The 281,074-nt window shown below is 42.3% G+C and overlaps 4 protein-coding genes and 1 pseudogene across 7 annotated transcripts; 2 read left to right on the top strand and 3 right to left on the bottom strand.

The window, feature by feature from the left end:
- The first annotated feature begins 98,132 nt into the window (after nucleotides 1-98,132).
- On the top strand, nucleotides 98,133-172,903 carry IGFBP7 (insulin like growth factor binding protein 7). Its single transcript, XM_043448269.1, has 5 exons — nucleotides 98,133-98,717; nucleotides 160,976-161,085; nucleotides 170,413-170,529; nucleotides 171,172-171,298; nucleotides 172,639-172,903. The coding sequence occupies exons 1-5, from the start codon at nucleotides 98,243-98,245 to the stop codon at nucleotides 172,656-172,658; spliced, it is 849 nt and encodes a 282-aa protein (XP_043304204.1). The 5' UTR covers nucleotides 98,133-98,242; the 3' UTR covers nucleotides 172,659-172,903.
- On the bottom strand, nucleotides 172,819-216,775 carry POLR2B (RNA polymerase II subunit B). The gene is made up of 26 exons (XM_043448265.1): nucleotides 216,661-216,775; nucleotides 215,475-215,664; nucleotides 211,632-211,704; nucleotides 207,924-208,074; nucleotides 204,230-204,342; nucleotides 203,884-204,103; nucleotides 203,370-203,528; nucleotides 199,867-200,031; nucleotides 197,943-198,139; nucleotides 197,673-197,792; nucleotides 196,719-196,905; nucleotides 193,861-194,004; nucleotides 193,476-193,615; nucleotides 193,266-193,377; nucleotides 189,807-189,961; nucleotides 188,498-188,696; nucleotides 188,030-188,198; nucleotides 181,492-181,588; nucleotides 180,270-180,364; nucleotides 179,024-179,274; nucleotides 178,854-178,943; nucleotides 178,278-178,385; nucleotides 177,271-177,384; nucleotides 176,703-176,863; nucleotides 173,597-173,792; nucleotides 172,819-173,070 (listed from the first exon to the last, which is right to left on the bottom strand). Exons 2-26 carry the CDS (start codon nucleotides 215,491-215,493, stop codon nucleotides 172,981-172,983), a joined length of 3,525 nt encoding a protein of 1,174 aa, XP_043304200.1. The 5' UTR covers nucleotides 215,494-215,664; nucleotides 216,661-216,775; the 3' UTR covers nucleotides 172,819-172,980.
- Nucleotides 213,031-215,453, bottom strand: LOC122428324 (annotated as a pseudogene).
- LOC122428322 (nitric oxide-associated protein 1) lies at nucleotides 216,133-226,196 on the top strand. The gene is made up of 7 exons (XM_043448266.1): nucleotides 216,133-217,606; nucleotides 218,657-218,821; nucleotides 219,443-219,648; nucleotides 222,021-222,152; nucleotides 223,196-223,312; nucleotides 225,488-225,608; nucleotides 225,882-226,196. Exons 1-7 carry the CDS (start codon nucleotides 216,352-216,354, stop codon nucleotides 226,076-226,078), a joined length of 2,193 nt encoding a protein of 730 aa, XP_043304201.1. The 5' UTR covers nucleotides 216,133-216,351; the 3' UTR covers nucleotides 226,079-226,196.
- Nucleotides 226,197-238,039: 11,843 nt separating this feature from the next.
- On the bottom strand, nucleotides 238,040-261,525 carry LOC122428174 (RE1-silencing transcription factor-like). 4 transcript variants are annotated; one of them, XM_043447984.1, is made up of 5 exons: nucleotides 261,185-261,525; nucleotides 251,742-252,645; nucleotides 247,542-247,625; nucleotides 242,792-243,807; nucleotides 238,040-242,728 (listed from the first exon to the last, which is right to left on the bottom strand). In XM_043447984.1, the coding sequence occupies exons 2-5, from the start codon at nucleotides 252,634-252,636 to the stop codon at nucleotides 241,661-241,663; spliced, it is 3,063 nt and encodes a 1,020-aa protein (XP_043303919.1). In that variant the 5' UTR covers nucleotides 252,637-252,645; nucleotides 261,185-261,525; the 3' UTR covers nucleotides 238,040-241,660. The 4 variants fall into 4 exon arrangements, with proteins under 4 accessions (XP_043303919.1, XP_043303920.1, XP_043303916.1 ...); XM_043447985.1 differs by having other exon boundaries at nucleotides 242,840-243,807; XM_043447981.1 differs by having other exon boundaries at nucleotides 238,040-243,807.
- Nucleotides 261,526-281,074: the final 19,549 nt, after the last annotated feature.

The following is a 281,074-nucleotide window of genomic DNA, read 5'->3' as shown; positions in this document are numbered from 1 at the left end:
AATGAACTTATTTACAAAACAGAAACAGATTCACAGATGTCAAAAACTTCTGGTTACAAAAGGAAAAATGGAGGGAGGAGGAAAACATTAGGACTTTGAGGTTAACAGATATATACTACTCTAATAAAACAGATAATCAACAGGACTACTATATAGCACAGAGAACTCTACCCAATATTCTGTAATAACCTATATGGAAAAAGAGTCTGAAAAAGAATAGATATATGTATGACTAAATCACTTTGCTGAAACTAACACAACATTGTAAACCAACTATATTCCAGTATAAAATAAAAATTTTTTAATAAAAATTCAAAAAATAAAGTTAGTATATTAATCACCCACATACACACAAAAAATCCACAATGCAGTATCACCTCACGTGTGTGTGTGTGTGTTAGTTGCTCAGTCATGTCCTACTCTTTGCGACCCCACAGACTGTAGCCTGCCAGGCTCCTCTGTCCATGGGATTCTCCAGGTAAGAATACTGGAGTGAATTTCCATTCCTTTCTCCAGAGGATCTTCCCGACCCAGGGATCAAACTCTGATCTTCTGCATTGCAGGCAGATTCCTTACCATTTGATCTACAACCTGTTAGAATGGTTATTACCAAAAAGCAAACAGTGGCTCAGACGGCAATACCCACTCTGGTATTTTTCGCCTGGAGAATCCCCACGGGCAGAGGAGCCTGGTGGGCTATAGCATGGGGTCACGAAGAGTCAGTCATGACTGAGTGACTAAGCACAGACAAGTAATAACAAACACTGGTGAGGACGCGGTGAGAAGGGAACCCTTGTGGACCACTCGTGAAAATGTAAATTGATGCAACCAATGTCAAAAGAAGTGTGGAGGTTCCTCAAAATATTTTAAATTTAACTATCCTTTGACCAGCAACTCCACTTCTGTATTTATTCAAAGAAAATGAAAACACCAATTTGAAAAGATATATGCACTTCCATGTTCACTGTAGCATTATTTATAATAGCCAAGACATAGAAAACTACATGTCCAATGATGATGAATGGATAAAGAAAATGTGGTATATTAGTATATATGTGTGTATACATATATATGGGTACACATGTATAGATGTGGCACGTGTGTGTGTGTGTGTGTGTGAGATGGAATATTATCCAGTCATTAAAAAAACTGAAATTGTGCCATTTATGACAACAAGAAAAAACCTGCAGGGCACTATGCTGAGTGAAATAAGTCAGATAGAAAAAGATAAATACCATACAATCTCAATTACATAAGGAATCAAAACCAACAACAACAACAAAATCTCATTGATATGGAGAACAGATTGGTGGTTGCCTGAAGTGAGACAGTGGGTTGGGGGAGGGGGGGATTGTCAATGAAATGGATGAAACGGATCGAAAAGTACACATTTTCAGTTATAAAATGTATAAGTCATGAGGCTGTAGTACACAGCATGGTGACTGTAGTTAATAATACTATTAATACATTGAATATTTGAAAGTTACCTAGCTAGAGGATCCTGAAAGTTTTCACCACATGGGGAAATTTTTTGTACAGATGTATGGCAATAGATGTTAACTGGACTTATTGGGATAATCATTTTGCAATATATATATGAAAAATGAAATATAAATATGGAAACATTACACTGAATCCCTAAAAATAATATGTCAATTATAACTTGATTTTTAGAAATTTTAATAGTTACCTACTACTTACTATGCTATCATGCATTATGCTTTTTATGTATTATCTCATATAATCTTTATAGCAAGCCTTTGATATACGTGTTATTATTTTCATGCTTCCAATGGTCAAATAAGCTACAGACTTTCCTCTGATGTGATGGAAACAGGACCAAACTCAAGACTAACAACAGAATGTATTCTGATAACACGACTGCCTTCTCACTTCCCATTTCCGCACAGCAGAATGATTATTTCAGGCCTGGATGTGAAACTAGTCAGACTGGAATAGGGAGCCAATAGAAAGGGTCTGTCTCAGGCCTCAGCAAACGACATTAAATTACAAGAAATGCAGCATATTATAATGTTATAAGGCTACATTACAGATTACATTTCAGCTTCATAGACAGCATTCTGTAGATGCTGCCACATATCCTTCTCTTTCCTGGTTTCCCAACAGATTTTCTGAATAACTCCAATTCAAAATCTCTTCTCAATTAACCAGAGTACTTTTTTCCCTGGATGGTTGAGTCACTTCTTCCATTCTATCCTGAGATTACACAGAAATAAGGGTTTGACTCATTTTTAAGCAGTGTGCTTAGAATGCCATATTTAAAAAACAAGCTAGAAATTAGAGATAACAAGGGTCTGTGTCCCTAAAGCTGATCCCCAAAAGCTCAAAATAGTTCACAGACATTATCTAATTCACTGTCACAACAAAGCTGCCATTATCTTCTCCGTCTTGTTCATGGAGAAACTGAAATAAGAAAATTATAGCCTGACTTTGACACTGTTAAGAGGTGCCTATATTAACCCTCTTGCAGGAGGTAGCTAGGGCAAGCCTGGAAGGGAGCCTGACTGGCAGAGCTGTAGACTGGTTTTCAAGCTGACTTCATCAAACATGACTCAAAACTGGGAAGGTAAAAGGAAGGCCAGGTGAGCCAGATCCTCTTCAAGCAGAGGAGCTCAGCTTTACATAAGTTTTTATCAGCTTTATAGATCAGCATATTGAGAAGGATTTTCTTAAGGGATCAACTTTTTAAAATCTGATAAATATTGCCACTGATCTGGCAATATTTAGGTTGTGCCACCTTAAAAAAAAGTTTAGTAATATTCAATGGTTATTCAAAAGCCCAATTGATTATATATGCGAGCTCAGTCCTGTCCGACTCTTTGCAACCCCATGGACTGTAGTCCACCAGGCTCTTCTGTCCACATGATTTCCTAAGAATACTAGAGTGGGTTGCCATTTTCTTCTTCAGGGGCGCTTCCCAACCCAGGCATCAAACCCGCATATCCTGCTTGACAGGCAGATTCTTTACCACTGAGCTTCCAGGGAGGCCCTCAAATCCCAAAAGTAATCATTAATGGCAAACCTGAGCTTTTCCTATGTGCCCACCCCTACGCTAAGCACAGGACAAGCATTAACTTCTTGCATCATGGTAAATTACCATTTTACAGATAAGGAAATTGAGGCTTAGAAAAGATAAGCAACTTGCCCAAGATCATCAAGCTGGTGAGTGGTGGAACCAAGATAAACCAAACAGCCTACACTCCCTTTTTTTCTTAGAGGCTATAGGGAGGCTCCTGGGGTGCCAACCCCACATCTGCCATGGTCCAAAGCCGCAGCAAGTCAAAACACGCCGTTTCTTTGTTGCAGGGGTCAGCTGTCCCAGCAGGGCCTGGCAGCAGCCAGGGCCACAAGGCATCCCAGGAGCCCATCACTACCAACACCTGGCCCCTGCCCATGCTGAAGAGCCACAGAGCATCACGCTTTCTTTCTGATCCAGCCCAAGTGCCAGCACACTATGATGGGGCAGGCTTCTTCGCCAAGCCCCTCAATGAGGAATGCTTTCTTCTGGGGGCCTGGTCTAAGTAGGTGAAATGTGGGGTTTCCCACAAAGAGAAGCAGAGCATGGTGGAGCCTCCAGGGTACACTTTGTGGCTACAGGAGATGATATGGAAAGCATGGCTGAGTCCAGACACGGAAGCAGGAAGAAGATGGCAGTAGATAAAGTAAAGGTGGGGGAACCAGGGCCACCTGCTCTTGCCAGACACAGCCTGATCTCGCAGGATCTCGTGGGAGTTGAGCAAGGGTGAGCCGGCGAGAGCCAGAACGAGAAATCCTCAGTTATCAGAGGTCCCTTGTCCTGGACTTGTCAGTAAGGATTATGGCTCGTGCGTGCTACCTCAAGGCACACCCTAAGCCTTGCGGGCAATTTCCCACTCTGCCAGCCACGCGCAATCCCGTCAGTTCACAGTGCTTGCGGCTCACCCCAAGGGCTGAGTTGGGTATGGGACACCGAGCATCCTCCTCTTGCCCTGCGGAGGTGCAGGGGCAAGACCGCCTCTGCTCTGGTCTGGGTAGTGACCTATGCAAATGCAGCCACAAGTTTATAGGCCTGTGGGCGGCCCGGGGCAGGGGCTCTGGGTGGGGACTACGAAGGAGCCAATGCAAGGCCAGAAGGCAGCAACGGGGCCAAGGTCCAAAGGGGCAGCGACCCAAAACAGTCCTTGCTGTTAACCATTCTGCTGCCCGGTCTGTAACCCAGCTAGAGACCTCAGTCCAGTCCTGAAGTCCCTGTTAAAGATGGATAGCACTAGCTACTTGTACTCCTTACAAAGACCGCAGAACCAACAAAAGCAAAAGCAAGGTGTTATGTGACGAAGAGGGCTTCCCAGGTGGCGCTAGTGGTAAAGAATCCACCTGCCAATGCAGGAGAAGAAAGAGACCGGAGCTTGATCCCTGGGTCGGGAAGATACCCTGGAATAAGAAATAGCAACCCACTCCAGGATTCTTGCCTGGAGAATCCCATGGATAGAGGAGCCTGGTGGGCTACAGTCCATAAGGTTGCAAAAGAGTCAGACATGACTGAAGCGACTTAGCACGCCATATAATAAAGAATTTGGGTAGCTTTTGTCCTCAGTTCCTGGAGGGATGCCTCTGAATACTTGGAATTTCCAGAGTAATAGGAATGTTATTGTTATTCTTAGTGGATCCTGATAGCTTATGCTAACAAGATCACTGAAGGGAACCCTATATAGTTTGAGCTAATGACAGGACTCAGGAGACGGGCGGGCTACACCTAAAATACCAACCATTTGATTAGAAGATTGGGGCTTTGAACCATAGTGCCATCTGGCTCTCTGGGAAAGAGAGCCAGAGACTGAATTCTTCATTTTGACCAGTAATCCGGTGAATCATGTCTACATGAGGAAGCCCCAATAAAAACTCCAGACACAGAAGCTCCAGTGAGTTTCCCTGGTTAGCAGGAGCCTGTGTGTGTTGTTACACAATGATGAGTCTGGGAGAAAGATGCAGCCTGACTTCAGGAGAAGCGGAAACCTCATGCTATGCATCTTTCCTGGCTGGTTCTGATTTTTATCCTTTTTGTTATAATAAATTGGTAGTTTTAAATATAGCATTTCCCTGAGTTCTATGAGTCATTACAGCAAATTATCCAAATTAGTGGGCACTGCAAATTTGTAACGAATTGGTCATAAGTAAGCATGGCCTGGGAACCCCTCAGCCTGTGACTGGTGTCTGAAGTAGGGAAGTCTTGTGAAGAACTGTGCCCTTAACCTGTGAAGTTTGGCCTAACTCTGAGCAATTAGTATCAGAAGTCATTGCTCAAGGCTATGTGGAAACTCCTATATTCATCTCTCCAATTGGCTAAAAAAATATTTTCAGGATTCAGAATCAACTATCACATACATGGCTTTCATGAGCATCAGTATCCTCGGGGCTGTTGCTTCTATGCCCATGTTTCATTATTCTACTTGTCCATGCAATCTTACTGTAACCCAACAGACTCAGAGTTCATTCAGGATAATGTTGAACCACAGCAGCACTTTAAGACCCTCACCAGATGGGAATCCCTGCTCATTCTCTGTGAATTTTCTTACATTTTTATGCTTTTTCCTTGCCACTGTGAAACAATTTAAGATTTTCTAAGTTTTTATTCCTCATTGGACTAAAAAGGGAATCTAACATTCTTTTGTACTGTTCTCAGTTCTGTTCAGTTCAGTTCAGTCGCTCAGTCGTGTCCAACTCTTTGTAACCCCATGAATCGCAGCAAGCCAGGCCTCCCTGTCCATCACCAACTCCCGGAGTTTACTCAAACTCATGTCCATCGAGTCAGTGATGCCATCCAACCATCTCATCCTCTGTCGTCCCCTTCTCCCCCTGCCCCCAATCCCTCCCAGCATCAGGGTCTTTTCCAATGAGTCAACTCTTCACATCAAGTGGCCAAAGTATTGGAGTTTCAGCTTCAGCATCAGTCCTTCCAATGAACACCCAGGACTATCTCCTTTAGGATGGACTGGTTGGATCTCCTTGCAGTCCAAGGGACTCTCAAGAGTCTTCAACATCACAGTTCAAAAGCATCAATTTTTCGGTGCTCAGCTTTCTTCACAGTCCAACTCTCACATCCATACATGACCACTGGAAAAACCATAGCCTTGACCAGATGGACCTTTGTTGACAACGTACTGTCTCTGGTTTTTAATATGCTATCTAGGTTGGTCATAACTTTCCTTCCAAGGAGTAAGCGTCTTTTAATTTCATGGCTGCAATCACCATCTGCAGTGATTTTGGAGCCCAGAAAAATAAAGTCTGACACTGTTTTCACTGTTTCTCCATCTATTTCCCATGAAGTGAAAGGACCAGATGCCATGATCTTAGTTTTCTGAATATTAAGCTTTAAGCCAACTTTTCCACTCTCCTCTTTCACGTTCATCAAGAGGCTTTTTAGTTCCTCCTCACTTTCTGCCATAAGGGTGGTGTCATCTGCATATCTGAGGTGATTGATACTTCTCCCGGCAATCTTGATTCCAGCTTCTGCTTTTTCCAGCCCAGCGTTTCCCATGATGTACTCTGCATAAAAGTTAAATAAGCAGGGTGACAATATACAGCCTTGAAGTACTCCTTTTCCTATTTGGAATCAGTCTGTTGGTCCATGTCCAGTTCTAACTGTAGCTTCCTGACCTGCATACAGGTTTCTCAAGAGGCAGGTCAGGTGGTCTGGTATGCCCATCTCTTTCAGAATTTTCCACAGTTTATTGTGATCTATGCAGTCAAAGGCTTTGGCATAGTCAATAAAGCAGAAATAGATGTTTTTCTGGAACTCTCTTGCTTTTTCGATGATCCAGTGGATATTGGCAATTTGATCTCTGGTTCCTCTGCCTTTTCTAAAACCAGCTTGAACATCTGCAAGTTCACGGTTCACGTATTGCTGAAGCCTGGCTTGGAGAATTTTGAGCATTAATTTACTAGCATGTGAGATAAATGCAATCATGCGGTAGTTTGAGCATTCTTTGGGATTGCCTTTCTTTGGGATTGGAATGAAAACTGGACTTTTCCAGTCCTGTGGCCACTGCTGAGTTTTCCAAATTTGCTGGCATATTGAGTGCAGCACTTTCACAGCATCATCTTTCAGGATTTGAAATAGCTCAGCTGGAATTCCATCACCTCCACTAGCTTTGTTCGCAGTGATGCTTCCTAAGGCACACTTGACTTCACATTCCAGGATGTCTGGCTCTAGGTGAGTGATCACACCATCGTGATTATCTGGGTCATGAAGATCTTTTTTGTACAGTTCTTCTGTGTATTCTTGCCACCTCTTCTTAATATCTTCTGCTTCTGTTAGGTCCATACCATTTCTGTCCTTCATCGAACCCATCTTTGCATGAACTGTTCCCTTGGTATCTCTAGTTTTCTTGAAGAGATCTCTAGTCTTTCCCATTCTATTGTTTTCCTCTATTTCTTTGCATTGATCATTGAGGAAGGCTTTCTTATCTCTCCTGGCTATTCTTTGGAACTCTGCATTCAAATGGGAATATCTTTCCTCTTCTCCTTTGCTTTTCACTTCTCTTCTTTTCACAGCTATTTGGAAGGCCTCCTCAGACAACCATTTTGCCTTTTTGCATTTCTTTTCCATGGGGATGGTCTTGATCCCTGTCTCCTGTACAATGTCATGAACCTCTGTCCATAGTTCATCAGACACTCTATCAGATCTAGTCCCTTAAATCTATTTCTCACTTCCACTGTATAGTCATAAGGGATTTGATTTAGGTCATACCTGAATGGTCTAGTGGTTTTCCCTACTTTCTTCAGTTTAAGTCGGAATTTGGCAAGAAGGAGTTCATGATCTGAGCCAGTCAGCTCCCGGTCTTGTTTTTGCTGAGTGTATAGGGCTTCTCCATCTTTGGCTGCAAAGAATATAGTCAATCTGATTTCGGTGTTGACCATCTGGTGATGTCCATGTGTAGAGTCTTCTCTTGTGTTTTTGGAAGAGGGTGTTTGCTATGACCAGTGCGTTCTCTTGGCAAAACTCTATTAGCCTTTGCCCTGCTTCATCCCGTACTCCAAGGCCAGGTGTTTCTTGACTTCCTACTTTTGCATTCCAGTCCCCTATAATGAAAAGGACATATTTTTTGGGTGTTAGTTCTAAAAGGTCTTGTAGGTCTTCATAGAACCATTCAACTTCAGCTTCTTCAGAATTACTGGTTGAGGCATAGGCTTGGATTATTGTGATATTGAATGATTTCCCTTGGAAACAAACAGAGATCATTCTGTCATTTTTGAGATTGCATCCAAGTACTGCATTTCTGACTCTTTTGAGGACCGTGATGGCTAATATTTCTTCTAAGGGATTCCTGCCCACAGTAGTAGATATAATGGTCATCTGAGTTAAATTCACCCATCCCAGTCCATTTTAGTTCACTGATTTCTAGAATGTCGACATTCACTCTTGCCATCTCCTGTTTGACCACTTCCAATTTGCCTTGATTCATGGACCTAACATTCCAGGTTCCTATGCAATGTTGCTCTTTACAGCATTGAACCTTGCTTCTATCACCAGTCACATCCACAAATGGGTATTGTTTTTGCTTTGGCTCCATCCCTTCATTCTTTCTGGAGTTATTTCTCCACTGATCTCCAGTAGCATATTGGGCACCTACCATCCTGGGGAGTTCCTCTTTCAGTATCCTGTCATTTTGCCTTTTCATACTGTTCATGGGGTTCTCAAGGCAAGAATACTGAAGTGGTTTGCCATTCCCTTCTCCAGTGGACCACATTCTGTCAGACCTCTCCACCATGGCCCGTCTGTCTTGGGTGGCCCCACACGGCATGGCTTCATTTCATTGAGTTAGAGAAGGCTGTGGTCCTGTGATCAGATTGGCTAGTTTCTGTGATTATGGTTTTAGTGTGTCTGCCCTCTGATGCCCTCTCGCAGCACCTACCGTCTTACTGGGGTTTCTCTTACCTCGGCTGTGGGGTATCTCTTTACGGCTGCTCCAGCAAAGCAGCCACTGCTCCTTACCTTGGACGAGGGGTATCTCCTCATGGCTGCCTCTCCTGACCTTGAACATGGAGTAGCTCCTCACAGCCCTCCTGCACCCGCACTTCTAACTGGCTACAAGTCTGGACTCAGGCTTTGAAACTACTAAGTGAGTAACTTCACAGGTGTCTCAGTGGTTAAAAAAAAAAAAAAGATCCACCAGCCAATGCACAAGACACAGGAGATAGAGATTCAACCCCTGGGTCAGGAAGATACCCTGGAGGAGGCATGGGATGGCAACCCACTACAGTATTCTTGCCTGGAAAATCCCATGGACAGAGGAGCCTGGTGGGCTGCAGGTCATGAGGTCACAAACAGTTGGACATGACTGAGCAACTGAGCGTGCACACACAAGTATATTTATTAGATGAGAAGATAAAGCATAGAATAGTTCAATGAGTGATTTACTGTGAGATTTGAACTATTCAAAGGAAAGGGGATAGAATCTCAAAATTATAGGGTTAATGACACTCATAAAGAACGAAGTAACAAATTTGGGAGCTATAAAAGTCCTCAGAGATTATCTAGTTCAAGACCTTCCTTTTGGATGTTAGCTAGACTCATTGTGGTGATCATGTCACAATATATACAAACATTGAATCATTAAGATGTGCACCTAAAGCTAGTATAATACCATATGTAAATTATATCTCAATGTTTAAAAAATAATATTTTATGGGTAAAGAAAGTAAGACCCAAAAAGGTTACCATGAAAAGTCTTCCCCTAAAATACAAACTAAGGATTCTGAAGACAGTATTTTCTTCAAATGTATCTTATTTTTAGAAGTCAAACTTGCTGAAATTCTTTTCTCCAAACCAGAAAATTCAAACCATCAACATGCTATCTTATTCACAACACAATTTAAAAAGTTACTGTTAATAGTAGAATGATCTCATAATTATGTCATGATTTAATGCAGGAATCTTCTGGGGTTTTGGAAAGAAGAGTCTCAGTTTTTACTTCTGGGAGAGCTATTGTCTTTTTAGGAGAGTAAGGGAGTGAAAATCAGGTATATTAGATCTTCTTTCTAAAGATACAGAGAGTTTCTATACCTTTTTTCTGAATTATTCCTAGTTCTTCAGTTATAAAATTAGATGATATAAAACATGGCTTCTTTTCATAGTAGATGTATTTCTGAGAGTGTTTCAGTCAGGTTCTTAATCTAGCAAGGGACTTTGCAGTTTAAAGAAATCCTAATGTGAATTCTTTTATAAAACCCAAAAGAAAAATTTCCCTAGTGTAAATAACCTCCCCACACTTTGTCTATTTTGTGATTTCTGTATGTAGAAGGTTTTATTAATGAGGTTCCCCTGAATCTTCCTCTTATCCTTCACTTATTCTGGGATGACATGTGAAGAAGGCAGAGGAATGAGGCAAAGTGCTTGGATATTCTCACAAAAAGTCACCTGACTCCGGCAGAGCAGGCAAAAACACAAAGGTTTCATCTCCTTTATCCTGAACTAGCAAAGCTGTTTTTCAAGATCCAGTCAGAACAAACAGAAACAAATAGCTTGCAAATGTTTAATACATGATCAAGTGCACCCCACAATTTCACCCAAACACCTAATGAATGATTCCAGTAGGCTATGAGAGACAAGCGTCAGTCAACATTCAGGCTACCTCATCCTTTCCCAAGGTGAAAGAACTAAAACAACTGAATTATCTCTATGACTATCACTCCAGTTTTATCTGCAGCTGCGTTCCACTCTGACCATCACAGAAGCAATGACATAGTTTTACTGCTACTCTTATTAAATATTATTACTGTGGTGCAAGCTTGACGGTCGAGAGAGGAGAAAAAGGAGGCAGCTTCATTGCCCAAAGGAGATCTAGTAATCAGATGGTCTGCAGACTGAAGAGGACATCAATCTTGTGAATCCAATTCTAACAACACACTTTAGCAGCTTACTGTATGGTCTCAGTATAAAATGCTGACAGTATTAAGGCAATTGCTAACCTAAAAACTATGTGTTTGAGAAAGAGAACAAAAGGGAGGACTATAGAAATTGAGGACAGAGTTAAGAATACTAATTGAGATTTTTAAAAAACAGCACTGAGAAAATATATTGGACTCACTATCAGATTTTTTTTTCTCCTATTATAGTCCTTTGTCTTTTTTTTTTTTCTGATGGCAGTATAGCATCCAACCTGCCCCCTTCCTGTCCTGATTTTGAGGAATACCTACCTCTTACCTCCTTGAGCATTCTCTTAAAGGGTTCCCAGAAGCTCCTACCGAGGCAGCTATGGAGGCTCCATCCTGCCTCTTCCCACCCACTTGGTAGGCAGTGCCAGCTAATAGTCAAGGCTCAGCATGTCAGATGTTGTCACCCATCTGCACTCTGAGTAAGTGAAGCAAAACCAAAGGGTTGGTTGAAGGTACTCATGGCAGCAACATGTCACAACAAAGATACGGCCAGATCCCCATGCTTCTCAACTCTCTAGTTCATGTTCATTTTCCAAATATGATCTCCCAACCTTCACTATGCTTTCCATATGTCCCTCTTTGCTTAAGAGTCAGAGCTGATCTCTGTTAAACGCAACCCAAACATCATAACCGATATCTATCATTGTGGGATTTCCATGAATGTGAAAATGAGGCCCAGAATGGTAAGACAGCCTAAGGGAAAAAGCTATGCCTTCCAAAAAGTTCATTATTATTCTCTGCTCCTGTTTTATGCCTTGTAATAATATGAGAAAGACATACAGAAAATAAATAATGCCCTTTCTCTCACATATTTATCATTGCCACTCTACATGAGGCATTTTTCTGTTGTTCCCTGTCCCTCTGACGGGGTGAATTCCCAGTAGTAACTGGGAAAGTGAAATGATTGGTAACATGGTACATACAGACCTTTCAGTAATCCCATCCCTGCAAATGAGCCCAATAGATATTCCTTAGGACTGAAGTAGAAAGAATTCAAGGCATGCGAAGTTTTGAGACTGGAAGAAGAGTAGGCTTTTTACTCTAACAGGAAGCTGAACTGGAGTGACGACCATCCTAAGAAGGGTCCTTCAACTATAGAGGCTCCAGAACCTTAAGGGAAAGCAAGCCCAGACATTGCCCTGACCCCAACGAGTAAAGAAGCTTAAGTGTCACTGAAAGCCGCAAATGAAGGGTATAAGAACAAGGGAAGGGGACAGAGCACTAGATAGCCTATATTCCAGGAAGAGACTGCAGAACCACAGAGAAAAGAGCCTCCTGCATTCAGGAAAGACTTGCCTGAGTGACTATACAGATGGAGGAGAGCCTAACCACCAAGGGAATAGTGATAGGGCTCACGTGCAGAATTAAAAGCTCAGAAGTAAGTCTCAGCAATGCCGACAAGAAACTAGATAATCTTTAGATAATCTGTACTCTGAAAACACATCTCCATGTTGCATATATTTTAGGGTGAATGTATGTAGTTATTTGGGGGTTGGTGTTGACTGTTTTCCATTTATGTCCTGCTAAAATATCCCACTTGCCTTTGCTGAATTAAGAGGGAAGGATCTCTGGGAGAACTACCATACTCAACTTGACCTTGGAATAAAGGAATACTAAGAACTCTGATTGGGCTTCCCTGGTGGCTCAGCCATAAAGAAAGTGCCTGCCAGTTTAAGAGACCCGGGTTCAATCCCTGGGTCGGGAAGATCCGCCAGGGAAGGAAATGGCAACCCACTCCAGTATTCTTGCCTGGGAAATCTCTTGAAAAAGGAGCCTGGCAACTACAGTCCAAGGGGTCGCAAGAGTCGAACATGAACACTTAGAGACTAATCAGCAACAGCAAGAATTCTAATCATCAGTATTTGCTGACTCTCAAGCCAAAGAAAACACACACACATACACATACATACACACACACACACACACATACACACACACACACACACACACACGGACACATGCAAACCAGAAGGGCTGGGGCCAGATCAATTCTCACTGAAGCCAAACTGGCAAATGAAATTGAGTTCACAGAAAGCTTGAGTCGTTACCACCAGTGCTTAGGAAACATGCAGAATCTTATGGCTCCGTATGAACACAACGTCAGTGTGGTCCATCGACAAGGACATCTGAAGGGACTCCACCCCGCAAAACAACAAGGTCCCCAGCTGGGGGCATAGAGCGCTCTAATTAAGAACATAGGCCATGGAGTCAACCGGACCTGAGCATGCCACCCGCGTGGGGGACCTCAACATGTTACTTAATAAGTAAACTAAGGGTAATAACATCCTGGTAGACTAAGGGTAATAACATCCACTTGGAAGGGCTACTTTGAGATTAAACAAGATACATGTGTTACAGACTGCACATTCGTGTCTCAAAAACATTCATGTCATAACCCTAATTCTCAATGTGACGGTATTAGGAGGTGGGACCTTTGGGAGGTAATTAGGTTTAAAGAAGGTCATGAAAGTAGAGCTCCCATGACGAGATGAATGTCCTTATAAGAAAAGACAGAGGCTAAGGCTCACTCTCTCCACCACATGAGAATATAATGAGAAGGCAGCTATTAGAAAACCAGGAGGAGAGTCTTCCCCAGACACTGAATCTGCTGGGACCCTGATCTTGAACCTCCCACCTTTCAGAACTGGGAGAAATGCATTTCCACTGTTTAAGCCATCCCATCTATGGTATGTGATTACAGCAGGCTGAACTAAGAATATAAAGCTTTCTGTACAGTTTCTGGTATATAGTGAATGTTCATAAAAATAAGAAAAGTATACAAATAAGAACACAGATAATAAAAATAAATGAAGCCACTGACTAGGCAACTCTGGATTTCAGTGAGGTTCAGAAAAGATTGCACTTACACCACTAATCTAATTCCAGGAAAACAGCTGGAAAGATGAACGAGGATGAACACACTGTTTGAATACACTTATCTGCAGTCTTTATCTTGAAGAAGCGGAAGCAGCAGCTGCTAGCATCGCCACAACAAGCCAGTGGTTGACGAGCACTATGGAGGCCCTGTTAGGGGAACAGCATCTCTCCAGCCAGCTTCATGTGGGAAATCAGGAGGACAGATTTTCTTAGGCGGTTTTCTCATTCATTCTGATCTCTGCTTGGCTAGAAAGACTACATAAGCTGTTTGTCTCAAATGAACGCTCCAGTAGATAAAACACCAAAAGGGGTTTGGGCAAACATAGCAAAATAAGCACTGCCACAGAGGCTTAGACAAGGTGTCTGACAATAGCACCTTTTTGTAGGAAAGAGTGGTAACTTCCTCCATAATCACAGCCTCACAAGCTTAGAAGCAACTCCTAAATGCCCTGAAATTCCTCTTAAGGCTCCATCATCCACAACTTTACTTAAACCCTCCTTGACTTTTACACCGTCATTTCCAGCTAACATGTGCATGGGGCAATGAGTTTTATTTAGCTGACTTTTATTTCTATGTTTTGTTCTTCTTGATTGCAACCTTGATTCACTCTATAACATGAAGCAAGTCCCCAAGCTGATTCTGTCTTAATATCTCCATCTATAAAATGGAAAAATAAGGGTGGCTCCTTGCAAGGTCACAAATAAAAGGAGGAGAGATTCCTGGAGCTGCATTTTTCTTTGCTATGAGCTCCACAAAGGAAGAAAGGGGCTTCAGACCAAACGCTTAAGTTTCATTTTCTGTGCTAATTCATATTAATCCACAAGACTCAAATAATGGAATAATGGATGAGAGAAGTAAAAGAAATAAGAGAACTGGAGAATAGCTTGGGTTCAGATTGAAGTATAAGCCATTGAACCAACAAAATTGTGTACCTACAACTGAAAGCTATTAGGACTAGATTACTCACCTGGAGTATAATACTACAGAATATACTGCTAGTGAATGGTCATTTATAAATAAAAATCTGTGGTGAAAATAAGAATAAAAACGGCAATTTTTTTCCCTCTTGAGCTAGAGAAAATCCAAAGACAAGTAATGTTGAATTATCGAAGTAGGGAGAATCAATAATAGGCTACATGTATACACCTAAATCACCCAGATCACATTGAAATTTGACAAGAAATTTGTATCATCATATATCAAATTGGTTCTAGACATGAGTTACTTTAATCACCCTTATATGTCAGGTAGGAGTAATTATTAGGAGATTTAATATGTTCTATTCAGGAGGAAGAACTATGAGAAAGCACAGTTATAGAGAAGTTAACACGCTAGGCAGGACAGAGTGAGCGATTAAATGACACAGTGGTCTCTCCCATGCTTCCTTATTAAAGACCAAAGAAATCTTTAATAAAGCAATGTGGTCGCTTCCAGAAAGCCAAAATGCATCCAGCGTGAAACATTAAATGTAACTAAGTCATCTTAGTTTCTTTGGAATTGAATTCTAGAATTTATTGAGAAAATAATAATTAAAACTAAATATCTTCTAAATAATTTATTATAGTCTTATGATGCTCATATTTGTTAACTAGGTAAAGAGGCAAAATTTCGCTGCTAGAAGAACATACATTATAGCTAAGGTAGTTATTCTATTTGTTATAATGCTGAAAAATGTTTTTAATTAAGTGATATCAATATAAGTGCAAATAGAATTCTTTGGGGCCGTTTCCCCTTATAAAGAGGTTCTAAATATTAAATGAAGGAAAATGCAAACTACCTTAGTTTGTCCATCTTAAAGATGAAAGTTGTATGACCTTGTGTCAAGGGAATGGAGTATAGATTAATTAGCTAATTAGGTCTTTGTTGTATCCAGTGCTATGGAAGGCAAAGTGTGCCTGAGGCCCTGGCTCAAGCCAACCATTTTATCTGAAACACCAAGACATTTAAGTCAGCACAAGGGACTGTCACCAGATCAGGGCAAACAAACGAATAAACCATAATTAAAGATGTGGTTCTGTGCCTAGAGAAGCAGGGGAACTTGCTCCTTGCTGGCGCTGTGGCCTCATCAAGTCACTTGATGCCTATGGGACTCAGTTTCCTAATGAGGAAAATGAGAGGGGTTGACCTTCAAGGAGTTTTTCAACACTAAAATTTTATGGCACACAATTTCTAATACCTAAGTATGCGTGCTAAGTCACTTCCATCGTGTCTGACTCTGTGCGATCCTACGGACTGTAGCCTGCCAGGCTCCTCTGTCTGTGGGATTCTCCAAACAAGAATACCGGAGTAGGTTGCTATTTCCTTCTCCAGGGGATCTTTCTGACCCAGGGGTTGAACCCACATCTCACAGCTCCTGCATTGGCAGGCAGGTTCTTTACCACTAGCACCACCTGGGAAGCCCCTTAATACCTAAGAGAAGCAAACAAATCACTCTCCACATGAAAGAAAGGTGCCAATTTGCAGAGAATGGTAACATATTGTGTGCCACACTATGTGAGGTGAAGGTCAAGTGTCCCGAAGTCCTCCCACCACTGAGCTGCTGTCCACTTGCAGACAGCAACAGACCTGGGAAGCCCAGGAAAATCCATAGAGGCTGAGACCCTAGTGGCAAATTGCCCAGATCTCCAGCAAGACAGATCTCAAAGTTGTACCTCCTCATCAATTTCTTCTTGACCTCTGTGACTCTCTTTCCAATCCTTTTTCTGCAGATAACTGAGTTGCCCCTTTGGTTTATAACACTCACAATGTTTCCTGTTCTTCACTCACACAAATAACGTGTTATGATACTTTCATGCTTCCTCTATGATACTTTCACGCTTCCTCTTATTCATTCATTCATTCACTGGTCTAGGACTTTGTGAGCGCCCATGATGGGCACCTGTCTTCACCAGGTCTTGATCTCCTTTGACTAGAATGCTGTGTATGTAAAAGCAGCGTGTGGGTCTGCTGGGGCCGGCAGCGTCTCTTCTGGAGTTAGACTGAGTTCAAAACCCAGCTCTCCCACTTACTGTGTTACCTTGACCAAGTGTTTCAGCTTCCTTGTGCTTCGATGCCCTCATTTATTCTTACTTGTGATTAATAGTAGGAACCACCTCACCAAACTCTGTGGAGGGTCAAAGAAGTCCATCAGTGTATAGTGCCTCAAAAAGCACTTGATGAGATCCGATAAGCACTCAAGACAGGTTAGTTTTTATTATCTCCACACCATCTGCATCCGTCTGAGACCCGCAGCTCTCTGGCTGAGGTGCTGATGACATTTGAAACAGTGCCTTCTATTTAAAACATGATATTTCATGGCTGTGGAGGTGTTTGTCCACTTCAAAGGGCCATTGGGGATGGATTTGAGGAGCATTTGTCACTGACAAGGATTAGTGAAGCAAGCAGAATTGCTACCTCAGAGAGCTCAGGGCAGTGATAGCCACTTTGTCCATGCCTGAGCAGTAGCAAAAAGATGGCAACAGCCCCAAAAATGAACCAGACAAGAAAGTATTGCCAGGCAAGAAGCCAGGAGCACCTGAGAATCTGCTCTAGTCACCTTTTTTTTTGAAGGTACAGAAGTTGGTGTTGCATATTTATCATGATGGAAGCATTTGCCATGCCTGGACATTAACAATAGTGGTAGTGATAGTAATAATTATTGTAGTAGCAATAGTAGAATCTGAAATAATAGTGATAATAGCAAGGGTATTCAATGGTAATAGAAATAAAAGTAACGGTGACAGTGGAAGCAACATTAGCAGTGGTATAGCCATCGTAGTGGTGGCAGCAGCAATGGGGTATTGTTATCATAACAGTGGTGACAACCATGGTGGGATTAATAGCAGCTAGAGAAACAGCTGTAGAGAAACTGCTACACTTTGACAGCACTATTCAAAGCACTTCACATTTATTAATTCAATTCACAACTAGCCTATGAAGTAGGGACTATTCAGTTCAGTTCAGTTCAGTCGTTCAGTCGTGTCCGACTCTTTGCGACCCCATGAATCACAGCACACCAGGCCTCCCTGTCCATCACCAACTCCCAGAGTTTACTCAAACTCATGTCCATCGAGTCGGTGATGCCATCCAGCCATCTCATTCTCTGTCGTCCCCTTCTCCTCCTGCCCCCCATCCCTCCCAGCATCAGGGTCTTTTCTAATGAGTCAACTCTTCGCACGAGGTGGCCAAAGTATTGGAGTTTCAGCTTCAGCATACAAGTGTCCATTTTACAATGGTCCCTACAACATTTTGAATTATATCAGTCTAACTGATACCAGACTTGATTATGCTAGTTCCAACAATATCTCAGTAAGACTATGACCCTTTTATCTCAATGCCTCCAGATCTCACTCACTGAAACCCCCTCCCCACTTAAGTAAACTGAAGCCCCAGGACCTCTGCACACTTGTAGCTGCTTCTGGTTGAAAAGATATTCATTATGCAATGTGAAATTACTTGCTTGCTTTCAATAGAGGTATCTCTTGCCAAAAAAAAAAAAAATAGTGAGGGGAAGGCGGTGCCCTCTGATGGTGGGTACTTTATAAAGCAGTTGGTTAGAGTGCCAAAAGGACAAGAAGGAGAGGAGACATTGTCCCTCACCTCCCTCCTGGGGAAGCAGAGTCATCACACCTCCTCAGTGTCAGAGAGCCCTGTCCTTGACTTTCTGTCACACATGCCTTCACATCTGACTTGTTCTTTCCCTTCAATGAATTAAGAAGTCTCTAGAAAAGTTATTGCAAGTAGTGCTTAAGAGTCTGATATGGAGTGAGTGAGTGAAGTCGCTCAGTTGTGTCCAAGTCTTCACGACCCCATGGACTGTAGCCTACCAGGCTTCTCTGTCCATGGGATTTTCCAGGCAAGAGTACTGGAGTGGATTGCCATTTCCTAATACCAGCTCCCTCACCACCTGAATGGCTCTCCCAGACTCAGTTTCCTCCTCTGTAAAATGAGAGTAATTATTATCCCATAGAGCTGTTGTAAGAAATGAGGCAGCAGGCACGTCAGGAGGCTGACCCAGCACTCAGCCCATATTAAGCCTCAGTAACCATCACCCGTTACTGTTACTGTGGTTACTGCCATCATCCTTTTCCTTCAAACCACTAAATGCACTATTGTTATGAATAAACATCCAAGTGATTCTCCCCTTCTGCCAGTCTTATTTGACTGTGCCACCCAAATAATTCAGAAAATAAAATTTTAGGTTTGCGGTATCAGGGAATCATCCAGATCTCCACTTCTCAACTCCTCAAGAGAGCTTCCATGGTGGCTCAAACAGTAAAGAATCTGCCTACAATGCAGGAGACCTGGGTTCAATCCCTGGGTCCAAAGATCCCCTGGAGAAGGAAATGGCAACCCACTCCAGTATTCTTGCCTGGGAATCGCATGGACAGAGGAGGCTAGTGGGCCGCAGTCCATGGGGTCACAAAGAGTCGGACACAACTGAGCGACTAACAGTTCCAGTTTCCACTCCTCAAACTTGCTGTATTAGTCCCCTATTGCTGCTATAACAAATGACCAAAAATATAATGACTTAGGACAATTGAAAGTTATTACCTTATAGTTCTGGAAATCAGAAGATTAAAATGGGTGGTCAGGAGGCTCTAACAGAAAATATGTTTCTTAATCTAGAAAAATGGTATAGATGACCTAATTTGCATATCAGAAGTAGAGACACAGACATAGAAAACAAATGTATAGGTAACAAGGGGGGAAAGGTGAGGTGGGAGAAATTGGGAGACTGGGATCGGCACATAAATACTATTGATCTCATATACAAAATAGATAACTATGGAGAACATGCTGCATGGCCCAGGGAGCTGTGCTAAATGCACTGTGGTGACTCGGATGGGAAGGAAATCTAAAAGGGGGACAATGTATGTACATACGTGGCTGATTCATTTTGTCGGATGGGAAGGAAATCCAAAAGGGGGAGAATGTATGTACATACGTGGCTGGTTCATTCTGCTGTACAGTAGAAAGTTACACAATGTTGTAAAGCAACCATACTCCAATAAAAATTAATTTAAAAAGAAAATATGTTTCTTGCCCTCTTCAGCATCTAGAGGCTGCCTACCATCCTTGGCTCACAGACCCTCATCACTCCAATCTCTGCTACGTAGTCACACGCAACTTCTTTGAAACCCCTACCTTCTTCTTTCCCTTACAAAGACCTGTGTGATCCCACTGGTCCCACCCAGATAAATCAAGAGAATTTCCCCAACTTAAGAGCCTTGCCTTAATCACCTCTGCAAGACCCACTCTGCCTTATATGTTAACATTTTCACAGGTTCCAGGACTGAGGATGGGGCTACCTTTGAGGGACCATTATCCTACCTACCACAGAGGACTAACCATGGGAGACACTGAGTTTTCTCTGCAGAGTTCCCCACTCCTTAGTCAATGTTTACACATTTGGTTCTGATCCTCAATATGTTACCTAACTTCTCTGAGGGTCAGTTTCCATGTACGTCAAAGAGGAATGCCCACTCTGCATGTTACCAGGTTATCTGCGGAATAACAAATGTAGTTGGGTTGTAAAATGTTTAGCAAGTTTTAGATAAAAAATGCTGCATAAAATGAACAAATCATAATTTAACTGCCTCACAAGTCAATCAATAGACTCAAACTGCTTTGAGATCCTCGGATAAAAGGCATTCTTCTGACGCCAAGTGTATGTTGGTGCTCTGCCTTTGTCCTCACTTGGAGCCATATGTCAAAAGCACACTTTAGTTCATTTCTTCTCTTTGAGATGAACGATCTAATTTTCTACCCCTGTGGTTTTCCTGAATGCCTCCCTCCCCCAAAGCTTTCCAGTGGGAGCAGTGTAGCTCATTTTCTTTGCCGGGTGTTCTGTGGGTGGATGGATGTGGCCTCTTTGACTAGTCTCTTTCTCTCCCTTTATTCTTTCGCCTCCTCTGACTTGGTTTTCTGCTGGGTAGTGACTTTGCCACCTCTCTTTTGAGCCTCATCAAGGGCTGCTCTCTCCTGATACATAAGTTTCTTTCTAGTTCCACAGTCTCCTGGGGAAAATGGAGTCCATGTGGTTGTTCACCTGCTGAGGAGTCCATGTGGTTGTTCACCTGCTGAGTTAAAGTTTGCCCTCATACACATGCCATATTTTTTTATTCCAGTTACAGGGATCCTGCAGTGATTGTACTTCCATGAACTCCCATGTGAAAACTGAGAAGAAGCCCCTGTGTGTCCTTCAGCATCCCTTATGCATTGCCTTTGCTGTCTGCAGGTGGGCAGAGATAGATACCTCATATATCCAGGAAAGAAGGTACAGATGACTTCACCTTTGAAGTTGACCTGCCCCAGAAACCAAGACCTGCAGAGAAGCAAATCTCCATTCACTTAAAAAAAAAAAAAAAAAGTTGCATCACATTTTTTAACATGTCTAAAAAGACACAACTGCATTTAGAATAATGTGATGTTCCCCCTTTATCTCCTTCCCAGGAAAAATAGTTATGTGGATGTATCAGTCACCATTTAGATAATTCAGACAGAGGAAATTTAATACAAAAAATTGACAACAGTAATAAAAACGCTGGCTAAGGGGAAAGTGGCATTACCTAGAGATTGGCAATTGCAGAAAGTAGCCGTTACTCCCATAGTTGGAGGAGTGAGGAGTGAATGTGATGTCACCCGGAGTCCACCAGCACACATTCCCTGCTCAGGTTGCACCCAATGGCTGTGCCATTACATTATTTATCTATTGCTATTGCGTAAAAACTTACCTCAAAATGTAATGGCTTGAAACAATACACATTTACTATCTCACAGTTTCTGTGGGGCAGGAATCTAACATGGTTCAGATGAGTCTTTTCTCTACTTTGGACTTCCCTAGGGGCTCAGAGGTTAAAGCATCTGTGTGCAACGCGGGAGACCTGGGTTCCATCCCTGGGTTGGGAAGATCCCCTGGAGAAGGAAATGGCAACCCACTCCAGTATTCTTGACTAGAAAATCCCATGGACAGAGGAGCTTGGTGGGCTACAGTCCAGAGGGTAGCAAAGAGTCGGACACGACTGAGCGACTTCACTTTCCTTCACTTTTCACTTTCTCTACTCCAAGATTTCTTTAGAGTGTGCAACGCGGGAGACCTGGGTTCCATCCCTGGGTTGGGAAGATCCCCTGGAGAAGGAAATGGCAACCCACTCCAGTATTCTTGACTAGAAAATCCCATGGACAGAGGAGCTTGGTGGGCTACAGTCCAGAGGGTAGCAAAGAGTCGGACACGACTGAGCGACTTCACTTTCCTTCACTTTTCACTTTCTCTACTCCAAGATTTCTTTAGAAAACCATCAAGGTGTCAGGTTACACTCATTTGAGGTCTCAAATGAGGAAGGATACACCTTCAGGCGAGCTTCCCAGGTGGCTCAGTGGTAAAGAATCCACCTGCCAAGCAGGAGACACGCGTTCGACCCCTGGGTCAGGGAGATTCCCCTGGAGAAGGAAATGGCAACCCACTCCAATATTCTTGCCTGGAAAATCCCATGGACAGAGGAGCCTGGCGGGCTACAGTCCACAGGGCCCCAAAAGAGTCAGACACTACTTTGTGACCAAACAACAATAACAACACTTTCAGCCTCATGAGGATATCAGCAGGATTCAGTTCCTTATAGGCTGATGGACCTCAGTTCCTTGCTGGCCACTGGTCAGACTTCACCTCAGTTCCTCGCCATGTGGGTCTCATAAACAGGGTGGCTTGCTTCATCAAAGCATGAAAGCTGAGGGACTTCCCTGGTGGTCCAGTGGTTAAGAATCAGTGCTTCTACTGTGAAGGGCATGGACTCTATCCCTGGTCATCAGGAAACTAAAATCCCATATGCCATGCAGTGTGGCCAAAAAAATTTAAATCATTCAAGCTGAGAAGACAACAGAGCAACAGAGAGAGTCTTCTAGGAAGACAGTAGTCAAAATCTTCTGCAACAAATCACAGAAATGGTATCCCTCAACACTTCCATACTGGTCAGCAGCAAGTGACTTTAGCGGAGAAGATTACACAAGGCCATGAATACTGAAGCAAGAGGCCACTTTGGAGGGTCTTGATCCTGGCTGCTTAGCCAGGAACCCAGGAGCCCAAGCTCCTACTGATGATTCTAGAATCATCCCAATGCTATGGGAGCTCCGGTCACCCACGGCACCACCCACTGCTACCACCATCATAGCCAAATGGTCTTCCATTCCTACGAACTTCCAATCTCCCACAAATGCTTCCATTGACAAACCCTACCTAGAGTTCAGCTACCAAGGGAGTCTAGAAGAGTTCTCAGCAGCTTGCAATTCAGAGGAGAGGAAATAAGGACAGGAATAGGACAATAGCCAGCGTAATAGGAACAGGTTGTTTCCAGTCATGTCCTGCCTCTCTACCTTCTCCTGGTCGTCAAAGCTTAACTTTCCTATGTTCCCTGTCCTTCTCTGCTCAGAACTCTCATTTTTGCCAAGTAGCATTGGATAATAGCAGTAAGTTTTTAAGGTGATTCAGTTCAACAAAGTCTATTACCGAGATGCTATGTTTCAAGCATGCTAGGGGCTAAGAGATGCAAAGACAAAAAAGAAACAGTTCCTGCCCTTGAAGAGTATGCAGTTATGCCAGGGACACAGATGTCTATAAAACAAAGTGATAAGTGCTACACTACCGGCACATTCTGACAGATTGATTGACAAACCATTCAGATCTGTCCGATTGGCTGCAGGTTATCTGCACTCCTGGTTCTTGCCGGAGGGAAAAATGCAACCTTGAACTCTCAGTCATAAAATCCTTATCAAGTACACTTACGATAAATAATTTATGGAAGTTTACCTAAAAGACAAACAGCCTATCTATTACTTTAGATAGCCTAAAATTTACTATTTATGTACATAGAAGCATAATTCAGTTTGAAGAAAAATCTATGAAGAACTAAAACATGAGCCACAGTCTTGTCTTTATACCTCAATGAAGCAGCTTTTACTTGATTGTGCTTTGATGTCTCATCGTCTGCCAAGATTGAGCAACATTTTTAAATTGCTGACTGGAGTTAAATTCACAACCAGCGTAGGCATGTTGAAATTGTCTTCCCCTACCTGACACTGCACTCATTTTCTTAGGACCTCATGGAGAAGTTCTCAGACCCCAGATTCAGGATGTGCTTTCTCAGAACAGCTCATTTGTTTTTGTCTTACAAACACAGAAAAATTCTATAATTCATTGTGTTTCCATTTTTGCTTTAGCTGCCAGGAGCTTAGGTCCAAATCTGCAGTCCTCTTGAACAACTGTGCCAGAGTGGGTGGCAGGCATTTATTTTGCTGTTCTTGTTTCCCCTTGATCCCAAGTTCTCCTTTATCCTTTTGTAGGTATGTTGCCAATCTATCTCAAATGAATTGCACAGGTATATGTAAGGTGCTGTTTCTACTTAGGAAGAATGATCAAGAAAATCATAGGAAGAAGTGATACTTGATCTAAGCCTTGGGAAATTATTCCAGGCCAAGAGAATAATATGAGCAAAGACCTTAGAGGCATAAAGATGCACATGGGTTTATAAGACCAGATATAGAAGAAGGGAGGGAATAACATATGTTTCTTTTTCCTAGGAATGTATTATCCCTCCCAGTGAGAGGCACACAGCCTACTGAAATGCATCTTTAAACTCATGAGTCCTTAGGGCGTGATTCTACTGAGAGTGGTTTCTATCAAGAGGAAAAAAAAATGTATTTTTTTATCAAGTAAGCATTTTTTACTTATTTATTCAAATTACAAGGACTTCCCAAACTGTCCAGAGATTGGCTAACCTAGACGCTGCTACTGCCTCTTCCTGAGTGGGCATAGTCATGGTAAAACCAGAAAGCCCATCCTCCAAAGTCCAGGTCACAGCTTTCAGCTCCTGTAAAGTCATCTCCCACCCCCCCTTAGCCTGTAGTAAGGGCAAAAAGAGCTCCAGAGGATCTCTTTGGAGGGCAGAAGATTTTAGACATGCAGGGTAAGGGGCTGCTATGTTGTTTGGTATCCAGAAAACTTTAAACTTATTTTCCACTTGGTAGTCCTCATTTCCTCCTTTCAATTCAGATGTCTGAGACCCTATGTTTTTAGCTGATCTCATTATTCTATAATAACACTGCCTATCTTGACAATCTGTGATATTCATTGATTTTCCCAATCTATAAACCATCTACATACATCACCATAGACTCCCAGTAGCTAGAGATGACTTTAAAAATGAGTCATTCACCAGGCTTCAGGCAGGAAATTAAGGCTTGTAATGTTGAGATATGAATAATTTTAGTACCTTTCATTACTCTGATTTCTTTTTTTCTGGTAAACACTACAATTATTTAGGCAGCTAAAAATGTCATGTTAAAATGTCAGTAAATACAGTAACAAATCTAACTGTTAAGTGAGTCCCCCACTAAGGCATCAGGCAAACAGCAATTTGCAGGAATCACACGTGAAAAACAGGGGGCTATTTGAGGATTTGGGGTGATTTCCAGTCTGAAAAGTAGCCTATTTGAGAAGAAAGAACCATCTCCAGGAAGGCATTAATAGGGCAATGGTTTTTTGTGAATTAAGTAAATTTCAAGGTTTTAAGTATTGCTTTTTAGAAGTACCAAAGAAGGAAAATGGGGTTAAGTCTAATTGTGGTTTTACCATTAGCTTTAAGGGAGAGCTTTACACCAGCCTGGGAGCCAAAATGAGGGAAAGTGTCATGTGGGGACCACATAGGGTACCCAAAAGGAAATATGTCTATTATCCCCAAGAGAGTCTGGTGCTGGCTAAATGAGCATCCCTCTGAATGCAAGCAAAGCCCTGGCCTGGAAAAGCATCGGCAGCAAAAAAAGGAAACTACTGCCCTCCATGTACAAGCAAGAAATAATACAAGAGCCTCTGCCGTGAGACTTCTAGCTCTGAGGTGCTCGCATACACATCATTCTTATCACTCCCACCTCACCTAGCCCAGACTGCCCTCCCACCACGCCTTTATCCCACCACCTCCACCCATCATCTGCGCCCACGACACTGAACTCAGTACTCAGTAACTATCTCCAGATGGTCTTAAGCCTTTGTCTTCCCTTATAGATTTATGTGTTCAGATTAGGTCTTTCTAGGTTATATCCTCTGAGATTCGTGCAATTTTCGCTGGGCAACTAGCTATGTATAACCATTGTCTAGACTTTCCCCAGGTAACTTAGGCTGAGAACGTAAATACTTAGAACATTTATTTTTTTCAAACCTACCTAATAGGCTAAATTTCTTAACATATGAAAACCTTTCATAGTTCATAAAAAAAATTTCCAACAGTTTTTGGAAAAGCAAATATATGAAGAGACATTCAACTGAAAAAGAAATCCAAGAATCTTTAAAACATGAGAGGGTGTTCAACTCTCTCATAATGAAAGAAAAACAAATAAAACAATGAAACACTGTTTTTTGCCTGCTTTTTAACCTGGTAGAAAAAGATAAGAAATTTTATTATATATATATACGTATACATACGTATATATATATAGTAAGGCAGAGAGGAAACCAGAAGTTTCATGAACTATTGATAGAAATATACTTGTTATAATCCCATTGTAGGGCAGTTAGGTATAATAACTATTGAATTTCAAATCCATATATACTTTGATCCTTTACTTTCACATTTAAGAATTTATCCTTCAAAAATGCTATATTACATGAAAGTAAAAATAGGTTGCTAGGATACTTAGTGCAATATTATCATAATAACAAAAACAGAACCTGCCAGGCTCCTCTGTCCATGGAATTCTTCAGGCAAGAATACTGGAGTGGGTAGCCATCCCCTCCTCCAGGTGATCTTCCCAATCTAGGAATCGAACCTGTATTGCAGGCAGATTCTTTACTGTCTGAGCCACCAGGGAAGCCCCAACAAAAACAGCATACACCACAAATGACCATCAATATTTGGAGACCTCCAAATGTCCAAGATTCTACCCAGTTATTAAAAGGAATGAGCTAGATCTCTTCCAAAAGACATCCAATGTAGGTTGTTATGTGAAAAAAAGGTTTGACAATGTCACAAACAACACCCTGTTATTTGTCCCCAGTACAAAGTTAGACCACCTCTAACTTTGTCATGTATGGATGTGAGAGATGGACTATAAAGAAAGCTGAGTGCCGAAGAATTGATGCTTTTGAACTGTGGTGTTGGAGAAGACTCTTGAGAGTCTCTTAGACTGCAAGGAGATCCAACCAGTCCATACTAAAGATCAGGCCTGGGTGTTCATTGGTAGGACTGATGTTGAAGCTGAAACTCCAATACTTTGGCCACCTGATGCGAAGAGCTGACTCATTTGAAAAGACTCTGATGCTGGGAAAGATTGAGGGCAGGAGGAGAAGGGGACAACAGAGGATGAGATGGTTGGATGGCATCACTGACTCAATGAATGTGAGTTTGGGGTGACTCCAGGAGTTGGTGATGGACAGGGAGGCCTGGCGTGCTGCAGTTCATGGGGTTGCAAAGAGTTGGACATGACTGAGCGAATGAAGTGAACTGAAATTTGGGCTCAGAACTCTTTGATGCAATCGAAGAATCCCACCTCCAGGCAGCATGTCAAGGCAATACAGGTAATATCTGGATATTTGAGATTAAAGAGCAAGTAAAACTCCTCAGGAAAGTATCTATCTTTTGGTGTCCTCAAATTTCCATCATACTGTGCTGAAAATATACCAAAGTCTAATTTTGCCCAGAGAGAAGAGACTGCCTAAATTTGGCAGGCCCTACAACAGTGTCTTATTTCCATAATAAAAAATTAAGGTAAGCTTCAATGAAATTAAATTAAATATAGAAATCTTTCTAACTAATGTGTTAGTATAGATAAACAACAAAACACTAATTATGAATAGTCTTCCAACATATTTAAGTAAAGATAGTTTAAAGCAACTTTCACAAAACTTCAACTCTTTCCTCTCATTGCATAGTAAAAATTTTTCCCCCGCTTTAAGAAAAAGCTTGAACTTTCCTTCACTAAATTTCAGATAGCTCGTCCATAGTCCCCTGGGTACTAGCTTAGGGCAGCAGCTCTCTGGAGTTCATTGATTTGTTGCTAGCAAATTGGAAGGTTAGAGGTGTGACTTCCCTGTGTTGGTAGTCGGTGATCAGGTCTCACTGGGGTCTCTTCAAATGGGAGAATTGCCTCCTGCTAATCTCAGGCAGCTGTACTGCATCCACATTCATTTCCTCACTGATCTTAAACAGAAAGAATACAGAGAAAGATTATGTTTCATTCTTGCACTGCGTCTACATAAAACCCAACTGCGGTCCCTTTCTGATCAGCAAGATGTTACCTTGGCAACTACCTTGTACAGCTCTTACTCCTCCCGCCTTTGAAGCTCATCATTTGTGTAAAAGTTGTTTTGCCTCCTAATGACTAAGACAAGACATTAGCCAACCTGACTGGTTCCCTGGTTCTTCCAGATAAATGTTATAAAATTGGCAACCCAGGGGCTAAATTCAATACTTGGGCATATTTGACCAAACAAAAATTTTGGTTTTGTTTGTAATTTTTCTTTTAATGTAAGCCAAGATGTATAAACCAGAAAATTTGACATGAAAATCCAAATTTCCAGTTCTCTTTAAAATATTTAGACTTGAAACCCTGGGCCCACATTCTCAGCTGTAGCTGAGTAGTTTGCTTCACTCTCCTCAGCTCACTTCCCTTGATTAGCCCACGTAGTAGGCATTTGGGTTGTGATCCCTGTTCTAGGATATTTGCCCTTTAAACAATGAAAATATATAGAACTGAACAAGAGTTATTTCAAAGCAAAGATGTTTCTCCTCAAATTTCAATGGAATTTCAAACTCACCTAATGTCTTCCCAACTGCACCAGTTTTTCTAAGTTTATTGTTAACTTTCAGTCACCATTCCTAACTAAAGCCAGCAATTAAAAACTGAGGTAATAACTCATATCTAATGATCAGCTAGGGTGGCAGTGAAATCAGTAAAGAAGGCAGTTGTCCTCAAGCTGCAGCATGTATTAGAATCTCCTGGAAAGTTTGTTAAAGCACAGATTTCTAGACCTGAGTTTCTGACTCAGTAGATCTAGAATGGTGTGTGAGAATATGCATTTCTAACAAGTCCAAGTGATGCAGATATTCCTGATCTGGTGACCATACTTTGAGCATCACTGAGTTCTCATGGATCAAATATATCTGTAAATGTATAGTTCAGTTCAGTTCAGCTCAGTCACTCAGTCATGTCCGACTTTTTGTGACCCCATGAACCGCAGCACACCAGGCCTCCCTGTCCAAATATATAGTGGCCAAACACAATAGAAGTTTATTTCTCTTTCACAAAACAATCCAAAGCAAATTTCCTTTCATTCAGTGTTCAGGGACCCAAGTTACTTTGAGCTTTTACATCTCTACTGACCACTAGGACCATCTATACAGATAGAAAGGGGGAAAATATCCAGAAACCAGAACAGTTTCTAAAAGCTTTGGCATAGAAGTGTTACATATCCCATCCACTCACATCTCATTGGTGAAAACTAATCACATGGTCATATCTAGATGCATAAGATGCTGAGAAATATGGTCCCTGGCAGGACAGCCACTTCCTAATTCCACAAACTAGAAAGGAAGCCACATTTTGTTGTGGGCATCTCCACTGCAGCAGCCATAAATATGGCTTGCTCTTCCTCTGGCTAACTTCCTTCCCCATTACCAGAAGGCTCTTCTCCCTTCTTGTTGTCCAGCCAAACCTCAACATCTTTCTGGTTACATTTCACTTTCACCAGAATTCTTAATTAAAAAAAATTCCAGTCTTTTATCTTGATAAGTAAAGTAACTTTCTTCCAAAGAGCTTATTGTTTCCTTGAGGATATTTATTATCATCATTATAACTTTAAAGAACAATGTTCATTCTTCTCCAGTTAATCAAAGGAAAATATAAGCTGTTTGCATTTTGAATGTTTTTGATTAAAGACTTGAGTCAAGTATCACATCAAAGTATCTTTCCAAATAAATAGGCAAAGGAAAAATGCCATGAAAAGTGCCTAAAATAATTAATAATGCAACATTATAACCTACCTACACTCCTTGTGGTGAATTAATTTTTCTGAAGTCATCACTAACTTCTAGGAGCTAGAGTGAGTTATAGAGGTGATCAGTGAGCTTCTAAACTCAATTAAAACCAAATAAAAATAAAACTGTGAAAATAAAATGAGGAGAAGCTCCTTTACTGTTGCAAGTAGCGCAAAACCGAGCACAGACTGACTGAAGCAAAAACAGAATTTATTGTTTCATTTAAGATGAAAAGTCCAGAGGCGCACTGAGCGTCAGTCATGGCTAAATGCTGAGCTCAAGCTACATCATCAGGACTGTTTCCCTCCATCTCTCAGCTTCATGATGAAGTGGAATGGCAGCAATGGTTGTAACTCTTTACCCTCTTAGGTGTCCAGCAGAGAAGATCAAGAGTTCCTCAATGAGGAAAACATCTCTGTGGCTCATTGGATCTGATTGGGCCATATGTTCACCTTGAAACTCATTATAGCCAGGGGGAACTAATTGTGGGTCTCATGTATGGGATCAGTCTCATGTAATCCAAACTATGAGTTGGAGAAGGTGGTTCTAAATAGGGGAATTGGGGTATAGATGCTGTTGGGATTTGGAGAAGACTCAATGCCCCACACTTGGAACTAACTGAAGGTTCCAGGAGCCAGGTAGAGAGGTACAAAAATGTCACCTTTATATCTTCATATCTTTTAACCAAGTTGGCTTCCTAACTCCTGAATTAGATGGACCTGCTGCATCATAGACATTCATTCTCCCACTGCTTACTGCTCTTGTCAGATTTATGGCATGGAGCAGCAGAGAACGCTCTCTGCAAATTGTAGGTGATGAAGAAAAATACAGAAAAGAGGGCTGAGTTTATGGAGAAGGAAATAGCAACCCACTCCAGTACCCTCGCCTGGAAAATCCCATGGACAGAGAAGCCTGGTAGGTTGCAGTCCATGGGGTCGAAAAAAAAAAAAAGAGGGCTGAGTTTAACGTGCCTGGTCACTGCACCAAAACTCATCCATCGGGTAAGTCACTCTCCCTTCCTTGGAGCAAAGGGAGAAGGTGGGCACAGAGGGTAAAGAAACCTGAAGAACTCTGAAGAAGTTCCTACACACAACAACGGAGGACTGAGGAGTAAATGTCTCCTCCCAATATTTAACAAGAGTGAATGAATGGTGATAGCAAAAAGAGATGTCCACTACCAAAACAAAAAAGACTTATTCTTAGAAACACAGAGTGAAATATAAACAACCAGATGGTTAGATTCCTAAACCTTTTTAGTTATAAGAGGATATGAATCCAACCTGCTATGGAAGCACCATAATACCCTTTAGGTGCCGTTCTTCACAATTGTTGTTATCTCTTATCTGATTTGGTGTTTTTCTATAGATGAAAGATAGTCAAGTATAAAAAGTGGACTTTACGTTGATGCCCTGGGACAAAGCAGGAATAAGAAACCAGAAAAATATGGTTGAAAACTTGAGAAAGTGATTCAAACAAGATCAAGATATGAGATTCATATTAATCTGGATGTGATTCTAGAATATAAGATCCATGAAAACAGGCTCCTGTCTGACCTGCTCACCACTGTATGTTTTCCCAGTATCTAGAATGGGGTTTCTGGCATACAGCAGGTGCTCAATACACACTTGTGGAATGGGTGAACTGGCAAAGAGGATGATCTCAGGGGTGACTGTGTTTTGAATAGGAGGAAAACAGAATCTTGTTTGGGGTTAACGTGGCCATGAAAAAGCAGTATCAGTTTGGATCTAAGACTGTATATAACTAAATCCTACTACAACGCAAGCTAAGAATTACTGAGTTGAACTAGAACAGTGCAAGAATTATAGGAACCAAAAAATATCTGAAATAAAATGACAGAGGTCTTAGAAATAATCCTAATATATTACTTCTGACAATGGCCGCACATCTGAATCACCTGGGAATTCTAAAAATTCCAATACCCAGACCTCAGTTGCAAAGATTCTGATCTAAGCATCCATAATTTTCAATATTTCTCAGATGAATCTGACATGGGGTCAGGGCTGAAGATTACTGGCCTATTACTACCCCATCATCTTACAGAAAGAGGGTGAGCTTGAAAGGTAAAAGATTCAGAATGTACCTTGGTAGCTAATGTTTAGATATACTTTAAAATCATAAATAGGAAATAAACAGTTCTTAATGTCAATCCTTGTCAATTTCTGAAATGAATAGGTATGAATCTCTCCAAATATTACCAGAACCAACTATTTTTGTACATAGAAAAGGACCATCATTCCAGCCCAGTTCTTGTCCTAGAAGCCATGGGAAGGCATCGACAAGTTTTTCAAGAGTGCATGTCATGATGAAAAGGTGGTTTCCAAAGACAGACCTGGCTAGGGTGGAAGGATGGATTAGAAGGACCAGATATAAAGACCAGGAAGTCATGTAGTTACCCAGGAATGAGCGAGCCCTTGGTCATCTAACATGAGACGGAGGTTGTGAACATGAGCAATGCTATGAAAAGCTATCAACAGGGCTACAGGACTGATGGCCTAGGAAAATACAGGGTGAAAGTGAAGTGAAAGAGTTAGTTGCTCAGCAGTGTCTGACTCTTTGCAACAACCCCGTGGACTATATAGCCCACCAGGCTCCTCTGTCCATGGAATTCTCCAGGGAAGAATACTGTAGTGGGTAACCATTCCCTCCTCCAGGAGATCGTCCCCACCCAGGGATCACATCCATGTCTCCTGCATTGCAGGCAGATCCTTCACCATCTGAGCCAGCAGGAAGCCCAAATACAGGGTGAGCCGGAGCCCAAAGCAACTACAGGTCCAAGACGTTGACTTAGTCCAGCTTTGCATCCTAAATGGCTGCCTCACCAGTAACCACCAAGAGCCCCTTTGAAGGAGGGGAAAGAAGGGAATAAGCCCTGGTGGGGCCCAAACCTACTTCATTTTGTCTGCCCAGGGTGCCATGTAGTTGTGTGAACAGAAACAAGCAGAGAGAAGGGACAATGTCGGTTATCTCAAGAGAAGCCACTTCCTGGTCACTTGGTCCAGAACACTGGGGCCCTCAGGGAGAGGGGTTTGGTGGACCTTGACCTGATTTATCACCATGTTTAAAAAATTAAGCACGCTAGCTGAGTTAACCGATCCACCTCAGACAAGACTCCCTCAAAAAGTATTTTGCAAACCATCACCCAACCAGTGAAAATTCTGTTTTCAAAATTTCTCTTCTGGGATCTGACTGTCCCTCCCACCCCTGAGGGGCTGTGGAGTGTGCTTCCTGTATTTACAGACCTGCCTACCTAGCACCTTCCTTTTACAGAGGCAGAAATCGCTCCAAGCGGAAATGATGCCTTTGTGGAGGAACTTGTGTTAAGTGTTCGTTCCCACAGCACAGGAAGGGTGGGGGTCCAAGCAGTTAGCCCCAAGCCGGCGCCGGTAGGGCTGGGTCCTGAGAGGAAGCGATGCAATTCCCAGCAGCCCTCCCCGGGCCCAGAGGTTACCAGGGCCCCCTTAGAGCCTCCGGTAATGGGGCTTTCGGAACTTCCCCTGAGGAGAGCCTGCCCACGGCTAATAGACACCACTGTCGGGAAGGCTTTTATGCTGCGCCGCTCACTTTTTCCTTTCCGCTCGTTGCCCCTAATTACCTCCCCTCGGACCGCCCGGCTGGCGTAGGGGATCAGAGCCTGGCCTGCCTCAGCACCTCTCCGCCCGAAAGGTTCTTCCTTCAGAATGGCCCACTTAAAATGCAGCCCCTCGCAACCGCGCTCCAACCCAGTGACAGGCCTCAGGAGGTGGCCGGCTTTCCCGTGACCCTCTGCCTTGCCTGGGGCGTCCGAGTGGTTAAACCCGGGAGCCCCCGCAGGCGAGAATACACCATCGTCTCCTCTCTTCTCTCTCCTTCTCTGGGCTTCCTCACCTTGTCGGTTCCTACAGCAGCTGAGGCCCGGCTGACGGGGGCAGAGCTCTCCTACCTCCACCCAGGAGCCCCAGCATGAAGTATTCTCTCTTCTACAAGAAAGGTGTGCGGGCTGTGCCCTGCAATGAACGCGGACTTGATGTATACAGTCAGCATTACAAGCCCAGGCTGCAAACCAGGGGGGTTCCCATTCAATCCCCTCACTCCTCCCGTGCCTTTTAACTAAGTCTGAAATTCCTCACCCCGCTGCAGGTGCCTCCACGCTGTTTCCAAGGAGTAGAGCTCGACATAGATTTATTTGGTAACCATTGCAGGAATTTCAAAAAATGAGAACCAGAGGAAGAAGCCAGACCTGAGGTAATTAAGATGATTTGTTTCACATGATTCAGGTGAGCACAAAGGGGTTCCTGAATACAGAGAATAGAAGATCAAAGAGATGACAATCTGAAGGTGGGAGCCCAGCCCCCACTGCCAAATGAAAACCCCTCTCCCGTGTTTTTAGCTTCTGCCAGAGATCAGACAGGAAGATCATTTTTTTTTAAAACGCTTGCTTTCAATAGTTGGCTTCCAGAAGAAAAAATTCAAATGCACATGCCATATTTACAAGGTCACAGATCTCCCCACCTGAGATCATTTATCTGTGGAAAGCAGCCCACTATTCAAGCCCCAGGAATCCCGCCGCAAGAATGAATGTTCCTTAGAAAGCACCAGGCCTTCGCAGGCTTGTTGACGGCTCTGGAAAATCTTCTCCAGTGCTGGGATCTCCTCCTTCCCACCCCACCCAGCCAGCCATGGGAAGTGAAGAGGGTGGTCAAGCAGGAGAGGAGCAGAGCCACAGGGGTGCATGTGAGCTCTTAAAAAAAAAATTGAGGCATGTGGAATATTCGATCTTCTTTGAGGCATGAGGGATCTAGTTCCCCAACCAAGGATCGAACCTGGGCCCCTCTGCACTGGGAGTACAGAGTCTTAGCCACTGGACCAGGGAAGTCCCTGAGGGAGCACCTTTTAAACCCACAGCATAGTATTTGGCCATGTCTTTCTCCTTTGCCATGATATTGATCATCCAGAATAAAATATTATGTTCTTTTCCAACACTTGGATACCTCAGACCTTCTGATCTTTTGCCATAACAAATAGATTCCTCTATCTTCCCACTTAACTAGCCTGATGGCCTCCAGCTGACCTGAAGCAGCCCACCCCTCCTCCTAGCTCATATTTTGTCCAGAGTCCCTCACAGGCCCTGGGAAGTTACACTTGTGTAACAGACCTAGAATTGGAACCCCCGGCTCTGGCAGAATGAAAACAGAAGCCTTTTTCATCTCTTTTCCATCAGGTGACTTCAAGATTCCTTCCACTCCTGAAATAAAATTCTTACCTCCTGTAGAGATGACTTTAAATGCGTGATGCAGAGTGTTATACGGGGTGAATACTAAGCTTAGTATTTAGTACCCCTATGAATACCATTCTGATAATTGATTTTACAATGGAGAAACTAAAGACAGGGAGGTTAAACACTTGCACCCAGTCACAGAATTAGCAAGTGGAGGATAAAGGTTTTCTACTGCCTCTGTGAATAAGTACCTGAATTCCTTCAATACCTTAAGACTGCACTTATCAGAAGCTTCAGAACTGTGATGGAGACTCCACTGACTGAGCAGTGGGACACCCAGGTGAGCTTTTGACAGAATTGATTGAAATTGAATGAGTGTTTCTTTGCCTGGGAGGCTTCCTGGTGCTTTGAATAGGGCTTTTTCACAGGAGGCTTGCGTCCGCTTGCTCCAGGCCCCCAGGGGGCCTGCACACCATTGGTCAAACACTGTTGGAGGTATTGACCAGGCTTGTGGAAATAAACAAAGTCACTTGTTCAGCAGTACCTCACCTGTAATGCACAGTCTTATCCCCTTGTTCTATGCGGAAGGCCCTTAACATTCCTTCGTTCAACCATCTCAAAATGTAAGAGTCCCCAGTCATTCTGCCATAATTCAGAAAAGCCCGCCAGAGCCCTAACTGATGTCTCAGCTCCAAGGGGCAGGGATGTCTTGGAACTTTCTTCCCTGAGCTAGACTTAAACGGAGTTGTTCCCTGTGATAGAAGGAGATGGCACCAACAATATGGCCATTTCTGTGTTATACCAATGCTTCGCAGGCTTCTACAAACACACAAATCACCGGGGAGCTTGTTAAAATGCGGATCCTCTTGCAGCAGGTCTGGGGCCCTGTTGTTGAGTAGCTAAGTGGTGCCTGACTCTTTGCAACCTCATTGACTGTAGCCCTGCAGGCTCCTCTGTCCATGGGATTCTCCCGGCAATAATACTGGAGTGGGTTGCCATTTCCTTCTCCAGGGATCTTTCCAACCCAGGGATGGAACCTGGGTCTCCTGAATTCGCAGGCAGATTCTTTACCACTGAGCCACCAGGGAAGCCCTGAGGGCCTGAGGTGCTGCATTTCTGACAAGCCTGCAGGGGCTGCCCTGCTGCTGGTCCCGAACCTATGGGTGACCAGAATTATTTATGCTTAGCTCTCCTCCAGTGTGAAGCCCTCAATGCTGCATTTTGACAAAGAAGTTCGGTAGAGACAAGAAGCCACAGCTTCACCTTACCTCTCTGAGTAGGAAGAGGGATGTCCTCGGAAGCGAAGACTGTTGTCCACGTCAGTCTCCTTGAATGAGCCCTTCAGACCATCTGAAGAGGAAATTCCTCACCCTCTGCTGGACTGGGGCAGAGTTCCAAAGAATAGCAAGGAGAGATAAGAAAGCCTTCCTCAGTGATTAATGCAAAGAAATAGAGGAAAACAATAGAATGGGAAAGACTAGAGATCTCTTCAAGAAAATTAGAGATACCAAGGGAACATTTTATGCAAAGATGGGCTCAATAAAGGACAGAAATGGTAGGGACCTGACAGAAGCAGAAGATATGAAGAAGAGGTGGCAAGAATACACAGAAGAACTGTACAAAACAGATCTTCACGACCCAGATAATCACGATGGTGTGATCGCTCACCTAGAGCCAGACATCCTGGAATGTGAAGTCAAGTGGGCCTTAGGAAGCATCACTATGAACAAAGCTAGTGGAGGTGATGGAATTCCAGTTGAGCTATTTCAAATCCTGAAAGATGATGCTGTGAAAGTGCTACACTCAATATGCCAGCAAATTTGGAAAACTCAGCAGTGGCCACAGGACTGGAAAAGGCCAGTTTTCATTCCAATCCCAAAGAATGCTCAAACCGCACAACTGCACTCATCTCACCACGCTAGTAAATTAATGCTCAAAATTCTCCAAGCCAGGCTTCAGCAATACATGAACTGTGAACTTGCAGATGTTCAAGCTGGTTTTAGAAAAGGCAGAGGAACCAGAGATCAAATTGCCAACAGTGGCTGGATCATTGAAAAAGCAAAAGAGTTCCAGAAAACATCTATTTCTGCTTTATTGACTATGCCAAAGCCTTTGACTGTGTGGATCACAATAAACTGTGGAAATTTGCCTCAAGACAGTGAAATTCCTCACTGTCTGCAAACCGAGGCCTGAGTAATGATCAGGGTCTGGCCCACTCCCCACAGCAGGCTCACATATGAGGCCACACCTGGAAGAAAAATCAACTCTGCCTTGTAACCCCACCTGCGTGCAGTCCCTTTGGTGGCCAGGCTGATTCGACTGTGTATCCTAGGGATTAAAAGGAGAGTCAGATGTCTCCTTTAGAACCGGAACAGTAATAATGGGGCTTTCCAGGTGGCGCTAGTGGTAAAGAACTCACCTGCCAACGCAGGAGATGTAAGAGACTTGGGCTCCATCCCTGGGTTGGGAATATCCCCTGGAGGAGGGCATGGCAACCTATTCCAGTACTCTTGCCTGGAGAATCCCATGGACAGAGGAGTCTGGCAGGTTCTAGTCCATGTGGTTGCAAAGAGTCAGATACGACTGAAGCGACTTAGCACACATGCAGTAATAATGAATCAACACCCTGAAACCAGCCTGATGGGACCTCAGAAACTAGCTACACAAGGACTTCCTGGTGGTTCAGTGGCTGAGACTGCATGCTCCCAATGCATGGGGCCCGGGTTTGATCCCTGGTCCAGGAACTAGATCCCACATGCTACAACAAAGAGTTCACATTGTCACAACTATAAACCTCACATGCTGCAACTACATGGGACCCAACACAGCCAAATAAATAAATATTATTTTAGAAAGAAAAGGAATTAGCTTAGAGACATCCAAGAGAAAGATAAAGCTTAAGGAATAAGAGCTGCATCTTTAAGTCTCAGCTGCAATTCTTACATGCAGATTTCCCTCTCCATTGTCAAATACAGAAAATCTAAGTTTGATCATTAAGAAAGAGTGAATATTAAAAACAGAGACATTACTTTTCCGACAAAGGTCCACCTAGTCAAATTATGGTTTTTCCAGTAGTCATGTATGGATGTGAGAGTTGGACTATAAAGAAAGTTGAGTGCCAAAGAATTTATGCTTTTGAACTGTGGTGTTAGAGGAGACTCTTGAGAGTCTTCTCTCAAGAAGGAGATCAAACTGCAAGGAGATCAAACCAGTCCATCCTAAAGGAAATCAGTCCTGAATATTCACTGGAAGGACTGATGCTGAAGCTGAAACTCCAATACTTTGGCCACCTGATGAGAAGAACTGACTCCTTGGAAAAGACCCTGATGCTGGGAAAGATTGAAGGCAGGAGGAGAAGGGGACGACAGGGGATGCGATGGTTGGACAGCATCACCGACTCAATGGACGTGAGTTTGAGCAAGCTCTGGGAGTTGGTGAAGGACAGGGAAGCCTGGAGTGCTGCAGTCCATGAGATCACAAAGAGTCGGATAAAACTTAGCCACTGAAATGAAATGAAGAGAGCATAAGGAATATGAAACTTTAAAAAATAAAAGAAGTCTCAAAAACTGTTCTTCAGTGCTGCTGGTAGACATAAGATATGCTGGTATTGTGCCTAAAGACAGTTCAGTTCAGTTCAGTTCAGTTCAGTCACTCAGTCGTGTCCGCCTCTGCGACCCCATGAATCGCAGCACGCCAGGCCTCCCTGTCCATCACCAACTCCCGGAGTTTACTCAAACTCATGCCCATCGAGTCGGTGATGCCATCCAGCCATCTCATCCTCTGTCGTCCCCTTCTCCTCCTGCCCTCAATCCCTCCCAGCATCAGGGTCTTTTCCAATGAATCAACTCTTCACATCAGGTGGCCAAGGTACCAAAGTACAAGGATGACACAATTCAAGAAAGGGTGACTGGGAGTCAACTCAAGAAGCCTGGTGTAGCAACCCTAGTGCAGAAAAAGACTAGCATTCATGGTCCCTGCTTCTGATTAGCTAAGGGACTTGACCATTGGGATTCCTTGCAAGGTCATTTCTCTAAACAGGAATCAGCCCAAGCTCTGATCTTCCCTAATAGCATAGCTACTTGATGCACATTTTGCCACTAAATAATGCTACTGTTTATTAAATAATGCTGGTTCCAAAGGGAAAGAGGCCATGGCCAGACCAGCCTTGAGCAAGCATCCAAGGGCCCTGGCAGACTTTGAAGGAACAAGCATATTGAGACATTACTTCAAGCTCAGAAACAATAGGTGCCTGCGCCCTCTAAGTGGCTCATGTGTTACCGATCTGACAAGTCTCATTGATTTAAATGGCTGGAGCACTGCTTGGATTTTAATCTCCTTCACCCTTATACGAAGGAGGTCGCTGTTTAAATGCTTTTACATAATAATGTAAACACCTGTCACACGCCAGGGCAAAGCTATTAAGGAAAAGGATTATTTAAAGCAAAGCTCCTGAATACCACACTGCTATTATTGTCTTATCCCCCATTGCCGGGGTCTAAGCAGGGCTTCTTTTTTAAGCTAGGAGGCAATAGCCGAGTCACCCAGTGCTCTGTCCCCCAGAGAGGTCTGCAGAGGTTCCTCTACAATGCACATGGACGAGGCATCTGCTCACATATTGTCATGGAAAGGACCCCCAATATCCGACCTGGCAAGACTCAGCAAAGTAGTGTCTACCGAACTCTCTTATTAAAATGGAAAACTCTTTCCATAAGGAGTACTCGGCCACTATCCTGGGGCCATCAATCCAAGGCACACAAACTAAACTCTTCACAGGTATCATCTCTTTCATACCTGCGACATCCCTAAGATTTAGTGCTATCATTATCTCCCCAATCTGATGTACAGAATGGTTAAGTAACTTTCTCAAGGAAACACAGAATTTAGCAGGAGTAAGATCAAAATCTAAGGCTGACTTCACCGTGTACTCTATTAGTTTACTACATAAACTGGTAAGATGAAAGCCTAGAGGAGTGGTACAGAAGAAAGTCGATGAGAAAGAGCTAGAACCTGGAGGACCACTGGGGAGGAAGGCCTGAGGATGTACTCTAAGGGCTGGACTGCGGACTTCTGAACAGAACACTGTGTTGGCATCAGGAGGCCCAGAGTTAAGAGCAGAGGACCCTTAAGACATTCAGGAAGATGCCAGAAGATGCGAGCGCACCGCCTGGAGCCTCGTTTAGAGGGCAGGTCCCCCTGCTCCAACTGCCGCTGTTGGTTTACTCACACTGCCTCGTCCAGGTAGCCCACCTGAGGCCTAAGCGTAAGCCCCTCCTCTCCACACCTGCCTACATCTTCTGCAAGCTCATCATAGCTGCTGGTCTTAGCAAAAGCCAGGTCAGCCTGCTCTGTGGTCAGTCCACTCAAGGCAGCTGTTTCTCTTGCTCTCTCTTCAGGCTCTGTTTGAGCAGTGCCTGCTTCACCTACACCCTACTCACATGCCTGACCTTCCTATGTACTTGCGCCAGGTCCCAGCTAACAATTGCTCTTATCAAAGGGGTCGTGAGGGGTGTTCCCTTCTGCTGGTTTTCCTGGTAACCAGTGAGCCAACCAGATGTCAGTTCCTCCTGTAACTGGCAATCTCCCAGTCCCCCTGGGTGTGAAGACTGCTGCCTTCTCCTGCCCACCGTCTGCCTCACACGGTGGGGTCTCACTCCAGGACCTTGCCTCAAACACACAAGCTTCCCCATACGTTAGATCATTGATGTTTCCATCACTGACTCTGGGCTCCTTCTTCAGTCTCGAAGCTGAGTGAGTGCAGGACTTGTAGGCTTGCAGGGTGCAGCCCACCACGGCCAACAGTCCCCAAAGCCCTGATACCATCTAACTAACTGTAGACCAGACACAGTGGCCCTGGGGCAGAGGGCAGGCTCATGGGACAGCACAGGCCCCAACAATCACAGGACTTCATCCAAGCTACTGATAGATATTGGTCTCCTTCGCAAACTCATTTTGGCAACAATAGCCAATCTGGCTTAGTCTCAGCAGTTGAATTCAGCAGTGCTTTGGAGGAAAAAAAAAAACTTTAATCAATACAGAACAAAAAGAGAGAAAATGATTCATTCGTTCATTCAATAAATATTTATGGAGCATCTTTCTGGTAGACCCTGCCTGGTAAAGAATCCACCTGCAATGCAGGAGACCCTGGTTCAATTACTGGGTCTGGAAGATCCCTGGAGAAGGGAACAGTTACCCACTCCCATATTGTGGCCTGGAGAAGCCCATGGACTGTATAGTCCATGGGGTCGCAAAGAGTCAGACACGACTAGTGACTTTCACCATAAAGCAGGCACTGCCCTTGGTACTGTGGACAAAAGAAAGAATGGAGGTATCATTGTCCCTCCCCACCTAGAATTTCAGTCATATAGGGGACAGAAAGGAAATCTGTAAAGAGGGAAAATATAATGTTATGTTTGGAGAGAAAGTAATCTTGTTTCTCCAAGAGTGGTGCTCAAACCAGCAGCAGCAGCATCACCCAAGAATTTGTGAAAACACAGATCCTCACACCCCTCCCGAGACCTGCTGAATCAAACACTTTGGCATGAGCCCCAGCAAGCTGTGTTTTAACAAGCTTGCCAGGGGACTCGGGTTTGTGCTTAAAGGTTTGAGAACCACCTGGTTGGAAAGTAAGGTGGGGAGCAGAGCGTCTTTAGAGAAGATGATCAGGAGAGGCCTTTCTGACTTTTAAACAGAGACTGGAGAGATGAAGAAAAACATGCCATGTGAAAGCCAAGAGACAAGAAAATTCCAGGCACAGGGAACAGCAGATGCAAAGTCCCTGAAGCAGGGGAGAATTTGATATAGTCAAATAACAGAAAGGAGAAAAGTATGACCAGAGCATAATTATTGAAGGGAAGCTAGAAAGAACAGAGGCTTGACTGATCAAGGAATCAGAGACCTCAGTATGGAGCAGGAATTATAAACTGACATAAATGTTCTAAGGAAAGAAATATGCTCCTATGAGAGCATGTAATACATGAATCTGACTTCAATTAAGGTCAAGGAGGGATTCCTAGAGGTAATGATGTTTGAGACAAGATATCAACAGTAAGACCCTGATGCTGGGAAAGATTGAAGGCAAAAGGAGAAGAGGGTGGCAGAGAATGAAATGGTTAGATAGCATCACTGACTCAATGGACATGAATTTAGCAAACTCCAGGAGATAGTGCAGGACAGGGAAACCTGGCGTGCTGCAGTCCATGGGGTTGCAAAGAGTCATACACGACCTGGCAACTGAACAACAACCTCAACAATAAGTACAATAACATTGGAGGCAGGGGAACCATCATTTGCAAAGGCTCTGAGACAGGAGCAAGCATGACACTGTCAGGAAAAAGGATGACGAAAGACTTGACGATAGGCAAAAAAATGATTACTGGATATTCTCTCTAGCATACCCTTCCTGCTTATCCGTGCCTTTTATTATTGTTGGCCTGTTTTACAACCTCTGCAAATTGTATAAAACTGATAGTAATGTCCATAGAAATGCAAACTAATTTTGTCCAATGGAATGCAATTAATTGTTGCTCTATGAATATGGCTAGTTTTACATCTATTAAAAATTCCATTTCAGTGTTTTGTGATGTGTGTGTGTGTGTTTGTACTGAGATCTTTTTTGAGCCAGTAATGACATCTTACTAGTTCTCTCAATCGATGAGTGAAAAAGCCTTTGACATATGTTTATTATATGTTTGTATGAGTTACGATTTTACCTTTTTAAGAAATTACTTTTAACAATTATATTGTTGTTGTTTTCAGCTGCTAAGTTGTGTCCAACTCTTTGCAACTCCATGAATTGCAGCACACCAGGCTTCCCTGCCCTTCACTATCTCTCAGAGCTTGCTCCAACTCATATCCATTGAGTCGGTGATGCCATCCAACCATCTCATTCTCTGTCATCCCCTTCTCCTCCTGCCCTCAATCTTCTCCAGCTTCAGGGTCTTTTCCAGTGAGTCAGCTCTTCGCATCAGGTGGCCAAAGTAGTGGAGCTTCAACTTCATCATCAGTCCTTCCAATGAATAAATATCTGGAGTTGATTTCTTTTAGGATTGACAGGTTTGATCTCCTTGCTGTCCAAGGGACTCTTAAGAGTCTTCTCCAGCACTAGTTCAAAAGTACCATTTCTTCGGTGCTCAGACTTCCTTATGGTCCAACTCTCACATCCATAGGTGACTACTGGAGAAACCATAGCTTTGACTATACAGACCTTTGTCAGCAAGGAAATGCAAAAAGCTAGGTGGTAGTGGGTTACCAGCTAACAAGATATGCAGTTAAGTTTGAATTCAGATAAACAAGAATGTTTTTGTTTAAATATGTCCCAAATATCACATGGGACATATTCCCAGTTTTTAAAAAAAAAATCAATGTTTATTAAAAATTCAAACTTAACTGGCCATCCCTATTTTCATTTGCTAAATCCTACAGTCCATGGGTGGGAAGCTGGGAAGCCGACCGTGCTGCCCGCTCTGCCCCTATCTGCTCCCAGGGTCAGGAATAGAAAGAAGCACTTTTCACTGTCTTTGACTTCTGCTCAGCTACACCTCCTCACCAAATTTCAGAGCAAAATTTTACTTAGTGCTTTACAAAAATAGCTTAAATCGTCCCCCTCATATAGGAGCAGGTGCAGAGGGCTTTCCCCAATGATACTGCCTCCAGGGGACTTGTTGAGTTCCAGTACTCTCAGAAAAGTTGCTGTCTTACTTCCCACCAACCTATAAAAAGCCTTCCTTTCTGCCCTACGAGAGTGTGTAAGATGCCATATACTCTGAGGTTTGGGGACAAAAGAGAAAAGAAGGGCTAGTTCCATGGAAATACACACTGTAGAATTTGATAATGTCTCAGATCTTACACACCCTCGCCCCCATCCAAAATTGTCCACCTCTTCCCCAGTGAGGCCTCCCAGCTTCAGGCTGAAGCTCTTCCATATTCAAGCCATCTATTAAAATGCAAATATCCCCGCTTGAAAACATCCTAACATTCGCTAACATTTTAGCAGAAATGGACTGACAGGACATGTTACACAAGCCAAGCACTTGATGGAAGGCAGAACAGCAACTTGGAAAGGGGTGCTGGGGGCCAGGAAGGAGGGAGACCCCAAGGGAGGAGAAAGCTATTCCAAATATGCAGGAAACCCAGAGGCACATTTTAGACCTCAGGCCAATCTTGCAGGCAAAGCCGGTAATATAAAATCCAGGAAAAGTCATTTTCAATTTGAGGCCAAATGCTCTTGTTATTTTATCTGCCTTTCCCTACAATGTGATATAGGATACCCCCAAAAGGAATATTTTCATGGTAATATATTTTTGACTCAGTGGGCATCCCCACAGGCTTGCAATAGAAAGACACCTGCAAAATGTATAAACCCCCGCCACAGGCAGTTCCCATCACCAGCGGGACTCTGATCACATCCTCCCCAGCCCCGTTAGGTCTCAGAGGAATTATTATCACTTTCCAAACACAGAGGACAATGAACCGGCCTGGCTCTTCCTGGAATGTAGGAGTGGGAGCCTGGCAGCAGATTCTCTCCAGATTGAATAAATGCTGGGGGGCCCGGGGCGGGGGGGGCGGGGAGGCTCACAGTCCCCGGGAAGCATCCGTCCCTTTTTAAGCAATGGCTGTGCACACTGACTTTGGCTCCCAACCCCTGTGATATTTCTCCCTTATAAATTGGACAGCCCAGCATGCGGTCAAGGAGCCATTACAAGCCTTCTCAAACTAGATTTTTTTTCCCCAGGGACTTAATTTCTTAAAATGTTGGAGCCATCGTTCTCTTGGAAAGTAGGACAGTCTCTCTTTGAGCCTGCCAGACAAAAACAAAACTAAACAAAACAGAAAAAGCAAAGTCTCCGAAAGGATCACTGGCAGGCAGGCTTCCTTCGGAGCACCTGGAGGCCCCTCCCTCCCAAGCCGAGGCTGCGCGCTCTCTCTAATGAGAACAGATGGCTCTCATCGGGAGATGGGCTCAACGTTCTGAGTCTCCCGTGTCCTCTTTCTGAAACGAGATTTTGGCAGATCTTTTTTTTTTTTTTCCCCACAGAGAGGGAGCCCGTTGTTTAAGTGGTAGCCTAGATGAGTGCCAGGGAAGTGGGATGTTCATACACACTAATATGTTTGCAGCTAACTTGGGAAAGTTCAAAACACTTCCTAATGGAGAAGGTGAAGTCTTCAAAAGGCCTCGCTTCTGGAAAGAAGGCAAAGGGCTCTATGAGCACCCAGAAGGAGGTGACTACTGTAGGTACTGGCGGAGAGGAAACGACACCCTCGTCGGCCCCTTTCTCTGACTTCAGCTACCTATCGCCACCCCAGGGCTGGGGCGTGGGGCAGTTCCAGGGCAGAGATCCCACACAGGGGTCAGGAAGGCCACTCCAGGCCGAAGAGGCCAGGCTGATCCTGGTGACTTTGGTTGGCTCCACTCCCACCCCACCCTTCCAGGAGGTGGGAATCACCTGCCTGAGTGTGGTTGCTGTTTCTCATCCTCCAGGGCTGGGCAACTGAGTCTGGGGTGAACTCAGAGACACCCCCTTCCCAGAGGTATCCACAGAAGGAAGGCAAAGAGAGAGTGAGGTTGCAACAGCAGGAAACTCCTGAATTTTAAACTCTGCTTTTCACAAAACTTGTTTCATTGCCGTCACACTCGCCAAATTTAAATTACCTCTATTTTCAGGTCTCAGGAACCCATTAAGAGAGAAAGGAGAGATTTTCAAGGTGAGAAACGAGAAGTGATGAGGGGAAGAGGGTAGCCTGTGGAGCAGACTGAAAGAAGAAAATTGTTTCTGGAGTTAGCTGCCGTGGAGGTGTGTGAACAGGAAAGGGTAACAGCGCCAGGCGAGTGGACGGAGAAGGGGAAAGGCGGTGAATTTGAGCCGAGAGCTTCGATCAGGCCACAGGTCCAAATCAAGTTCTAGGAAGACATTTTTCAGTAATGGTCTTTATTTTCTTTAACGATTTTTCAAAAGACACGTATCTGTCTGTGCCAGGTCTTAGCTGCGGCACAGGGGATCTTTTTCTTTCTGGCGTGTGAACTCTTAGCAGAGTCACAAGGAATCTAATTCCCTCAGGATGGAACCCAGGCACCCTGCATTAGGAGTGCAGAGTCTTCCCTCAATGGTGTCTTTAAATACTGAAATGAATGTAGACACTGGAATGATGTTGTTTAGTGTGACTGTGAGCCACGTTTGCAAAAGATGGGGGTTCAACCCTCAGAATTCTAGGTTTTTTAATCTTTAAAAAAATGATAATAAAAGCAAAAAACAAGTCATCTGAGAAATGATAGTCAATCAGTGAGGCCTTGCCACCTCCCCAGAGTACATCATCAGCAAAGGCTGAAATCCCTGTGCCCTTTACTGTTCTGGTATCAGCCAAGAGTGTGTAAACGTGTGCATTTGCAATAATTTTTAAAGGCTGTGTTTGTGCGTGTGGACATATACTTACATATAACCATGGTCAAACATAAATAAACTTACTGTTAACAATGGCTGCCTCTGGATGAAAGTTTTAGGTGAACTTTAATTTCCTTTACATTTTTCTAAGTGACTATACAACTGTATCTTTTCTAACGAAAGGAAAAGAAGATAGAATGTAATTTTTATTTTATAATATTTGTACAGGAAGTCCTCTCCATTAATCATTTCTTTGCAAAGGGACCCCAAAATGACCATTCATACCTACCCCCAAGACTCAGATCTGTGTTATTGATAGAACTCAGGCCCCACCTACATTATTATTATCATCACTCCTATTGTCCAAAATTTTTCTTTCCAAGGACTCTTAAATATCTATGGTATATTCATAGGGTGGAATCATGTCTTAGTTATTTCCATACAGCCACTGAATCACAAGCATAGCGCCCAACATAAAGTAACTGCTCAATCAGTGTTCATAAATTAGATAAATCACCAACCTTTTATTCCCCAAGTCAGATTATTACATTTATTCCTTAGTCCATGTTACATTAATTGTTCTTATTGTTTAGTCACCAAGTCATGTCCGACTCTGTGCAACCCCATGGATTGTAGCCCTCCAGACTCCTGTGTCCAGGGGATTTTCCAGGCAAGAATACTGGAATGGGTTGCCATCTCCTTCTCCAGGGGATCTTCCTGACCCAGGGATTGACCCCGTGTCTCCTGCTTGGCTGGCAAATCCTTTCCCACTGAGCTGCCTGGGGAGCCCATTGTATTAATTATACCAAGAGAAATGCACGGCAGCCACGCACAGCACTGCCTCGTTCCTCTCCTGATGTTTCCAGGAGCGCACTTGGCACCCACATCCTGTGAGTCATCACATCCACACTGCCATATTCATTCCCCCCACGTCACTCAGCAAAGACATGAAGGCCGAAAAAAAGTCCCAGGTCATCAAGCCCTTGGTGAAGCTGGACAGATTCAAGAGTAAAACCGCATGTCTGTTCTCTTGACCACCTGGGCCATCTCAGCCTCAGCTTAACAATGGGCGCGGGGGGTCTGCTCAAGGCTCTTGTGGCCAGGGTCACCTGTCCACTGTGCACCCACTTAACATAAAGTGGCAATTCAGAATCCCCATCAGGGTCGCCAGGAAGCCATCCAGTCCACTGTATTCACAAAGGGCCAGGATCTGGGAAGATAAAGAGGACTGTTGGCTGCCATGTAGCTCTTCCCGCCACCAGCCATGTGAAGGACAAGATGATGGCATGATGCCAAATAGCTGCTACTGGGTGAGCTGACATGAAAGAACCAAGAAAAGCATGATCAGGCAAAGCCCACCAGCTTATATCACTGTTGGAAATGCCCGTACCTTTTGACTCATTAACACTATTCCAAGAAATTTATTCTACAGAAATACTTCATGTGTATGAATATATTTGTAAAAACATATTGATCACAACAACGTTTGCTTTAGCAAAAAAAAAAAGAGAGAGAAATCACAATTCTAATGTCAAGTAATAGGAAACTGTACATAATATGAAATATTATCAAGGAAGAAAGAGACCAGCTAACCCTCATGTAGCACTCATACAACATATATGCCAGGATCTAAGTATGTTACATTGTCAGCTCATTTAGTCCTCCAAGTATTCTATGAGGAAGGTTACTGTTACTAACCTCACTTTGCACACAAAGAAACTGTAGCAGTTAAGTCTCCCTGGATCCACAGTTAAGTTCCCATCATCACTCAGCTAAAATGTGACGGATCCAGGATTGATTCAGGAGGGAAATGGTATGGATCTAAAGCCCACACTATGAACAACACATCATACAATCCCAAAATGTGCACAGGATCCAAAGTTGGCTGCATAGTCAGTCTAATAGACAACCACCAGCAAGAATGAGTCCAACTGTAACGTCCCAGGAGAGAAAGATAAATGCAACATAGCTTTCATTTAAGTGAAGAAAGAAAATTGCAGAACAATCTACACGTTCCCACTGTCACTTATTAGGAATCCAGGCAAAAATAAATGGAGAGACAAAACACCTGAAGATTCTCACCAGATTTCCAACTGTGGTTACCTCTGGGGACAAGGACTAGAAGGTAAGGTGAGGAGGCCAGGGAAACTGTCACAATCTATCTTAGACCCTCACATGGTATTTGAATTTTGTGAGCATGTATTCCTTTGGTAATTTTGAAAGGAGAAGAAAACTAATAAAGAAAAAAGAGTTGCCCAGGGAGAGCCTGTCCAGTAAACCGCCTGTGTGAGGAAGGTGAGTTTAGGGGATCTGCCCTCTGGTATAGGGGCTTCTTCCACAAAATGGCAGAGTCACAAGGGCACAACCTAAGTCTGTGGGTCCCAAGCAGAAGTGCTGTTGGCCGGGCGTGCCATGGGTCACGGATCTGACTTCAGATCCGGCTTGCCCAGCAGCTGTTTGGTGTATAGGATGGCATGCTTTAGCAGGAGGAGCGCTGGGCTTAGGGTCACAGGGCCTGGGCTGGAATCCAGCTCAGCTCTCTGGGCCTTGGTGCATCTTGTGTAAACCGTATATAATAATATCCAGTTCATAGTGTCACTCTGAGGTTACACAGGAAGCCGCGCTGGTGTCAGCCTTAGTTAGGGTCCATGATTTCCTAGGCAGGCCATTGATGTCGTGAAAGATGACTAAATGGGTCACAGACCTGGAACCCTTCCTCCTGACCCCTAACTCAATGCCCTTTCCATTAAGCCCCATTGTCCTATTTGCCCAGGTCCTTGCTTGGATTAGAGGAGGCACAACGTGACCCGGTCAGCCCAAACTCAGAGCCACATTCAAGATGCCCTTGAAGTTGTGCTCTTTGAGCCTCTAACTTGTGTTTACATTGAAGATCTTCTTGAAAGGAGTTACATCACGGAAACACAGTCCCCAGGCTGAGGACTACATTTTAGAAACCAGGGCACCTCATGACCGAGCGCTTTTGGTTGTCCTACTATGCCATGAGGCATATACTGACCAATCTGTCTCAGTTTCCTCATCTACAAACAGGAGGATAAATAGTCTCTGCCTCCTTTCTAACATGGAGAAGGAAACGGCAACCCACTCCAGTGTTCTTGCCTGGAGGATTCCATGGACAGGGGAGCCTGGTGGACTGTGGTCCATGGGGTTGCAGAGAGTTGGACACGAGCAGCTGAGCACCTCTCTAACAAGGTTGCTGAGAGGCTCGGATGACATGATGGAGATTAACATCTATGCAGAGACTGCCAGCTGCCCACCACTATCCATTCCCATCTCTTTCCTCGGCAATAACACCCCAAATTCCAGCTAAACACACACTGCTGTGTGTGTCCCACTCAGAGACTACAGTTGCCAGACTTCACTGCAGCTAGGTGTGGCCAAGCAACCAACTGCTGGCCGAGGCAACTTAAAGAGAATAGATATTCTCAGACCACGCCTTTAAAAAGGAGTCATTTGCCCTACTTTCTCCTCTCCTTTCTGCACATTGGAAGCTGGATGTGATGGTGGTATGGTCATCTTTTACCCTAGAGGATAATGGATGAACAAAACAGAAAAGGTACAATCTCATGAAGCAGAACTGCCTACCACCCCTGGCCCACCTACCAGCTCAGATTTCCATGGGAGAAAGAAATAATCCTCTTATACTGTTAAACCCACTGTTATTTTATTCTCTGATATAGCAACTGAGCCAGTGTCTTAATTATTGCAACATCCTTTGAATACATAAGCCGTTATGCCAAGACTTGATATTGTTCTTATTGTTAATTACATCTGCTATCTTGATTTGACAACCGGAGTTGTCACAAAGCAGTCACCTTCTTACTCACAGGACTGCAGTTTCTGCCTCTGCAGGTCTCGAAGGCGGCACAAGACATTCAGATGTCTTGCGTTCACATGTGAGAGTTGCTCCTGGCATCCCTCTGGCACATTTCCTTCTGTTTCTATGCCAAGTCCCCAGTAACTTTCTTTCTTAAAAAATGAACTTTCAGCTGAACACTTGCAAGGCTGGCAAATACCAGGTCACAGCTCCCGTGATAACTAGCCTCACATGTGTTGTTTTCCCCAACCTGACTTGGAGCAAGCAGAGATCATCACTTTACTTCTAAATAGCCATCAACCAAGCAGTTGGAAAGGTTATTCATGGGTTGGGTTTGGGTTTTTGTTGTTTTTTTATTTTTTGGTTTTGTTTTGTTTAATGCACAGAGAGATATACCCTGCCATGTCTGCCTCAGGGAAAGAATGCAGGGTGAAATAACTAAAAGGCAATTTAATCCAGAATGTTTACTTCTCCCATCTCATTTCTTATCATACCATCTTGCATTCTATGACTAGCCATCTGGAAATACATGTAATTTCCAAACTGACGTGCTATTCTGCACCTTGAGACTTGTAGTTCAATTCAGTTCAGTCTCTCAGTCACATCTGACTCTGCAATCCCATGGACTGCAGCACGCCAGGCCTCCCTGTCCATCACCGACCCCTGGACCTTACTCAAACTCAAGTCCATCGAGTCGGTGATGCAATCCAACCATCTCATCCTCTGTCTTCCCCTTCTCCTCCCACCTTCAATCTTTCCCAGCATCAGGGTCTTTTCAAATGAGTCAGTTCTTCGCATCAGGTAGCCAAAGTATTGGAGTTTCAGCTTCCACATCAGCCCTTCCAATGAACACTCAGGGCTGATTTCCTTTAGGACAGAATGGTTGGATCTCCTTGCAGTCCAAGGGACTCTCAAGAGTCTTCTCCAACACCACAGTTCAAAAGCATCAATTCTTTGGCACTCAGCTTTCTTTAGAGTCCAGCTCTCATATCCATACATGACTACTGGAAAAACCATAGCTTTGACTAGACGGACCTTTGTTGGCAAAGTAATGTCTCAGCTTTTTAATATGCTGTCTAGGTTGGTCATAACTTTTCTTCCAAGGAACAAGTGTCTTTTAATTTCATGGCTACAGTCACCATCTGCAGTGATTTTGGAGCCCAGAAAAATAAAGTCAGCCACTGTTTCCCCATCTATTTGCCATGAAGTGTTGGGACCAGATGTCATGATCTTAGTTTTCTGAAGTTTTTCACTCTCCTCTTTCACTATCATCAAGAGGCTCTTTAGTTTTTCTTCGCTTTCTGCCATAAGTGTGGTGTCATCTGCATATCGGAGACTACTGATATTTCTCCTGGCAATCTTGATTCCATCTTGTTCTTCATCCAGTCCAGCATTTCTCATGATGTACTCTGCATATAATTTAAATAAGCAGGGTGACAATATATAGCCTTGACATACTCCTTTTCCTATTTGGAACCAGTCTGTTGTTCCATGTCCAGTTCTAACTGTTGCTTCTTGACCTGCACACAGATTTCTCAGGAGGCAGTTCAGATGGTCTGGTATTCCCTTCCCCTCAAACTGACCTGCTACATCCTATACATCCTCTGGTCTCAGTTTGAACTTCCAACAAGCCTTTTCCAAACCTCCAAGACTAGGTCAAAGCAGCCAGCTTCACAGATTGCTCTGTGTTAGAATTGCCTCCTTACTTGGTATCTCCACCTGGACTATAAGCATCTGTAAGGCAGGGATCGTGTCCTATCCACCTCTGTGTCCAGTGTCGGCTTTAGCACAAAGTAGCCACTCAACAGACACTGGCAGAATGAATGAAGGCATCGTGCTCCCCACAAAGTTCCTAGTAGTTCTTGCCCCACACACAGAGACAGCTGGCCCTGGTAAATAATAATGTGGCCCATGAATAGGACTATACTGTGTCTCCAACAATGCCCACACAGGTTGAATTGCAGGTACCCAGGGAAGTCTGGCTCAAGGCCTGGAAGCTTTGGAAACAAACCTTGCCCTACTGGGTACAGTGTTCAGGATCAGGAAAACTTTCCCACCTAGACTGAAAGATTCTGGGTCCACATCTGCCTGTTAGCATAGTTTAAAAGGAATTTCTCCCTTCACACAAAGGGTATGCCACCTATACTCCGAGAGCAGTGGAATACCAAGGCAGTGGCCCTGTTAGAGATTCACTCTGGCATGTGTAAGCATCACGCCGTAGTTCTTGCTGACTGTGCTGCAACTAGTTGCCGGATGGTTAGGCATTGTTAACAACGAGATGTTTCCGTGGGTGGTGGGTTTTGCAAATGTGCTACATTAATGGCTATTCATATTAGCTCTGTGTTAAAAGGTCCCAGGTTATGTCTCCATCTAGTCTGGTGTTTATTTAGCACTCAGCGTTAGAATGAGTAATAAACCTCTTAGCTTTGTGACAGATTGTTCTTTAAACACCAGACTCATTGGCAACTCTGCCCTTGAGTTCCCGCTAAGCAGAGAAGATTCCCAGGGAGTAACTCCTCAGCCCCACGGGAGTTTGTGAAATGTGAAATTGGAGGTCGATGGCAGCGTAAACAAATCTGAAAATAGCTCTTGTGAAAAATCTTTTGCTCTGCAGTGTAGAACCCATTTCTGCTAAAACTGGTTGAGACCCTCCATGGCGCCCGGACCCTAAGACTAGCAGGAGGTGGAAGAGATGTGGAGTTAGCACCTGCAGCTGACTTAGAAACACCAAATTTGGATACAAGTAATTTGTCATGGGATTTTTTTTTTTAATCTTGGGGGTTGTTTTCCTACACTTCTGAGATGACAGAAATAGATAAGATGCTGTGACCTTTATTAATGGAGAAAACAAAGCACAGAGAAATAGACAACCTGGTCCACGTGGGAGGTGCTGCCTCCCACCTGTAAGTCAGTAACAACTCTTAGGGCTGAGCCTAGGTTGGAGCCTAGAACATGAATGACCACTTGCTCATGGGCCTGACACAGTGCCCAGCACATGACCTTTGCAGGTAAAGGTGAAAGTTTTATTCACTCAGCCAACTCTTAGCGGCCCCATGGAGTATAGCTCACCAGGCTCCTCTTTCCATGGAATTCTCCAGGCAAGAATACTGGAGTAGATAACCATTCCCTTCTCCAAGGAACCTTCCCAACCCAGGGGTCGAACTCGGGTCTCTTGCATTGCAGGCAGATTCTTTGCCATCTGAGCCACCAGGGAAGAGCCAAGTGATGTGTAGACATATAATAAATGTTTATGGAGTCAATGAATGAATGAAATCAACTAAACCAACATCTCTCAAATTTGAGCAATATGAGGGACTTCTTTTGCAGAAATAATAGTCTCTTGACCCCAGAGATTGTCTAAAAAACCCTAATTTAAATAACATAGCTCATTCTTATTTGAACATGTCTCTCAGTAGCAAATTATCTCTGTAAAAAAAAATATAATTTCAATCCTTATAACTGATAAAAATATTTTTATTATTGAAAGAGAAACAATGTTTTAAAGTTCTCATAGAATTCATGTACCTTAGATAATGCCAGCAAATCTTATTTGGAGAAAGACTGGACTAGACTGTGAGCCCTTGACAGACGGCAAGTCTAAGTTCCGTCCAGCAAGAATCCCCAGTGCCTTGATCAGGCAGCCTTTCCCCCACTATTTAAGAGGGATGATGATGCTATGACTGTGGCCACCCTCCCACCCTAAGCAGGAAGGGCAGCTCGAGAGGTCAGCCAGGGAGTGATGAGCACCAACAGAGAGGCCTGGGGAACCTCTGGTTGGATCCACTGCAGCTCAGCGGAGCTCCAGTCCAGCCCGGGTTCAGAGAAGGTGTCCCAGGGGAGGTGGAATGCGAACTGGGCCTGGGGACGTGAAGACAAACTCGGTGTCATGCAGAGGAAGGAGGAGGGCTCTAGACATGAAGCAAGAGGTGTCTTTTCCTTTCCTGCTGACTTGCTGCTTCCTCTTACATTGGAGTTGCCACCAAAGACAGGCCCTGAGGACAGGGATCAGAGGTCTGTCCAAATCTCAAAGAACTGGCTGGGTTTTAGTGATGCTCAGCCAGGCAGGACACACTAGAAAGATCATTAAAAATTTAAAGAAATTCTCTTCCTCAATGAAAATAGCATCCCAGAGAGCTGGAAGAAAATTGTTCTTTTCTACCACTCTTTGTCTCCTTTCTCCCCACTTCTTAGTATGAAAACTAGTTTAGGCCACCCAGATCTTGTTCTCAAAATACGAAGTGTGTCTTCTAAGAGGCTCTGAAATTTGCCTATCTTTTCATACATGTCTTAACCCACTGTCCCACCACACGCATGCACGGGGGCTCCTTGAGGTCAACTACTGTGTCTATTTCATTTTTATTTCCATATTCTATGACTGAATCATAACATGTTGGCTTAAAGAATATCATTTGCCCAAATAAATGCCCAGAGTTCTCCTATTGCCCTAGCATTTATCCAGCATCAAATTTTACTCCTAGCAAAGGTGCTGATCAGTCCAGCCACATTCAGTTCTAACAAACACCACTTAGTATGTTGTCCTGCCCAGTGGCATTTGAAATCCCATGTAGGGAGAATTTTTTTGTACGTTCACAAACAGATCTAGGAGAGAGTTCAAGGCTAAAGAGGTGATTTTTTTTTTTTTTCCTAAGCAAAGAGGTATATCTTTTTTAAGGCTGGCTTTGAAGCCAGCTCTTATCAAAAAGATAAAGTGAGATTCTGGCATACCTAGAGGAGGATAGTAAAGTTGGTCCTGTGATAACAGATATGAACTAAAAGAGCTGCCTCAAAAAAAAGAAACTACAGTCTACATCCTAGCTACACTTATTAAGATGAGATTTAACCAAAGACTATAAAAATCTTAAATGGTAGATAATAAGGTCAAGTCAAGTTACTATTTTCAGCTCAGAACAGATGACAAGACAGGAGGACATAAATGGAAATTAAAAGAAAAGGGATTCAGAACGGATCAGAAGGTTACCAAAAATAATCAATGGCTGAAATGACTTTCTAGATTCATTCACTTGTGCTGAAAATATTGGGTCATTGCAAAAGTAATGAGATGATATTCTTGGGAAATGGAATAGTTAAAATGAATGAGTCCAGATGGGCCCAATGACTTTAATCATTCTGAAGAGAAACACTTGCTGGGACACTCTCTCGCAAACCAAGCTGAAATTTCATTCTAGAGAGACAACTGTGTAAAAGAGAACAGGACTTCACTTTCCACATTCTGTGGGTGTCTACAGCTTCTTCAAAGTTACAACAGTATTTAGTATCAAGGGGTCTTTATGAGTAGTGCCTCCTACCAAATCTTAACAAGAGAAACAGACAAGATAGACACTAAGATATGGAGCCTTGGAGTTTGATCTCAGCCAGGCTCCCATCCTAAGTTGAAATCTCCAAGTTCATACCTGTTACATATCTTCCAATGCATGATTCTAGGACCAGGACAAATCAGGGGGAGTCTAATGTGCTACTGTATCATTCTTTTTTTTTTTTTTTAGCTTTTCTGCTATGGACAGCTGGAATTGTTTCTGACGAGTCTGGCCTCCCTAGTTTCCCCTTAGGATCTAGTATGTTGTTTGCAGCTACCCCACATGTGTCTACATGGTTACCCAGCAAACATTTAAAGGCAGAGCAAACTAAGCTTTCTCTTTTCCAAGCTAAATATCCCCATTTCCTCCATATGACATGTTTTCTAGACTCTCTGACTCCCTGGCCATCATCCTTGGAGAAACTCCAAATGTTCAATCATGTACATACACACACACACACACATGCACACGCATATCCTAGAGCAGAGTGTCTCAGATCGAACATGTGTCCCCAGATGAAGCTGAGAGTGTGTCAACTACCTCCTTTGATCTAGAAAGACCTATTATATTAATACAGCCAAATAACATTAGTAGTAACTACTTTTCACTGTAGCCCATCACATGTCATATACTGGGCCAGCCTTTATGTATAATTTTTTTCTAATCAGAATTACAGCCAGTTTTAATATTCCCATTTTAAGGATGGAAAAAAAAAATTGAAACTCAGACAGCAAGTAACTTACTCAGGTTCACAGAACTAGGAAATAATTAAGCAATGACTCAAACCGGCTCTGTTTGACGCCAATGCTGTCCGTCTCTCTGTCACTGCCTAATATTTTCTTAATGAGTACCTCCCTGTTTTTTCATTAGAACTTCTGGTCAACTACAACCTCCAGATGTCTTTGACCTTCACCTAATTTAAGGATTTGCACCCAGCAGGGAGTAAGTTCCTTTGTAAGCTACTGGCATTCACTGCAAGACATGCTAGCAGAAGGAAGCTGGCCCAGCCTGGGAGGGCTGCTGGGCTGTGTGGCTTCAGCACAGGCCATCAACCATCCACACTCTAGCCATACATAACCCACACAGCCCATTTCCACGGGTCTCAGAAAGACCTGTGGGGAGACCAGAGCAGAGACACAGCTCCAGAGGTATAAAATATTAACTATGAGAATGTCGAGCCAACTCAAGGTCCCACACAGAAATCTACCTCCTGCAGAGCCTTAGTGAACGTCACTCAGTCGTGTCCGACTCTTTGTGACCCCATGGGTTTTACTGTAGCCCGCCAGGCAGAGGATACTCCATGGGCTCCCCTGACAGTCTCCTCCGTCCCTGGGATCCTCCAGGCAAGGATACTGGAGTGGGTTGCCATGTCCTCCTCCAGGGGATCTTCCCAACCCATGGATCGAACCTAGGTCTCCCACATTGCAGGTGGATTCTTTACCATCTCAGCCACCAGGGGTGCCCAAGAATACTGGAGTGGGTAACCAATCATGTCTCCAGGGGACCTTCCCAACCCAGGGATGGAACTGGGGTCTCCTGCATTGCAGGCAGATTCTTTACCAACTGAGCTACCAGGAAGCCGACAGAGACTTAGAGAACAGTGTGAAAGCCACAAGGAGGATAAAGCAGGGCTTTGCCCATCTGGCTCAGGCCCCCTGATCTAAAAAGGGGTGAAAAACAAGAAAACTCTAAGATCTAAACAGAAAGAGTTTAGGCCCAAGCTTGTAAAGCCTGACCTCTTGGGCGGTAAAGGGTTAACCCAGAAGGCTTGGGAGCCCAAACTCTGCACTTTGCAAAGGAAGGCAGGGCCTTGAACAGCTCTGGGCAATAACCTGTAATCTATTGGAACATCCTGCCTGAGAAGACTATCTTGTATACCAAAGGCAGGGGGCCAAGACAGATAGTTTATGCTACTGTGATATCTGGGAAGTGCTTATTTTGGTTCACCTGGGCCAGACTCGATCATTTTGACCTCTGGGAAGGCCAGAGACTGAGTAGCCAAGTCCAATCACCACATGCCTGCACGACAGACCCCTCATGCAAGCCCTCCACGCTGTATGCTCTCCTTAGCTGCTCGGTCGTGTCCAACTCTTTGCAACCCATGGACTGTAGCCCACAAGGCTCCTCTGTCCATGGGGATTCTCCAGGCAAGAATACTGGAATGGGTTGCCATGCCCTCCTCCAGGGGATCTTCCCAACCCAGGGATCGAACCACATTGCAGGTGGATTCTTTACTGTCTGAGAGACCAGGGAAGCCCAAAACCCCACGTACCGAGATTCCATCCGGCAGCCCTGCATGTGTGCCAGCAGGCATCATTGCTGGGGGAATTAGGTAACTCCACTTCCAGGGTGGGGCCAGCTGGAACCTCATGCCTGGTTTCTCCTGGACTCCACTCGATATCTCCTTTGCCAGTTTTAATCTGCATCCTTTCACTATAATGAACCACAACTGTGAAAGCAGAAAGCAGCTTTTCTGAGGTCTGTGAGTGCTTCTAGCAAATTACCAAGCCAGAGGGTAACGTTATGGACCTCACACAGACGTCCCAATGGCAGACTTTGTGAGGGGGTGGCTGTGATCAGCAGCCTCGTTGGAAGGCTTAAAACTCAGACATAGACCCCAACACAAAGACTAATTCTAAACCTCCCTCTTGGTGACCATATGGAACCCTTATGTAACAGTCCCAGTAGCCTCTCACTGGTAGCTGGGGAGAGGCATATCTGCCTACAGAAAATAGGGTTGTCACTTGCCATAAAGGGGGTGGATCCAGGACAGGGGCAAAAACTCACACAGATATCCCCATCTGGTCTTCCTCTATGTGACTGGTTTTTTAAATAAGTTTGTTAGCAGGATCTATGGTTCTAATTGTGCAAGCGATACATATTCATTGTTGAAAATCTGGAAAACATAACAAAATATACTAAAAAAAAAAAATAGCCTACTGGAATCCCGCATCCCAGAGGTAAGCATGGCTAATACTGTGGTACAGTTTTTTCCAGTCAATTTCTTTTTCATGAATATGCAGCAGTGTCCCTGATGAGACAGAATCTTTAAAAAATTTTTCGTTAGCAAGAAAATCTGCAAGTTAAAAGTTGCCAGCCACTTCCATGTCTAACAAGTCATCTGGGGACACATTTTTGTTCTGGAAACCATCACACGGGCAGCTTCTTTCAGTTTTGCGGATGTAAGGCAGAGACCTACCAACCAGAAGCAAGAACGCCAGTCACAGGCAATGCTTTCCTTAACAAAGGCTGTCCATCACGTGCCCCATTCCTAAGGCCAGATGTTACTGGCGAATCAGTGAGCCAATCTGAGAGAGCCCAGAAGCTTCCCAGGAAAGGAATCAAGACCCCCAACAACTTCTCCTGAGGTTCACTTGTTTTCAAATGTCTCTGATGAGTTCAACAGGTCTCATGCAAGAGCCTGGACTAGTGAATTCTTGGTGCGAAGGGGAGGTGATTTCACACAGCACAAGGCCAACACAGAAGGCCTCTACTGCAGAGGTCCCCGGGGTGCCAAGGGCAAGTTTGAGGAAAACGTGTACAAGGGTAAACTAGGAAACTGAAACACTGGGAGCCCAGGCCACGGTGCACACAGAACAGTGAGAAGTCTCACCCTCCCCCCAGAACCAGGAGAACCACGTCCTGACCGGTGGTGACAGCAGGGTCCGAGGAGGTGGTGGCCAACTGCTTCCGCCAGACCCAGCGCTGGGAGCAGCAAGCGCAGGCCGGGGCCAGTCTTATTCTCCCAAGTTGTCTGCACGAGGCAAGTGGGAACATCCCTGATTCTTAACAAACGGGGCAGAGGAGCCTTCAATGTGTCACAGGATGGGGCTCACTGGGAAAGGGAAGGAATTTTCATGTGCAGTGAGAAGGGGCCCTCCATAGCTCCCTGGAGACGTGTGACCACATCTTATATCCCAAGCTGACCAAGCAGAAGATCTAAACTACAGACAAACACAAATGCACATAATGTGTAACAAAATCAGATTAAACTGCATAATGTAGACTTTTTTCCCCACTTACCATTATATACTGAGCATTTGCAGATGACATTAAGCATATTTAAAAATGTAATATTAATAGGCAATAATATAATGTAGTGCTTATGTAGCGTTTACCATGTGAGGCAGTATTAGGAAGCCTATATTTCACCATGAGGTAGTATTAGGAACCCTATATTCTAAACGGAAGGCTTCCCTGGTGGCTCAGATGGTAAAGAATTTGCCTGCAATGCAGGAGACCTGGATTCGATTCCTGGGTTGGGAAGATCCCCGTAGAAGGGAATGGCAACCGGCTATAGTATTCTTGCCTGGAGAATTTTATGGACAGAGGAGCCTGGCAAGCTAAAATCCATGGGGTCGCAAAGAGTCAGACATGACTGAGCAACTCACACACACACTCACACACATACACATTCTAGACAGAGGCACACAGAGACAATGTAACTTGTTAATAATGACTAGTAAATGGAGAAGTGGGGATTCGCACCCAGTTTTGAATACACAGGATATTTGATCATTTTCCCATAGTTGGATATTTCATTTTCCCTATTTTTTCACTTAATATTTTTACAAATATTGAGACATAAATATCCTTGACCATAAACATCCCTGAACATAAATTTTTGAAATCAACTGAAAATGTTACCCTAAATGTACAACTTCACATTTATTGAATTCTATCACTTTTTCAGAAGGGCCACGCCATGTGGCATGCAGGATCTTAGTTCCCCATGCCCTGCTTATACTCCTGTAGCATTTCATACATAATTCTAAATTAGACTGTTCACCCTGTGTTATATTTAGGTGTATTTGTGATCTCTGAAGGAATCTGAGGTCCTTGAGGTTAAGGACCATGTCTTAACCACCTCTGTTTCCCCAGAAACTACCTCAGTTCCTGACATAAAACAAGTATTTAACAAACGCTTCATATCACTTCGTCTTTGGGTATTACTCCATTCTGCAAGTCTGGTGACACTTTGGAACACATTACTTTTGGAGCCATAGCTTACCAAGCTAAGATCCGGTGACATGTGAGACGCAGAGAGTCTCCGTCACAGAGGCGGTAACTTCCGGTGGGGGGCGGGGCTTGAGTCTCTGCTTCCTCCTCGTTCGCCACCAGCAGCCACTGACCTCTCGGCTTCCGTCAGTCCCCGGGACGCCCGCTCAGCGCTGCTGGTCCTCTGTGCAGCCTATCTTTTCTTTCTTGGCTTTTACCACCCTCCACTTCATGAAACAGCTGTCATTCTGAACTGGCTCAAAGTGAAGAGGCCACTGAAAGGATACAGGAAAACCTTCAGGCGCTAAGGGCAGAGAGCACTGCTGGGTTTCTTGAGAAACTGGAAATGAAGACATTCTGGGACATTCACCTCTTTCTTCCTCCCTTGATTCAGCTAGCTGCCTCTGTTTTCTCATCTTTCACATACCCCTCCCCCAATTTAGGTGACTTTTCAGCTCAGCTCTCCATCTTCTGACTAGACCAACCTTTTCAGTATTCCAGTCCCAAAATCACAAGAGAAGACTCGGATCATCCCACTGCCACCCCAGTTCTGCAGCTTCGGGTCAGGCATCTTGCCCAGCTCCAGTCATCCAGGGCTGGGATGGAGACTAGGATCACGTGGCCGGATGTGCTTCCCACATCACAGGGGCGAAGCATGGGGCAGAGCAAGAAGGAGTGATTAGATTCAGTCACTGCATCTCCAGTTAAGCACTGGGTAAGGACATTTTCCAATCTTGGACAAGCCTTGAAAGAGAAACCCCAGCTGTTTGGGTGAAGCGTTGTCAGCTCAAAACATTGCTAAACAAGATACAAAGGCTGCCCACCACCCTCAGTGTAACAGCCCAAAGACTACTTGCTATTTTCCAAGCAGCCCCTGTTGACCTGGCAAAATGAAGAAATGGGTCCATAGCTCAGAAGGGGAATGTGAACGAGAGACAAAAACGTGACTGTCATCAGGATTAGTGATCAACAAATGCTTGTGGTTGTTGAGAAGGTGGTGGTGGGGTTTGGCTCCAGGCACATAATCAGGTTCTCAGGGAAAGTGGGGAGTGTGAAAGTGAAAGTCGCTCAGTCTTGTCTGACTCTTTGCGACCCCATGGACTATACGGTCCATGGAATTCTCCAGGCCAGAATACTGGAGTGGGTAGCCTTTCCCTTCTCCAGGGGATCTTCCAGACCCAGGGATCAAACCCAGGTCTCCCACATTGCAGGCAGATTCTTTACCAGCTGAGCCACCAGGGAAGTTAAGAAGGTGCCAAAGATAGAATTGCGGGACCAAAGACATTTAAGGGTTGGCAAAGGAAAGCAAATTTCTGAGAATAGAGAAAGGAACAGCTAAAGCGGTGGAAGTGAGGTAGATCTTGGAGGCAGGGAGCAGGTGCCAATTCTAGAGAGATGCAAAAATTAAGGATGAGCTTCTGAGAAGTGGAGGGGAGTGGGTGGAAGAGTGGTGAGGGGGACTGAGGAAGTTGGCCAACTCAAAGCTTACTGATGGGGGGGAAGGTGTCATGAGAGACAGAGGTAGACAGTAGAGAGGAGCTTAGCGTCACAAAGATTCCCTCCCTCTCTTCCGCCTGAGGTTTACTTGAAGATGTTTCAAAGGTGATAGGATTCAGCACGATTGAGAAGCAAATTGGGCGGGGCGGGGGAGGATGCTTGGAAGGAGATTTCTGATGAGGAACCCAGAGCACCCCTAAAGGAGCCCACAGAGCCGGGAAGAGGAAATGGCAGCGGCCACTGGCGGCTGCAGGTCCCAAGGTCAAGCCGAGGACGCGGGCGGCGCGGGACAGCCGGCCTCTGTCCCTGCCAGGCTCCAGCGCAGCACGTGACGTCGGTGCCCTCTAGCGGCGGTAGTCGGAATCGTAGGGCACGCGGAGTCCCTGCCGCCGAGAGAAACGGGACCCGAGCGGCTGGGGACAGCGGGGTCGCGAGGATAAAGTTCACGGCACAGAAGGAGTGGGGGCGGAAAACATTTCGATAGGGCACGTTGATCCGCCTTTCCTGCGCTTCTTTGTGTTAGGGCGCGGAGGGAGGGGTAACGATCTGGGCCAATAAGCCAGCCAAAGCAACAGTTGTGCCTGAAGCCACAAAAACAGCCGCGCCTGAGTGAAAGCCATGCTGTGGATTCAGATCCGTTGTGGCCCGCCAGGAACCGACCATCTGTAGACGGTGTGGCACGGCGGGCATCCGGGAGTCTGGAGGAGCTGTTACCTGCGCCTCGCGGCCAAGCACTCGGAAGACGGGAACGGGGAAAGCGGGGCCGGTGCAGGCAGACGGGCCATCGGCTGCATCATGCTGCCATCTGCCGGGCAAGTCTGGGAACGCTCGGCCAGCCCGGCGCCGGAGGGCAGGAAGGGCCGGGGCGAGGGGCGGGGACGAGGTGTCCGCAGTTCAGTGCCAAGGGAGCCGCTGCCAGCTCTGCAGTCGCACCGGGATCTGTTCTTAGGGAGAGGTTTTCAGGCTCAGCAACACTAAAACTCACCCGCTCGCAAAGCAACTCGGGAAAATATGCAGGTGTTTTGTGTTTGAGGGTCATAGGTTTTGGATTTCACATCTTTAAATATCAACAAAGAGGCTTCTAGGAACAGAAGCGCTCCCATTGGCCAAATGAGATAAAATCTCCAAAAAGTGTATGAAACAAAAGACAGATGGGTCTCTGGGTCTGGAAAGGCGTTAGGTGATAGTCTTAAGGGCCAAGATCATTCTCACTCAGCCTTACAAATCTGTGAAGTGCACGGAAGGAGGGCTGGGGGATTAAGTCTGTTAGTGCTCTGGGCTCAATTGCTTCATCTGTAACATGGCAGTAACGTTGGCCTCGCAGGAATGCCTGGAGGATCAGATATGCTGATCCTTGGGAAGAGCGTGGAAAGTATAAAACAGGTCCTCGCTAGGTGCAAAAAACAAAAATTCTTATTCCAAATCAAAGATAACTGAGCAACGTGTCCCACATTCAGCAGTTGCTAGGAAGGAGGAGAGAGATTGAGTATCCCTATTCCACTTTCCCAGATATTGTTTTCAATAAAACCCGACTTTCCTAAATGGTTCTCAGATACCATCCCTAGGGATTTCGAAAGGAAAAATTAAATCGCTTAAATAGAAAGCTTGTCTTTGTTCCTGGAGAGATCGCGATGAGGTCATTTGGTTTTTGGAGTTGTGCTTGTTAAGTCCAAATGTGTGCCAGTCTTATTTTTCATAGCTAAACAGAACAAACGCCTGGCGTTTTTTGCGGTGAGAATGGTTTTCTCCATACTGCATAAGAGAAAACTGAGCTTCATAAAGGTTAATTTGCCCAAGGTCATGAAGCAAGTAAGCGATGGGTGTAAAACTCACAGTGGGGGAAGAAAGAATCAATAAACTTTGAACAAAGTTGGCCGTGGGTATAGGCAGGATAAGGGCCCATCCATAACATCTTTTTGAATGCAATATGATGACTTCCCTGACTTAAAAAAGCACTTTCTATGCCTGCTTACAGAGAAAATGTTACCATTAGATGGTAATTCCTCAGGTTTAAGACATTTTTGTTCCCTTTTTTAAAAAGCAAATTCTCCTGAGAATGGTAATGACTTTAAGCTTCTTTAAGTCATTTTACCTAAGTAAGACAAAGTTTATTATATTCATCCCCAGGGAGCAGCTTTTGACAAAGACTTGGATGGAAACCATGTAGAGTCTAAATGCTTGCAGGGAATAAAAACGAAAAGGGGTATAGAAAGGGAGGCAGGTTGCCCAAAATTGTCTATTTCACTGTTTTACCTAGAGTTTTGGCTTTGTTGATAGGATATGTTTTTGATGCCAAAACATCACATACTGAAAAAGATCAGAGTTGAAGGGCTCACATTTCCTGACTTCAAAACTCATTTGCAAGCTACGGTAATCATGGCATAAGTTTATTATGGACAAAAGGATTGACATATAGATTAATGGAATAAAACTGGAGTCTGAAATAAACCTTAACATTATTGTCAACTGATTTTTGACCAGGATAAAAATAGATAAATTGGACTTAAATTTTGAAACTGGTACTTTAAAGGACACTGTCAAGAAAGTGAAAAGATGCCTTATAAAATGGGATAAAGTATTTGTAAATCAAATATCTGATAAGGAAATTGTATCTAGAATATATAAAGAACTCATATACATCAATAATTTAGAAGATCACCCAGTGTTAAAATGGGCAAAGAATTTGACTAGACATTTCTCCAAAGAAAATATAAAAATGGCCAAAAATCATATGAAAAGGTCATCAGTATCGTTAGCCATCAGAGAACCCACCTCACCCCCAGCCAGATGTGTGTAAAGAAGCCTATGGATGATTCCAGTCCCAGCCATCTTGGATCCCAGCCATCCAGGTCTTCCCACTCAAACATGGTGGAGCAGAGAAGATACTCCTGAATGTGTTGTCCAAATCCCGACCCACAGGGTCCACGCGCACAACAGCACAGCGTTCTTTAGGGCAGTACAAAGAACAGTTCTAACCTCAGTGCTCAGGCTCTGACCCTCTGTCAACCTGATTCACTGGGACAAAGGAACAAGGAGCATAGGAACCTCCCCATGAAAAGTGTTCACCATGGCAACAGAAACCACTAACTGGACACGGGTTGTATGCTAGGCTGGTGCTAGTACCTTATCAGGAATCCTCCTGGGAACCCACCTCACACACAGTATGAGCCCCATCGTACAGACCAGAAAGCTGGGGTCTGGCAGCTCTGCGTGACTTGCCCCAGGTCACACAGACAGTGGACAGCCAGGACTGACACCCACGCCAATCTGACCACACCGCATCCAAACCCCACACGCTTACATCCACAGTGTGGTACCCGCCCCCGACCCACTCCCAGGCTCTCCACCAGGAATGGGAGACATTTCTAAAACTGCAAACATGATATTGAGTTATATAAAGAAGGATGACGTTTTTTGTTTCACCGTCAAAACTTCATAAAACATACATGATGCCAAGTGGCAGAAGTGTTCAAGGTGTTCATTTTCGCTCATTCATCTTATCACAAGAAATTTAAATAATAAAAAGGAAATGAGGGGAACAGAAAAACAGAGCAGACCTCCCCTGCATGGGGCAGAGAGTGGTAAAGACACAGGAAGTGCCTATCCACTCGCCCAGACAAGGTAGAGACGTGGCTGGTCATGTCCTGTGCTGTGGACACAAGGAGGAGGCCAGACTGGGGGAGATGACGCAGAGGACCAGGATGCTCTGGGGAAAGGCCAGAGCCTAGGGTAACCCTGAAGATGGTGGAATAGACTCTGACCCTAGATATTTCCATATCAGCTCCATCACATGCCACATCCCTAAGCAGTTACATAATTATCCAGTATGTACATTGTTTAGTATCTGGATTCATCAGGATTCTCCAGAGAGAGATAAAGAGATTTATTACAGAGAGTTGGCACAGATGACTATGGAAGCTGAAAAAAGTCTCCAGATTTGCAGCCAGCAAGCTGAAGACCCAAGAGAGCAGAAGCTGTAAATTCCAGTACAAGTCCAAAGGCGGGAACAGACTGCTGTCCATCTCAAGGGGTCGCTGCTGAAATTCCTTCTCACGCAGCCCTTTTGTTCTATTCAGACCTTCCGATGATCGGATGAGGCCCACCCACAACACTCTGCTTTACTCAGTCTACAGATTCGAATGTTAGTCACATCCCAAAACACCCAGAATAATGTTAGACTAAATATCTGGGCAGCCCACGGACCAGGTCTTTTGACACATAACATTGACCATCATAATGTCCATTGCCCCACCACTATAAGCTCCCTGAGCCCAGAGACTATTTTTTCTTGTTCTCAACATAGTTCCAGAACCTGGCATAATAGTTCATCAATAAGAAGATGTTACATACATAACAGTTGAGTGAATAATCCCAGGAGACTTCTTCATTGACATTAAACTGCCAAGACCCCTATGAACACCTGGTTATAACCGTGTGTGAGTGTGTGTGTGTGTATGCATGTTCAGTTGTGTCCAACTTTTTGCGATCCCATGGACTGTAGCCTGCCAGGCTCTTCTGTCCATGGGATTCTCCAGGCAAGAATACTGGAGTGGGTTGCCATGCCCTTCTCCAGGGGATCCTCCCAACCCAGGGATCAAACCCGTGTCTCCTGTGTCTCCTGCATTGGCAGCTGGATTCTTGACTACTGAGCCACCTGGGAAGCCCCAACCAAGTGTGAAGTGAAGTGAAGTGAAGTCACTCAGTCATGTCTGACTCTTTGCGACCCCATGGACTGTAGCCTACCAGGCTCCTCAGTCCATGGGATTCTCCAGACATGAATACCGGAGTGGGTTGCCGTTTCCTTCTCCACCAACCGTGTGTACCTGAGTATAAAGTAACATCACGCTGTGGGCTGCCTCTTAAATTTCAAGGTCCAAAGCAGATGATGAACTCAGTAACCAGCAGTAGCAGTGATATCAAATGAAGAAGTAGAAGCTAAAGATAGAGTAAAGGCATGCAGGGCTGTGGGTGAGTCTTGAGGAATCCAGTAAAAATGTAATGTGGATGTATGGTTAGGTCCCTTCACCATTCACCTGAAACTGTCACAACATTGTTTGTTAGTTGGCTATACCCCAGTACAAAAGGAAAAGTTTTACAAATTTAAAAAAGAAATGTAATGTGAACCACTTGGGTATTCTAAATTTTCAAGTAGCCACAATTTTAAAAAGAAGAATCAAGTGAAATTCATTATAATATTTCATATTGTTATAAATACAAAGTATAGTTTTTAAATATAATTAGTGCACTCAGTTTATCTAAAATATCATTTTGGCATATACTCCATCCAGAAATCATGAACGAGGTAGTTTTCCTTCTTTGACATTAAGCCTTTAAGATTCACACAGCACGTCTCAATCTGGACGAGCCACATTTCAAGGACTCAGCGTCCACACGGGCTGGCGGCCAGCATGGGGCAGAGCACGGAAGTTGTGTGAGCACTTCCATGTGAGGATGAGCGCATCCTCTGAAGCCCTGGGTATTCAGTCAGCCTGACTTGAGTCTCCACGGGGTGAGATGTCCATGTCCCCACGTCTTCTGTGATTGGAGGAAAATCAGAAGCAGAGTCACCACAGACCTAAAGGCTGTGGAGCCAGATGGGGCCAAAACGCGGGACCTGCCCCACGGCTCATGATCAGTGAGACCTGGGGCGAGTCACTCAGCCTCCCCAGGTGCCCGCGTCCTCGCGAATGACGTGGAGCATTGCTGCAAGAATCAAGTTTCAACAGCCCAAACCTCATACTCCTCTTCCTGCACAAGGCATGGCAGGATGCCAGGCTAACCTCCCCAAACATGGAACTAAATAGGGGTCCTGCTGTTGGCTTCTTCCACGGGATGTCTAAGGGCTGACTTAAAAAAGAAGAAAACTGTGTAATAAGCAGCAATGTGGATGCACCTTGAGGACATTATGCAAAGTGACATAAGCCCAGACACAGATAAGACAAGCACTGCATGTTTCCACTTATACGAGATATCCAAAACAGGTTCATAAACTCGAAGCCTGGAATGATAGTGACAGTGGAGAGTTATTAACCAACTGGCATAAAGTTCAGTTAAGATGAGTAAGCTCTAGAGGGGCTTCCCAGGTGGCGCTAGTGGTAAAGAACCTGCCTGCCAATGCAGGAGACATAAGAAACGGGGGTTCCATCCCTGGGTTGGGAAGATCCCCTGGAGGCGGGCATCCCAATCCACTCCGGTATTCTTGCCTAGAGAATCCCATGGACAGAGGAGCCTGGTGGGCTACGGTCCATAAGGTCGCAAAGAGTTGGACACGACTGAGCGACTTAGCATGCAGGCACGCAAGCTCTAGAGACCTGGTGTACAACATTGCACCTCTAATCAACAATGATGCATGCATTTCAGATTTGCTAAGGGGATGGATCTCATGTTAAGTGTTTTTACCAAAGCAGAAATGTTTTAAAAAAGAATGGCCAAGACTTGAAATGGTTTTTGAAAGGGACTTCCCACTTCCCTAGGACTCCCCTAGTCCCCTTCGTGGGACTCCCGAAGGAAGCTAGTACACAAGAGGCCCCCACTGGGTGGATTTCATGGCTGCCCTCCAAGGAGGGAGCTGGTGGCCTCTTCCAGCCCCTGACCTGGGCTTCGAGCCCAGATGCAGGAGATTCCATGTAGAGCACATCAATCATCGGAAGACAGAATCAGTGGCCATTTCTGTCATGCGGCCGAGTGGTGCACACGCTCTCCCTCTCTGCCATCTTTAGAACGATCCGGGGCTCAGACAGAAGCAGACCAGAACACCCATAACCGCGGGTGTGCCCAGGGAGTGATGCCCAAATCAGAGGAAGGCAATCACCAATCCAGCTGGGGGCCCTCCCAGCTGCTTCCCACCCTCTGCCCATAACTGGGCTTCCTGTTGCCCACACATTTTCAAATTTCCAACAAGAGCAGCTTCTGCATTCCAAACGCATTAGAAATCTACCGTCTTCTCCTAGTCTCTATATTGTACATTGGCTTCCCAACACCCTTGACATTCACCTCCTCCCAAATGTTATCACAACCATGTTCCCGTTCATGATCCATCAGCCTCTTTATCTCTTGGAGAGGTAGCAGAGGGAAAAGAAACCAGCCCCAACTGGCTTTTTGGGCGGCCCACTGTGTTCTTGGAAATCTGTTAGCGAGGCATGCAAGCCTCCTCCCTATTGTTAGTACCAGCTGGCGGGCCGTGGGCCCACAGCGCATTCACCAGCATCTGTGTTGTTCTATTCAGCAGAATAGAGCTGGCTGGTTTTCCTCTCTGCCAAAGTAAAAGAGGAGTCATGAGTAACTGGCAAATTATCTGAATGGATTAAAAAAAAAAAACTGTTAAACTTCCTGCTTACAGAGAACTGTACAGACAGCTGAAGCACACACACTTCAGGGGCTCTGGGCTCTCAGGACTATGGGGGGCAACAGGAGTCCCAGAAGGAGCAGGTGGAAGAGAAGCAAACAAACGGAGGGTGGAAAGAAGATGGAAAGAAAGCAAAAAAAAAAAGAGGATGGTTCCAGTGGCCAGAGGAGGCATTTTGTTGGGTGCCTGCCTGGTAGATGTGAAGATAAGCACCCCCAACCCAGCCTTAAGGGAGGGCCTGGCTGCTCTGCTCCACGATTGTGGCCAGCAAACAACTCCAGACGTTAGCTCAGGGCTTACCTCTGATGAAGGAGCGGCCTCGCCCCAGGATGCGCCTTTCTCAAGGCAGCCTCATCGGGTGGCTGAGTGAGGCAGGGATGGAGACAGTAGCCATCTCAGCCCCTCCTGGGGCCACGCTGATGGGCAGGAGCCACTCCGGGGCTCCGGGGGGCCTGCCCTGCAGCCCACGTCTGCCTCCTCCCCTTGCCACTCACAGGAGAGGACCCCTATAGAGGTCGTGTACCCCAAACTCCATCTCAGCATCTGCTTCTGAAAAACCCAGTCTGCAGTTGTCTAGATTTGATAATGCCTCCTCTTGATCTGCACTATTGCGTGAAAGAGGGTAATAGAGTAGACAGATAGAGATGATAGAGAAGATAGATAATTTCCCTGTCACAAGTGAGGACAGCAAGGCTCTAGGACGTTTGGTAACTTGCCCATGGGTCACATGCTGGCAGAACTGGGGTTGAACTCATCCAATCCAGCACCAGTATATGCTACCACCAAGGGCTTGCAGATGAGAAGACCCTCCAGATTAATGCTGATGACCTACAGTGAACCAGAGGGCTTCCCAGGTGGGAAGGTGTGTTAACCACAAGTGTGTTAAGCAGGTGGCTTAACACACAATGAAGCCCACTGGGGCTTCCCAGGAGCTAGTGCTAAAGAACCTGCCTGCCAGTGTAGAAGGACTTAAGAGACGCAGGTTTGATCCCTGGGTGGGGAAGATCTCCTGGAGGAGGGCATGCAACCCACTCCAGTATCCTTGCCTGGAGAATCCCATGGACAGAGGAGCCTGGTGGGCCACAGTCCACAGGGTCTCAAGGAGTCAGGACTGAAGCAACTTAGCACGCACACTCGCACAAGTGCACCAGAAGGTCTGGGAAGGACTGAGCCCCTTTAAAGGAAGAGCAGAGGTGGGAGAAAAACTTCAGACTCACCACTGGGAGAGACTGCAGGGTTTCTTAGATGTCCCCTGTACCCAAAACACTCCTCCCACCTGGCCAACTGCTAACTACAGTCCCTAAATTGGAGAGAAAAAATGAATACATAATCCTGAGAAAAGTACTGAATTTGCATGATGTATGTGTGTGACTAAGGCTGCAGGCCCCCAGGCACCCCTTCCTGTCATAACCCCAATTCTTCTGTCATTTTCTGCTTTGCCTCCTATCCTGTCCTCAAGAGAAGTGAGCTGACAAATGAACTCCTTCAGAATGACATGCAAACAACGTGTGTACATTTTGCAGGATAACTCAGGGAGCGGTGAGGGCCTAATCCAAGCGCAGGGACTCCAGCTTGGGAAGATATTTTAAAGCAAGAGGATCGTGAGATTTGCTTTCACTTAATAGGTTTGCGTTTGCAAGTCCAACACTTCTGCAGCTGTTTATTTCTTCCTTCTTATGTTGCCCATAATTGAGATAAGGTAGATAATGGTCCTTTAGTAATTGTCTGGTGGTAAAAGTCACTCTTCTTTACCCGGGCCTGGTTAACATAGATATTTTCTAAAAGCCAAAATAGAATAATTCATTAAGCTGCATCATCAAGTACTAGTCTCTAAAACATAACACACAATTAAGGGGAGATTTTTGTCATAAAAATAAATAAAATCATTTGAAATCTAATTTTATTAGCCCTTTCAGTAATTCTTAATCTAAGCATAACTTCCCTTGGGCTGGATGACTGTCAGCCCGACTCTCTCACCCTAAACCCTATGACAATGCTCTAAGAGACATCTGAGTTTCATCACCCTTGATGTTGGCGAGTCTCTGAATCCAGTGAAGGCATCCAGAATATGCCACCCCCCCAAATATGCCAACATAGAGATTGTTTTGAGCTAAAGGCAATTGAGAGTTATTAGATGCAGGAAGAGTTTTCTGCCTTCCTCTTAACCACTTACAAGCAGAGCACATATTTCCCTCCGTGAAGATATTCCCCTTCCCATCCCGTACCAGGAAGGGAAGAGCATTCTTATCACACTGAGAAGAGTTTGCAGAAACAGACCTTACTAAGTAACCTGGGTCTTCCATTAGTTCCCCTGGTATGTTTCCCGGTCGCTTCCCCATGAGCTGCGTCCCTTGAAGCCCAAACCCACTTTCCTTTGTTAAAATGGCGTATAAGCTCCCTAGTCTCACTATGTCTTTGAGTTTCACTTCTTTTCTTGAACTTGTGTGCAAATAAAATATTCATAAGATTGTATTATTCTCTCCTGCCATTTGGTCTTTTGTTAGTTTAATTTGCATACTCCAGATACTGAACTTAAGAGGGTAGGGGAAAGTCTTTCCTCCCCAACACCAGCTAAACCTTTCATTCCAAGCCAGAGAGGTTTTTGATTACTATTGAGTTTCCCTATCATGAGGCTCAAGGTTCATTTTACTGAACAGTGCAAACTCCTTGTTCTCTGCTCTGAAGGGAAACATTTTCTGGATAACCTGGCTACTGAAAGGGCAAATTTGCAATCCCCTGGGACTATACTTCTCTAGGAGTGGAAACCTTGGAGACACATGAAGAAAGGACAAGCCTAGAAGTCAAAAGATTTGGGTTCTTTGCTAACTCTGCTCTATGACCTTGGCAATAACCAACCTGGGGCTCAATTTCCTTACAGAGGGGATGCAGGAAAGGGGGAAGATGGAGTTGATTCTAATCCCAATTCTTCTGCTTATGCTCAGAGTCACCTTGAACCAGCCCCTCACCTCTCCAAGTTTTAGACTAAGAGAAAGGGAAGGTGCCTAGATCAGTGCTTCCCAAAGTGTGGTCCTCCACTCCAACATGACTGGGAATTTATTAGGAAGGCAGACACATGGGCTGTGTGTCAGAACTACTAAATGGCCAAAACTACTAAATCAGAGTCTCTAGGATGCAGCCCAGAAATCTATTCTAACAGAATTTCCAGATGATTCTCCTGCAAATATGAGAACCACTGGCCTAAATAATCTGTTCTCTTCCAGATTAAAAACCTCAAACTCGAGTCAGACAGAGAAAGACAAATATTATATATCACTTACACGTGAAATCTAGAAAATACAACAAGTGAAAGAATATAACAAAAAAAGCATACTCACAGAAATAAGGAACAAACTAGGGGCACCAGTGTGAGGCGGAGAGGGGCGATATATCCTTGAAGATGTATTGTACAACGTGGGGAATATAACCAATATTTTGTAATAATTGTAAATGGAAAGTAACCTTTAAAAATTGTATAAAAAATTTAAAAAATTTTAAAGTGTTTAAATAATCTGGGGGAGAATACCTAAAGTTCTTTTTGCCCCAACCTTAGGGTATCTCTTTCTCTCAAAAAAAAAAAAAAGCAAATGAAAAAATGAACACCTGCTCCAAACTTCTCTCCTCTATGCAGATGACTAACTTCAAGGGACTTAAAATAAAATTTGCATTCAGTCGTTTCCATAGCAACCTTAACAAAAACATTATGATGCTTTTGTTCTTTAATACATCTGCTCCTTTCTTTTACAGAAACTTGTGTTCCTTTTCCAGTTATAAAGCCAATCTTATCTAAGGATAGCTCTTAAAAACATTTCAGTAGTACATAATTACAGTCCCAGCCAGCAGTGCAAAGAATGTCATTTAAATCCTACCACTGCATTGATCCTCTATGCCAGCTCTTCTGAAAGCCAGCTCCCAGGACGGAACACACTCTATAAACTTCTAAATCCAGATGAGAGAGTCTGTCTCCGTAAGTAGGACTCCATACACCTTTATTGATTTCACACTCCACCTATTGGCCCTACTTGCAGAAATAGCTGCCAACTCTAATTGGTGACCATCTTGTCCCACCCTCAGATCACGATGTTCTGGTGAGCTGAGTACACTTCCAGCTCCAGGTTTGGCCAGTAAAAGCCTTCATTACCCTGGGCACACTCAGTGATTCAGAAATGGGCACGTGACCCATTAAAGCCAAAGAGAAGAGACGTTGACTAAAACTTCAGGGATAGAAATGTGTGATATTCAGAAGCTGAAATGATGAAGCTGTTAATTCCATGAAGGGAAACTTGCCTGAGGAAGTAGAGCTGAGAGGCCAGGAGAGAGAAACTGGTGCCAGATGACATCATTTCTGAGCCCATATCGAACCATGCCCGAAACCAGATTTCCTCTCGACCTCTGGTACAAGGTCCATTAAATTTTCTTTCTCCACTTTGGATTGACTTTTCTATCACATGACACCAAGACTATCTTAATGGGTAACAGAGCATATATCATTACAGCTTTTGTTAGGTAACTTGTCAATATCTATTAAAAATTTTTTCTGTGCAATAACTCTTATTCTAGCAAGTCTAATTCCAGAAATATTAGAAATGCTCTCACAAGTATGAAAATGTGTGTATGTATAATCCTGAAGTCCACTGAAACATTGTCACAGCAAAGAGTTGGAAACAGCCTGCTGTCATTCAATAGAAACCTGCCTTATTTTAGGCATTTATGATGTTAACGAAGACTAAAACAACCCTGATGATAGGGTCAAGGACTCTTGGAGTTAGAAGGCATCTTAAATCATGTATTCCACATCCATCTCCTGAGAGACGCAAATTCTGAAGCCCACAGAGGTAAAGTGACTTGGCTAGTGTCACTCAGGCTGAAGCACTGATGCTTCATTGAGCACCGAAGAATTGATGTTTTCAGACTGTGGTACTGGAGAAGACTCTTGAGAGTCCCTTGGACAGCAAGGAGACCAAACCAGTCAATCATAAAGGAAATCAACCCTGAATATTCATTGGAAGGACTGAAGCTGAAGTGCCAATATTTTGACCACTGATGCAAAGAGCCGATTCATTGGAAAAGACCCTGAGGCTGGGAAAGACTGAAGGCAGGAGGAGGAGGGCGACAGAGGATGAGATGCTTAGATGGCATCACTGACTCAATGGACGTGAGTCTGAGCAAACTCCAGGAGATAGTAAAGGACAGGGAAGCCTGGTGTGCTGCAGTCCATGGGGTCATGAAGAATCAGACACAACTGAGTGACTGAACAACAAAGTGTCACTTGAGCTAATTCTTCAAAGAGCCAGGACAAGACCCTTTATCTTCTGGCAGCCATTCATCCTCTATGTCACACTGGGTCTGAAATGCTAACCATGCTAGTCATTGTTAGACAATGGCTGGTGTCTGGCTTTTCACTGTAAAATCAATACCCCCAAATGCAAAAGTTAAATCAACATTACACTCAGCATCAGTGATAACAGATTAAGCTGCTTCAAGCTAGCAAAAATAGCTTGTTCCCTAAAGGCAACTTTTCTTTCCCTCTCTTCTTCACTTCTCCCAAAACTCATGCTGATCCTGGATACCCCAATAGAAATGGCGGTTCAGAAAACTGCGGCAACTCAATGCCAACCCAAGCAAAGCCCTATTCTCAGTCACAGTAATAAAAGGGGTTGAGAATGTTGAGCATTCGAGTCACAAAAGATATGATTTCTGCCTGAGATTGTCCGATAACAGAAATGAATGATGATTCTTTGCCTGAAAATACATATTGATTGTTGGCTGTGATTTTCACCATGGATAATGCGCAAGTCACCATCCTTCAAATGTGTGTGAGTTGACATTGCTGTTGCCTATTCCTCGCAGGATGATTTGCAGCAAGAGAGGAGACAAGGCAGGAGAAATTTCTACATCCAGGTCAGGCTGGATGCTCTGCAGCCAATTTTCCATCCTGGATTGTTTGACCTTCCCTTTGAAGGTCCCGATTTATCACAGGCAAAGGGCAGATTGATTGTCTGCACTTGACCAAGATAAAGGCGTCCTCATACTCTTTAATCTTTTGTAGAACGGAGTTCCTCAGAAGTCACCCCATATTCCAGGTCCAGCCACCATTTAACAACTTAAATCTCTGATGTCCTGACCCACTGCAGGTTGTGCCCAGTTTCTGCCTGACTGAGAATGGGACCAAATGGAAGACAGAATATATACCGGGTGTCATCACCTCCCCCTTCCCCAGGCCAGACCAGACTTCATCCTTGCTGCTCAAATGCACCAACCGTTTTCATCAGTTTCTGATGAATTAAGAATTACTGGCTAATTTGGCTACCAGAATAATTGTAAATGCTGCAGAAGGTAGGTAGGCCCACAGCAGATGAGAATGGTCTATCTGTCTGAGCATCAGCCCCATTCTTTTCACAATCCCAGGACATCAGAGTCCAGTGAGCTCAGGGATTTTAAGAATGAAGTTCCTCACAGGATAGAGTTCAAGGGCTCCTAATGTTTACCCTTAAAACCCTTCCCCGGGAGCCTATTGGACCTAAAATTTTACCATTAATAATGTGTTTCATTATACTTCAGTTTCCTCAACGGCCCCTGTGAAATTCTAGTACCACTGGGAGGGCTGAATATCACCTTAGCAGAGAGGTCCTCTAAATAGGCACTGAGAACAGGGCTTGATGAGAATATGAAACATCCCGACCGGGGACAGATACGAGAATAGGAAGACTCTCAGAAGAGAAATGCAGAAAGACACTGCAGATACCTACTTCCCAGGCTCAGTGCAAGTAAAACACCAATCCAGTTCATAAAGAAAATCAGTCCCAGTAAGAGGTTCTGTGGACAGAAGTAAAATGCCACAGGACACTGCTGGAGCCTAAGTTTGCGAAGAGGTTTTTCATGCCTTCCCAGTCTTGCAGCTCATTTCATGGGGTGCTTCCAGGTACCTAATGAAGGAGACAGGACCAGGGGCAGACAAACTTGAAGTATGGAGGATAGGAAGAGGAGAAACATACCATACCAGTCAACATCTTCCAGTGTCGGTGAAAGCATATTTAATGCTTTATATAGTCAGCAAGACAAATCAGTTGACGTCACTTTCTTTTTTTAAAGTGTAAAATACTGTTGTTAGAGCAGTGCACGCACACACAAAAATAAGTCCCTTTAGATATACCAGTGCTTTATCATCGCTGTCAGCTGTCTAACTCATGACTTAATCATCTTTCTCTTTCCCCCAAGTAAGAGCAGAGTCGGTTCCCCCGACTCAGTTGAGACTTAGATGGAGTGAGTATTCCAGGCCTCTTTATCATCTCTTTTCAGCAGGGTCTCTATGACAGAAACTACTCTACACTAAATGGATCCAATAATTGCCCCAAGCTTCCAAATTCACTGTTTCTTTTCTTTTGGTGCCAAATTTGTAGGCACTTCCATCCCACCTACTTCATATATTTTACTTCTCCAGTTTCTATTACTAATCAGTTCTGCAGACTCACATTTCCAAAGTCAGCGCAGCATAACTCTAGAGCCCAGCCTTCTCAGAAAAGGAGGGAGAGAGAGGGGAAACCTGTGATTACTGACACATTTATACTTTTGGTGTCAACAATTCTATCATATCTGTTTTTTTCTAAATTTTTTAATGAACATATTTCTTTTTTTCCAATAAAGCATACAGCATCTTTAAAATGTACCTTAAGACAGTGGTGACAAGATTTTAGAATTTTACAGACAAGTACAAGTTTAATGAAAATCCTGAGAACTAACACAGGGTTAATAATTTTATATTTAGCCTCCCAAAAGATTTATTTAACCTGCTATTCTCATTATTTCATAAAAGGAAGAATTTTTTAACAACCATATAAGTATGGTAGACAACCCATGATGAAAAAAAAAAATGGTTTCATTATTAATTCATTTGGCTTTGCAAAAACTCACTGCAGGGTGATTTATGTTTTCTCTCACTGCTTGCCATGTAGTATGGACTTTGTTGGGGTCCAGAGCTGCTCTGAGCACTGGGATTTGGGGACCACCAGCTGAGAAGTGGTGGAAACTACAAGAATGAAGTTGGTGCAGACTAGAGAGTATAGAGAAAGAGATGAAGATTAGGAACCATCAGACAATGACCAAACAGAGCAACTTCAGGGCAGGAGGAGAAAGCTGGCTGTGGGTCTTCAGCTCCCACTTCAACCCAGAGAGACCTTACCCTCATTCTACACATGTGAGGATTCTACCTAGTCAGGCTAGTCGAGGACAGATGGGTTCTCTGGCCTGGTGAATGGTTCATGCCAATTCTTTAAATATTAAGTGAAAGTATATTGTCAGAGTAAAAAGAAATGAACTGACTTCTGTTGATAAAAGTTATTTATGTTTTTATGTTCTGAACAACAGATACTTATCATTAACATAATACTTCAACTTATTTGCAGTTGTCTTTCCTTTCACTGATTTTCCATTATTCCTAATTGCTAAGTATTGTGCCCTCAGACCCAGCCCTTCAGACTCACTGGGATAAAAGCAGCTTATGTGGCTTTTTCAGTGAGCTTTTATCCTGTTTTGTTTTGTCATTCTGTTAACAAAACATTCTATTTTTCTGAAATGTTTGTTTCTTATTTAGGATGCAAATCTGGATGTAGCCAAGTCAGTCATATTTTAGGAGACATTCAAGGGCTTAAAATTCATGTGATAAAATAAAGCATTTGTCCTCAGTAAGCAGGACTCAGAGACGTGTTGTTGGGTTTCAGAATTCTGGCCGGTTGCTGGCTGGCCAGCCAGGCTTGGTGGGGGCCGAGTGAATTTCATGTGTGCTGAAGTCACAAAAACAAAATTGGCCATCACCATCCAAGAGTGTTTGTGCTTTTGTTTTTGTTTCCACATGAAGGCCTCTACTTCACTAGGATTAGGAACAATGAACATTTTGAAGCTTCTGAAGATAACAGCAAGTGGAAACCTGAGTTTAAAAGTACCCTATTTCTGATTTATTCCAGAATCCATTATAGTCGCCTCCCTAGGAAGTAGCTCAGCTGACCTGCTCCCTAATCCAGCTCTATAAAATTCACATGAATAAAGGGTTTGACTTTTAAGTAAAGTTTAACAACCACAAAAGCATAGGCGTGCACATCAGAGTACACCAGAGGATGACAGTACGTGGTTGTAAAATGAAGAGCATTTTTAAAGTCTCACAGAGTTATTGACTACCAACCTCTGTGTCTCTGATGAGAACCTCATCCAGCCCAAGCTGATAGCAATTGCTTTCCCTCTGAGGTCAGCTTTGATTACTGCCAGGTGTGGAAGGGAAAGAGGAAATAAGGGAAGGCACCAGGCGATGGCTGACAGCGTATCCTCTCTCTTTCCCAGGGAAGTGAAGAGAAACGAGACTCTTCTGCCTACCTCCACCTTCCTGCCTTGTTGCGGCCAAAGTAGCCCCCGTGGAAAATATATGCAGAAGCAGCAGTTTCTTCCCTTCCCTCGAAAATCTGCACCTTTCCTTGTGCTGATGCAGACAGATCATTTGATGTGCAGAGATGATCCCACCCAGAAGTAAGAATCAAGCCCAAATTCCTCTCCAACATCTTGAGGAGCAGCCTGACTCCATTGCCCCCGCCTCCCCACTGGCAGCATAGCCCCGTGGATAGAAGATATAGGTGGGTAGGACTTGGCACTCACTGGAGCTGCCCTCTGAAACTCATCCAATAATCCACTCCCCTGGATGCAGGAGGTATGGAGATAATGACTATTTCCTGAATATCATGCTGTTTAAACAGCCCCACTGCAGTGTTTGGAGAAATTCAGGATGTTTTTGCATCCCAGGTGCTGTTGGAGCTGCCCAGCTAAGCTAAACACAGCACACAGGCTTTGCGAACAGGTGGTAGCTGGCCAGATTGCTGGCAGTAGGGATGGCGGTGGTTGTTTCTCTTGTTCCAGCAGTTGGCAGAGGAAGGCGGGCTTCAATACAATCAGTAGCTTTCCACTCTCAAAAAGGAATGTTCTCCCTGACACTAGAGCATGAAGACACGCTCTACCCTGCTCAAAAGCCCTTTCAGAGACAGAGCGAAGTCCAAAACTGCAGACTGCCATCTAGAATCTTCCTCCATTCATCCCGGTTCTTAGTCAAAGCATTTTGGCTTGCAGAATGGGAGGCCCATTCCAGCTAGCTCAAGAGAGGGTGTGTGAATGTGTGTGTGTGAGGGTGTGTGTGTGTGTGTGTGTGTGTTAACTACTTTCCTGCTTGTTGCCATGGGCCCTCTGCCCACTTGCTTCTGTCACCTTCTTGGAAAGGCCTTCCTTGTCCCCCGCATATGGTGATCTCTATCTCGCCCAATTATACCCCATCAGATGACCCTGTTTTATCATTCCATTTCCTTTATCCCGGCAATGTATCAAATGTTTATGTCCCCTCCCCCACACACAACATATGTATTGAAACTGAATTCCCACTGTGATGTTACTTAGGGCGGGGCCTTTGGTAATTGAACCACGAGGGTGGAGCCCTCATGAATGGGATGAGTGCCCTTAGAAGACAAGGCTGAAGAGATCCATAGCCCTCTTTTCACTGTGTGAGGGTATAGCTAAAAGACAGCTGTCTGCAAACCAAGGAGCAGAGACTCACCAGAACCTGACCACTCTGGCTCTCTAATCTCAGACTCCCAGCCTCTGGAACTCAGAAAAACAAGGTCCTGTTGTTTATAAGCCACTCAGTCTATGGTACTTGGTTATAGCCGCCCACAATGACTAGGACAACGACCACTGACATTTTCTTGTTTGGCTGTTTCCCCACTTTAACGTAAGCGCAATGAGGACAGGACTTTCTCACGTGCACTGCTGTAGCCTTAGGCCCTAAAACAGCATGCGGGGGTAGCCCTCTGTGAACACATGGTCTTTCATACCCTGCCCTCTGCTGTGAAACCTCTGCGGTCATTGGTTCAAATTCCCAAGAGAGCTCATCCGCTTGGTGCTCTAGCCAACCAATGGACTTGTGCCTTTAATTCTGACATCTGCCCTTGGTCCAATCAGCCAGGTCGTGGAGGAGGGGTCAGAGACAGCCCTTCCCAAGAGAATGGGAGGTGCTGGGTCTCTAGAGGGATCTCTGGATGGAGAAGATACTGAAACCTTTCTCAGAGGGGGCTGGACACTTTGCAGTTACCTCCTACTACACACACATGTACACAAGTGTGTGTGCACCCCATTCTCCATCCCATTCACATGGGCCTTGCACCATGCAGACACCTGGCTCAAACTACACACTCAAAAATTTTTGTTAAAAAACAATTTTTGTTTGGTCACTCTGTATCCCCTACTTCCAGATCTTGCCTCAAGCTATTCCCTCTCTACCAGAAAGGCCTGCCCCAACTAGCCCAGCCCCACTATCAGTCTGTAGATGCTATAGCCTCACTTCAGAATTCACTGAGATTTCACTTCTTTTCTGGATTCTGCAATTCTAAGTTAGTCACTTCTTCCCCGCCTCCCCCGCCCCCTCCAAAGGACCACCTTGTTTTAACTTATATTTGGGACTTACTTCAGGCTTCTTTCTAAGAGAAAGACAAGAATCAGATAATAAAATGCCACACAAAGACCCCAAAGTTGGTAACCCAAAGACTCACAGTAAGCTAGACTTGAAATGTGACATCCAGGCCAGGGGCAAGAGGATGCACCATGTGTGTGTTCTTGGAGAGGGCACGGGTTCCTAAGAGGCTGCTGGAGATTGCTGCAGCAGCTCACAGGGTGTGGACAGAGGCAGCGACCCGCTGCCGCTGTTTAGTCACTAAGCTGTGGCCAGCTCTTTACAAACCCAAACTGCAGCCCACCAGGCTCCTCTGTCCAAGGGATTTCCCAGGCAAGAATACTGGAGTGGGTTGCCGTGCCCTGCTCCAAAGGATCTCCGAGGGTGACAGATAAATTGTGCATTAACAACCAGGATAAGCCCAGTTTCTACCCAAATGCAGGTGTCACTAGACCATTCCCCTGAGACCAATGATGAATGTCACCTTGAGTACTTTTGAAAGCTACCCAAGTCCAGACCCCAATCTAGAGGTTGTGACTTAACTGCTCTGAGGTAGGGCGTGGTCATGGAGAAGCACTGGCCTGAATCCATGTCAAAACACCTATCATAAGAGAAAGACAAGGGCTTTGCTTCCAAAGCATGAATTCCAACTCCACCATCTACCAGCTTTGCCATCTTTGGCAAGTCACTTAAAATCTCCAAGCCCATGGCTGATTCATGTCAATGTATGACAAAACCCACTACAATACTGTAAAGTAATTAGCCTCCAACTAATAAAAATAAATGAAAAAAAAAATCTCCAAGCCTCCACCCTGGTGAGATGGTGCTAATAGCTCCTGTCTCGTATGATTATTGTAAGGATTAAAGAAAACACGTTCAAAATTCCTAGGACATGATGGACCCTTCACGAAATGGTGGGTTTAAGTATTATTAATGCCTCCCCCAGTCTGTTGCAGATTGATATTTAACACTGGATGGTTTAAACATGTCAGGCAATGTTACCTACATGACAAAATATTAGTGCCTTAAAGGTGGTTTTGTTTCTGGGTAGCCCACCTCAGCCCAGGCACATAGGAAAACTGTTTGTCAGGCTAGATGCACACTTTTCTGAAAATTAACATCGTCCAGAATCTGCCTTTTCATTGAGGTGATATGCCCTTAATAAATAACAGTTGTGTCAGCAACTCCAGACCAGGGCACAGCTATTCTGCCACAAAGCAACTGATGCAGCTGTCAGGGACTGCTCTTGAATAAGAGTGCTGTGCCCACAGAAAGCGACAGGCTATGGGAACGTACCGGGAGCCTGGCCAGGCGCCTACTGCATTTTACAGGCACATTTGTGTATAAGGGGAAATCCATTGCCATGAATCAAAGGTAAGGACAAATAGCCTTCTTATTTTTTCACCAGCAAAATAACAACATTCAGTTCCCAAGTTCCATTCAAGAAGTGCTTCCTGGCTTCTTCACTGTGCTTGATCCTCTTCCCACCTCAAACTGGCGCTAAACCTAAAATACAATCGTGTGAACTGAGACCTGCAAATTCCAGCCTGACTTTGGACAACTTTGTGTGTAAAATAAATATGTTGTCATTATAGTCTGAACCACCAAAGAGAATATTTTAATCAGGATAATTATTTGTGGACTTCACTTAGACTTGTGGAAATGATGAACCTGAACTCCCAATTTATTCTTTTTCACTTATTTATTTATTACTTACACAGCGAGGCTTGTGGTTTGTAGAATCTTAGTTCCCCAACCAGGGATTGAACTTTGGCAGTGAAAGCACAGGGTCCTAACCACTGGACCACAAGGAAATTCCCTAGACTCCCACTTTCTCTTTTTTTAATTATGAAAATATGATAACACATTTACAAGAGACTTGGAAAATATAGAACAAGGTTACATATAGTTCCATTATATAGGACAATTATTTTTTAAGTAGATAAATTAAGATTTTTAGTTGGAGTTTCACTATCAAACTCTCAAAAGTTAGCAGAATGAATATACAGAGAAGTAGAAGGATATGTGGGCTTCTCAGGCGGCACTAGTGGTAAAGAACCCACCTGCCAATGCAGGAGACATAAAGATGCAGTTTCAGTCTTTGGGGTGGGAAGATCCCCTGGAGGAGGGCATGGGGACCCACTCCAGTATTCTTGCCTGGAGAATCCCATGGACAGAGGCGCCTGGCAGGCTACAGTCCATAGGGTCACAAAGAGTCAGACATGGCTGAAGAGCCTGGGCATGCACACACGCAAAAGGATATAGTAGATTTGAAAAGCACTATGAACCAATTCAACATAATTAAGATTTATACAGTTTTCACACAATAGTAGTATACAAATTCTATTCAAGTTTCCATAGACTATAAACTAGGAGACACTTATACCCAGGATATAAAACCAGCTGCAAAAATGTGATGGTCTAAAGGTATCGTAGACACCCATTTTAAAATGCAAGATGTGGGAGGAAATTCCAATGTGAGAATCGATTAAGTTAAGACAAACTATTGCAAAAGGCAAGCAAAAAAAAAAAAAAAACTATGGTAACACAAATTAGGACCCCAATCGAAAAAAAAAAAAGAAGGACCCCAATCAGACCCTAACCCATCAATTGACCAATTGATTTTTCTTAACTGTGGACATTAGCCAGTGCTTGGTTATTATCATCGATAACAGATTCAGCAAACTACAGCCCGCGGGTCAAACCCCGGACTCACCACCTGTTTCTGTAAATAAGGTTTTATTGGAACACAGCCATATTCATTTGTTTACCTATCATCTCTGGCTGCGTTCATGGTACAACAACAGATCTATATAGTTTCAAGATCGTACTGCCCACAAAGTTGAAAATGTTTCCTATGGGCGTGCGTGCTAAGGTGCTTCAGTTGCATCTGACTCTTTGCTACCCTATGGACTGGAGCCTGCCACACTCCTCTGTCCCCAGGGATGCTCCAGGCAAGAACACTGAAGTGGGCTACCATGCCCTCCTCCAGGGAATCTTCCTGCCTCTGGGATCAAACCTGCATCTCTCACCTCTCCTGTTCTAGCTGGTGGGTTCTTTACCACTAGTGGCACCTGGGAAGCCCGATTTCCTATGCAGCCCTTAACCAAGCCCTTTACCAAGCCTGCTCTTCACAAGCATGGCATAATGTCATTTCCCCACCCAAAATACTTAGGTTAGACATATCTTAAGTAAATATCTTAAGTAAAAATATATTAAAATATGTGCTTGAAGATTTACGCTTTATATGGAGTACATCAAATAGCAATAATGTATTTATTTGTTACATATTAGCTGAGAAAAATTACTAAGTAAAACTACCTTATACCACTAAGTATTTTTATATAGGTAGGAGTTATGATAACAGTAAAGTTTTCATTTCAGTCTTTATTAGTAATTACTAAGTGGTTAATTATTTTCACCTATCAAGGCAACTTGGAAAAGAAATATAGTTCATATTATTTCTGTCTTAGTTTTTCCACAGATTAAATGTAAGGAAATGGAACTGGTATGTTTAATTCAACTCAGCACTTTCTAACAGGGATGAAATAGTGTCAATTATATGCACTGCAGTTGTTTTAAAGCAAGCTGAAACATAAAATACACTCAATTTAATTAAAGCATAAAAATAAAATGAGGTATCAATAGAAAAAGAGTGAGAACAGCAGTATTGGTGTGGTAATCTTATTTATGCATCTGAATTTACTGCGTCCAAAACTGTGGGTTTTAAATAGTCATTAATGGGAATCTGGCTAAAATAGAGCAACAAAGAAGGGGGGGAAACAATTTAAATGAGCGACATTTTTCTTTTTTGCATTTAGCCATCTTCTAAAGAAGGGGCTATTAAAATTTTAAATCAGTTTTTAATCAAAGTTTAGTGGTACAATATTTAATTGAAAACAACACCAGATGTTCTTGATCAAAACATCTTTCATAATGGCTAAATCAAGGTCTGAGAAGTTATTTAATGAGATAATTATCAGTCTGTGTATACAGCAGCAATTTCTTTTTTCCCTCTAACACTAAAAACACACAGGTTTGAAGGTTAGCCCTGGTTCTGTTGACTGCTATCTGCTTCTCATGGCTCTTCCTGTGTGGTCCAAACCAAGATGAGCACTTGGAACGTCAAACCTGAAAGTCCAAAACCAACAGATGAGTCCCAGGAATCAGTGCCCTGGGAGACTGGCACCCTCTTTGAACCATAGGAAAAATTCCGTTGATAAGACAGAGTACAAGCAACAAACTGCAAAATTCACAGGTACATAAAAGTAATAAAGGGAAACCACAGAAGCTTGGCTTCAGTGAAGGGTTAATTTGAGAAAACAATACTTGATTACTGTTATAGGCAGAATTCTAAACTGACCATCCAAGATTTCCCACCTAAATCTCCAGGACTGTAAATATAATAAGATATCATGTCCCTGATTATATTATCTGGCAAGAGATTTTACAGATATAATTTAATTATTTCCAAACAATTGGCTTTGAGTTCATCAAAAGGAGACTGTTCAGATGAGCCTAGTGCAACCACATGAGCCCTTTGAAGGCAGAGCGTATTCTGTAATTTGTGGCAGAAGAAAAAGTCAGAGAGATTTGAAGTACTAGAGGGATTTGACAAGTACTGGCTTTGAAGATGGAAAAAGCCACAGGCAAGGACCAGACAGCTGACCACCCAACAACCAGCAAGAAAGTGGGGACTTTAGTCCTACAACCGCAGGAACTATATTCTGCCAACAACCTGAATGATCTTGGATTCTTGCCCCAAATTCTCCAGATAAGAACCCAAACCAACCCACACTTTCATTTCAGCCTAGGCAGAGAATCCAATCAATCATGCAAGCCGCTAAACTTGTGTTAATTTGTTAGGCAGCAATAGAAAGCTAATACAACCACCACCCCCTCCATTATTCAGGACAGAATAACAGGACATTTCCAAAGTATCTCCTGGCTTTTCTTATCAAGGTTCTGCTTCATCACATTCCTAAGGCACCACCCCCACAACACTCACTATAAAATTAACAACGTTTCCTCTCTCTGGAAGAGAAGATGGAACTAGAATCTATGAATATTAAGCAAGTTGATCTCAGATATGCAATCACCTTTTCCAAAAAGGCAAATAGTGCAGCAGGTGGAACATGTAATGCTTCTGTGATTCCTGGGAGACATCTGTCCACAAAAGCTGTGTCCGTTTACTGTTCAATGCTGCTACTACAGAGTGGAGGTGGACTTATCTATGAAAGGGCTTTCAATGAACTAATTAAATTCACATTGGATGTTGACACTAATCATCACTTCTGACACATAGGAGACAATAAAAGGGATAAAAACAGCCCCGCCCCAACCCCTTTGAATCAGCCTCTGTTTGTGAGCAGAACTCTCTGTGTCCACTCTGCCCTTAAAAGTGAAAGACTAGAGCTATTTAGCCTCATGGGGAAAAAAAGTTATCTCACCAGCAGGGGGCTGAAATCGGTGTGGGGAATATTCAAATATCATTTCCTACTCTTTGAGACAGAATTAAAGAGCAATAGGAAAGCCCTTTGATGCCTTGGAACCTCACCCTTTTTGTTTATTTTAAAAGCATGAGGAAGGAGGATCCACAAACTTCAGTAGGTCCTAAAGCAGCAACCCTGAAACTGAAGAACTCCTTGGGCTTGGAGGAAGCAGTGTTTTTCAAAAAATGCAGACTATTCTCCAGAGGACTTTCCATCAGCAGTGGTTCAGAGATCCAGCCTGTAAGTCTTGCAAGTCAGGCTAGGAAGACCAGCCCTACACAATTAAGTTTTCGTCTTGTCCCAGGCACCATTTTATTAGCGTTCATGTAAGGTTGTGTTTTTCTGCTGGCTTGTTGTTCTGTTTTGCTATTTAATGGGGAGGTCCTTGGAAAACTGTTAAAACATCTTCAAACTTAAGTCTCAAACCTCAGGTATCACTAATATCCTAAATGTGGCTTGCAAAGCCATTTAGCCCTAAGGGCTACCAACAGAGCTACCCACCCACCCTCCTCAGTACCCCGAGTCCCTCCAAAAAGCACAGGAGGAGTCAAATGCAAAAGCAGAGAAACTGGAAAATAAAGCTGTGGTCACACAACTCCCCCCAACCTAGTGAGAGGAAAAGGTCCAACAATATTTTATTCCATCAATTTTGACAAAATCATTGATTTAGTAACCCTTTGAAAACAGCAAGAAATGTGCAGGAAATGATTGAAAAATAACATTTATTGGTGGTTAATTAGATCCCAAGTACTATTGTAAGTGTTCTATGTGTACTAGTTCACTTGACGTCCCTACAACCTCGTAAAGTGCTACTCTTATCCTCACGTCATAGATGAAAAATCTGAAGCACAGAGAGATTAAGTTACTTACTCAAGATCATACAGTTAGAAATGACTGGAACCTGGACTAAGGGAAGAAAGGAACCCCTTCAGACACACACGCACACACATGCACACACAGTCTGAAGAATGTATGGTGACTGAGATGTCTTTGACAACAGAGAGCTCACCAGTGGAAGGTATTTAGAGAACCCATTCATTCCTGCATTCACTCACACATGCATGCCTGCTCCTATGGGCTGACTGCTGGAGCATTAGCAGTAAATCAGTTTTTAAAGCCATTCATCATCCTTGAGATTGCACAGTCTGTTGGTTGGATACAGGGCAATGAAGCTAAGGGGTAGACTATGCCCAGGAGAGGCCACTCCACCAGATCTGAGGGTTAGAGGATGTTCTTCCCACGGAGAGCAATGTCTGAGCTCAGACCCAAGGGAGAAGCAAGGAAGCTCTGGGGGATCAGAGCAGAATGCCTTAACCCTTTGAGAATGGTTTTCACACACCCACCCATCCCAAGCCCTGAATGTCCTAAAAATAGACTCCAAAAGAAAAGAAGACTCTGACAGGCAAATTCCAGTCAGAGTTTATTTCTCCTCTTACCCTAAAAGCCCCCATGGAAAGAGAAAATCCTTGGTAAAGGCAGGATGGGTGGAATGGGAAAGACTGGAAGCTGGGATGTGATGTGCTTACTGACAGGAAGGAAGCCCTTGGGGGCAAACCAGCTCAGAGGATGTGGGGGGACACAGCCTGAGGTGTAGACAGGTGCATGGAGAATATGATCCACATAGCTGACAAGCAGCTCAGGTGAGCGCGCAGAAGGAAGGGACTGAACGTGTGGGGTGGGCAGATGAGCATCAGACAGACCTGCCCACACGCCGTGGGGGTTCAGACACGGCTGGGGCTCAGAAATACTCCCTGAAGGGGAACAGGCTAAGGAGGCAGACAGAGAAAACAGGGTCGTGGGAAGGAGAGGAATGCTCAGTTTCTCCAGGGAACAACAGAAAGCAGAAATAGCACATGAGAAGTCTAGAGAAGATGGTAAGTCCAAGAAACCAGAACCCTTTCGGTTTGGCAAATCAGGGAGGTCAAAGGAGAAGGGTGGAGGGATGCAACTGGAGGACAGGTTCTAAGTACCTTATAAATAAAACTGTCAGGAAATTCCCTGGTGGTTCAGTGGTCAGGACTCTACATTTCCACACTACAGAGGGTAAGGGTTCGATCCTTGCTGGGGGAAGAAAGAAAGAAAATTATAAGAAGTATTGCATTTTTTCTATCAACTGGGGGTGGTAAATCAACAGTATTTAATTTGAGAATAAAACCTCGATTAAGCAGAGCTGCCTCAAGAGAACCCAGGTAAAGAATTTTATATGCTCTAAATGGTTGGTGCAGCTATGCCTGAGAAGAGCTCTAATTCAGCCCCCAAAGAGCTCTTCTTGCAAATGCCAGTGCAACAGAATCATATTAAGAATATGCCCAAGAACCCCAGACCCTGTACTCTGCAAAGAGAGAAGCCGTCACAACGAGATGCCCACACAGCAACCAAGACCCAGCAAAACCATAAATAGTGTAAAAAAAAAGAATGTGACCCAAAAAGATTCAGCAAGATGGTTTCTGAGAGGCACATGAAGTGGGAAGGTGTCACTTTCCCACAGTCAGTCAATTTCCTGGGTTCTGGAGGGGCGATCACCTCAGTGCCATGGCTGAAGAGGTGGAAGGCTTTCCCACACCTGCGCCATCGCCCCCACAAAGCCGCTCCTGCCTCTCACTGCACACCCAGGACAGCTCAGCGGCTCTATTTCCCACCCCGGAGGCGGGTCAGCCCCCGACTAGAGCTCCCCGCTCTGTGCTAAACTGCCAGGTGGACTCCTGAGACCAAGGACCACACCCAGCGACCTCACTGAGGGCCAAGGAGTTCCTTTCTCTTAAAGTCATCTCCTCTCTCCCCTCTCTTGCCTATCTCATCCCCAAATTACTTTTTCTGCAGTAAGAAGATCGCTGGGAAACCTCCCCCACCCCCTGAAAGCTTTGACTTTCAAGCCAACCCACCAGTGCACCTCATGGGCTTTCAGGATAGTTTCCAGCACAAAATTTTCACCTTTGAACCTTGGAGAAAACTTTAAAATGTTACTTCTCAAGAAGACATCAGGAATACAGGAATATACTCAAATGACTTGGGATAATTCCACTCAACAAGAATCAAAAAGAAGAAGGTCTTACACTTTTCCAGGAATCCCTCTGTTCTGGCCCATCACCATGTCTCTTAAAAAGCAAGCATTTATATTAAACTATGAGAAGGTACTAATGAGGGAGGTGGCTAGGCATGAAGGGATTTGAATTTGAAATTTGATAGTTATGGAGTTTGAAGATACTGGAATTAGCTGGTTATTCCCCTAAGAGGCAGACATCCCAGTGAGGGAGCTCCATGGCAGGAATATAATAAAGCAACAATCATGTCCTTTGGGTAATCAGCTTTTCAAAAAGTCAATCTTTAGCATCTCACTGAAAGGAATGTTGCTATTCTAATCCCTTAACAAGCTTAGGAAAAAACCAGCATCAGTGAAAGAAAATGTGTTACTCAACCTCTTAACATTGTAGCTGATGATCTGTTCAGAAGGGAAGGGATCCAGGCACTCAGGATAAACATCCTCACAAATTTTCAAAGACACCCATGTAACCCCTTCATAAGCACAGTTGTACTCATAGTGAAGTTTGTGACTGAACCCTTGTCCCCCGAAAATGATTTTTCCCTCTTGGTTTCACGTTCTCACACACCACTTACCTTGAGGAGCCATTTTTTATTTGCCTACTTTTTTACTCTTCTACTTTGCCAAGGTGAATTATGGAATCAGGGACCTGGAAGATTAATGTGAGGGCGCTGCATCATTTACCACCAAATGATCATATCATTTCCCCCACAACAAAAAAGGATGGAGCCTAATTATGGAATAACCCAAAGAGATTTCTTCCTACCTGTTGTCACAAAAAGCAATGCTGTCTAATTTATTTTATACAGGAATGTAAATGTAAGAGTCTACGTCAAAGTTAAGGTGTAAAATAATGAATTTTAAACTGAGAAGTGAAACTCCTAGAGGTTTCAGATCCTCACGTGATAATATCTACAACAGTAAGCTGGTAAATGAAGCTCCAGAACTTAAACCTACATTTTCTTTGCAACTCTGTATATTTGGAAGTTAGCTTATTATTCAGTGACTTTCTTAAATCTTGAAAGACTGTCAATAACAGAGCAGAATACAAACAAGACCATCTTCCTCGATGATCTTTTAGAGTTCTCGGTTATCTCTGTGCCCCTGATGACCTACGATCAGGGCTAACAGCACACCCGCGTCAGCTAGCTTTCAATGACCTCCAGAGAAGTCCTCCAAGTTCTGTCTCTAATATTGAATTTTATAGGCTATTAACACCTTTTCAATTATATCATTAGCTATTTCCCTGCATAGCAATAGGTCTTTTAAGAGGTCAGATATAGAAAGCTGATAAGAAATGAGTTTCTGTCCTTTATAAAACAATAAGATTTTATCATTGAGAGACTTCACATACAGAGAAAACAAACTTCAAGGGCTGACTCTTAGTCAGGGCCCTGAAGCATCCCTAGAGCAATGTGATACAATTATTAGAGAACTTCTCTTGCTTCCCTTTCTGGAACTGTACAAAAAGGACAGACCTGGTTTTGTAAAGAATTAGCATGGCCAGGAACTTCCCTGAGAATCTGCTCTGCGATGCAGGGGATGCAGATTCGATCCCTGGTTGGGGAACTAAGATCCCACAAGCCTCAGTGCAACCAAGCCGGTGGACTACGACTGCTGAGCCCACGCACCACTAGAGTCCGTGCACCTCAAAGAAAGACCCACATGCCACACTAAGCCTCCATACGACCAAATCAGTTAAATAATTTAAGAAAGAATCAGCATGTCCAAAATCAATGGCCTCTAGAGAGTCCTCCAAGTTCTGTCTCTAATACTGAATTTTATAGGCTATTCAGTACAGTTCAGTCAGTCGTGTCTGACTCTTTGTGACCCCATGGACTGCAGCATGCCAGGTTTTCCAGTCCATCACCAATTCCCGAAGTTAACTCAAACTCATGTCCATTGAGTTGGTGATGCCATCCAACCATCTCATCCTCTGTCATCCCCTTCTCCTCCCGCCTTCAATCTTTCCCAGCATCAGGCTCTTTTCCAATAAGTCAGTTCATTGCATCAGATGGCCAGAGTATTGGAGCTTCTGCTTCATATAGGCTATTAACACCTATAAATAGCTATCTCCTTTCCCCAACACAAACCTGCTTCTGCAGCAGCTATCATCTCATCTTCCATGCAAGAAATGTCGAGGTTTCTCTTGAGTTGCTTCCCAGTCAGATGCTTCCTGAGGCCTGATAGATTCTACCTCTTAAAGACCCCTCAACTATCCCTTCCTCTCTACTTAGGAGGACCATATGTTCCTGGTGTCCAGGACGACCTTGATTTATGCCTGTTGTCCAGTGTAATTATGAACAGTGCCCACCTCATGCTCACAAATGTGTCCAGGAAGGATAAGAAATGATATGGTCCATGCCCTGCAGTCCCACGGCCACGACTTGCTCCAAGTTCTCATTGATTTCTGCCTGGATGGCAATAGTAGTTGGCAGTAGTGGGTGGTTGAGACTGTCCAACTGATCCTCCCTTTCATCCATTTACTTTCCAAGCTTTTTAATCGAGTGCCAATTCTGAACCAGACAGTGTTGGCACCAGAGCAAACTTCCCTGTGAGGCTTTGCACACTACACAAGGGTGTCCAGCCCAGGGAACAAGTGAGGCTAAAGTTCAGCCTTCCCTCCACCTGCCAGCCCACGCACCTTGGTGGGGCTAGGTCCTCTTCTCAGGAGAAAGATGTTCCTTGTTCTTGGTGCCAGCTGCTTACCAATCTTGTACCCTCAGTGCTGCATCTGCTCATCTGGGTGCTGTTTTCTAATTCACAGGAAGCCACTGCACAGGCCTCAGGGGGCCTCTGCACTGTGACCATTACATTCCTTCTTCAAGTCTATCTCCATTTGAATCCATTTCCCTCCTCTGTATTGACCTTCCTACATTGCAAACCTGATCTTGCCTCTTCTCTGCATTCTTCAGCAGCTCACTGTCACCTAGAAGTTGCAATTCAAAGTCCTGGGCCTGATCTGCAAAGTCCTAGGTCATCTGACATCTCCCCTCTTTCCAGACTCATTTCCCCACATTTCTCCCAACACACACCTTCCTTCGGCTGTGCTGGACATGTTCTGGTTGCTGGAATGTACCAAAATGGATTCCACCGCCTTCATTCCTTTTCATGTGCTGTTTCTCTGGGCTAGGATGGTCACCCATATCCCACCCCATCACCTGAAAATCTTACTGATGGTGATGAAGAAGGAGGAAGGAAAGGGGGAAAAGTGAGATGATAAAGATGATAGATAATTACTATAACAGACTGTTGAATGGAACTTTTCTCTTGCCTGAAAATGACACTGCGATCCATAACCCAAAACAATGTGTCCCCACATTCTGAAAAAGGGCCACCAAGAACTGGAGCAGACTCGTCCTCAAATTTTTCCTAAATAGCCCTACCTCAATCAACCCCAGCAGCACACTAGCCCCCACTCTATATAAGGAGGTTGGTTGGGGAGTAAAAGCCTATTGGAGGATGCAAGGGGCTTCTCCTCCTCTCCCATGCCTCTCCCCCTCCCCCCTCCCCCACCCAAAGAAGCCAAGTAAGGGGAGTGGGAAGCCAATGTATGTGTGATGATTGCCATGCAGGGAGACAAACATTCCATTTTCCAGTTAGACATTTGGTGAGAAGGATGGGCACAGAGAAACACAAGAGGGTAGGCTGCATGGCCCCATGGGTTTTCTACAAATGCCACTGAAGTCTGCTGGCCAGAGAAGTCTCAAAGGTGCCCCACCAAGAGGGATGCTTGCCAGGTACGAGGACCCGTCAGTGAAGGGTGTTAGAGTGTACTGTGGATTGGGGCTAAAGGTCAGCTGGTAAAGAATCTGCCTGCAATGCAGGAAACCCCGGTTCAGTTCCTGGGTCAGGAAGTTCCACTGGAGAAGGTGTAGACCCCCCACTTCAGTATTCTTGGGCTTTTCTGGTGACCCAGATGGTAAAGAATCTGCCTGCAGTGTGGAAGACCTGGGTTCGATCCATGGGTTGGGAAGATCCCTTGAGGGAGAGCATGGCAACCCACTCCAGTATCCTTGCCTGGAGAATTCCCACTGACAGAGGAGCCTGGTGGGCTACAGCTCATGGGGTCACAAAGAGTTGGACATGAATGAGCAACTAAGCATACATGGATTAGGATGGAGAAAGTTTTGCTGAAGCTGGATAGAAGAGAAGGAGCTAAAAGGAGACAGCTCATGTGTCATTGCCTTTCATCCAAAGACCACCAGGAAAATACCTGTAGTCAAATAAGGAGGGTTTATTACTCATCGTAGCAAGAGAGAATGGACTCCATACAGAACTGCTGGGAGTCCCAGTAAGAGGGAGTTAGAAAGAACTATTATGGGATTTGGGGTTGGTTGGGAAAGGTTCAAAGAAGCCAGAGCTTGCCCTAGATAGAAAGAATTCAGTGACTGAGTATCTCAATACATCATATCTATAAGGAAGGAAGACGAGCAATATAAAGCTATAATTGGTAAAGCAGCAGTCTTATTCAGTGAAGAGATGAAGGTTCTTAGTATTTTATGGTGGCAACTCATCTGAGGTGGGGAAGAGCTTACCCTTATGACTCTCAGAGGAAACCAACCCTGCTGGCACCTTGATCTTGGACTGCCAGCTTCCAGAACTGTGAGAAAATCAGCCTCAGTGGTACAAGCCTCCCAGTCTGGTGTATTGTATTATGGTAGCCATAGCAAACTAACACAGGCCTATAACAAGTAAAGAGACAGAAATAATAACCAAACACTTCCAGTGCAGAAAAAGCCCAGGCCCAGATGGCTTCACTGGATTTTCAGTTCATTTCAGTCGCTCACTCGTGTATGACTCTTTGCGACCCCATGGACTGCAGCACGCCGGGCCTCCCTGTCCATCACCAACTCCCAGAGTTTACTCAAACTCATGTCCATTGAGTCAGTGATGCCATCCAACCATCTCATCCTCTGTCATCCCCTTCTCACCCACCTTCAATCTTTCCCAGCATCAGGGTCTTTTCAAATGAGTCAGCTCTTCGCATAAGGTGGCCAAAGTATTGGAGTTTCAGCTTCAGCATCAGTCCTTCCAATGACCATTCAGGACTGATTTCCTTTAGAATGGACTGGTTGGATCTCCTTGCAGTCCAAGGGACTCTCAGGAGTCTTCTCCAACAGCACAGTTCAAAAGCATCAATTCTTCGGCACTCAGCTTTCTTTATAGACCAACTCTCACAGCCATACATGACTACTGGAAAAACCATAGCCTTGACTAGATGGACCTTTGTTGGCAAAGTAATGTCTCAGCTTTTTAATATGCTATCTAGGTTGGTCATAACTTTTCTTCCAAGGAGTAAGCGTCTTTTAACTTCATGGCTGCAGTCACCATCTGCAGTGATTTTGGAGCCCCCCAAAATATGAAGTCTGACACTGTTTCCACTATTTCTCCATCTATTTGCCATGAAGTGATGGGACCAGATGCCATGATCTTAGTTTTCTGAATGTTGAGCTTTAAGCCAACTTTTTCACTCTCCTCCTTCACTTTCATCAAGAGGCTTTTTAGTTCCTCTTCACTTTCTGCCATAAGGGTGGTGTCATCTGCATATCTGAGGTTATTGATATTTCTCCTGGCAATCTTGATTCCAGCTTGTGCTTCACCCAGCCCAGTGTTTCTCATGATGTACTCTGCATATAAGTAAAATAAGCACGGTGACAATATACAGCCTTGACGTGCTCCTTTTCCTATTTGGAACCAGTCTGTTGTTCCATGTCCAGTTCTAACTGTTGCTTCCTGACCTGCATACAGGTTTCTCAAGAGACAGGTCAGGTTGTCTGGTATTCCCATCTCTTTCAGAATTTTCCACAGTTTATTATGATCCACACAGTCAAAGGCTTTGGCATTGTCAATAAAGCAGAAGTAGATATTTTTCTGAAACTCTCTTGCTTTTTCCATGATCCAACGGATGTTGGCAATTTGATCTCTGGTTCCTCTGCCTTTTCTAAAACCAGCCTGAACATTTGGAAGTTCACAGTTCATGTATCGTTGAAGCCTATCTTGGAGAATTTTGAGCATTACTTTACTAGCGTGTGAGGTGAGTGCAAGTGTGCAGTAGTTTGAGCATTATTTGGCATTGCCTTTCTTTGGGAAGTCTTTCACTGAATTTTACTAACCATTTAAAGAAGAATTGTACCAATTCTTCAGAAACCTCCAAAACAAGCAGAAGATAAAGAAATACTTTCTGATTCATCCTACAAAACCACTATTACTGTGATATCAAAACCAAAGACATCACACACAAAGAAAATTACAATCCAATATCTCCTATGAAAACAGATGCAAAAATCCTCAGCAAAATATTAGCAAATCCCATCTAGAAACATATTTTAAAAAAGGGGGGGGGTCTATATATCATGGCCAAGTGAAATTTATTCCAGGAAGGCAATTTTGGTTTAACATCCAAAAATCAATTAATGTAAAACATTATATCATAGAATAAAATACATCTTTATTGATCATTTCAATAGACGCAAAAAAGGCATTTGACAAAATGCAATACCTCTTCATGATAAAAGTACTCCACATATTGGAAATAGAAGGCAATTTCCTCAACATAACAGGAACATCTATGAAAAACCCACAGCTAACATCTTACTTAATGGCAAAAGACTGAAAGCGTTCCCTCTGAAATCAGGAACTAGGCAAGGATGCTTACTCTCACCACTTCTATTATATAACATTATATATAATATATATATTTCATATATATATTATATATAATGTAATGCTAGAGGTTCTAACCAGGGCAATTAGACAGGAAAAAGAGATACAGAGCATCCAGATAAAACAGGAAGAAGGAAAATTCTTCTATTTGTAGAGAACATATCTCACCTACATATCTAGGCTTTTCCTCTCACCAGAGCTGAAGCTGAATGGGAAACAGTATCAAGTTTCTTTGCAAAGACTCCCTTCCTGCCTTTTCTCCTTCTGAATAACCACAGCGCTCTATTTTCAGGTCCTCCAGATTGGCGTCATCACACAGAGCCAAGGCACCCCCTTCAGTGATAAACACCGGGCTTGCTCTTCCACGTGCTGGGCAATGAGGTCCCCCCATCAAAGACACACTCGTGTGCCACGCGTTTGTGTTCTTACTGCTGACTCCACTCAGGGTGTGCAAACTCTGTGAGCTATGGCCCTCAGTGGTGCAGCTGCTGTCGGGGCCTGCCCCGACTCCCCAAACCCTCCCTACACAAAACCGCATACAGCCTGAGGGCTTCCTCTGGTCACAGAGCCCACCCTGCCCAGAGCCAGCTGGATAATCAATCACCTTTCCTGGCTGTCTTCCCCCTGCTCACCTCCTCCTGCCTCTGTCCCCTCCCTTCAGCTGATGCATCCGGACCCCAGGTAAACGACTTGCACAGGAACCCTTGTCTCAGGTTCTGGAGATCTGAAAACTGCAACAGTCACAGCGGGTCATGAAATCAACTTAGTGGACCTTGACCAGGGAATTCATAAAATTGAAATGGAACAGGCAGTATCACAGCGCCCTGTCTGCATTTGGCTCAATTTGGGACAGTAGACTGGGTCATGTAAACTCTATAACTGGGAGACAAAGGTAAGAACACGTATGGAATATCTACTGTAAAGACTTTTCATTGTTTTATAAACAATTTTCTTGTCAACATAGACCTTTAAAAGAAAAAAGTGCCACTTTTCTAGAATATGCTAAGGAGAGGCCAGAGAATAAGAGCTAAGTTTTCCCGATAGGAGGGTGCTTGATATTTTATTCTCTGAATTTTGTGACTAATTTTCAAAAAAATTATACAATAATTATCCTAGGAAGACTCTGGTGAGAGTGACATCTGGAGACTGCTGGTGGTATGGTGAACCGCACACTTTGAGTTAGCAATCCTATAAAGCCTTGGACTTAGGCTAAGAAAAAAGAATTCAAAGAATTCAAATGCAATGCGTAGAATGACACACGGCAGTGCTGTAAGTTTCATAAACATGAAAACAACTTAAAGGTCTGCTTAATAAGAGGGATTTATGGAGCCCTTTCTCTTGGAAAAAAGCTTTGAAGTTGAGTTCCCAGAGTAGTTTTCAGGAAGATTGAGGGGGAACCGTCAGCCGTTTATATATTAAAAAAAAAAAAAAAAAACTCAACAGAACGACTGGTGAAAGCTGGGCGCTCTAGGGGCCTCGGAGGCCGCACCCCCTAAGTCGTGCTCAGGCCTGCCGACGGGTTTGAAGGCAGAGTCCAGCACCACATATTACAAGCTGAGGACACAACCAGCTCTCGCATGGGTTCCAGTACTCACAGATAAAACCTGACATAAGAAAACACACGGGGAGCAGGCGGTTATGCGGCTCCAGAAAGAGGAGCGGTTGGCAACAATTTGTCCTTTAAGCTTGGCACCCAAGACCACACCGGGCCTGTGGCCAACCGGGACACAAAATCTCCACGTGGGGTGTGGAAAACGAATTGTTCTTAAAAGAGCTTCGCAAACCGCAGAAGGATCAATACTCCGGTCTCCCAGACCCACGAGAATATAATGGATTACACAGGAGGCCATCGCAAAGTTGTTGTGAAGAAGTATGACTATTCGGACTGCGAGAGCCAAGGGCCAAGGGTGTGGGGGAGCTGTTCTCACTGCGGGCGATCCCCCAAGGATGGGGTGCACGCCGCCCTGGGGAGCAGGGGGCCGAGCATCCCCGGGCCCGCGCCGCCCCGCCCGGCCCCGCCAGCAGGGGCGCGCTCGAGCCCCGCGCTCCCGGGCGGGGCGGCGCGGGCCCGGCGGCCCCGCTCTCGCCGCCCCGGGGTGTGGTTCCCGCGGCCGGGTTTAAAACGCTGGCCCGCGGGGCCCGGTTCACTCGCGCTCCCGCCGCCGCCGCCGCCGCGCCCCGCCATGGAGCGGCCCCCGCTGCCCGCCCTACTCCTCGGCGCCGCCGGGCTGCTGCTCCTGCTCCTGCCCCTCTCCTCTTCCTCCTCTTCGGACGCCTGCGGCCCCTGCGAGCCGGCCGCCTGCCCGCCCCTGCCCCCGCGGGGCTGCCAGCTGGGCGAGACCCGCGACGCGTGCGGCTGCTGCCCGGTGTGCGCCCGCGGCGAGGGCGAGCCGTGCGGGGGCGGCGGCGCCGGCAGGGGGCACTGCGCGCCGGGCATGGAGTGCGTGAAGAGCCGCAAGAGGCGGAAGGGTAAAGCCGGGGCAGCAGCCGGCGGCCCGCTGGTGAGCGGCGTGTGCGTGTGCAAGAGCCGCTACCCCGTGTGCGGCAGCGACGGCGTCACCTACTCCAGCGGCTGCCAGCTGCGCGCCGCCAGCCTCAGGGCCGAGAGCCGCGGGGAGAAGACCATCACCCAGGTCAGCAAGGGCACCTGCGAGCAAGGTGGGCACCGGCGCCTTCCCCGTGGGTCCCGCCCCGCCCCGCTGAGCGAGCCGGGCGCCCCCTGGCGGCGCAGAGCCGGCAGGGCGTCTGCGGCCGGCGCGCCCGGCTGATTCCCGCCGCTCCTCCCGTGGGCATCCCAGGAGACAGGAGCTGGGGGAGTCGGCGGTCGTGGGATGCCGCGAGGGAGGGATGGGCGACGCTTCCTCTTCTCTTTTTTTTTTTTTTTTTTTTGGTAATTTTATTTTGAGAGTTCGGTGCATGCGCCAAGAAAGTGAGGACTCGTGGAGCGAGCGGATATATAAAAAAGATGTCCCGATACCATAGACTCACCCGTCCCCAAAGCCCACCCGGCTCATACTAACAACTGGCAAATCGATTCACAAAAGCTGCCCCCACTCTGGGGAGCCCAGAAATACATTTTCGCTTCATTCTTTCTTGGCTTGAGTGTCTTGATAGCGAGGAAGGCAAGAGATAGGGGAAAGGAGTTTGACGACGAAATACAGAATAAGGCCTTTCAGAGAGAAGTCTCGTGTTTGATGAACTAGATTGTAAGAATTTTAAAAATTAGATTTCATGGTTTCTCAATGTTAAGGGAAATAATTCACTTACTGGACGTTACAGATTCTCAAACAGTAATTTAAACTATCTAGTTATTTGTGGGTTTAAAAAAAAACCCTCTTTAAAGATGTCATATATATTGTGAACCTTATGACCATTTTGTTTTTCTTTCTTCTTCCTTCTTTTCTTTCTTTTTCTCTCTCTTTTTTTTTTCCTTTGAATAATTTGTCCCTAGGATGCACTTTTCAGCAGGAATGCGTTTGAGTTTATATTTGGTCGTTTATTTTATTCCAGACAAGTCCAAGCTTGCCATAAATGAAAGGGGAAAATAAAGAGAGCCTGGACTTCCAAAATAAAAGGAGGGGGCTTTTAATTCTCGTGTCTGAAATAACATTTTCCATAGAAAGCAGTTTCAGGGGAAAGTTAGAAATCCAACCTTGGCAGCCCCATTCCTGGTCCCAGCCAAGGCAGAGAAAGGGAGAGAGGAGGCAGTTCTCCTGAAATGTCAGAAGCAGTTGCTCCTTTAACTCAGCTCAGACTTTCTCCAAGCTCCCCAAGCAGTTATTTTGTTAGAGTTTTTCCCAGAAGTCCAAATGGCAAGTAGGTCATCTGTGGCTGATTGAAAGCCTTAAGTAGTGTAACCAATGTTAACTATTTATATTATCATCACCTTAAACTTAGAAAAACCGCCATGCAAGGTAATCCACATGCTTTTCCAACAGAAACAGGCATTTGTTCCTTGGATCTAACTTATCGGTCATACCATGAAAAAAGAAATGCGCATAGTTGAAGAATTCATTCCAAGTATTGACATTTTTCTTACACATTCCAAGGGGAATTTTTCCCCACAGCCTCCAAATCAATGGAATTTGCCTTATCAGAGCAAAAGGTTAGCTAGAAGATTATTTAAGTATTACGGTCACTTCTAGCCTGTAGCTAGTTTTATTCATCTTCTCTCATTGCTATTTACATCTCTAAACACTCACACAGTGCAATTGTAAAATATTTAGACTGATAGTCATGTAGAAGTAGTCATGTAACCTCATTATCATGTAATCCTTGATCCTCAGCATTTCTCCAAACTTTAAACGTCATGAGGATACAGACCTAGTTTTCCTTTATGTTTGGGAAAATGTTAAGAGAAATGACTTCTGAAACTGGAAACCTTGTCATAAATTACTCCCCCCACCCAATCTAAATTTAGAGATAAGGAGTCTAGTGCCTGAGACCATTTTATAGAAAAAAGTCGGGGAGAGCAGAAAAGAATGTGAGGTCCACCAGAGTACGTTTCCACAGCAGAGATAAATGGGGCTAAAGCCAGATGTAATCTGTTTCTCCTGACTCCTGAAGGTGTTCTGACACATCATAGAAGCAAGCCCATCAGCGTGCCTTTAACCTCTGTGCCGTTTAGTACTGGGGCTTTGCAAAGAATAGAAATGCATTCTCCAGGTTCTTCAGTCTAGAAAGGGTTCTTCTTCTACCCTCAGAAGAGACTCGAGTTACGCCTCCTCAAGTACTGAGATGGAGAGGGCATCGCTGTTTGTCTCGCTTAACCTGCGTTTACTGAGAGCATGTGGCAGGTGTCGGCACTCTTGCTAGATGCTGTGCCGTTGAGGATGCACAGAAGAAGTCTGGTCTTGCTGATTAACAAAGTTTCCACACAAGTTACAGACCTGTCACCCAGAGCACTTTCCCTGGAGCCCTGGAGAACCCTGATCTGAAAGGTAGTGACCTAGTAATCTCACCTAAGACTGTCATCATGAATTTAGTGCCAATAGATCTTATTGAGGTCCCTGAAGCCATGAGTAACTAGAAGAGATTTGAAAATTCAGTTTAATAAAAAGTTAATAAAGGGACTTCCCTAGTGGTCCAGTGGCTAAGACTCTGTGCTCCCTATGCAGAGGACCTGGGTTCGATCCCTGGTCAGGGAACTAGATCCCAGTTCAGTTCAGTTCAGTTGCTCAGTTGTGTCCGACTCTGCGACCCCATGAACTGCAGCACGCCAGGCCTCCCTGTCCATCACCAACTCCTGGAGTTTACCCAAACCCATGTCCATTGAGTCGGTGATGCCATCCCGCCATCTCATCCTCTGTCGTCCCCTTCTCCTCCTGCCTTCAATCTTTCCCAGCATCAAGGTCTTTTCCAGTGAGTCAGCTCTTCGCATCAGGTGGCCAAAGTATTAGAGTTTCAGCTTCAGCATCAGTCCTTCCAATGAACACCCAGGGCTGATCTCCTTTAGGATGGACTGGTTGCTGCAAATAAGAGTCCACATGCCACAACCAAGACTTGGCACAGCCAAACAAATGAATTTTTTTTTTAAAGTTAATAGAGATGCCAAGATGTGTAATAAAATCTCACAGGGAAGAACACCATGCCTCTTTAGTCTGTGTCTTGGTTACTCTTTTTGTGCATAATCCTTTATGTCTGAGTTACTTGGCAATCCCTTGGTCCTTGTGTCTCATTCCCTCTTCTCCTTCAGAATTAAGTTTTCACTTGTAGAATCAGAATTCATTCTTATGAGTCTTTCTTTCTAGTACCTTTGTTGTTTGCTATTATTCTGTCGTAAGTCATGTCCGACTCTTTGTGACCCCATGGACTTCAGCACGCTAGACTCCACTCTCCTCCAACATCTCCTGGAGTTTGCTCAAATTCATGTCCCTTGAGTCAGTGAGGCCATGCAACCAACCATCTCATTCTCTGCTGCCTCCTTCTCCTTTCGCCTTCAATCTTTTCCAGCATCAGAGTCTTTTTCCCATGAGTCAGCTCTTCACATCAGATGACCAAAATACTGGAACTTCAGCTTCACCATCTGTCCTTCCAGTGAATATTCAGGGTTGATTTCCTTTAGGATTGACTGATTTGATCTCTTTGCTGTCTAAGAGATTCTCAAGAGTCTTCTCCAGCACTACAATTTGAAAGCATCAATTCTTTGGCGCTCATCCTTCTTTATGGTCCAACTCTCACATCTGTACATGACCACTGGAAAACCCATAGTTTTGACTATACGGACCTTTGTGGACAAAGTGATGTCTCTGCTTTTATATACACTCTCTACATTTGTCATAGCTTTCCTTCCAAGGAGTAAGTGTCTTTTAGTTTCATGGCTGCAGTCACCATCTGCAGTGATTTTGGAGCCCTAGAAGATAAAATCTGTCACTGCTTCCACTTTTTCCCCGTCTATTTGCCATGAAGTGATGGGATCGAATGCCGTGATCTTATGCCATGAATTTTATGAATGTTGAGTTTCAAGCCACCTTTTTACTCTCCCCTCAACCTCATTAAGAGGCTCTTTGGTTCCTCTTCCTTTATGCCATTAGGGTAGTATCATCTCCATAACTGAGGTTTGTTGATATTTCTCCACTGAGGTTAGGTTGTTGATATTTCTCCCGGCAATCCTGATTGCAGTTTGTGATTCATCCAGCCCAGCACTTCACATGATATATTTTGCAAATAGGCTTCCCTGGTGGCTCAGTTGGTAAAGAATCTGCCTGCAATGCAGGAGAACCAGGTTTGATTCCTGGGTCAGGAAGATCCCCTGGAGAAGGGAATGGCAACCCACTCCAGTATTCTTGGCTGAAAAACTCCATGGACAGAGAAATCTGGTAGTCTACAGATCACAGGATTGCTAAGAGTCGGACACAACTGAGTGACTACAAATAAATAATAATTTGCATATAAGTTAAATAAGCAGGGTGACAATATACAGTCTTGTCATACTCCTTTCCCAATTTTGAAGTTGTTCCCTTGTTCCATGTCTGGTTCTAACTGTTACTTTTTGACCTGCAAACAGGTTTCTTAGGAGACAGGTAAGGTGGTCTGGTACACCCATCTCCAAGAATTTCCCAGTTTGTTGTGATCCACACAGTCAAAGGCTTTAGCATAGTCAATGAAGCAGAAATAGATGTTCTTCCCTTGCTTTCTCCATGATCCAACGAGTGTTGGCAATTTGATCTCTGGTTCCTCTGCTTTTTCTAAACCCAGCTTGTACATCTGGAATTTCTCAGTTCATGTTCTGCTGAAGCCTATTGAAGGATTTTGAGCACAGCATTGCTAGCATGTGAAATAAGCAAATGGCTCAGACAGTAAAGAATCTGCCCGCAATGCAAGAGGTTGGGGTTTGATTCCTGGGTCAAGAAGATCCCCTGGAGAAGGGAATGGCTTCCCACTCCAATATTCTTGCCTAGAGAATTCCATGGACAGAGGAGCCCTGGCAGACTACAGTCCATGTGGTCGCAGAGTCAGACTGTACTGCGTGACTGACACTTTCACTTGAACATTCTTTGGCACTGCCCTTCTTTGGGATTGGAATGAAAACTGACCTTTTTAGTCCTGTGGCCATTGCTGAGTTTTCTAAATTTGCTGACATATTGAGTGCAGCACTTTAACAGCATCATCTTAAAGGATTTTGCCTAGCTCAGCTAGCACCTCTAGGACCAAGTTAAAACTACCTAGCACTTCACAATAACTCTTATTTTGGCCTCTTCTCTCCAACCAGCTTTATGGCCCAGCCACAGTAATTGTTTGCTCTTGGCTATTGTTTGCAGTCTCACCCTCACTTATCTTTCCACTCTTGGAACTCTTAGCCTTCAAGGATCAGCTAGTATCGCTGTCTTTATGAAACCCCCTGTCTCTCCCCTCCCCACCCCTCCTAATTATGTTCTTGTCCTTCTTCAACTTTGTGTAGGCTTCCAGGCATCTTTTTTTTTTTTTTTTAATGTTCTGAGTCTGTTTATACACTCTGTGGGGGGTGGAGGGTGTTACTTTATTTTTTATTGGGGTAACATTGGTTTATAACATTAGATATATTTCAAGTATACAACATTATACTTCTACTTCTGTATACCCAACAGGGTGCTCATCACCAAAACTTTTGTTTCCACCTGTCTCCATACAGTTGACCCCCTTTGCTCATTTTGCTGTCTACCCCGCCCGACCCGCTCTGGTCATCGCGGCTCTGTTCTCTGTAGCTGCGTGTTTGTTTATGTTTGGTTTGGTTTGTTCATTTATTTTGGGTCTTGCGGTTTTTTTTAATTACACATATAAGTGATATCATACAGTATTTGTCTTTTTCCTTCTGACTTATTTCACTTAGCACTGTACCCTCCAGATCCATTCCATGTTGTCACCAATGATAAGATTTAATCTTCTTTATGGTTTAGTAATATTCTATTGTGTGTGTGTGTGTGTTTGTGTACCACATCTTTATCCATTCATGTGTCTCTGGGCACTTAACATTGTTTCTCTATCTTCGCTATTGTACCATTGTAAATAATTCTGTGATAAACATAAGGTGCATATATCTTTTCAAACTTTGTTGTTCAGTTGCTAAGTTGTAACTGACTCTTTCCAATTCCATGGACTGCAGTATTCCAGACTCTTCTGTTCTCTGCTGTCCCCCAGAGTTTGCTCAAATTCATGTCCAATGAGTTGGTGATGCTATCTAACCACCTCATTTATCTTTTCAAATTAGTGTTTTTGTATTCTCGGGGTAAGTAGCCAGAAGTGGGATAACTGTATCCCATGGTGGTTCTATTGTTAATTTTTTGAGGAGTGTCCGTATGGTTTTCTATAGTTTCTGCACCAATTTACATTCCCACCAACAGAGTACAAAGGTTCCCTTTTCTGCACATCTTCACCGACACCTGTTATTTCTTGCCTTTTTGGTAATAGCCATTCTGACAGGCAGGAGGTGATACTTCATGGTGGTTTTGATGTGCATTTCCCTAACCATTAGTGATGCTGAACATCTTTTCATGTGCCTATTGGCCCTCTGTATGTCTTCTTGGGGCAAACACCTATTCAGCTCCTCTGCCTTCTAGCTGATATTTATTGCACATGGACTATGTGTGTGTGAGTACAAGGCATTCTTCTAGCAGCATAGTTAAGACGCTGAGCTCCAGAACCATACTCCCGGGTGTAAATCTTAACTCTGCCACTTACTTAGCTTTGAGCATGATCCTTGACCTCTCTGGGCCTTGGTTCCTCACCTGTAATATAAGAATTATAAAAAAAAAAAAAAAGGATTATAGTCATACCTATCTCTTAGAACTGTTGTGAAGATTCAATAAGATGATCCATAGAAAGCACTCAATGAATATCCATTGTTGTCATTTTTCAACTTAAAAACAAGCTCTATGAGGGAAGGGGATTTTCACTCCCTGTTCTCTCCTCAAGGGCCTAAATCAGTGCCTGGCATTAGTAAATGCTTTGAATATATGTTGAATGAATGAATATATGAATTTTTAGGTGCTCTTTCTAGTCTCAGGGTAAGCAGCCTTGAATAAGATAGACAAGATCCCTCTCTCATGGCATCTACCATAAACTTTAAACACAAACAAATAAACAGGTAGTTTCACATAGTATGTGCTGTGAAGAATGTACACAAGGGAAATAGGATAGAAACGAAGGGTGGATGAGCAGCTTCAAGTGGGGGTGGGCCAAGCCGTGCTGAGGGCCCTTGTGAGGATTCCAGCGATGGAGCAGAGCTCCTGGGAGAAGAAGGAGCTCTTCAGTTGGTGTAGCGCCTTCCATTGCCTGGAAAGGGCTCTTGGAATGTCTGTCTTCCCCACTAGACGGAGCATCCTGAAAGAGGGGCTGCATCTTGACAACTCTCCCTCCCCAACAAGCACAAGTTGGTTCTCCATGTCACTGAGTCTGTTTCTGTTTCATAGATAAGTTTGCACCATATTATAGATTTCACATGTAAGTGATATCATATATGTCTTTTCTCTTTCTCATTTAATGTATATGATCATCTCTAGCTGCATCCATGTTGCTGCAAATGGCATTATTTTGTTCTTTTTTTTATGGCTAAGTAGTATTCAATTGTATACATGTACCACATCTTCTTTTGAGGCTTCCTAGGTAGTTCGGTGGTAAAGAATCCACCTGCCAATGCAGGAGAAACTGGTTCGATCCCTGGATTGGGAAGATCCCCTGGAGGAGGAAATGGCAACCCACTCTAGTATTCTTGCCTGGGAAATCCCACTAGCTGAGGAGCCCAGTGAGCTGCAGTCCATGGGGTCACACAGAGTCAGACATGACTGAGTGACTGAGCGTGGACCATATCTCCTTTATCCTTCCGTATGTCAGTGGACTCAGATTTCTTCATGGCTTGGTTATTGTAAATAGTGCAGCAATGAATATTGAGGTGCATATATCTTTTGAATTATGATTTTCTCTAGATGTTTGCCCAAGAGTGGGATTCCTAGGTCATATGGTAGCTCTATTTTTCATTTTTTAAGAAACTTCCCTACTGTTCTCCATAGTGGCTCTAACAGTTTATATCCCACTAACAGTGTAAGAGGATTCCCTTTTCTCCACATACTCTCCATCATTTATTGTCTGTAGACTTTTGATGATGGCCATTCTGACTGGTGTGAGGTAGTACCTAACTGTCATTTTGATTTACGTTTCTCTAATAGTATTGTTGAGCATCATGTACCTATTGGCCATCTGTATGTATTCTTTGGAGAAATGTCTGTTTAGGTCTTCTGTTCATTTTTCGATTGAGTCATTTTTTTTGTTGTTGTTGTTAAGTTGTATGAGCTGTGTGTATATTTTGGAAATTGAACTCTTGTTAGTTGCATCACTTGCAAATATTTTCTCCCATTCCATATGTTGCTTTAAGATTCTTTTAGAGGAAAGTAGTCCAAAGAACAAGTTAATATTTCTTCATGGTTTAGAAATTAGTTATTAAATGGAAGGTGCCTGACCTACTGTTCTACCATTCTTCAGGAGACAAATTAACAGGCTTGGAATTAAATAGCCAGGAGGCACTTTTAGATTACACACAAGTAAGAACTTGCAATAAAAGCTGTTGAATACTGTAACGTGCTCTTGTGGGAGTCAGGAGAATTCTGTTTCAAAGATTCTTTCTTATGAAACTGAGAGATAACCTAAGGGAAGAGGGGAAGTGTCTGGGAGATGATGTTATAAGGTTATAAAAGGTCTTTTAAGACGTTTTACGTTCTAGACATATGAGATGGAGTGATTGAGCTGAGAAGGCATTTATTTAATGCCCTTAAATATGCTTTCCCATCTTTCTCTAGAGCTTACCCTCTGGATTTATCATAGACTTGCCTTCTAGAAGAAACTGCCTTATAAGGCTCTCTTTTGTGTAGTTTAGTGACAGAACTCCCTTGAATAGAGTCCAAGGCCAGCCAGCCTTCCCTCATTCTAAATTCCTCCCCCAGTGGATAAGATTATGGTGCTTCCTTCACTTTAAGCTACCCCACAAATGATCTCACCTCGTCTGAGTTTTTAACTGTAAGACAAATAACATCTTGTTTTTAGCCAACTGTTTGGGGGTAAAAAGAGAACCTTGAAATATGTCAAAAGAACTTTTATGCCAGGGAGCATATGAGTATAACCTTCTTTTGTAATTTAGATCAGGAGTGGCACTGTTAAAAAGCTTTGAGATGGAAGACGACTTTGGAAGATTTAGGAACACGTTAATGAATGAGCCTGGTTATGTCAGGAAATTTTAAAGTTTTTCCAGTGAGTCCTTTACTCTTTATGAGGGGCATAGGAGAATGGGAAAGACTATAGAAATACCCGAGGGAAACTTTGCCAAGCCTGATCTATGTGGCTCTTTCAGGCTGATTTAAGACCACCACCCCACCAGCATCCCATCACCTCCATGAAGCCTCTGAGAGAAGGTGAGGTGGTCAGGAAAAAGAAAAAAGGTTGATATTAGCGGGGGGAGTGTTTATTTATGACTTAAAAGTAATGTGTGAAATAGTTGAATTTTGTTTTATCCCAAGTTGGATTAACGGCAAATGATCCAATGCCTTTGAAAACACTAACTTCGGCTCCCCTGGGGGTCTAGTGGTTGGGAATCCGCCTGCCAGTGCAGGGGACACAGTTTCAATCCCTGGTCCAGATGCCAAGATCCCACACGCCATGGACATCTGAGCCTGTGTGCCACAACTACTGAAGCCCGCATACCTAGAGCCTGTGCTCTGCAACAAGAGAAGTCACTGCAGTGAGAAGTCCTTGCACTGCAACAAAGAGTAGCCCCTGCTCGCTGCAACTCGAGAAAGCGTGCATACAGCAACAGAGACCCAGTGCAACAGAGACCCAAAAATAACTTATTAAATAAAGGAGCTCAGAGTAAATGGACATGGATTCCCGAGGCCCGAGAAATTTCTTCTTATTCTAAATAGTGCTTTTTAAATATTTAACTTGTTGAGTTTGACCTAACCATCCTGCAAAGGAAAGCAGGGTTGGGTTAATCAGAAATAGCTGATGCCTGCCAAGAACCCTGCCTCCTCAGTGCCTCCACCAAGTCACGGGTCACAGAGAGGAGTCGTGCATGAAACTGCCTGGGTCCGAAAGCAGGGCCAGGTTGCAAAGTTTGTCTGAAAAGTAAGAAAGGTTCAGACCAGGTAAAACAGACCTAGTAACCCAGGGTTGACAAAGCCCCATTCAGATGCTATGAAGTTACTTACAGAGGAGTGTTGGCAAGGCAGGGAGAATCAACATGTCCAGACTAGAGTTTACCACTATGAAAAAGCCACCCCCCCAAAAACCTCAGAATAACATTATATATATATATAAATTAAGATATATATTAATTATATATACTTAAATTAGTATATATAGATTAAGATATATTATTACATGTAAATTGCGTAAGTGAAGGCACAGTGTATTCTCCCTACTTCACAGAATTATTGCAAAGGTCAGATTACAGAATGGACATGAAATCATTCTGTAATACTGAGCAGCACCAAGAAATGTACAGAGCCATTATTGATGAGTCTGTGGACTCCTCTGGGCCAGAACTCTGCAGAGCGCCTTGTAGGGTGTGATAATGATAACCCGTATTTGTTTCACGCTTTACTGCAGGCTCCCGGGGATGCTGCCTCGGAAGCCACAGAATGGCCTTGGGAGGTAAGGGGAGCTGTTGTCCCAGCTTCCAGACAAGGGAACTGAAGGTCAGCGGTCACACAGCCAGTAACTAGCAGTTTTAGGACATAAATCTAGGTATTCTGCAGCCTTGCCGTTCACAGCGTGGTTTGCAGACCAGTGGCATCGGCTCTCTGTATATCTTGTCCTTCTCTTCTGTGAACCTGAAATTATTTCAAAGTTAACAACTTAAAAGTGGTTCACAAAAGTCAAACTCCTGGGTGTGAAAAAGTGTTAGGAATACCTTAATGAATTTATCTTACTTCTCTTTTCCTTTTGATGAGTTAACAAAAGGGATATAAGATACATTCCTGTCTAAACTGCTCTGAAAGAGCTTTTTCACTAGCATAAAAGAGAATTTCTATACGATAAGAGAGTTGATGTCATGGTTCAACTGGCTTTTTGTGGTAGTGTGGTGCAACTTGTAATAAATATGTTACATTCAGTGAAAGATGGTATGCCTTCTATGAATGGATGTCTCCAAGGGGACTTTGTACAGGTCCCTGAGTGCCCAGTCTAGAGTTGGCCCTTCCAGGGTCAGATGGGAAACGTAAGAGCAAGCCTCTTCAGTTGCAGCCAGGAGACTCTTTCCTAACCACTGCACTACCAGGGAGGTTCCTCACCAAGAGGCTCTTAAAGATCCAGTATGCTAGGAGCAGCCGGCGTGAAGATTCTCCTAAGCAGGACCTCTTGGGAGATACCGTTTGTGTGTGGTGTTTGGTCATTGGCCAGGCCTTTCCGGTAACTCTGAGTAGGGTATAGGAGAAGATCCCTAAGAAAACCGCCAACACACTCAAGTGTGGTCTTTCATCTGAGGTTTCAGCCACGCATGCTGACTGAGGCCTGCCCCTCCAGCACAGAACCATCAACATCCCTGGCTGGGATAATAATATTTACTCCATATCTCAGCAGTAGTTCATCATACATAGGTCCGTATACTCTCTTTAGGGAATTTGCACTTTTAGGGACTGGAGCGTATTTTTTGTCAGTCAAGTGACAACTTGCCGAAGAAGAAAAATCCATGTAGGAGTTTGAGGACTCAATTAAGTATAATCCATTGTGACTTCCTGAGAAAGAAAAAAAAAAAAGAGCACTTTAATAGTCTTAACAGGCAGAAATGCAGCTGACTCCAATCACCCTGTTCTTTCATATTGTTTTTCTTGAGGAGGGGATGACTCCAGCTTTTTTGGAATCTTGTCTTTTTTCCCTGAGTGAGAGAAGCTCAAAGACATCTCATTTACATCCGGGCAGATTAGCAGGCCGGTGGTCAAGTGGCTGAATTGAGAAAGCTTCAGATCTAACATCTGTTCAGCAATTTTCTGGCCTGACCCCAAGCATGGGAGAAAAATTTTTATCAAGAAGTGGATCTCCTGGCACCTTCAGAAGGTTTTGAAAGAGACCACACAGAAATGAGGCTTTAGGAATCTGTCGGAACAGCCCACGCCTGAAGGATGCAAAGCCCGCTTCTTCTCCGTGGGAGCTTTCAGAACTTTCTGCTCAGGGAACAGAAATCCAAGAGTGAATTTCAATAGCAGCTGTAGCAATTACACTGCAGCCCTGGCTTCCAAAGGACCCCTCAGGAAACCGTGGAGCCTGTGATCCTGGATGAAGGGCTTGGGTGGCAGCGCAGACCTGAGTGAGAGGAGTCGGGGCGAGGGATCCGTGCAGTGAGGCCGCTTATCAGAGATGCGCAGCCCAGCTGGAGAGGCTGGGCCGGAGCGGAGATCAAGATGCTGCCTGAGTTTTGACGGGTCGGGACTGTGGAGCCGGAGGCCCCTCTGTGCTCAGGGGTGTCTCAGATCAGAGCTGCAGAGCAGGAGGCAGAAGCTGATCCAGCTTGGTTCTTGCTGCATCACTGAGCCTGTGGTTCATGAGAAGATAACTGTCAGGGCCGGGGCGGGCCTGTTCGGGACCCAGCCGTGATGTGGGCAAGTTGGCAGCCCCCTCCTGCAGCCCTGCCTCATCTGAGGCTTCTTTCTTTTCACCTGCTCTGCCTGGCCTGTCATTACAGGCCACCCTTTTATCCTGTCTGATGGAGTGCAAAGAAGGGGGGTTTTCTTTCTCCACCTCTCAGCCTTCTCTTAGCTACAGAGCCTGGCCAGCAACTTTATAAATGGTGCGGTCTGCTGGCTTCTCCCTCGACTCCATCCCCAGACTCATGAGCCATCGCCTGGCTTCTCGCAGAAGATGGTGAATAAGTAAACACTTGATATCCACCCCTAGAGGCAGCCAGCTCAGCCCACATCATGCAGGAGATGGCTGTCCCTTCTTGTATTGACACTCCTTTGGGAGGAAGCTTTCTCAGTGTTTTAGGAGCCTAATCCATTCCATGCATCAGCCCCACACCCTGTGACCCATCTCAGGCCCAGTCCAGGGTGTGGGAGAACAGGCATACCCCCTGGTGATCGTGGGTTTAACAGACCCCCAAGGCTGACCCCAGGTCTGACCCTTGTCTTCACCTCTTGTGACTGTGCTGGTCACACAGAAGCCAGAACATGGCTGATTGTTTGTAAGGAAATATAGCAGAGTGGTCAAGAGTGTGGACTTGGGGCTCAGACCACCTGAGTCAAAGTCCTCTGCCACTTAACTGTGTGACTCTAACTGCCTCGATTTAGTTTTCTTACTTTCAAAACAAATATAATAATAACGTCTGCCACTTGGGGTTATTGGGAGCTTAAGTGAGATTCATGAAAAGGCCTGGCACCTGGCGTATAGTAAAGTCTCATTAAATACAGTTTCATTTTCATTGTTATTGGCATCATAAACCCTGGTATGAGTTAGTTTATAAGTGCCTTGACTGTAACATGTGATGTCTCACTTTAACCAATCCAGACTATCTTCAAGTGAGATCTAAAACCAGTGTTTAGATCTCTGCAAACAAAAAAAGCAGGATGATGTTCTTATAAACAAATCTGTGGAAACTTCCATTGAGCTTTTGTTCTTGTTCTTCAAGGATTCCAGGGCAGGGAGTCCAAATGCAGACAGTCACATGGGACCCCCAGGATGCTGGCCAGAGGGTTCACTTTGTTTTCACAGCACGGAATATTTCCATGTTCCAGCTCAGATCACACACAGTATTTCCTAATAACATCTTTTACACGTAGAGGAGGTTTTGGATTCAGGAGACACTCAAATTCAGTCATTACTGGTCTGTTTCTTCCATGAACATATAGGAAATGTTTCACGGTTTTGTTGGTTGGTTCGTTTTTTAGAAACGGAGGTACTGTCTCCAAAGAGGAGGGTGAACCAGAATCACAGAGATTGGCAGAGGAATAGTATGATCGGTATCCATTATGTACATATTGGGTGTTATCCTTGACGTTTAGAGACTCATTGGTAGAAATAATAAAATCTTTTGCTTGTGATTCATGTATCTCTGCTTTGGCTTTCACATGTAGCCTTGGCAGGAGCTCATTTTAAAAAATGAAATGTTTAACTATCAATGGGCATATTTAGCCTCAGGAAGGTACCCACTTAGGTTGGTTCTCTGTATCCATCTGAAAAGTGATAACATCCACCTCCCAGGATAGAGGGGAGAGCACAAGAAATGAAGCTGTGGAGAAAATATTTAAGAAGCTGGATAACTTTTCAGATTCCCCAGGCATTAGGAATTTTGAATAAGCTGACAGAACATCGGGACTAACGCCTCTCCAGGAACCTTCTACAATGGTAGTTCTGGACCTCAGCTGGACACCAGATCACCTAGGGAATTTTATAAAATGCTGACGCCTGAGTTCCAATGCCAAGATTCTGGTTTCAGTGGTTTTCTTGTTACCTGGGCAGCGAGCCTTATATAAGCTTCCGAGATGATTTTAAGGTCCAGGCTAGGTTCAGAACCAGTGTCCTAAAAAGACTTACTGTGTCTTTGAGGGAGCATCGTTTCCTTGGGATAATTATAATAACAAGAGGCCAATTATGCTCAATTTATCCAGCTTCTAGTGTTTTACAGCGGGGTGACTTTTCAGGCTCCCTGATACATGGTAGGAAGCGAAAGCCCTAGAAAACATGGTCACTGGATACAGCACAAGCAGGCTGACGCTTTGGCGGCTTTTTATCTCCTCGACTGTTCGAGCGCCATAATCTGAATCTACAGAATGAAAATGTTCCTGCATCCATCAGTACTGTTGGTAGTGATGAAAGTTTGAGTAACACAGTGCTTTAGGTATTCACCTAAGTCTACACAATCCAGTCTCTCAGTCGTGTCGCTGGAACTTAAGTTCCATGAGCTCAGGGCTTTTTTTAATGTTTTGTTGAGTTCTCAATGGTATTAGACTGCAAAGTCCCAGTGGGAGACCAGAAACAAGAAGGTGGAATGTCGTCTTGTTTGACCTCAGCTGGGGCCTCACGGTTTTTGCCACTCTGTGCCAGTCCAAGGATGAGCTTATTTGGAGGGGGGGGAGGGTATATTTAACTTAAGAGCACATCATGAGAAACGCTGGGCTGGATGAAGCACAAGCTGGAATCAGGATTGCCAGGAGAAATATCAATAACCTCAGATATGCAGATGACACCACCCTTATGGCAGAAAGTGAAGAGGAACTAAAAAGTCTCTTGATGAAAGTGAAAGAGGAGAGTGAAAAAGTTGGCTTAAAACTCAACATTCAGAAAACTAAGATCATGGCATCCGGTCCCATCACCTCATGGGAAATAGATGGGGAGACAGTGGAAACAGTGTCAGACTTTATTTTTTTGGGCTCCAAAATCACTGCAGATGGTGATTGCAGCCATGAAATTAAGAGACGCTTACTCCTTGGAAGGAAAGTTATGACCAACCTAGACAGCATATTAAAAAGCAGAGACATTACTTTGCCAACAAAGGTCCATCTAGTCAAGGCTATGGTTTTTCCAGTGGTCATGTATGGATGTGAGAGTTGGACTGTGAAGAAAACTGAGTGCCGAAGAATTGATGCTTTTGAACTGTGGTGTTGGAGAAGACTCTTGAGGTTCCCTTGGACTGCAAGGAGATCCAACCAGTCCATCCTAGAGGAGATCAGGCCTGGGTGTTCATTGGAAGGACTGATGCTGAAGCTGAAACTCCAATACTTTGGCCACCTCATGTGAAGAGTTGACTCATTAGAAAAGACTCTGATGCTGGGAGGGATTGGGGGCAGGAGGAGAAGGGGATGACAGAGGATGAGATGGCTGGATGGCATCACCGACTCGATGGAGATGAGTTTGAGTAAACTCTGGGAGTTGGTGATGGACAGGGAGGCCTGGCGTGCCGCGGTGCACGGGGTCGCAAAGAGTCGGACACGACTGAGCTACTGAACTGAACTGAACCGATAAATACATTTTAGCAAGTAGGTGGATTTGCACATATGGAACTCATGAATGATGATGATCAGCACTGTTGGGAAGGGTCAGATCGTGATAAGCCTTAGGGAACTGCCAGGGTTTTTGAAAGCAGAGCACACGCAGGGGTTATGCATCCTTTGCTTGGTTCTGGTGCCTAGAGATGCTTGTTAAACAGGCGCTTAGAAGATTATTCTTGGACTCTTGACCCAGGTTAACAAACACACATGCTACCCCTGTGTTGACTGTCCCCGTGGCCAGTCTCTAGCTGCCCTGCACCCACCTGCAAGCAGGACTCCCACTCCACAGGCCCTGATGCGAAGTGCAGATTTCACTGAATCTTCACGGGGAGGAGGCAGGCCCTCCCACTTTCCCCCCCAGCCTTCCCACCAGCTGACCCCCTCATGCCTTTCCTTCCCTCGCGCAGAGCCAGGCTCGAGGTATCATCCCTCACATCGCCTGCAGCCAGGCCTCTCCTCCCTCTCCAGGTTTATGTGGAGCAGTTAAATTCTGCCCTGGCCTAACTGAGCTCACCCATCACTTAGCTCAGGAAACAAAGTTTGCCTGATCTTCACTGTCATCAGAAGTGGAAAATTATAATAATTTCCCTGTCAGTCATGTCAAGTGCCTGCTTTTTGTCAATGCTGGGCAAAGAGCCATCACAAGGAAATTTGCAGTGAGGAAAAAGATAATGCCTTTTCTCTAAGGATCCCACGAACCTGTGGTCCAGCTGGTTTGTGAAGTGTGGGAAGGCAGAAGTGGCAGTTAGGCTAAAACAAAAGAGCTCCTTGTAAATCTGGTCAGTAAGAATGCATAGGCGCCGAGGATACACACAGATACATGTACTCACCTCAACTCTTCATCATTGGAAGGATGTGTTTTCTGTGCAATTCATACTGGAAGGGAAAAGATGAGTGAAGTTACATTCATGTTTGTGGCCTAAGAATACATCATAACTACAGACTTAAGGGCTTGTAAATAATATACTAGGCCTAAAGATATAATATAAAGTTAGTTATTACTTTGCCCAAAGTGACATTCTGGAGAGATGAGTGAATTTTGTTTTCGTTGGCTCAGAATTGAAGAATAGAATATTGATTCAAAAGAATCTTTAAGATGGTGTTTAAATACTTCGGTAACACTAAGGAAAAATATGCAATAAATTCACCTTGCCCTGGCAATATGTAAAAGCACAGTTTTAAACAGGTGCAATGACCTTTTGAGACCAGGAGGATATATTTTGCAGTTGTTTAGCTTTTTGGACAAGCCACAGTGGGTTATAAATTCTAGACTTACATACCTTGTTAATTAAATTAATTTCAGCTGTGTGTTTTAGGAATGTTAATTCCCAGAATTAAATTTCATTTTCAATAAAGACTTTTTTTGTTATTTAAGAAAAATATTAAATAAAATTGTAGAATTCATTGAAATCATTAATGCTTTTATTCTACCAAGTTCGTGTTTTATTATATTTTATTCTAGTGTTTTTCCAGGCATATGTTATACAACCATTTTGACAGTATTTTTTGCATCTTGTTTTTATTTATAATTATTTTCCATATGTTTAAAATGTTTTATAAATATTTATAATGTGCATAAGCATTTGAATGAGCCATAATATATTCCAGTTTTCCTCTATCCAAAATAAAATTTAAATTCACATCTTTGGATTTATAGATCTTATTTCTTCTGCATTGTTTCTTTAGACTAGATCCCAAATTAGACTTACTTATTCAAAGGTGTGAAGATTCTTTTAAAATGTTGATATATATTGATATTGATGGACTTCAGTTTAAAAATTAGTCTCTCCAAAATAATTTAAACACATCTTCTAAAAACAAAAAGCCAAAAGCAAAACATTTCACTATGCCATTGAAATTACTTTTTAATTCTCTTCAGATTTGGATCATACTTGTGACAGACCCTCTCTGATGGCCTGGAGACCGTTGGGAGTTGTTCCTTAAGCCCTATTTGGGATATTTGTAATGACTGGCCAAAAACCCAAGGGCCCTAGTTTGCATCCGAGACTTCCAGGCATCGAGAGTAGACCAGATCAGTTAGAACTCTGCTTCCATCACTGAACTGGGATTTATAAAAAGTCCGTGCAGCCCTGCCAGTCTAGCTTGAAAATGTTGCAGTGGCAGGCATCTATGTGAGACGTAAACAGTAAAAAACTGTGAAATTTGGAAGGTTTGTCTTTAGTATTTTTTTCACAGAAGAAAAAAAATAGCCTTCACAACTCTGACTACATACAGTCAAATACACATATAGTTGATTCTTAGCATCTCTTTAAATACAAGTTCTGTGCATAATACTGAGACCATGGTTTGACCCCTGTTTCGTCTCAGGGTGAGATGCACTGTTCCTCTCCACCTCTCCGGGAGAGCCTGTGGCCTGCTTCACTTCATAAAACTGGAAAAGGACCTACTTACAACATTTTACTACACGTGTCCTTGGAGCTGTCCTTGGGTTCTTAGAGACTGGCAAAGCCTCGTTTCTTTTTTCCTTAAATCCTTTAATCTCCAGCACATTCAGCAACAATAGTCCTCTGTAAGGCAGTTATTCCAGCTAAGAGAGTAACTTAACAGTGTAGAAAATATATTTATAAAATGGAAAAGCTGTGTGTGATTGTTCTGATGGAATTTTTCCCATATTTGACTGGGAGAGAGGAATACTAACAAGACCTTAATTCAGCATAGCACAGTACAGTTATAAGAATTTTCACATAGGTGCACACATATAACACCTTTTTAATCCCCACCAGAACCCTGTGGTGTGTTGTCCTCACATTATATATTAGGCAACCATGATTCAGTTTGAGTGCCCAAGCAGAGCCTAATTAAGTGGGAATCCAGTGAAGCAAGGGTTTCAGTTGAGCTGTTGTGTCGATGGACACACATGTGTACCCACATTTAAAGCCACAGGAAGCTAACATTGAGTTTCAGAGACAGCTAAACATAAGAAATATTTCATTCCAGTTCTTAATCTGTGAATTTCAGTTTCCATTCCTAAACTTGTGTCTCCTTTAAACTGCCTGTATTGCTAATACGCTACAGTTCCACAATTTTCAGTTACTCTGATTATTACTAACATATGGAAATGCATATACTTGTGCTTGTTTTGTTAAACCATATATGTGTTTTTTAAGAACACTCTCTAGAGATCCTAAAGCTGTTGCTTTAGTAAATAACTGAAATTCAAGGTTTGGCAGTAGCATCTGTCTAATATAGCATGATATAATTATTCCCCAAGTGCTGGTGATTAACTTGGTTAATTACAAGTGATCCAATTCCCAAAGCAAGCACACTGCCTGGATCCATAAGCTTTGCTCAGTGAAGTAACCAACCAATGTGCCGTTCAGTGTTCTGAAGAAAATGCAAAATAAGTTAGAAAAGGTAACCAGGTAAATCTCTGCTTTCACATGTTTTCTAAAAAAATAAAACCAACATCACTGAAGAGCATGAGAACAAATTTCTAATCAGTTGAATAAAATTGAGTCTCAGAGAGATTTCATATTTTTTCTTGTGTCACATGCCTTCATGTGGATTTGCTTCATATCTCTGTGGAATGTGTTGGTTTTAGATCTCTAAAACCAACAGAGTACATCATAAGAACTAGAAGATCTTGACCTCTGACACACACTGCCAAAAAAAAAAAAGTGGGAAATAGTAGGTGCCTCATGGAAGCGTGACATTTATCTCAGACTGAAGAAATTCTTAGGCAGAGGTGAACGCTTGTCAGCCATTTTCTGAATCCGTCATGTAATTATATTTCAGTTTGTAAATACTTTTAGGTTATGTGTACCTGATGTGAAAGTGCCATTCTGTGCCAATTCCTACAATGGTTAAGGAGATGCTTGGAGTTGGGGAAGGGGCAGGAAGAACGATAACCCGAAAGGGCAACAGTTGGTCTCTCAGTAAGGAACGTGTTCAGCCGGAGTAACACAGAAGCTGGCTTCAGCGGCTCCCTCAGAAGGCGTTTAGTGGCCTGCGGAACGGTCAGGTGTAGACAGCTGTTGGTGAGGCTTTACCAGCTCAACGATAACAGCGTGGAGGACCCAGGTTCATTCTTTGTGCTCTGCCGTCCTTTGTGTGTGGATTTTTACCTCATGCTTGATGGTCACAAGGAGACTACAGTGCCTCCGATCACTGAGTCATCATCCAAGGCAGTGCCTGTCATATGTCCCATTCTACCAAATGAGCAAAGGGTTCCCACACACTCTCCTCTCAGCAAACGTCTGCTTCATTGGCTGAAGACGGGTCACTTGACTACCTCTAGCAGCAGGAAAGACTGAGAAGGAGGCGATTAGGGCCTACCTGAAGTGTCTGCCAGAGCTGGGCAGCAGTTTTTAGTCTTAGAAACAGTTCACTTAAGGGATGACTTCAGTGTTTGAGAGTCCACAGACCCCGTCAGAGGTCACTGAACAGTAATCAATTACCAATCACTTTTGAGGAGCAGGTGATAAAATAGATCATGACTGAAAAAAAAAAAAGAGCTTTCTAGAAAAATGTCATTCCCAAAATTCAGTGGGAAGAGGGAAGAAGTCGTATATGAAAGGTGCCAGAGATCTTCGTAGAGACCGTTTTGAAAGAAACAATATTTCACTCCTTAAGTCTCTTTAACTGAAATGATGGCTAACAGATTTGTGAGTTTGTGCCTTATTTGCTTTAATATGTGGAACTAACATAATGTTAGTAGGTCAATTAAACTTTAATTAAAAATAATAAAATTTAAAAAGAGAGGATATGAATATATGGTATTAAGAATAAAAAGGAGAGGGCAAAACTTATGATAATTTTTTATAAAAGTATTTTAAAATTTTAAAATAAGCTAATCTGAGAAGAAAACAGTCCTGATTATACGTTGACTAAATGTGTGATTATATTACTTAACCTCCCAGGCCTGTCCATTTCCTCACTGTGAAGTGGCGCTATCAAGGCCTGTATCCAAGGGTTAGAGTCAAGGGAAAGAAATGAGGTAATGGATTTGAAGGCTTTTTGTAAAGCCCTATATGAATGCAAGATTGTATTCCCTTTGATCTCACCAATTACTATAACAACAACTCTCAAATATGCCCAATTAACTACCTTGTGTACATTTGTGTCAAATGTCTACTTTTTAATAGGCCACCCTGTGTATACCTTCCCTTCAAATCACTACCAGCAAATAGTGCCTGGGAACTGCTTATTTTATAATGTTAGCCTGAACCAAAGGTAATTGGTAAGGAAACCTGCCACAACAAACTCATACACAGCAAAATATAAGGTGCTTTCAAAATCAGCATCCATTTGAGCTAGTCTATCCTTCCCCCGCCCTCCCTTAGTTGGGTAATGAAGAATTGGCAGTGCTCTCCCATCTAGGAGCATGTGTTGCATATTGACCTGGAAAGGCATCAGTCCAGATAAAGATGGCAACTTTTATGTTAACCATCAATCACTTTAATGAGTACAAGAAAGCATCCTATCACCCTGCCAAAAGGAACAGGAATTAAGAACAACTCCCAAAAAATAAATAAATAAAGTTGCAAAAAAGAACAACTCCCTCCTCAGTTAAGTATGGGAGTGGTTTCTTTGTTTCAGGTGCTACCCTGGCCCTGTGGGCATGGAACACAGGCTCCTCCAGCCTCCAAGAGTTACGATTTAATAGTGGGGCTGCTGGCAGCAGCAGAGTTTGTTGATCTCTCTGAATTCAATCCCCTCAGAAAAACAGCCAGGAGAAGGATGGTTGCCAGGAGCTGGGGGAAAGGAGGAGTAGGGAGTTGTTGAGTGGCTATAGATACAGTTTCAGTTTTACAAGATGAAAAGAGTTCTGAGGATCTATTGCACAACAATGTGAATATGCCTAACTCTATGAACTATATGCTCAAACACTGCTAAGATGGTAAGTTTTATGATGTGTATTTTACTACTGTTTTTTAAAAGTAAAAATAAAGCCACTAGATCACCAAAATCAAAACCCCCTGGACAACACTTAACCACACAAAAGGTAGCAAGCTAGCCCTGTGAAGTAAGTGGGTTAAAGCAAGCCAGCTCTGCTGGAAGACCTGCATGATGTCCGCAGCTTTGTAGAAGGAAGCAGCGGAGAATAACGAGGTGATGACAGACATGATAGCAAGAAAATTCCAGCATAGCCAACAGGTACTCGCTCCTGGAAAGTGTGATGCACCCAGTCCATTAGTCGGTGAGCGCAGGGGAGCCGTGGGGGGCCCTGTGGAGCTGGAGCGCTCTGAGCCCCATGAATTCTCACAACTGACTGGCTAGAGCTCCCTTCCAGGACAGGGTCCTTCACCCAGGAGAAATTTCTGGAAGTAGAATCAAAACTGAGCAGGAAAGAGACAGGAAAGATGAAGGAAAGACAGAGCCAGTTGGGGAGTGACTTAGGTCCTTGTGATTGCAAGACAGCTTAACCACAACGGGAGAAAAGGAAGAGGTTTAGATACATTTTCTTGACCAATATATCAAAATGATCTTTGAATTATGGCAGGATATAGAAGGAATAAGTATGATTTCTATCTTTAAGGTTCCTGGACTATAATATAGTCAACCACATTCAATCCTGTGACATAATTTTATTGTGTAAGTAGAATTATTCTCAAGAAGCACCTGGGTCTTTTGTCAAGTTATTCTCCTAGGGCTCAACTCAGCACCAATTACATAAAATTTTTAAAAATTTTCCAGTGGAGAGGTAAAAAGGAGCTGGAGAGAGAAATATAACAGAAAATCACAAAAAGCAAATTATCTTTATTTTTTGGTTAATTGATAGTTAATTAAATTCATTTGGTTATTTCTATGTGCTATTAAAGACAGAATTAACCAAATTAATTAACAATGAATTGCATGCATGCTCAGTCATTCAGTTGTGTCCAATTCTTTGCAACCCCATGGACTCTAGCCAACCAGGCTCCTCTGTCCATGGAATTTTCCAGACAAGAATACTGGAGTGGGTTGCTATGCCCTTCTCCAGGGGATCTTTCCAACCAAGAGATTGAACCCACGTCTCCTGCATCTCCTGCATTGACAGGCAGATTCTTAACCACTGAACCAGCTGAGAAGCCCTCCTTTAGGTTACTTGCTTTCAATGCTGCTACCTGAAAAACAAGCATCTCCTTGCTTCTGACATTGTTGCCTGTGGTTGAATACTTTTAAAAACAACATCTACTAATTGAGAAGGGTTCATTTCAAATAATCTAATTTCCATAATTTTGTAATCTGTGGGGTGCTTTGCCTGGTGAAGGTCTTATTTATCATCCTTACATTCTCACGGGTCTCAGGGTCTCTATCTGTGTAGCGTGTATAAGCTTGATGAAGCCTTTCTAGAAACTCTGATGGCTCTTCAGTTGGTTTCTGTTTTATCCTCTGAATTTTGTTTAAGCTCTTCTGTCTAGATAACCTGTTGGGTTTCCTCTCAGACCTCTACACCGTATGGTGGTAGTCCTCTGACGCCTTTTTCTCCTGATGCAGTAGTATAGATGCTTCTACATGTAGTATCTCATCTCTTTTCCCTAGTCTTTTGCCAAACACTTCTAACTGTGAGATCACATAATAGTTGAGTGAGCCATTCAAGGGCCACTGCTCTTAACCAAAAATATTTTAATAGCACATAAAGTGATAGGGTATATGCCTATATTAATGTAGAATTTGTATGTGGTAGGAAGTAGGGTAAAGTGCTTGACCCTGAACTCCAAATAGGAAAAAAAAAACAAAAACTTTCTGAACAAAAAATTCAAGCTGGATTAAAGGATTAATTGCAAAAAAGTAAAAGTAATAAAACTATTCTGATAACCCAGAAATCATAAAGGGAAGGATTGACAGATTTGGCTACATGAAAGTTTTAAGCTTATGTATTCTTCATTCAGTCATTTTTACTGAGAACCGACTATGTGCTGGGCACTGTTTTAAATGCTGAAGGTATAGCGGTGTGCTAAAAAACCAGCTCGCTGCTCTCAATGAGCTTACAGGCTACGTGACAACCAGTACCACAAATAAATGGGGCTTCTCTGCTGGCTCAGCGGTGAAGAATTTGTCTTCAATGCCTGAGATGTGGGTTTGATCCCTGGGTCAGAAAAGTCGCCTGAAGAAGGAAATGGAAACACACTCCAGTATTCTTGCCTGGGAAATCCCACGGACAGAGGAGGCTGGCGGGCTGCTGTCCTTGGAGTCACAAGAGTCGAACACAGCTTAGCCACTACACCACCACCAAAAGAGTAAATATCTGAAATAAACAAGAGTTCATATACAATGATTTTTTAAAAAACCCAAAGATGAATAAACAAAAGTTATAGTGAATTAAAATGAAAACAACTGCCAGTGGCCAATAAACTTGTGAAGAGTTGCCGTGATAAGTTGCTCTACTTCACAAGCAGTCCTGAAAATGGAATTAGAACAACAGTGATGGACAGCGTCTCCCCCTTCAACTGGGCCTCATTTTTAAAAATCCCTACGTCCCGCTGCTGGGAAATGTGTGAGGAAATGAGCACTCTGGTATATTATCACCAAAGACAAGAATCCCTAACAACTTTTTTGAACACAATCTAAGAATGTCTATGAAAACTAAGCATTCTCACACCCTTTGACCCAGAAAGCACTTTTCTTGGAGCCTATCCCACAGAGACAGAAGCTCTAATACATAAGGACATATGTGTAAGAATATTTATTGTATCACAGTTTGTATACAGAAAAAAAAAGGGAAACATCCTGAATGCTCTTAAAGAACTACACCCATGTTATGGAACATTTTGTAGTTATTGAAAAGAATGAAGTTGTTTTATGGATATTGACCTAATAAATCATCATATGATACACTGATTGTTCACGGACAACAGGCAGCGTGTCGGCTAAATGTGAAAATTTTAATTAAAAAAATAAACTGAAAAAGTATATGGATGTATGAACTGTTAGCATAGGTTACTGTGTTAGTTGCTCAGTCGTGTCAGACTCTTTGTGACCCCATGGACTGTAGCCCACCGGGCGCCTCTGTCCATGGGATTTCCCAGGCAAGGATACTGGAGTGGATTGCCATTTCCTCCTCCAACAGGTTACTGTGGTGTTCGGATTATCATGAGATTAAAGTAGACAATTTACTGCCTCTCTATGTACTGTGTATTGTTTTAATTGTTGCAATGAGCATGGACTTCTTTTTTTATCATCTTGAAAAACAATTTAATTTATTCCATGATGTTTTGGAGAATGGAACTGTAATCAGTGGTGGAGTTTGCAGGAAGGCTGATTTTAGTTCACCTAAGGGAAAACTTTCTAACAACAATGGTGATGCAGCAATGGATTTGGGAACCTTGGGGGAGGGTCTCTGGAAGTGTTCCTGCAGAGAACCATAAACTGGTAGAGAGCAAACTTTTGTATCCAATTTTAGGGTTGGATTAAATGACTCAAGATTGCTTCCAACCCCAACAGTTGTTTATTTTTTTTTAATTTTTTTCGGTCCCTGCAGCACAACATATGGGATGTTAGTTCCCCAAGAAGGGATTGGACCCACACCCCCAGGAGTGGAAGCTCGGAGTCCCCACCATTGGACCACCAGAGAAGTTCCCCCAACCTCAAAAGTTTTATAATAGCTTAGTATTATATAGTGAGATTTATAGTCATTTTTGTTAAAGGTCTCTTTGTTGAGATATAATTGACATACATTATATTAGTTTCAGGTGTACAACATAATGCTTCAGTATTTGTATATATTGTGAAATGGCTACCACAATAAGTCTAGTTAACATCCATCATCACACATAGTCATATTTTTTCTTGTGATGAGAACTTTTAAGATCTACTCTTTTAGGAACTTTCGAATATAGTATTGTCAATGTAGTTACCATGCTGTACATTATTACATCCTTGTGACTTATTTATTTTGTAGCTAGAAATTTTTGTACCTTTTGTCCCTTCACCTCACCCCTACCTCTAGTAACCACACTCTGTTCTCTGTACCTGTGAGTTCTGTTTTTGTCTTAAATTCTGCATGCAAGTGAGATCATGACGGTATTTGTCTTTCTCTGTCCGACTTATTTCACCTAGCATAATGCCTTCAAAATCCATCCCTGTTGTTGCAAGGCAAGACTTCCTTTTTGTATGGCTGAGTATTATTCCTTTGTGGGCTTCTCAGGTGGCACAGTGGTAAACAATCTGCCTGCCAATGCAGGAGACACAAGAAACAAGGGTTCAGTCCCTGGGCCAGGAAGATCCCCTGGGTCAGGAATAGGAAATGGCAATGCCCTCCAGTATTCTTGCCTGGAAAACTCCATGGACAGAGGACCCTGGCAGCTACAATCCATGGGTTCACAAAGAGTTGGACACGACTGAGTGTGCACACGGACAAGATTATTCCATTGTATATGTACACCACATCTTCTTTATCCATTCATCCATCAGGGGACTGTAGGTTACTTCCATGTCTTGGCTAGTGTAAATAATGCTGCAGTGAACATAGGAGTGTGTGTATTTTCAAGTTAGTGTTTTTGGTTCCTTCAGACAAATACCCAGATGAGGAATTGCTGAATCATATGGTAGTTCTAGTTTTAATTTTTTGAGGAACCACCTTTTTCCACTGTGACTGCACCAATTTACATTGCCACCAGCAGTGCACAAGGGTTCGCTTTTCTCCACGTCCTCACCAACACTTGTTATTTCTTCTTTTTTGATAGTAGCCATTCTAACAGGTGTGAGGTGTTATCTCACTGTGGTTTTGGTTTGCATTTCCCTGATGATTAGTGATACTGAGCACCTATTCATGTATCTGTTGGCCATCTGTATGTCTTCTTTGGAAAAAAAATGTCTGTTCAGATCATCTGCCTATTTTTCAATCAGATTTTTTTTTTTTTTTTTTTTTTTGCTGTTGAATGTGAATTCTTTATATGTTTTGGATATTAACCCCTTATGAGATAATGTGATTTGTGAATATTTTCTCTCATTTGGTAGGTTACCTTTTCATTTTGTTGATTGTTTCCTTTGCTGTACAAAAGCTTTTTAATTTGAGGTGGTCTCACTTGTTTTTGTAGTCAGGTTTGAAAAATCACTGCCAAAATCAGTGTTGAGGAGCTTACCCACTATGTTTTTTCTAGGAGCTTTATGGTACCAGGTCTTACTTTCAAGTCTTTTATTAATTTTGAGATAATTTGTGTGTGTGGTATAATATGGTGGTCCAGATTCATTCTTTTGATGTGGCTCTCCAGTTTCCCCAACACAGCTGTTAAAGAGACTATTCTTTTCCCATTGTAAATTCTTGGCTCCTTTGTCATAAGTTAATTAACCATAAGTGTTTGGGCTATTTCTGGGCTCTCTATTCTGTTCCATTGATCTGTATGTCTGTTTTTATACCAATACCATACTCTTTTGATTACTACAGCTTTGTAATATAGTTTGAAGTCAAGACACATGATGCCTCCAACTTTCTTCTTCTTCCTCAAGATTGCTTTGGCTATTCAGGGTCTTTTGTGCTTCTATACAAGTTTTAGGATTTTTTTCTATTTCTATGAAAAATACCATTTTGATAAGGATTACATTGAATCTGTAGATTTCTTTGGATAGTATAGACATTTTAACAATATTAATGCTTCCAACCCATGAACAACAGATACCTTTCTTTTATTTGTATTTTCTTCAGTTCCTTTCATCAGTGTCTTATAGTTTTCAGTGTATGGATCTTTCCCCTTCTTGGCTAAATATATTCCTAAGAATTTTATTCTTTTCAATGCTGTTGTAAATGGGACTGCTTTTCTTTTCTTTTTTTTGGGGGGTGGGTACTGCTTTTCTTAATTTCCCTTTCTGATAGTTTATTGTTGACATGTAGAAATGCAACTGGTTTTTTTTATATTTACTTTGCATTCTGTAATTTTACTGAATATGTTTATTAGTTCAAACAGTTTTTTGGTAGAGTTTTTAGGTTTTCTCTATGTAACATTATGTCATCTGCAAAAATGGCAGTGTTACTGCTTCCTTTTTAATTTGGATGCTTTTATTTTTCTTGCCTAATTGCTCTGGCTAGGACTCCCAATGCTATGTTGAATACAAATGGCAAGAGAGGGTATCTTTGTCTGGTTCATAATCTTTGAGGAAAAGCTTTTTTCTTTTCACCATTGAGTATGTTAGCTATGGGCTGATCATATGTGGCCTTCATTATGTTAAGGTATGTTCCATGTATAGCCACTTTGTTGAGAGTCTTTATCATAAATAATGTTGATGAGCATGTACTTTTGTGTTTTTCTAAATACCAACAAAATTTTTAAAAATACTATACCATTATAGCATTGGTGTTCCCTTTGTAACATGATAAAAGCTGCTAAAGTTGTGAAGGTATTTTCTTTCCATTCTTTTAATTACTGAAAAACCTAATTAAAGTGTAGACTCATAGATCTAGAATGGTTCTTGTGTGATATGTTAGTTCATCATTAACTATCCACTACCCACTTCTCTGTATCATCCCAGTCTATGAGATTTCAGATATGACAGCTCTAAACCATCTGTCCTGGAAGAGTCCTCTTGGACAACAGTTTAAGATCCACTCTAGAGGGTGAAATTCCAGAGTGTCCTTTGCAAACCCATATTGTTCTCAGGAAAGTCTTCCTTATTGTGACTGATGTCCTTTGGACTGAAACTTATTCCTATTTTCTCAACTTTGGATATTAGAGGGAAAAATCAGAAATTATTCTGGGCCCCCAAAGGACCTCCAAGATAATTGCTTCAAACCTCTCATTTTAAAGATGAAAAACTGAGGACAAGTGGAATATGTAACCTGCCTCCAGTGAGAACTGGTACCAAAACTCACTCATCCTGCCTGCCAGACCAGTGCACTTTCTGTTGCCCTAGTCATAACTTTCTCTCACACACACACCAGCGTCACCTAGTTTATTCTACATACAGTGCCTTTCAGCCATGGATACAGGGTCTGATAGATACATACTACTTACAAAACTTCTGAAGCTGATTTATCAGTATTGAAAAACCAAAAAGGCAAAGTGATTTGCCTTCCTACTCCAGAGTAGAAGTGTTTTGGAGCAAGAATAAAACTCTGAGTTTTTCAGTTTGTGCTGAGGACCTAGAACCTCTACTGGTTCCAACCTCTACTGGTTCCAAATGCTAGAGCTTTGTTTTATTTTTTTTTCATTTATTTTTATTAGTTGGAGGCTAATTACTTTACAATATTGTAGTTGTTTTTGTCATACATTGACATGAGTCAGCCATGGATTTACAAGTATTCCCCATCCCGATCCCCCCTCCCACCTCCCTCTCCACCCGATTCCTCTGGGTCTTCCTAGTGCACCAGGCCCGAGCACTTGTCTCATGCATCCAGCCTGGGCTGGTGATCTGTTTCACCCTAGATAGAGCTTTGTTTTAAAATCAAGGTCCCCCAGGATTTTTTTTCCTACCTATTCAAAGCCCTGACACCATCAGGAAGCTCAGGTTCTTTACTCAGATTCTGCTTGTGTTTGGGCTAAATGAAAAGCCCCGGTTGGGAATGGATGCTTCCAACATCAAATGGTTTCTGCAGAAAGTCCAAGTATTTCTCCTGGCCTGATAGGAGGTTTACACCACACACCAAGAAGGATGTGACTAATACTGAATGTGACTTCAGAGACTCTGCAAGTCGAGACAACTTCTGATAAACATTTAAACAGAGGTCAAGAATGTTTTCCTTTCTAAGGGGAAACTATGCGGTCTATGGTGTGAGTGGGAGGGAGTAGAGGGGAATAAATCCAAACATCAGCTTCCTCCTTCCATAATTCTTAAGCATTTTTAACAGCAGCCATTTTTAATAGCCTACCAGGCTTTTATACTTAGAACCCATAGCTAGGTGCTTGCCAAAAAAAAAGGAGAGGAATGGGATCTGTGAAGATCGGACAACTCCAAAGTGATTACCAAAGTGATTACCAGAAAAGTTTAGAGCTAAGCGAGGCAGTTAGGTCAGGTTTCCCTGGTCCCCACCCAGAGGCCAGGAGTGCTCCAAAAGACATCCTCTTACTGCACAATGTAAGTACCCCAGTTGGGATGCTCACTTCCTATGCTGACAAAAGGGGGAAGCTCTGTAGAGGAAATTGGCCTTGCCTCTCATAGGAGGAAAGGTAAGGTGGACCAGATGGCACTTCTCAGCATCCTTAGCCCACCCAAGGAATTCTGGGAATGCTGGCCCAGGAGAGGGAGGAGAGATTGAAGAGCGTGGAGCCAGCATAGACGTCCCCTTCATGGGGGTAAAGAAAGCAGTACGGCCTCTGTGACCCAGAGCACTTTCACCGGTAGTACTGATCTAACGGCTTGAGCACGTTCATGCCCATGGGTCGTTTGGGTGTGTATTGGCAGGAGGAGATGTGGGTAAAGATTAATATTCTCTATCCCTAATACTAAATAAAAAGCAAGAAGAGTAAATGTCACTCAGCAAGCTCCCTCTAAAGTGGGAGGAAGGGAGTTCAGTACTGGAAGAAAAGACATTGATGTTAACTTTGGTGGAAACCTTCATGTCTCTGGAATCAAGGTTCTTTTGAATATGTCAGCTTCGGTTATTTCAGCCATCACGCCTGTGGCCAGGAGCACGGAGAACCAACAGAGGTAGAATGCAATCATGTCAGTTCCTCTCTGCTGAATTTTAAAGATGTGGAGGAAAGATCTCATTTTGAAGTCATGAAAATTCCCATACTCAATTTTAGACATTTCTTGGTGTTCTGGCAGAGAGAGAACTTTACTTTAAAGCACATTCACTTGTTTATTGGCTTGTTCCTTCATGTAGTCATTCATTCATTCAAGTGCCCTCCAAGCCCTGTGGTGGGAGGGTCATGTCAAAGGGCCATTACTCAGAAAACTGGGAATCTTGATCAGGATGAAAGTTCTGGAGTTAAACCTACCGTAGACCCCTGACCCTGCTACTGACTGACAGGCTCTGTGTGAGTTATTTAACCTCTCAGAGCCTCTGATTTCTCACCTGAAAATGGGGCTAATGAACATAAACACCTCACTGGATTCTTGTGAGAGTTTCCCGAGATAATATGGGAAAGCCTGTGCCATGCCTGGCATATATTAAGCTCAGTAAATGGTGGTAGAGGCAGTATTAGTGGCGATGGTAAGAATAGTAATAGTTTTCATTGTTAGCAATTATTATCATTATTAATGAGACCTCTAGCACAGGAGTGAGAGAGCAAAGCAGAAGTGATAGGTTTCAGCAGGGGAGAGTTTGTCGGACAGACCTTGGGAAAATTTCATAGAAAACCTGACTTTTGGGCTTTCTTTCCCTTAAGCTCTGTTGTATTTTTCAATCACATCTTAGTGGACAAATTGGGAAATTCCATTCCCTTTGCATTCCACTTTCTATTACATTCCTGAAGACTGACACTTTGGTGCAGAATTCAACTGAAGACTGCATCCCAGCATTTGCATTGACCTTAGAGTGCTAAGGTAATTATTCTGTCAATTATTTGACTTTTAAAGTGTGCTTACCTTGAAGAACCTCTGCAAAGGAGAACCATGTTAATGTGTAACATGGAGATAAGCAGAGTGCTGCTCCTTCTTTTCTACTTCTTTCCCTGGCTGTTCAACTGGAAAACTGAAATGGTTCTATTTGCATCTCATAGAGCCCTGTTGAAAGGTGGGGGAGAAAGAGCTTTTACTAATGAAGTACAGCAGAATGTGAATTTTAGCAACACAAAATGCAAGGGATCACCTGCAATTTGTTTTCATTTTAAGAGATAAAAAGGAAATGACAAGACAATGTAATACCTTGATTGAAAAAGTGACAGGAAGACCGCAGAGAGGATACTCTTGTGCTGAATCTAGTAGCTGTGTACTTCTGTTTTAGATGGAATGGGTGGCCCCTACTTGCATGGAGAGCAAGGTCATTTTTCCAAAAGAGTGGCCATTAGCCATCAGTACTGGAGCAAACACGTGGAACAAGAGGAAACGAACAGCCGCAGCCAGAGGCATGGAGTTAGTTGATCCAGGAGGATTGGGTTCCCTGTGGGTGGGGAGCCAGCAGGGCCCCAGTGGCAGCTCCCAGGCCAGCAGGGTGGGGTGGTGGAGCTGGTCCTCTCAAGTCCTGACAGCTTTATTTTTCATTATACAATGAAAAGGGAACTTTTCATTGTTAGAGTAACCCCCTCGTCATCATCTAAGTGCATTTCTGAGATGCCTGACTGTGCTCAGGGCTCTGTTAAGCTCAGGGTTAGCCAGCCCTCCAGGGACCTGGTCTGTATCACTAGCAGAGGAACTTGGCAGAGTCAAGTTTTTTCCCTAAACCCAGAAGTGAATGGGAATGCATATTTATATCCCTGGTCCATCACGGGTAAGAGTGTTCTGTGGGAAGGAAGGGAGCGAAACTGATGATTAGGAATGAAGCTCTGGGGTGTAAAGCTAGAAGATCTATGATGGAGACTGAAAGCATGCACTGGGTCTTGTGCCACTGCTTCATCAGCTGCAGCACAGAGTTGACTGTATTTGGTTGATCCATATGTTGAGGCAGAGTTTTAGGTTACTTATAAGGTAATATGGGATGCTGGCTACGAGCCTGCGTTCTAGAACCAAATTGCCTGGTTCTGAATCCTGGCTCTTCCTCGTGACTTTAGGCAAATCACTCAACTTTCCTGTGCCTCGGTTGTCTCCTCTGTAAGACGGGAGATAGCCCCAACCTCACGGAGTGGTTGAGAAGGTTAAATTAGTCGCACATCTGAATGCCCATGGTGAGCAGTCAATGAATAGGCCTATATATTGTTGTTAATGCCACTGATGCGGAGGGGCATGACTGAGTTGAGAGGGGAAACAGTTAACATGAAATGGGATAACAATAGAATATGGTGGTTAGATACTGTGAAAGTCATTTGGTCCAGCTTCCTCCTTAACCAGGAAAACATATCCTATCCCACTTTAAAATAACTATTTTGAAATCATAAATAACAGTGACCATTTACTGAGTGCTCATTGTGTGCCAGAAAGCAGGGAAGCCCTGTGCATTTAACATAGCAATCCCATGAGACCTGGGTACTTATTATTACCCCGTTTTGTAGGTGAGAAAACTGAGGCTCAAAATGTTAGATAACTTACCCAACATCACCTAGATCTGTCTGAATCCAGAGATTATGTTCATAACACAACAGTTCTATTCCCTTTGCTTTCTGTTTTCTATCACTTTCCCAAGACAAATGCTTTGGGACAGAATTCAACTGAAGTGTCTCATCCCAGCATTTGCATTGGACTTGGAGGGTCAGGGTCATTGTCCTGTCAATTATTTGCCTTTTTAAAGTAGTCTTTCCTTGGAGAATCTCTGCAAAGGCAGGACTGATTATTGTGTTCTAAAGTTCTCTTTGAAGCAGATATTTAATATCCATGAATACATGCCTCCTTTGGTTTTGCTCCATATAAATCAGGGTACCATATTTTGAAAAATACTTTCATCCTATGAAACTTGAGTAAATTATTTCCCAGTGCTATGTTAACTGTTTCAAAGAAATGATAATATCAGATAATAAAAAACTTTCCTCTGGAATCAGTTCATCGTTTGACTGGATTTGATTGCAATTGTAAATAAAATAAAGAATTCATCTCTGGCAACTCAGCCATTGTTCATCCACGCATGAATGCACACTAAGCAAGTCTGTTTATTCTTAGAGATCTTTAACTGCTGATGAATGCTTTGTTACCTTGACCTTAAATATGTGATGTGTCTTTGATCTTAGTGCTTCCTTCAGGAGTAACTAAAATCAAGATTTCTCATGGCACCCCTTCAGATGTTAGAAGATATTGACAGGTAGTCCCCCACCCCAGGCTTCTCTTCTTTAAGCTAAACACCCACATCATCTTCTGTGTTGGTTTTCAGACCCCACACCAGTCTTTGATGGGTGGCTTCCACTCTTCACCTCTTGAACAAGACCCAGGGCTGCAGGACTGGCCAGAACAGAACAGCACAGAACACACTGGAGCTATAGGGTCACACAATTGCAGACACAGACACTGACCTCCAGCCTCTCAGACTCACTGATGTCATTCTGGGCTCCATGGTCCAATTATAAAGGCAGGGTGATATGGGGGCTTCCCAGAGAGCTCAGTTACAAAGAATCCACCTGCCAATGCAGGAGATACTGTTCTATTCCTGGGTCAGGAAGATCCCCTGGAGAAGGAAATGGCAACCCACTCCACTCTTCTCGCCTGGAGAATCCCATGGATAGAGGAGCCCGGCGGGCTACAGTCCATAGGGTTGCAAAGAGTCAGAGATGACTGAGCACAAATGCCAGGGATAAGCAGGAGCCAACAGAAGGATTTCCCCCAAACACTTTCTGAGTGGTCCATAGTAGAGGCTGAGTGTCATTGCTATTGTTTGTATTTCAAGTGAGAGTTCCTGCTATGCTGGTCTAACAAGAGAGCCTTGGTATTCAAGATTTGTTCCTAAATTCTCAGGCACATGTTCTAAAAATGAAGAGCTATTCCTTCTTTCCATACAAGGGGACATCTGTTGACATGTTTATCACAGGTCCATGTTACGAATAGACAGGGATGCGTGGAAAGGAGATGTTGAAAGGCGGGTACGGAGATCACCAGGCAGATCTCACCCCTGCACTGCTCTGCTTTCTCTACACCCTTTTTCTCAGACGTGAAATTGTTGAGCTTTATTTTTTCCACTTGTCAAATTCTCTTCAGCTTTTTAACTGCTGTGTTGAATTCTTTTCCTTAAAGGCATTTGATTATTTTTTTAATGTTTTTGCTTCACTGAAGGTTAGTGTACTTTTTATGGTTTTATAGTTACCTTGCAGAAATCTCATTAGAAAAGCACTTTAATATATTACTTGGCAACGAGACGTCTGACAGTGTTCTAGTTCATTAGTTAGGAAACCTCCCCAAGCTTGGAGGGACGGACATTCCTCTGTGAACTGGGAGGCTCTGATCTCTCCTGCAGGGGCCAGGATTTATTTTAATGCCTTTGAGGGGGAAGGGGAAGAGCTACGCTAAATCTGGCAAAATAAAAATAACACTGATTAAGAAAACAATGAAACATCCTTGAAAACGAATTGCACTTCAGTTAATATTATTCTATGGTACCTCCTGAGTCCTTTGAAGACAGTGCTTCATTTTTTTAGAAAATGGGTCTCTTTCTGTGGCAAGAGCCTAGTTAAACAGACTCACACCAGATCACAGATTACATCGAAATGATCCTAATGAGGATAGACTTTTCAAAGCGATATTCATTTTACCATGAATAAATGGATTCAAGTCTTATTCGTGGGTTTTTAATTTTCAAGTTCGAATTTGCAAACTATCAAATTCCTTCAAAGCTATGGTGTGCAGAGAAGGCTCTGAGTAATAGGATTGCTTTATTTTTTAAAGAAAGATGCCCTTTAGCAAAGCACTAGGCTTTGAAATGTGATCAGTCAAGGGTTCATTGGGCACGAATTTCCCCCACATGACACTGTTTCTTGTCAAGTTCCAACCAGATTTAATACCTCTCATACAAAAACACTACCCCGAGGGCTTCTAGTGCATTCACAGTAGATAATGCTATATTGTTTTAACACAGATTATACCAAATGAAGTACAGGTTTCTAAAGCATGGCAATACTTAGGTGCTGGTGACTTTTTTTTTTAGGAGCTGTATCTTTTTTCTTTTAACTGAAAGACTTGATGCAAGCAGTCTGAAAAAGTGTTTTTTAAAAAAAAAAAAGAGGGCCCAGTTTTTAGAGTGGTATATAGAGGGCAGAAAGCAAGTGATCGTATGAAAGGAGGGCCTCCTTCAATTTCAAGAGATAAAAGGAAAGGAATGGAGTGTTTTGGCAAGAGTGATGTTAAGCCCCTGAAGTCAGGCTGGAGAGGAAGTTGGGGCCTCCTGAACATTGACAGACATAAATGAGAGAAGCCAGTGGTGCTTTTAGACGCGTCTGATTGACAGGCAGAACCCAGACGCCAGTCATGGCTCACTTCCACCTTTTAATACCTTCCAAGGCAGGTAGAAGAGAGGAATGGAAGGGCAGAGACAATAAAAATGGTTTAGTTTTGGGTTTGAGGTACGCTTTCCAAGGAGGAAAGCAGCGCAGGCCATTTGGACATCTGCATGCTTAGACCAGGACCTGCTATGTCAGCCGCTGGCCTGGGCAGGTTACTTAGTCCCGATCACCCTGAGTCCCACCCCTTGTGCCCACCCCCGCTCCTCACCTCCATGCATTAGGGTCACAGAGGCTCCCAGCCAACTTCACAGCGCTGTGCTGTGGGGCGGGTAAGATAACACACTTTAGAAAGTTCTCCACAAGTGGGCAGTGACCTGGGGGACATTGGAGGCGATGGTTATGACTGGGGCGGCGTATCCAGCCTGGCGCAAAGCCTTGCCAATCCCCTTGCAGCTGTGCAAGCTTATAGGGCTGCCCAGGAGGCCCATCCCACTGCCCCTGCAGATCCAGAGACCTGGTAATCCCAGACAGTCTGAGGCTTTCTTCATAGCCACCTCTCTTCCTGAAGGAAGGGTTCACAATCCTCAGAGAAAAACTCTTCAAGACAAGTTCTCCTCAGTTGAGTCCAACTCTTTGCGACCCCATGTACGTAGCCCACCAGGCTCCTCTGTCCGTGTGATTTCTCAGGCAAGAATACTAGAGTGGGTTGCCATTTCCTTCTCTAGGGGATCGTCCCAGCCCAGGGATCGAACCTGCATCTCTTGAGTCTCCTCCTGCATTACAGGTAGATTCTTGACTACTGAGTCGACAGGGAAGCCCCACGTGTTATATAATTCCATTTTTTTAACTAAAGTATAGTTGATATACAGTGTTGTGTTAGCTTTAGGTGTGCATCACAGTGATTCCCTTATAGATTCTTATAAAATATGTAGTTCCCTGTGCTATTCAGCAGGTTCTTATTGATTACCTGTTTTATATATGGCAATGTATAAACATATGATTCCATTTGTATGGAATATCCAGAATAGGTAAGTCTACAGAAACTGAAAGTAGATTTGTGGTTGCCAAGAAATGGTGGGGATAAGGAATAAACTTGGTGTGGGGTTTCTTTGGGGGATGATGAAAATATTCTAAAATTCTATTGTGATGATGGCTGCATTACTCTAAATACACTGAAAATCACTGAATTATACACTTAAAACGGGTGAATTGAATGGTGTGTAAATTACATCTCAATAAAGCTGTTAACAAAGAATGTATAGGCACACCTCAGAGACACTGCAAGTTTGGTTCCAGACCACCACAATAAAGCAAATATTGCAATTAAAAAAAAAAAAAAAAAGACAAGTCCTCCTAAGCAGACTCAAAGTTTTGAAACCCGGTGTGGACCTGCCTTCCTGAGTACCCAGATATCTTCCATGCCAAGCACAGTCAGCCCTCCATATCCACAGATTTTTGCATTCTCAGATTCCGAGAGCTGCCTGTATTCATTGTATTGTATCATTCCATGTAAGGGACTTGAGCATCTGTGGATTTTGATATCCACAGGACTCCTGGTACCAACCCCCAACAGATACCAAGGGAGGACCATGTGCATTACAGCATCGTGGCTCCCTTAGACCTGCCGTATTGACTGAGGCCAGCCCTTTCTGCTGGGCTGGGCACCAGGACTATGGGCGGGGAGGATGCCCCAGTGCCTGCCACTGGGGGAGCCTGCCCACTGAGTGACCACCCAGGAAAAACCAAGGGAGGCTGTCTTACCCTGTGTGTGTTAGAATCTGGGGGTGCTTAATCTAAGCCTAAATGATCAAGAACCAGGGACAGTGCCGGACGGAAAGCGAACATCCGCTGGTCAGCACAGATGGAGGAGGGAGACAGCCCCAGCAGGCCTTCTGTAGAACTCGCCTGATTTAACGAGACCTGTGTGTACTCAGCGGCAGCTTGGGGTGAAGAGGCTTTCCAAAGACTGTAGCAGGAGGAACATTCTTTGTAAATTCCAGTCTAGCGTTTCAGACCCCGGATGTATAGATGGGACCGTCAGCAGGACCTAGAGTTGTGTGCTGATCGGCATCACTTTTGACTCAAATATCCTTGTGCTGCATCTTGTACCCATTCACACACTTCCTCCAGCCGGGTTTCGCTGCCGCCATATGCAATAGACTGAGGGGCTGCATTAACCAGGTCAGCCTGGTGTGTTCAGAGCAGAAGAAATAGAACGTAGTGTAAAATGAACACATGTAGGGAGAGCCCATATGCAGAAAAATTGGCCTTTTCAGTTAGCAGTTTTATTTCAATAGATTTTTTTTTCTGGCCACACATCCTGGTTTGAGGGATTGTACCCCAACTAGGGTTTGAATCCGCGCCCTTGGCAGTGAAAGCCCAGAGTCCTAACCACTGGACTGCCAAGGAAGTTCCCTCAATAAATTATTTAATACATTGTGTTGTACCATTTAACAATGATCTTCAAGATCAATTGCATTTGTTTTTCAGGAGGAAATAATCTTAATCTAATAGAAAAATGCACTGAGCCCCTCTCCCCATCCCATGTTCATTGCTTATTACTCCTCCCTGCAGTTTGTGAGCTGGCTCAAGTGTTCTTAGGCATTCAGAAGAGAAGCATTCTTATGTAAGCTTTTGGTGGTTCATTTTGCATAGTGTTGAGAACGATTGTGGTCTCATAGAGGTTCAGTACTGCAGTCAGAGATTGAGAGGCTTCCATCATTATAAATGTGGCCTGGGGTGCCCACCTCATTTTAACTAGAGCTTAATACAGAGGAGTGACTGGGGGCTGACTTCTTCCTCCCATAAACTAATCGTTTTAAATGGTGTGCACGTCTTTCTGTCCCCAAAGGGATCCGTTAAATGTGATTTTCAGTGGGAAACGCGCTTTTTTTAATTTGTTAGCTGTAATGGAAATGCATAGATAAACAGAATCTGTGTGAATATAATAAGCTCATCAGGGGAGGAGGGGACAGAATAGAGGAAACAAAGACAGAAAAATCTCTGTCAAACATGAAATGAGTGTCTCCTTGCTTTTCATTTTTATTTACACCAGCCTCCTCTTAATAAAATTAATTTCTTAATAAGATATTATACAGTGTTCTGAGCATTTTGAAGAGACAATGTCTTGCTCTGGGAGGACTTTTAGAAGAAAGAAAATTCACCTAAGATTCCCGCAAGAGATCTAAAGAGAACTACCGGTGCTGAAGGCTTCTGATGGCCAGCCTCTCGTCTGGGTTTTGTTGTGAGGGACTATAAATAACCTGAAGAGAGACAGCCCAGTAACTGGAGGTTCCCCTGTGGCCCAGCCTCTGGTTCCTCCCCAGCTTCTGCTCATTTACCATCTTTTTCTTCTCTTCCAATGAATATTCATGAAATAACTGAATATTCATTGGAAGGGCTGAAGCTGAAGCTCCAATACTTTGGACATCTGATGCAAAGAGCTGACTCATTGGAAAAGACCCTGATGCTGGGAAAGATTGAAGGCAAAAGGATAAGGGGCCGGCGAAAGAGGAGATGGTTAGCTGGTATCACCCAATGGACATGAATTTGAGAAAACTCCAGGAGATAGTAGAGGACAGGGAAGCCTGGTGTGCAGCAGTCCATGGGGTCACAAAGAGTCAGATGCAACTGGGCAACTGAACAATCTTCTCTTCTGCTCCATCCAGCCTCGCAGATGGCCCAAGAGACTCAGAGAAGCCTTAATGCTTGTACACTAATGTGAGTTTTCTTCCTGAACAAGTCAGTGTGTCTCATGGTAACATTCTGTCCTGAAATAATACATTAAGTCATCTACATATGAAGAGGTTTCACAGTTCCAGAGTGCATTTGTAAATCCAGTTTGTTCATAAGTCCAACAAAGTTAGCCTAGGTACCCAACTAACACAGTGGGCTATATAGTGCTGTACTGTAATAGGTTTATAATACTTTTCACAAAATTATACATTAAAAAACACAAAAAAATAAAACATTTTTAATCTTAAGGTACAATACATGGAATAGTACAGTATGACAGCCGGCATACAGGGACTTGTTGGCATGTTTGAAAGCTCACGACGGTTCTTATGTAGGGGACTTACTGGACAAGAAGAGGATACAACAGTCTCCTTCACCCTGACTCCTGGGGGCACCCCTCACGGAAGACACCCACCCTGGACCCTCTGATATGTCTGAGCAAGAGGCTCAGAACACGTCTCTAGTCTTGGCCAGAAAGGCCTCCTTAGAGCTTGGCTTTTCTCCCATGTCCTTCAGACGGATCTTGCACCCCAGAGTGGCAGTTGAAAAGCTTCACAAAATCAGCTTTTAATGTTTGTTTAAAAAAAAAAAGGTAGCTAGCTAAAGAATGACTAAAGAGAAAGCACACTCCAGTCATCAGTCAACTTTGAGAGCATTAGTATATGTTCGAAAATTAAACATAATGTGTCCCTTTCTCCTTGTTTGTTTAACACCCAAAGTTTCCTTTCACGTCCTCCCTTCCTTCCACTAACCCCACTCCTGGTTTACCCGGCAACGATAATCAGCCCTTGGTCTACTATTTCCTCTCTTTTGATATTTTCATTCCTTTTTATGGAAAATGATAGAACAGAATCTCGCTACCTGTATGTTCCTCATTTTTGACCCCTCAGTCATGTCTTAATGAATAGAAAGTATTTCAGCCTTCTTATTTTTCTCTTCCATCACTTCTGTATTAATAGGCTCTTCTCATCTGGGCATTAGCATCTCATCATTGCTTATCTGAGTCTTCACTGGCTTCTGTTTTGCCTTGATCTCTTGGGCACTGTGTCTACAGGTCTTGGCTCTTGTGGAGAATTAGTGAACTGGTGACAGCAATCCTTTAGAATTTAGCATTTCAAACACTCAGATGTTTTTAAAGACCACTTCTTCTGAAACCTCAACATATCTTCAGATCCATGATTTCCAAACTTCTGGGAGTTGCAGGATCCTATCCTTATGTCTGGTTTATATGAGATACCCCTCCTTTCCCACCCTGTGAATCCTGCAGAAAGAAGAGAGAAACATTTCTGTTTTTAATATAAAAACAAGTAAAACTTTCTTAGGCTTGAGGAGTTTTGGGGAGCATATGACACTTAATGGTGTGTTGAAAGAGGCATGGAGTATTGCAAAAAAGGAATCACTACTGTGGATCTTGAAATAAATAGGTCATTTTAATCTCAGTGTTTCCTTTTTTAAAAAATTAAGGGCAAAAAAAAAATTAAGGGCAAAATCACATAACATAAAACCTACCATCTTAACAAATTAAGTGTACGTACAGTATTGTTACATATATGCACACTGGTGTATGGATTCCTACAACTTTTTCGTCTTGCAGGAACATTGAACAGCAACTCCTCACTTCCTCTCCCCCTAATCCATGGCAACCACCTTTCTACTTTCTGCTTCTGTGAACTTAACTACTTTAGATCCCTCATGTCAGTGAAATCATGCAGCATTTGTCCTTCTGTGACTGGCTTATTTCACTTAGCGTAGTGTCCTCAAGGTTCATCCATGTTGTAGTATATGGCAGTTTAATCTCTCTCACTATTTCCTAAAATGGAAATACAAGACTCTTAAGGAAAAGAAGTCCCTTATATTTCCTATGGGCTGTTTAAGGTTACAAATGTTCACAGTTAAGGCTTATGTTTGGAGGATCCTAGGGAGATGTAAGGTGCAATATTTTTAATATAATGATAAACTAACATAAGAGATTCTAGGATAGCATGTACAAAGAACAGTTCTTGAAAATAGATACTATCATTCTTGTAGTCATCCCCTTAGGATTGAGCCGTAATGACCCCAAAGCAGTAAAATTCCCTCCATGAGGACTGTATAAATATGAGTGGTTTTGCCCTAACCCTTGAGGAAAAGACTTTGTGACAAAGACAAAACAAACAAACAAGAAAATCTCCTTCTCTAAAAAGAGAAGATGAACAAGGGACAATTCTCGTTGATGATTCAACTGAAAAGTTCAAAGATGTTGCATTTATTCTAGTTATTTACTGCTACTCAGTAAATTAGTCCAAAACTTGCAGCCTGAATAAAGCAACTATGAATATCTGTTATCTCATACAGTTTGTGTGGGTCAGAAACTTGGGACTGGCTTATCTAGGTGGTCTTTGGCTTGGGGGGGGGGGGTCTCTCATGCGGTTACAGTCAAGATGTCAGTGGGGACTAGTCATCTGAAGGTTTGAGGTTGGAGGATCTGTTTCCAGCTCGGCTCACTCACATGACTATTGTCATGAGGACTTAGCGCCTCATCACATGGACATCTCCATTGCACTGCTTGAGCATCCTGACAACATGGAGGCTGACTTCCCCCAGAGCAAGTGATCTAAGAAGAAACAGGAAGGAAGCTGCAGTGCCTTTAATGACCTGGTCTCAGAATTCACACATTGTCTCTTCCACCACATTCTGTTCCTTAGAAGGGAGTCACTAAGTCTAGCTCACATTCAAGGGGAGCAGGATTTGGCTCCACCTAAAAAGGGAGGATTTGATGAGGAGATGGGAAACTCACATTGCAGAAGGGATGAACAGGACCCAGACCTGATACTCTAGTGATGCCTGGGAGGCAAAGAGAAAGAGCATGTGGACATAACTCTCATCTGTGGCTGGCATGGGGGCCAAGAGGGAGGGACGGGAGACAGGGGAACAGCTGGGCAGGCAACCAGAAAAGTGATAGAAGGAAAAGCACAAGGGTGGATGCTCCAGGCCAGCCCAGGAGCTCGGCACTCCGGGAAGGGGAGCACTTTTCACCAATCTCTCTTTGCTGTTGCTGAACTTGAGCAGTGCTGTTAGGCCTTCTTCACTAGAGATGCTTCTTCAGCTCAGCAAGGCACTGGCTCAGAAACCAGACTCCTCATGGTGGGAGGGCTGACATCTTGATGCCATTTGCCTCTGGAGTTGCCCCTTTGAATGCATCCATCTGTTGGCATTTTCAGAATTCCCTGCCTTAGCAGCGCTTTTCTGTTTTCATTATGGAGTTGGATTCCAGGGATAGCCTCTTTGTTTTCTCCAAAGCTTCTTTCTGAAACCCAACTTTTGTTTACTTCCTAAATTGCCTTCCTAACCTCCTTAGACTGAGTCGATTTGTCTTGATGGATAAATCAGAATCTTGAACTCCTCTCTTTGGCTCCAGCTCTCTTGGCAGAGAACACAGGAAGATAGTTTTTGCTTATGTGCATGTGTGGGGAAGACTTTTTTTCTTCGTTTTTCTGTCTCAGCCACAAGCTGTGGGTAAGCCAGCACCTGGGACCTTGACAAGCCTCCATGCATGCGTGGGCTGAGGTCATCTGGGGAGGTCTACCCAGGACCATTTGTCATGTCCTCGAATCCCTGAGCAGACTGCAGTTTGCCAAATCCAAGGCTCATGGGAATTGGGGGAATTACTTTTCTGGAGCCGGTTTTATCTTGTCCCTGTTCCATTCATGCAAATTGGACATCCTCCCACTAAACTGTGTGCTGCCCTTCTGCTTGTGAAATGCAGCTGTTCATGCTTAATGCTTTTGCTCAGTGCCTTTCTAATCTCTCAGCTTCACACTGTTTAAATGGTGGCCAGCTGATTGAAAGCAGATAATGTTTTTTCTGATTATTAATAAAGTACAAGGAGATGAATTCAAACAGTTCTAGTTCCATTTCTGCCAGCATCCTGGCAATGATGAGTGAGTAGGCAAATGTTTAACCATCCCCTCCCCATCCCCAAGCCTCACCTATAAAATGAGAATTTGGACAAGATGGTTCTTGGAGTCCTCCTACATGGCTACAGGTAGCTGGCTAGATGGTAATTTAAGAATGAGGTAGCAGTTATTTACCACAAGAGGAGAATCTCAGTACTGTCTCCTGTGACTATTCTCCTGGAAGGGGACTGTCTGTCAGCTGGAGCTTTTCCTCTGCATGTGGAATCAACAGTGCTTCTTTCACATTTGGAAACAGACTTTTAAGTTGACCTTTTGTACTTAAAACCTCATATAAATGTTTTTAACATCTTTAGGGGACTGGGGTTTATGCTTTGCTGGTTGTTTCTTTTAAATCCATCTTTTCCAATATAATATTATTGCTTGTCAACACAGACTTGCACTTTTGTACTTTTAAATAGTTGCCCCCAACTTCACTCTGGTTTCTCCTACTAAAAGTCTGACCGATGACCCTCAATTTTTAAATCTTATAAATTGACTGATAAGGCAGCATTTTCCTAGAGGGTCAGCCTTTATCTTTGGTCTCCTGAGTTTTATCTAAATTTTAAATGAGATTACTGCTTTTGTAGATATTTTTAACGTATGATCCATATAATGTAAGTGTGAAAATATGGCATCAGCAAGTCTGGCCATCTTATTGCTCTAGTTGAGTACCTGGGTCAGGAACATAAGCAGGGCCTCCCTAAACATTGGCCTGTTTGTTCCTTTGAACAGCTGAGGACCAATGTTTGAATAGCCATAGTAATCAAAATCTCTGCCCAATGACACGTCTTTGTACAAATTCTTGAATAAAAGTAGTTATAGCTAGCTAGCCCCACAAAATCCACAACAAAGGAAGCCAATCTCTTGGAGTGCTTCCTGAAATCTTCCTAAAACCTTGAATTGGAAGTACAAAATCTGGTGTATATTTAGGTATTGGCATCAGTTCACTCAGCTACTCAGGTTTGTTAATCATCTACTTAGTTCCAGGCACTGGGATACAAAACAGAACTAGAGAGAAGTTGACCTGTCATTACCAGCATTGATCCTACAGTATACTGGGGTTCGCAAAGACAGTTACAGCCCTGAGAAGATGCTGTGATGAAGGTACATAAGAGAACCAGAAGATGATGCACGCCTGGCACATAATGCTCAGTCGTGTCTGACTTTGCAACCCCGTGGACTGTAGCCCACCAGGCTTCTCTGTCCATGGAATTCTCCAGGCAAGAATATTGGAGTGGATTGCCATTCCCTCCTCCAGAGGGAATCTTCCTGACTCAGGGATCGAACCCGTGTCTCCTGCATTGCAGGCAGATTCGTTACCATTTGAGCTACAGGGAGGTCCTTTAGAGAAGGTGTTGGGATGAGAGTAAATAGGAGAACCAGGAAGGAGGCCCCCGTTCTAAGTGGGTCTGGGGAGGAGGATAGGAAAATAAGGGTTAAGGGAGGTTTGTTATGCAAAAGGATAACTACGCCTTGATCTAAAGGCAAAGATGGGGAAGAATGGGAAACGGGGAGAATTTCCCAGGAAAAGGAATGAAATGCACAAAGGCTTGGGGCCAGGGAGAGCAGGACACATTTGAGGAAGACAGAAGTTCATTAGGGGTGGAGCTCAGAGTTCAGGAGGAATGAAGCAAGAAATTAGGCTGAGAATGTACTCAGGGCCAGCTCTTATTTATTCTGGATTTTATACTTTAGATAAATATATCCCCTTTCTGGCCGTTAAATTTTTTCTCAAGATAAGGATGTAAATCTTTAAGGAGGTAAACATATCCAATCCCAAAGAGGAAATATTTTCACTAATATGGGAATTGCTTGGTTCTGCCCAGGAACGTTTACTGACTGTTAACATTGACTTCTAAATTTTTCATAGGATTGCTGTCTATGTAAGGTGTTTTCTAAGAGGATGGCATCTTCCTAATGATTTGAGAAACAAAACATGAGGCGTATTTTCAAATACTGATTTTCACAACATTCATTGAAACCATTAAAATCTAATGAAAAGTTCTGGAGTTCCCAGATTGCTTTGTTCTAATAAGACGTGGGTGGGACTCTAAGCATGTGATCACGGTAGGGTTAACATCTACTCAGGATTCAGTAGGTGTGGTGCTAAGTCGCTTCAGCCACGTCTGACTCTGTAAACTGTAGTCCACCAGGCTCCTCTGTCTGTGGGATCTCCAGGCAAGAAGACTGGAGTGGGTTGCCATGCCCTGCACCAGGGGATCATCCCTGACCCAGGGATGGAACCCAAGTCTCCTGCATCTCTTGCGTTGACTTGCAGGTTCTTTACCACTAGTACCACCTGGGGCACCCAGCATTCAGAATGAGGAGGGTATTCTCACCTGTCTGGGGTTGCCAGTCCAAACCGCTTACCCAGAACAACTCAGAAAATACCTGTGAAATAGTTGAGGCCAGAATGTGAATGGTGCCCTCTGTTTGTGATTCTCATAATTGTGTAATCTTTTCTCCAAAATACATGAATGTTTTTATTCTCTTATTTTTCTGCATGATTTCCTTGGCTTGATACTGAAAACCTCTGCAATCATGTCTGGTCTCCAGTTCTCAAGATTTCTTTTCCTTCTCCCCAAACCCCTCATGCTGCATGCTCAGTCGTGTCCAACTCTTTGTGAACCCCTGGACTACAATCCACCAGGCTCCTCTGTCCATGAGATTTCCCAGGCAAGAATACTGGAGTGGGTTGCCATTTCCTTCTCCAGGAGATCTTCCTATCCCAGGAATCAAACCTGTGACTCCTGAGTCTTCTTCATGGGCGGGCGGATTCTTTACCACTGCACCACCTGGAAAGCCCCCAGATCCCTCATCTCTAGCAAAACAAAGCAAGATAGAACATTTCACTCATCCTAGGTTATGTAGAGAAGCTCCGCAGGAGCCTAGGAAAGCTCTGGGTTTGGACTTAGAAAACACAGCTTCATGTTCCAGACATACCACTTCCAGGCTGGGACTTAGCACAAAATAGTTAACCTTACTGAACCTCAGTGTCTTTACCTGTAAAAGGACTACCTTAACTCGCAAGACTGTGGGGAAAATCAAAATGAAGTAATGAATATAAAAACTCTGTGGGCTGTAAACCCTAATACCAGTATAAAGCCACATTCCACCTCTTTGAGCAGGCTGATCCTTTCCTTGGAATTTCCTCACCAACTCCACCCACTAGCTTTAACTTTGAAAGCCCTTTTCCTCTTCCATGAATTCAGTTCTGACCTACTTGGTCAGAATGCGTGTTTAAAAAAAAAAAAAGAAAGAAAGTTTACTTATTTGGCTGTGTCGGGTCTTAGGTGCGTCATGCGAGATCTTTGGTTGCAGCGCAAGGATTCTCTAGCGGCGCGCAGGCTCAGTAGTTGCAGCTGGAGGGCTCAGTTGCTCCGAGGCACACAGGATCTTGGTTCCCCAACTAGGGATCGAACCTGCATCCCCTTCTTTGCAAGGTGGATTCTTAACCGCTGGACTACCAGGGACGTCCCCAGATGCTTTTCATATTTATATCATAGGACTAGTCACACTCCTCCCATATTATAATTCCTTCTGTACTTGTATACTTGCCTATACTTCGTGTTTTGTAAATCCGCATCAGGTAGGAGTCCAACCCCATCATCTTTTTTTTTTTTTTTTTTTTGACAACCCCATCATCTTTCCATCCCTCCTGTCACCCAGCGCAGCATTTAGTTCGTGGATCCACTCGATGCTTTCACCTGCTCAGCGCCATGCAATGCTGAAATTCGATTTAGTTAGTATCATTGTGAATCTTTCTCAACTTTTATACCTTTTTCCACAGAGATTTTCCTTCAGTGAGTAAATTCATCTAGGCAATAGTAGAAATTAGTGTTCTCATTCCAGGAAATGAATACTAATGATGAATAGATGACGTTTCTCTTTCTTATTAGGGATTAAATTTCTGGGCAGTCCAGTTTTATAGTTGATGACCGATACGTTACAGAAAGATCCATTCTTTAATCATCTGAGCATGTTATGACCTTGAGAAACCTGTCCAGTGCTGACACTATGGTGTATTTGTGGATTTGTTATTCCTCATTATTGCTGTGTAGGTTAAAATGCTGCTTACTTATTTTTCAAAAAATTATTCAGAACTGTCCGTGAGTGGGATTAAGCTCTCAGCTCCAGAGATCATGACCCTCAGTTTCCACAGAGGCCAAGTTCCCGTGGGTGAGTGGAGGCAGGTTACATGACGTCATACTTGTCGACTTATCAAGCTGCCATACTTATCAACATCGCGTTTGTCCCAGGGGTCTCCTCATATGTTATCTATTTGAGTCTACTTTGACTTTCCTTCTCTTCAAGTGTCAGTTTGATTTCCAAGCTCAGGGACCATCATCATTTCCCATGGACTAGACAAGTCTGGACTGCTTTTCAGCTCTTTCACTTGTTCACAAGCAGAGCAGGCATCAGCTCCTTTATGAACCAGCCTCATCTCTGAAGCCCCCACCTTCCTAAAGGGGCCACACATTTGCTAAAGATATCCTGAGAATATACCCAAAGGCACAGACTAAGGAGGCAAAAAGCACAGCTTCTACATCAGTTTCAGGAAACTCAAGAACATTTTCTCCCCCAAGTTTGTCAAGAATGAGTTTCCTATTTTTATGTATAGCTGCTCTGAAGAGGTGCCAAGTCTGAAATCCCAGCTGCTGCTCTGAGGAAATTCTTTTTCTTGACTTAAACAAAAGAATTAAATTTCCAAGGCTGGAGCTGATGGCTGCTCTAGAAGGAACACCTGCAGAGGGAAAGGATGTTTCAGCCACAGGCCCCATGGGTTTCCTCACATGCAGTTGCTCCCAGTCCTCATAAAGATGCAATATCTTCACCTTTAAAACCCAGTTTACTACCAAATCCATGAAAGCTTCTTTTTTCCCCCTGCATTATAAAAGGAATTTATAACTCAAGGAAAACAAAACTCAAAAAGAGAGAGAGAGAGAAAGTACCACTAATTATAGAAAAATAATCAGTCTGAAAATAAATTAAAATGCCAAGGTAAAGCTGTCTGGTCCTATAAAGTAAGAGGGCTTCCAGGTGGTGCTAGTGGTGAAGAACCCAACTGCCAATGCAGAAGACATAGAATCATAAGTTCAATCCCTGGGTCAGGAAGATCCCTTCAAGGAGGGCATGGCAACCCACTCCAGCATTCTTGCCTGGAGAATCCCATGGACAGAGGAGCCTGGCAGGCTACAGTCCAGGGGGTCACAAGGAATCAGATACCACTGAAGCACAAGAGCAGCAAAGAGCCTTCTCATACCCCCAGGGGCCCTCCTTCTAGGGTAACTACTCCCATGCGGTGACATAGCTTTCCATTCATTACCTGGTTTCCATTTTTCATAGCTCACACCCAGCAGGGTGGGCTCCAGGTCAGCCTCCACCAGATAAGAGCAAGCAAGACTTGCCTCACTAATGAAAATACAAAACCTTTATTCAAATCCCCCAGTTCCTATGGGAGAGGTCCTCGTTCCCCCGTGATCAGAGGGACATGCCCATTTCGCTGGCTTCCAGGGCTGTGTTTCCTGACACTTCTGAGGCTCCTTGAGCAATCCAGCCCTTCCCAGCTCAGGTAATCTATGTCACCCACATCTAGCGCCTCCTGGAATATGTTTCCCCTCAGCACTCAGAAAGAAGGTCTTGTTATACTGGGAGCACACAGCATGTCCACAAAGCGAGTGCACTGCAGCGAATGTCATCCAAGTGCTCGGAGACACACCTGAGAACTCGCCCACGAAGTGAGACAAGTCCTGCTCCAGCCTGAGCCTGGAGGGCAGCGCTGGGAACATGCAGAACGTGGGAGGAGTAACGCTGAGTCCCCCCCGAGAAAGCTGGGAGGAGATCTGAGAACACTCAGCAAGGCAGAGATAAACAGAGTGAGACTGGGGTAAATAACTGCGAGCTTTCGAGTCTGCGGAGCTCACAGAGCACAGACAATAACCGGAGGGCCCCAGAGAAGGAGAGGAAAACCCCTGAGAAAGGGAAGGGAGGAGCTGTTAGGCACGGCTGCTGAGTGTCTGGGGTTGTCAGCCAAGGAGGCAACTGTAACCACAAGCGCTCTAGAGCCTGGGGCCTGACGGGCGCAGACATCCCCACGGTAAAACCAGCCAGGCTCGGCTGGCTCGGCACACCCCACACCGTGTCCTGTGGCTGGGGGTGGTGGGGGTGAGGGGGTGCCTCGCTTGTGTTTTTTCCAGCTCTGGGCCCTGGCAAAGGCGAGCTGAACATGTCTTAGCAGAGAGGTGACCTGACTCTAAATGGGCAAAGGGTCCAGATTCAGTGAGCTCTTTAGGGAGACTCACAAACACACGCAGAGCCCCATCTCTGGTGTTGCCATTAAGGGCGGGCGGGGGCGAGGCTGGGGCTGTGAGCCAAACGCTTTATTTTTAAGAAGATGGAAAACAGCACCGAAGGAGGACTGCTAAGACTCTGAGAGCAGGCAACTCCAAGCGCCTGACAAAGGAGGGGAAGTCAGACATGGCCCCCCAATCCCCCAGAGAGCTAACGCGGTAATAGTAACACTAAGGAGCGTTGTTATGGGGTCTCTACACGCTTCACCCCTCACCCTAGTTCCAGGGACTGTCCTCTCTTCTCCTTGAATCTTGGCCCACTGCCCTCGGCCTCTCCCTAAGAAGACTTGGGAGCAATGTTTCTCCAAATCTCTCCTCCTCTCTTACCCTCCACCTTTGTGTTCAGCATCTGAGAATCTCCTCCTCTGCAGCCATGTTTTAGTTGAGTGGTTTTACCTGGGGAGTGGAAAAAAAAAAATAATTCCAGGGCCAGGCCCCACGCCCAGACTGAGAAACTCTGGGACTGCAGCCCAGGCCCGGGCTTGTCCAGTTAAACATTCCCGGAGGAGCCCAGTGAGGGCCAGGCTTGGCAGCCATGGCAGGCAGGATAGGATCCCTCTTACAGGCAGGTTCCCGGGCGGCCGGGGCTGGCGCCTTTGGTTGTGTGTCTGGCACCTGTTATTCCTGCAGACGCCCCTCTGTGAGATCTCTTCCAACCTGCATGACCTCCCAGAGGCTGAACACAGCTCCTCTTTTTGATAACTCCACATCTAAAGGGGGACCCTGGACTGAGGGATTCCCAACCACAGAAGTCTCCTCCTTGAACAAAGTGGAGTAGAGAGCTTACCTAGTTCTCCGGGAGCTGATGACTTTAGTCTTCTACGAAATACCCCGGCGGGAAGCTCCCTGGAAGCCAGGCTATCCAGTGGACAAGAAACAGCAGGAGTGGCCCCCTGGTGGGATCCTTCCAGGGCCTCCTGGGAGCTCAGGCCTTAGCCTCCTTCAGCCTTCTAGCCAGTCCAACCCTCTTTTAAGTCAAAGACCACTGGACAGTCCCTCATATCCTTCCCTCCAGGGGCAGAGGTTCAGGAACATCTTTCTTTGGATCTGCCCAGACTGCAGTGCTTGTCAGTCAGCTTAGGGCCTGTGGACAGAGGCTAAGTTCTGGGGGCAGGTAGCCTCCAGTTTCTGGAAGAGTTCCTCTTGCAGCTCACAGATCGGTTCAAGAAACACTTCTGATGTTTGACAGTGCCAGGCACTGGGAGGCAGGGAGGCAAAGATGAAGGATCCTGGGGGAACTCGCTCTCTGGGTTTCTAGAAAGCCCAGATTCAGGTGGCAATAAGTGCCCTTCTGTGGAAACTTCCCCACCCAGTTCTGTGCTGGCAGACTAGGAAAAACTGACCCAAAATTGTAATATGTTGGGTTTAAGGTGAGTCATAGTCCAAATAGGACAGGCCCATGAAATGCAGGGGGAAAAAAGTATTTCCAAGGCTCCATTAGCATGAACAAGGTACACTTACATAACCTGGGAGTTTCCATTCATAAAGGTACTCTGTATGAAGTCAGTTCTTCCTTGTGCTCAAACCAAATAAAAATGTAGCCCACTCGTTTAACTTGTCAGTCAGTCCAGTGTCAAACAGGCAGTCTAGCTATTTCAGCTTCTGTGGGAGCTCTGCCGAATACATGAGCTCACCCATGGGCAATGTTGCTGACACAGCCCCAGGTTAGCTCAGCCCCCACATGGTCACCCGAGTGATCTCTTCACCTTACATGTCTGAACTTGGCTTTGAATCTTTCATGGATTTATTTCACCTAATGCAGGACTCGTCCAAGGATAATCTCAGACTGCATGTACCAGAAGCACCCGTGCATGGGAATCTCAGCCTGGAGTCAGACGCTTGGTCATTATTCTGTTCATCTTGTGTTGAGCTCTTCCATGTTAGGGGAAAAGAATAAGAAGACATCATCAAATAAGAGATTGCTTTACAAGCAACAGATTGTAAGAAGCAACCTTCTGTTTATGTTCCATGGTCAGTTCAAACCTGTGATAATTCTGAGACCTTGCACGATTCAGTCATAGAGAGACATCTGAATACTATCTGAATAATGTCTATGACAGAAAACGTAGCCTAGGAAGATTTTTGGCATCAAAGATTGGAACCACAATGGGGTGTCTCATTAACCCAGAGGTAACTAGCTGTCAGACAGGATGCAATTCTCAGGATCTGTGTTTGCCATCACTAGGGTTGTATCATACCGGACAGTCTGCACTCAGATGCACTGCCCCTGCCGGTGAGTAGCAGGTTGCTAAGCAGTGTCTCAGCTGTATACTCCCCGGCTTTACCTGGGATGGTGTGCGGTGAGAATGGGCCAGGTGTCAGCAGTGAGCAGATGGGATGCCCTCCAGAGAAGCTGTCCAGGGAAGAGCCAGGAAAGCAGTTTTCCTTCTGTACCAGGGAACCCACCCAGCCTTCCAGGGCTAAAGCGTAAAGTAGACCATGTTTACCTTGGTACCACTGGTCCCCGTCTGTTTCCTTTCTCTCTGTGGGATTCGTACCTCCTCATTGCCCAGGGTGACACCTCAGATTCAGTTCCTATTCATGGTGTCACAGCCCCCTCTTACAACTTTTAGCTCATTCCCTCTTCCCCATATCCAGTCAGTTCCTGGCCAGTGTTGGTTCTTCCTGAATAATCTCTCAAGTCTTCCTCTTTCCTCTCTGTTTGCATTAGTTCAGTTAGTCGCTCAGTCGTGTCCGACTCTGTGACCCCATGGACTTCAGCACGCCAGGCCTCCCTGTCCATCACCAACTCCCGGAGTTTACTCAAACTCATCTCTATCGAGTTGGTGATGCCATCCAGCTGTCTCATCCTCTGTCCACCCCTTCTCCTCCTGCCTTCAATCTTTCCCAGCATCAGGGTCTTTTCAAATGAGTCAGCTCTTCAAATCAGGTGGCCAAAATATTGGAATTTCAGCTTCAACATCAGTCCTTCCAATGACCATTCAGGACTGATTTCCTTTAGGATGGACTGGTTGGATCTCCTTGCAGTCCAAGGGACTCTCAACAGTCTTCTCCAACACCACAGTTGAAAAGCATCAATTCTTCAGCGCTCAGCTTTCTTTATAATCCAACTCTCACATCCGTACTTGACTACTGGAAAAACCATAGCCTTGACTAGACAGACCTTTGCTGGCAAAGTAATGTGTCTACTTTTCAATATGCTGTCTAGGTTGGTCATAACTTTTCTTCCAAGGAGTAAGCATCTTAATTTCATGGCTGCAGTCACCATCTACAGTGATTTTGGACCCCAAAAAAATAAAGTCTGACACTGTTTCCACTCTTTCCCCATCTATTTGCCATGAAGTGATGGGCCCGGATGCCATGATCTTTGTTTTCTGAGTGTTGAGCTTTAAGCCAACTTTTTCATTCGCCTCTTTCACTTTCATCAAGAGGCTCTTTAGTTCTTCACTTTCTGCCATGAGGGTGGTGTCATCTGCATATCTGAGGTTATTGACATTTCTCCTGGCAATCTTGATTCCAGCTTGTGCTTCATCCAACCCAGCGTTTCTCATGATGTACTCTGCATATAAGTTAAATAAGCACGGTGACAATATACAGCCTTGGCGTACTCCTTTTTCTATTTGGAACCAGTCTGTTGTTCCATGTCCAGTTCTAACTGTTGCTTCCTGACCTGCATATGGATTTCTCAAGAGGCATGTCAGGTTTTCTGGTATTCCCATCTCTTTCAGAATTTTCCACAGTTTATTTTGATCCACACATAGACTTTGGCATAGTCAATAAAGCAGAACTAGATGTTTTCCTGGAACTCTCTTGCTTTTTCGATGATCTCGCAGATGTTGGAAATTTGATCTCTTGTTCCTCTGCCTTTTCTAAATCCAGCTTGAATATCTGGAAGTTCACAGTTCACGTATTGTTGGAGCCTGGCTTGGAGAATTTTGAGCATTACTTTGCTAGCATGTAAGATGAGTACAATTGTGTGGTAGTTTGAACATTCTTGGCATTGCCTTTCTTTGGAATTGGAATGAAAACTGACCTTTTCCAGTTCCTTGGCCACTGCTGAGTTTTCCAAATTTGCTGGCACATTGAGTACAGCACTTTCACAGCATCATCTTTCAGGATTTGAAATAGCTCAACTGGAATTCCATCACCTCCACTAGCTTTGTTCTCAGTGATGCTTCCTAAGGCCCACTTGACTTCACATTCCAGGTGTCTGGCTCTAGGTGAGTGATCACACCGTCATGATTATCTGGGTCATGAAGATCTTTTTTGTACAGTTATGTGTATTCTTGCCACCTCTTCTTAATATCTTCTGCTTCTGTTAGGTCCCTACCATTTCTGTCCTTTATTGAACCCATCTTTGCATGAAATGTTCCCTAGGTATCTCTAATTTTCTTGAAGAGATCTCTAGTCTTTCCCATTCTATTGTTTTCCTCTATTTCTTTGCACTGATCACTGAGAAAGGCTTTCTTATCTCTCCTTGCTCTTCTTTGGAACTCTTCATTCATATGCTTATATATTTCCTTTCCTCCTTTGCTTTTGGCTTCTCTTCTTTTCACAGCTATTTGTAAGGCCTCCTCAGACAGCCATTTTGCTTTTTTGCATTTCTTTTCCATGGGGATGGTCTTGATCCCTGACTCCTGTACAATGTCACCAACGTCCATCCATAGTTCATCAGGCACTCTGTCTATCAGATCTAGTCCCTTAAATCTATTTCTCATTTCCACTGTATAATCATTAGGGATTTGGTTTAGGTCATACCTGAATGGTCTAGTGGTTTTCCCTGCTTTCCTCAGTTTAGGTCTGAATTTGGCAATAAGGAGTTCATGACCTGAGCCACAGTCAGCTCCCGGTCTTGTTTTTGCTGACTGTATAGAGCTTCTCCATCTTTGGCTGCAAAGAATATAATCAACCTGGTTTCAGTGTTGACCATCTGATGATCTCCATGTGTAGAGTCCTCTCTTGTGTTGTTAGAAGAGGGTATTTGCTATGGCCAGTGCGTTCTCTTGGCAGAATTCCATTAGCCTGTTCACATTACTACCACCTTGAATTAAGCTCCTAATCCCTAACCAGTCCCAGTCCTGCTGTCAAAGCCTCTAAAGTCAACTCCCAGAACGCCACTTGAATCTCATCTCTCTGACATTCAAAGACACACTGGGCCCCAAACCCTGCCCCCTCCGCCTTCCGCTGTGCCCGGCACCTGAATCTCAGCTCTTCTGCCTCCCTCTTCCCCAGCCGGACTGGGGTGCTCACTGTTCCATCAGCCGGTCTGTGTTTTCCTGCCTGCACACCTCTGCTCAGGCAGGTCTCTGAAAGTGAAAACCTGTCCCTGAGAGGAGGCTGACTTCTGAACTTCAGGGCCTGGTCAAATGCCAGCTCCTTTCCCAGCCACCCCCTGCCCAAGTCATGTGTCCTCTCCAGTCTCTGAAGAAGCAATTTATATCAGCTTCAGTCATAAGAATTTGCTTTGAAGTTAAAGCAGTAACTAATACTGGGGCTTCCCTGGTGGCTCAGCTGGTAAAGAACCCACCTGCAATGCGGGAGACCTGGGTTCAATCCCTGGGTTGGGACTGTCCCCTGGAGGAGGGCATGGCAACCCACCCTAGTATTCTTGCCTGGAGAATCCCCAGGGATAGAGGAGCCTGACAGGCTACCATCCATGAGGTCACAAGGAGTCGGATGCTACTGAGCGACTAAACACAGCACAGCAATACGTACTGACCTCGCACATGCCAGCTCCTGTGCTAATTGCTGTATCTTGTTTGATCTTTCTGATAATCTAATGACTTAGGTATTATCCCATTTCACAGATGAAGAAACTGAGAAATGTCAAATAACTTCTTCAGTGTCACGTAACTCAGAAGTGGTAGGTAGAGCAGAATTCCTAATTCCAAAGTCCGCGCTGCAAGCTCATCACAGTCTATTGCCTCCGTAGCATTTTGATCTGTCTGTATGTGTTAAACATCCCCGTCTCACCTCAATGCATTGTTATCTGAAGAAGAGGAATCACTTCTTATATACTCTTACCCCAGCAGTGTTTGAGAGAGCCCCGTCGTGATAAGGGCTTCCCCAGTGCTCAGCAGTAAAGAACCCACCTGCAGTGCAGGAGACACAGGAGACATGGGTTCCATCCCTGGGTCGGGTAGACCCCTGGAGAAGGAAATGGCTACTTACTCCTGTATTCTTGCTGGGAAATCCCATGGACAGAGGAGCCTGGCGGGCTGCAGTCCCTGGGGCTGCAAAGAGTTAGACATGACTGAGCGACTGAACACAAGCATCAGCGTCTTCACTCACACTGAAAGGTAAACGACCGACTGGAGCGTCCATAACCAGGTGACGTTGCCTTAAACCAAAGCCCTGAAATTACATCTGGGCGGTGCTGCTTACGATACAGTGCTTCTTCTCCTGCCCTTGCTGCCCTGCACCCATGAGACTGTGTGCCTCATTCCCCTACCTGGGGTCAGCTGCTGCGTCACCCACCTCCAGAAGTTCCCGAAATGACTCGCCTTGGCAGATGGCTCTGCCCTTTAATTAGCTGTTCAGTTCCTGCTTCCCCTTATTTAATATCAGGAAGTGTCCATGTGTTTCATCCCCTTCCCCCTCTTGGACATAGTGCCTTCCTACTATTCTTTTCCCATTTTGTACTTTTGTTTGGTGCTTTTCCCTTCAGTGTGTTATCGGAATCCAATCTGGGGATTTTTGCCAAGTTGTCTGAACATTTTATCTCCATATGTGGTATCTCACTTCGTTTTTAAACCCTCCTTTTTTGGTATGAATGCACATACTCCCTATGAGCTATTTTAGGACCCAGCATCATTAAGAGACAAGATTAGTGTGGTCCGCAAATCTGCCATAACTTGGAGACGTCTTTATACTTGACTCTCTTAGCCACATTAATCAATACTCAGTTATAATGTCAATGGTATAACCCTGCATATTATAGAAGTCCTGTTTTTGATGTGAGGATGACTGATAATCTTTCCCCACAGCAGATCTACCCTTCTCATTGGGACTTGCTTGGCTAACATAGATTTAAATTATTTTGCATCCCTCAACATGTGCAAATTCATTGGTGAATGGACAATAGCCTAGAAGGAAAAGGAAGTCAAGTGGAAGATTAAAGAAAAGCACAATGAATAATCTTCTAGCTGATAAATAAGAAGTGACTATAGCACCACTTTGGTTAGGTACCTAGGCAATGTGTACACTGGTGTATTTTCAAGATAGTGGCTATCTTCTTAGTTCCATATAACTAGTCATGTTATGTTCTGAGTTTTCTGCTGCCCTTTTTCCACTGTATACAATCTTATCTGTCCCTCCTACCAATGAACAGGAAGTATGTCTGATTCCAGAGTTTCTGGCTCAGTTAAGATTCTGTCAGGAGACTGGCATCTCTCAATTAGCCCTGCTGCAGAAAGCATTAGAGAACAATCATGCACTAAGCCGCATGGCACTAATTCTGAGTCCAACAAGATTGCAGAGATTTAAGAGGGAACTGGAGCTGTGAGAAAAATTTCAAAAGTGAGATGAAATTTCAGCCTTAGAGCTCCAAATAAAGAATAAGATATAGATAACAGATGAAAGGAAGGAGGACGTCCCACATAGGCAAGTGCATCAGCATAAGCAAAGGTTCTAGAAGTAGCAATAAGCATGTAATGAGGGAGTGGGCATGAATGCTAGGAGCAGAGAATGAGTTTTGGTGAGAATAAGAAAGAAGGGTGAATTTGTAGGATAAACATGGGAGAGATGATGGAAGAAATGAAGAAGGCAATGAAGAGGAAAATGTGGTTGAATAGTATATCAACAAAACTGGACAAAAAATGACTATTAGGAAGAATTTGACTTTTGACCACTTCCCAGGTTCAATGGAGTACATATGTTTAGCTCCAACATGTGACCTCTCCTAACATCTTCTGTGCAGCTTTTTCAGATTAATTAATTAGTTATCTTGGTAACCATGGATACCTTTATAATTAAAGCTCTATTTTTCTTGATCACTGGGAGAATGAACTTTGTTATGAGTCTTGTACATTGCACTTAGGTAGATGAAGTGGTAAACTAGACTGATTTGTGAGGTGTGAGAGCTCCCAGAACCAGGCAGTGGAAGCTCGAAACTTCATGGATATTAAAGATGCCATATGAATGTGCTCTATGGCACATTCTGATGGATACATTCACTTCTGACCCAAAAGAAAATTCTCAGACCTGCCCCAGTTTCTTCTGTACAAATGGGTTAAGTGGCTTGTCTAAGGTCTCCTAACTATAAGCGGTAGACAAGCCTCCAGGGCCAAGTGTTCTCTCCCCAAAAGAGCTCTGGGGGTTTTGTTTGTTATTTTAATGATAACATGGTGAAGGCATCTCAGGTCATGTCTAGGGAGTGTTTTGTGTTCTGTAAGAGACTAGGAAATTGTTCACATATTTCTTTTTTAGTATTCCCATGCTTTTTATAGGACAACAGATTTTAACTCTCTCCTCTCTACTACAGTTTTGTATAAGATTGGCTTAAATGAATTGCTTGTCAAGTTCAAAGTTAATCCTATTTCAGGATCTTTTCCTCATGACATTTGTGTGTTTTGTGGGAACTGCCCTTCTTTAACTCTTCAGAATCTAATTGAAATATTCCAAATTTAAATCTGTCAACAGTTCTTCCTTTTCTGTATCTTTAGTGATTTCTCAGAACATTGCTATTTATAGCAGTAAGTAATCTGTAGTCTGTAGGTCATTTGTCTAGAACTTAATTAAAAGTCTCTCTAAGTCTCTGGCTTAACAAGCTTCCAATGCACAGGGTGTGGATTCAATCCCTAGTCGGGGAACGAAGATCACACATGTCACATGGCGCAGCCAAAAAAAAAAGGTGTCTGAGGGAGAGAACGTAGACTTAGGTGGAGATTCCCTAGGATGATCGGACTCTTTCCAGGTACTTTTAAGGTGACACTGACTCACTAAATTGAATTTCACTTTTCTTCCAAACTTAGAACTTTCTTCTTCCTTATGACTTTAAGATCCGGCTCTTTCTGTATTTCATTTTCTCTTTCCTCTCCTTCTCCTCTGCCTCCTCCCTTCCTCCCTTCCTTTTCTTCCTCTTTCCCTTCAAGGAATGACTAAAAGGAAGAGACCACCTAAGCTTACCAGGCAAGAATTATGAAAAATAAGGGAGCAATATAATACATGTAGAGAGCTGAGAAAGATCAAATGAAATGGAATAAGAACTAAGTGAGTTGAGAAAGGTAAGAAAGAAACATGGAGTACCCTGGTCGGAGGCACTCATCTGAAACAGAAAAGGAGGGAGAGTTGGAAGTGAGGAAGGTCTTGGGATGGATTTTTCCCCACTCCAGCCACCGGACCTCACTGCTGCAGCTTGGTCGCTGCCTGGAGGTCCATGGTGGGGAGGGGAGGAGAGAGGCAGTGGGCAGTTACTCTGTGCAGGATGTCTGCTAGACATATGTTTGAGTGGCTTGAAGTCTTTACTGGAACAAAGAAAGACAAGGATAAATAAATAATTGAACCTGAACCTATCCGGGTGTTTGTCCCTATATGTTTAAATAGTCTGTGACTTGTTTTAAATGGAATCCAAACACAGAGCATGATTTAGATGGCAATTTTATTACCCTTGGCTTGGCCTTGAGGACTGATTTTGAGCTTTCTGCCCGAAAATAAGCTCAGAATGAACTAGAAGTTCCTTTATCCTTAAAAACAGAAATAATTCTGGATCTGCTTTGGCCTTCTTGGGAAAAAAAGGCAACATGGGAAGAGTTAGAAGTTATTTGGTAAAGAGTCATTTTGTCAGCTGCTCTCTTGAGGTAGGACAGAACCTTCAGGAAATTAATTGTGTGGTACACATGCAATTCGAGGTAATTCAGGCAGTGAAACTGCTTGTCAATGGAATATGTGGGATGGTGGTTCTTCAGAGTGGGGAGGGGTGCGGTGTTGGGTCTGCCACCACATCAGCCCCAAATGTTTTCACCATCCTTCACTTCCATACAAATCATGTCCACCTGGTGTCTCTGTGGGTCAGCATTTGTTCAGGGATGTTTGAAATAGCAAAGGTTTTCATAAATGTTGTGCAGGGAACTGATCCAAATGGTTCCTCCTTTGCCTCTCCACCCCGTCAACTCAACAGGAGTCAGTGAGTAAAACAGATTTTCATGGTATAGAATTCTTGTAGAATTCTAGGCATGGCGTGGTAGCAGAGTTGACAAATTCTGGTCTGAATATTGACTCAGCGCATTCACCTGAGGTTGAATATATATTCAAAGCATGGGGAGAGAGGGGGTGGGAACTCACAGCATGATTTGTCCTTATCTGAATGCTCTGGGGCTGGTGCTTATTCAAAGTATTTCTGGGTAGCGCTTCCCTTGTGGCTCAACTGGTAAAGAATCCGCCAGCAATGTGGGAGATCTGGGTTCACTCCCTGGGTTGGGAAGATACCCTGGAGAAGGAAAAGCTACCCTCTCCAGACTATATAGTCCATGGGGTCACAAAGAGTTGGACATGACTGAGCAACTTTCACTTAAGATGTTTTTAAAGAAGTTTTACTCCTCCTGAAATGTTCTGCCTCTTGGAATAAGGAGAGAATTGAAGGGAGATGGATATAATGGATCTAGCCTCCATTCAGTGCTTTAGTTTTAATAGTTATTTCTAAATCATACCATGGTTGTTGGTACAAGGCTAAATGCAATGGAACTGAGTAGAGAGTCCAGAAATAGACTCACATATATATAAGCAATGGATTTACTTCAAAGGCACCACTTACAGGAGGAAAAGGATAGTCTTTTCAACAAATGATGCCAAAGCAGTCAGTTGTCTTTTGGGGAGGGGTGATGAACTTTGACCTCTACTTCCTAGCATACACAACAGTTAATTCAAGATGGACCAAAACCTGAATATGAAAGGTGAACCCATGGAGCTTGTAGAAGAAAACGGGAGATCTTTATGGGGTTGGTCTGGGCCCAAAAAAAAAGAAAAAAAAAATCTAACAGAACACGAAAAGCATCAATCATAAAAGAAAACTTTGATACATTGGACTACATTAAAACTAAGGACATCTTAGCTTTAAAATTAGGCTGTCAGAGAATCCATAACATGTCTTCAAGACAGGGGACAGAAAATCAGGCTAGAGTTCTTCCATGTGGGCTCCAGAAACTGCCTTGGCTAAGACCAGTGACCCTGCTCCTTGCTCCGTCTATAGAGAAACGGCTGCGAGTTGAAATAAGTGGCTTGTTGCAAGGCTGAGGCACTCGAATCTCACAGGAATCTCGCATGTGGTTTTGCTACGTGAGAGGCAGCTTTGTTCCCGGGGCCCCCCAGTCTCTGAACCCTGGTGCATTCTTCTCAGAACACTCCCTTGAGATCCCCTGAGCTTTGAGGCTGTCCCGCCAAGTCTGTGTGGGAAGGAGGACAGCCTCACAGGGCCCTCAGGCTTGAGCCAGATCCGCTGTGTGGTGTCCAAGTTCTTTGGGTCCCAGGGCCCTAGAGGAAGCCCAAGATGCGGTGAGGCCCAGCCCTGCCCTTTGCGGGGGCCCCGTGTTGGTGAGGACAGACGAGGCGGCGTCGGACACAGAGCCAGCAGCCCACACCCGCTGTGCTCACTGTGCCCACGTTTGCCACAGAAATGCCTGAGACCCCTGGCTGAGAGACATGCTTCCTTTCAGATCTAGGCTTTAGAGGGAAGGAAGCAAGAAATATATTTAGAGCTTTCAAAACTATGTTTTGCCTGCTCTTACAAAGGGAAAAAATAAAACTACCCTGAGGGATTTTTTAAAAATCAGCTTTCAGTACTTGAGATGAGTGGGAAAACTCTTACATGCTGTTGTCATTTCCTTTCTGTTTCAAGAAATTAATTGTGGGCTGGAAATAGCCTGTTGCAAGAGGGGAGACTTCGTGCCCTTTGAATGCTGATTATGCCAGAAAACTTTCCAGGCCCCAAGGGAAGGTTGTCCCTTTCCCAGGACTCTGATGCAAGATGTCCTTGCAGTTAGATACTTTATTCAGCTCCAAGACCCAAAGCAGTGGAGAGCTGAAATTCAGAGGGAATAATTAACTCATTCTTTGAAGAAATGGCCTCGAGCTTTGACTTTGGGCCAGGTTTGGTTCTGGAAGGACTGTACTGTCTCCCGGGATTCCAGGCTGCTTCCCTCTAACGTGGACTCTCTCGGGCGCCTGGGGCTGTGCCCGGTGAATTAACAGTGGAGCGCATTTGCAAAAATCTTCTGAGACTTTTTTTTTCCTTCTATTACCCAAAGAGTAAAGATTGGTTGTTGCCCCCCTCTCCAAACAGAAATACTAGTATATAAAAAAGAAAAACATTAAATATTTTGGGAGTTCACAATATTAATTGGAAAGTTGCAGATAAGCACAACAGCTGGTAAATTAAAACTCATTTAAGCATGAATCACAGGAGAAGAAAATTTTGTAAGCAATAAATTTTTCTTCCTAATTGTTTTCTGACTGTCAAAATGTATGCATCACCAAAGTATAGCTTAAAATCCTGCTGGTGGCTGGGGGAAGCTGGTCTGGTCTTTGAAAGTAACTTCAGATAACCAATGGAGGGGACAGTCTCCCAAACATAACCAAGTATTTACTTCTAGTAACTCTTGCAGATCTCTAGCGTGCTGACGGATATTAAAGACTGTTTAAAAACATGATTTGGCTTTGTGCACCCTCCCCTAGGTCCTTCCATCGTGACGCCCCCCAAGGACATCTGGAATGTCACTGGTGCCCAGGTGTATTTGAGCTGCGAGGTCATCGGAATCCCCACCCCTGTCCTCATCTGGAACAAGGTCAGTGGCAGAGACTTCAGGAAGACACCCTAGACTGACCAATGAGTATTTGGACCGCACGGGAGAGGAATGGCCTAGAATCCTCAGCCAGTCAAAGCTTTCCCACAGTCTTCTAGACACCGGCCCTGTGTCTCATCAAACGACCTCCCTGACCTCCGGAATAGTCCCTCTTTGCTCTTGTTAGCAGTCCCCCAGCACCGAGCCTGAGGGGCTGGAGGAGCTGTGATGCTGGGCACACATCCCACCCTCTGAGTGCACATGTGTACCTCAGTATAACATGGTGCCTAAGATTGTGAGCTCCTCAGGCGGGCTGGCTGGGTTCTCTCTAGGTCAGGGTGTCTCGGCGTCAGCACTGTTGGCATCTTGAACCAGATGCTTCTTTATTGCAGGGGCTGCCCTGTGCACTGTATGTAGTTTGCAGCGTCCCTGGCCTCTACCCCCTAGATGCCAGGAGCACGTGTGCATTCTCACATGTGCGTGCACACACACACGCGCACACACACACACACATCCCACTGTGACAGCTAAAAATGCCTCCAGACGTTATCAAATGTTCCCTGGGGAGAAGGTCACCCTAGCCCTCAGTTTTTCCATTGTGTGATGAACGCAGCTTGGAATTCTTGTAGAGATTACATAGGAAGTCGCCCGGCCAAATCACTGGTGCTCAGGCAATGTTAGCTACTCTTCCTGAAAATGTTTCCCTTTGAAGAGCGTTATCTTGTATATGAGTGTTATCTTCACACATGAAGGACAACAAACTCCTTGCACGCCTGTAGAAGGGACGAGAAAAGATTGGCCAAATCAGGTGATACTGTAACACTTCGCAGCCATAATGTACATTACATTAGTGCCCTTACATTTTGACTTGTTTAAACCTCACAAGTCTGTGGAGTATAGATCATCAAGCTCATGCTAACAAAAGGGAAACCTTGTTTCAGTTGAGAGGCATAGCCAGAAGTCCCTCTTCAGTTGATTTGCTTCTCGAGCAGGCTCTGAGGTGGATGATGTCTGTCCTGATTACTTGATTTTGTGTCTGAACAGAGGAGCAACTCCTGGAACTCCAGGAGTGATTGTGGCTCCCACAGTCAGAACTCTTTCTGCTGCAAGCTGTAGAGACTCACTTCACACTAGTTTAGGGAACAACAACACAACGGGGGTGGGGGAGAGGGATGATTCTAGCCTCAAGGGCACCTGCGTCCGGGCGCCCAGTGGGGTCACAGCTCCAACTCTTGGCTGTTTGTTCTTGGTGTAGGGGATCTTGTTTTCTCCTTGTGCTGCAGAAAGATTCCTCCGTGCTATGGACGATATTGTCGCCGGCAACTCCAAAGACCTCAGAGGAAAGAGGGTATCCCCATGCTACTTTGTGAAATTCCCAGGGAAGGACTCTGACCCAGGTTGGGTCACCTGCTAACCTCTGGCTCCCCCGTGTGGCCAGAGGGGTGTGGCGCCCTCGTGGAGCGGAACAAGGGTGACTCCAGAACCTGCCTGGGGTAGGGGTAGGCAGAGGTGATGCAAGCCGCTCTTTACAGCTGAGATTTCTATAAATGGAGGGGTGAAACTTTACCTCAGTAAACTACTTTTTTAAAGGGAAGGCAGGAGCAGTGACGAGCATAAACTCAACTGGTGGATGTATTCCTCTCGGCCTTCAGTGAAAGCTGCTGGTGCTCCTCATTGCTTATTCGGAGGTTTCTGGTTTGTTCCAGGGGGTGAAGAGGGAAGGAACAACTTTTTCAAAGGATTCCCATGAAAAGCTCTGTGCAGCTCCCTAAGGGTCACACAGTGAGAAGCCAGGGTGACCCAGGTCATGAAAGATCTTGACAAGACCCAACATCATGACAGATCTTGGCAGAGAGTAATTCAGTCCTTTCTCTGGCCATCCTTGCAGCTAATGTACCCACACACAGGGAGTAAATTAGCCTCTGGAATCTTTTCCTTTAAACTTGGAGATCCTCTGGGATTGATCCCTTGGGTCCCTTGAGGGCTTGTCAACTGGAGGAGTTCTGGGGGAGGGTGGGAATGGATGGAGTGGGAGCGAAGAGAAAGAAACAGAAAAAATTTTTTCTATAGACCGTCTGAAACAAACAAAAACCCTACTTCCAGGTTCTGCTGATTTTCTTCTGTCTTCATAATGTAATTTACCACATGCATGACCTAAAGCAGTGTTGTTCAAACTATAGACCGTGACCCATCAGTGAGTCTTGAATTTAATGTAGAGATCACAACCAGTATTTTCTTAAAGACTAAAAAGTAGAACAGAAAATACCTTAAGTAAAGCCACATTTAGTAAAGGTATTTCTTATTTATTTATGTTTGGTCACAGTCTTTGTTGCTGCACGCAGGCTTTCTCTAGTTGCAATGAGTCGGGGGTTACTCTTTGTTGAGATGCACAGGCTTCTTGGGGTAGCTTCTCTTGTTGGAGAGCACAGGTTCTAGGCGCACAGGCTTCAGTAGTTGCAGCATGCAGCCTCAGTACTTGTGGCACGCAGCCTCAGTACTTGTGGCACATGGATTGTAGTTGCTCTGAGGCATATGGGATCTTCCTGGACCAGGGATCCAACCCATGTCCACTGCATTGGCAGGTGGATTCTTATCCACTGTACCACCAGGGAAGTCCTTTAGTAAAGGTATTTCATAAAACTTTTCTTCTGTATATTCCAGATAGCAATGCAAAATGTGTTTCTTACTATGAGCCATGTCAGAGCACTTTGAGAGTCACTGACCTAAAGAATTAAACAGGCCGTTTATTTTCTCCTCCACTCCCCTTGTAACCAGACTGTTAAGAAATACAGATTTATACTTAAGATCACCTGTCAAATCCAGTTTAAGCATGGAACTGCTTTTTGGACATAAATGAATCTTAGAATCCTCCCTTGTTAAACTGAGATTCCAAGTAGGTAGCGTGTCTTTCTTGCTCAAAGATTCTTAGCAGCAGCAGAACTGACAGGATGACTTCTCTCTGAGGCCCTTCTGGCGACAAGGACAGTTCTATGGCAGGCCCAGCCTGCTGAGTGGCCTGTGCTATTCTGTCCAGTACTTATCGCGTGACCTTAACAAGTCCCATACATATATTTTTTTTCCTCTTTTTTTTAAACAAAACTCCCGGGATTGGCATATATACTACTGTGTATAAAATGGGCTTCCCCGGGGGCTCAGTGAAGAATCCACCTGCAGTGCAGGAGACCTGGGTTCGATCCCTAGGTTGGGAAGACCCGCTGGAGGAGGGCATGGCAACCCACTCCAGTATTCTTTCCTGGAGAATCCCCATGGACAGAGGAGCCTGGCGGGCCACAGCCCATGGGTTGCCAGGAGTTGGACACGGCTGAGCGACTCAGCACGGCAGAGCAGTGTGTGTGAAATGGGTAACTGATGCACTGGACAGCACAGGGCATTCTCCCCAGTGCCCTGGGGTGAGCTCCGTGGGAAGGAGAGATTAAGGAGAGGGGGTGTATGCACACAGATAGCTAACTCACTTTGCTGCAGTGAAAGATAACACAACGTTGTAAAGCAGTTGTTGTTCACTTGCTAAGTTGTGTTCGACTCTGTGACCCCATGGACCACAGCCTTCCCTGCCCTCCACTATCTCCTGGAGTTTGCTCTAGAGTGAACAGCTATACCCCAATAAAAACTTTTTTATTAAAAAAAAAGAAGGCGAGGGTGGGATGTTCTGAGAGAATAGCACTGAAACAAGTATACTATCAAGGGTGAAACAGATCACCAGCCCAGGTTGGATGCATGAGACAGTGCTCGGGGCTGGTGCACTGGGAAGACCCAGAGGGATGGGATGGGGAGGGAGGCGGGAGGAGGGATCGGGATGGGGAACACAGGCAAATCCATGGCTGATTCATGTCAATGTATTGCAAAAACCACTACAATATTGTAAAGTAATTAGCCTCCAACTAATAAAAATAAATGAAAAAAAAAAAAACCAGCCTACAAAGATTACAAGAGCCATATTCTGAAATGGGGAAATGAACTGAAAAAGCTGTATTTACCTTAACTCTGGTAAGTCAGAGGGATGCTTACAGGGAAGGCAAGAGACCAGAATTCCTCCCAAACATTTAGGTGTTTCCAAGATTAAGAGGCTTTCTATTCCATTCTTTTCCTGCCTGAACATTTTTTCAGATTAGGGCTCAGAACCTCTAAGAATATTTTTTTTTTTCAGTTAAAAAAAAGAGTGATTGTTAAAGAAGGAGAAACTATCCAAAGATGTTCATAATGTCCTCCCACCTCCTTCCCCTCCTTGAAATAACCAATATGAACTTTGTATCTTTCTATACCCCATTCATGCCCATATGTATACAAACACATATTCCCAGAGTATGGGTTGAAATGGGAATGAAGTTTGCAATTACTCTGAAATTGTTTTGTTTTTTTTTTTGAAATTGTTTTTTTCAAGAAATATTTCATGGGCATCCCTCCAAGCCTGCTTCTCAAGGACTACATAATATTCCAACTGTGGGTGTTCCATAATTATTAAACACAATTTCTGTGTTTCTAACTTTTCATCACCTTAAATAAATCACCTTAAATATTTGAGTATACATATCCTACATGCAACTGACTTTTTTCCCTATAGGACAGATTCCCCCAAAGATACATGACTAGGTCAAAAGATTTATTTTAGTTTTAATAGACATTGTCAGAATATTTTCTTTTAAAAAAAATTTTACCACCTGATTTTAATAATTATGAAAATGTTAAACATGTTGGAGGCACTGTACCTTTTGAGAGAACTCCTTAGTACCCTGAATACAATAAACATTGTTTCTTATCTGCAATGTCTCATGCGTTCTGCTAGTCTCATTGGTTCCTGTCTTCAAGGAGTTCTGTCTTGTTTCTTTTCTTTTTCATTGTAGGTGATTTACAATGTTGTGTTAATTTCTGCTGTACGGCAAAGTGATTCAGTTATAGATATATACATTCTCTTTTTTTACATTCTTCTCCATTATGGTTTATCATAGGGTACTGAATATTATGATCTGAGCTATACATACGACCTTGTTGTTTACCCATTCTGTATGCATTAATAGCTTTCATCTGCTGATCCCAGCTTCCCACTCGATCCCTCCGCAAACCCCTCCCCTCTGTCTGTGGGTCTATGTCTGTTTTGTGTTAATAGGTTCATTTGTGCCATATTGGAGTCCACATATAAATGATACTATACGGTGTTTGCCTTTCTCCTGATTCACCTCACTTGGTATGATAATCTCTAGATCCGTGTTACTGCAGATGGCGTTATTTTGCTCTTTTTGTGGCTGAGTAGTATCCCGCTGTATTTAAGTCTATATCTTCTTTATCCATTCATCTGTCAATGGATATTTACTTGTTTCCATGTCTTGGATATTGTGAATAATGCTATGAACATAGGGGTGCATGTATCTTTTTGGATTATAGTCTTGTTTGGATATATACCCAGGAGTGGGATTGCTGAATCATAAATTAAAATTCTAGTTCTCTGAAGAAACTGCACACTGTTTTCCATAGTGGCTGCACCAACTAACGTTCTCACCAACGATGTAGGAGGGTTCCCTTGTCTCCACATCCTCTCCAGCATTGGTTATTTGTAGATTTTAATGAAGGCCACTCTGACTGGTGTGAGGTGATACCTACCATTGTAGTTTTGATTCACATTTCTCTACTAATTAGTGATGTTGAGTATCTTTTCATGTGCCTATTACCATTTGTATTTCTTTGGAGAAATGTCTATTTATGTCTTACCACGTTTCGACTGAATTGGGTTTTTTTTGTTGTTATTAAGTTGTATGAGCTGTTTGTATATATTTTGTGTATGGTGAGAGGGTATATTCTAAACTCATTGATTTACGTGTGGCTATCCAGCTTTCCCAATACCACTTGTTGAGGAGGCTGTTTTTCACATTGTGTATTTTTGCCTCCTGTGTCAAATACTAACCAACCACAGGTGTGTGGGTTTATTTCTGTGCTCTATCTGTTCCATTGATCCATGTCTGTTTGTGTCAATATCTGTAGCTTTGCAGTGTTGTCTGAAGCCTTGGAGGCTTATGCCTCCTGCTTTGTTTTTTCTTCAAGACTGCTTTGACAATTCTGGGTCTTTTATGGTTCCATATAAATTGAGGATTACTTGTTCTAGTTCTGTGAAAAATAAGTAATTTTCTGTGTCATGGGTAATTTGACAGGGATTGCATTCAATCTGTAGATTGCTTTGGGTAGTATGGCCATTTTAACAATATTAATTCCTCCATTCCAAGAACATGAGTGAGTGAGTGAGTGAAAGTTGTTCAGTCATGTCCAACTCTTTTCCACTTCATGGACTATGTAGCCCGCCAGGCTCCTCTGTCCATGGAGTTCTCCAGGCAAGAATACTGGAGTGGGTAACCATTCCCTTCTCCAGGGGATCTTTCCATGTCCTTGAATCATCTTCAGTTTTCTTTATTAATGTTTTACAGTTCTCAGAATATGTCTTTCACATCCTTGCCCACGTTCATTTCTAAGTGTTTTATTTTGGGGGATGCAATTTTGAAAGGTTTTTTTTTTTTTTTTTTGCATTCCCTTTCAGTATTTCATTGTTAATGTCAAGAAACGTAACTGGTTTCTGTATGTTATTCTTGTATCCTGCTGAATTCATTTATCAGTGCTAGTAGTTTTATGGGATTGTTAGGGGTTTCTATATACAGAATCATGCCATCTGAATATAATGACAATTTTACCTCTTCCCTTCCACTTGGATTATCTTTTCTTTCTCTTGTCTGATTGCTGTGGTGTCAGATTACTTTCTAAATTCATTGTAACAGTTCACCCTCCCCGCCAGCAATGTATGGGTGTCATTTCCCTGCATACTCACCAGCACTGAATATTACCCCTTTTTAGTTTTTGTTAATGATGAGTAGAAGTATCATTATTGCTTTTATTTCCTTGACTACATTGAAAATATTTTCATATTTAGATTTTCTTTTTATATGAATTACCTGTTTGTAGCCTTTACTCATTTCTCCACGGGGTCGATTCTTATTATCATTTTGTGGTTTTTTGCACATTCAGGATAATGACCCTTTGTCATGTATTACAGATTTTTTTCCTAGACAACCATTTTGTCTTTTGTTTACAGTGGCTGTGGGGCTGAAAATTGTAATAGTTACAGATTCTCTTTCATCTTAAAGTTCTGAAACTTCACCAGAAAGGCACAGCAAATATGTTCTAAGCTGCATAAAAGATCCCTGAAATTCAGTGAATGCTTGATGTTTATCAACCTGTAGGAATCAGACTAATGCATCATTCTGCGGTCATTGGCACCTTTTTCTTAGTTATTGCTCGCTGCAGCTGAAATACAACTGGAGAGGGCTGAGGTGACTTCCTGGGTCTCCCCCTTCTGGGTCTCCCCCTAGTTGAGTCTGTGGTGAGCAGTGACTTCTAGGCGGTTTTTTCTGCTGTACAAATCTCCAGTCCATGACACATATGTAGAACTTCTGTCAGCCCAGCCTGCATCTTTTTCTCAAACTGAAAATGTATTTATCAACAAGTTCCCCTTACATAAGTAATGCGGTAAAGGAGTTTGCTGTAAAAGAATTTTCCGTGTAAAAATTGTTTGTACTTCTTCTGTGTTTTCTACATGGTATAAAACTTTCACAATCTGCTAATTAAATATGAGTTTTGTTGAGTATAGGTATTCATTTTACAATCAAGTACTTAAAAGTTTCTTGGTACAGAGTGAGTCATTAATTGGCAGAGACGCTGTTTCCTGAGAGCTACATGAGCTGAGGACAAACAGCTCGGCTGCCAAGATTCACTATCTGATGCAGTAGTGTTTTTCTGTTTTTGGTCACATACAAAACCCTTAAAGAATTCTGAATATCAAGACCAGAGACATATTACTTTAACCACTGAATCAAATTAATACTTAAAGCCATTATTTAAAACCATTTTTAAGTAACTGCTTCAGAATCGGCACTAGTGTAAACCATTTCTGCCAGCTACCTGGGGAAGGGAAGGGAAGAAGAGGCCTATTAAATGTATCTGCCTTTATAAAATTCACTTGAGAAAAATACTCAGATACCTAGTTTTCTCTAATAGTGGCAAAATGGGGACTTTCAGGGCAAAAAAAAGCAAACAGGTGAAAACCAGCCACTCCAGATCAGTAACGCCTAGGTTTTTTTTTTTTAACAGAGTAGGAGTTAGCCTAGATTCCACACGGTTTGCAGAGTGCCAATCCCGCTGTCATGAAGCAGAAAATAAAAGGGTGGTTTTGATGCTGAGACAACAGTTTAGCAACTGTTTGGTGCCAGTGGGCTCACAAGTAAGAGAAGCAAATCTGATGTAAAGTGTCAAAAAAAAGTAGGTACTGTGGTCTAACTCAAGATTTGCTTAATTATAAGAGGAAAGGAAAACTACCTATTTGAGAATGTAAATCCATCTTTCTAATTACAAAGGTTAATAACAATAAACATCAACCTAATTCTTAAAGATGGCCTGGGATGGAAATAAACATTGCCTCATGTATTCTTTGATATATATTTTTAAACCTATCATTATCACAAGCCGTAAAATATTTATATTCTGTGTCTCAACAATTCTGCTTCTAGAAATTAATGCTAAATGTATATGTATGGAGAGGTTATGGGCGAATTTTATTGTTTTGTGAATCTTTATATATTTTCCCAAGTTTATATGATGAACAGATATTAAGTTTGCCCTTTTAAAAAATGAGGGGAGGGAAGTAGAAGTATTCACTAGTGGCCTCAAGCCAAGGAAACTGAGTTTTTTCTTCCTCTTTCTGAATCTCATCATGACATGCACAGGTATATGCAGCAAGTTTTGTTGTAAGAGAACAATGACAGCTTGTACTTGACAGGCATTTTTGCTCTCAGGCCTTTTAGTAAATCATTTGATGAACAAACCCTTAGCCCTCCGAACAGAGTAACGGTATCGGCTTTGGACTCATTATTTTCTGTTGATGAGGCTGTTAGGGAAGAGCTGCAGGAGTTGCGCTCTTACACAAGGTCCCAAGTGTCAGACCTAAGACGGCGACGGTTTGTCAAAATGGCATATGGCAAACAAGGCCCAACGCTGACAAGCAAATTTACAAGGGTTTGAATGACGGCAGCCAGTGGCAGGAAAGTACGAGTTCATATTCCCCAAGCATGCAAAAAAATACATTAATTTTAAATACACAAGCTTAGAGGAAGGAATAAAAGAGAATGTATATTCTACGTATGTAGGAGAGAGTAATATGGAAACTTCTAGGTTTAATCCAGTTAGAAATTCTGATGCAATTCTAGAAATACTGGCCACTTCCAAGTTGATGATTCAGTGCAGAGAACTGACTGTTCCCCCGCCTCCCTGCTTTTTTTGCAGGTAAAAAGGGGTCACTATGGAGTTCAAAGAACAGAACTCTTGCCTGGCGACCGAGACAATCTGGCCATCCAGACCCGGGGCGGTCCAGAGAAGCATGAAGTCACTGGCTGGGTGCTGGTGAGTACCAAGCTGACAAGTGCTTCACCCTTAGAATTAAGACACAGCAAACCTGCTGGAGGTGCCAGTCCTGCCAGGCTCGAAGCATTCGCCTGCTCCTCCACATCTCTTTAGAACAGTCTTACCACAGAGCGGCTTTCTCTTTCAGAGGAAACAGACAAAAAGAAACAGCTGGAGTTTATTAGGATGTTTTGGAAACGACCAAATAAATGAGAACAAATTTTTGCCCCCTAGGAGTTCAAAGCAAAAGGGAACTAAATGACCCAAGCCTTAATAAGTTATTACTTTATTTTACTTGATCTTTGATAGCCATGGACATGCAAGGCTAGTGTCCCTAGTTCTTAGATCACACACCCTACACCAGAGTCTCCCTCAAACAAGGATATGTGCACCTATCCTGTTTTTAACCTATGCAGTGTGATCTAAGGTTGTCCATGGCTTTTTCTCATAGTAGGAATCCTCCTGGCAGAGCATTTGATAGCTACATAATTACTCCTAGCACAGGACTAGTACTATTTCTAGCAGCATCTTTGCAATGAACCCCCTTGGTCATGTTAGGAAACTTATGAAATTGACTTAATTGAGGCCACTGGAAAAAGATGACCACCACAGAGAAACTGAAGATCTTTTTTTCTTTCACAGGTATCTCCTCTTAGTAAGGAAGACGCCGGAGAATATGAGTGCCATGCATCCAACTCCCAAGGACAGGCTTCAGCATCAGCAAAAATTACAGTGGTTGATGCCTTACATGAAATACCAGTGAAAAAAGGTAGCTAATAAATCTCATAAGCATTTAAAAATGACTGGTGCTTTTGTTTGGGCTTCCCTATGGCTCAGGCAGTAAAAAATCTGCCTGCAATGTGGGAGACCTGGGTTTGATCCCTGGGTTGGGAAGATCCCCTGGAGAAGGGAATGGCAACCCATTCCAGTACTCTTGCCTGGAGAATCTCATGGGCAGAGGAGCCTGGTGGGCTATAGTCCATGGGGTCGCACAAGAGTCAGATACGACTGAGCGATTAACATTTGTTTCCTTAGTGCTTCTGTTTAATAAAGCACAAAACCAAGTATAAAAGTATCAGACAGCTCTTAATGAAATTCTGTTGATGTTAGGAATCCACAAGGGAATGGCATTAAGTATGTAATCAAAATTTAGAGTGCATGGCTCCAAGAGAACATTCAGTGGTTGATGGAATGCTATTATGACTTAGATGCTTTCACTTTATCTTACATGTAAGAGTCAAAACTCAAACCTGATTAGAATGGTTTATATTTTCCATAACTTTCTATCTTTACCACATTTTCCTTGATGTTGTGACTATTAGATTCCCGTTTAAAAGGAAGTGATTTGTAGACAATTCTGGTCCTTCACTTTGAGCTTTTATAAGAAAAAACCTGAAAGAGTATATTGGCAGGTATTCAATTCTGTTCTGCCTCTATCCACTTCACTGTCAATGAGAGTCATGCTACTTTCCATTTATATAGTTCTGTTAGACTGATGTCTGAACTGGTTTTTTCTTAAGCCAAAAATAAAAACAAAATTTATTGTGAGCATTTGTAAAAACCATTCCACTGTGTGGACCACTCAGCTGTGGTATGAAAGGAAGAAATATGAAGTAAAGATGTGTTTGGTCAGATTCTTTTCAGCCAAGATGTGTAAAGCCAAGTGATGGAACAAACAGCAGTAGCTCAGAGGCATGTTTGAGCCTCAGCTCTGCCATTGATTATTCCACTTTCAATTCTGAATAAGAACTGGAAGACAAAGGAAAGTTCCTTAGTGTCTCTCTAGCTTATCTTGCTCATCTATGAAATGTGCTTCTCAAAAAAAAAAGAAAAAGAAATGTGCTTCTCCCAGTTCTATAATAAGGTCCCTCTCTTACAGATGGACCAGTACAACAAAATCACCTTCCACATCTAAAAATCATATACAGGTAGTTCAAATGCAAAGAGCACTCCCACCATCCACCGTTACCAATTTATCCTCACACATTCTTTATCCCCACATTTTAACATCTTCATTTATTTGGAAACACTACACTACCTCAAAATTAGAAAATCAAACCATATCCATATGTGTAACTAATTTTTATCTTTCTTTTTTTTTTTAAACAGGTGAAGGTGCTGAGCTGTAAACCTGCAGAATGTATTAGTCTGCACAGCTAAAAATAGTCGTGGGGAACTACAGCCCCTGTTCTTACCTAGTAACCAGTTTCTTTTCATCCAGTCCACTAACACTTTAGCTATATTCACTGATTTTACACAGTGAAATACAAAATTAAGATAACACACCAAGACTATCTACAAAAATTTATTGTCTATTTACAGAAGAAAAGCATGCATATCATTAAACAAAACAAATAAAGTGTGTTTTCTCACAGCGCAGTACATTTTTGTTTTTAAAAAAATTTTTTAAGCTGTATCATAGAAACAAGACACAAAGATGTTTTAAAAGAGCTAAACACTCATCATTCGAGGTGCAATGCTCATCGACATGAGCTCCTGAAACAGCAGTTTGCACGCATAAGGCATTCGAACCAAAGAGATCTGGGGAAGGAGAAAAAAGAGGCAATTAGCAAAGCTGTACTGAAGCAACTCCACTTCCCTACCCCCCGGAAAAGCCACAGACTTGGTACTAGAGACAATGAACAAATGAGTGGGCTGCTAACACTCATCCTATCACCTTGGCCTATGGTGGCTTTTTCTCCTAACAGGCTTTGGTATTTTACCCTTTCTGTCAGACTTAATTTATATTCACCCTTCTCAATGAAAAGGTTTTTTTAAAAAAAAAAAAAACAACAAAAAAAACTCATTGTTTAAAATTCCTTGTACAAGACCTTATTATTTCCAAAAGATGAACGCTTAGAGAAATTACCACGCTAAAACTTAAACCAGTTTTTAGAAAAACCGAACCGATATCTTTTTCTTCATTTAAAACCAGGAATCTTATAGAAAAATGCTACCAAAATTGTGAAAACACCAATCTGTTCACCACACTAAATCTGCCTGGATGATTAGGCAAACATGGTTATGTCCTGAATAGATAATAACTGACAGGAATGTCTATACATACCTGGGTTTTATTTCGGCAGCCCCTGCATTCATATGTATGGGTCCTGGTGTTAGCAATTGCCATTATTCCACAAAGATTGCAAACATGAACCTGATATGGATCTGATGCCTCAAACAATCTTTCCCTTAAAAACTGGGCTGCTCCATGGGCAATCTGACAGTCTCGTTCCATTTCTCCAAAACGCAAGCCACCATCACTATTATGGGAAAAAACAACAGGCTATTTTGTACTGATTTTCTATTATCAATACCACTTTGACTAATGGCAAGTATAAAAAGTAACATTAGTAAAGAATGAGAACTAGACTCCAATTTTTCTACTCTTGTATTCTGTCAACATGGTTAGGAGGCTAAGAAGTCTACCAACTATTTGATGTGCACTAGAAGGTCCCCAAACAGAGTAAACACATTAGTTTCTTAAGTATAGCATATACTTTAAATAAAATACAATGACATACAGAATAAAATCTTGTAAGATTATCATTTAACTTATTCAAATTCATCTGTATGCTAAAAATTTAATAATAAAAGTTAATCTAAATAAAGTAGCTTCTCCATGAATGAGACTCCCAAGCAATCAAACCTGAAACAATAAATGCACATTGGCACAAGTAATGGAAAGAACAGGTGAATCAGTTTCAGGTTTCCCCAGCTTAGTAAGTGAAATGAAATGCATTGTTCTGCTGGCCAGGCAAGTAGATGGTGATGGCTTCCTTAATGTTCTTCTATATAAAAGATAATGATATTACCAAAAACAAAACACTTGGTCAGTTTTATAGGATTCTAAGTAACCTACTCATCATTTTGAAAACTGGTAAATAAACGGAAAGAATCAAGCATTTATCATGTCTTTTACTATACGAACTATGTCAGCAGGTAACCAGATGATGAAACAAAATTTCTCTCTATGAAAGTGTTTCAGCTCATCAATGAAGGAATGATAAAATTAGAATCTCATCAGTCTGCAGTCCCTATTTAATTAAAGGTTTTAGGTAATGAACATTAATGATCATTAATAGCTACTAAAGTCACAAAAGAGAAACAACCAGACATGGAAAGTATACAATTTTGAATACTGCCTTTTAAGTATTACTATTAAAGAACACAAACCCTTCAACTCATCAAGGCTCTAGATCCAATTAGCTATTTACAAGAAATAGGCACACATAGCCCAGGAATGCAATCAACAAAAATCCAGACTGTGAGAGGGAATTCCCTGGCAGTCCAGTGGTTAGGACTTGGCGCTTTCATTGCTGGCGCCCAGGTTCAACCTCTGGTTGGAGAACTAAGATCCCACAATTCAAAAAATCCAGTCTGTGAGAAACCCTCCACGACAAACAATCCAACAAATAAAGTGCAAGGAAAAAAAGTCGAAGGGTAACCCATAGATTAAGGAAAAAAACTTGAGATGTATCAATCAACTGCAAAGCATGGGCCTTATTTGTATCCTAATTGAAACCAACAAACGTTTTTTAAAAACTATGCAACTGTCAAGGAAATCTGAACACTAGATATTTAATAATATTAAGGAGATACTGTGATTGCTTTTATAACTTTCCTTAATTTTTTTTTCCTTTTTTAAAAATTTTATTTTTTTTCCAATTATTTTTATTAGTTGGAGGCAAATTACTTTACAATATTGTAATGGTTTTTGCCATACATTGACATGAATCAGCCATGGATTTCCATGTGTTCCCCATCCCGATCCCCCCTCCCACCTCCCTCCCCACCCCATCCCTCTTCTTTTAAAGCAGGAGTTCTGAGAGTGTGGTCTGTGGACTCTGGAGGGTGAACTCTGCTTTTACAATAACACTAACGACACATTTGCTTCTTTCACTGTGTTGACACTTGCACTGACAGTTGCACAAGTAACGGCACAACCGCTGGCACCTGAACCCCTCAGGCGGGCAGAACCGTCCTTTACTAGCAATCATTTTCTCCAGTGTATCTGAAGGTGAGAAAACCAGTTTTATATAAAGAATGTCATTAATGAAGCAGTGAAAAAAATGATTAGTTTTATTCAACTTTGACCCCTGAGTACCTAGTTTTAATTCTGATAAAATGAGTTCTCATAAGGCACTTTAGTTGTATACTAAAGATGGTGGTCTTGAAGTAAAGTGCTTGCACAATTCTGAACTGGTCACTTTTATCATGGAATATCTTTTATACTTGAAAAAACAGCTGACACCAATTATGTTAATCTGCCAACATTAGCACCAACTATGTTAATTCAGCCTTAAGATATTTGGCAGACATTTTTTTCACTCAAGGAAAACAATTTTAAATATTTGTTGTAAATTATTAAAAATTGAGTTTTCAATCAAAAAGGAGAATTTTAGAAAAAGAAAACCTCTATCCAACACTCTGAGCTTGATAACTTCCCAATACTTAAAAACTTTCTGATGACATGGTGGTGATATTCACAAATGTGAAATTTTTTTTGGTATAATGAAATGTGACAACATGTAAAAATCTACACAACTCAATGAAAATATTTTCCAAATAACCAATTACGAGACTACGAAACTATGTAAGTATAAAAGATACAATCAAAGTACAAGACAGGCCAATGGATTTCAATATAAAAGATTCACTGTAGTGGTTCCAGATTCTACATCACAACTAACCTTTCAGAAAGGATAACTTGTCACTCTAGTGCAGCATCAAAAAAAATTCATAATCACCTGAAAATTACTAAAATACTCTTCCCTTCCAACCATAAGTCTGTGTGAGGTCACATAGTTAATTATAAAAAATAAAATCCTGCAATGGATTAAATGCAGAAGCAAACACAAGAATCAAGAATCTAGCTATCTTCTCATGAACCAGTTCATTAAGAAGATTTGCAAAAAGATAAACCAATGTCACTTATCACTATATTTATCTGGAAAATATTTTTCACTTAAAATGTCATTCATGTTAATGTATAATGGATTTGTTACTATTATTTTTTAAACCATAAATATTTTAAACCTTTCTCAGTTTTAATTTCTAACATGATAAATATCAAAAGATACCAGCTCCCACACAAAAGCCTTTTGGGATCCTGTAATCAAGAAATAGGAGAACGATTCTTTTATATAAGATCAATGATGCAGCGCTCTTACCGAGATCTACCCTCCATCGGCTGTCTATTAAGAATCTGAATAGGACCCCGAGCACGAGAATGAATCTTATCATCCACCATATGCTTCAAACGCTGGTAATAAGTGGGGCCAATAAAAATCTGTGATGTGATTTTTCGACCAGTGAATCCATTGTATAAGACCTGAAACAAGCAGATTTTGAAGTACAGACTTAAAATTATTAAACAAGTTCAAAGAATATATGTACATATACTACACATTCCATTTCTATACAAATTAAAACAGACTAAAATAATCTATGCTATAAAAGGAGTAATTACCTTGGGGTTGGGGTATGAAGATAGTGACTGGAAGGGGACACAAGAGAGCATCAGGCAGAAAAGGATTCTGATCATTTTCTTTTCAAGATCTGGGTGCCAGTCACACCTTTCACTTTGTGAAAATTTATCAACCTGAACATTTATGGCTTATGTATATATTTGAAGTATGTGGTATACTTCAATGAAAGATTTATTTTTTTAAGAATGAAATAACACATGTGCAAAAAAAGAGTATACTTAACAAATTACCAATGTAAAAGCAAACATACCTCATTTCCTCTGAGATGGTAGCCATAATCAGATAAAAGATTAGAAATCTTCTGCACATTAACAGCATCATTGAATGGAGTGGCATCACCAATTTCACCCTTGTTAGCTGATACCTTTAAAAAGAAAAGTAATGTTTGGTTGCTTCCTTCTGTCTCTCTTTAGAAGTCTATGTTAATACAAATATAGTCAGATTAAAAAAAAAAAAACCTTTCTAAGAAAGGGAAGATTGGGGTCATGGAATTGAGGTCACCATGATAAGGAGCATTCCAGCTCACTTCTACTCCTGGCTTCTGGATATCTTTGAATATGTCCTATTAACACTGTCACTGACTCACCTACATTGGTGTTGCAAGAACTGAATTAAAACTGTGCAAGAATGCAAAAAAAAAAAAAAAGGAAGATTTTGAACGTAAGATTACAAATTAACTTAAATATCTATGTTATAGAAAGCTGTAACATCATAAGGTGCACTTTATTAGCACCTTACATAAAATGGAACAAACTACCTATTAAGCCTTCAAATAGGAAGCTCTCTGTGAGACCACATACAAAAAGAATGTGACTCTCAATACTTCCTATGACTCAAGGAAGATGACATTTTAATCCTTAAAACCAAGCCATCCATGTGTTAAGCTGTAGCGACTCCACCTTAATAAGATCCTTAAAAATAGAAAACCTCCACTGAAAGACACATGCATAGCTAATATCACAGCTATAAAACCATTAGGGTCACAATGAACTAACCATCACTTATAAGGAAGAACCAATCAAAAGAATAACCATACATTCAAAGACTGTATATAGTAAATTTTGCAAGAATTTTTAGTCGTAACTTTGCAAATTTTTGCAAAAAGACAGACAGACATAATCAAACCAATTTAAAAGCAGGAAAGTAAGTGTCACACTGGCTTTTTCCACAGTACCCTGGCTCAGAAAGAGAGAAATCACCTAACACTTTGGAAGAAACATCAATTTGAGACCTATATCTGTAAAGAAAATCTCTTACCTTCCCTTGAAGACATTCAATCAAGTGACCAATGGTCATACGAGAGGGGATGGCATGGGGATTTATGATGATATCAGGGGTGATACCTTCACAGGTGAAAGGCATATCCTATAAAGGAATTTTTTAAAAGACACTTTAAAAACTTAAATCTCTTAGCTACAGAACTAGAACTAACTCCCCTTCATCTGAATTTTTCTATGTCCTAAACTCTGTTCAACATAGTATGCATGCTAAATTGCTTCAGTCATGTCTGACTCTGCAACTCTATGGACTATAGCCCGCCAGGCGCCTCTGTCCATGGGACTCTCCAGCAAGAATACTAAAGTGGGTTGCCACGCCCTCCTCCGGGGGATCTTCCCAATCCGGGATCGAACCTGCAGCTCTTATGCCTCCTGCACTGGCAGGCGGGTCCTTTACCACTAGCGCCTGGGAAGCCCTCAACATAGATACTCACCTACTTGTTCATCACTACAATTAAAAGTAAAGCCTTTAGCTGCCTCTGGACTCTTAAGTTAAAGCACATTTTAATAAAATGATCAATAAAACTGTGAGTCAGAGGTGATGAAAGATACCTACCTCCTGTCTATACTGAATACCACAAGTACCCTTTTGACCATGTCGACTAGCAAATTTGTCTCCAATCTGTGGAATTCTAACAGAGCGTACCTGAATTCACATAAAAATAAGTTAGTTAGGTCATTCTGGTTTACTTTCTATAAACAACAATATGACAAAGCTACACTTACCCTTATTTTACAAAACTTGTACCCTTCTTGGTTGAGCGTCACCATGACCTGATCCACGATGCCCGTCTCACTGGTCCTGAGGAAAGTGCTGCAGTCTCTCTTTGTATAGCGTCTGTTAGTGCCCTCCAATTCATCTTCATTTTCAGGCAAGGTGACTGTTTTGCCTATAATAACGTCATCTCCTGAGACACGGACTCCAGGAGCTATCAAACCATCATCATCCAGCTTATCATAAATAGCATGTCTCATACCTGAGAAGAAAGAGAATTTTCTGAAATGTAATACCATAAAGAAAAGTATTTAAAATGTCACATAATCCCTCTCTCAAAAAGATTAAAAAGCAAATATATACATCAGTTTTAACCAGAGAGAAGTTCATAGGAATGTCTAACACATGTTACTGTAACATGCCCTTATTCCAAACATTATAAACGATTCTGAACTTTAAAAAAAGCATTGGACTGAGTACTGGAAAATCAAGATTCTCCATTTGCTAAGTGACTTTGAATAAATGTGTTGCCATCTTTTGCTCCCTACATGACATGAGAAAGAGTTATCTATGTCCTCTATACAAAATCTCCCACAGAAAACTTGAATCTAAACTGTAACCTTAACTCCATGGAAAATCAGTTCACTACTACATAGAAGCACCCACAGGAAACGGGAATACAACAACAATTTACTTCATGCAATACTATTAGAGGCCAAAACTGTAGCAGATATTCCCTGGGAACATCCCATCCATCCCAAAAGCTGTATACAGCTTATAAATGTCTGTAAAAATAGTAACTAGAAAATAAATGTGAGGTTTTCAGAAGAAACAAAGCTGTAGACATTCTCTCATTATTTATCTGCTAAATATATACATATACTGTGGCCAGACAAACACTATAGTCACATCAGGATGTGAAGAGGGGAGGAAGTTCCCGTGCAAATACATAAACTAAGGGAAAGGGCATGGTACAAGTGAGAATGAGGCTGGGTGTGTCCCATGCAATTACATGGCCTCTCTACTTTCCTAAATCCCTTCCTCAATGCAGGACCTAGCAGAATAGAAGAACTATAGCAAGCCCACTCCAGGTGTAAAGACTTCTGGCAAATATATCTATTTCCTTAAACATAAGCTCTAAGAATGACAAGCAAACATACTCCCACACTGCAAAAAGGAGGATGGGAAGACAAAACCCAGAAAAACTAATCAGGAGTTAACTTTGAATTCCATAATTTCACTGTCAGTATCACTTACCCTGGCAAGTTTCACGTGTAGGCTTCTCAAAAACTTCTTCTTGATCAAAGCCTTTTTTAGATTCCTGCTCTTTGTATGATCGATAGAAAACAGACCTAAAAATACATGGTTCTAAAGTGAACTTTATTTTCCTTTAATAATACAACTGAGAACATACCAATAATTTTTACTTAGTTGATATCTGGTAATTTTAACCATAGCAATTAAACTATGAATCTAAGACAGGAGTTAACTGTATGAAGGGTCAAACTTAAGTCCTAAGAGCTATTACACAGGTCACCCATGTAACATTCGATCCTTAACACAGCTTGAACTGTGAGAATAGGAAAACTAAGTCCAACCCTTGACCTAAAATAAGAATCCCTTCCGTAACAACCCTCATACATGGTCACCCAGGATCTGCCCCAGTATTTCTAGTGAGAAATTTATGATATTAAGCTATAATGTCCACCTCTGGTCTAATATCCTCTGACAACTATATAGAAAAAAATCTATCCTCTCTTCTAAATTCTCAGTTTTTTAACCAATTTTCACATGCCATGGATTTGTGATTAATGTTTGACAATAAACTGAATAACAGAAAATAAGGCTGAAAAAGAAAGCATACTATAATTTTAACAGTAGTTAATTTAAGGGCCCTAAAACTCTTAGGTTTATCTTTATTCCTTCTTTAGATACTTCTGTATTATCTAAATGCAAATATTTATTGGCTTACAAAAAAAGGTGGGGGGGGGGTGGCACTAAAATATTAGTGCCTGAAAATACTGATACAAGCAGCAACGTCTTTAGCTGCTCAGGACCATCAGTCAAGCCTCCCACTTTCTGGAGCAGGACACTGATTTCACCACTTTAACCTCCATACAGGCAACCATACAACACCTGTGTCTGACAGGTATACACAAAGTTTTATGAATGGAGACAAGATTACCTATCTTAACAAAAAAATTTCCCTGCTGTCAGATCAAAATTTCTTCTCGCCTGACATTCAAAACCACCAAAAACTTTGGACACACAGAAGTCACACCTTTTTCTTCTTTCTGGCTGGACCACATGATACGTGGGACCTTAGTTCCCCAACCAGGGGAACCATGCCCCCTGCACTGGAGGCACCCTGGACCCCCAGGGACGTTCCCACACCTGTTTTTAAAAAATTTCTTTAAAAAATTAAAATATTAGTATTTCCACTATATCTGTATTTTGGAAACTGTTATAAATAGCTGACCTGAAAAAGCCTCGGTCTACAGCTGAACGATTCATGATAACAGAGTCTTCTTGATTATACCCAGTGTATGATGCAATGGCTACAATTGAGTTGATACCTGTAGTATATTCAATAGCAAACATTAAAGCATCACATGAGAAACAAAGAAAACTCACCTCTTTCTTTTAAATCTATCTTATTTAACTATATTTACTGCAAATATTTTCACCATGGTAACTGTCAAAGTCTACTCCTCCTGGAAAAAGCAATCTGTGAGAAAACTACTCTGATGGTTAAATGTCTAATATAAGCAAATCCTAACAGTAGTCACTCCCAATGACTTTCTAGTCAGTGATTATATACATGTAACCGCATATTTATAAAGTCCCTCCCCCAACCAGGTTTCATGATTCTCACCACAACCCTGTGCCGTAAACAAGGCAAGTATTATTATTTGCATTATTAGAAAGATCTAACAAAATAAAGCTTATCCATGATGTCAAAGTTAATAGGCAACAGAGTCGAGTCCCAGCTCTTGTCTCCTGACAAGTCTGACCCGGCGCCGCCCTGCTCCTCTCTCCGCAGCCTGCTCTGCGCCTAGAGCCTCTCCCTACACTACAAAGAAAAGGGGTAGCATCTTTCTACCTCCATTTCACTTAGTTGCTACTGCCAAAACTACTTCTGATGAGAACTTAAGACTTAAAATATCAAGTACTGACAAACAAAACTGATAAACCTTTAGCCACACTCATCAAGAAAAAAAGGGTGAGGGCACAAATCAAAAATTAGATATGAAAACACACGAGCTACAACTGATACCACATAAATACAAGGAGTCAGAAGAGATTACTGCAAGTGACTATACACCAATAAAACAAACCACTGAGAAGAAATGGACAAATTCTTAGAAAAAGACTGAACCAGGGAGAACTAGAAAATATAAACAGACGAATCACAAGTACTAAAATTGAAGCTGTGATTTAAAAATTTCCAACAAACAAAAGAGTAGGACCAGATGGCTACAGAGGTGAAGTCTATCAAACACTTAGAGAAGAATTAAGACCTATCCTCCTGAAACTATTCCAAACAGTTGCAGAGGACAGAACACTGCTAAACTCCTTCTATGAGACCATCATGACCCTGATATTAAAACCAGAGAAAGATACCACAAAAAGAAAATTACAGGCCAGTCTGCCTGTATGAACACAGACACAAAACACAGTATGAATGCAGACACAAAATCCTCAACAAGATATTAGCAAACTAAAGAAAAAACAAAAACAAGAGTTACCACATAATCCAGCAATTCCACTCCTGGGCATACATCCAGAAAAGATGAAAACGCGACTTCAAAAAGATACATGCACCCCAATGTTCACAACTGCAGTATTTGTAATAGCTAAGGTATGGAAGCAACGTAAGTGTCCATCAACATGGTCAAGCTGTATAACGCAGAGAAAGCACATAAAGATGCAGGATCCTCAAGGTAGGGGGGTCTGAAGATAGACGACAACTTGCAGAAATCCCAGGGTCCTGGGAGACGTGATGTGCTCCTACTGCTACGGAAGCCAGCAGCGGGACTTACGTGACATTTATGATCCATGGAATGGGCAGGACGTCCCTGGCGCATCCTCACGACATTCGTGCTCCCTACGGCCCTCCCTCCTGCCCAGGTGACACAGCCGGTAGTTGCTAAACGGTCTTGGCCCCTGCAGGGCCTTCCTCCTCTGCTGTGACAACCCGACAGCCCACACACGCTACTAGTAGTGGGTACTACACCCCAGGAAGCAACCCCCTCCATCCTACAACCTTCATCCAAGGTATGCAGGCAAGTCTGAAAGATCAGCTAAATTTAGCTAAAAACAGTAAACTTCTGAATTTTACTTCTAATCCTTTCTTCTTAGCTTAAACGCCAAAAATCAAAACACAGTGTAGTGAAGAGAAAAGAGAACAAAAAAGGAAAATGGGGGAAAGACCTATTTTTGGTCTTAAAAAAAGAAAAGCCAGAGTCTGCATTCTGGGTTTACAAAATAAGTTGTACAACTTTGGGCAAATAACCTTTCTGATCCTGTCTCCACATTTGTAAAACAAAGAGGATATAACCACCACTATTACTAATCAGCTAACATTTATTTCTCCCTTATTAAGTGCTAGGCACAAAGCCATGAGTTTTAAGTGGATATAACCATTTAATCATCACAAAAGCTTTGAGGCAGTTTGTAGGTGAAAAAACATCACAAAGCTTTTATGATGCTTAGAAATAATATGTGTAAAGTACTTTGGACGGTATTTCACAAACTGCTCAAAAAATACCAGTAATTTTTAAAATATTATCTGTTATCTCAAAGACTATCAACATGTGAAACCTAGGATTACAATTCATCTGTCAGTCAGGCTCAAACCCTTTCAGTGACTCCCTCCCCACCCACTTCAAACCTCAGCTCAGCACTAAGGAATCTCTAAGTACCCTGACCCACTTTAAATTAAGGTGAACTTCTGTCACAAGGATCTTTGCTCCTAGAAGACACCATCCAAGGTAACAGTACCATATAGAAATAGGAATGATACTAATCAAAAGATCACTTAAGATAACCCAGTCTGCCCCTTCCCCTTAGAGATCAGAATTTGGTCAATGCAGCTGGCATATTAGGCAGGGACAGAGCTAAGTGTTTAGCCAGGAGGGTCAGGAGACTGGTTACATCAACAGACGTAGCAAATAACTCAACATAGTGGGGACAATGGGAGCCAGGTTTCTGTCAGAGAATGGAGTTCTAAAATAAAGAGAATGGAGTTCTAAAATAAACACTACAGTGCTGTACTGGGAGATACGGTATAAACTCACAGTTCTTTAGTATATATAGATATAAAAATAGTTAGAAGTGAGAGAAGTCTATGCATACACATATTTTCCTAGCTCTGGCAGCTGAGAGGACCTAGAAATGATGACATTCTAATACCAAGGACTAAGCCCAGCACCCAGATTTTGGTTTCCACACACTATCCTTCACTGAAAGAAGAAATGGCCAAGTCCAAGTTTAGGGGAAGAAAAGCACAAGATGAGACAAAAGGTAAGGAAGTGCTTAAAGAATGATGAGGACCTAACGGAGTCATCTTGAAGATGCTCTCACTGGAAAATCTGGGACAATTTCAGCATCAAAAAGGAAAGAATGATAAAATTAGAAGATCACCATTTGGCAACACTTACACAGTAAACTAGTGGCCGGAAGTGAGATAAGAAATGGGATATTTACATCCTTTCAAAGTATCTTCTAACAGAGACTTACTACTTATTTAATGTAAGATTGCTGGAAGAAATATCAATAACCTCAGATATGCAGATGACACCACCCTTATGGCAGAAAGCGAAAAGAAACTAAAGAGCCTCTTGATGAAAGTGAAAGAGAGAGTGAAAAAGTTGGCTTAAAACTCAACATTCAGAAAACTAAGATCATGGCAACCGGTCCCATCACTTCATGGCAAATAGATGGGGAAACAATGGAAACAGTGACAGACTTTGGGTTTTTTTTTTTTTTTGGACTTCAAAATCACTGCAGATGGTGACTGCAGTCATGAAATTAAAAGGCACTTGCTCCTTGGAAGAAAAGCTATAACCAACCTAGACAGCATATTAAAAAGCAAAGACATTACTTTGCCAACAGAGGTCCGTCTAGTCAAAGCTATGGTTTTTCCAATAGTCATGTATGGATGTGAGAGTTGGACCATAAAGAAAGTTGAGCACTAAAGAACTGATGCTTCTGAACTGTGGTGCTGGAGAAGACTCTTGAGAATCCCTTGGACTGCAAGGAGATCCAACCAGTCCACCCTAAAGGAGATCAGTCCTGAATATTCATTGGAAGGACTGATGCTGAAGCTGAAACTCCAATATTTGGGCCACCTGATGCGAAGAACTGACTCACTGGAAAAGACCCTGATGCTGGGAAAAACTGAAGGCAGGAGGAGAAGGGGACGACAGAGGATGAGATGGTTGGATAGCGTCACCAACTCGATGGACATGGGTTTGAGCAAGCTCCAGGAGTTCATGATGGACAGGGAAGCCTGGCGTGCTACAGTCCATGGGGTCGCAGAGTCGGACATGACTGAGTGACTGAATGGAACTGGGCAAGTACACAATACTCATAATTAATAAAATGTGGAGAAGCCTGACAGTCACTATCTTAATTACATGATAAAATCAGAATCACTAACAATGGGACATAGACACAGCATACGCCTCCTGACACGATGCCCTGAGACTGAAGCACCACTTCTGTTAGCCCTGCCAAGAATTCATATCTGAATATAAACCACAGGAAACCACAGTCAAACTGAAATTGAGAGACAATGTATAAAGTAACTTGACTGGACTCTTCACAAATGTGACGGTCCTAAGAGACAAGGAAAGACCAAAGAACTGCTTCAGACTAAAGAGACAGGCAGAATCCTGGATCAGACCCCAGGCCCATAAAGGACACTATAAGGACCACTGGCAAAATCTGAACTGGGGGACTGCTGATTAGATGGGGATCAGTGTTGACCCCCTGATGGTGACAGATGTACTGTGAAGCATGTCTTGTTTTTAGAAAATATACACTGAAAAACTAGAGTGATGGGGCTTCCATGCCTGCAAGTTACTTGCAAATGGTTTAGGAAGAAAAAGAAACGGAAAGAATACTGCAAGTGTGGTAAAATGTGAACCTGAGGTCTGGATGGACAGTATACACGAGTTCTTTTTGACAGTCTTGCAACTTTTCTGAAAGCTTTAAATTATCTCAAAATAAAGTTTTTAAATAGCTAACAAGATTAAGGCATGAAGCAGTAACAAAACTGAAAGGCACGTGGTCCCTACCAGCCATGCCCTCACCACTTCACATCAGTGCCAAAGGAACATTCTATTTCAAATTCAATCCTTCGCCAGTATTTCTTTTCTTCTCTAGCCATAAAGAAAGTATCATCTAAATGTGGAAGAAAATACCACACTGCAAACACAGACCAAAGATACCGGCACACTGCAGACAAAGTAACAGATTTTGTTTTTCTAGTTTCTTTTTCTAGACAAGAGTAACCCCTTGTGGAGGACTCTGAAAATAAATCATTCTAAGCTGTGAGAATCTGCTATCAAAATGCTAGATCCCATATTACAGTAAATGATTTAAAGCCGTTATTTACAAGGTACACTTTACTAAATAATGTTATCCACAGTCAAAGCCAAAATTCTGCTAATAATATGGTAAGACAACAACTGTGCAGAAGAACCATGCTGTCTCCTTTACATCCAACTCTCTTATACCCTTCAGATTTCTCTGCACTATTTCAAGAGACTGTTGTTCTGAAATCTCTTCCTGGAAATTCCAGGGTTTTCTCCTTATCAGATCCATCTCAAATCTCTTCTCCTGATTTCTTTTCCCAAAGTTCTGGCTGTCTCTGACTTTATTCTCACTCTGAATTTTCCCTGAGCAATTTCACAATCATCTATAATTATCATTAACATAACAAAAACTTCACAGCTCTTGATTTGACATTTCTTCTAACTATATTTGCAACCCACTGTTGGAAGATCATTCCTGAGATGTTGTGGCGGACTCAAAACCAACATGTCAAAAACTGAACTTGTTATCTTACCTCTAAAACCTCTTCTTTCAACCTAAAGAGAGTGGATGTACGTATAACTGCCTTACTGTGCTGTAGAGCAGAATTTAACACAATATTGTACACCAACTATACTCCAATAAATAGTAATTTTAAAAACAAAGCCTCTTCTTTCTCCTAACATGCTCCCAAATATTATTAAGAGTCTCTCTCTCTGCCAGATCACCCAAGCCAAGAACACCAAAAATATTTCCAATTCCTTTCTTCCCTCTCTTCATAATTTCACATTCAATCAGTGATCAAGTCCTATCAAATGTATTCCAACAGGTGTTTCAACCCCTTCTACTTTTTCACTTCTTAGTAAGAACTGTACCAATTCTCACTTAGACCACTGCAAGAACCTCTAAGTTATCTCCCTACTTAATACCATATCTGACTCTTTTAGGTGGTAGCCAGAATGACATTCAAAATAAACTTCCAATTGTATTACTTCCTTGTTCAAAAAGGCTAGACATTTTCATTCTCAAAATAAAATTCAACCGGCTGTCTCCATCTCATGAGATCAAGTATCACTCCCATGCATTTCCATTCCAGCCATACTAAACTGACATAAGTACTGACAGCTGCCTTCATGCATCCAGGCCCTAGCTCAAACCACCTCTCAAATTCAATTACCCTTTCATCAACTTTACTCTAGGTGAAAATGCTACCTCCCCCATGAAATTGGCACTAGACTTCCATAAGAATCAATCATTTCTTTCACTCTGTGCTCCCAAAGGAATCTATATCTCCATTGTAACACTTTCCACACATTTACCTTTTTATTTAATTGTGCTCATATTTTCCTGCCACATTGTAAATTCTATGAGAACAGAGACTGTGTCATATGCATTTTATTAATCCTTCAAAGCACCCACAAAAATGCCTTAACCAGGGCAGGATCTTACAAAATGTAGAGCAAAACTGAACATACCTGCTGGCAGCTCTCTAAATCGCAGATATTCCATAGACCGTGTAGTCACAAGTGGTTTTTGAGGATAATACAGAACATGGGCCAACGTATCCATACGAACATGAAAGTTGGTGATATAAACCCCCATAGCCTGCTTACCCATAGCAGACTGGTATGTGTTTCTAGGGGACTAAAAGTAGAAATGAAAAGTAGAATCAATGAAAATTTATTTACTTCTAAATAAATAGATAGACTCTACAGGGTACTTCATAAATCAGAAATATGGTTGGTAAAGTTTCTACTTTTTCTGGAATAAGGCAATTACGGCTCTTAAGAGTCAAACATAAGAATAAGCCTATTAAATGTTGTAATCCATAGCCTTTACACTACAAGGCTTTTCTTTCAGAAAAAAACTATAGACTGATTTCTAATTTTTATTCTACTTCCACCCCAATTCCTCACAAAGCATAGTTAAAAACTGGTACCAACCTGGTTATGATCAGGAAAAGGAATAATAGAGGCACAGACACCAAGAATCATTGATGGATGAATTTCACAGTGTGTATATGTGGAACAATAAGCTACTTCTTTCTCCTGTAAATCATCTGGGGTCATTGCAAGCATCACTGTTTCTTCTTCAAGAGTATCAATATATTCTACCACCCCACTGGCCACAAGATCCTGCCAACTAAAAAAGAACAATTCATTTAATTTCCTTACCTCCTCAACTATCTTAGTTAACTAGGCTCCCTACTTAATAAAGAGTATTCCTGTATCTGTATGTACTCATATAGGAAGAGTCCTAAAATACGTATATTATTGTTAAAGTGGGAGAAAAAAAAAAGTTACTGAAAAATACACATAAAGTATGGCTCTGTAAGTACTATTGGTTTGTTTTTATCTGCTCTGATCTAAAGAACCTATTTGTGCAGCTAGAGGGTGAGTATATAAAAACAAAGAATAAGGTCTGGAAGAATATATGCCCGAATTGGTAACAGAACTTACTTTCGAAAAGGAAGGTGTGAACTGGAAGCTTTTATACATTTTATTATACCTATTTTTTGAAATTTTTTTTACAACAAAACTATATACATTCATATATCACTAATAATAAATTGTAAAAGATTCTTATTAAATTTATTATTTTGTTCATATGTTATATATTACTTCATCACATAGATTATTTCTTTTTCTTTGGCCACACCACATGGCATGTGGGATTCCAGGTCCCTGACCAGGGATCAAACCCGAGCCCCCTCCGAGCAGTGGAAGCTCAGAGTCCTATGTGGGTCATTTTTTATTAGTAGAGATAGACTTTACCATGTCACAAAGACTTTTATTCTTAAATAAGACCATACAAGTCTCTTGAAAGAAAGTGTTAAGTCACTCAGTTGTAGGCAACTGATAACAACCCCTTGACTGTAGCCCGCCGGACTCCTCTGTCCATGGAATTCTCCAGGCAAGAATACTGCAGTGAGTAGCCATTCCCTTCTCCAGGGTATCTTCCCAACCTAGGACTGAACCTGGTCTCCTGAATTACAGGCAGATTCTTTACCATCTGAGCCACCAGGGAAACCCCAAGTCTCTTACTTAAGAAAAATTAAGAACAACAAATGTAATAGCTTATGAGTACAGAGTTTCTTTTTTTGTTTTTTGGGTCAAAGAAAATATTCTGGAATTATAGTGGCAATAGTTGTACAATCTTGTGATTATACTAAAAACCACTCATGACGCACTTTAAAATGTTTTATGTCATGTTAATTATATCTCATTTTTTTTCCTAACTGCATGTTCTTACCTGTAATTGTTATATTCTCTCTCTTTCAATTGATCAATGTGTCTCTTCTTCAAAAGCAGCTTTTGTTTTTCCACAATTAGAAGTGGTCTACAAATACGGCCTGCATCTGTATAGATCCGAATCTCCCTCTCTCGAATATCTCTGATCATAGAAACCTATACATAAGAAGACAAAATAGTCTCATGAACTTACATTTTCTCTGTATCATTAAGGCTGAGATAAAATAACATTAATAAATTATCAGATAAAACTAACAGATCTTAGTTGATCATTGTTCAGTATCCTAAAAACCTAGGTATAATTTAAAATTAGCCTTGATAATTATAGAGCTGAACAACATCTAGTAGTAATGTCATGCAAAATAAAATATGAAGAAAATGCATTTTGGATATCAAAACACTAATATGCGACAATTTCTTATTTTTGTCTCTGATAATTACATATACTTCACTGTGTAACCTTTCAATATCCAGCCCTGTGTCACTGATTCAATCAAGCTTTCCCAGTGGTAAGCCTGACTGCTCATGCTAGTCTATCAGCAAATGGTTTACAATCTAGATGCCTAATACAGCAGTCACTAGCCACAGGTCACTACTAAGCACTTGAAATGTGGCCATTCTAAAAGGAGATATGCTGTGAGTATAAACTACTTACTGAATTTCAATGATAATTTTCCAAGGATTATATGTTGAATTTGTACTATTTTTGATGTATTAAGCTAAACAAAACACATTTATTTTCGTCTATTTCTTTTTTCTTTTCTTTTTTTCTGCCACACAATGTGGTCGTGGGATCTTAGCTCCCCGACCAGGAGATGAACTCACACCCTCTGCAGTGAAAGCAGGTAGCTGGACCACCAGGAAATACCCTTTTTTTTTTTCCTTTAATTTTTTTAACATGACTACTAGAAAAATTTAATTGTCTATGTAACTTACATTGTATTTCTACTGGATAGTGCTAGAAAATATATTCCTGGAAAATATCAAAAATATTTTGGAAAAATTTACAATAAAGAACATAATATTAAAAGCACTACGGAATTTGAAGTGCCAATATCAAGAAGTCAACAAATAAAGATTTCCATTGAATATTCTAGATCTAATATATAATCTTAAAAGTCAACTAAAAAATGAATTGCTAATGAGCTGGGAAATGGAAAAATAGACAGGTATTTCTACATAAAAGTACTTTCAAAAAGTGAAATCACAACTGGATACTTTTCTTAAAGAAAAGATTGGGTAGGGAATTCCCTGTTGGTCTGCGCTTTCACTGCTGGGGCCCAGGTTCAAAACCTGGTGGGGGAACTAAGACCCCACAAGCCATGTGACATAGCCATGGAAAAAAAAAGATTGGGTTTATTTAAAGAAAAAGTTTGGATTATTCAGTTTTAAAACAATAGTAAATCATTAAAGCTTAATCAAAAAACACTAAGTTCTCCCAAAGTGTAAAGAGTCAAAAGCCAAGAAAAAGAAAATGTCCCACATTCTTAGACCCACTTCCTATCCTTAGAAAAAATCTGAGATGAAACTGTGTGTGAGCAAAAACACCATGAACAGCATTCTCAAATGCTTTCCTTGAATCCTTAGAGAATTACTAATAGAATATAAAATATTATATTACAATAACAGAAAATAGCTCTTTTGTCTTAACAGAAAGACATAACTGAGCTGTGTCTCCTCAAAGGCCAAACAAAATCTTGTATTCCAAAGGAAACAGGTGTTCTCGAGAGACTACAGACAGGAAAGCCTAACAGGTCCAACACAAAGGTAAAGTCAGAAATGGATAAGATGAGAACCTCTGGTTATCAGAAAACATAAAGGAAAAGAAAAAGAAAAAGTACTAGACTCCTAAAAAATATATACAATTCTCCTACTAAGAGGCTCCCAACAACATTCTCCAACAGGAGATTAAACAGCCCAGCTCAAGGACACAGGGCCCATTTATAGTTTCAACAAACACTCACTGTCAGACACTACATACCAGGCACCACACTCAGAGCTGAAAATACAAAGTCATATTAAGACACATTCCTTGCCTCTGAGAAGTTAACAGTATAGTGAGAGAAGCGGGCACATAAATCAATAGTTACTATCTGGTATATGCATTCTGTCAGAACTCATTCAAGGAAAATATGCTATATATAGTCACAGAGATAGGTCTAAATCAGGGGCTCAGTGAAGAGCCCAACAGACCAAACCTGCCCTTACCTGCCATCTATTTTTAAAAAAATAGAATCATACTGATTTGTGTACTGGCTATGGCTGCTTTTCACTACAACAGCAGAGCTGAATACACCACAGACACTTAAGGCGAACAAAGACTGAAATATTTAATATGTGGTCCTTTAAAGAAAATGTTTGCCAACCTCTGATCTAAATCAAACTGGGGGCTCAGGTAAAGTATCCTGAAGAAGACAAGAGTCAATACTAGTGAGTTTGGCAGAATTAGTGAGATTTATCTAAAAAAAAAAGTAAAAACCCCCTTCGCCCTATTACCCATTTCTGAGGAGGCATGGGTGACAGGGAGCACAGCATTCCAGGTTGAGGGAAAGGGCCCGTGGAAAGGTAAAGAGGCCTAAACAGCAGGAAGAACTTAATTTTATCCTAGAGAACACAGCAGCAAACCTCAGCAGAAACAAACGGCATTAACAAAATTCTCAATCATAAAAAAGACAATGCCAGTTCTTGGGCTTTCTCTTATCTCTGCCCACTGCCCCCAAGTGAAGCAAGCTGCTCCTGACTTCAAGCTCTGAATACCCCAAGGCTCAACACCCAGAGTCTGCCTGCTAGAGGAAGACTTGGAGCAGCCAAACCTGATTCTCTGCTATGCTAGATAGACAGGTGGCCAGCTTAAGTGTGTTAGCTTCTCTTCAAATCCACTTTCACCCAGCAAGACCCAAAGGTGCAGATTTGGGGAAATCAAAAAAAGACTGAGTCCAGACCTCAACGTATTACACTGAAAGTAAAAGCCATATTTTGGGGAGAAATAAAGTTCATTTGGTATTTTGATGATTAAAAAAAAAAAATCCTATACCCAGAGCACGTCAACATCCACCTAAACATAAAAGAATCTAATTAGAGGGGTATCACATTTCAAGAATCAATCTCTGGATTCCAACAAAGGAGGTTATCAGAGATGATCATTCCCTTTTTAAAAGCACTGTCAGCTTCACAAAAAGAGTCTCAAAAGAATGTACTTTAAAATGTAATCTGAATTCCAAAATATAATAATAAATTACATGTCAAAACTTTAGATGTATATATCTAAGGCATTAAAGCAAGCAATACCTTATTATTAAATCTAGCTCAAAACATCATCTAGACTTTTTAGAGCGTACTTTAAAATTCAAAGGACACCAGTTCAAGAAAGGTATCAATGCAAAGATAACTTTCACTTAGCCTTATGCCTTGTTCAGAAATTCCAGAGATCACATCCTCTTAAATAATTAAAGATTCTTACTTCAGACACAATGATGTCCATCTGACGCCGCAACTTCCGTAGTGTGTTCATAAGCTGTTCAGGATCTTTATGTATTCCAACCCAACAGCCATTAACAAAAATCTTGGTTGCACTAAAATAGAAAACCAAAAGTATTTTGTACTTAGTAACTCTGTAATAAGCTATAACCAAAAATTAACAAGTTTTTTTTTTAACTGCATCTATACAAACTCAGCAATAGCTGCAGGAGAAATTTCTTCTAAATTTTCCATACTCCATTCTTCTAAAAATTCCAGAATTGGAGAAGGTTGAGATCCAACTGAAATATAAGCCATCAGGGCTAAATTCTTCACAAGTCCTACAGCATGACCCTTGGAATAAATAAAGTACATATTACTCATACTGATTTAACATGCCTTTCAAAATTCTTTTCCACACTTCCCCTCCAATTTGATTTCAGAATATATTCTTACTTCCTAAAAACAAAATTATAATATCTTAGTTCTATACTACACTTAGATAATTAAATAAAATTAAAAAGTACTTATAAAAGTAATCATACTCTACACGATAATTCTTGTACTTTTTGTCTTGAACATAAATTCTAATGTATTACCTCTGGGGTCTCAGCAGGACACACCATTCCCCATAATGTATTATGCAATTGTCTGGGTTTTGCTAGCTTGCCATCTCTACCAATGGGAGAATTTAAACGACGCAGGTGAGAAAGAGTAGATGCAAAAGTCAGGCGATTTAATACCTAGAAAACAATAACAAATCTTTACAGAGCTTGGGCATTTCTGTTACTCACACTATCATATTTTTGGCAAATGCTAAAATGAGGCAAAGTCATATTTTCACATATAATCCACTCAGTGTCCAACTGTTTCCATCCTTCCTTTCTCCAATCTGCCCTGGATAATTCTGTTCACTCTTTTAACTTAACTGATCCTTACAGCAAGGATGGCAAATATATGACACACAGTTCTAACATGCCACATAAATGTGTTATGGCCTATCTCCAAACATTTGGATGTTAGTGGGGTTTTTTTAACTTGTTTTGTTCTCCGTTGTATCCCCGTACCTAGAACAGTACTTAGCAAACATCAGGCACTAAGTGCTATATGCTACCAACTCTCATTCCTTTGACCATAGCGAACATCACTTACCTGTCCCAGAACTTTTTCCAGGTTGAGGCCTCTGAACCCAACACAGAGATTCAATATTTATAGAACACTAAGCAAGGTAAGACTTGTGTAAGTACGGTAATATTCAGAGAGATATAAAGCAATCAACACCATCTCAGTGTACCTAGAAACACATCACCTCTTTCCCCACACCTACAACAATCCATCGTCTTTCCTCTTCCTAAATCTATCATGGTTCCCTTTATCTCCCAACCTAGAAATCTCACGACATCTTTGTCTCTGACTTCTTCCTTTCATACATTAATAAATATATCCTGTCAACTCTATTTCCCAACTTCCCCAAAAAGCTAAACCGTCCATTCCCAGTGTCACAGCAAAAAACCAGCTCCTCACCTCTTACCTGTACTACTATCATCAGCTCCTAAGTCCCTGCAATGTCCTCTCCAATCTACTCTGCTCAGTTACCAGAATTATTAAAGCACAGATACAGGTAAGTTCACATCACTCACCAAATTAAAAAATATTAGACAGTTCTCCACCAGCTAGAGGAGCATGACACTGAAGCTCTTTTCAAGGGAGTCCCAGACAACCTTCCCCTCCCACAGTCTTCAGAACTCCTGTCCTCCACCCACACTGCCAAACCCTCCTCACCTCCACAACTCTGACACGCAACTGCCACGGCATGGGATGCACTCCCCATTCTGCTCTGCTTGGGGAAACTCTACCACTTCTACAGAAGACATCTGACCACCTCCAGGAAGAACTGTTCTCTCTGTTCTATGGAGTTTTCCATCATTCAGCCAATCACACAGCTTTCCAAACTTCCTATATTTCTCAAATCTGACACCACTCTCTACCTCCATAGAACTGTTCTACTGCAGGCTCCCAATCTGTTGCAACAATCTTTCTGCCACCAACTATGCCCTTCTCAAATCTTTTCTCCACAATGACATTTACTGTGAAGCTACCTTAAAAGCAAAAATGAATGCCCCTCTACGAGGTGTTCCCAAGCTCCCTTCTCCAATCCCACCTTTCTAACTCTCCCACTTTGATTTGAAAACATTAGAATGATCTAGCTCCTCCCACATACATGTGCCCTTTTCTCCCTCTGTCCCTCTTTTCAGGATATAAAGAAATTTTCTCCAGTTTTCCTATAAGCTATTGGTTCTACCCTCCTCCAAGGCTTGGGCTATTTCTCAACTAACCTTCAAAATCCAGCCCACGTGCCACCTCCTAAAGAAAACATTTCTGTTCACACTCTCGGGCAGTGCTCTATGCCTTTCTCCAGCAGGCCCACAGAGCAAGCGTGCATAGCTCTCATTTAATACTCCCTGTACCACGCCGTGATATCTGTTTACATCTGTGAGTACAGACTGTAAGCTACTGAAGACCAGGGATCATGTTTTACTCATTTTTTGCAGACCCAATGTGTGACAGTGCTCTTGGCACATCTTAAAACCCAGGAACTGAACTCAACTGGCAGGATGGCATTTATCATAATTCGGCTCAAGGCATGGTGAGACATACAAGGGCAAATGTTTCCTCTAATAGATGGTGAGCTCCTTGAGGGCTGGAATCAACCTGTGAACCCAGCATCACAAACACCAACTAGAGTCAACAAATCCTTACTAAACTAAAAGAAACTAGGAATTTAACTGGGCTATGAGCATCCTTCCATAATTCTTAAGATATTTAGGCTTCCAGGAATCAGGAGGTTAAAGTTGGTGTCTGAATGCCAAATTACTCAGGTGATGCTGGTGCAGACTTGTTTTAAAAAAAAAAAAAGAAAAGCAAATGAGGGGGAGATCCCGTCCATAAAGCTAAACATGTACATGGTACGTTTTAAATCTCATATGAAAAGTAATTATGAAAAATAAATAAAAACACCTGGTGAGACATTTTTGTAAAATGTTTCCCCCATTAATCATTCTGAGAGTACCTACTGCAGTCACTGTACATAAAACAGGGCAACATACAGAAATGTGTGTTACAAGTATTACATTACACAAATTAATTCATTCCCTGGGTATCAGTTTCTAATATGGAATTTTTAAGACAAAAATTTCAAGAACATAGACTGTTTTACCTCCTAAAAACCTATGTGAATTTATTAGATATCTTGATGAGAGTCAAAACTTTAAAATCTCTTAGTAATGCTAACAGCTAACTTAAGAAAATTTTCACCTTCATAATTCAAAAGCCTCCAGGTGCTTTTATATCTGACCAAGAAAAAAAAAGGGAAAACAATTTACATTCAATAAATGAAGATTCTATTAGTTTCATACTGCTTTCTTACCAAACCTGTAGTCACAGTTGACATCCTTACCTGAGATACTCCAGCTCTGGCTTGATGAGCTTTCTTTTGATCACCCCAGTTTCCAGTAGCCAAAGAATATTTTAGGCCATCAGATATAATCCTTGTTTTAATTGCCAATTCCAAGTTGAAATCTTTTCCACGATCAATGAACTTCTGGGCATAGATCCGTACTTCTTTAAGCAAATTCTTAAACATTCTGCCCAATAAAATGTTTTAAACATGTCAGGGTCTGTAATATGAATTCTTTAACAAGGACACTGTTACCCACAGGAAGTGAAAAGTGATTGAGATGGGGGGGTGGGTATTCTTTTTTATATGAAAAGCACAGATGTACATACAATACAAAAACACACACAAGTAAAGCAGTAAGGGAAAAAATAGTCGAAAGAGGGTTCCTTAATGGGTGGTAACAAAACAAGGTTGAAAAACACTAATATACAACACAATAAATAACAGAACATGCACAAAACATTGCTAATATCATTTTTGTGCTGAACTGTCTACCTAATTTTTACAAATAAGTTTTTCCAATTATAGAAGTAGTATATGTTCATTATAGAAAATATAAAAACATATTAAGAATAAAATAAAAATCACATATAACCTTAATTCTGACACAACCACTGCTTCCTCTCTAGTTTTTGTGTTTTTATAAACTTCAAAGCAGAGTTAATAAGAATTCCAATATCAGCACTCAGAAAGTCAATCAATAATTGAGCTTTCTCAAATGCTTTGCAATGGTGGAGAGGAATAAAGAAAATGTACACAAGTGATAAATGTCCCCACAATCTTGAAATTCTCAGATATGAAGCAGAACTAAACTGTACAAGTGGCAAAGAACGTACCTAACTTCACATGTACCCATTATGCACGCCAAGATAGTTTTTTAGCACCCCCATGTGCCGTAACCAATCTAAAGTGAAATTTATCTACTTTTAAGAGTATCATTCTATAATTTCTTACCCTCTAAATAAGAATGCAAGTAGTGGTCCAGCAAGGTCCAATCTTTTGTTTCCATAGTGATCTCTGTCATCTAATTCTCTTCTACCCAAAGCTGCTAGCAGCAACCTATGAACCATGTACCTTTAGAAAAAGAGAAAGAGAAAGCACATGGTTTTGGCGTTCTTTTTTAACATATATTAAAAACATCAATTTTGACATTTTCAGCTTTAAGAAAAACTTCATCTCAACCGCATCTTAGCAAAGAACTTAAAACAATGAAATATGACCTACCCCAAGAAATAAGCTTTCTTTGTCTCACAAAAATCACTGACACCAACATGAGGGAGCATTTCTTTCTGTAATACTTCCTTGGCATATTTAATTCTTTTCTCTTTGGTAACACCAGGCTTTGCCCCTCTTGAACCAATGAAATTTAGTGCAACATTCTGTTCTTGGATGACAAAAGCTTCATCGAGTGATGGTTTAACCTATCCGTTAATTAAAATAAAATTATTTTTTAATTCATTATCTTTAAGATAAGGCAATTGTCAATTTATAATATGTTAAATATCCCTATGAACACCTAACTAAATATGCAAATATTTTTAAAAATTCAAGGAACCACAAAATCCTAGAACTTAAAAACACCTTATTGATTTAGGGAACTCTGAAAAAAATGATCAGCATGGACAATCATACTTTTCCAGAAAAATACAAATAATTCCATTATAACAGAGCACAGTGGGTTTGAGGGTTTTTTTTTTACATTTTAATAAACAGTAGCTTAAAAAAGTTCCTTTCAAATATCTAAAATCAATTTAGAGAAGTTTAACACCCAAACTAAGCTCAAATAAATAAATGTGTCATAATGTTGTCAGCCTTGGTTTAAGAGGTTTATCCTTTAACTATCTAAATACTTATCTTTAAGTATTAAGGGGAAAAAAAGCATAACTATTGCCAAAAGCTTAAAGTAAAATCTAAACAGAATCCATTTTGTCATGTAATCATATCAATACTCTAAAATATACTTCACTTTCTAACTTTGTGACCAATGTTTAGCCTATATTTTACTTTATTTCTCTGTAGTCTTAAAGACTTTGGATAATTCAGGACAACTTTAAGAATACCAAGTACACCTTAGACAAGGACAATTGATGAGGAAATGCATATTTATCTAGACTCAACAAACCTTCCCATAAAAGTAGTAACTTTACAGTGGAGGAACCTAACAGCTGCCGCTGTGAAGTTAACATTACCAATGATGGGACAAAATGACATCATGTGACTCCTGATGTCATGCCCTGGGAAGCACACAATATGACCTCTAGATTTGTCCTGCCAACAAATGGCATAAACTGAATCTAATCATAAGGAAATATCAGAAAAATCCAAGTTGAAGGATATTCAAAATATAATGGCCTACCCGCCTGAAAAACTTCAGTGTTATGAAACAACCGGAGACAGGGAAGATTAAAAGAGATTAAGCAAACATTAAAAACAACATGTAATAGATGATTGACTGGATTTTGAACCAGGGGGGAAAAAATGCCCTTAAGGACATTATCAATATCTCTGGCAAAAACTTGAATATCTCCAGGTTAACAGTATGTACTACACCAAAATACCAATTTTCAAAACTGCACTATGATTATGAGTAAATATCCTGATTCTTATGAAATACACACTGAAGTATTTAGGAATAAAGGGGCATGATGCCTAAAACTCACTTTCAAATGATCCAGAAAAAAACAATGTGTATACATAGATAAAAAGAATCCTAAAACAAATGTGGCAAAGGTAACAGCTGCTAAAGACAGGCACAGGCTACATAAGAGTTATCTGTAACTTTTCTGTAAGTTTGGAATGTTTTCAAAACAAAAGTGTTTTGTGTTTTTTAAAGATACCAACTCTTCTGTTCCCCTTACTAAACTGCATCAGACTAGTGTGCCTTTACGATTTTCCTTATTACTATTTCTGCTTTACTGCTGTCAATGAACTCTGGCTGCCTCTAGTTTTCAGGTCAATTTTACATACCATTGTCAGAAAAAAAAGTCAAAGCAGGGCTGAAGGCTTTTGCTATACAGTAAATAGAATGGGGTTTACAACAGTTAAAGTGATCTTCAGAGCAGCTTTCTTTTGTGTTTTAGGATTAACAACAGTCAGTAACTTTAAACCTCTTAAAAAACACTATGAATACATTTTGCTTGCACATTACCATTTCCATCATCTCTGGATCTTCAAAATCATAAATAATATGCTCTAAAATATCTCTGTCAGACACAAAACCTAACGCTCTAAACACAATAATGATGGGAACTTCTTGCTTGATATACGGTAGGGTTGCCACAATACGTTGACCAATAGCACTCTTTTTTGCACCCTAGGAAAAAAAATCATTAGAATATGAGAATACAGAGATTACAGCCTATATAAACATCATAAGAATGATTTCATATAAATGTCCATTGTATGTATTTCAAAAAAAGCATGTCTCTCATGCCTTACATGCCTCTCATACTCTTAAGGAAATACTCATATTCCTACGGCTGCTTTTCAAAAACCACTGCAACAGGTTTACTTATTTGACAGACAGGCTGGTCATTCAGACCTGAGAGAATTTCCATTCTCTACTTTCTGTTTGCCAAGATTCTCTAGAACACCTCAAGACTGTATCTGGAAACTCTGACTGCAAAAGAACATAAACACAGACTACCCTTCGTCCTTTCCCCCAACCAAAAAAATTAGGAAGTTTGGAAGAAATTGATGAAGGAAAGATAAGAGAGACAATAGATAGGCAAATGTGGGAAAAAGCTAAGAACAGAATGAAAAATAAACGGAGAGTTGGTCGGTGAGGTATCTCCAAATATGAATGATTATTCAATATTAAAAAACAGTCTCTTCCATATAAGCTTCTCTTCTACAATTTCTCTCTTCAATTGCACACAGAAATGAAATAAGTCACCAGCCTTCCCTGGCATACAAACACGTGGTATCTCAATTTTAATCAAATTTCTTTCCTTTAGTATCAAACTCTATCTTCTCTTAGCCTCATAATCCTACATTATCATGGTCCACTTAATAACTGTTTCTGTTGTCTTCCTCCTACTTCAGGCCTCCTTCCTTAGAAACCTTATTTCATCTCACGAGTGTTCAGTAACAACTTTTCACAAATGATACCTAAATCTTCACCTTGGTCTTTTTCCTGTACCCATAATCCTCACAACTCCAACCTCCATTCGGTTATTTCAACAATTACTCCACCTGTTTCATCATAGACCTTTTTCAGAATATGCAAAACATTTAAAAAGAATGCCTACATCATGTACTGCTCGCATCACTACATTCTCTCTAAAAATCAATTCTTGGAAGTTCCCTACTTTATCTTAAACCTCAGGATAGAACAATACAATCTTTTTTTTTTCCCATGGTTACCTATAGGCTATTGACACTCATAACCACAGTGTTTGCACTTCAGGCAGACCGACTAGTCATCTTTTGGGGCACACGCACTTCAGGAGCTTAATAAGGTACAGGAAATTCAATGGCTGAGAATACTAATTTCAGCCTGTTTGTCAGCAAGCCTCAAGGCCCAATGCAAGTAATTAAACTCCATTTCCTAATTTGTAAATTTCAAGAGGTGAGGGAAGGTTTCAGATTGTTATAAAATAGCTACTGTGGGCACAAACAGGCAAAAGACAGTGAGGCCCTGGGCAATGATTATACAAAGCCCGGCTGATGCAAACAGCTGTGATACCAAGTGTCCCACGCTCGGGCAGATTTGACTAGAGCACGGCAAAAGCATACGGAGGATGGGAACGGGCAGGTGGCGACACCTTTTAGCCACAACTTCCAAGTGGACAGAATCACTATGAACAATTATCTCTGAATTTAAAAAAGTTAAAAACACTACACAGAGGGAGTTGCCTGCTGGTCCAGTGGTTAGGACTTAGCCCTTTCACTGCTGGGGCATGGGTTCAATCCCTGGTTAGGGAACTAAGATCTTGCAAACCACATGGCACAGTCAGAAAAAGCAAAAGCAAAATCCCCTAAAAATAACTACATAGAAATATACATGTATATTGAAATGTCACCAAAATAAAGACCATACACCTCAACTGTTCATTTCGTTCCCTTTAAAATGTTATCCTTTTCATTTTATTTCATGATTATAAGACAAAGACCTTATGTTTTTGCTTAGTGATTTTCAACTCTGGCTTCGCATGAGAATACTCCAGGGAATTAAATACAACATGAGTCCTCAAGCCCCATTCCTCAACTGATTAAATGAAAATTCTGGAAAGAACCATTGGATCCTGAGTCATCCTCATATTATATCAAACTTTATCACTAAAACTAGATGATTTTCCTTTCTCTGCCTCTGATTAATTGATTTTGCCCATAGCTTCCATGATAATCTCCCTAATATACTGTGTTCCTTATACCTCTGCCCTCCATAATCCAGGCCAATACTTATCAATTAAGAATCTACATCACAATCACCGGGGGATCTTTCCCAAACACTTGTAGCTGGGCTCCATTCTACCCCCAGTCACAAGGAAAAACCATTTTAATTCTTTAAAACACTTATTCTACATGAGATTTTTAACTTGAGGCTCTTAAACCTCTATGTTAAGTTCTTCTTTATAAAACATCACAGTGACATGGCACTCTGCAGAAGTGTTTGTAAGAGCACAAGACTGGAAACCTAAACATCCATCACAGGGAATGGCTCAATAAATTACACTACCTCCATACGTGGAGCGTCACATCTCAGAAACAGTGAAAAACTGCTGACCTAAACTTGTCTTTAAAAGATACCAGCAAGGTGCAAACATTGTTTTTGAATGAAGACATTTCTGAATGGACTCGTGAGAAATTGTCAAAAGTAGCTGCTTCTAAGGGAAGAGATCTAGAGGTCAAAGGAAGACTACTTTTTATAGAATACATTTTTTTGTACTTTTCTGAACCACTTTAATGTGCATAAATGACTTACATTAAAAATTTTAACAAATAAAAACATACATGAAATTAATTACAACAAATTTCCAGGGGAAACACAAAAATTAAATCAAGTGACCTAAGTAACATAGTTGGCACACAGCTATAGTCAAGAAATGCCTTTGTTAGATTACATTATCGTAAGTAACGTGCCTATGCTGGGTGGCTTCTACGATGACGCTCAATGATCCCTGCCTCTATGACTGCCCTGTGTGGTCCCCCTGGAGAATAGACTGGATGTGCTGAATTGCAACTAACAAAAAGAACATGGCACAGACGACAGGATGTTGCCCTCAAGATCACGGCATAAAAGACGGCCATTTCCATCTTGTTCATACGCTCTATGGCTCTGCTCAATCACTCTGACAAGCAAGCTGCCATGTTGCCAGGGGCGATATGGAGGGGCACCACGTGGCAAGGAACTGAACCTTGCCAACCACCACAAGAAGGAGCCTTACAATGACTGTGGCCCAAAAACCCTGATCGCAGCCTTGCGACCAGAGGACCCAGCTAATCCACACCCAGAAACTGACACAGGATAAATGTTGTCACTGGAGTAATTTGCTACACAGCAATAAGTATTAATAAAGAATAAAATGCCTTTCATACAACACTGATAGTATGCTCCAGAAAAACTTTTTGACAAAGCATGCAGCCTGGTAACTTACAGAACTAAATCAGAAGGAATAAACCCAAACAATATCATGTAATATTCCATACCTGTCCTCCTCTTGCCAGCATGCTAACCCAGATAGTGCTTGTGGGTCGAGAAGAATTCTCCAGACATGATCTACACTCTCCTGTGTAGGCATATTTAGAATCCTTTTTGGCAAACACATAGACTGTGTTTGTTGCCATTTTCTCTTGAGCAATCAGAACCTACATGGACAATAAAAGTTACAGCCATAAAACACACAAGGTCTCTGAACTAGAAAGAACAGTGAAAGCTGCATCTTAACCTGACTATACAAGCTCACTGAAATGACAATTCTTAAACTTTACATATTCCACTTTGCATAAACACTTCACTGAAACACATTAAGCTCAAACTGACCAAATTTCTAGTATATATTATATACAGCTAAACAAAGTTTTGATTTAATATAAATTCAGCTGTCACCTCCCTAATAATTCAACTTCTACTTCCAGATTATTACACAAAAATTTACTTTTAATTTCAACTTTCATGAGCTTAATGATCATTTGGTGTTTTTTATAAATAATGCTACTATACCTTTTCTGATCCATTAATAATGAAGTAGCCACCAGGATCCAAGGGACATTCATTTAACTCACAAAGATCACGATCGGTTAAGCCATTCAATAGGCAGTAAGTTGAACGCAACATAATTGGAATTTTTCCTATAAAAGTTTTCTGATGCTGTGTCTGAAGTTGTTCTTCACCTTCTTTAATGACTGTTTTTGTTATGTCAACATAAAGTGGAGCAGAGTACCTTTGAAAATAAAAGTAGATCACAAGTTAACAGTAAGGTATTTGCTAAAACTCTCAACTGGCCAAAATTTTATTTTCTGATTTTTATTTCAAAATCAGCTGCTGGAAAAGAAACACGGTTTCTTACGTGAGATTTCTTAATCTGGCCTCATTTGGCATCATTGGTGATGGAGCACCATCTCTTTCCCAATGGGTGGGCTTGGACAGGTAAATCTGTTCAAACTTCAGCAAATATCTTGGCTAAAATGAAACCAAAAACCATGGAAAAAAGTAAATAATTTTTTCCATAAAAGGTTTAATGATTCCGTTTTAATCAACATTAACATTTTGAGTAGAAACAGCTCTAGAAAATGCCAAAGTTCATCCACTTTACTAAAATGGTGACTCTCCACAGTCACTATCCATATTCCATAGACATCAAGTTTTATACTTCATCACTCTCTTAAGGTGAAAGAGAAAAAAGTGGTACACCTGGCGGCATTAAGGAGCAGATCAAGTATCAGGTGCTGCAGTCAGCCAAAGAAAAGATCCAGCAGTCACTCCAGTGAAGACCACCATTCCTGGCTCTTCACTCCCTCAAAAAATCCAAGAAGAGCTCCTGGGTGACTTCTCATCCAGCCCCCCAAGTGATGCTTGCAGGATCATCTGGGGTCACAGGGACTAAGACTCCATCTTGTCTGTAGGTGCCCCACCCTCACCCCAACCTGTGCCCGCCTCCCCTTCCTTCTCAGCCCTCTTTGCAGCACTGAAAGGCAGGCTCTGAGCACATCTGACACAGGCAGCATCTGAAGAAAGCGCCCTCCTCCTCCTTTGACGGGATTATGCTCCCACGATCTCCTAGAGCCTGTATTTTCTCCACCACTTCTATGCCCTGTGATGCAATTACACTTCAAAGCGCGAGAAGGACCATGCTGAGGGTTCTCCTCCTTTTGCCTTCACCCAGCCTTCATCCCAACAGCGAGGGGAAGGACAGAGCACTCTTTTGTATAGAACAGTGGGGGTGGGTAGTGGCATTTCCAGTGTTGGTATTTCCTCCTATTTCTTCTTACTGCCCAGACCTCTAGTCTTGGAAAAAATACTGGGAACTTAGGAAGGGGCAGCATGGAAGCAGTGATTTAAATTTTATTGAAGAGGGTCTACAAAATCCTATATTTCAAACACAGCTGGAATTTTTTTTTACCCTGATCCTGGCTTATAGCTTCCAAACTGCTGGGGTCTGTGTTTGTTGTGGGAGTGTCCGCCTCTGTGTCTGATACCTTAACTCTCCACCTTCACTACCATTGGATCTCCGCCTGACTTGTCCTCTCTGTGCCCTGGAGAAAAGCCAGTCCCCGAATTAAAACTCCACTTGAGTCTTGGGAAGAAGAGTTTCTGCTCAGAACTGGAGACAGGGTGGAATTTATGACTTGGACCTCTGGGCTCTTTTAGTCCCCTTCTCTCCCCCACAGGCATTTCACTTCTCTGCCCTGGGTCTGTGAGCTCTGCTGCTTAACGCTGTCCTCTTCTGCCTCAACCCAATCCAGGCAGTAGGTCTGGGCACCTCCCATCTCTAGGTTGCTGAGAGAGGTGCCTTTCTTCAGAAAACCTTTGGGATGGGAACTTCCCCAGGAAGATGAAGGATGGAATGCTCATTGTTGGGTTTCATCTCTCCCTTTGACCCAAAACTTCCCACAAAAACGTCTCAAGAAACCTTCCTGAGACTTAGCATTCTGTCCCATTCACTAACTGCCAATTCCCATGGGCAGATAACTGGGAATCCTTGAGGGGGCATTTCTGTGTAAGAGATGTATGGAATCAGTATGATAGCCACCTTCTTATAATACTGAGTGCAAAGGGGAATAAAAAAAAAAAACCAAAACCAACAACAACAGAAAATCCTAATTACTATTCTACATAAAGGAATGAGAATTTCCAACCATGGCTGACTATAGCTTATTTCACAGTTAAAAAAAGAAAAGAAAGAAAAAAGAAAAAAATTTTCAATTAAATAATTATCTGCTACCCAATAAAACAAGATCCAAGAGAACTTTCCAGAGTTAAATGGATACAGAATTTCTCTCTAAATCAAACCTCAGAAAAGGAAAAGATGGAACTAAGCAGGTCACTAGAGGAAAATTATTAATACCCAAGTTTCCCAAGCTAGAGTAGGTAAAGAGCAAAAAGAACTACTGGTGATAATGAAACAAAAGGAATTCAGCCATTATTATCTGAAACTTAAGCTATTTCAAAATTTCTTCCCATTCCCAGTAAACATCATTTCCAAAGCAACCTTTTTAAAATAATGCTTTATATACATTCTTTGACAGTCTTTACACAATTTCCCATGACAGCCAATGACATTTAAGCATGTAACAACCTAGTTCCATCTTATCTTCCACTATCAAAAAGAGATCAAGTCAAAAACAATATACTGACTACAGTGGTCCCTCCATTCCAACCAAAAGCCAAATATATAAAGTATCTTTTGCTGAAATCATTAAATATCTTTTCTCTACTAAGACAAATGCCCTTCATGGTCAGCTTAAGTCCCTCCCATCTTTTTCACTAAGCTCTGATACCAAAGCTTGAGAGATCTCTTCCTTCCATAGTACTTATTTTGTAACTCTGAATATGCTGTATTGTTATCTCTCATTTTGAAAAGACCATATAGAAAAAAAAAAATGCCATACATAAAAAAAAAAAAAAGACATTTTACACCCATTTTTCCAACACAGTGCCAGAAGAGTCAATTATTTTTGTTCTCAAGAGCAAAGTCTATGCAGTATCTCCACCCAAAATGAGAATAATACACCAGCCATTATGAGATGAGCTACGGAAAAGAGGGACTGATCTGGCAGGAAATAATAATCTCTCCCTCTGTCTAATTCTACTTCTTTTCTACTTCATTTTGGTTTTTAGTTTTCCCTGTTCCTCAAGAGCAATCAAGCTGCCTCTCAACTCAAAAACTGGGAACATGAAATTCCCAGGTGGCTTAGTGGCTAGGATTCTGGGCTTTCGCTGCCATGGCGTGGATTTGATCCCTGATTGGGTAAACTGAGATCCCCCAACCCATGCAGCCAATAAATAAATAGTGCTTTAAAAAAGAAAAAAAAAAACTGAGGTGGGAAAAAGGTTCATGAGGGAGGGGAAATATGTATACCTACGGCTGATTCATGTTGATGTATGGCAGAAACCAACAACACTGTACAGTGATTATCCTCCAATTAAAAATAAATAAGGAAAAAAAAACTAGGGAAAAAATAACTAATCATTATTTTCGACGACATACACACTTCTTTACAATCACTCACTTAAAACTAGATTCTAAAATGACAGCCCTGCTATGATTTTAACAATGCTGAAAACATGCATGTGTTAAAAAAAAATAAAACTACAAACGAATTTAGAAAAATTAAAAGAGCTGATATATTTGGGTGATTTTCCCTTATTTTCTCTTATATTGATATAATGTATTTCATGCAACAAATAATCAAGGGGAAGTCCTTCATCTACTTTTTCTTTTGATTCCTTACACTTGGAAAGAAAAAAGGAGGACTTTCTGAAGTAATATGACTATTTCTGGCTTGCTTCTCTCAGTAGCTCATCATATCTCTGAGTTTCCTCTTCTATTAAATACCTACTATCTAAATAAGAATTAACAATTGTGCATTACTTGCAAAAATGCATCTCTTAAGAGTAAATCAAGAGCTGACAGAAACTGTTTTAAGTACACTACAAAAAACACCAACTTTCTTTTTTAACCTTTAAGCCAGGTGAGAAAAGGACTGAAATGTCAAATCAATACCCTTATTTACGTTACTTTATTAAAATAACCATCTTACCGGTTCCTCAACTTCTCCACTAGCATGCTGAGCTTCAGCTTGTAGGTCTATAGGTGGAGCATCTTCCACAATTCTTTGAACAGACATCTGAATAAACTCATCAAAAGAATCCAGTTGTTGTCTCACCAAACCTTTCTCATCAAAATAGGAACTGGGAAAATATGAGTTCACAATCAGTTACAACTCATTCAACAAATATTAATCATAAAATAGAAATCACTCTGTACCCATCACTATATAAAATACTATCATGTATCCAAAAAGGGGATGAGACTAGAACACTTTCTTTGTAGAACTTATTGTTAAATATGAGGAAATGAGACTTATACTTGTGGGTAAAATTACTAAAACACAACGTAAGAACTGTAAGGAAGGAAGCCCTAACTTATAACTATCCCTTATAAACTTTATCCAATCTCTCTGAAACATCTCTTGAAACTAAAGAAAATGTATAGTCAAAGAGAAAAACGTTAACATGGATGGGCCATGAGAATATTACGCTAAGAGAAATAAATAAGAGAAAAACAGCACATGATTTCACTCATACGAGGAATCTTTTAAAAAAAAAGAAAAAAAACCCAAACCCAAAACAACAGACAAACAAAAGAAAAAAAACTCACAGACATAGAGAACAGATAAGAGGTTGCCAGAGAGAGAAGGCAGTTAGTGTTATAGGTGAAATTGGTGAAGGGGGTAAAATGTATGGTGATGGATGATAACTAGACTCTGGCGGTGATCCCTCTGTGGTATATTCAGATGTTCAACTATAAGAACTTTAATTTTAATAAGAAAAAAAGATGATGTCAGTGACTAAAATATAGCATGTTAAGAATTTCAATTTTAGATTAAAGGTTATCCTCTGCATATGTTAAAGGTAAGATGAGGCAAAGTCATTTAAGTGAAAATACTCAGCAAACGACTGATCACTAAAAATGTAGCAAGGTTGAGAGATCAGAGCTAGTGGTATAGACACGGAAATCAAACTGTGAAAGCCCTAATGAAGGACAGAGGCTCAAAAAGAAACAACTTATTATCTGCAAGAAGACCCTTTCCCCTCACCACCACACAGGAAGAGCTGCATAGCTGGACCTAGCTTCTAGCCCCTTTTGCTTATTGACTAGCTCCCTCATCTCACACCAATTTTCTGAGTGACACGCATAGCCCAACAAACCATCAGCTTCCCATTTCCGCATCAGGAGATCATCTGACAGGTTGCTGGCCAGCCTGCAGATTGGCTGGCTTTGGGTCCCACCCTGATTCAGTCACCCATGGCTACCAGTATCCGAAGTTCTCTATGGCAGAGAACACAGTAACAATCACCCGTATATAAGGTACAGCTTCAATAAAGATGGAGGCAGAGACTTCCTTGGCGGTCCAGTGGCTAAGACCCTGTGCTCCCAATGCAAGGGGCTAGTTTTGATCCTCCGTCAGGGAACTAGGTGCCAAATGCCACAACTAAGAGTTCGTGGGCCAAAATTAAAAATTCCCACATGCCACAACTAAGACCTGGTACAGCAAATAAATAAATAAAAGTAAGTAAGTATTTATAGAATGGTGAAGGTAATTTCCTTCAGTAGAGACTGTGAGCTAACAGGAAAGAAATTTCTCACAACCATTTGGGTCAGCCATTGGTATATAAGAGACACATGGAAGGCACTAGCTGCAAAGTAAACAACAATGGTTTTTATGGACAATTTACAATGAAAAATCTCTTAAAAAACTAAGGACAAGTTTCATCCCCCCAAGAAGCTGAACCATTTCTACTTTTCCCCAAATCATCAGAACAGTACCTCATTAGAATGCCACCCTTTAAACACCTAAACTATAGTTCTTATTTATGAATAGTTATTATTTTAAATAGTTCTTATTTATGGTATCTACTACGATGGTATCCCTGAATTCCCAGATTCAGTTGTAAAGAATCCGCCTGCCAATGCAGGAGACATTGGCTCATTCCCTGGGTCAAGAAGATCCTCTGGAGAAGAAATGGCAACCCACTCCAGTATTCTTGCCTGGGAAATCTCATGTACAGAAGGAACCTGGAAGGCTATAGTCCATGGGGTCACAAAAGAGTCGGACACAGTGACTAAATAACAACTACCATGACTGATGTACAAGAGGTCATCTTACTAAAGTCACTATGATATTAAGTATTATCACATTCACAATGCCTGGGAAAGATCATTTGATATCAAATAGTGGAAAAACAAAACATCATCTCACAATAAAGCTCCTATAATCAATTAAAATGCAAAAATCAAACAATATTTTATTCTCTAAGAAACATTAAATGCAAGGACTTGTCAAACAGTGTATTTAATCCTTCAGCAATTTGCCACATAAGTTGAAAACAATTATTTTTTTGGCTAAGATCAAAACATTCTTTCTCCCTGGCGATCACCAAATACAGGCATCCTCCAAACATCTAGCTGGTTATCGTTTCCTAGTAAAATGTCTCTTGGTGTTTAATACTGAAAATCATAGAAGATGTAAATGTCTCAGTATGAACTTTACAGTCCACGTTTAATAGGAAAAATACATACATACTTACATCCCATAAACTCAATATATTTCTAACAAAACAATCTTTAGCAAAGCTTCAGTTTTACTCCAAATACAACTAGCAGAATCCAGAAGTGTGTATTCTTCAAAAGGGAAGAGGCTGAGGCGTCATCTTATTACTATATACAAAGAAACTGTCTCTTTGGTAAGAGAGAATTGTAGCATTTTACATCCTAACATAGCAAGAGGTGACTTTATTACTTAAAAGTTATTTTTCTTACCTATATGTAACGCTTCCTGCTCAGTTTTATTAACAGTTTAATTACACTTAGACTTGGATGGGAATGTGGGTTGAAATACAACCTGTTATGACTTTATCCAGTTAAAACAGTGAGAAAACCAAGGAATCAAATTAACAGCACCAGTAATGTAACAAACAGGCATCATATGCCTCCTGATATAATGCACTGAGAGCAGAACATCATTGTTACCAAAAGTAATTATCTAATTATGAGCATCAGACAAACCCAAACTGAGGGGCAGTCTAAAAAATAATTAGCCTATATTCTTCAAAAACGTCAAAGTAAAAAAAAAAAAAGTGAGGCCATGGGACGCTTTGGAAAGATAGTGGGTTTCAGAACCAAAAACCAAACAAAAAAGAGGAAGACTAAGGAACTGTCCTAGATTATAAGAGACAAAAGAATAAGTCATGAAAACTAAATGTAATATATGATCTTATGTTGGATCCAGGATCAGAAAATTTTTGTTTTGTTCCAAACAACTTTAGTGGGACACCAGCAAAATCTGGGTAAGGTCTCTAGGTTAAATGAGATTACTGTATTAATTAATTTCCTTATTTTAATAACTTAGATTATGATTATGTGAAAGAATATTCCTAGGTAAGTCACTAAGTCTCAAATATTTCAAGAAAAAAATGCAGATAGATAAAGAATAAGGAAAAGAAAACATAGCATAAGGTTAACCTTTAGGGAATCTAGGTGAAGTATACACATGAATTCTCACATAATTTTTCTATAAATCAAAATACCTTGCAAGTTAAAGTTAGATACTTAAATAAATAACAAGCCAGCACTCATGAAGTGTATTCACATAAAACATCTAATTTTCAAGCAAAGAATAAGCAGGAAATCGCTGGATGGTTTACAGTGCCTTTTAAAACTTATTCAGTTTGGTCTAAAACATTACCTAATTACAATCCAGCAAGCCTCCTGCCATAAATCTGGGGTGATTTCATCATCATCTTCATCATATTGCATATCTGCAAAAAAAAAAAAGATTATTCTCACTTGCAATAAGTAGTACTAGTTCACATCTCACTCCTATCATGTGAGGTAGCAGAAACACATTTATCTACACTAAATAAAAAACAATTGCTTTACCCCATTTCTGTAAAATCTCAATCATTACTTGAATTGTAATGAAATATTATATGAAATATACATGAGTCTATGTCACATAGGTATTCTCCCAATTCACAAAGAGGTCTCATGAGAAATGTTCAGTACAAGTCATAGGAATTTAATAACTGTTCCATCCTCTCCAGAAAGTTCATGTTACTCTTATTAATAGCTAAATATATAATAACTAACAGCAAGCTCACAGTCCTCTGATCCAAAGTCAGAGATTAGGCTAAGAGGGAGGAGTCAGCAAAGGATTCCAGCAGCTGGGCAATACGTTAAGGAATAGTGTCTATTACAGCAACATTTCATATATGGACAGGGATGACAGCCTATATTTTACAAAGATGGTCACACTGTATCTTCCATTTTACATATGCTTTTATAAAGTGGTTTTAACACTCCTACTGTCAAGATATAAGGGCAGGGGAGGTTGGTCTATGCTTCTTCCCCTTGATTCTGGATGGGTTTTTGAATCTCCCATAACTAAGAGAATACAGTTGAACCAATGTTACACAATTTTAAAAGCTTTACATCAGGAAAAACAATGCAATTCCACCTTGTTTGCTGAAATACTTACTTTTGGAGCTGTAATTAAGAAGCTCTACTACTCTAAGGCTGGTATGCTTAGGTGAGAAAGCCTAAGCAGAGGCGCCACTTAGAGATGTTCCAGTCAGCAATCCCAGGCCTTGAATTTTCCTAGGCTAGGTGCCAGATGCACCGAGAGCAGAGTGTGAGTAAACACTCCAGATCACAATCCCCAGCTGTCAATATCCAGCCTTTGTGTCTGTCAGCCACTGGCATCAGGCAACAGTCAAGCCATTCCCACCATGCTCTGCCCAAATTCCGAGCCCATTTAATTCACGAACATATTAAATAATTTCTAAGCAGCCAAATTTTGGGGTAGTCATGCAGCAATAGTCATGGGTACAATGGAGCATTTGAAAAATCAGTGTGTACTAGTCCTAATATTAGTCTCATCTTTTTTTTTTAATTTCTTTTCCAAGTGTGGGTTTATTTCAAAATCATGAAATTTCTAATTATTTTTTATTACATACAATAAAGCAATGCTTAGCTTAAAGTAAAAACTTTCACATTTAAAGTTTTTATTTTAAAAAGATGTTTTAAAAATGTAAACACATAAAAGCCACCAAAAAAGCTGACTATATCTTGCAGTGTAGGTTTATCCTTAAGTATTTACATCTCAAATGCTGTTTAGGAAAGATTTTAAAACTTGCTAAAAATCATTTACAATTGGCAATGATTAAAATATCCTTGTCTCTGAAACAGCGTATTAATGGCACATAATGAATTCACTGTCACAAGCACTTAACAGTTTAATGGGTATGTAGTTTTATCAGTATACAAAATGGTCTTAGATAGTCGCTGCAGTTGTTCTGGAGTGATCACTATATCAGGAAAAGGCCACGTCACCAAAAACAGAACATGGACTTTCAAAAGGTCCTTCCAGTCTCCTTCTCTTCAAAGAGCTCTCAGCTCAGGAGAGAAGAACAGCATTTAATTACTGCATCCCTTGCACATGGGATGTATGACAGACTATACCAGGTCATCGACAGAACTGCAATCTGCAGAATAATATGGCCAGTCCCTTCTCGTGCCACCCAAGAGCAGCACACAGGATGAGGACGAAACACAAAAGCATAAATGCTGCAAAAAATCTCGTTTCAAACATTTCCTTCAGTTGTCTCACGGGTCCCATTAAAAAGCATGTACTGGCTAAGGCAGCAGTATTTCCAAAGGTTTAAAACACTGCAAAAAGCTTTATGCCTCCAGGGAGACACAGCAATCCAGTTCCAAGGATGCAGAAGATGCCACTGATGAAGCATATGGCAAACGACTTCAGCTTGGTGTTAAAACTAAGGGACAAGGCATCAAGGACCGGCAGGGTCAGGCCCTGTTCCTCCTTGTCCTGGCCGCTCAGGACCTGCGGAAGCTTCTCCATGACACACAGTCTCGTCATCTTATGTAAGAGTGTGTGTGCTGTATTTTTTTTTTTTCTATTCTGACCTATATAGACTGTGTAAAACTTAATAACTCTGATTCAAAATTTGATGTATAATCCAAAATAAATTATATTAATAAATGCTTCTTGAATCGTCTGGAATTGCTGACTCCTACATGTGGGAAAAGAGGTAAAAAAAAAAAACTAAGGTATCTAAAATGGCTTAAAGATTTCTAGCTTTGATGACACACTAGGTGTTATCATCACAGGCACACAGGAGAAGCTAATAAGGCTGGAAAAGCAGCCGTAATAATGAAGTTAGTTTTATATTTATCGATCATTTATCCCTTTTAACATTTCTTATGTCTTTTAGCTTGTGAGAAATGAGAATATATCACCTACTAAAAAATTAAGCTAAGATTTTTTTAAATTTTTTACGCAGACAGAAGTTAAGAAAAATAATACAATGATACCAATAAATTTCTAGATGCAAGATAAAAATGAAACAAGTTTAAACAGTAGACCTTAAGTTTCCGCTTCTAGTTTCTCCATTAAGTAAGTGAAGGAACAGAAGAGTGAGGGGCAACCAGGAGGTTCGGAGCTAGAAGAAAATGAACTCTGAAAAAGGAGTTGTGGAGAATGGAAGAGGGAGCATTAAAAATATACAATGAAAATACACTACTCAGGACTAAGACTTCTACATGTAAAAAGAAAAAAAGACATAAAGCGTCCCTGTTCAGTAAAATACATACCATCGAGAACTGTGTCATCTCGTGGTAAGAGAAAATGTAAATATCACCTTTCAAGATAATTTACTTAGGCATAAAACAACATGAAGTGAAGTGAAGTGAAGTCGCTCAGTCGTGTCCGACTCTTTGCGACCCCATGGACTGTAGCCGACCAGGCTCCTCTGTCCATGGGATTTTCCAGGCATGAATACTGGAGTGGGTTGCCGTCTCCTTCTCCAGGGGATCTTCCCGACCCAGGGATCGAACCCGTCTCCCGCATTGTAGGCAGACGCTTTACTGTCTGAGCTACCAGGAATGCCAAACTAGATCAAACTCTGCCCCCCCTCCACACACACACATATACAGAAACTATATTCTTTGTCCCCGGTGTATTTCCAGAACTTAGCCCAATGTTTGGCACAGGCCGACGCTCAAAAACTATTCAACAAATCCACTAGCGCTGGCCTTAACGACCCAGAGGATTCGGGTGGAGAGGGAGGTTGGAGGGGGGATCGGGATGGGGAATACATGTAAATCCATGGCTGATTCATGTCAATGTATGGCAAAAACCACTACAATATTGTGAAGTAATTAGCCTCCAACTAATAAAAATAAATGAAAAAAGAAAAGAAAAGGAGCTCTGCTTCAGACGATATCAAAACTGTACCTGTCGTATGGTTCTGCAGGCTACTTTCAATACGGGAAGGGAGTATCAGGTTCAACCAAGAGAACAAAAGTCCTCCTGACCGAGAACATAAAGGCTACGTTTCCCGCACCCTCCACCTCTCAAAATCTCGGATCCGGCCTGGGGATGTGGGGAAACGACTGGGGACGTGGTGGGGGAGGCTGGGGAGGGGGCCGCAAATCCTTCATTCGTCCAACTCCCCACGCTTCCCCCCTTTAAATGTGTCGCTGGGGAGTGCCCTGACTGGTCACCTACCCTCGTCCGCGTCATACATCTTGGCAAACGGTTCCCGAGCCCCTCAATCTCGAAATCACACGCAGAAAGGCGCGCAGCTGCCACCGACCACAGCAGAGTGAGGCGAAGTAATTTCCGTCTCCGGCGTTCCCAGAATACTCTGCGTCCCACACGAAGCCCCGCCCAAAAAGGCTCCAGTTAAGGTCTGCGCCTGCGCGAAGGGCAAGGGGGGGGGGGGGAGGTGGTTAAGGGTTAGTATTGCACATGCGCGGTTTATGGGTTGAGGTTTCCTCTTCTTGAGTGGGAGAGCCGCAGCTTACTGTCTCCGAGCTGGCTCCTGCAAATGAAGCTTTGTTTTCTAGTGTTGCACAAATAATGGCACCAAAAAAAAAAAAAGAAAGAAGATTTAATAATAAAAGGTTTAATTGTCCCCGTGCTCTATTTTTTTCAGTTCCAAAGATTTAAAAACACGAAGATTTTAAGAAGGATTTGTGTACACCAACTATGCGTCATATTCTTCTAAAAAAATGTTTAAGAAATGTGATTTTAATGCTGTTGCACGAATAATGAATGATACCCGAAAAAAGCCAAGCGGATGTATTAATAAAAGGTTTTAATTGTGGCTGTAAGTCTGCGACATTCGATTTTTAATTTTCCAGTTCAAAAGACAAACACGTAGCTTCTAACAATGTGATTTCTTAACAGCAGGTGGTGCCAGGGACAGCGCGTTAAACAAGTCTAAAAGTGGATAAACCCTCACTAACTAGCCTATTCGACCGACCTACGCTAATCTAAGTCCCCGGTATCGCTTTAAGTAGGTTTCTGGGCCACAGAGCCTTCATCGCGGGAACTCACGAGATTAGACGTGGAAGGAGGCGCTTCAGTGCGACGCTGACGAATGACAGCTCTCAGGTCCTCCCGGCCTGTCTCTGCAGTTTTACGCTCATCTGGGGCCACAGTGCACGTGCGAAAAGGTGGCTCCGCCCCTTTGCCCACTGCTGCATTTCTCATGCTGCCCGCGCGCCTAGCTCGCAGGCTTCTTTGCGGCTTCTTGCGGGGACCCACTCCCACTGTAACGCGCCACGGCGTCCGGGAGACGCTCCTCCAGAGATGCGCTACCGATTCCTCCCCCCGACACCCAGCGGGCCTGGGACGTGGCCTTCCTCGTGGCGCGACGGCGACTGGGGGTAACCCAGGAGGGGCTGACCCGGAGGAGAGTTTTCTGTTCCCTGAGTACATCCCGGATTCGGAATCGGAAGCGACCCTCCAAGACCAGCTGCGGGAGCTCCAGCAGCGGCAGGAGGAGGAGGAGAGACGGATAGAGCAGCGGCGGGAGGAGAGGCGGCAGCGGAAGTTAGGCGCCGGCCGGCGGGTGCACCAAGCGGTGGGGCACCCGGACCCGACGGTGCCGCCCAGCGGCCAGAACTGTTCTGGCTGCGGTGCGGAGCTGCACTGCCAGGACCCCGGCGTGCCCGGCTACCTGCCCAGCGAGAAGTTTAACAGCGCGGTGGCGGAGGAAGGGGGGCTGGAGCGGACCGTATGCCAGCGGTGCTGGCTGCTGGTGCATCACCGGCGCGCCCTGCGCCTTCAGGTGAGCCAGGAACAGTTCCTGGAGCTGGTGAGCGCCGCGCTGCGGCGGCCCGAGCCCGCCCTTGTGCTGTACATGGTGGACCTACTGGATCTGCCCGACGCCCTGCTGCCCCACCTGCCCGCCCTGGTGGGCCCCAAGCAACTGATCGTGCTGGGAAACAAGGTGGACCTGCTGCCCCAGGACACTCCCAACTACCGGCAGCGGCTCCGGGAGCGACTGTGGGACGAATGTATCGGCGCCGGGCTCCTGCCGCCCCGCGGCTACCGAAGACCTCAACATCCCAGCGGGGACCGGCCACGGGACGGGGAGGACAACGCGAATCTTCCGTCGAAGTCCAGCACGGTGCTCAGAGACGTGAGGCTCATCAGCGCCAAGACGGGTTATGGAGTTGAGGAGTTGATCTCCGCGCTCCAGCGCTCCTGGCGCTACCGCGGCGACGTCTACCTGGTTGGCGCCACCAACGCTGGCAAGTCCACTCTTTTCAATACGCTTCTGGAGTCCGATTATTGCATCGCCAAGGGCGCTGAAGCTATCGACAGGGCCACCATCTCCCCTTGGCCTGGTGAGCGTCCCCTTCGTTTTCTGAGAAGCTGATAGTCTGATCGTGATTCACTCTCCTAGTCATGTATTCTTCCTTAATGTCCATCAGGAGCTGGTGGGAGGCTTCCCTTTAAAAATTCTCTACCTTGTTCTCATTTCGCTTCCGTGGCAGCTTAGTGCTTGCAAAGTCAGTATATGTTGTAACTTTTCAATAGAAATAGAAATACTCAAGAGTATTCCTATGTTCAAGCCACTGTTCTAAGCACTGTAGGTGAACCAGAGGACAAACCAGTGTTTGCTCTCTTCAAGGTTTCCCTTGTAGTTTTAGTCCTTTGTAAGTTTCTCCAGAAAGTCCTTTTACTTTGTAGAGAAAAGCCTCCTTCCATCCCTCAGTCTTACCCTTCATATCTTGAGTTTACTCATGAGAATTCTATACAGATTTAACATATGAATAATTCACTGATGCAATATGATGTGTGGCTTTGTTGAAAATAAAAGTCAACTTTGTGGCTCCAGGAAACATCTGTAGTAATTGCAGAATGAATCCTTCTGTGACCTGTTTTTATGTAACAGTTGGCAAAATGAACTACTTCATTTGTTCCTTTGAAAGCAGTGTTTAACTTTGCTTGGTAAACTGTATTCTCTGTCCTGGACTTTGGGAGACTTATACACAGAAGTGCTTTTTATATCAGTTAGTAATATGCAGAAGATGGAAAGAGATCAGGCCTATAGATTTGGCATTCATATCCTAGTTGAGCCTGTGAGCCAGTCTTTGAGCCTATTGCCTTATCTGTAGAGTAAGAATAATTTTGTAGAGGGACTATGCCCTGGAGAAGGCAATGGCAACCCACTCCAGTACTCTTGCCTAGAAAACTCCATGGATGGAGGAGCCTGGTGGGTACAGTCCATGGGGTTGCCAAGAGTCAGACACGACTGAGCCACTTCACTTTCACCTTTGTCATTAAAGTTAAGAGAAATAATCACAGTACTCAAGATGGTATAGATCCTCTTCAATGTTTTATTCCATTTTCCTGTACAGTGTTTATAACAGTGTATGTATTTGGTATTTCAGGTACTACATTAAATCTTCTGAAGTTTCCTATTTGTAACCCAACTCCTTACAGAATGTTTCAAAGGCAAAAAAGGCTTAAAAGAGATGCAACTGAAGCAGAAGAAAATCTTAGTCAACAAGAACAAAATAAACTGAATCTCTTAAAAAAGCATGGTTATTTAGTAGGTAAGTGTCTTCTATAGGAAAACTAGTGTAACTCTATGCTAAAATTTTTTGTTGAGCATCTTTGAAATACAGCTCTCTAGGGCTAGCCAGTTTTTTATGGGAAGAGACACTTCCTCTTTTTAGAACGTAGAGACCTTTTAAAGGCAAGGCTGTTGTTTGGAAGTCCAGAATTCATTGCACTGGGAAAATTGTGACAGTAGCTACTTGAAGAAATCTAGGAAATGAAATGTGAATAAGTGTCTATCTGGCTGTTGTTGGAAGTAGAAGTATCTGTACTAAGATACCAGCCCCCGCCTTGCAGACCGTATACGTTGTTGAACTGTAACAGCTTTAAATTGGATTGTCCCCCTTTCCTTGGTATCTCTTTCCAACCTCTATTTACGAAAAACTGATTTCCAACACTCCTGTCCTCCACCAGATGTGTACAGCTAGCCACACGCATTTCATCATTGCAAGAGTCTGACTCTGGCTGCATTCAGAAACAGAGCAAAAGTATCACTGTAGTCTCACTTCCCTCCAAACACCATAGTTAGTCTTAGTAACTTGTTTGAAGCAAACATAAAAATTACGAGTCAAAAGCTTTAAACGAGTGACTGCTAACTTCAATATAACTTGTTCTAGGAAGGGTTGGAAGAACATTCTCATATTCAGAAGCACAGAAGGATAAAGCTGCCTTTGAATTTGATGCCGATTCGTTTGCCTTTGACATGGGAAATGAACCTGTTATGGCCGCAGATAAATCCACCAAACGAGTAAAACTGACCCCAGAAGATGTGAAAGATGCCCACTGGTTTTATGACACCCCTGGAATTACAAAAGAAAATTGTGTATGTATTTCATGTCTTTTAGAAACATTAACTTTCAAGTGCAGGAGTATTATTTTAATCAGCAGAAGAAAAAAAGGCACCCTTTCATTCCAGACTCAGTTCTGACTCATTCACCGAACTGTCTCCTTGGTGAATCTGTATGCCATTTGGCAGGCGCCGCTGCTGACAACCTTCTTCTGTCTTTGTGGTTTTTACCTTAGTTAGAGAAATAGTCACAGAATCCCAGATTTTAAGGTTGGAAGAAATCATAAATGTCACTGCGGTCCAGCCGCCTGTTCCATACTTGAATTCCCTCTATAACATGTTCACCAAGAGGTGCACCCACCTTGAACTGAAGTAAGGAGGGACTCGCCCTCAGCTAAAGCAGTGTCGCCTCACGTCCCAAGGTCACCCATTTGATCTTTGACCTGCTCTTTATATTGAACTGGGCAGTCTCCGTGTACATACTTTGTACTTATTGTTCCCCAAAGGTGTATGGAATAAATGTAACGCCTCGGCCCCTTTGCCAGACATTGAAATGTTTTAAAGTATAATGGCCTCTCTTTCTTACTCTACACTTTTCTTCTCTGTCATTAATTCATCCTACAAACATGGGGACTGTGCTGACATAATCCAGATGCTTTGTCTTCATTTCCTGGAGCTATTCTGAGAATAGCTATGAACACAGGACACTTTCCAGCATGAGTTCTAATTTGTTTTTGTTCTTAAAGTGACACAAAGTACTAAATTTCGTAAGTAGGCGCCCCCTCAGATGAACCTCATTTAGAATAGGATCAACTCATTGTTGATGTCCAATCTTTACTCCCTTAGCAATTCAGAACTTCACAGAGTAAAGAAAAGGCCAAGGAGTACAAGAATTTGATAAGATTTAAATCAAAATCTGACTTTAAAAATTTGAGAAAGTAAAAAAAATGGCTAAAAAACTTTTGCGAACGAACTTGTTTCTTAAAGAAAAGTAACAAGGAAATTTTTTAAAATGTAGTATCCAGGGAGATTCGGAAGAAAATAATCTAAGGGGGTATCAAGTAGTTTTCTTCAGTATTTGTGTTTGAAAAGCACATGCAGGAAAGAAATATTTTAATCCTTTTAGCAGAGACCCTAATACTTCCATTTCACAACAGAGTTCCTTGCTTCAGCTTAGGAAACTGGTTCCCATTACTACTGAACATTCCTACTGCTTCCTAGTAATATTCTATCGCTTTAACTTGACCCACTCATCTTTAACTTTTAGACTCAGTTAGGGCAATGACATGACTGAAGCAATTTAGCAGCAGCAGCAGGTCAGGGATTCAGTTCCTTTAGTCAGGTACACCCTCTTGTCAGTTGGTCAGAAAGGCAAGAATCTGCTAACTACTAAAGCCGGCACTGAGACCCTCAAGTTTTTAGATAGAAAAGTTCTCTCAGGCAGTTTGATTCTCTGTCAGTTTATTGATATATTTATTTAATGCCTGAACCAGTGTTTCCCAAACTAAAGCAAGGAACTCTGTTGTCAAATGGAAGTATGAGGGTCTTTGCTAAAAGGGTTAAAGTATTTCTCTCCTACCAGGGGCTTTAAATGTGCTTTTCAAACACAAGCATCGAAGAAAACTACTTGCCACCCCTTACATATTTTCTTTCAAGTCTCCCCAGATATTACATTTTTTTAAATTTTCTTATTACTTTTCGTTAAGAAACAAGTTCACAAAAAGCCATTTTTTTACTTTCTCGCATTTTTTGAGTCAGATTTTGATTTTAGTCTCACCAGAATCTTGTACTTCCTGGCTTTTCTTTTCTACTTTCTCTAGTCTACTTAGGAATCTTCATCCCCAGAAGTCACAGGATCCAATCTTTGTGTTTGTTTTTTTGTTTTTTTGCTGAGTATTTGTACGAAATAAGGAAAGTGAATACTAGAGTTTAGAAAAGGTTCTTCAAGCTTTTTACTTGAGCCTAGAATGGGGTGATCACTCTCATTTAATGCATACATAGCTGCCAAGAGGACAAAACACAGCACATGACCTTACCATGAGTTGAGAATTGCTGCTCCCTAGAAGCCTTGACAAGAAAACATATTTTTCTATCCTGGGATTGAATCATGAGTGCTCAGATGACACCAAATTTGACAGAATTCGGAGGATGCTGTTGTTTCAATACCTGTATATTGCCATTACTTAAGATTAAGTTGTGAAACAAGAGTAGAGCCAACTATAAACTGATTCCATTAGACAGAGAGAAGCTATGAATTTATGTACAGCAAATTCTGGAATACATACTCTGATGTATTGTGAAGCCTGGAATATATAATCATAACTTTTTATCTTACAGGTAAAGCACGATACAGCATATGTTCATTGAAAGTAATTCTCAAAAAAAAAAATCTGCGCTTTGCTTTACAGATTTTAAGTCTTCTAACAGAAAAAGAAGTAAATGTTGTATTGCCAACACATTCCATTATTCCAAGAACTTTTATGCTAAAACCAGGAATGGTTCTATTTTTGGGTGCCTTAGGCCGCATAGATTTTCTGAAGGTAAGGAAAGTCTGTACCATTGAAAAATGACTTTATTTTTGGGGTTTACTTTAAGCAAGCAGATATTATCAAGACTAGCAAAATGTTGATAACTAGGTCATGACTGTGTGGGGGTTGATATCCTTTTATGTGTGTGTTTTAAAATGTATGTAATAGAAACCTGGGATAATGAAATGGTGGGAAAAAGTAATAGGTCTTAAAAAAAACTGTCTTCAAAAAACAGTTGAATGTCCCATACAGCTTGACATTAAAAAGATAGTTTCCCTCTCCTGTGGTATTCTTTTCTGTGGAAATCAGAGGTCATACGTTTAGGGGCAGGGTTAATATGCATTCAGTTAATTCCACACTCCATATCCGATGACATGTATACCTTTATACATGTATTTTTTTGGCTTGGTATTCATTTACATAGCATCATTCAGAGATTGTAGAGCATCTATAGAACTGCTCCCCATTTTTGCCAAAGTGAGCAGAAAAATGGAAAGTGAAAGATGGATGTGTCCAACCACGCTCAGTGCGACCTGCGGGCGCTGCCTTAGCACACGTCTTGCTTTCTGTTTGTTCATAATTTATTGAAAATTTGGCCTTACACACTTCAAACCTTACATACATTTTTAGAGACCATACAATGTTAACATTTTAAACCAAACTTTATACAGGGACAATTAAAGCAGATGGTATTTTCATGTTTTTCATAAAAACAGACATTTAGTATCCACAAAGTGTATATAAGGTATCATAGGTTTATTTACATGGGTTAAGTGCACTGCTTCTGCCATCTTTCTCCTACCTTCCTCTTTGTTTTTTTGGCCACACCACATAGTCCTATGTAGAACCAACTATGTAGAACTATGTAGGACTATGTAGAACCAACAGTATATTGGTTCCCCAAACAGAGACTGAACCCAGGCCACTGCAATAGAAGCACAGAGCAATAAGGACCAGACTGCCAGGGAATTCCCCAAATTTTTTAATTGTACCTTGTAATGTGCTGGTTTTCCAAGTTTTCATTGTACAGATAAGTTCTTTCTTCCTTTCTTAAGGGAAATCAGTCAGCTTGGTTTACAGTTGTGGCTTCCAACTTCCTTCCTGTTCACATTACTTCGTTGGACAAGGCGGATACTATGTATCAGAAGCACGCAGGTCATATGCTACTGAAGGTGAGCCAATATGATTTGATGGTTACACTTCGAGACTATTGTACATCTTCTCTCCTGCTTACTTGATCCTTCCTTTGACCTGTGAAGCAGTGTGTGAACATTTCTCTGATCTTTCAGAAACAAAACAAAACTCTGTCCCGCTCCTTCCTCTTCTTTGCAATCACGCCGACTGCTGCTCCTCACCTCCCATCCTCTGCAGTCCCTGCCGTGGCCTTTCTGTGCCGCTGAAATCGGTCCACGTTCACCAGAGGCTGAGCCGGTTTGCGGCTCCTTAAGCAGACCTGCGCACACACCGTCGGCTGGCCTGTAGTGCATGACGGCTCAGCTCACTGGAGCTAGGCTGGGTTCACGTCCCGCTCTGCCCCCCACTCAGTGAAGCTGTGTGACTTTGGGCAAGTCCTCTACCTCTGTCTGTTGTGGCCACACCATGCGGTTGTGGAGAACATCCAGTGCCCGGGCACCGCTGTCCCTGCCGTGTGTTTGTGGTGATGAGGAGGGGGCTGGGACAGAGCTCCTGCAAAAACACCAGCTGCATCCAATGCAGATGTGATTTACATTAGTGAATGCTCATACAACTATAAATAAGTCAAAACGCACACCTGCCTTTCAACCAGGATAAAACCAACCTGACTGCAGAAGCAAATGCTTCTTTCTCTCTGGACTAACTAAAAAAGCCAGAGTGAAATTAAGACTCCATTGAAATAACTGGCCTGAAGTTGATGCTCCAGACACATGTAGGATTTGAGGGGAGGGCTCCACCTTCATGCATCTGTGTAGTCTTCAGGGTGGACTCACTGATACTTCTCAAAGCCACACTCAGGTTTCTCTCCCCTCATCATACAGTTTCTTGGGCGGCTCTGTGCCTCCTCACCTTCTGGTTTTCATTCATCTCCCAGGTCAAAGTCAATCCTGCCTCCTAATCATCACTGAGATCAGGCTCACAGTCCAAACTGTAGCCTGCTTTCTGAGATTATGAGGTATTTCCTAGATTCCAGTTTTATTGTCTTCCTCCCACCCCCACCCCACTACAGCTGTAGTTCTCAACCAGGCTTGACTCTTCCCGCACGGCAACGTTTGGCAAAGCCTGCAGACAGTTTTGGTTTTCACAACTTAATGGATGCTAGGTAGAGGCTGCTAAAAATTGTGCAATACCCAAGACAGCCTCCCCCAACAAAAAAATTATTTGACTCAAAAGGTCAGTAGTGCTGAGGTTGACAAATCCTGCACTGTACAGGTTTTTCCAAAATATAAAGCAGGTCACAGTATTTTCATTCTTTTTTCTTTCCTGCTTATAATTCCTTGTTAGTTCCACATTACTGAGAAGTCGAAACTGAAAGCCTCATCACTAATACAGACACACACACACAACACACTCTGCACAGTTAAACTACAGTTCTCTGAACTCATCATCCTTTTTCCAGTTTTTATGTCTGTATGTTACTCAGAATACCTTTCAACACTGAGTAACTTTAATCTATTTTTCAAAATTCTGCTCATTAATATTTTACTTGACCAAGCCACATTCATTATTCCCTTCATTATCATAGTACTTAAGAGATTGCCTCTCATCACATTTCTAACCTTTTATTTACTTGCTGTTTCCACCTTCTGATCTCCTCGGGAGCAGGGACCATACTATAACATCTATGTTTGTATTCTTAGTTATAAACACAGAGAAATCCATTAATAAATAAGTAAATTATTATTCACTTATTTCCAATACATGGAAACACCTGTAAACACAGAGCTGATGTTAACTATTATCCATGTACCCTTGATTTCCAATGAGGCAGGGATTAACCTGTGTGTCCAGACAGGCCTGTAAGACCCAAGGTAGTTGGAGGGATGGTGCCTTAATTGCCCAAAGTTACTGTGTTTAAACCATTATGAAGGGCTCTCAAAACAGTGTAAGCTAATAAGATTCTGCTGTCTGGAGGTGACCACCAGATGGATGCCATGGGGCCCTTGTCACTGGGATCCATAGGCTTCATCCCGTCACAGAGCTCCTGGGCTTTTCATTTGATCTAGAAGTGAATGAGCATTTTTTTCAATAGTTTAATGGTTAAAAGCATTTTATTTTTGATACCTGTACAGTATTATCAGTGCCTTACTTAATATTAGTTATCAGGGGTTTCATTTGAATTTCCAAATAACTTTACCTCCTCCCAATGGAAGGTACCAATGGGTGGAGAAGAAAGAATGGCAGAATTTCCTCCTCTTGTTGCTGAAGACATCACATTACATGGAGGACTTGGGCAATCTGAAGCAGTGGCTGACATCAAGTTCTCCTCTGCAGGTAATTTTACACCAAGCACAAGAGTTTAGCATATTTTTATACAGATTTGCCTTAACTGACATCAGCCAAATATTTTAATACATGCTAGATTACTCATAAGATGCCACCTGCTCTGAAAATGAATCTGTACATTTTCACAAATGCATTGATGCTTTTTAAAAAAATAGAGTGAAGCAGCAGTAGCCTCCCTTGGGTCTCCATCTGGAGCTGTGTTTGGTGTTTTTAATAGGATGGTTGCTAACACCGTCTGTTTTTTCTCGTGTGCCTGCACAGGTTGGGTAGCAGTAACACCACAGTTTAAGGACACACTGCACCTCCGAGGCTATACACCTCAAGGGACAGTTCTGACAGTCCGGCGTCCTCTCTTGCCACATATAGTTAACATCAAAGGAAAGCGCATCAGAGGAAGTGTGGCGTATCAAACCAAAAGGCCTCCAGCCCTCGTGTACAATCTGCAGAAGAAAAGATAGGCACGTGGAGCTGACCTGTTCACACTGAAGATGAACTGTATAGAACATTCTGTGTGCACCACACTGCATTTTATTAAATACTGCTATAATAAAGCCCCCTCATCCTTTTTAAACTGCCAAGGACCATGCCTCTTTTTAATGAATTGAGTTTGGAGGGTACATACAGGTGTGTATCTGTGATTCAAACATACCTAAAAAAGAGTTCTGCTACATTGTTTTCTCCCACTAGTATTTGTTATTGAGACCAGATGGCACTTCTCATTTAGAATCTAGTTGAAAGAGGAGCTTAGCAGTTGGCTTAAGAGAAAATGGCAGAAAGTTAATTTCTCCAAACTATGCTGGCTTAAATGAGAGAGAAGTGAGTAAGCGGCTGCACTTCACGTGGTCAGCCAAGCACCCAACTGGGGAACACTCCATGGCGTCCGTCTCTGGGTCTAAGGCGGTTGCTCAGGTTGTCATCCTCTCACAGCAACGGGAAGAGATTAGAGAGTGAAGAGCACGCAGCTACCGCCCTGAAAGAAGGGAAGAGCTGGAAGCTGCCCACATCACAGTGTCCCGTGGTCAATATTTCCACGGCCACACCCTGCCATGAGGAAGCTGGAGGATGTAAACGGAAATGCGGAGTCAGATTTGTATTACTTAGAGGAAGCAGCAGTGAAAGAAATCTGGAAAACAAGTAGAAATTTCCCTTACATAATCTAAAAGTGCCTGAAAATCTTAGAAAAGGATTTATGTTATATCTTTTTGGAATCTGAGGTCTATTCTGCAAGGATCAGAGCACTTCAACCATTTTATAACATTTGTCTGTAAACACTGTACATAAAACATTACACCAGTCAGAAGTCTTTACCTTCAGGCATTCCTAGTAGAGTAAGTGGCCCTACAGCTGTGGACAATGAATTGGCAAGTCAAGTCCCAGGTCCCATGATGAGATGAATGCTGTGACGTTAACTGGCCTGAAACAGATCCCTGAACTTCCTGTAGACTTAGGGTTAGCATTAACTTTCTAACAGTCCTGCATTCTCTGACAACATATACACTCGAGGCCCCCCCTCCCCCCTCACTAAGTAGATCATTATAGGATAAATGGTCAGTCTTTTAAGATGCAACTTGTAGGGCTTTTTGGTAGCTCAGCGGAAAGGAATCTGCCTGCCAATGCAGGAGACACGGGTTCAATCCCTGGTCCGGGATGATCCCACGTGGTGTGGAGCAACTAAGTCTGTGAGCCACAACTGACAGCCTGTGCTCTAGAGACGGGGCAGCAACTACTGAAGCCCATGCACCCTAGAGCCCATGTTCCATGACAAGAGATGCCACCACAGTGAGACACCCATGCACTGCACCTAGAGTAGGCCCTGCTACCCACAACTAGAAAAAAGTCAGCTTCACCAACAAAGACCCAGCACAGGCAAAAATAAACTAAAAAAAAAAAAAAAACCCTACTACTTGTAAAAACCATAGGTCTCCCTTTCATTACGTTTCAAAGTGAATACGATTGGCATCTTGGGGAAAATGGTTCTCTATGTGCATCCTTCATCCCCAAATGCCACATGCCACTAGCAGCAGCCCTGCCCTATTCCTCACTGACAATGGAGAACCCCGGCGTTTCCAGACCCACCCTCTAGAGGGCGGCAGCTTCCCAAGTGAAGAAAATGGTAGCTGATTTCTAGTTTATTTTGGAGAAAATGAAACTGTAAATTTTGTAACTTAAAACTGTGACCATTGTATTTGTGTACTGTTTGCAGTTTGGAGCTTAGGCCTGAATCTTTAGATTAAAAAGAAGAAAATATGGTAAACGTGCATTTACGGAAAAATATAGAACCCAAAACCTGATGCTGTATTTACCCTGAAAACCTATGTATTTTAGAAAGCCAAACATTTCTCCCTTATCTTTTCTTTAGGCTTTCAGACGTCTCAACGAGCAGAGATTCCATTTTTAAATGTTTAGTTTATATTCTCAGGTTTCTCTTACCTCTAAAATTCAATGGTTATGTTTTCACTGAGGCACATCTAAAAATGTTCCAAGGTACTTTGCTAGCAGTTTTAAACAGTGCAATTTACTAAGTAAGTTTCAGTTTCCCTGATTTTAATCTCTTTGGGTCTTCATTTTCTCATCTATAAAATGAGGGAATTACACTATATATTTCTCAGTCCTAACTTTATAGGATTCTCAGCAAAAACAGGCAGGGAAGCCAAGAAAGGGTGGTTACAAGACCTCAGATGAAAAAAGCCCTCTGAGCATAGACAGTAGAGACTGGTGCTAGGTTTTGCTGTTAATTTACACCACATTCTGCCAACCTAGTGCAGCCCAGATCACTGCTGGTCTATCCAACTGATCCACAGTGGATTTGCTATAAGAAAGTTCTCTTACTGTGCTGGTTTCTGAGTATAAGTCGGCTTACTGATACTTCTTAATCCACTGGTCACAATACGAAGAGTACCCTTCCAGCATGACTCATTTATACCATGGCAACATGCAGGAATCAGCAAAGAGTAGAAGTTAACGGCAAGGTGTCAGGACAGCCCCTCATGTCCACAGAATACGGGCTGAAGTTCCATCTTCTCTTTTTCTCCCCTTTTAAAATAACAGCATTTTTTTCAAAGTATCAGTGAAGTTCAACGTATTTTGTATTTCTAATCACCATCAACAGCAAGCCCTACCAATCAGTGGGGCTTTACTGTGTAGTTCCCCAGTGTCTCATTTGTCTCTGTAACTTGCAACACTTCCCCTGACAGCCGAGAAGTGCAGCACAGACGCGATCCTGGGTGCTTGTGCTAGATCACTCTCTCTGCAGGATGGAGATCACGCTGGTTTCCTGCAGATGACTAACTTGGAGCTCCAGTGGGGCCAGACGTGGCAGACCTCTCACTGCTTCAGAGCAGGCACCCCGTGCTCCAGCTGAGGCGAGCTGTTTTGTAGACGGCCTCTGCTCATTTACCCTGGCTTCCCTCCCACCTGGCTGTCTTGTGGAGCAACAATCATTTCCATTCTTTCTCAGACTGCTCCATTTTCTCTTGGCTGCTCTCCTCCTCCCCGAGGGATTGTTTTCTCTCAAAAGTCAGAGTAATGCTTAAACAATAAAAACAAAAACAAAACTTCAGGCTCGTGTGAACCCAACAGATAGTACCTCTGCCTGCTCTTAGTATCTTTGTCCTGTTGTCTGTCTCACAGATGCCCTGTAGTAGGTGGGAACGGATTGAGATTAATAATTTAACATCATGTACGAACAATGCATCACTTTTCCCCATCATGTCAGAGGCCACAGATATTCTCTCATTTAGTACAAGAGTTTCATGATCTGACAATTCCTAAGTCTAGAGTTATAGAGCAAATACCTGTGGCTTGGAGCTTCAGGTTCTTGTTTTTTCAGAAGCTTCCTTTTGTTTCTCATATAATTCTCAGAATTTGCCTTCTGAGTCATAAACCTAGTGGAAAGATTTCTTTGGTCTTAATATTCTCACTGGTAGGTACAATAGGTATGATGCTTAATCACAGACACTGTGAGTACCTCTGGCCAGGAGCACTGGTAGATCTGAGAAAACTGAGGCCACACACACACAGAAAGACACATTATGTTTCTTAGTGTGGGATAGAGACCACATTATCAGGTGATTTTGGACAGGTGAGACAGCCAAAGTTCCTTTCTAACTTTTCACTAAGTCCCCAGAAAATAGCTGTATGGATTCAACGTTATCAATGAATTAGGAGAACAAAGGGACTTTTCTGAGGGCTTGATTTTTGCCTTCTCTGAAAAATGGAAAGCTGACTTAGCATTGACACTTTTCTAGGATTTCTTCCTGTCCTGCCTAAAGGCAGTACCTCAAAACAGTTCTATTTGAGAGCATTCATTGCTGCTATGATCATGATGACTTCCCAGGTGGTGCTAGTGGTAAAGAGGAGACACAGGAGACGCAGATTCAATCCCTCTGTTGGGAAGATCCCCTGGAGGAGGGCATGGCAACCCACTCCGGTATTCTTGCCTGGAGAATCCCATGGACAGAGAAGCCTGGAGGGCTACGGTCCACTAGGTCGCAGAGTCGACAACCCCATGCAGGAGGTATATACTACCATCTGTATTTAGAGATGGAACTGGGGCAAAAGTAACTAGCCAGGGTCACATAATTAATGAATGACACAGATGGGATTCACAATTCAAACAAACACAAGCTTCTAGCACCTTTATACAGTGAAACTGACTTTTTCCCTTTTGATGTACAGTTCTATGGATTTTAATATATACACGCATGTGCACTAAGTCACTTCAGTTGTGTCTGAATCTCTGTGACCCTACGGACTGCAGCCCTCCAGGCTCCTCTGTCCATGGGATTCTCCAGGCAAGAAGACTGGAGTGGTTTGCCATGCCCTTCACCAGGGGATCTTCCCAACCAGGGATCAAATCAGAGTCTCTTACATCTCCAGCATTGGCAGGCACGTTCTTTACCACTAGCACCATCTAAAAAAAAATCAACCCACTTGAAGACCTCAAAGGTAATGACACAATTTCCTTGGAAACCCTGTGTTATAGACACTTCCTAGCTTCATTTTAATCCTCCCATGTAAAATTCCAGTCTGAGAGGAATATTCCTCCAAAATACATACATACACACACACAATTAAAAAAAAAAGAATAATATTCTTCATAGGCAGGGTGTGTGTGTGAGATGGCCTATACCCTTACCCAAATCTATACAAGTGTTCTTCTGTAATTTCTATGCTGTCTTTCCCATACCATGTAGTTTTAAATGAAAGGTGCTTTCAGGGAACTAAAATAAACCATATTAGGGAAGAATATGAAAAATGTGTGTATGTACAATATACACATTACATGTGTGTATTTGGAAATAGCCCAAGCCTGGGAGGAGGGCAGAATCAAGTTTTCAAGAAAAATGGAGAAAACCTCTTAATAGCCGGAAGGAAGGGAGGAAAGGGCACAGGTGTGCGGGAGGAGCGGAGCAGTCCAGGGTCATCAGGTCGCAGCGTCAGCGTCAGCGAGGAGCGGAGCAGTCCAGGGTTTTCAGGTCGCAGTGGGAGCGTCAGCGAGGAGGGCTGCAGAGGGGAGCAGGGAGCGCCTCACACCGGGCCGTGTCTACGCCCACACACGGGTACAGGCATGACTGCGTCACTTGTACAGTAGACGTTAACATGCTGGAAATCAACGATACTTCAATACATTTTCGAAAAACAAAAAAATTCAAAGTACTTTCATGGCCGGCCAAAAATCTTTACACATTGTTAGTGATCTTTGCTAAGTACCACAGACAGATCACAGCATAAAAGGAGATCCTAACCCACAATTCTGATTAATAGAAAATAACATACACAGGAAATTTGGAATGCAAACATCCAAAGAATTACACCATAGGAAAGAAACTATCCTAAAAGAAAAACCAATCTAAAACCTGATCCTTTAGTGACACATGAGAACTGGTGGTCCCTATGTATTCACAAATCAAATAGCTCCAAAAACCAGACTTGGCCCTGAACTTGTTCAAATGGCCTTGTCTTTTCTACTTGTGTAGCACTCATCCTGTTTCCTGTTCCTTTTCACATTTAACTAAAAGGGGATCCTGGTTGCCCAGTTTTCCTCAGCATGTAACACTGGGCCTAAAAAGATTTATTTTTCCTGTCTTTGAGTTTAAATCATGGTTAAATATTCAACAGGAAGGAAAATTAGAAAAATGGGGACTACTCTCCCTAAAATATCAGATGAAGGATGTACTGAAGTATTACTTAAGAAAATGGCTTTTTTACTGGACAACTAAGGCTATTCTATAAAGTTAGTTCTGAGGAATGTGTTGAAGATTTGCAACAAGGGAACTTGGCTAAGATTGTTCCAACAAAACGATGCTTAACAGTCCCATTTACCTGTTAACTCCTCCATTAAGAGTGGCTTCAGTCATTTCTAGGTGTAATTGCTCACTTGTCAATTGGAAATGCTGCTTTTTAACTAAATTGAGGGCATAATTAGGTTTGTATCCACATCTAATGGCTGAGTAAGTAACCACCTCAAAGCTTAGTGAATTGAAAGCTTTGCTCTGATTCTTTAGTTTGGCAGTTTAATCTGGGCTCAGCTCAGGGGTTCTTCCGCCCCTTGGGGACATGCATCTGCAGACCTCACTCCATGTCAGGAACTTCAGCTGGGACGGCTCTAACAGCTGAGAAACCTGGGTCTTTTCCCAGGGGTCACTCTCTCCACCTAGGCTCTCACCCTCAGGAGGCCAGTTCTGGCTCGTTCACAGGTGATGGTGTTCAGAAAGAGCAGGAGCAGAAGTTACAAGGCCTCTGGAGGCTGAAGCTCACCATCGCACAGCGTCACTCTGCTGTGTTCCACTGGTCAGAGCAAGCCGCAGTGGCGGCGGGGACTCAGGCTGCCAAGAATCCATTTTCATCCACCACACAGTTTCAGCAGGTTCATCACCCTGAGGCAAACGCAGTACAACATGCTGTATGTTCCGACCTATGTGAAGAGAACCCACTATAAATTTATCAAACAAGAAATTTGATGCTGGGACTTCCCTGGTGGTGCAGTGGTTAAGAATCCGCCTTGCAATGCAGGGGAAGTGGGTTCGATCCCTGGTGGGGAACTAAGATCTCACATGCCACAGGGCAACTGAACCTGTGCACCACAGTGAAGATCCTGTGTGCCGCAACTCTGACCAGATGCAGCCAGATAAATGAATGAACGTGAAAGAAAACCGATGCTGACTTAAATTTACCTCAGGAGTCAGATACGTAGAACAGCCGTGTGACTGAGAACAGGAGGGAACACAGGTTGTGCGATTTTGATCTCATCATAAGTCTTTTAGGAAGTTTTTAAGGAAAAGTGTGCACTATTACTTCTATAAATTTAAAATGCAAAAAATCCATTCAGATGCAAATGTAGGTTATCTCCTCTCCCTTACTGTATCAACGCTGAATGCTACATGAACATGTTACCCATCGTTCTGTTATTTTAAGCCACAGTAAATCAAACATCCCAAATATACACATCTTCAGTTAAAAAAAAAAAATGAAGAGGACAGACTTGATCACTATAGCAAGTCTGAAAGTTCTATTTTAAGGACACAAACATAACCATAACTTGTAAGGTTATAAGATATTATGGGTTCCTTGAACCACTCACTTCACGCGCCCATCCACTCTCAGTTAATAATTGCCATTAACAGTAATTAATTCTGCAGAAGAAACAAATGAGACTAAGAGGATTAGTAGGAAGACAGCTAGTCAAGACAGATTTTAACTTGTTATGAGTTTGCTGTTGTACCTGCATTGTGATCTTTAAAAAGTAATTAGAGCACAAAGAAAAAGAAATCAAAGGTGCAGTATTTCAAAATCAACATAAAGAATTAGGATACTGGTCTCTAAATTGCCCCTTCTGCTGGTAGAATCCTGTACTGGTAAGTTTCCACAATTTAATCCTTAAGACACTTTTTCAAGCTTTCATAAATTTTATAGTACTGTTATAAGCAAGGAGAAATGTGATATATGAGTTTTAATTGTTCAGGGTAATAGTCTCACTCTTAAGAATCTCATTTAGAGCCTGAAAGAGTATCCCCCTCCGCCTTCCACTGTATGAATGGGGGTAAAGTGCCAGTTACCACAGGAAACAAGACCCTGGGTCTGTAGGTAAAAGGGAAAGGAAGCTCTTCTTGACAAAGAGTATCAGTTACCATAAAAGATATAACTGACTCAAGCAAGAACCAATAGATGAGAAAATCACTGAGTTTGTTCAAGGATTAAGATAGTTTCACTATATCATCCCAAGGAATATTAATTATAAAGGGAAATAAATAATGTCAGTGGAGAAATCTGGTAGACAACACGTTAACCAAACAATAAAAGTTAACACAACCAATAACAGGATCATGTGCCTTCTGATATAATGTACTGATGTAATATACCAGTACTGACTATTCCTGCCAAGACACATAACCTGAACTGAAGCATGAGAAAGTAATTATGATACTATAATTCAAATTAAGAAACATTCTTTAAACAGTTTCAAACTCTTCATGTTGTGAAGCACAAATGCTAAGGAGTTGTTCCAAACTAAAAGAAATGAAGATAGGTGACAGCCGGGCACAACGAGGAGGCAGGAGCAGGGAGATATGTAAAGTTATTAAGGTTATCTGGCACAATCTGAATCTAAGACTATACAGACTATACCAATCTTTAAAGTCCTGAATTTAATTATTATAGGATGATTGTATAAGACAGTGCTCTTATCCTTAGGAGATACAAACATTCAGAGATGAAGAGGTATGCTTTCAACTTAATTTCTGGGCTTCCACCACATAATATACATAATATGCAGAAAACAAACGTTGAGTGGTAGATCCCAAATAAGGGGTACATAAGATTTCAGGGTACCATTCCCACAACTTCTCTGTAAGCTTAAGCATTTCTCAGTTTCTTAACAAAGTCACTTTCTCAAGACATGCTATTTCCTGCTACCTGAGTGAACTCTCCTTGCCTCGTGAATGCATTCAGACAATACTCAGTCTATGAAACAGTATTTATGTATCACCAGAATTTTAAAATTACAGTAAAATGACCACTGTATATGAATTGGTTGCAATCAAGGAGAAACACACCCACAGAAAAATATCACACACACACACCTGTAGCCCTGAGTAATCAACAACTATTTGCCTTTCCAAGGGCCAGGTATTGTTTGAGGTACTTGGGTTAAGCAGTGAGAACAAAATCATTCTGACTCGAGTAGCAATTATATTATTTGACACAAAAGCCTTCATACTATTTTAACATTAAAAGCTACTATAAAAGACATGCAAGAGAGGCAGGTGGATTATACACCTTAATTATGCCAAATAGAGGAAGCACTTTTATATATTTAAGAATACTTAAGTTGCTTTTTTATTAGTGGAAAATGTCTTAATACTAAAATTACATGTCAAGCACTAGGCTAAGTGCTCAATAAACAAATAAACATTTGTTGTTGTTATCCAGTCGCTCAGTAACGTTCGACTCTGCAACCCCATTGCAGCACGCCAGGCCTCCTTGTCCATCACCAACTCCCGGAGCTTACTCAAACTCATGTCCATTGAGTCGGTGATGCCATCCAACCATCTCATCCTCTGTCATCCCCTTCTCCTCCTGCCTTCAATCTTTCAAAGCATCAAGGTCTTTTCTAATGAGTCAGTTCTTCACATCAGGTGGCCAAAGTACCGGAGTTTCAGCTTCAGCATCAGTTCTTCCAATGAATATTCGGGATTAATTTCCTTTAGAATTGACTGGTTTGATCTCCCTGCAGTCCAAGGGACTATCAAGAGTCTTCTCCAACATCACAGTTCAAAAGCATCAAGTCTTCAGCACTCAGCCTTCTTTATGGTCCAACTCTCACATCCATACATGACCACTGGAAAAACCATAGCTTTGACTATATGGACTTTTGTCAGCAAAGTAATGTTTCTGCTTTTTTAATATGCTATCTAGGTTTGTCATAGCTTTTCTTCCAAGGAGCAAGCGTCATTTAATTTCATGGCTGCAGTCACCATCTGCAGTGATTTTGGAGCCCAGGAAAATAAAGTCTGTCATGTTTCCATTGTTTCCCCATCTATTTGCCATGAAGTGATGGGACCAGATGCCATGGTAGTTTTTTGAATGCTGAGTTTTAAGCCAGCTTTTTCACTCTCTTTCACCTTCATCAAGAGGCTCTTTGGTTCCTCCTCACTTGCTGCCATTAGGGTGGTGTCATCTGCATATCTGAGGTTGTTGATATCTCTCCTGGCAATCTTGATTCCAGCTTGTGCTTCACCCAGCCCAGCACTTTGGATATTAAATTAAATAAGCAGGGTGACAATATACAGCCTTCACATACTCCTTTCCCAATTTGGAACCCATCTATTGTTCCATGTCCAGTTCTAACTGTTGCTTCTTGACCTACATACAGGTTTCACAGGACACAGGTAAGGTGGTCTGGTATTTCCGTCTCTTAAAGAATTTTCCACTGTTTGTGGTGATCCAGAGTTAAATAAAGGCTTTAGCATAATCAATGAAGCAGATGTTTTTCTATGATCCAATGGATGTTGGCAATTTCATCTCTGGTTCCTCTGACTTTTCTAAATCCAGCTTAAACATCTGGGAGTTCTCGGTTCACATACTGTTGAAGCCTAGCTTGGAGAATTCTGAGCATTATTTTGCTTGCCTGTGAAATGAGTGCAATTGTGTGATAGTTTGAACATTCTTTGGCAGTGCCCTTCTTTGGGACTGGAATGAAAACTGACCTTTTCCAGTCCTGTGGCCACTGCTGAGTTTTCCAAACTTTCGGGCATACTCAGTGCAGCACTTTCACAGCCTCATCTTTCAGGATTTGAAATAGTTCAGCTGGAATTTAACACTCAGGAATTCTCTGGCGGTCCAGTGATTAGGACTCAGCCCTTCCAGCGCTGTGGCCCAGGTTCAGTCCCTGACTGGGGAACTAAGATTCCCCCAAGCTTGGTGTGGCACAGTCAAAAAAATATTTTAAAAACCCAACAAAAGCAGTTAACACTCAAGAGTCACCCTATGAATACTAGTACCATATGACCTCATTTTCAGGATGAAGAAACAGATTTAACAAAGTTAAAAATGATTTGCAAAATTATAGTTGTAAGAAAGAGAGGCCCACAGTGAACCCAACTCTAACTGCAAGGGCCACAGAGCACTTGATACAGCAAACATCAATAATAATCCTTTAAATAAGCAATTTTGTTTACACTGAAACTTCCCCTGATTACCAAAGATCAGTACATTGTTCTTAGCCTCTTCACCAACCTACCTTCATGGAGCTGGATGAGTACCCTTGGAGGGGGCCCACTACTGGACCGTTAACTGCCCCTGGGTAGAATACAAGGATGGCCAAAGATTAAGTGAAAAACGGACACCTGTAAAAAGCATAACAGGGTGAGCCTCTGAGAAGGGAATAGCAAGGGATTGGAAAAACACACTTGTGGTAACACACTTAAAGGTAACAAACAAGTCACACATCAATAACATTTAAATATCCTTTCCTGACTAATGAACTTTTAGGTCACTTACTCTATCAAGACAAAATGCAATCCAGTTGTTCTGATGTTTCTCCAATTTGTTCTCCCTTTTCTCTCAAGTCCACAGAAATACCTAAATCTTCAACACTGTTTTTCAACATACAGCACAATCATTTCCAGTAACAAAGGAAGCTGGAGAAGGCAATGGCAACCCACTCCAGTACTCTTGCCTGAGAAATCCCATGGACGGAAGAGCCTGGTAGGCTACAGTCCACGGGGTCGCAAAGAGTTGGACATGACTGAGCGACTTAACTTTCACTTTTCACTTTAATGCACTGGAAAAGGAAATGGCAGCCCACTCCAGTGTTCTTGCCTGGAGAATCCCAGGGACGGTAGCCTGGTGGGCTGCCTTCTATGGGGTCACACAGAGTCAGACACGACTGACATGACTTGGCAGCAGCAACAAAGGAAGCAGAACCTTATAACCTGGCTTATCACTTTCCCATGGACTTCATTTCCTTCTCAGGCTTCCATCAGAGTAAAACTAATCACATCAGCGCCCCAGCACTCAGTGAAGTCCGTGTAACTCCTCTTATTTTCCGTTCAATGCACCTTTTTCCAGTAAGTGAGTATTTACTGAGAGCAGGCTTGCCACTGAGAACAGACATGCAGACGACGACTGTTACGGGACCTGTGACTGGGAAGGATGTGATTCCCTATAAATTGTCTTCAGGTCGTTTCTCTCCTACCTACTACACATCCACTTCCCAGAAAGCAGATTACAGGAAGAGAGGCTTTGGACTTCTACCCACAGACTGGTTATCCCCAAACAAAGATTTTCACCACCTTCTTATTTACCCTACATTATCAGAGTGAAAATGTTTTGAGAATTATTAAAATACTTCTAGTTCCAGTCAAATCAATTTGGGTTCCTTAACATTTGATGTACCACAAATAAACAAAGGCATAAAATGCTTTTTAAAACTTTATTTCAACATTACTATGCTTACAGAAATACACTCATATATGGGTTAATAGAATGCAATTTAACTTATCCTACACAATTGGGACCAAAAACCTGGTACATGGTTTGCTTCAAAAAACAAAAAACAATAAAAAGGATTTGCAATCTGGTTTTTCATCTATTAAAAATGTATATAAAAGATTCTCCATCAAATGCTGTTAAAGCAAACAGCAGGAACCTTGAGAAATAAACCTTTGGTTTGTCTCTGAAAAACACCATGTATTGCACTGTAAAAGTTTATACACTGGTACAACAAAACATTGTTGTAATGTTTCAATGACAGTTCACAAAGTTCAATAACTAATGGTGTTGACAAGGGTAGGGAGAGCCTATGTATACATGTGAAAGTATAAAAAAGCTATCTGATCTAGTTAATATTACATGCAGATCCCAAATCTATCCAAACAAAGATTCAGATAATTTCTTAACTCTGAATTAACACTAGCAGTCCAGTTCATCAGCTGAAGTCAAAAAGGAAACTCTGCACAGTAGCTGTTTTTCTGATTTGTGCAAAAAAGAAAATGAAGTTTCTTCCCCAGCTTTTTAGTCCAGAACTACAGCAAAGTATTTCTTCCATTTCAACATTCTTGGGGTGAGAGGCAATGAGGTTACTTAGGCTTAAATCTGAATTAGCACTCAGATGCAAGAGTCCCCAAAGTTAAAGACCACGTGACTTTAGAAGTGACTCTAAAAAATAAAATGGCCTTTCTTGGAAGACTAGAGCAAAACATCTGGCAATAGCTAAAAGAAGCCTAATCAAAAAAAAAAAGAATAGCTCTTTATGAATTACACATCAATTAAAAAAAAAAAGCCTCAATGAAGCAGCTCTGAAAAGAGGAAAAAAATATAACTTAAAATATCCTGAAAAGCAACGTGAACATAGGTTCAGAAGACAGTTAAGAGATACATTTTACAAAGCTACCTAGGATTAGGCTTATAAAGGTATTCTAAGTATTTCAACCTTTAATACTAAACATCAGTTTACAACATGTTTACTTTTTATTCCTTTATCAAAAGGGAAAAGTCTAGCTTCAATCCGATCCAGTGGAAGGGAAAGCGAGAAAAAAAAGATTCAAAGCAAATAGCACATTTTTCAAATGGAAGAACTAGACCAGAAGTTCATATTACTAATATATTTTTCAATGAAACAATTTTTTTAATCAAACGATTTTTAATAAGAACAAATACATGGCACTAGGTTCAGAACCTAATATAGGCCTGACAAACAAGTCCTTGTTTTCTGGAGGAAAGGCCTCAAGCCCATTCAATTTCCAGTAACAATGTTTTCACAAATCACTTTAATGAGGGGTTTTAATTTCTTTCATATTTTTCGTTTTGGCATTCTAGTCTTAAAATCTAGATAAGAAAATAAGTCCAATTCCCCAGAAGTCATTTTTTTTCTTTTGAGGTATCAAAAGAATCCAAACTGATTCCTAATCTCCAATTTGTACTTAATATGAATATTTTTGTTATGTACTGGAAAAGGTAACGTTTTAATATAAAATGTACTAATGAACATTAAATCTAGTTGTTAGAAAGGTTTAACTAGCTTTATAATTTAAGTTTTAAAACATAAATATCTGCAGCTTGATCTGTTTGACAATGATTGTCGGAGCCGAGAATTCACCTAGAATTCAACATCATTTACAAATCCCTATTATGTACAGAAAACACACATCAATAATACACAACTTACTCATGTCTTGAGAAAATTTTCTGCTTCTTTAAATCTTTGGCCTCCCAGTCAATTCCAAGTTCAAATGTCCTTTACCTTAAACGTCCACTCTCAGAATAACTAGTTTTCCACACACAGTTTAATACTTCTTCCTAATTTTTCATGTTGCATTGCCAAACCCTGAAACCTGCCTCAGAGATCAATCAGACAAAAGAAAACAAACAAAATATAAAGTGATTACTTCAGAATAGAACCTGGGAGGATAAGAATCAAGGTTCCTTACCGGAATCATACTTTATTTTACAAGGAAAAACAAAAACCTATGTTAGATTCTTTCATATTCTTTGGTGACTGGCCAAAGAACCTACCAAGTTTGGACCACATACTCTTTTCCATACAAAGTGGTCCCGTAGGAACACCAAAATAGTTATTCATTTGAGGCCTCACCTGTAGCAAAAGGCTGTCCCGGTAACAGCCAGGACACCCACTAGTGAGAGGAGATCCCTGAGAAAGTGTGATTTTTTAATCTGGACTGAACTTCAGTTTTCGCCAGCCCTTTTCACTATACTCACAGGAAGGAGCAGCTGGTCTACCAGCAGTCACACTGCCTCTCTCATCCTAGGTTTTCTGTGTAACTGCTATGGCTTTGGAATCTCACAACTGATATTGTGTGTAACTTGAAGGAGTCATTATGCCTCCTAGTTCCAGATTTGCAGTTTCCAAATAAAAATTATAGTTCTTTATTCAGCGGAGCAGACATATAAATAAACACCAACCATCCAGGAAAAGAGGTTTCCTATAAGATACAACTTAACACCACACATTGAGGAAGTAGATGTACTAAGATGAGCCAAAAAATTTACCTATGGTTGGTACTTGATATAAAAATCCATTCAACATAGATCTAGTGGTTTATTTACTGCAAAGTTCAAACTGAAAGGTGTGAGCTCACTACATCAATTTAAAATAAATAACTTATATGAAATACAGATTCTGGCATAGATGTTAAAATCAAAATCAATGGACTAAACCTGCATCTTTCATTTGCTCACAAATTTTCACAGACTACTATTCTGCAGAAAAGACAACTGCGGCAAGGAAAAAGAAAACTGCCCCTTTTGCAAACAATACTAAAAAGCATCCCTCCAGAGAGATCAAAATAAACATGCATATATAAAGTATTACAACGCAAATGCTATTTCTAGAAAAAATTTAACTGCATAGGTTAAAAAAAAAAACAATGTGCAACATCTTAAGGCATTAAAGCACCAAAAAAAAAACAAAAAACAAAAAACCCACCAAAATCATTGTTTTTATGACAATTAACACATACACAAATAAACATACATACTGATCAAAATTCAGGAAGGTAAATACCTGGATTGATAGAACATCCATTGTTGGGAGAATTTCTCTTCAAATTCAATGTCTCTCTTCTTATCGCTAGAACAATTTAAAGTGCTAACTTTATATAAAGCAGGCAAATTCTTCAAGTAATTTGCTATTTAAGTAAGCCAATTTTTATAGGGCTATAAACAAAGAATAAACTAAAATGAAATAGGAAGACAGACATGAGGAAAAAACTGGTAAGTTATAGCTGAACAAATTGACAGAATGCTCTAATACCACCTTGGCCTCCTTAGTTAACTTAAATGAAAACAGATTAAAAAAAAAAAAAAGCTTAGAGATTTAGATGTCTGCGACAGAAACTCCCTTGGATTTACTAAAATGTGTACATAAGTAGGTACACGGAGTCCAGGAAAAAGAGTGCCACTTAAAAATCAAGATTGGACAGTAATTAATTTTAAAAACAAAAGGCTGTCTACTACTGCAAATGAATATAAAATGTCAGAGACCTTATCCACTAAGAACTGAAACCTTGACCAGAGTGTCATTACTCCTGCCCTTGAGCTGCCTTTTCAAGGAAGTATACATTAACCAGATGGCGATTGAGGTGTTTGCTGTAATCTTTTTCCTTTCGAAAAGAACGATCACAGAAGATACAAACGAAATCTCCCTCGGCCACTCTGGCAGCCAAGGCCTCCTTTCCATCTTTCCCACTGGTCTCCTGTGGGACTGGCCGAGCCCCGTTCAATCCAGAATCGTCACTGTCCTCTGACGTGTTGTCACTCAGGTCGCTCCCATCGTGACTGTGGATGCCTTCGTCTTCATCCATTTCCTGAGACTCACTGACTGCCACGGTGAGAGGAGGGGACGCCACAGCCGCTGTGGACACCGCTTCATGTTTTTCTAGTGGCAGAGCAGGAAGTGGTGGTGAAACTGGTTCTTCAACTGCCACGTCTTTGCTGGGGAAATTCTCTGCTTTCTTCTCGTCAGTGTCCACCTCCATTTCACAGAGCATAGCTTCGGCCTGATGTTTATCCTCTGAAGTTTCACCCCCTGGCATATTCAAGTTTTGTTCAGAGGATGAAGTGTTGGCAGATGCCTTGATAACAGCACCAAGACCAGCTAGACTCTTATCTGCCTCTTCTGCTCCCGCTTTTTGAGGAGGGGCTTCTTTCTTTCCTTCGCCTGCAGGGAACAAATGTTGGTCTTTCGATTCCTCCCCGTTTAAGTTTTCCTTTGGCAGGGGTGGTGATGGTGGGGAGAGATCCTGAGCACAGGCACTTTCTTTCAGACGCTGTGTGTCTTTAACAGGCACTAAGCCGACCTCAATGAGGACCTGCTCCTTCCGCGCCCTTTCACTCAGCATGCTGGACTTCTCCTTTCTATGATCTTTGCGAGGAGACCTTCTGGGGATCGGCTCTGTGGGAGGAGGAGGCTCTGTCTGAACAGGCCCCGTCTGAACCACCTCCATCTCAGCATCCCCCACAGGAGGAGGAGGGGAAGGGGGAGGAGGAGGCTCTGTCTGAACAGACCCCACCTGAGCAGGCTCTGGGGGAGGAGGGGGAAGGGGAGGAGGAGGAAGGGGAGGAGGAGGCTCCATCTGAACAGGGGTCACCTGAACAGGCTCTGGGGGAGGAGGGGGGAGGGGAGGAGGAGGCTCCATCTGAACAGGGGTCACCTGAACAGGCTCCAGGGGAGGAGGCAGCTCCATCTGAACAGGGGTCGCCTGAACAGGCTCCATGGGAGGAGGAGGCTCCATCTGAACAGGCCCCTTCTGGACAACCTCGACCTCAACACCCCCCACAGGAGGGGGAGGGGAAGGGGGAGGAGGAGGGGGCGGCTCCGTCTGCACACACCCCACCTGAGCAGACTCCATCTGAGGGGGCCTCCTCTGAGCAGGCTGGCTGCTCTTCTTACATGGTTTACTTCTCACGGTTTTCCTCTTGTTTTTCACGCAAATGTTTTGCTTTTTATTCTCCTCTACTTTGCTGTCACCCTTTGGCACTTCCTGACTATTTTTGGATTTGCTTTCTGCCTTCTTTTTCTTTTTTGTCACAGGTTCCTCATCATTAACAGGCTCTTGTAAGGAATGGGCTTCAGCTTCCACCTTCCTTTTGCTTTTCTTGCTTCTGCAGCTCTTTTCTGAATTGTTTCCTGGGGACACATCCACTTCTTTCGCTTCCATGGCCGATTTGCGAGTTCTGGTGGTCACCTGGCTTGAGGCGTTACTACAAGGCCGTTTCTCTTTTGAAACATTCTCTTTCTTCTCCACTTTTACAGACCTCTCGTTTTTCTTCCCAGTCACATCCCCCTTTACTTTTGCCTGCTCTGTTTCTGGTTTCTCACTGGTGATTTTGTTATCAGGCAAGTCAGCCTCTCGCTTCTTGGTTTTCTTTAGTTTCACCTTTGAGACATCCATGGTTTTATTAGGACACGTAGGATGCTTAGATTTGAAATGATACTGCAGATTACACTTCTTGGAAGCTGCATAGTCACACACAGGGCAGTTGAACTGCCGTGGATTCACATGCAGCTCCACGTGCTTTTTGAAGTTACTTCTGTCTGCTGTTTTGTAGTCACAGTGGGGGCAGTTTAGAGGTTTGGGCCCGTTGTGAACCTGTCTTGCGTGGCGGGTTACTTCATGTTGATTAGAGGCCACATAGCTGCACTGGTCACACTTAAATGGCTTCTCACCTGAAGGCAGACAAGACATGTTACAGAAGGCACACGTTAAGAAATGAATTCAAGATTTATTCAAATATGCTCATCAAGAAGTGGAGATAGATACAGATATATATATATAAATAAAACAAAACCACCGAAACTATTTCATGAAGACTTTATCATGCAACTTTTATTTACCATATTTATTTGTATATCTTTTGTATTTATTTGTATATCTTTCCTCTATCCCTTGACTTCTGATTCTCATTCTAAACAAAGGAATAATTATCTTAATCATCTTCTAAAAAGTTCATCAAGTTAGTGCTCTCAAACACTCTTAAAGAACACAGATTCATCAAGAAATATACAATTACTGAAAAAGTGACTTAGGCTCTTGATGCTAATTCTTGGGCAAAGGCACTCAAAAAGGTAACATAATTATATTATGTTAACTACATAATGTTTTTATGTAGTTAAAACAAATTATAAAGGAGCAGAACATAAAATTCCCATATATTTAAGATAAACCTTGAGACTTCAAAAAAAATACTTCATACTCTAGGCCATACTCCCAAACCTTTATGTGAAAGCTTTAAAACAATGTTTTGACCCTTTGTCCATCGTAGCAGAGTTGAATCAGATTTCACTCAGCAAATTTTTCCACTGCCAAAGCTGCTATTCTACAGCAAAGTATAACAAGTCAAAAATCCTTTCTAGATTTTCTCCCACTTTCTTCTAATGAATGAGCAAAGAAACCAGGGGCATACAAATAGATATGGCATATAAAATAAGCACAAGTTATAATCACAGGCACATACAAGACCAGAAGCCCTCCCACCCCCAAATTAAAGGCATGAGATTTAACTCATTCTACCTGAATACATACCCATCTAGATCACACTCTAGCAAATATTACCAAACGGTATCCATACCCCACTGGTCCAATGGAATGCATAGCAGAAAAATGGAAATTGACATTTATGAAAATTCATCTCTCAACATTCTCAAATTCACATAAAATCTTATTAAATTTTTTCGTAAAGCAAAACTACTCAGACATTAAGTAAAACCATAGATAGTAAGCTTTACATGATTAGACGATAGCTGATTACAGCATAGTTGACCACAAAAACAAAAACTTATCCAAGTGTGTCAAACTATAAGTTCTTTTCCACATTAGTCCACTAACAGATTCATGAAGAGAGGTTTCTAACAATATGCTAAATTACTCTCCACTTGGTGCTATCTTGTCCTTCCCACTGAATGACTTCAATGGAGACAAACATCTACTTAATATATATAGAAACAGAATGGGGGAAACAAGATATGTGACATAACGGTTAAGAACTTGTTCCACAGTAAGAATACCTGCAGGGACCAAGTACGGGCTCTGCAACTTACTGTGAGGTCTTGAGCAAGGTACTGAAAACTCTCTAAGGCTCAATTTCCTCATCTGTAAACTATTCTTACGTGCTGTAAGCTATAGTGTAGAACAGATGGCCAGTCAATACATATTACCTGTAATTTATGACTTCTGGAATGAACTGGTATACTATAGAATAGGTAAACACAAAGGAAGATTTCAGGTGCTTATCCTGCCTTACTATATAAACCTTACCTTTGAGTAAACAAAGAGCTGATGAATGGAGTCAATCTCGTTAGGGAAATATTTGTGCTCTTAAAAGAATTATAAAGAAAATGTCACCACTTTATAAGCCCTAATGAACGAGAGCATTTTCATAGCCAGCATCAAGCAAGATGCAAGCATTCACCTGTGAAGTGATCAAGGAATGGAGTTCCTACTACTCTGTTTAAATAAAACTCCAATGGCGTCATTTACTTGCTTTATTCACCCCACCCTATTTTTGCTTTATTGCCATTAAATCTGTTACACTGGAAGACCAATTCATCAAGTTGATTAGTTTATTAATACCTAGCTGAATGAAGATTCTTTTGCCCTGTACCAACAGTTTCAATTTAATTTCCTTTTCCAGTTCTAGTAAAAATTTTTACCTGTTTTTCATCTTTGTAAATGTGCCAGGTGTCTGTTTTATTCTTCCCAAACTAATTTATAAATGTAAGGCAAATTCAAAAAGGGAGTTTTATAAGCTTATACACATTCTTATTAAGTAGAGCCCAGATAGAATAACGAAGGAACTTTTAATTCAAGAGTAATAGGGGTGTACTACTCAGCAATAAACACAACATTCTGATAACGCAGCATGGAATTACTCTCGAAAACATTTTACAGAAGGATGTTAAATCTTTAACAGAAATCAGAGTATCACTTGACGGAAGAATGTGGGAGTACTGACTAGGAAGAGTAAGGAGGGAACTTTTCTAAGGGTAGTAGAAATATTTCATATCTACACCAAAATGGCAGTCAAACAAGAGAAAGCATACATAAAATCACTGACCTATATGCCTAATACATGTGCATTTTCATGCGGGTAAATTAAACCTTAATAAAATATGTTTAAAAAGTTATTCTAGGGCTTCCCTGATGGTCCAGGGGTTAAGAATCTGTCTTGCAACACACAAGGGACACCAGTTTGGTCCCCAGGCTGGGAGGATCCCACATGCCACAGAGCCACTCAGCTCATGTGCCGCAACAAAAAGTAGCCCCTGCTCGCTGCAACTAGAGAAAGCACACATGCAGCAGCAAAGACCCACCACAGCCAAAAAACGTGAATAAATAAAATGCATCAATAAATCTTCAAAAAAATTATTCTAAAACCCACAAAAAGACTCTCACACCATAATATGTTTCAAATGACCCAGCTATTAAACATGATGCCTTTCAGGGAATTCACTGGTGGCCCAGTGGTTAGGACTACATGCTTCCACTGCAGTGGGCACAGGTTTGATCCCTGGTTGGAGAACTAAGATCCTGAAAGCCACTTGGCCAAGAGGGGGAAAAAAAAAAAAAACCAAAAAACAGTGCCTCCACAATAATCACCAAGTACTCAATGGAGGGAAAATAGTTTTTGCTGAAAAAATTACTTTTCCATCTTAAAAATAAGTAGTCCGTAACAGAATTCAGTAAGATGTTAATTCCCTTTAACAAACATTCACTGTGCTCATAATTGGAAAAATATTCAAAATTAATTCCTGTGCTAGCAGGATGGAAGAACTATCCAGTATGATACCTACAAAAATATTACAAAGGGACATGCAAATTGGACGCATTCCCTCCAGTTCTAAATATTTCATTCAAGATGAAATGGTAACATAACTACTGAGAATTAGAAGAGGAAGAGTTGTGGATCATATCAGGACCTCCCAAGCGTCAGTGTGGCAAAAATGAAATAAATTATCCGCTCAAGACCACCTACACAAATACTGACTTTTTAACTTCGCAATCTTCATACATTCATAATGGGGGCCAATTCTGGATGGTGATCATGATCATTTCAGTTCTAGAGTGGACAATTCTCCCAGGGGTTATAGTCCTATATTTTATTTATTGTAAGTGAATAAATTAGGAACATGGATTACCCATCACTCTTTAAAGTTTGGCTTTTGTAAATCAATCTTCAGAAGCCTTAACAATTCTCAAGAGAACAAAACCAAATGTCAGGAACTAAGCAACTAACAAGGAATCCCTGGAACCCAGCAACCACACACTGAAATTATATGTAAAAAATATATAAATATCCAAATTACATCAAAAATAAATCATAAGTAATGACCCAGTTCCAGGTACAGAACAACTTCTTTATAATGGTAGTTTACTAAAAATGATAGAATGATTTCTTACCAACCTGAATGAGTACGCATATGCCTGGTTAAATGGGTCTTCTGAGAACTTGAGTAAGGACAAAGTTCACATTTATATGGACGTTCACCTACAAAAATACAGTGATTAATGTTCAAATGATAAAATAAGGCAATTACAATTCTCACTAACAATACATACATTATTTAATACTGAGTTTTGGGGGGTTTTTTTGGCTGCTCACTCAGCATGTGAGACCTTAGTTCCCAGACCAAGGATCGAACTCATGCCCACCAGGGAAGTCCCAGTTATACTCATAAAGCCACAGGGACTGACAGCAACTGGAGATAAGAGAACTAAAGAATCTAAGTCTCAAAGGCAGAAATTGTGTTTTTTGGACATGGGTTGTGGACCACAAAATATACTAAAAAAATACCGTGACATTTGTCTATTTTTTGGCCATAAGATAACAATCAGGACCTCAGGCAAGCTTCCTCATCTATAAAAGTAACAGCACCTCAACTTTCTAGAATTGTGAGAATTTAAATTAAGATAATACATGGAAAGCCCTCAGCCCTGTGCCTGACAAATAGAGCCCTCAATAAATACGTTATTATTCTGTCTATATCATGCATTACAGCAACAGACGTATCTAATAACAAGGGACAAGGAGGGACTTTCCTGGCAGTCAACTGGTTAAGACTCCATACTTCCACTGCAGGGCACACAGGTTCAATCCCTGGTAGGAGAACTAAAGATCCCACATGTCATGTGGCTTGGCCAAAAACAAAAAACAAACAAAAAACCCATGGAACAAGGAAAGGGAAAGACAAAGTGAAAAAAACAACGAAAGAATGTGGTGATAACTGTGAAATGTGTTCCTAGTAGCTATCCAGCTATTATTAGCTGGTACCTATAGATTAGACATAAATAGTTCATGGCAACAGGACGCCTACTTTAGCCTGGAAGAATTCTGGTAACTTAAAAAATGTTGAAATGTATTTCTGTAAAAAGATACATAATTGACAACAAGCACATGAAAAGATGCACAGTATCATTAGCCACAACAGAAATGTAAATCAAAACCACAGTGAGATGATTTCACACCCACCAGGATGGCTATAATCAAAATAACAGATGTTAACATTTATTTGTTAGGTTGTGGACAATTTAGAACCCTAATACAGTGCTGGTGGGACTGTAAAATAGTGCAGCCACTTTGGAAAACACCTTGTCAGTCCCTCAAATGATTAAACATAATTACCATATGGCTAAGCAATTCCACTCCTAGGTGTATATTTACCTAAGAAAAATAAAAACACATGTCTACACAAAACTTTGCATAAGAATAGCAATAGCAGCATTATTCACAATAGCCAAAAAGTGGAAATAATCCAAAAATCCTTTAACTAATAGAAAAACAAAATGTTGCCTACCCATTTGAGAGCAGTATTTAGCAACAAAAGGAAAACAAGCACTGTACTTTTGATGTGGATGAACCTTGAAAACATAAGTGAAAGAAGGTAGCCACTGAGGGCCACATATTATCTGATTCCATTGATATGAAGTGTTCAGAACAGTTCGATTCACAGTGAATTGTATGGTATATCAATTGTGTATCAAATTGTTACCAAAAAAAGCTAAGGAAAATTTAATACCCTAAAGATTAACATGAAGGATCAACTACAGATACTTTACTTTTAAATTCTTCATAACAAAATAGATTGCATCTATCTGTGCAACTCACCAAAATAGGCATAAATACTCTAAAAACACTAGTAATTTTTCACTCACACATATAAGCAAAAATGTCATCTTTCAAAATAGAATTTGTGAACTGGTTGGATAGCAAAACCACAAAATGAAAAATCTTTCTACTGAAGACTCAAATGAAAATCCTCAGCCCCCTACCATGATATTACCTATAAAAAAAGATACAGAACTTTGAATCTTAGCTGTATGTGACCCTGGGTACAATACTTTAGGCTTTCAATACACTTAACTGTTTTTCTTAGCGTATTTTTCTGACGATTAGCAGAGAGTAGAAGAAAGACCTAACCCTGAGCACTCAATAAAGAAACATACCAGACTTGGTAAGTGAACCTGAAAAGCTGGCTACCTAAGTGAGAGATAAGAAATGATGGATTCCTGCTGATGATCATTTATCTCTGCTCTTCTGAGCTAGATGAATTAATTTTTCCATAAACACAATTTTTAGAACCATGCATTTAATACCATTGATACTCTCAGATTTTAAATAATTAAAATAAATAACCTTCTATTTGTGTACCACCAAATTGCCTAGAAAATTTTTTTTAAAAAAACCATAAATAAGGTAATACAACAGTAAGGGAGCTTTTAAAAAGTATTAAGGCCAAAAAAAAAAAAAAAGTATTAAGATCAAATAAGTTTAACACTAAATGTGAAATGAGATACGTACAACCAGAGTTAGCTGTGTAAGTCATAACCTTAATTGTGGAAATATCAACTTTAAGTTAATATAGAAAAAATATTAATGATGAAATATATAAAAACAACCATTAAAATTAGTTGCCTAGATTGTAATTAAATGAAAATAAACCACCATAAGAAAAAAAGAAGAAATGGCAAAAAGTAGAGATCCTATGTTTTATTTTTTTTTAAAGTATACATAAGAAATTGGAAATACGTACCAAACTGAAATTTTTCCAGTTCTCTCCATTCTCCTTAACTCTGAAAATCTCTTAAATCAACTAATTTAAATTTATTGTTCAAACATTTTTAGATTTTGGGGAAAATCTTTTAAATTGTTCAATGACTCAACAATTTTAAAAGTATCAAAAATATAACTGACACCCCAAAAAAATTTAGTAAGATAAAGACACTGGTATTATTTTTTATGGTGACTTGCATGGTGGTTATTAAGTATATATATTTGTAAAAATTCATCACAGTCAATAATACCTCAATTTTTAAAAATTCATAAATGTGTACACGAAAAAGTCATGTACTACGCTGTATATCACACTTATTACCTAAAAGCTCTACAGATTATGGCCAATTCTATGATAAATCAGGCCCCAAAGTTTCCACAAGACTGTTAAAGGAACATGAAGTACTTATGGCTGAAGTGTATATGGTATCTGGGGTTTGTTTTATGATACTGCAGGTGAGGTTAGTTTAGTCTAACTTTAGTCTAACAGTTTGTTTAATTAAAACTCTTTAAGTGATTAATGGTGTAGGATTCTGTCCGGTAACTCTCATTTCCTATGCCATGTAATTTTGAAACTTTTTTACTTTTGAGATAAAATGGTTGCAAAGCCTAGAGACAACCACAGATTATAACAAATTCCAAAGAGATTTCAAATTCTTTTATATAACTAGATTTTAAGCTTTAAATTACACAGAAGCCATTAAAATTATTATTTTGCCTTTAAAAATAAATAAATAAATTACACAGAAGCCATCTGTTGGAGTTTAGAAATCTTGCTACACATGTCTTTCTTGTAATGGAATTTCACCTGCAAGTCTCCTTGTTTATGTCTACCACTTCAACATCAATTCCTCTCCTCACGAGGACTCCCCATAGGGTTCAGTGCTGCAGGGTGACAACTACTGCAGATGGGATCTGATGCAAACAGCATTCCATAGCCCTTCTCACTGCTGATGGGAGGAGCAGAGTACTAGGTTACCCTATCCATCTTCTTCAGACCAGTAATCGGTCCTCAAAGGTACCAATTCTCACCAGGAAACTGTAATGCAACTATCAATATTATAAACATTGCTTTCAAAAAATAAGACCCCTTAAGTACAAAGATTTGAAAGTCAATTTAAAAATGAATAAATAAGGGGTATTGGGGAAAATGAGGAGCAACCACTGAGAGGTGCTTCCTTTTGGGGTGAAGATGTCCTAAAATTGACTGTGGTACTGGCTGCACAATTCTGCAAACATACTAAAGCCAATGCATTCTAACACTAAATGGATGAACTGCGTGGAAGTGGAGTACATCTCATAAAGCTGTTATTTTAAAACATGAATTGTCAAATGTGATAAAATGTTAATAACTAATAACTGTTGGGGATAGGTGATGGGTACCTGTGGGTACCCATCTTTACTCTTTACTTTTGAGATGTAATTTACTTCTGAGATGAGATTTACACATCTTTAATTCTCTTTACTTTGAGATGTTTGAAATTTTTCACATTTTTAAGACTGTTCCATTTTGGGGGGTACAGTACACTTCATAAATGAGAAAGGTCCTCTTACCTGTATGAGTTCGAACATGCTGAACATAATTGTTTTTTCTGTCTGAAAAATAGTTGCATTTCCCACATGTGTACACCTTCCTTGGAAAGTGGTTTCTCAGGTGCTTCCTCCAGTGATACTCGCTCACTGTGGTGTACGTGCATATGATGCACTTGTAGACGCGCTCATTGTCCCCGGCTCGGGTGTGATGTTTCAGGTGAGCAGTGTAGTGATCATAGCGATTGGTGTTGTAGCCACAGCGGTCACAGCGGATGGGGCCCTTGGAGAAATCGCCCTCTTCCCCAGGAGAAGAGCCGGATTCCCTGGCTTTTGCTTGCTTCTCTGCACTTTCCTCCACAAAAAATTTCTTGGCGCTATGAACTCGGATGTGATGCACAAACTGCTCTTCAGATTCGGCCTCGTACTGGCACGGTTTACAGCGGAAGGGTTTGGTCTTCAAGGTCTTGCACTTGTCCTCTGCTGCGGGCGTCTCCTGAGGAAGGTCTTTGTTGGAGCTGTACGTTTCTGAGGCAGCTGACGCCTCGAACACAGGCCGTGGCTGGACAACGCTGAGTTCCAAACTTTCCAGTTCCATCTTCTCCAGCCCACTGGGTTCGCCTTTCACCTCAGGAGACTCCTCAAGTCCTTCTCCGTCACTATCTGAGAAGTTGCTATCCCCAACAGGCATCAATTCTGCCATCTGTCTTTCTTCGCCAACCACATAATCACAGCAGCCGCCATTTACTTCCCCAGTTAAGGCCACGTTTGCCAACATGATGAGCTGAGGCGCAGCCAGTTCAGCTCGAGAGAGATCGGGCAAGTCGTACATGTCATTTGGCAAGGCCATGCCCATGGGGCCACTGCCCGTGAACAGCCCTCCTCCTCCAGAAGACTGCCCCATCACCTGGGTGGCCATGTCTGTGCTCTGCATCCAAACAAAACAAAAGACACGGAAGCACCAGTTTAAGCACAACGTTTACCGGTCTACAACAAAACATCACTGTAGTTATTTGTAACTTAAAAAAATACATTTCCCCATGTAATCTTTAAACTCAATCAGCTTCATTAACTACTCAAAGTCAGCCTTTAAAATCATTTTCTAAGTCCAAACTCTCTTTACTGCAGTCATCAAAAAATTTTCTGTAACCCCCATAAGAAATTCTATCAAGTGTTTGACACAACTCATCTATCAACTAAGTCTACCAACAGCGTGCCTTCCCTCAAGGACTTTTACCTTTTCTGTTGGAAAAATGTAAGTAGCCTTCATTTTTAGTGCTAATTTTTTTTTTTTTTTAGTGCTAATTAAAATTAAATTGACCTTTGTACAAACTGGTTAGAGGCACCAACCCCCAGTGCGGTTAAAAATCGCATCTTTTTGGCTCCACAAAAACTAAGAGTACCAATAGCCTACTGTTGACCAGAAGCCTTAAGGGTAAGTCAGTAAACATATATTTGGCATGTTACATGCATTTATATAATAGATACATGAAAAAGTTGTTAAGAAAATCATAAGGATTACATTTCCAGTACTGTGTTTATAAATACAGTAAGTTTACAACCCCTGTGTACCAGATGAATTACACCTGTCATACATTTACCAATACTGTGATACAAAATACTGCAGATATTATACACATTACTAACACTAGTCAACAAAAGAGAAAAGATATTGTGAAAAAGAAATTCATACTCATTTACAGTTATAACAAAGCACTGATAACGTTGAAGCAACGATATGACTGCTTTACTGAAATCTATTGCAATCGATAGGACAGCTTCCCAGTAGCCAAGCCTATATGCAAATAAATGAGTCATAAAATTTTTATGGCATATAGTGTAAGGCATTTTCATAATATAGTATTAGAAATAGTTTTTTTTTTAACTGCATATATGTATGATGGGCTGATATGCTGTTTTTCAAACAGGATATGGTAATGTAATTTTTTTTTTTTCCAATTTATTTTTCTACGAAGACCTACAAGACCTTCTAGAAATAACACCCAAAAAAGATGTCCTTTTCATTATAGGGGACTGGAATACAAAAGTTAGAAGTCAAGAGATACCTGGAGTAACAGTCAAATTTGGCCTTGGAGTACAGAACGAAGCAGGTCAAAGACTAACAGAGTTTTGCCAAGAGACGCACTGGTCATAGCAAACACCCTCTTCCAACAACACAAGACTCTACACATGGACATCACCACATGGCCAACACCGAAATCAGACTGATTATACTCTTTGCAGCCAAAGATGGAGAAGTTCTATACAGTCGGCAAAAACAAGACCGGGAGCTGACTGTGGCTTAGATCATGAACTCCTTATTCCCAAATTCAGAGTTAAATTGAAGAAAGTAGGGAAAACCATTAGATCATTCAGGTATGACCTAAATCAAATCCCTTATGATTATACAGTGGAAGTGACAAATAGATTCAAAAGATTAGATCTGAAACACACAGAGTGCCTGAAGAACTGTGGACAGAGGTTCCAGCATTGTACTGGAAGCATCCAAAGAAAAGGAAATGCAAAAAGGCCTCTGAGGAGGCCTTACAAATAGTTGAGGAAAGAAAAGATGCCAAAGGTAAAGGAGAAAAAGAAACATATCCATTTGAATGCAGTGTTCCAAAGAATAGCAAGGAGAGATAAAAAAGCCTTCTTTGGTGATCAATGCAAAGAAATAAAGGAAAACAATAGAATGGGAGGCTCTAGAGATCTCTTCAAGAAAATTATATACCAAGGGAACATTTCAAGCAAAGATAGGCACAATAAAGGATAGAAATGGTGTGGACCTAACAGAAGCAGAAGATATTAAGAAGAGGTGGCAAGAATACACAGAAGAACTATACAAAAAAGATCTTCATGACCCAGATAATAACGATAATGTGATCACTCACCTAGAGTGAATCCTGGAGTACAAAGTCAAGTAGGCCTTAAGAAGTATCACTGCCAACAAAGCTAGTGGAGGTGATGGAATTCCAGTTGAGCTATTTCAAATCCTAAAAGATGCTGCTGTGAAAGTGCTGCACTCAATATGCCAGCAAATTTGGAAAACTCAGCAGTGGCCACAGGACTGGAAAAGGTCAGTTTCCATTTCAATCCCAAAGAAAGGCAATGCCAAAGAATGCTCAAATTACTGCACACTTGCACTCCTCTCATACACTAGCAAAGTAATGCTCAAAATTCTAGAAGCCAGGCTTCAACAGTACATGAACCATAAACTTCCAGATGTTCAAGCTGGATTTAGAAAAGGCAGAGGAACCAGAGATCAAATTGCCAACAGCCGCTGGATCATGGAAAAAGCAAGAAAGTTCCAGAAAAACATCTACTTCTGCTTTATTGACTATGCCAAAGCCTTTGACTGTGTGAATCACAACAAATTGTGGAAAATTCTGAAAGAGATGGGAATACCAGACCACATTACCTGCCTCTTGAGAAATCTGTATGCAGGTCAGGAAACAACAGTTACAACTGGACATGGAACAAGAGACTGGTTCCAAATCAGGAAAGGAGCACATCAAGGCTGTATAATGTCACCCTGCTTATTTAACTTATGTGCAGAGTACATCATGAGAAATGCCAGGCTGGATGAAGCACAAGCTGGACTCAAGATTGCCAAAAGAAATATCAATAACCTCAGATATGCAGATGACACCACCCTTATGGCAGAAAGTGAAGAAGAACTAAAGAGCCTCTTGATGAAAGTGAAAGAGGAGAGTGAAAAAGTTGGCTTAAAGTTCAACATTCAGAAAACTAAGATCATGGCATCTGGTCCCATCACTTCATGGCAAATAGATGGGGAAACAGTGGAACACTGGCAGACTTTATTTTGGGGGGGTTCCAAAATCACTGCAGATGGTGACGGCAGCCATGAAATTAAAAGACACTTACTCCTTGCAAGGAAAGTTATGACCAACCTAGATAGCATATTAAAAACCAGAGACAGTACTTTGCCAACAAAGGTCCGTCTAGTCAAGGCTATGGTTTTTCCAGTGGTCATGTGTGGATGTGAGAGTTGGACTTTTATAAAGAAAGCTAAGCACTGAAGAATTGATGCTTTTGAACAGTGGTGTTGGAGAAGACTCTTCTGAGTCCCCTGGACTGCAAGGAGATCTAACCAGTCAATCCTAAAGGAAATCAGTCCTGAGTATTCATTGGAAAGACTGACGCTGAAGCTGAAACTCCAACCTTTGGCCACCTGATGTGAAGAACTGACTCATTGGAAAAGACCCTGATGCCGGGAAAGATTGAAAGCAGTAGAAGGGGATGACAGAGGATGAGATGGTTGGATGGCATCACCGATTCTATGGACATGGGTTTCAGTAAACTATGGGAGTTGGTGATGGACAGGGAAGCCTGGCATGCTACAGTCCATGGGGTCACAAAGAGTTGGACACAACTGAGCGACTGAACTGGACTGAAAATTTATTTTTGGCTGTACTGAGTCTTCGTTGCAGCGTGTTGGCTTTCTCTAGTTTCGATGAGCAGAGGCTGCTCTGTAGTTGCAATGACTTCTCTTGTTGCAGTGCTGGGGCTCTAGAGCCCAGGCTTTAGTAGTTGCAGCCCAGAGGCTTAATTGCTGCTCAGCGTGTGGGCAGGATCCTCCCAGACCAGGGACTGAACATATATCCCCTGCTATGGCAATTGATTCTTAACAACTGGACCACCAAGGAAGTTCCAGGTAATGTAATTATTTAAAAGAAAATTATACAACAGTAGAAAAACTAATACATTATAAATTTCATATTAAATATCACTTTAAACCTTTCTCAAGTCTTGCACACAATGAATACTTAGGTAACAATGGTGATGACACAATGTCTTCCAGCTCTTGGTGTACAATTACTAGATTTTCACAAGACACTCATACGCATACACGACAGAGAAGTTTATTAACTGAACAGCATGATTGTTTAACATTCATTAAGCAGAGAAGTGGATCATCATCAAGGTCTTCATCCTCCTGTCTTCTGTTGAGGATGGGGGACGGGGGGAGGAAGGGTTGCTCTTGCTGAGTCAGGAGCGGCAGTGAGGAGAGGCAGAGAAGTGGAAGGGAAGGCAGAAGGAGGTACAGAGAGAGAAGAGGTGGAGGAAGTGGAAAGAGGCGTAACTTGAGAGAAATGTATCTTAATTTCTGTCCAAATTTTCCTTTTCTACTTCTCTAATAATGTCTCTATTTGGTACTAATCCTTCAACCACGGGCTTTAGTTTTAGTGTCTACAAGTGTCATACAAGGGGCCAAGTTGTAAAAGAAGTCAAAAGTAGTCTTCAATAAAAGGAACCTTGCTGCCAGACTGTCTAATGGCAATTTGTTTTCTGGCACTGTTTCTTCCATGTCTTTCTCCTTATGGTCTTGCACTGGTTCAAAAGGACTCATCTCCAAATTAACTTCCATTAATTTCTCTGTTATGCTATCTATTAACTCTTGAATATTCCCAAAATATGTATCTTGAAGCCTTTCATCCACCCCACCCCCAACCTTTTTCCAATAGCCACTCTTTCATGACTTCCTTGACTGGCTGCCGTAAATCCTGTGAGTTCATGCACGACACAGTCTCTTCTAGCAGAAACTTGTATTAGGCTTGATGGCCTTCATAGTTTTTCTATCACAATGATAACATCTTCAACAGTATGATCCTTCTAGACTTTCATGATGTTCTATCGGGGGTGTCTTCCACAGCACTGACAATCCTTTCTACAGAGTACCATGTGTAATGAGACTTCAAGGTCCTTATGATACCTTAATATACTTTATTCAAAGACATTGTGTTTGGGAACCACTTTGACAGGCTTCCCAGGTGGTGCTAGTGGTAAAGAACTTGCCTGCCAATGTGGATGTAAGAGACCTGGGTTCAATCCCTGGGTCGGAAAGATCCCCTGGAGGAGGAAATGGCAACCCAGTCCAGTATTTTACTTGGAGAATCCCATGGACAGAAGAGCCTGACCGACTGCAGTCCATAGGGTTGCAAAGAGTGGGATACAACTGAAGCAACTTAGCACACACGCATGAATACCACTTTGACACCTTCAATGTTGAACTCATGGGGTTAAGGTGGCCAGGGTCACTGTCCAATACCAAAGAACCTTAAAATGCAGTTCCCTTACTGCAAAGTACTTCATAATCAGGGATAAAGCATCAACGGAACCAATTTAGATAAGTATTCTCATTGCCCTGGCCTTCTTGTTATACAACCAAAAGAATAGTAACTGGTGTTTATCTTTAAGGATAGTGGGCTTATGCAGTTCCCTGGTGGCCTAATGATTAGGGTTCTGGGCTTTCACTGCAGTGGCCCAGGTTCAGTCCCTGGTGGGGGAACTGAGATCGTGCAAGCCAAAAAAAAGAAAGGAAGACAAAGAATGAAAGAAAAACAATTCCATTAAAAAAAAAAAAAAAAAGTGGGCTTGGCAGCTTTATAGGTAAGAACAGTCCTGATCAAAAACTCAATTTGCACAAAACAAGTTAGTCTTCAACCAGCCTCAAATCCAAATTAATGCTCACTTCTCTTCTTTAGTAATGAATGACTTTTTTGGAAACTTTTTCCAGAGTAAGGCATATTACTCTGTATTAAAAACCTGTTTAAGCAGACAGCCTTTCTCTTCAGTAATTCTGTTAACAGCATCTGGGAACTCAAAGCTGGTTCTGCTATCTTGTTATTTTTTCAGCCAAAACTCTTTCTAAAATTACCAAACCATTCTCTGCCAGCATTAAATTCTCCAGATTTAGAAACTTCATTTTCCTTTTGCTTTAAATTGTCATACAATGACTTCACTTCATTTTCTCTTTTTTTTTTAAGGTTACATCACGCGGCTTGGTGGCTTGTTGTATCTTAGTTCCCCAACCAGGGATTAAACCTGAACTCTCAAGTGTGAAAGCATGGTGTCCCAACCACTGGACAACCAGGGAATTCCCAAAAAGGTGTTTTTAATATCAGACAGAAGGCATTTTACAAAAAGTGTAAGGCTTTCGTGTCTGCTGGAAAAAATACAGAGATAGTGTCCAAATTTCCTTTTCTTTTCTTTTTTTTGCCATAACCCTTACACTAGATTCACTGATCTTAAAGTGGTGGGTAATGGAAACTGCAGAACTTAATATGGTCAATATCAAGCAATTTAACTCTTCCTTCTAATGTCATGACTTTACTGCTTGGGAGGATTTCCAGCATCACCAGTGGCACTTTATATGGGTCCCGTGCAGTCATTCAAGGTTTCTGGTATCCCACTAAACACAATGAAACACACTCAGGAAATGGGAGAGGTGGCTTTTTTTCTGCAAGCACAATTTACTGGAGAGAACTGCTCACCCGGATATGATTAGACTTACAAGACGTTTTAAGTGGATACCTCCAACACTTGAGGCTCACCAAAATAGCAACAAGAGGTAGCTATGAAATGATTACAGACCTACAGTATGGACCACAGTTAATATGCAGTTATGGGTGAATGACTGATCTTTACATTTGTTTACATCTCTCTGGACAGGAATGGTGCCATGGTGGTCTGTAATTTTTGATAACTTTTATTAGATTTGTATACATTTTATGGTAGTAAATGATAAAATACACTATTATCTGTGTATACTTTATGCATTCATGATGTACCTTTCTCTAACTTTTCCATATTTCTAGGCTATGTGTGTCATCTGTAGACTTCTGCAAAATGTTGCAGATCTATGAGAAATTTTCCAATATATTTCTCGAAACAAATCCACATATAAGTGAACCCACGCAGTTCAAATTCCTGTTGATCAAGAGTCCAATGTACTTTGAAAAAGTACATAATACCACTAAAGTACTACTTAAGTTTCTTTTCTTGATGATCTGTTTAAAAGTAAACAAAAATTAAAGATATTTTTTCCTGTGAAAAGGTAAGTTTAGTGTATTCAAAATATACACAAATGAAAACACAAGAGCTTTCAAACACCCATAACTGAATAACTCATCTTCAAATCAGCAACTTTTTGCCTCGTGTTTGATCTGACTCAATTGCCTAGAGGAGCCATAAAAAAATCACTTTGAAAAAACGTTGGGCTTTTTAATAAAGTGTCTTAACCTCATCACTTTCCAACCTAAAAGGTGTTAATTCTCAAATTAGACGTTCTCTTGCGAATTAGAAAAAGCAAAGTGGCAAGGGCTAAAAAACTTTTACACCCAAAATACAAACAGTAATCAGTTTCACCCAAGTGCATAAACACGAACTCGTTGAGTCACAGGTACCAACGAAAGTCGGAATCAAATGCCATCACACAAAGCAAAGGCTGTCCAAGGCCTTAACGAAACAGCCCAGGCGACTCGCAATTCCTAATTCTCCCCCAACCCTAACTACCGTCCCCACATTACCCAGGAAGGCCGTCCGCGCACCGCCCGAAAGCCCAACGTGCCGCTCGGATCCTACGTGCTGCCTTCAGCGCCGGCCTCGGCCGCGGCATTCCTGACTGAAATAGGCATTCGGCCATTTTCTCAAAATACGTACCAAACACAAAGCAGCTCTTCGCAAACTCCGGCGCCCTCGCCTCGGCCCGCTCGCTGCACCACCGACGCACCAAGTCGTCCTGAAGCGTCTGCTGGGCTCCCCACCACGGAAGACGCCAGGCGGGCAAACTCGGGGCGCCGTTGGGCCAGACCGAGTCTTCCCAGGCCAGGCTGCCCCCTCCCGGCCCGCGCGCCCCAGTCCGGCAAGAGTGAGCGAAGTTGCCGCGTCGTCGTCGTCCGGCTCCTCGCCCGCCCAGGGCTCGCCCTCCGCAGGGGGCCGGGAGCCTCCGCGGGCGCCCTCCCGAGGCGCCGGGCCCCGAGCGCCAGAGGGGGCCCCCTGCGCCCCGGAAGTCTCAGGCTCACTCCCCCACGGCGCCCCGCGGGACGCGCGCCCCGGCCCCGCCGACTGCGGCGGCCAGACGACCCCGCACGCAGGGCCTCGGCGGCCCGGCGGCCCGAGCGCAGAAATCGCTGTCCAGCCCCATTGGCGGAACCGCCCGGGTCCCGGGCTGACTCAACCCGCCCGGCCGCACTCAACGGCGCCTTCCGGCCAAAGGGAGAGGCCGCGGAGGGAGGAGGACGCGAGGGCCGCCGGCAGGCGAGGGGCTGCGGCGGGACCCGGAGCAGGAGGAGCACGAGAGGAAGTTTCAGGACTAGGGCCCCAAGCAGCTCCGCTCCTGGCCGCAGGACAAGACATCCCCGCCGCCTGCGCCCGCGCGGACGCGGCGGCCCGGCCTCCACTGGGGAGGGGGTCCCGGCGCCGCGCCGCTCCCCACCGACGCCCCCGGCCCAGCCCCCCGGCGGCGACGATGTAACCCGATCCCGCCCGGCCGCCCGCCCCCGCCCGACGCGGCGCTCGCCGCCGCCCGAGCCACAGTATCTGCAAATCAGCCCTGGACAGCGCCTCGCTCCGCGTCCTTCCGCGCCCTCCCCTTCCCGCGGCCACGGCCGCCCGGCCGGCCCGCCGCCCCCACCCGACCGTGTCTCAGACCGCGCCGCGCTTACCGGCCTTCCTGGCCGACGAGGGGCGACGACCCGCGTCGCCGCTCCTTCACGGACTACTTTTCTTTGTTGCAGGAGTTTCGGGGGAGGGGAGGGAGGCGCTGGAAAAGTTGGCCGCTGGGCCCGTCGAGGCCCTCAAAGACCCAGTGGGGCTGCAGGGAGTGTTCAGGCCGCGGGCTCGCGCCCTGCGCTCCGGGCCGCCGCCGCCAGCCACAGCGGGCTCTGGGGCCCCAGGCCTCGGCGGCGCTTGCTCTGCTCCTGCGCCCTGAGCTCGCGGGAGCCGCACATTCCAGCACAGGAGGCTGCGCCGCGCACCCGACCCGCGCCGCCGCCGCCACTCCCGAGACACGCCCCCTCAGCGCCCGCGCGCGCCCGCCGGGCACGCCCCCTCCGCCGGCCCGAAGCGGAGCCGCCTGGCGCGCCCCGCCCCTGGGCGAAGGAGTCTGCTGGGGGCTCGGGCTTCGGATGGGGGAGCGCCCAGACGTAGCAGCACCTAATTCCCTCAGTGTCTCGAACTCGGGCTCTGAGGTCAGAAAAGAAGCCAGGCCCGCTTCCTTTGTTGATTTCCTTCATAAACGAACAACAGAAAAGTTATCCCCCAGCCCTGGAATGCATGCAAGAAACTAGCGCTCTTAAAAGCAGCGCTCTTATAGGCTTTGTCACCTCCCTTTCAAGTCTAAAATGCTTGAAAAATACCTTTCAGAATCTCTTCTAATCTCTACCCATAGCCACCCTTAACTAATTAACCTTCGTTTTGAGTGTACATTAAAAAAAAAAAAGCTTTCCAAATTTTAAGCTATAAGCCAGAAAAAAAAAAAAAAACGCAGTAAGTTGTGAAAACAAAGTATTTCAGGAAGGAAGTAGATTCAAAATTGTGAGAATGAGGACAGAGGGGACAAGTCTCTCAACGTGGAAGGTATCAAGTCATTGAGGAGCCTTCAAAGCACCGTTTCAGTGTAGCAGTTACCCTCTGGTTACAGAGGGTAAAGCGGGAGGTGAGGACTTCGAGGCTGCTCCCTGAGCAAGTTTTGGAGAGTAACCTGCGTCCGTGTTTATAAAGTGGAGTAACCAAGCCTGCTACTTGGCACACAGTAATAGGCTAGAAAGAGGGAAGGAGGGAGAGAGAGGGGAAAAAAGTTTCTTTTTGCCCCAGAAATGCCTAAGTATTGTAATTCACAGATATCCTCAGAAATTTAATGACTCTCTTAAACTCCTTAGGATGGCATTCAAGGCCCTGACTACCCAGATCAAGATAAGTTGGACTATCACTAACATTACAAAAGAGGTAGCAGCAAGTGCTTTGGGGGTTTAGAGGAGGAAGCTAGTTTCTAATAGGATCTAGAAACAGTCACAGTAGATGATTATCCAATCTGGTCTTGAGAATTGGGAAGATTTCAACAGGTGGAAAATAGGGGAAGGAACATTATACACAGTAAAAACAGCAAGCTCAAGAAACACCTGAGGCTTCCCTACCTCCTACTCAGTTTAGCCAGTTCCGTCCCTTCCTTTAGGTTTTTCTTTTACGAGAGAGCTGCCACACTCTATGTTCCTGGTCTACTCCTTAGGAGCCCTGTCTCTCTAATTGTCGACAGTACATTATTAAATAACGTACAGGGTCAAATGGGAAATGGAAGAAAGGTCCTCCATGCTTAACTACCAAAGGTTCTGATTTGTTGTTCAGTCGCTCAGTGGTGTCCAAATCTTTGCGACCCCATGGACTACAGAATGCCAGGCTCACCTCCCTGTCCTCCATTGTCTCCGAGTTTGCTCATACTCAAGTCCATTGAATCGATGATGCTCCAACCATCTTATTCTCTGTCATACCCTCCTCTTGCCTTCAATCTTTCCCAGCATGAGGGTCTTTTCTAATGAGTCGACTCTTGGAGTCAGATGGACACAGTATTGGCATTTCAGCTACAACATCAGTCCTTCCAATGAATATTCAGGGTTGATTTCCTTTCGGATTGACTGGTTTGATCTCCTTGCTGTTCAAATGCAAAATCCCCCATGAATCAAACTTAAGACACATTCATTTTCATTGATCCCAAAAGAGAAAGAAATGCAGGAGGGAAGGGTGAAAAAGAAAAAAGAGAGAGTTGGGGTAGGGAGAAAAAAAAGGAAGGAAAGGAAGGGGGAAAAAAACCTTTGTAGGCCTGGGGCAAACTTTTTCTTTCTTTCCTTTTTTCTTTGGCCGCTCTATGCGGCTTCCCCGGGTTGCTCTAATGGTAAAGAAGCTGTGATTTGGGAGACCTAGATTTGATCCCTGGGTCGGGAAGATCCCGTAGAAGAGGGCATGGCAACCCACTCCAGTATTCTTGCCTGGAGAATCCCATGGACAGAGGAGCCTGGCGAACACCAGTCTATGGGGTCGCAGAGAGTCAGACACAAGTGAAGCACTACCACTTTCACTTTCATGCGGCCTGTAGACCCAGGGATTGAACCCGGCCCCTGGCTGTGAAAGTGCCAGGTTCGGACCACTGGACGGTCAGGGAATTCCCTAAACTTTTCTACCTTTATTCACTTAAAAAAAAAATTTTTTTTTCACTAAAATCTAATTTGAGGTTATATGGATTTTTTATTTATTTTCTATTTTTATTTTTTTCCATTTATTTTTATTAGTTGGAGGCTAATTACTTTACAATATTGTAATGGGTTTTGCCACCCATTGGCATGAATCAGCCATGGATTTACATGTATTCCCCATCCCGATCCCCCCTCCCACCTCCCTCCCCATGCCATCCCTCTGGGTCTTCCCAGTGCACCAGCCCCAAGCACTTGTCTCATGCATCCAACCTGGGCTGGAGATCTGTTTCACTATAGATAATATACATGTTTCGATGCTGTTCTCTCAAAACATCCCACCCTCGCCTTCTCCCACAGAGTCCAAAAGTCTGTTCTGTACATCTGTGTCTCTTTTTCTGTTTTGCATATAGGGTTATCATTACCATCTTTCTAAATGCCATATATATGCATTAGTATACTGTATTGGTCTTTATCTTTCTGGCTTACTTCACTCTGTATAATGGGCTCCAGTTTCATCCATCTCATTAGAACTGATTCAAATGAATTCTTTTTAATGGCTGAGTAATATTCCATGGTGTATATGTACCACAGCTTCTTTATCCATTCATCTGCTGATGGGCATCTAGGTTGCTTCCATGTCCTGGCTATTATAAACAGTGCTGCGATGAACACTGGGGTGCACATGTCTCTTTTTATATGGATTTTTTAGATGCTGTTTTCCCCTTTTTCATGTCCAAAAAACACAAAAATGAAATATGTCTTTTTAAACTTACTAGATAAATGTCCTTCATTTCCTCAGTCTGACTGCTTACAGGAAATGTTTTATTAATTGGGAATTTATTCCAACATATTGTGATGCAAATAAATGAATGACAAATGGGCAGCTGCATTCATTTAAAATTAGCAGAGGTCCTTGTTTCAGAGATGTCATATTCAGAGTGACCCAAATCATCATGACGTGAAGGCCACAGGTCAAATTTAAGGCCAAATTTATAAATCAATAGGAACTCTCCTTGGGGGAAGCTGGTTCTATAAACAAATTATTAATTGCTTTTCAAGAAGCTGTATTTTACTTTGCTGTATCCAAAATTTAAGATCTTTTGAAAAAAATAAAGACTTTGAACTGTGACTGAGTTCTGTTTTTTTTTGGCTGCCACTCACAGTATGTAGGATCTTAACTCCCTCATCAGGAATTGAACCAGCACAGAGTTCTAACCACTGGACCACCAGGCAAATCCCTAAAATGCTTTTTATTCTGTTAAATTTTGAATCTAGTGCAGGTATTTCCTAAAACAATCATATATGTATTTTTTTCAGTTCAACATACCTGGCAGCCCTTGTTTCTTCTCTGCAGCTTCTTTTGCACTCCGTGGGGAAACCCACCAGTGTAGGCCTTGAGCCACACTGGCTTTAGGACTGTTGGTGTCTGGGGACTTCCCTGGCAGTCCAGTGGTTAAGAGTCCACAGGGGATGCAGGTTTGACACCTGGTCAGGGAACTAAGATGTTACTTGCCATGTGGTACAGCCAGAACCAAAAAAAAAAAGAAAAGACTAATGGTGTCTGAAGACAGATTTAAGGCCAGGTCTAGCACTGTTGACAGCAACTTCATCTACCCCTGCTGCCAGTTGAGCCCCAAACTTTTGTTCTGGTTCTGGTAATCAGAATAGAGTCTTATCCATAACAGTATCTAAAAATGCTGAGAGAAGGGAAGGAGGTGAGCCAGGAGCTCTGAAAGAAGCTGGGCTCCTCCTGCTTCTCAGGGAGCCCAGATCACATTTTGTACCACTCTCCCCTTGTTCTTCTTCCCCTCAACTCCCTGGCCTCCTTGAACCCTGGCTGCTAGAACTTGCTGTTCTTTATCTAAAGACTATCCAGTACCTTTCTGTCCATGCAAGCTCATTCCCTCCCCTCCTGGGCCAGATGGCAGCTTTTTCTCAGCAGCCACATTCTTCAGAATTACAGCTCCTCCCCTTTGTACCCAGTCCTACTGTCCTTCCCTGCTATTAGCATTTATTGCTAACATACATGCCATGGATTTTACTTATTTACCATTTATTGTTTATCTTTCCTTACTAAAACTGTTGCAGCAAAAACAAAAAAGAGTAGACAGCCTTTGGCACATACCAGCCAAACATGTCTGCAAGAGTTAAATAATCTTGGGTATTCTTTAGGCGTTACTACTGACAAACACTTGTAGCTGGATTTGTCCTTCACAAAGCTAATTACTATCTGATTCTACATAAATTATACTCTGCACCTGGCATTTTTCTCCCCCTACACTCTCTAGTAGGATTCTGCATCTCTTTTTTTTTGTTTTTCCATTTATTTTTATTAGTTGGAGGCCAATTACTTTATAATATTGTAGTGGTTTTTGCCATACATTGACATGAATCAGCCATGGATTCAGGATTCTGCATCTCAAAAGGAAGAAGTTCTTGGCCTATAACTTCAGGGATACCAGATCAGGTTGCTGAGCTGCCTGACTCCAGCTTTTAGCTGTCAACTTGCAGGAAAAAAAAAAAAAAAATATATATATATATATATATATATATATATATATATATATACACACACACGCAAGACCTTCATGAGGATGTAAAACCTCTCTGTATTCCCCAGGGGAGAGGGGCTCAGTTCTTGAGGTGCTAGCCTGCTGTGTATTCCTCTGTGCCAGGCAAAGATAAAGTCATTTTCCTATTTCCTCTGAATTCTGTCTCCATATTCTTTATTCAACACGGGTGTACAGGGGGCCAAGATTTTGGGAACAGAACTGAACGTCCAAAATGACAAAGAAATTAGTCCTTATCTCCAATGCCTATAATGTGGTAGTTGCTCAATATGTGTTTCTTAAATTTACAGGATCCCAGCTTAGCATCACAATCTCTCACAGTGGGGCCCCTCATACCCCCAGTTCAGCACCCATCACAGACTTCCCTAATGCTGAATACTGACCCAGCTCTTTGTCCCTTAAAATATTTCCTTTCAATAGCTATTTGTTGAATGGGCAAAAAAATGCTCTTAGGTCACTGGTTCCTCTGCACTGCCTTCCTGTTGAAAGTCTCCATTCCTGCCCTTCTGCATATGGTACTCCTAGCGCACTCCTAGTTCCACACACCAGTCTTTCCTTGGATTTTTCTAAGAGTCTGTTTGGGCCTCAAGGGTCCCTCTATTTGCCCCTGTTTTTGTTGTTGTTTGTTTGTTTGTGTTTTTGTTTTGTTGTTGTTTTGTTTTATTTTTCTTAGCTTTGTCATCATGCAGCTTGCAGGATCATAGTTTCCGGACCAGGGACTGAACCCAGGCTCTCAGCAGTGAAAGCATGGAGTCCTAACCACTGGACCGCCAGGGAATTCCCTGCCCCTTTTTACATATAAGCCACACCTCTCTCCCTGCACAGCCCTGCCCCTCCCCTGCATTCTATCTCTTTGCTCTGGCTTTCCCTATTGTCCTTCTTCCCAGAATTCTCCATGTCATATGCAGGCCACAAAATGTCACAACTGAAAACGATCTTAGGGATCCAAGCTCTGTTTTATAGAAGAAAACACAGGCCTGCAAGCATTTGACTTGTCCATGTTTGCTCACCTAGTTAGGTCACAGCCAGAACTTGGACCCAGGGACACAGATTTCCAACTGGCCCAGTGCTCTTCCAATGTGCCTTAAATTCTAATCGCTGGCAGCAGCTCACCCTTACCTAAAACATCTTTTACAGCTTTTGGACCTGGTGAGCTACTATGTTCAATGGATATACAATATATATCTGAGGTTAAAATACTCTCCAGATCCACATTTCCTTAACTCTTGACCCTATTTTAAGGTTAAGATTAGTTATCTCCTGGCAAGGGAAACCCTTCTTTTCCTCCATTGCTTTTAAAATACTCCAGTTGCAGCGTTGACATTTTAACCTATAGAGCTAATTGTCAACTTAGGGGAAATGGGACTTGATTCAAAATACAACTTGTGGCAGTCTTCTCCTTCCTTCCAGAAAGAGGCAAAAGCCTCCAGAGTACCATGAGAGGTATACTGTTGAACATAGTTTCATTCCTGTTTCTGACCTGACTAGGAGGACCTGAAGAGATAGGGAATTGTGTTCTTATCTCTGACACAGTCAGTAAAATTAAACTTGCAACAAAGTATATCAACCCAGTCAAAGCTAACACACAGTGCTGGTTTTATAAATAAATATTTCTTCAATGGACATTTCCTTATTTGTCTTCAGATAATCACTTTATCCACCAAAATGACTGAAAGTAAAACAGCTAACCATATAAGGTGCTAATGAGGACACTGAGCAACTTGAACTCTCATCTACTGATAATGAAAATGAAAACTGGTACAGCTGATAGGATAGGGGATCCTCAGAGAAAGAGAACCAGGCATGGTTTTCTTGACGTAAGAGAAACCAATTTGGCCTAAGTTTTTTGCATCTAAGTTGGCCCCATGCTTGCCTCAATAATCAGTGATCTTAAGGGAAGTTAGGGGAAGCAGGAACAAAGGAAAAGCAGTCAAGAAACAATAGTTCAGAGATAAAACAGAGTTTTAGCTCCTGCCCCTTGGGGTTCCTTGTTGGCTGAGTGGTAAAGAATCCACCTGTCAATGTAGGAGCTGTGAGTTCAATCCCGGGGTCAGGAAGATTCCCCTGGAGAAAGAAATGGCAACCCACTCCAGTCTTCTTGCCTGGAAAATCCCATGGACAGAGGAGCCTGGTGGGCTACAGTTCATGGGGTCACAGAGTCAGACATGACTTAGAAACTAAACAATGAGGAATATACATAACACTCTGTTATGTATCTTTGAGTTCTGCAGGAACCAATCCCCCTACGCAGGTGGAGGATGAAATGATGGTTTTGACCTTTTCCGAATTCTATCAGCTAAAGCCTGGGCTCTGTCTGCCTTTGCCCCAATTCTATGTGGAATTTCCTGCTCTAACCCCTTTAAGAATATGCATGTACCCTTAGCTTAAAAGTTTCCCATTTTGCTGTTTGTGGAGACACTGCTTTGGAAAAGACCCCAGGTATTCTCCTTACTTACTGCCAGTAATAAATCCTTACTTCTCCCAAGTTTTGGTTTGTGTCTTTTGGTGCAACATCTCCCAAAACAACCATTTTGGAAAACAGTCTTGAAGTTTCTTATAGAGACACATAGAATATAATATAGATATCCAATTCTAGATACTAACTGAGGAGAATTGAAAACTTATGCCATGCAAAAAAACCCTAGAGATTAGTGTCCAAAAAATGAAACAACCCTAAAACCCAACTGATGAAGGGATAAACAAATTTTAATACATTCATACAGTAAAGTGTCCAGGAGTTAAAACGTTTCCTGTATAACCGCTTACACTGTTGGTGGGAATGTTAGTTGATGCAGCCACTATGGAAAACAGTATGGAAACTCCTCAGAAAACTAAGAATAGAATTACTATATGATCCAGCAATCCCACTCTTGCACATATATCCAGACAAAACTCGAGTTCAAAAAGATGCAGGTACCCCTATGTTCATAGTAGCACTATTCACAATAGCCAAGACATGGAAGCAATCTAAAGGGTCCATCGACAGAGGGATGGATAAAGAAGATGTGTACATACATACAATGGAATACCACTCAGCCCTAAAAAAGAATAAAATAATGCCATTTACGGCAACATGAATGGATCTAGAGATTATCATACTAAATGAAGTCAGAAAGAGAAATTTAAAAGTGCCACATGATATCCTTCGTATATGACATGAATGAACCTATCTGCAAACCAGAAACAGACTCACAGACATAGAGAACAGACCTGCAGCTGCTAAGGGGGAGGAGGCTGGGGAAGGGATGGAGTGGGAGACTGGGTTCAGCAGATGTAAGCTATTATGTATAGAATTGATAAACAGCAAGGTACTTCCTACTCTACAGCACAGGGAACTTCATGTAATATCCTATGATAAACCATAATGGGAAAAATATTTAAACATATATATATCTACATGCATAACTGAATCACTTTCCTGTACAGCAAAAATTAACACAACATTGTAAATCAACTTCAATTTAAAAAACCACCACAACAAAAACTTTTCCTGTACTTTCTTGATTGAGGTCTTTTGAATTCAACTGACAAAAGACAGATTAACAAAAGATAACATTCAATCATCATATTTTCATTAAGGTATATAGAGAGTGCACAGAAAAATTTGACACGAGGGGGAGTTAGAATTTCTATATGGAGGGCTTACACAACATCTTGATAGGGGAAGAAGAGGAACAGAAAAGAAAGACACTAATGGGAAAATAAATGAGTTCTCCATTAGGGAAGGGGAGGAAGAAGGGAGCTTATCCAAAAACAAATGACATTTTGGAAAGATACATGTGCCTCAGGAAAATAGATCGATTTGTGACAATGTCGGTTTACTTGTGGTGTGAAGATTGTCTTTGCTCGTGGTAAGAGTCAGTCATCCCTGGTGGATTCCAGGGATGGCCTCTAGTGGAGGGGATTTATGACAATTGGTCCTTAGTTCTGCTTTTAGGACTGTAAGAGATTTAACAAACTCAAATGTCTTTTGATAAAGATAATTTTTTATGTCACAGTGAGTGAGTGTTACTGACCCTTTCAATATGAAACCAGGAACCAGGCAGGACCTAGTGGTCCTCCCAGTACTGGAAGCCTTTCGGTGTCCCCTGTTTCTTGTTTATAGGGAGTAGGCTTCAGTTTCCGTGAACTTCCCGGAATTCCAAAGGGAAGGTTCAAACAGTTGCTAATCTGGAAAGGGAGTGGATGCAGAGACAGAGGAGGAGAGGTCTAGAAACAGTCGTGCAGCCTTGGGGCAGGGTCCTGGTTCCACTTCAAGGAATACACGCAACAGTATCTTTAAGCTCTTTATAGAATAAAACCCAACAAATGGATTGTGTCAGAGAAGATCACCTGAGGCCAGATTAAAGAAACCAGAAAGGCTCATCGAGAAGATTACCTGAGACCAGATTAGAGGAGTGTAGGACCTGCACACCTTGATCTTGGCAACAACTCCACCCTTGAACTACTGCTATAAAACTCCTCATTAAATCCTCCCAAGTTGGAACACAAGAGTTTTCAGAAGCAGAAGCCTGCTATGTTCCCCTTTGCCTGGCAATTCAAGAAAACTATTCTTTCTTACTTCATCCAAAACTCTGCCTCTGAGATTCAATTTGGCACTGGGTGCATAGAGACCAAGTCTTCAACATCAACACCTTGAAACCTTAACTGAATCAAGTGTATGGATCTGGACAAAAACGAAATCTAAATTCCCATATTGTTCTCAGAAGACAGATTGTTTCCAGAAGAAGCTAGTTTGCAAGTAATCTAGAAAAGAGAAAAATGAAGGGGGAAAAATTGGCTCTGTTTACCTAACACTGTGCAGAGTGTTGAGATACAAGCTGGCAGAGGTGCGTAATCTAGGCTTAGGACAAGCACAGTTGACTTGGATTTTTTGGACTCAGAATGGGTGCAAAGATTATCCACACATACGCTTCTCGGCATGTGGGACCTTAGTTCCCCAACCAGATTGCACCTGGGCCCTCTGTGTTGGAAGCATGGAGTCTTAACCACTGGGTCATCAGGGAAGTCCCTAGATATAAAATTATTTCTTCTGACATTAACCCCATGCTCACAAAGTGACTGAGTAGCTAATAACTTACCACACTTTTTTTGTGAAGTGAAAGTCGCTCAGTCATGTCCAACTCTTTGTGACCCCATGGACCCCATGGAATTATCCAGGCCAGAATACTGAAGTGCGTAACCTTTTCCTTCTCCCAACCCAGGGATTGAACCCAGGTCTCCCGCATAGCAGGCCAATTCTTTACCAGCTGAGCCACCAGGTAAGCCCCATACCACACTTTTTATACCATACTTTCTTTCTTTTTTTTTTTTTTGGCTGCATCAGGTCTTCGTTTGACATGCAGGATATTTAGTTGCAGCATGGGAATTCCTACTTGCAGCATGTGGGATCTAGTTGCCTGACCAGGGATCGAATCTGGTCCCCTTGCATTCAGAGTGCAGATTCCTGCCACTGGACCACCAGGGAAGTCCCAAATATCATGTATTTTTAAAAACTTATAGACTACATTTTCTCACTTCCCAAGAAATCCTGCTGAGTATGCAGAATGATTATTGGGAAATCATGGCTGATAGGTTAAATAGGTTACTTAAAATCCAAATATTTTTAAGAGAAAAATATTAAATTATTTCCATTGTGTGTATATATATACATATACTATATATATATATATATACTATATATATATATATATACATATAGTATTTGATGTGGGGGCATCTGAAGTTGACTGATAGAATATAAGGAAGAGAGCCTTGAAAAACAAAAGTGCCTGAGGCCCCAGAGGCCTAGGCAGTTCTCCCAGAATTTCTTAGCAGTGACACAGGTTGTTTACATATGCTACGGGAAAAAGAAGAAACAAACTAAAATTGATTTTGAAAGGTTTCTATATTGAAACCATATTGTCATCTCATTCTAAAATAACCCTAAAAATTGGATGGAGGGTGGGAAATACCAGGATTTTTTACTTTGTATGCTCCCAAGTTGTTCTAATTTGTCTCAAAAGGATGTTTTATAATATGGAAAACAAGAATTTTTTTAACAGATAGATAATTTCGTTGGCCTCTCTCTCTTCTTTGTTTTTTGGCTGCTCTGGGTCTTCGCTGCTGTGTGCAGGCTTTCTCCGGTTGCAGCGAGCAGGGGCTGCTCTTCGCTGCAGTGCCCGGGCTTCTCCTTGCGGTGGCTTCTCTTGTGCACAGGCTCCAGGCACACAAGCCTCAGGAGCTGCAGCATGCCAGCCCAGCAGCTGTGGCTCGTGGCCTCTAGGCTAGTTGTGGTGCATGGGCTTAGTTGCTCCACAGCATGTGGAATCTTCCCGCACCAGGGATCAAATCCATGTGCAGTCAGCTTCTTAACCACTGCACCACCAGGGAAGTTGGGAAAAGAAGCATTTTAAAAGTAAAATAAAACAATCTTAGAATTTCTTACAACAGAATGTTTGAGGGAGTGAAAATTTCCACAACTCTTTGGAGAATAAGTTGGTACTGCCAAAATAAACACACACATACACATAAGCTCACAAGGCTTCTGACCCAACAAAACCTCCTACAGCGTACATTGATATACAAGAAGATTCAATCCAGTTTTTTTAGTAAAACTAGTGGTCAAAATGTTAACCAAGATTATTTTGTGGAATAGACTTACGGCGGGGTACTTTCACTTTCTACAATAAACATGCCTTTATTATGCAGCTTATAATGTTATATTTAAATTAGAGGACTCAAATTTGCTTATGAATTATTTCATCCATTTGACAATTATTCGTTACTTATGATGTGTCTTTTGAATCTTCCCTCACCAATGCAAATAAGGAGATGACTAACTGAATACTTTCTTGTACCAGGGAATCTACGTGATGCAGAAAGTCTAGGTAGAAGATTAAATGTTTAGTCACTATATCATGTTTGACTCTTTTCTGACCCCACAGACTGCAGCCCACCTGGCTCCTCTGTCCATGAGATTTCCCAGGCAAGAAAACTGCCATTTCCTTCTCCAGGGGATCTTCCTGACCCACGGATGAAACCTGCATCTCCTGAACTGGCAGGTAGATTCTTTACCACTGAGCCAGGGAAGCCCAGAAGATAAAATAGAGGATGCTATTTGCAGAGTTCCTTGATCACAATCATAAGAAACGCCTGCCACGGCAGTCGCTTCAGAAAAGAAACTAATAGCTAGAGCTATTGCCTTTAACTGTCAACCATCACCCTCCAAGACCTAGAGACCTCAAACTGAAAATCATTAGAATTACCTCACCACTCATCCACCTTCCACAATGCAGAGTCCTAACCAGTATATGATCACAGCCTACCTTCCATATAATTGTTTCAGTGAATATAAACTGTCATCTTTGCTTTCTATATTTAGAAGCTATTAAATGAGTAACAGTCCCCAGCTTAAATAAACCAACCCAGGACTTCTTCAAGCTTATTTTCACATGTAATATAAATCATAAATAGGTCACTATATCGCCACTTGGTAGTTTATGTAGACAGCTGCGGTGACATTGATAACTCAATGTCAAGTAAGAGTTAAGAAAAAAAGAAGCTATCAATGATCAGGAATGTGGGACCAATACAGACTCACTTTGTTCTCACAACATCTCCTGTATAAAAAGCATTGATAAATATAATTCCTATATGGGGACCCAGAAAATGGAGGCCACTGCAGCAGCTGGCCCCAGGTCACAAATCTAAACCTAAGCCAGGCTGCACTTCCAGAAAATGCCCCACTGTCGAGGAAACCTAACCTACGCCCATCACAATCCCCTAGCTCAGCTTTAGCTAGCTCACCTCACCCTGGAAAATAGGACCTGCTAAGCTTATAAGCTGAAGCTGCAATACTGTGGCCACCTGATGCCAAGAGCCGACTCATTGGAAAAGACCCTGATGCTGGGAAAGACTGAGGGCAGGAGAAGTAGGGGACGACAGAGGTCAAGATGGTTGGATGGCATCCCTGACTCAATGGACATGAGTTTGAGCAAACTCTAGGAGATGGTGAAGGACAGGGAAACCTGGCTTGCTGCAGTCCACAGGGTCACAAAAGAGTCGGACATGACTTAACAACTGAACAACAAAAACAAGCTTATAAGGAAATAACTGACTTCCTAGGTCATCTTGCCCTCTTTTCTGTTTCTTCTTTGAAGCTCTATAAACTCGCTGTTGCCCAGACTCCTGCAGGAAGAGTGCTCTATTGTCTATGAGGCAGTCCTCAATCTGTGGATGGCTTTCCCATGGATAAGGGACATCAAGCTCATGACTAAATTGTATTATTTTTGTCATTTGACAGTATGGACTCCCAATTTACAACAGATTCAAAGGGAGGTTCCGTGTCTTGCGCCTGGTGAGTGCCATGGAGTTCAGAAATCTGACATTATCTATGACTACAGCAATCAGCCCAGATGCCATCCCTCTGAGTCTACCAGGTCGGGGCCCAGAGGCTGTGGTGTGTGTATGAGAGCCTCAGGAAGCCCTGGACAGGTTTCCATCACTAACCTCATTTCAAAGGCCTGGAATTCGTACCTGTATGCCAATAGTTTTAAAGCACTGTTTATATAGAACTGTTTATTATAAAATTCTCAAACACCTCTAAGTAGAGAGACCATATCTGTAATTTAGTATGGCACAACTTTTTTAAAATTTGAAAACTCACTGAGTCATATGAGGAGGTTCATGACGAAAGGTAGCAAGAGAAAAATACACAATTGGTGTGTAGTCCTAGCTCTGCTATAAATAAGCTCAGTTCAATTCAGTCACTCAGTCATGTCCGACTCTTTCTGACCCCATGGACTGCAGCACACCAGGCCTCCCTGTCCATCACCAACTCCCGGAGCTTACTCAAACTCATCTCCATTGAGTCGGTGATGCCATCTAACCATCTTATCCTCTGTTGTCCCCGTCTCCTCCCACCTTCAATCTTTCCCAGCATCAGGGTCTTCTCCAATGAGTCAGTTCTTCACATCAGGTGGCCAAAGGATTGGAGCTTCAGCTTCAGTGTCAGTCCTTCCAATGAATATTCAGGACTGACCTCCTTTAGGATGGACTGGTTTGAGCTCCTTGCTGTCCAAGGGACTCTCAAGAGTCTTCTCCGACACCACAGTTCAAAAGCATCAATTCTTCAGCACTCAACTTTCTTTATAGTCCAACTTTCACATCCATACATGGCTACTGGAAAAACTACAGCTTTGACTAGATGGACCTTTGTTGGCAAAGTAATGTCTCTGCTTTTTAATATGCTGTCTGGGTTGGTCATAGCTTTTCTTCCAAGGATCAGCGTCTTTTAATTTCGTGGCCACAGTCACCATCTGCAGTGATTTTGGAGCCCCCCAAAACGAAGTCTCTCACTGTTTCCATTGTTTCCCCTTCTATTCTATTTGCCATGAAGTGATGGAACCAGATGCCATGATCTTAGTTTTCTGAATGTTGAGCTTTAAGCCAGCTTTTTCACTCTCCTCTTTCACTTTCATCAAGAGGCTCTTTTGTTCTTCTTCACTTTCTGCCATAAGGGTGGTGTCATCTGCATATCTGAGGTTATTGATATTTCTCCCTGCAATCTTGATTCCAGTTTGTGCTTCATCCAGCCTGGCATTTCTCATGATGTACTCTGCATATAAGTTAAATAAGCAGGGTGACGATATACAGCCTTGACATACTCCTTTCCCAATTTGGAACCAATCTGTTGTTCCATGTCCAGTTCTAACTGTTGCTTCTTGACCTGCATACAGATTTCTCAGGAGGCAGGTAATGTGGTCTGGTATTCCCATCTCTTTAAAAATTTTCCACAGTTTATTGTGATCCACATAGTCAAAGGCTTTGGCATAGTCAATAAAGCAGAAGTAGATGTTTTTCTGGATCTCTCTTGCTTTTTCAATGATCCAGAGGATGTTGGCAATTTGAACTCTGGTTCCTCTGCCTTTTCTAAATCCAGTTTGAACATCTGGAAGTTCACGGTTCACATACTGTTGAAGTCTGGCTTGGAGGATTTTGAGCAAGCTAGTATTGAATGAGCAAGCTAGGATGAATAAGTTAGTATTGAAAAAATCATGGTGACTTGTTCACTGAGACATAAAACCTGGAACCTGAAAGGTATGTGTGGGGACTTTCCAGACCTTGTAACCTATACTTTGATTAGAAAGTTCTGTCATTCACTCTATATACAAGCATTGGTGTGGTGTTAATTGCTCAGTTGTGTCCAACTCTTTGCAACTCCATGGACTCTAGCCCACCAGGCTCCTCTGTCCATGGAATTCTCTAGGCATGAATACTGGAGTGGGTTGCCTTTTTCTTCTCTAGGGAATCTCCCTAACCCAGGTCTCCTGCATTGCAGGCTGATTCTTTTTCCATCTGAGCCACCAGGGAAGCCAAGCCACCGTTATCTCTTTGCCTTAATATCCCTTGCCCATTCCTGCTCCTCTGCATTCCATTCTTCACCTAGAAGACTTATAAGGTCAACTTTAAAAAATGCAAATCAGTTCATCTGATCACATCATTCCTGTGCTAAAATCCCCTCCGAGCCTTCTCATTTCTTTTAGGGCAATGTTTGAGCTGCTTAACAAGTTCAGTAAGGAGCTGCCTGGCCTAGACTGCTACCTCTCCTGCCACCAGCTCCTTCACACTGGCCATTTCCAGTCTTAAACCATCTCCACATGCTGTTCCAACTACCTGGACGGTACTTATGGGCACCTATCCTCACTCCAACATGGACCCACTTGACTTGGGGGACTTGTTCTCATTTCAGGAATTTGCTTAGATGTCATGTCTTCCAGAAAAACTTCACCTGAACTACATCAAGTCCTACTATGCCTCTATGAGCTCTGTTAGCACCTGGTACTTGGATGTCGTGGTCGTAAGCACCATTTATTTAATTATGCATGGCAGCCAATGACATCCATTAATGATATGCCTAACCTAGTCTGGACCAGGACAGGCTAACTGAAGGAGACAGTGACTCTGTAAACAGATAAGGGAGGGGATCCCCAAAGAGAACCAGGCGTGGTTTTCTTGACATAAGAGAAGTCATTTTTGGTATAAGCCATTTTGTGATCTAAGCCTGGCCACAATAACTGCCCTTGAACGGGTCTCAGTAATTAATGGTCTTAAGGGAAGTGAGTGAATGAAGGAACAAAGGAAACGCAGTCAGGAAACAACAGTTCTGCAGTAAAACAGAACTCTAGTTCCTCCTCAGGGAGTATACAAAGCCATCTGATACATACCTTTGAGTTCTACAAGAACTAAAGACCCCACCCAGGTGGAGGATCAATTGATGATGTCAACCTTTTCCAACTTCGTTCCACTAAAGTTTGGACTCTGTCAAGTTTGCACCAATTCTAGACTGAAATCTCTCTTACTCAATTCTCCCTTCATGAATATACACATACCGCCCAAGCCCTTTCATGAGTATGCATGAACCCTTTGCTTAAAACTTCCACATTTTGCTGTTTGGGGAGACACTGCTTTGGGAAAGCTCTCTGGTGTTCTCCTTACTTGCTACAGGTAATAAATCTGTTGATGGAAAATTAATCAGTTGATCTAAGAAAGACATGGAAAATGTTATCTGAGCCAAAGTGGAGGATTACAACCTGGGAAGAGCATCTCAGCTCCAAGAACTATTACATCCTTTAGAAGTAAAGGCACAGTTATATAAGCTTTTTTGAGACAGAGGGCTGGACATCGAATGAGTCACTGTGGTAGGTCATATGACCCCTTACAACATCAGGAAAGAATGTTATCTTTTAAGGAGTCCTCTTTTTGATGCTAGAAGTTGCTCTTTAAGGTTGAGCAGGTACCCCTCCCCCTTTACAGGGGCAGGGAGGAGAGGAGGTTTGGTAATGCATAATGCAGATACACAATGCATGGTGCAGGGAGAGAGGACTCCAAAGGGCTGAGAAGATTTCTTGTTTAAACTTCTCCTGTATTACCACAAAAATATGACTTTTATTTCACAAATCCTTACTTCTTCCAATCTTTGGCTTGGTTACATCTTTTGGCTTGACACCCACCAAAAGGCAAACCCAGTTTTTGGGTAACAACTTTGTGGAGGAAATCCATCCAACAAGCCTCACACAGTTTTATATATGGGAAGGGGTTCACTGAGGGAGGGGAACTGTCTCAATGACCTTTCAGGAATATTCAGATACTGACATTGATAGCCTGCCAGACTAACTTACCCTGTGGTCAGGTACCATCCATTTTTCTCACTCATAGAATGAGTGGTAAGCAGAGTGACTGTTGGTCAGCACCAAGTTAGGCTGAGTTAACAAATGAGCAGGAACTAGGTAAGCCTTTTTTTTTTTGTTTTGACTGAATCATGCAGCATGTGGAATCTTAGTTCCTTGACCAGGAATCAAACCTGTACCCCCTGCATTGGAATCACGGAGTCTTAACCACGAAACCATCAAGGAAATCCTAGTATGATCACAGAAAGATCCCTGGGCAAAGACTGCCCCAAATTGGCCTTGGATACCAGGTTAAGAATTTTTAAATTTATCCTGAAACCAAAGAACCATGTACTCAATAACCAGTATGATCATCATGCCTATGTGAAGTTCTGCTAAACACTTAGTTTTGAATGCAAGTTAAAATGCCCGTAAAACAAGCCAGTGGAGAAGTCAAAGTAAAAGTTCTATGTTTAGAGTTCAGGGAAGGGGCCTGGGCTGACAATGTAAATTTGGGAGTCATTTGCATCATTAAGAAGATATTTAAAGTCATGAGGATAAACAGGAAGGGATGAAGGAAGGGAAAAGATGAGAGAAGAAATAGACCAACAGAGATTAATTGACCTGTTGTTGTTCATTGCCTAAGTCATTCCAACTCTTTGTGACCCCATTGGACTGCAGCACGCCAGGCTTCCCTGTCCTTCACTGTACCCGGAGTTTGCTCAAACTCATGTCCATTGAATCAGTGACGCCATCCAACCATCTCATCTTCTGTCACCTCCTTCTCCTGCTCTCAATCTTCCCCAGCATCAGGGTCTTTTTCAATGAGTTGGCTCTTCTCATCAGGTGGCCAAAGTATTGGAGCTTCAGCATCAGTCCTTCCAATGAATATTTAGGGTTGATTTCCTTTAGGATTGACTGGTTTGATCTCCTTGCAGTCCAAGGGACTCTCAAGAGTCTTCTCTAGTACCTCACTGTGAAAATAACAGTTCTTCAGCCCTCAGCCTTCTTTATGGTCCAGCTCTCACATCCGGACATGCTGCTGCTAAGTCGCTTCAATAATGTCCGACTCTGTGTGATCCCATAGACGGCAGCCTACCAGGCTCCTCCTTCCCTGGGATTCTCCAAGCAAGAACACTGGAGTGGGTTGTCATTTCCTTCTCCAATGCATGAAAGTAAAAGTGAAGTCGCTCAGTCATGTCTGATTCTTAGCGACTCCACGGACTGCAGCCTACCAGGCTCCTCCGTCCATGGGATTTTCCAGGCAAGAGTACTGGAGTGGGTTGCCATTGCCTTCTCCGCATCCGGACATGACTACAGGCAAAACCATCACTTTGACATATGGACCTTTGTCTACAAAGCAGTGTCTCTGCTTTTTTATTACTTTGTCTGGGTTTGTCATAACTTTTCTTTCAAGGAGCAAGCGTCTTTTAACTTCATGGCTGCAGTCCCTGTCCACAGTGATTTTGGAGCCCAGGAAAATAAAGTCTGTCACTGTTTCAGCTTTTTCCCCATCCATTTGCCATGAAGTGATGGGACCAGGTGCCATGATCTTAGTTTTTTGAATGTTGGGTTTTAAGCCAGCTTTTTCACTCTCCTCTTTCATCCTCATCAAGAGGCTCTTTGGTTCCTCTTCACTTTCTGCTATTAGAGTGGTATCATTTGCATATCTGAGGTTATTGATATTTCTCCCAGCAATCTTGATTCCAGCTTGTGATTCATTCAGCCTGGCATTTCATATGATGTACTCTGCACAGAAGTTAAATAAGCAGGGTGACAATATACAACCTTGATGTACTCCTTTCCCAATTTTGAACCAGTTCATTGTTTCATGTCCTGTTCTGTTGCTTCTTGACCTGCATACAGGTTTCTTGGGAGACAGGTAAGGTAGTCTGGTATTCCTAGCTCTTTAAGAATTTTCCACAGTTTGTTGTGATACAATATCAAGCTGGAATGGAGAATGAAGAGGTAGCAAAAGGAGACTGGAGAGGGAACAGAGATATCAGAGAACAAAATGGTACAGTGTCAGAGAAACCAGAGGGCTGGACCAAATGCTGTTGAGAGGCTGTGTCAGATTAGGAGTAGAATGCATATACCAGATTTGGCAACATGGGAGACAGCCAGGGCTTTTCAAAGGTCACTTAGGGGACTTCCTTGGTGATCCAATGGTTAGGAATCGGCGCTTCCACTGCAGGGAACATGGGTTGGATCCCTGGTCCAGGAACTAAGATTCTGCATGCTGCATGTTGCAGCCAAAAAAAAAAAAAAAAAATCACTTCATGTGAGTGATGAAGTCAGATGCCTGGTTGAATCTGAATGGGTTGAAGGGTAAATGAAAGTTAAAGATGTGGAGATGTTAAAAGTAGAAAACGTATAATGCAGACTTCTGGAAGAGATTTAGACTCTACAAACATTAATTACATTCCTAGAGGAATCCTGATGATTTCACCTACAAGTTTGCATGCCTAGTACACACACGATGGCGCTACAATGTTGAAATACTGACAGCAATACTTGAGGAAGTTTCAAATGTGGATTCTAGACCCTGACCACCTGGGCTCCAATTCCAGCTATTTTACTAACTAGCTCAATGACATTCCGCAATTACCACAACTCTGAGTCTTAGTTTCCTCGTCTGTAAAAAAGGGTAG

This window comes from Cervus canadensis, chromosome 26 (genome assembly GCF_019320065.1).
Source record: "Cervus canadensis isolate Bull #8, Minnesota chromosome 26, ASM1932006v1, whole genome shotgun sequence".
Lineage (NCBI taxonomy): Eukaryota > Metazoa > Chordata > Mammalia > Artiodactyla > Cervidae > Cervus > Cervus canadensis.
Note: the sequence above shows the minus strand (reverse complement) of the source record. Positions and strands in the feature narration are given on the sequence as shown.

What these genes read in the sequence shown, in the direction of transcription:
- IGFBP7 (XM_043448269.1), top strand. Translation starts at nt 98,243, where the DNA reads ATGGAGCGGCCCCCGCTGCCCGCCCTACTCCTCGGCGCCGCCGGGCTG. An exon ending in CAAGGGCACCTGCGAGCAAG is followed by an intron (nt 98,718 to 160,975) that starts GTGGGCACCGGC and finishes ACCCTCCCCTAG; the next exon opens with GTCCTTCCATCGTGACGCCC. An exon ending in CTGTCCTCATCTGGAACAAG is followed by an intron (nt 161,086 to 170,412) that starts GTCAGTGGCAGA and finishes CTTTTTTTGCAG; the next exon opens with GTAAAAAGGGGTCACTATGG.
- POLR2B (XM_043448265.1), bottom strand. An exon ending in ATCCAGAGATGATGGAAATG is followed by an intron (nt 198,140 to 199,866) that starts GTAATGTGCAAG and finishes ATTAACGGATAG; the next exon opens with GTTAAACCATCACTCGATGA. An exon ending in ACCATCTCAGAGGAAATGAG is followed by an intron (nt 176,864 to 177,270) that starts GTATGTTTGCTT and finishes TGCTTGTTTCAG; the next exon opens with GTCTTATACAATGGATTCAC.
- LOC122428322 (XM_043448266.1), top strand. Translation starts at nt 216,352, where the DNA reads ATGACAGCTCTCAGGTCCTCCCGGCCTGTCTCTGCAGTTTTACGCTCA. An exon ending in AAAGCATGGTTATTTAGTAG is followed by an intron (nt 218,822 to 219,442) that starts GTAAGTGTCTTC and finishes AACTTGTTCTAG; the next exon opens with GAAGGGTTGGAAGAACATTC. An exon ending in GCCGCATAGATTTTCTGAAG is followed by an intron (nt 222,153 to 223,195) that starts GTAAGGAAAGTC and finishes TCCTTTCTTAAG; the next exon opens with GGAAATCAGTCAGCTTGGTT.
- LOC122428174 (XM_043447981.1), bottom strand. Translation starts at nt 252,636, where the DNA reads ATGGCCACCCAGGTGATGGGGCAGTCTTCTGGAGGAGGAGGGCTGTTC. An exon ending in GCATGTTCGAACTCATACAG is followed by an intron (nt 247,626 to 251,741) that starts GTAAGAGGACCT and finishes GTATTTTTGTAG; the next exon opens with GTGAACGTCCATATAAATGT. An exon ending in GCATATGCGTACTCATTCAG is followed by an intron (nt 243,808 to 247,541) that starts GTTGGTAAGAAA and finishes GTCTGCCTTCAG; the next exon opens with GTGAGAAGCCATTTAAGTGT.